The 288,358-nt window shown below is 37.3% G+C and overlaps 2 protein-coding genes and 2 pseudogenes across 2 annotated transcripts; 1 reads left to right on the forward strand and 3 right to left on the reverse strand.

The window, feature by feature from the left end:
• Positions 1-13,951: 13,951 nt before the first annotated feature.
• Col3a1 (collagen, type III, alpha 1) lies at positions 13,952-52,120 on the forward strand. Its single transcript, NM_009930.2, has 51 exons — positions 13,952-14,246; positions 23,911-24,110; positions 24,356-24,406; positions 24,820-24,933; positions 26,137-26,211; positions 27,774-27,827; positions 28,219-28,272; positions 28,985-29,038; positions 30,003-30,056; positions 30,224-30,277; positions 30,847-30,900; positions 31,291-31,335; positions 31,467-31,520; positions 32,517-32,561; positions 32,969-33,022; positions 33,520-33,618; positions 33,931-33,975; positions 34,092-34,190; positions 34,387-34,440; positions 34,549-34,656; positions 35,379-35,432; positions 35,977-36,075; positions 36,421-36,474; positions 36,628-36,726; positions 37,011-37,064; positions 37,175-37,228; positions 37,549-37,602; positions 38,142-38,195; positions 39,074-39,118; positions 39,655-39,753; positions 39,840-39,947; positions 40,372-40,425; positions 40,988-41,041; positions 41,124-41,177; positions 41,773-41,826; positions 42,288-42,395; positions 42,669-42,722; positions 43,044-43,097; positions 43,280-43,441; positions 43,552-43,659; positions 44,537-44,644; positions 45,670-45,723; positions 45,808-45,915; positions 46,380-46,433; positions 46,873-46,980; positions 47,211-47,264; positions 47,366-47,473; positions 48,262-48,556; positions 49,534-49,721; positions 50,050-50,292; positions 51,015-52,120. Exons 1-51 carry the CDS (start codon positions 14,162-14,164, stop codon positions 51,159-51,161), a joined length of 4,395 nt encoding a protein of 1,464 aa, NP_034060.2. The 5' UTR covers positions 13,952-14,161; the 3' UTR covers positions 51,162-52,120.
• A 24,624-nt stretch (positions 52,121-76,744) lies between these two features.
• Col5a2 (collagen, type V, alpha 2) lies at positions 76,745-205,696 on the reverse strand. Its single transcript, NM_007737.2, has 54 exons — positions 205,235-205,696; positions 145,061-145,282; positions 141,284-141,297; positions 139,878-139,910; positions 138,793-138,825; positions 137,306-137,359; positions 132,312-132,422; positions 129,402-129,479; positions 126,096-126,140; positions 124,800-124,853; positions 124,358-124,411; positions 123,635-123,688; positions 120,913-120,966; positions 120,002-120,055; positions 119,341-119,385; positions 117,162-117,215; positions 115,884-115,928; positions 113,848-113,901; positions 110,116-110,214; positions 109,647-109,691; positions 109,436-109,534; positions 108,958-109,011; positions 108,654-108,761; positions 107,654-107,707; positions 107,147-107,245; positions 106,615-106,668; positions 105,835-105,933; positions 105,674-105,727; positions 105,530-105,583; positions 104,493-104,546; positions 103,235-103,288; positions 98,864-98,908; positions 98,475-98,573; positions 97,135-97,242; positions 96,796-96,849; positions 95,467-95,520; positions 95,229-95,282; positions 94,718-94,771; positions 94,238-94,345; positions 94,076-94,129; positions 93,490-93,543; positions 92,446-92,607; positions 91,786-91,893; positions 90,627-90,734; positions 89,247-89,300; positions 87,376-87,483; positions 86,814-86,867; positions 86,005-86,112; positions 85,581-85,634; positions 84,530-84,637; positions 82,414-82,705; positions 80,721-80,908; positions 79,053-79,292; positions 76,745-78,644 (listed from the first exon to the last, which is right to left on the reverse strand). The coding sequence occupies exons 1-54, from the start codon at positions 205,326-205,328 to the stop codon at positions 78,498-78,500; spliced, it is 4,494 nt and encodes a 1,497-aa protein (NP_031763.2). The 5' UTR covers positions 205,329-205,696; the 3' UTR covers positions 76,745-78,497.
• Gm8296 (predicted gene 8296) lies at positions 215,747-216,528 on the reverse strand (annotated as a pseudogene).
• Gm7063 (predicted gene 7063) lies at positions 222,021-223,253 on the reverse strand (annotated as a pseudogene).

Here is a 288,358-nt window from a genome sequence, read left to right on the forward strand (position 1 = left end):
GGTACGAAGCAATTACTGCATGAGAATTTTTATTTCTACCATACTTTTAAGAGTAGTTTATTGGTTTAGTTACATGGATCTAGAGAGATGGTGCAATGGGTAAGTGTGCTTTCTGCTCTTCCAGAGGATCTAAGTTTTGTCCCTGGCACTCATATCAGGTCTCTAACATCCCAACCAACTGTAACATTATCTCTAAGAAATCCAACATGTCTGGCCGCACAGGGCATTTGCACTCGTGTACACATATCTATGTATAGGCGCACACACACTTATATGTCATTAAGAATATAAAAATGTGGAGAGCCGTGAGCAATTGGCATCATGAGCCTCCGCTGTGCCTAACTGGTAAACAAGTAATGTGCGCAGGTGCAAGAGTAAATTCGTGCCAAGTCACTGCCCATCCCGGGGCATGGTGATGAGGCTCTGGGAGAGCAGCCAATCAGGTGTGGACACACCACACTAAGGTGTATATAAGCAGTGCCTTTTTGGTGCTTGGGGTCTTCCTCTTCGTGTTGAAACTGGTGTAATAAAGTTGCTGCAGAAGGATCTGGTTTCTCACACGTGTGTTCTTGCTGGCGAGACAATAGCGCATGTGAGATAAAAAAAATCAATCTTAAATTATGGAAATGCTCTTTAGATATATTTTGTTGTTATTGTTTGATTTTTGTTCTTTGAGATAAGGCCTATGCCCTACAATTCTTGGTTGTACATGACTTTCTATGACAAATGTTTGCTTCATACTAATAAAATCAAAATATGTAACCTATTTTATAGTTTATTAAACTGGCATTCTTAGACTGCCAAAGTGGCTCCGTGAGTGAAGGTACTTGCTGCACAAAACAGGTACCTGGACTCAATTCCTGGATTCAGTTGGGGAAAGACAAAAGTAAATACTGAGAGTTATCCTCCTACTGCTATATACATGCTTTGCCATGTGTGTGCTCACGCTCACATGCAGGTATCACACATACACACACACATACACTCACAAATAGACAAACTCATAGACCTTCTCTGAGAACCCTACATGCCAGGAACTGCATCAGGCCTTAATAGGTTAGACTGTAAAATGGGGTGGTTAAAGCTGTAAGTGACATGTCACTACTTAAATTTCAAACTATAAAACAATTTCCGAAACTATTTTAATTGTGGGAGACTCTCTTCCTCGCTTAATCCAACCCTTTGCTTTTATCTATTTGAATTGACACTTACTAGCCAAGTATTTTCTTACAAGTTTTTGAGAAAACAATTTCTCTTGAGCAGTGTTCCAAAATAAGCATTTCAAATAAGATATGCTTTGGGAAAATGTTAATAAACTTGTCTTTGGCAAATGTTTCAAGTTTCCTTGTATTTCCTTCACTTGGCAGTGATTTTATTTTGTGTTTATATAATGAAGAAAAATGGTATGTGAGTTTAAAGGTGGATACTATTATTATAGTGACAATTTTCTTATAAAACTTATATCTAATACAGAGAGTTGGAGACCTTTAATTAAAATTTGTTGTATAAGGTAGCTAGGAAAACAGTGAATTCAAATTTAAAAATGAACCATGAATATTAATTAGAATCTGAACATGTCACTGGTCCTCAGCTCCATGCCCCATCAGCTATTTGTTAAACAAGAGGGAAAACAGTTACCAAACAATACTGTCCCCATTGTGTGTACAACCTTGCAAGCAAAATAAAACATTGGCTGTGGGCTACCAAGTCCACTGTCATAATAAATGAACATAAGTAACCAAAGAAGGACATGTTGGAATGTGGGTGGCCCATATCTTGGTAATGTTCTTTCGGTGTTTGGTCCATATCTTTGCAGCCATCTATGTTTAAAATATTGAGGTTCATTTTCCTTGAACTTTTCCTCTAAGTTCTAGGGCGTTAACTAAAAGAAGAAAGTGAGAAATGCTATCTCTAATCTTTTTAACCAAAGAGAAGAAAAGTTAACTACATCAGTGCAGTGCTAGGGATGGTAACAAAGAAACCCAGCACTGTGGTGGTTGTATATGCCTCTGGACACTGACTGGCTGTTACTGTTACTGTTGTACTGTCGGTTTCACATAGCACCCTATTTTCTTAATAACAGCTAGGAATAATGTTGCTAACTAGGGTGACTACAGTCATTAATGATTTGATGAGAATCCAAAATCAACAACTACTAGGAATTTTCCTGGATCCTCTACTTGGAGAAACATTGCAAACAACTTACAGCACACTAAATCAGCAAGGTTGGCCTGGAAAACAATTTATGTAATTGCCCTGCTTTTGTTTTGGGGAATCTTCCAGAAGAAGTGTCTAGAGAATCAGATATAATTTGAGCAGGGTATGCTAACGTGGCTTCAACAATGATCTTACTTTTCTTGTAACTGTATCCTAGCCAGTCATTTTTTCCAGTGGTGTGTCATGCTGTCCCAATTGGCTGTCTGCTTGTACTTTGTTCTGGCATTTTCTGTACCAAAAAAAGTGAAGCTATAAAATTACCATCTTTGACTTAGTGTGAATTTCAGTTAAGTTTCTCCAGCCTTACCCTTTTCTATTTCCACTTCTAAATCTATATGGTTCTTTGAAGGGTCTATCAGGGTTTTAGCTTATTTTGAGAAATTTGAAAACAAAAAAATCCCAGTTGATTGTCCTAAAATAATCCTACTTTAGCTATGAATTTCTTCCCAGTTAGTCATCATAATAAATAATCAACAAGCAATCTTTTGTTTCTTCTTGCACATCTCACCATAAGAGGATGTAGTACATCATCAATTTAGTCTGAGAAACAGAAGTTAGGGAAATCTCACTCAGCCCTTCTCAACTTGAGCACAACAATTTAATCCAACTGCTAACTTTCTACTATTGACCTACCCTTAACAACCACATTCAAGTTAGTGTTTTAGTCCAGATTGCATGGGTTGGACTCTTGGCAGTCATCAGGGTGACACAACCCTGATGCTGAATGTAGGTCAATGTGCATGTCCCTTACATGCTAACTTTCCCCTAATAACAAAAATGTGAGTTGGAACTCCTACACCCAAGAGTTGTCACCAGAACACTGTTACCTGCCTTGCAAATATCCATGGCATACTCACCTAAATCAGTTGAAGTTTCCCCAGTTCTCTAGGAGATTTAAGCCAAGAAATCTAGTCACAAAAGAAAGCTTTAAACATTTGCAATTCAAATAAGGAGTCTACATTTGTGTGATAATAAGGTCATTTTAATACTTTGATGTGAGAGTTTGTATATTTGTTGCTGTTGTTTTGTTTTGTTTTTTCTCTTTTAGAATGCTTTAGCCTCAAGGAAATTTGGTTAATAGCATTGAAAACAATTTGAACAAAATGTGTAAAACTTATTTTAATTTATTATATTGTAGTATTCTTTCATATACCCATTTAACTTTTAGTCTTAAAATAGGTTTTAAAATAGGCACATTTTGTGTTTAATATGTAATTTAATTTGAAATTAACAAAAATTTTGTGATAGTTTTGTAAATTTCCATGTTAGTTTCATTTTTTAATTGTGACTCTTAAGTGGTCCTTCATTTGAGAACATAAGTTTTACTGCTTTCAATTTTTTTGTGAACCAGCCCTATTGTTTACTCTTTACTCTTTTAAAAATAAATTTATAACATCTGGAAGTGTTTTAATGAACTCAAAATCCAAAACTTCCTATGCTAGAAAGGGTGATCATTCATTTTTAAAGAAATGAAAATCTTAAGAATATTTAACCTATTGAAAATTTATAGGCACTCTAAATCAAGGGCATACAATGAATACATTAACTCCAAATGTGCTCTGCTGGATTAATGGGTACAGCTCATGCCATTTAGTGTTTGTGTAACATCTATGTGCAAAGCCATGGACCAAGTACCAAAGGTTATTATATGATCGATGAAGGCTAACCTTAAACTGCAGTAGCTTTCAGTCTTAGAAAGAAGTCTTTTTAAAAACCTATTAATTACGATAAAGTAAGAGCTATGAGAAAGGCAAGTAAAAGAGGAGGAGAATTATTTCAACAAAGAAAATCAAATTTTGTAGACTTCTTGACAGAAAAACAGTAACTGGAAAAGCATGGAAACCGCTCACTATAGATGATGCATTGTCAAAAGATAGCCCTTAGACTTACTGAAGACACTGCAGAATCCAAAGAGATGGTATACCAGAGGGCACATAAAGGAGCATTTGGAATCTTATTGTAGTTGTAGCATGAAATGGAGAAGATAGCTGGAGATAAGGATATAAAGTAATACTCATCTACTCATTATAGTCATCCAAGATTAGTACAGTGAACTAATAAAAAGGCAACTTCTCATTTCCACCATCAGTTCACATTTACACTGCTATTCTTCTCTCTGTTTATCCTCATATGGTCCACCCCATTGAATGGTTCCTGTGTTCTGCAGTTAATCCAGGTTATGTGAACACATCGGATCTAGAAGACTTTGGAGCTAGAAAACTCATGTGAGAGAGAACATATGATCTTTTTTTTTCCTACTTGACAAAAGGTAGGGCACTAAATAAGGAGACAGAGTTTGATAAATAAAAAAAAAGTGGGAAGGAAAATAACAGTAAGGACTTCTGAAAAATTCATGAGGAACCATATTATTTACTATTTTGCCTAAAATAAATTATGATACAGATAAGCCTGTATATAAATATGCATATATAAATCTATATATATATACATATATATATATCTTATTTTACACATACACACATACACATATTTGTCTGACAATGCTCCCTCAATGAGCCAAAGCAAAGACTACAAAAAATATTTATTAAACAGACTTCGTAGACTTACATAGACTTTGCAGGAAAATACAGCATATATCAATGTTTTCTCTTGATTACTTGTTTATATTACATTTTAGGTATATTAGATAGAATAAAATTAGAATTAACTCATATATATATCAGGAGGTTAAAAGTAAGTCTCTGAGCTTTCATCATGCCAGAAGATGACATGTAAGCTTCCAAGAGAGGCAAGAAACCCATCGTCCTACCAGTTATGATGTTGATTAATCATTAACAAAAACAGGTTTGGCATAATAACCTTAGGGGTTCAGTGATGGCAAGCACACTTTTCTGGTAACCAACAGCTCTCTAATTAGACTTAAGACCCACCCTACAAGAAGAAAATTATGACTGGTAATGGAGACATAACCAAATATTCAGGACCAATGAAGTCATGAATCTTGGTGGAGAACCTACAAATATTACTTTAATTATAATAGAACCTAACTGCATTCTAAATATCTGGCATTATATCCACAGATAAATACAGCCCTCACCCCATAAGTATAGTTCTATTTACAGCATTACAGAAAGTCACAACCAATCAAAACACAGAGTTGTGGGGATCCTGTCCCACTGGATACATCTACAAGACAATACTCCACCTAAGGTTCAGGTAATATTGCAAAAGAGGGGTGGATATATTGTAAGAGCCAGAAGATTTGGAAATTTGCTGTGAAATTATGTCTTCTAGTAATATGTGAATCTACACTCATGAAGTCTCACTAACATGACTGCCTAGACATGAGCTGAACAAAGATGAAACCAACAGACATGCCAAGCAGATGGAGGAAAGACCATGAGACATCAACCTACATGAAGAATTACAAACAATTAAGGAATTCTGAAAATGGGAAAAATAGTCTTCTCCAAGGAATAGCACATCAATTAGCTATCAATAACAAATGGTCAGCCTTCGAAAACATGTAAACAACATTATATAAACTGAATAGTTTATATTTATGTATTTAGGAATAGGTCAATCGATAGATAGATGATAGATAGATAGATAGATAGATAGATAGATAGACAGATAGATAATAATAATAATTATAAAAGAATGAATTTGAAGGAGAGTTACGAGTATATAATATGAAATGTCTTAGAAAGAGAAAAAAAGGTAAAATGAAGAAATTATAATCTCAAGAATAAAGGAGAAAACAGCATAAATTTTATTTGGAACTTTCTACATGGATTGGTTTATTTAAATATTTGATTCAACCCCTTCAGTAAATGGCTTATAATGCCTTTCAAGGGGAGAGATGATGGTAAGGACTGATCCTTGATTTTAATCCCATACATGTCTAGAAATATTTATATAGAACACTAATACTGAAAGTTCTACTACCTCAATTCATTTCCTACATTTACCATTTCCTACACATTTATTAGACTGTTACCTTCTTGTAACTTTTAAAGCAGATTAAAACATAAAAAAATAAAATAAATATATAGATTAAAATATAAATTTAAATTAAAAGCAAAACTACTACCACCATGGCCATTACCATTTAAAAGTGAAACTCTAGATTAGTGGTTTTCAACCTGTGGGTCCTGGCCCCTGTGGGATACCTCTGTTTCCAAATAAAATGTTTACATTATGATTTACAACTAGCAAAATTACAGTTATGAAGTAGCAACAAATATAATTTTATGGTTGTTGGTCACAACAACATGAGAAACTGCATTAAACTGCTGAAGCATTAGGAAAGTTGAAGACCTGTTCTAGGTGGTCACACTAAGATCCTGGGAAGAAAGTCCCACTTGACATGTTTCTAGCATCAAGAATCTAAGCTTGACATCAGTTCATATGAGAATAACATATCTAAATGTGCACTTATTTAAGCATAATTTAACACCCCCACACATATATGTAGATATATACACATACATAACATTATAAAGACAGTGTACATTTACACAACTACATATATATGTAATTCAAGTATGTTAATCTCAGTTTCCATTTCGAGCATGCAAATTCAGAAAGTTTTTGGCCTAACTCATGCTTCTATCAGAAGATTGTGATTTGGCCTTGTATTTATCTTCAGACACAATTGGCTGTATTTGAAGAGCTGTTGCAGCTGTGTTGGACACTGGTGAAAATTCCTAAGTATGACTCAGATGACAAATTACATTTGATAGGGAGTCTAGTAGAATTTTTAAGTGGAGCTTCCATTATGAGAATGACTGAGTTAGCCAAAAGCCTAGCAGGGAGACCCTGGAATCTTCTAAGAAGTTGCTTCCCAGTGTTTGTTGGTCTGTAACACACATAGTCACACAGCTCAAGGACAAGTTGTCATAGTAAAGAAAGAGATTAATTTAAATTTTCTATGATATTTCAAACATAATCACACAAATTATGATTATGATAAATAATGCTACCACATAAGCATATGGATGAAAACTTAATTTCAGGTAGCACAATTACAGTGCTTCTGGAATTTCACAATTAGATAGATAAAAGTCTACAGCTTTCCTATCAATGATTAAAAGTCAACTAAGGAAATGACTGGTGGTAGCCACATAAAAAGAAAGTCATATTTTATCCACTTCAAAAAAAGAGAAAATTAACACTGAAAAGATAAAGTACATCAATTAAGGAAGTTTCTAGAACCTTCCCTTGATTTTCTTCATACTTTAAGACTACATATGCATGTATATCTACTTACAGGATACAGGAAAAAACACCCAGGAGGAGTTGGGGGAGGTAGTAGTGCTGTAGATACAATAATTATATACAAAGCTCTCAAAATTATATAAAAATAAGAACATTATCAGAACATTATCAATTATCAGAACCTCATAACAAATAACCATTTTTGGGAAAATTTCTCCTGTAAGTCTTGTAAATTTGATTTATTGAAAATCTTAATGTCACTACAATACACAACATTAATCTTATGGATGGTAATTGAACTTGCCTGTGAGTAATTATGAAGACTAGTAAGGCCTTAGTTAAAAATGCAATAACCATGTATTCACAATTATAAACAAAACAGAACAGCAGAAACACAGACACATAAAAAGACATACACATTCTTTCACATCTTTCAAGATTTTTTTTCTTTTTTATTATTAGATATTTTCTTTATTTACATTTCAAATGCTAACCCCAAAAGTCCCCTATATACTCCCCCCGCCCTGCTCCTCAGCCCACCCACTCCCACCACCTGGCCCTGGCATTCCCCTGTACTGGGGTATATGATCTTTGCAAGACCAAGGGCCTCTCCTCCCAACTAGGCCATCTTCTGCTACATATGCAGCTAGAGACACGAGCTCAGGGGTACTGGTTAGTTCATATTGTTGTTCCTTCTATAGGGTTGCAGACCCCTTCAGCTCCTTGGGTATTTTCTTTAGCTCCTCCATTTGAGGCCCTGTGTTCCATCCTATAGATGACTGTGAGCATCTACGTCTGTATTTTCCAGGCACTGGCATAGCCTCACAAGAAAAACCTGTATCAGGGTCCTGTCAGCAAAATCTTTCTGGCATATGCAATATTGCCTGGGTTTGGTGGTTGTATATGGGATGGATCCCCAGGTGGGACAGTCTCTGGATGGTCTGTCCTTTTGTCTCAGCTCAGAACTTTGTCTCTATAACTCCTTCCATGGGTATTTTGTTCCCCATTCTAAGAAAGAGCAAATTATCCACATTTTGCTTTAAGTTAAGTATAAATTACTAAGTGTGTAATTCATTTAATGTTTACTCAAGAGTTGGTGAGTTCTTTTTTTTATTGTTTCTTTTTTTTTTACGTATTTTCCTCAATAACATTTCCAATGCTATCCCAAAAGTCCCCCACACCCCCCGCCACTCCCCTACCCACCCATTCCCATTTTTTGGCCCTGGTGTTCCCCTGTACTGGGGCATATAAAGTTTGCCTGACCAATGGGCCTCTCTTTCCACTGATGGCCGACTAGGCCATCTTTTGATACATATGCAGCTAGAGTCAAGAGCTCTGGGGTACTGGTTAGTTCATAATGTTGTTCCACCGATAGGGTTGCAGATCTCTTTAGCTCCTTGGATACTTTCTCTAGCTCCTCCATTGGGGGCCCTGTGATCCAACCAATAGTTGACTGTGAGAATCCACTTCTGTGTTTGCTAGGCCCCGGCACCTATGGTCACTTGATCTTCGACAAGGGAGCTAAAACCATCCAGTGGAAGAAAGACAGCATTTTCAACAAATGGTGCTGGCACAACTGGTTGTTATCATGTAGAAGAATGCGAATCGACCCATTCCTCTCTCCTTGTACTAAGGTCAAATCTAAGTGGATCAAGGAACTCCACATAAAACCAGAGACACTGAAACTTATAGAGGAGAAAGTGGGAAAAAGTCTCGAAGATATGGGCACAGGGAAAAAATTCCTGAATAGAACAGCAATGGCTTGTGCTTTAAGATCGAGGATTGACAAATGGGACCTCATGAAACTGCAAAGCTTCTGCAAGGCAAAAGACACCGTCAATAAGACAAAAAGACCACCAACAGATTGGGAAAGGATCTTTACCTATCTTAAATCAGATAGGGGACTAATATCCAATATATATAAAGAACTCAAGAGGGTGGACTCCAGAAAATCAAATAACCCCCTTAAAAGATGGGGCTCAGAGCTGAACAAAGAATTCTCACCCGAGAAATACCGAAAGGATGAGAAACATCTGAAAAAATGTTCAACATCCTTAATCATCAGAGAAATGCAAATCAAAACAGCCCTGAGATTCCATCTCACACCAGTCAGAGTGGCTAAGATAAAAAATTCAGGTGACAGCAGATGCTGGCGAGGATGTGGAGAAAGAGGAACATTCCTCCATTGCTGGTGGGATTGCAAGCTTGTACAACCACTCTGGAAATCAGTCTGGCGGTTCCTCAGAAAATTGGACATAGTACTACCGGAGGATCCAGCAATACCTCTCCTGGGCATATATCCAGAAGATGTCCCAACCGGTAAGAAGGACACATGCTCCACTATGTTCATAGCAGCCTTATTTATAATAGCCAGAAGCTGGAAAGAACCCAGATGCCCCTCAAAAGAGGAATGGATACAAAAAATGTGGTACATTTACACAATGGAATATTACTCAGCTACTAAAAAGAATGAATTTACAAAATTCCTAGGCAAATGGAGTTGGTGAGTTCTTAACACTTGGTAAATAAAGGGGCTGCCAAGCCTGATGATCCGGGTTCTAGCCCTGGATCTCATGAGATTAGGAGAGAAATTTGTCCTTCAACTTACCTGTGTATATAAACTACAACACACTCATGCACACATATACACACACAGCCACAGGAACAAAACTAAAACAAAATTTACTTAAATGCAATACTAACAACCATTATCTCAAACATTAATATGATAAAATCAGAAATCCAAATAATGATTTCTTAAACAAAACTGATCACTTACTCTGACTTTATTCCTTTCTTTCCATCTCTTTTAGTGTCTTCAAAGAGAAACACAAAATTATGTGCCAGATTTGTATTCACACAATTTCTACATTACAAAAAAAATATATACTTGCCACAATCAGTGACTAATTCAAGTGGAAAACATTTTGAAAACTTTGGAAAGTATGTAATTAATTCCAATTCCAGTGAGTAACTTGGAGAGGCACACATCTATTTGAACTTTCTTTTCAAAATGAAGTAAATTTCATCAAACTCAAAGTTAGATATTTAGAATCATGGGTATAATAACAATTATTCGACTAATAGAGCACCATAGAGTTACTTAATATTTCCAAACTACTTGATCAATGTCAAAGCAATGTAAAATTTTTGCAAAAGTGAGAGTCACAAAGAAAAGACAACTAAGAGAGTTATAGTCACAAAATAAGAGGACAATATTCTGTACCATGGGGACATCACAGTAACCAAACTATTGGCTGCCATCTTCAGAACTATTTATTTGCTGATTTTTGAAACTGTTGTTTAATTTTGGAAACTTTATATTCAAGTCTTTCAGTCGTGTTTTTACTTGTTTGTTTGTTTTTAAAGACAGGGATTCTCTATAGCCCTGACTGTTCTGGACTCATTCTGTAGACCAGGCTGGCCTTGAACTCAGAAATTAGCCCGCCTCTGCCTCCCAAGTGCTACGATTAAAGGTGTGCTCTACCACCACCCGGCCAAGTCTTTCAGTTATAATATGAGTTTTTTCAAGACTATCTCTGGATTTAATATGAACACATTATTATTAAAATTATTTTTAAATTTCCCTAAGATAGTATCACCCATGAACACTGAATAGACAGTTCCATCTTCTTAGGAATAACAAAAGCTTACAATTTACTCGGTAGTTGTGTAGGTAATTAGCAGTTCATTCTAGCCATTCTGCCAACGATTCTGTATATTTCATGACTGACATCTCAGGTGTATTTTAAAGGGTCTTATGGTGATTCAAAATTTCCAAACTGACTATAAAAATAAATAAATAAAGTATACAACGTCATGAAACAAAAAAGGAGTGACAACACACAGAAGGCATTTAGGGGCAGGAGTTTGGAGTAGAAGTGATATAAATATAGTATGTATATGATCTACATATAGTTTGCCTCACAAAGATAATATATGATTAAAATATTTACTCATTTATTGTCACAAATGAAACTTAAGACAAAGGAGGTGGAAGAAAAGGAAAGAACAGAAAGTCATGGGCAGAGGAAAAGAGAAAGAGACAAAGAGTGGAGGGAGAACAGAGGGTGAGAGACAGAGAAGAAGGGACAGGAAACTTGAGTTTCATGTGTTTTGAAGGATGGAAACAATTGATTTTCTTATTGCAATCCGTTGCTGAGAACACTGCTGACATTCCTTAGCGTGCAAAGTTCATCACAGCTGGGCTTACAGCATCTCCCCCAAGCACAGCTTTCCACTGAAGACTTGAATTCTTGGTTGATAACCTGCCACACCCTTGCTTTGAGTCATCTTTCCAGCCATTCTTGCCCAGAGACAAATTGAGCACTGACTTAGCTGGTGTAGAAACTTATATTTTTGACAAGTTTCCAGATGTAAATAAGAAACTAACTTTTTCAATGCATCTTGTTCATATCAGAAAAGTGACAAGTATATAGGAAGCAATTTGTGTAGGTCACAACAGTGCTGGCTTTGCCTGATATGGTTTCCCAGGACACATGTTTCAGCCATTGTAACAATAGCTCACTCAGATCGACACCCATCTGGACACTGCACTATGAAGCATTTGGATATGAGGAAACCAAAGCTCTAGGACATAGAACACAAAGGCTTGTGAAGCAGAACTTCCAAACACACTCAAAGTAGAGAAGCATGATAAATCATGCAATCTGGAGGATTAGTTCTCCAGGTCTCCCCCAAAGCCTTAAAATGGAACAATGCCTAGATCTGCAAAAACATCAGCCATATGTCTGTAGTGAGTATATCAATCAGGAATCTTTTTCTTATGCAAAAATGCTACTTTAAGAAGTTTTATAAACTTAAAGAATGTGACAGGAATTATGCATAGCGTTGATGAAATAGTGCATACAAAATTTTTAATTAGTACAAAGTAGCATTACGTTTTTTCACTCAGAAAAATAATTCTACTGACAATTTTCAATAAATCTCAATGTTTGCATTTTCCATTTAGAGTAAAGAGAGATGTACTTATATGTATTAGCACTGGTTTTTGTATACTGCAAATATATGAAAAACTTATGTTTCTAACATGGTTTGAACAGACAAAAACTTTGAGGTAAAGGATGAAGACTATTAATAGAAAGACACATACATGTCGGTCCTCAATTTCTTCACTTTAACCCGAGCCCAGCCAATCTCAGAAGTTCTATTCCCTGCCTCTTCTGGCAGCTCTTCTCCAATCTGAAATCAGAAGATGCACAGGGGGTGGATTTTTGTCCTATTTTATTGCTTCTTGTCGCCAAAAGACATCACTTTTCTTCCTTGAACATCTCAGTGTGGGCTCTCTGTGAGCAGGGACACATGGAGGAAGACATAGCATTATCCATGCTTATAGCATTGATGTCTATAAAAACAGATTTTTAAAAATAGTATTATATATTAGGAAAGAGAAAATTATATATAAAAAATAATTCTAAATGAGATGGTTTTCCTAAAGAGGGAAGTTTTGAGCTGGATCATTAAGAAATAACATGAATTGATATAATGGGGTAAATTTTTAAGTGTGCATGCACAAAAAGGGAATATTTCTATGAGGTTAAGACTAAAGAAATAAATGCACATGGCCATGATTAGGATCAAAATGCCCACGATTGATTTTTAAAGATAAATGAAGGAATAAGGAAGTGAAGGATAGGGTATCAAGATATAAGTTGGTCATCATAATAAGGGTAACAAGTACATTTTTTCTACAGAGATTTAATCAGAGATATAGTGGTATTTATTCCTCAACTAGATCTAGAAATACATAGAAAACTCTTCAGATGAGGTCTTGGAACAGAAACATAGAAAATACTGATGTAGACATATTTGTAGTAATTATTACATTAGAAATTAGAAATTCTATTCCACACTTTGAACTTTCTCTTTTGTAGTTTCTTACAAGGACAAGACTTGAAAAGTTTGATTGCTTTTTTTTCTCTTTAGTAATGCCTGTTCTGATTTCTTTAGTAACACATAAACTGGAAATTTTACAAGGAAGCAGTCAGGGTTGCTAAAGAAATTCGTGAGAAATAGAGCAAGGGGAACAGTAACAGATAAGAGTCTCAATATCTCTTCAAACATAGCTCAAAGACAGTTTTGTGACAATTGCCTCCAGTCTAACATTTGGAATGCAGAGTGGGTGGTGAGTTCAGGGCCTTCAGAGGATTTTCCTTTATAGTCTCTTACAGTTTCCTGTTAAAATTGAGTCAGGATGGACTCTGGCAAAACTCAAAGTATCAGAGTCTTCTAGAAAGATAAAATTTACAAAATGACCATGCCGGAGAATGGGAGTCAAAACACTTTTTCAAATTCAGACAGTTTTTACTGTTTCAGAGGGAAATTTAAAAACACACAAACAATTGTTGTAGGCTATCACAAAGCACATTCCTATGTGTTTCTGTCATGCAAATATGTATTTAAGACTAATGCATGTTATAAACATATGCATAGGCTGATGTACACATGCTCCAGATGTGCTGTTTCTGTGTCTGTGGGTTGTGTCCTCTACACACAGGGAAAAATATATTAATCATTGCTTTTACTGCTGAGGGGATGGGTTCTGCTCTCATATTTCAGAAAGGGGCTGGAAAGTGAGGGAAGCCAAACTTTTTCCTATTTAAGGCCAGAGCAGAGGGAAGCGAGCGGCTGAGTTTTATGACGGGCCCGGTGCTGAAGGGCAGGGACAACTGATGGTGCTACTCTGAGCTGCTTCTTCCTCTCTCCTCTTTTGCACAAAGAGTCTCATGTCTGATATTTAGACATGATGAGCTTTGTGCAAAGTGGAACCTGGTTTCTTCTCACCCTTCTTCATCCCACTCTTATTTTGGCACAGCAGTCCAACGTAGGTAAGTAGGTACCGATTTGAACAGGCTTTCTGGGTTAATTTTGCCTTAACTTCTTACAAAGGGTAAGATAGTGGGAAAATCAGCCTCCTAAGAATTTCCTGTCTAGCCTCTGACTGTGGAATGTTTTGTTAACCTTAATTTTGTTTTCTATATTTGATTTTTTTAAAAGTTAATGTACATGTATAATATTCTCTAGTTGTTTAAGGTAAAAACTGTTCTTAAATTAACTTGATTTCATGTTCACCTTTTAAAAAATGTTTTAAAGTACTCCCCTCCTGCATTGTGAACATCTTGGCATGCTCCCAGGCCATCTGGAATTTATTGGTCTCTTGTAATAATTTCATGTTCTCCTTTGTACACTGCTCTCTTTACAAAGATAGGATATTTAGCCATGTTTTTCAAAAGAATGCACTAGAAATGTCTCTGAAATGAATAACCCTTAAGAAGATACTAGAAAATAAATAGAATCCCTTATGTATTTCTGTAAAACTATAAATGTGGACTATCTATGGACCTTCCAGAAATGAGCCCAGGCTGCAAAAACGTGTCATTGTTTCTGTTTTTATTGCATTCCATGATTGCACACATTCAATGTGCTCAGAGTTTGCCAAAAGTTGTTTTATGTTCTGTTTAGCTGGATTTCCATTACTGAAGATAACATAATTTAACAGGAATATTTTTGCTTTCCTCCAAACAAGGTAAAGATACAAGTTTTGCTCAAAAAGGCAGACTTGAAATAGTTTTGGTAGCCAAATGTAATGATCTTTATTTTCTTGTGCCCCAAATTAAAAGCAACTGTCTCATTATTTACTTAAATACTTTTAAAAATGCATATGTTCCTTGTCATCATGAAAATTTGGGGTGCACACTTTTTTCAAAATAATTGTGTTGATGTAAATCTTATCTGTGGCTAAAAGAAGTTGCTAGCAGTTCTTTTCATACATAATCAAACACGTTGGTATTTAAACCTTTAGTTTTAGCAAATGCTTCATGAGCATTCGTTTTTCCACTGTGTGCAGTGTCTTCACTAGTTTCAGAAGTTATCTATGCAAGAGTAAGGGAAGGAGACACTTTATATTTCTGTATGTTCAGTCCACAGATACACAGAGAAGGAGCTCCCAGATTGCTTGTTTCTTAATTCTGTTCCCCTTAACCCACCCTTCCATCCCCCTCCATCTTTCCCCCCTCCTTATCTCTCCACCCCTTTTGGCTCCTTAGGAACTCCCCTCCCAATTTTCCTTCCTCACTCATCACCCCTCCCCCATCCTAGGCTTATCCACCTCCCTCCCCCCACCCCAGTCCTCACCCCTCCCTGTTCTCAGTGACTCACTCTCTGCTTCCCATCTTTATTTTCATCCTCTCTCCTCCCCAGCTCATCTTACATTTTCTTTTCTTTGGATAGTCAATTCCTTTTTAGCTTTCTTTTTTCACTTTCTCTTCACATCCTGCCCTCCTGGAAGATGAAACAACCCCAAGCCTTCCCTATTAATAGGAGACATGATCCAAAGAAATGTTAATTCCTTAGCAGCCCAAACTTTTATTCTGAAATCTAGATGAAGAATCATAGAATCTTAATTTTTTTTAAAGAAAGAAAGACAGACAGAAAGAAAGACAGACAGACAGACAGAAAGGAAGGAAGGAAGGAAGGAAGGAAGGAAGGAAGGAAGGAAGAAAGAAAGGAAGGAAGGAAGGAAGAAAGGAAGGAAGGAAGAAACCTATGTCTTTGGGACATTAATTAAAATATCAACATAGTATCTATAGTTTCTTAACAGTTAAAGTAATATGAGAAATACTATAGGAACAGTGGGTGTGTTTCTTCCCAATCTAACTCCAGTAAGAAGAGAAACATGTTTGGTTCTCACCATCTTAACATCATCCTAAGCTCATTTGCTTCCACCTTTGGGCTATGGTCTTTAAAACTCCAAGAAGGATAAAAAGGATTTAAGATCATATATTTCACATTCCTTGCAGGTTTTTAGTGAAAATCCTACTGAATGATTAACTTTGAGGAGATTTCAGTAAGTAGCAGACATTCAGCACACTGGGAACACTCAGAGAACTCTAAAGGGGTTATCTCCTATGTTCTCCAGAAATCCTAGAAGTCGTACAGAATTGCTAGACACTAACTTCTGGGAGTTTTCTGGAATATGAAACATGTCTCCACAAAGAATTCTTGTCTCTTTACAAATCTGTGCAAGTCTTACTTTATTCATGCCTTTTATTTCAGCTACGGAAAAAACGTGGTCTGTTTTATATTTCCTGTGGTTTTTAAGCATGCTGGATTTTTAAGTGCTAAACCATGCCACCTAGTGGCTAACAAAGACACCATTTCCATAACCATCGCCAACATGACTCTTGCACCACAGGATCCTCATATGTGTGTGTGTGTGTGTGTGTGTGTGTGTGTGTGTGTGTGTGTGTGTGTGTGTGTGTGTGCGTGCGTGCGCGCACGCGTGTCCGTGGGGGGGGGGGAGACAGAGAGAGAGAGAGAGAGAGTTTTAAAAACTAAACATTCCTTTTATAAGTAAAATAATTAGATAATGAAATGTTACCAGACATAAGAATACACAAACAAACTGGTAATATATTGTGAGACTTTTGGAAATGAATGTCAAAATAATAGACAGTTTCCAGCCAGGCATGGTGACACAGACCTTCATTCCCAGCTACTTGGGAGGCTGAGTGTAGATGAATACAAGTCCAAAGTCTTCCTGAGTTCAATGTGAGTGTCTGAATGAGAGTGAGACTCTTGTCTCAAAATGAAAAGTTTATAGAAGTCTGGAGATGCAGGTCAGTGGTAGAGAGCTTTTCCAGAGCATATGACGCCCTAGCCTCAATCTCCAATACTGTCAAAGAAAAGATAGAAACTTATCTAAATTCATTGCATCATTTTTTAAATGTATTTTTCCTACTCATTGGCTAATATCATCCTTGCTTAATATTTGCATTCTGCTGACTATAGGTCCATAAATAGATGTTAGTAATATTGCTTCCTTAGGACAGGGACAAAAAACTAAATGTCTTCTAAAGTTTAAGCTTCTACATTTTGCTATGTTGATAATATCACAAAAATTAACTGTGAACCATGAACTGATTTGTGATTTCAAAACTGTAAATGGACTGAGAGAATGAACTCTTGTTTCATATTTTTTAGTTTATTTCTCATTATGTTTAAAAAGGAAAATTATAGCTAAGATTAACATTTACATTTTCTCTTGTTTGTGTTGTCCGAATTACTAATCACATAGAACCAATGGAATAAAATGTATTACAAAGTCACGGTAGTAACCTTACTTCTAACAGAAGAAAATACACAATTATGTACATATTTAAATATCAGTCATGTAACCTACAGTGTGTTTGTAAAGCTTAAAAACAGGAATGGATGAATAGTTTAGTACTGAAACTAAAATTTAATGAAATACTACATGATTTGAGAACAAAAGCATAAACCTTGAACATCTGCCTTTTTTTACTTTTGTAAGTATTTGTAAATAATAGAGATTCCAAGTTCCATACCATTTTTGAAAATTTATTTATAAAGTTTTTTTTTAATGGTAGTCCTTTTTTCTATTCCTTACTCAATTTTTAACAAATTAATCTGGTTTATTAAGCAAAAGGCTCAGGAGCTAATGACTTAACCAGAAATTATCATTCTTTCTGTAAAAATGTACATTGTAAGTAAATAAAGTATTACCAATACAAGATTTTGTTGTTTCTATTCATAACCCCCTTTTATTTCCTCAGCATCTCAACAGTACTCAGAATGATGGGTAAAGGGCCTATAACAGACCCTGCATCACATTTAGATCTAGGATGGACCAGTCAAGCATTGTAGAAGAGAGCAAGTCTTCGGAAACCATGCTGGGAGGGAGAAGTGGAGAGGAAAGGCCCATTAATGAGTGCAGATTCTTCGGTGACTTGCCTTTGGATTTCTTTTTTAAAAGATTTGTCCAGAACTATAGGAGATGCTAAAAGAAAGCAAGGCCTCATTAGAAAGGCCTGTTTCATATCTACAGGCTCAGACCAGGCCTGGAGTGGTAACTCAGAAAAGACTGCCAACCACTGAAGCTCTGTGGTGACCACTGAGGATGACTGTCCCTAGTGCCGGGTTCCTATGTGTACTTTGTGACAGGCAATAACTGATAACGCCACCTTGAAGCCATTAAAGTGATTGCTTGTAAGTCAGAGCCGGGAAGATCAAAGATGAGCTTGCCTTTGCTGGACCTGGCAGACACTAAAGCTTCGGGTACACTGTGACTTTCTGGCAATGTGTGTGAGCTAATTCTCATAAAATGTTTCGTTCTGTTTCTTAGAGCTAAAAGCTTAGTGTCATTATTTTCCATGCTTAGGAAAAAAAAAAATCCACATTGTTTTTTTTTTTAATCCAAAAGTTTTAAAGGAGGAAACTTTGCCTGTCAGGAAAGCAGTGGAAACTCTGAGCTAGCTCTGCACAGCAGTCGTTTGTTAGCTGCACTTTGGAGAGTTACATTAACCACTAGAAGTTCTGTCTGTGCCTAACAAAAACATAGCCCAAGTGGATTCCTTTCAGATTAACTAATCAAAGCCTTGCTTTTTCCATGGCTGAGGTCAAGCCCTGCCATTTCAAATGTAATCTCAATGAACAAAACGGAAAGTTCAAATGGAAGAAATACTAAAATTGCCCCAAAGAAGAAATTGCCACAACTAATCCAAAACTTATTAATAGTTAAATTAGCTTTGATAATTAGCATTGAAGGATGACTTTCTCAGTTAACATAGTTGTGAGACATTTTTTGTTCTTATGTTTGTTATTGTAGAGGCCAACAAGCTATGTTTCTCACAGAAACACTTTATGATGTTGCACAGAATTTATAGTGCCCAAGTAGCATTCAAAGGAGACTTGTGCTCAAGTTAGAAGTTAACAAATGCAAATCAAGCAAAAACTATAGTTTTTGAATAGTAGTGCCTTAGCCATCCTAAATACATCTATGTATCTGATGAAGAATGTTTATGTTTGTTTTTGTCAGTCTTAGTGCCTGGCTTCCAAGTCACACATTCATCTTGCTGGTGGTCTGGATCCCATCAGGGTGGCCTTGGAAATACAAGCCTTTTTCATAAGGTCAAGAGAAATAAACAGTAGGATTCCACTCCAGATGGTATCTTCCCATTTTAAGATTAGAGAAAAAAAAGACATTTTGGAGATCACTGTTATTCCTTAAAAAAAAAAAAATCTGTCTGCATACTCGAGAGGGTACAGAGTTCACAAACCATCTGGGACAGGGCACTGAAACAGGTCTCTTTCATTCTATAGTATCCTTGAAAGCAGTAAAAACATAATGGAGTTAGGAGTATCAGATTTTAGAAAAGCATACTAGATTCAAATCTGAATTCCTTTAAGTATTTTACCTGGATAATTACTCAGTTTGACCCAGATTCTTTGTGTGCATTCAGGATTGTGACAGCATTCAGCTCAAAACATGCAGGAAGGAGATCATAAAATTGATATAAACCATCAGGTATAGTGATGAACACCTGCATTCCCAGCAGTCGAATGCAGTGATACACAACGGCATTTCGAGCAGTTTGATATTAGTGATGCATACCTGCATTGCTAGCCGTCTGCACCTATGTTCCCAGCAATCTGAAACCTTGGAGCAAGGACTGTGGTTTCAAGGCTAGCCTGGTGGCATCTATAATTTGAAAGAAAAGAAAAAGATGTCAGCCACTCAAGAGTAGTACCTAGAACAGAGGCTTGATCTATCATTCGTTTGCCAAGTACTGTCAACTACCATGACACCGTGAAAAGAATTAAAGTATCATGTAATGATAGGAAAGATTACATGAACATCTGCATTCTCAAAGTATAAAACTAAAGTTGCTACACAGTAAATTAAATATATTAAATATTTTCATAATTTGGTAGGATCCATTATAGATGTATTTCGATGATTATACATACTTTACTTTTCCATTTATCTATTTTTATTTTGGCAAAATAAATATCAATCAAGTTGTAGGAAAAGTTTAGGGACATAAAAAGCATGTGCCTATACAGAATAAAACAAAGAAACACCTAAGCATCATTCATTTAGTTTTCTTGGTGGAAAGTAGAATAACCAGAATCTACCTAGCCATGTAAAACAACACTTAAAAATGCACTTCATTTCTATTTCAAAAGACTGTCTCTTCAGCATCTCTGTGCTGATGCTAGAAAGGTGGCTCAGGAGTGCAGAGTGCGTCCTGCACTTGCAGAGGTCCCAAGGTCAGCTTTGAGCATCTTACTTTATTACGTTGTCCAGAATTGAAAATGCAATTGTATTTATTTAATATTTCTTACAAAAGTATTCAGCTTCCTCTTTATCAAAGTTTCTGTGAACACAGCACCCTAATAAGTGAAAGGGACACTGTGAGGTAACTTAGTCCCGCATGGCAGGTGTTATCCTATCTTTAAATGCTGCAAAGCATAGAGCATTCCAGGAAATGTCCTCTTTCCCTGCTTTACAATAACTTCCCAAGTTAGATACTGAAGCTGGAGTCATGAGGTACATATATCATAGGCTCAGCTTCTGGTATCCTACATTGGTAACAGTAGATTGCCTTGTATGAGGTGATGAATCAGAAGAAGTTGTGCAACGCCCCCTTTTTAGGCAAAGATGACTAAGATAAATAGGAAGTGCTAGCTTTCAGATGCAAGATCTACTTGTGACTTTTCAGAATCTGATGTTTCAAGCATGCCATCTTTGTTTCAAGGGGACATGAAGTAAGTCTGGGCAACAAATTAGATTCATTATTTCTTATTTTTTAGACATTCCAAGTTTATTTATGTAGAACAACACAACTTTCTAAAGCAAAAGACCATATGCAATATCATTGTAAATGTTCTGAGCAGATTAAAAGAAAGAACTCACCCCAAAAATTGAGGTTACATTAGGATTACAATGGTGGTCTCTAGAGGCAAAGGGCAGGAGAAGAATCGAGGATTGCGCAGAATGGGTGCCAATGAGAATTGACCATTAGATAACACCAAAAATATTCTGGTGTAGAACTACACAGTAGGACAACTTCTAGCAATAAAAGTGTGTAGTGTATTTTAAAGGCTAGGTGGAAGTATTTTCAAAGGTTTTACCATAAATTACAAATTTTTGAGGAGATAAATATGCTTAATCTGGATTAAACATAATATTGGTTTATATGTGTCAATATAATACATGAGACTCCATTAAGGTGTAGGGTTTTTACAACTTGATATATTAATTAAAGTGAAGTAAAAATGTTTTTAAAATATAAGAAGTAAAGATGTACTAAGATCCACTGACCATTATGTTGAAATCTCTACACTTTAAAAACCACTCAATAAGATTTCTAAGAAAAACTTAGAAACAGGAAGCCAAATAACAGTTTTCTATCATGTAACCCTGGGTTTAACATATTCATTTAAGCTTTTAATGAGTCAGCGTAAACATTCCAAACAAATAACAAACACTGTCTTTCTTCTGATGTGAGAATACCTTCAATGAGGTATACACTTGTGAAGAAGAATGCATGAGAAAAACGTTTCATGGTATTTCTAAGGTCATATAAAATATATGATGTTTTTTAAAATATGAGGAATTTAAATCTATTTTAATTATATTTTAAATAAAATAATAATTTTAATAATTATTATAATGAAATAATAAAATGATTTTAAATTTATTTTAATGTATTTTATTGTAGTTTTACTTTTTAAAGTATCCATTAGTTCCTTTTAATAACCTGCACACTTTATTAAATGTGGCAAAATATTTCTCATGCAAAAATAAATTTTTGAAAGAATCATTAGCTCAATTTACTAGTATTTTAAGAGTTGAGATCAGGCAGTTTGATGTCCACATGTTCATGTGGAATATCCTAAATTGAAGCTAATCAAATGAGTATGTGTCAGTCTAATACAGAGCATCATTTTTTATTCACATTAAAGAAGGAGGACCCATGAGAAGATTTTAGTGTTTTCACTGATAATCTTTTATTTCAGCACTTTAATTTCATTTTTTCTTAAATACAAAATATCAGTTCTAGGTAAATATACATGGGGTTAGGACTTAGCTTTTTTCTTTAAAACAGCACCCCAGACAGCCCTGCATCAATTACTCTGAGGTATTCAGTTTGGTATTTAGCTTTTACAATCATTAAGAATGAAGTTGTGGTCTTTAAAGCCTTAGGAATATCTGTCCTGTTCTCACAGTCTGTTACAGACATCAGAGGAGGATCTAAGACAACTTTGCTATCTAACACAGTTTGGTTAGTTTGTCTTGGTTTGGTTTGGTTTGGTTTGGTTTGGTTTGGTTTGGTTTGGTTTGGTTTGGTTTGACTGTATTGTCTTTGTTACTTATTGAAAATGTCTAAACTGTCTTTGACTGGCTGTTAAATCAGTACATTGTTAAGATAAAAAATAAATCTTACTTCATACAAGAAGCTTGAGCTATTTAATGACATGATTAAAGTAGTATTGGCATACATACATAAAAGAGAATTAGAAGCAACTCTGTAGTCTATACAGACTGGATGTTCTGAAATTTGTCTTATTGTATTTAAGATTTAGATTATTAATGGTTTTAGATTACTCAAAGTATCTAAATATGAAGATAGGGAATTAGAAATTTTAAATTATAATTGGGCTTATGAGAAAATAAAGTTTTACTCTCTGAGAAAATGTAAAAGAACTCAGAAAGGCATTGCTTATATTCAAAATTATTTGCAGATGTTTGAAAACTTATTATTTATTCATTCATTATTGGCAAACTCTCATAGCAATTTTCAAGCTGCATTTAACCATACTACACAGTTAACATTTCAAGAATTCAGGCCAGGTTTTATTTTGGCATGACTTAAGTTGATTCACTGTAAATGACTGCTGAAATTTCAATTTCTTATATATAATTAAGAACCAAGTCTAAAATTTTGGTTGAAGGTATTTCTCTTGCCATAGTAAGCCACAAATACACAAACCATCATTCGTACTTCCCCTATTATTTTTACTTATTCATTGTCAATATTTGTTTTAAAGTATCACTTTATTTTGGGGCATTTGGAAAACTCTTTTGTTCTTGTATGATATACAACACATTATGTGATATAATACTGACCCACTAATGTCCAACAGAGTGAGCAGTGACATTCAACACAAATCAGCTTTGTTAGTTCTCCCAGGACAATATGGAAGAGGTTTATACTGCCAAGATTAGCTCAATTTTTCCATGGATTTTTGAAGTGGGTTAATAAAATCCAGAAGGCCCCAGAATTAGTAACAAAAGGCATCCTTCTAGTTGAATGTTCCCATATGTTATTAGAACATAGAAGAGCAATTGGGTAAAACTGTTCATTTCCAGCTGCATAAGTAATAGACAAGAGTTTGAATGTTATCTACTGGTGTTAAGCTTTTTAATGTAAATGAAGTAAAAACAATTGATTTGATGAAAAATTGCACTGTGCCAATTTTATGATAACAAGTAGTTCCTTGGTACATAGAAAATATAGAGGGGAAACATTATCTATTCTGAATGAAAGAAGAGCATTTCTTGTTCCAAACTTTCTTCACTTTAACTCTTTTTGTAAATAGTCATTACTGCACAACCAAAACCAAATGTACATTTTGTCAAAACATTTCTTAAATTGCCATATCTTCTCATTTATCTTCCCACAGATGAATTGGGATGCAGCCACCTTGGTCAGTCCTATGAGTCTAGAGATGTCTGGAAGCCAGAACCATGTCAAATATGTGTCTGTGACTCAGGATCTGTCCTTTGCGATGACATAATCTGTGATGAGGAGCCACTAGACTGCCCCAACCCAGAGATCCCATTTGGAGAATGTTGTGCAATATGCCCACAGCCTTCTACACCTGTGAGTCTGTAGAATATATAAACTCTTCAAAATCTACATCTTCAAGAACCATATTTAAACATGTAAATAGTCTCTACTGCATAGAGGTCTGAAAGAAATGCAAGCCATGTCTGTTGCCATGACAAGTGAATGGTGTCACTTTTAACAGAAAGCAGGAGATTGGGTATAATCAGATTTAAGAAATAAAGATGTAAATTGTGCTACAGTTTACATATATTAATCTCTATATTCTTTATATGTTATAGGCTCCTGTGCTTCCTGATGGCCATGGACCTCAAGGCCCCAAGGGAGATCCGGTAAGTAACATCTCCCCAAGGACAATAGTTGCTAACGACATTTCTAGAAAAGGCTGGTTTTCCTTGTTCCAACTGAATTTTCATCATTCTGAATTTTCTTCTGTCCTAAGTATATGAAAATGATGGCAAACTCATACTGAATGTCTATAACTGATCACATATGTAAAGGTTCAGTTTTCCCAAGTTTGAAAGTCTTCAACCCTTTTTCCATTTTAAAGAGAAAATGTAGGTCATGATATAAAGGAAAACGATAAACCATTATTCATAAGACTTAGTTTGAAATATACTTATGCCTAAGGACAGATTATTGTACTGATAACTAGTTTGGTAAAGCATAGAAAAATTCCTAATAATGATTCTGAACCACTTCATGTTTTCTCTGTTTTGTTGTTTTGTTTTCCTTGTTTTGTTAGGGTCCTCCTGGCATTCCTGGGAGAAATGGTGACCCTGGCCTTCCAGGACAACCAGGTCTCCCTGGGCCTCCTGGCTCCCCTGGAATCTGTGAATCATGTCCAACTGGTGGCCAAGTAAGAAATTACAGAATTAAATTCTCTTCTATATAAGTGCCTGAGTTTGTCATTGTTTGGTCTATATTTTTATCTCATAATGGCAACTTCTGTCCTCTAGTTTTCTATATTTATAAAACCCTTAGTGTTTCTATGTGCTAAGAGCCTTAAAAGTATTCAACTGTCATCATGTAATACAATTGCTACTATATCCTTCTAAAGTTTCCCAATTTCTCAACATGTCCACATTACACTCACTAGGTTTGATAAACAGACTATTAGCTCCTAAAATAGTTATCTTAGAGTATTTAGGAAGTGCGATAATTACAGGCAATTCCCTAATCTTATCCAAGCACAAATGGCAAAGACTTACAAGGCTGGGCACTAAACAGCTGCTCCAAAAACTGCCTATTGAATTCATATAAACAGAGTTGCCCGTGCTTCTGTGCAGCCTTTAATGCACATCTTTTTCCCTTCTGATTTAGGGCAACCAATCAGTCTAGGAATAAAATAAATAACTAAGAACATAAACATTGTAAAGTTCTGCTGTATGGGTTTACACGAACTTATAAAACTGTACAAACCAATATGTATGATTTATAAAAGGTATTTTCCAAAACAATTCAGCAGCAAGGAGCATCCTAGAAATCAAATAGAGCCGAGCTAGCCCTAGAACTCAAAGCAAGCTCTGAGCCTTTCTGATTTGTTTTATTGTTTACAATGATTCATGACTGAAGTTCAGCTTTTATTTTATTAAATCATAGGCATGGCATATATATAATATATATATATATATAATTTTATTGACTTCTTGAAAAATAATTTTAATACCCATTTTTCGTCAGATATTAGAAACTTGGATTTTGTTGCTTCAAAGTTATTTTGTCCTCAAATATTGGAGGATTCTGTGTATAGTGCTATAACAATTGTGTAGAAATAATGGTTTCAGTAATAACATTTGAGACCAAATTGAAGAGGACAGTTTTGTTTAATATCTAAAGTTAAAATCTCCTCCATACATTACACAAGCAAGCATTTCTATAGTGTGTCTAATATTTAAAGCCATAAAATGAAACAATAAGCAAGATATACATATCATATATGACATGCAGAAATGTCAGTGAACAGTACATGTTACACACACTAACTACAAATGCTTTGGAAAATAACTATGATCTTTGTATTAATGTGATCTGATCTATGTACTTAACCCTTTTGCTACAGAATTATTCTCCCCAATTCGACTCATATGATGTCAAGTCTGGAGTGGGAGGAATGGGTGGCTATCCGGGACCAGCTGTAAGTACAAATGTTTCTGAGTGTTTTCAAGTATCACACTGCCTTTGTTTCTTCTAGAAATACAATGTTGGCATGCAATTGTACAAAAAGATTCATTGACTACTAAGGTTGGAAGAGAAAACAGCAACCTGTCCATGATTTTTCTATCCTAACTCATTCCCTCCCTGTGGCGTTTTATGTCATTCCATATTGCTGCTTCCTAATGCCCACCTGTACTAGGGCTTTTTCCACCACCATGCTCTGGTCCGTTCTTTTTTCATCTAATGTGTAACTAAATGTAGTTTTGTTAGGGATTGCTTCTACTTTACATCCTCTCACCCAAGTTGCATCTTTTTTCATCTTGTTCACTGATTTTTACATTCTAAATGAAGTTTAAGTCATGAATGTCCTATATCACAGTCTGTTTTTCATTCGGGTTTTAAATCCAGCATTAGCATCTTTAGAATGCATTGATCTTTTATGTTCCACTACCATAAACAATACCTCAACCTTGACAGTAATGGGCTTTCAAAACTTTCTAAATGACCGAGAATTTTAGTAACAGAAAAGAGCAAAAAGTTTGAAAACTGGATTTGAAGTCACCGATGTTGGTGACTTTTGCTTTGGAATAGCTCTCAGGAAGTACAACAATATTGAACCCTATAATTCAGAGAAAGATCAGCATAAATAAATACAGTATAGCATATATTTGTCAAGGTAAAGAAAAAATTTTTATCAGTAAATCCAAAGTACCTACAAAAGAGTACTGTATTTGGTATAAAAGAAATTGAAATATATATTTCTTCTACAGTTTTTGATATGATTTTTAAAACTATTTGAAAATCAAATGGAGATTATATTATATTTGTAAATATTGGTTATTATTACACTCATGTTATAAATCCTCCCTTAAAAGATTAACAAAACCAAATAAAACTACAATTTATTGACATTTCAGAGAGATAACCTAAAGTTAAGTTAAAATTTTGTTATCAGAATATAAAAATAGTATAAATCTGTTTTTCTAGTTTGGTGTGAATTTCTGAATAATGTCTAGATAAATTTGTTTTAAGTTGTGAGTGCCCCATGCATAATGATTCATGTTTATATCTAAATCTTCACATCAACATTACTGTGGTATATCATGATAGCTATGAGGTTTGGAGTTGACTGACATGGTTATTGTAGAAACTTATACCATAATATCTATAGTATGAAGATATTTCCACAATATGCTTATCCAAAAAAATTTATAACCTAGAGAGGTATCTATGAAATATTATAAAGCTTATCATCACATTTTATACTGACTTTCTCTGAATTCCCTTTCTTATGTGTTAGGGCTAACATATTTAAGATTAATTGGTAATCTAGACTGTCTCTCTAATTTCATCTGAAGTAAAGTTTTCATGCAAAAATCTTTATTGAAAATGTCCCAGAACTAAATATGGTATGTTATCAGATAACAAGATATAAAGTTGTATATGTTATAATACATACTGGCATTATATGGGAATAGACACTACTCTACAATGTGGACATTTATCTACTGGGTTTGTTTATCATACAAATTTACATTCCAGGGTCCACCAGGCCCTCCAGGACCCCCTGGTTCTTCTGGACATCCTGGATCTCCTGTAAGTATCATTCTTTTTGGTGCTTTCTTCTTCATGAATATATGAAGCAAGCTAATGCAGTTATGGATATAAATCAGCCATTTCAGTATCCATAATCCCAACCAATAAATAATTCACTCCCCAACAATTATTAGCAATTAAATCTTTGGTAAAATTAAAATACATATTACATGTGTATACAACAGACTTTGGAGTCCATAACCACTCAATTTCGGTGAAATAAAAGAAAACTAACTTTATTGTGATCCTGAAAACCTCTTAAATCATCATAAAATATAATAAAATTTCTGCCTACATCCACTAACCATGACTTCTTACAATAATCCAGATGTGATTTACTCATGTGAAGCTCTTGTTACCTAAATATATTTACACTATTCTTCTATTTTAGGGTTCTCCTGGATACCAAGGTCCCCCTGGTGAACCTGGTCAAGCTGGTCCGGCAGTAAGTAACACTTGAGAATTGCTAAACACATTGAAAATTCATTTCCCACATGAATTCTATCATCAGTTTCTAAGTCATTCATTGTTCATCTAGAGTGTAGATTGCACACATGCTTGAATTTTCCATGACAATATAGCTTTTTTTCTGTGAGGAACTTGAGGTGAACTCAAAGACTTTAGAGATTCCTGACTGGTTAACCACCAAAAATCATCCACTTCCCAGAAATAACAAAATTTCCTATCTAGGAAATACATGTCTAATGTTTCTGTAGATTCGTTTTATATGAATTCTACCACAATGCCTACAAATATACATACATCTGCATAGTGCAGAGAGAAAGACAAGAATATCCAAGAATAATATGCCATATAGGTATCAAAAATTAAAATAAATGTTATTTTAAGACAATATTTTGAAATATTGCAAAATGTTTTTATATTTTTGTATAGTCATTATCTCAAAATATAGAAATACAAATATAAATATACATATTTAGTATGACATAGATACATGATATTTAAATATTTCACTAAAATTTATTCAACACTAAAACTTAAATATAATGAAGGTATAATATTAATTCAGAATAATTTTCATGGTGAGGACAGAGGGATGTTTCAAAGACACATTTGCTTCCAGAATGCAAATATCATACAACAAGAAAATGTAACACAAAATATTGAATATTTCTGTTTCTATTTTCTTATTTCAGGGCCCTCCAGGACCTCCTGGTGCTCTTGGTCCAGCTGGTCCTGCTGGAAAGGATGTAAGTACTTATAAGTTAAATAGAAATACAGCAACATTCATGTTGAATGACAGACTGCCTTAAATGTATCCACTTTTGAAGAATCTTAGTAATGGAAGCCTCTTTCAAAAAAATTGTACCCAACAAACATTTTAGCTCATATTAGAGGTTGGGAGGATTCCCACAGCATTTTAAAATGGATGTCCTAGCTCAAATTACCTTTCTTAAGAGTTATGTCTAGCACTGATTAGTACTTTTTATTGCTTCTAGGGTAATTTGATGGAGAGTCACATTCTCTTACTGTAATGTTCATTAGAAATCTTGTTAAATTTATTCAATCTCTGAATCACTGTGTGATGAGATGATTGTTTTTTTTCACTTTCAGGATATTATCATTGCATTTAAGTAGTAATCTCTGTGTTGTACTCACAAAGCTATACATCATTTGATAAGTTCTATACTAATAGAACTCTCAGATCGACTCTATTTTCATTCCAGGAATGGCAGGATTTTTTTCCCTTATATTCTGTCACATAGACTCCATATATTAATATCATTTCTCTATAAGCATAAATTTATAAATATTAAATATTCTCCCTTTTTGCCTATTTAACTTCCAATGGTAAATTCCTCTTATTGATTTGGGAAAGAGCTGAACATTTCAGGAATATGAGACATTTGTACTATTTCTTCATAGAGTTATATCAAGGTAGGAGAAGCCTCCCTGAGTTCTTCTATTGAGAAAACTGGTGTCACATTGAGCAAGAGACACTCACTTGTAATCTGAGCACTCTAGAGGTGTGGCTGCAAGGTTCAAGAGTACAGTACCAGCCAGAGTTACCTAGGGAGAATGTGTCTTAAAAAATAAATAATCGAAAAAATATATGATCTCACAACTATACGTTCAGTCCAACCAGATTGCTCCCTACTTATTGCACATTTGCCCATACATAAACCTTTATATATTCTTTATTTCTCTGCCTAGGGAGAGTCAGGAAGACCTGGACGACCTGGAGAGCGTGGACTGCCTGGACCTCCAGTAAGTCTTCATTAAATAAACTACCTAGAACATACAAAGTATTTTAATTTTAACTTCAAAAAAAAACCCAAATAATCAAATTAAAATAAACATCAAAATAAATGCATTTTTATCACTGAATGTTGACTTGAATGTTAATTAACATCTTTCCCATTCATTACTTTTAGGGTATCAAAGGCCCAGCTGGCATGCCTGGATTCCCTGGTATGAAAGGACACAGAGTAAGTGACCCTAATCCTAACCCTGTATTCATGAACTTAGATATAATTTATAAATGGACAGAGCACTTTTAGTTTTAACAAACTTTAGATAAAGTCAATCCATCCAAAATCTATCAAACTAAGAACAATATCCATCAAACTAGAGTTTATTCTTCTATACTTAAGACAACTTTTTAATCATACTAAATTGAATGTTCTCATTAGTTTCTCTTTTTTTTGTAATAATACGTTGCCAAATGTTCAGCAGTTCAAAATACTTTACATGAATTAAATTATCACTACATTAGCCATATATAATAAAAACAGAAATGAAAAGCCAATGTAAAACTTACTAACTATACTGAGTTGTTAACAAATTTAGGCCTTTGGTCCTGTGAAGACTTTATGCCTCAGTGTAGGGGAATACCAGGGACAGGAAGTGGGAGTGGGTGGGTTGGTGAGCAAGGGGGTGGGGAGAGGATGGGGAGGGGTTGGAGAGGAAACCAGCAAAGGGGGTAACATTTGAAATGTAAATAAAGAAAATATCTAATAAAACAAAAAATAAAAATTGTTTTTAAAAATATTTCTAGGGCTTTGATGGACGCAATGGAGAAAAGGGAGAAACAGGTGCTCCTGGACTGAAGGTAAATTGCAGCACACAGCGTTCATGAGTAAACTCCTTTAGAGTCTGGAACTATGTTAAGATTTATCTTCTGGGACCTAACTTGGTCTTACAACTGTTCTTTTCATATAGCCATTGCTTAGCTATATGTAAATCTTAAGTCTTCCATGAAAGCTAATAACAAAGAATCCGGCATAAAAATGTTTGTATATCTCAGTGTGTCTAATAAACAATATGTTTATCCCTCGTGCATTTAAAATGCAGAAACTGAAGTATCTGATAATGAAAATCAAATTCATTCAGAAATTTGATATTACTAAAGTACACATTTTTCTTAGTATTTTCTGTGATACAATATTTGTAATGTCAAAGTGTCCGTTGCACAAAATAGTAACATTTTGCATATCCCTAGGGTGAAAATGGTCTTCCAGGAGACAACGGAGCTCCTGGCCCCATGGTAATTATGTTTCCTCTCATGTGATTATCAATATTAGTATTAAACTTCCAATCCGATTGCCTTTCTCCTTTCCAGCTGTTCTCACACATGTCACATTTACATTAAGGTCATGCTTTGAATTTTGGTTGCAGGGTCCTAGAGGGGCTCCTGGTGAGCGAGGACGACCAGGCCTTCCTGGAGCTGCAGTGAGTATTGCCACAGTGTACCCAGATAAAAGTAGGGGTGGTCAGCTCAGTCAAGCTTTGGATGTAATGATATGGAAAGGAATGTCTTACAATTGCTCTCTCTGGTCATAATTTTGATGGCTGTTGGGATATTAGTTTCATAATTCATTAGAGCAACATATTCGCATTCAGTTCTAAAAGCCCAGAATCTAGTCCTGATACATATCACTAATGTGGTGCCCCAACATTCTAACACTGAGTCTAAAAATATGTGATGAGTAAGCAAATTTTAATATATTTGAAGCAAATTCAACTCAACTGAGCTTGGATTGTAGTTATAACATTACTTGTAACTAAACTTTCATAATAAAATGTTTGAAACCAAACTTCACTTTCTTTTTTTGTTTTTGTTTGTTTGTTTGTTTGTTTTTGTTTTTTGCTTTTTTGTTTTTTGTTTTTGTTTTTGTTTTTGTTTTTCAAGACAGGGTTTCCTCTGTATAGCCCTGGCTGTCCTGGAACCAAACTTCACTTTCTTTTTTTGTTTTTGTTTGTTTGTTTGTTTGTTTTTGTTTTTTGCTTTTTTGTTTTTTGTTTTTGTTTTTGTTTTTGTTTTTCAAGACAGGGTTTCCTCTGTATAGCCCTGGCTGTCCTGGAACTCACTTTGTAGACCAGGCTGGCCTCCAACTCAGAAATCTGCCTGCCTCTGCCTCTGCCTCTGCCTCTGCCTCTGCCTCTGCCTCTGCCTCTGCCTCTGCCTCTGCCTCTGCCTCTGCCTCTGCCTCTGCCTCTGCCTCTGCCTCTGCCTCTGCCTCTGCCTCTGCCTCTGCCTCTGCCTCTGCCTCTGCCTCTGCCTCTGCCTCTGCCTCTGCCTCCCAAGTGCGTGCACCACCACACACAGCTCAAACTTCACTTTCTATATTTGAGAGAAATTCAGTTTAATGATCTTGAATTGCAGTCTGATACTTTTAATTAATCTTTCATAAGTAAGAAAATATTGAGACAAACTTCTCTTTGTAGGGTGCTCGAGGCAATGATGGTGCTCGGGGCAGTGATGGGCAACCTGTGAGTAACTTTGCATCTAATCCTGCTTTGTTCTATAGTGCTTAGAAATTTTGAATTACATTTATGTTATATTATATTATATTATATCATTATATAGCAAATCCATACTGCTTCTTGATTATTTTTAACCTTGGAAATGGAAACAATTTGTAGGTGTCATACTAGGTTGACATGTACATGGCATTTGTGTTTAATATCCAACATTGGACATGCCGATTAAAAGAAATGCAAAGTAGATAGTGATAGTATCTCTAGGATGTAAAGATTACAAAGGCTCAGAGGTAAGTATCCTGTAAGTCACAGGATTAATGAAAAAGTGTATAGGAATACTCATGTTCAAACTTCAGATGTAACCCCTTTCTTATCTTACACAACTTTGTTATGTGCAAATTGTACGTTGTTTTTAGGGTCCCCCTGGCCCTCCTGGAACTGCAGGATTCCCTGGATCCCCTGGTGCTAAGGTAAGCCTACAGTTCTTTAGAAGAATGTATAAAATAGACAAAAATTCATTCGATTGCTTCTCAGAATTGACCAATAAAAATAATCAAATGTACATTTATTTTCATTTACAGAGAGCTTTAGAGCTCCATTCTAGTCTCCTTTCTCTCTCTCTCATACATAATATGTGTGCATACATATGTAGTATATGGCATATATAGTATATAATATATATCATATATATATGCATAATATATTCTCATTAGTATTGTACCATCCTGATATGTCTTCTGAGTGCTTCGACTTTTTCCAACGTCTTTTCTGGGAAACACCTATAACATGGGCAGACCCATATTTACCATTGTCCTTTGTTGCTATGATTAATAATCCTTTGTTTTAACTATTGCATATAACCATAGTAATATAGCTTTAGGGAAATGAGTTTAAACAGAGCTGAAAGCTAAGCTAAGTTATTAAAAAGTGGAAAGGAAAACTTACATGTTGGAATTTGTCTCTTTAGGGTGAAGTTGGACCTGCAGGGTCCCCTGGCTCAAATGGCTCACCAGGACAAAGAGGGGAGCCTGGACCGCAGGGACATGCTGGTGCTCAAGGGCCTCCTGTAAGTAGCATATAAGAGGGAATTCAAGCTGCTAGACTTAGTCCATCCGTGCAGGTTGCTTACACTAACCACCAAGCAGGAAATAAACAAAACTAAAGTTCTCTTATTCCTTTATTTTTAATAATTTAGAACAAGTATCTATCTGACTTAATTCATATATACACATATATAGGTATATGTGTATAGGTGCTGTTGCTAGAGAAATAACATATTCTCTGCAATACATAATACCTATCAGTAAATATATTCTCTAAACAGAGAACTCCAAATCCATGTGCTCTGATAATATGCTCTCTCACCTTGTGTTCCTAGGGCCCTCCCGGGAATAACGGCAGTCCTGGTGGAAAGGGTGAAATGGTAAGTAAGCTGCCCCACCCTCAGCTCTTCCTTACACAGAAGAATTAAATATTTAAGCCAGACAGTAGAAAGGAAGGTCCACGCTTTGCTAATGAGAGTGTTTGTGTTGTTTTTAGGGTCCAGCTGGCATTCCTGGAGCCCCTGGACTAATAGGAGCAAGGGGCCCCCCTGGACCAGCAGGAACTAATGGTATACCCGGAACACGAGGTCCTTCAGTAAGTTCGTCTCTCCTTCAATGCCTGGAAGTTTATGTTTAACTCTCACAACAAAATATTGACATTCCTTTTGCTCCTTCTCCATTTAAGTTATCCAGCTCTCCCTCTAGCTCTATGACAGTATAACATCTAGCTAATTGTGATTTTGTTAGTCAAATCCTTGTTGTTTTTACATGGAGATTTCGTTTCATTTTAGGGTGAACCCGGCAAGAACGGTGCGAAGGGAGAGCCAGGAGCACGCGGTGAACGGGTCAGTATTAAGCCAACAGGACTTAGCTACTCAGACAACTGCAGAGTGATGAGAAAGTAATGAGTACGTTTCTCAACGAAATCTAGTCAAAATTCTTTATGTTGTCAGGGCGAAGCTGGTTCCCCAGGAATTCCAGGACCTAAGGGCGAAGATGGCAAAGATGGATCACCTGGAGAACCTGGTGCAAATGGGCTTCCAGGAGCCGCAGGAGAAAGGGTAGGTTTCCATTTTTACCTGTTTCACTATTCATTGGGACACAGTAACCTTTGATTTTTTTTGTGTTTGTTTGTTTGTTTGTGTGTTTGTTGAGACAGGGTCTTACTTATAAACTAGGTTGCCTTGACCTTTACTCTGTGGCTAAGGCTGGTCTCAAAGTCATGGCAATCCTCCTACCTCATCTGCCCCTGCTACTTAGATTAGAGGTATGAACCTCCACAACAGTTTAAGACACAAGGAAAGCCTGTAATGGTGAATTGTTTTTACACAATGACTCACTGAAGACTGGCCCCAAATTTAGAGATTCTCCTAACTCTGTCTCTCAAAAGATTAAACAAGCGATATAAATTGTGAACCACCCGCCCTTCTGTCCAGTGTTTTTCTTGGCATGTTTAGCTTAAACTTAAAATCTGAGTGCTTATTTCTGTTTTGTTTGTACATTTTGTTGATTGGTTTTCCTGTGATTCAGGATATTTCACTGTTTAGGAGTTTTGGTTTTGTTTTTTGTTTTATTTTCTCAGTGCTAGGAACTGACCCCATGATGTGTTTTGTGGCAATGCTCTACCACTAAATTAATTCCCACATTCTGTAATACTTAGTAATACAAGAATACTATATTATACTTAGAACTTAGTAATACAAGAATAACTATATTGCAACCTATGAAGTATGAATAGGTTTTAATCTTTTAAACTGAAATATTTAACTGTGATTGTTTCTAGGGTCCTAGTGGCTTCCGAGGACCTGCAGGGCCAAATGGCATCCCAGGAGAAAAGGTAAATACTTCAGCTCCTAAAATCCATTACTACAAATAGGTATTTCTTTCATATGTTATACCACTAATGGGAGAATAAATATCTGAAGGACATGTAACCGGATAATAAAACACAAACCATCACCATGTGACTCTAGCCCCTACTTTGATACTTTCATGGCTATCTGACAAACTAAATCTACTTCATGCATGTCATGTCCTGAGTGAGAAGTCACTAACCTCAGGGTCACTGCAAGAATTATAGAAATCATCTGCACATATGGAGGAAGCTCCAAAGGAACTTCTAATCATTAAATTTCCTTAATTAAGTGTAAAAAGTAGTTACTTCCAATTAATAATGTTGGTTATAAGCATGGAAAATTCATCATAGTTGCCCAATTTTTCTTCAAGATGAAAACCAAACTAAAACAGATGATTTTTATAGATCAGAATACAGCAACACAAAACTGTCCTTGAGAGGCCAAAAACTCCAACAGTTATAGATTAAGTATTGTCAATGTCTATGTTAATCAAAAATCTTTATGACTTGTTATCTCACAACTTAGGGTCCTCCCGGAGAGCGTGGTGGCCCAGGTCCTGCAGGACCCAGAGGAGTAGCTGGAGAACCTGGCCGAGATGGAACCCCTGGAGGTCCAGGGATACGGGTAAGGAGACACATTTGTTTGACTAATGCTGTAAACTGGTAAGAAGAAAGACAATACAAATAATGAGAGGCTAAAGACAACTTCACAAGATGATACCTTTCAAAAGTCTCAAAGTAAACAAACCAAATTCCTTATTTAAAAAAAACAAACAAATAAACAACCATGGGTCAAGACAGATTAAGGAAGAGAATAAAACTAAATATTTGACTAGGATCAGTTTTTAAGCAGAAAATAGGGAGTACATTTGCAAGGATACATATAAACACGTAAATCTCAAAGTTGTACATGTTAACTATGTTGTACTTTTACATTTTAAGTCACATGACTGCTATACTTCTCATTTAGGGTATGCCCGGAAGTCCAGGTGGACCAGGCAATGATGGAAAACCAGGACCTCCTGTATGTACAATTATGATGTCTTGTTTTACTAACCCAGTAAAAAAAAATGAAATGCATACATTGGATAGATTTGAGTGTGTGTATATGTATGTGTATTATAATTAGATTATTTGTTCATCAAGTCCTGATTATGGCAAGTGTTTTTCTTACTAGGGAAGTCAAGGAGAAAGTGGTCGCCCTGGTCCCCCTGGCCCATCTGGTCCCAGAGGTCAGCCTGGTGTCATGGGTTTCCCTGGTCCTAAAGGAAATGATGTAAGTTCTATAATTACTTTCTTCAATAAATATTTGACAGATTGATGGCCTTTGACCTCTATATGAAAATGCAAAATCACCTAATACCTAGCCTATCATTTAAACATGAAAGAATGTGTGACAATTGAGCAGCATGTATGAATAGAGACAAATATATAGTTGGCAATGGGTGTATGTATGTGTGTGTGTGTGGCTTTGCATGTGTAGCAGGATCAAAAAATGGGGTTTGGACTTTTATTAGTGAATTACTTTTTGAGTATCTAAACCCTTGCTTTTTTCTTTAGGGTGCCCCTGGCAAGAATGGAGAACGGGGTGGCCCTGGAGGACCTGGCCTTCCAGTATGTAGCTTTGGTTTATTTCTGGCTTTCTAATCATTTCAGCCATCTTCAGCCTCAATACTTCCTTGTTATATGTGTTAATTCTGTTTCCCTGACTGTCACTTTTGTAGGGTCCTGCTGGAAAGAATGGGGAGACTGGACCTCAGGGTCCCCCAGGACCTACTGTAAGTTTTCATATAATTAAGATAGAGGTAGGGTAGAGATATAACAAAGTCAATAATTTAGAATGTATGTTATCTCTACCACTGTGCCATAATATTTCACCAAGCAGTTACTAGACTTTCTTATTTTATTATCAAGTTAAATGTTGGCATTAATTATATGTTGTATTAATGTGCTTGAATATCTTCTATAGATCAAGATTTCCCTACTCTTAACATTTTTGCCTTTTAAAGTAAGCAATAGGCCTACTGAGAGGTGGACTATAGACTAACTAGGAATGACAATTTTACAATGGAGTGTATAATTGTGCTTCTGAACCTAGGGCCCAGCTGGTGACAAGGGAGATTCTGGACCCCCTGGTCCACAAGGATTACAAGTAAGAGTTTGTTCTTCAAATGTTATTAGTTTTTAACAGACAATTCCATATTTCCTTTTTGTACCTATTTTTATTACATAAATATACGTCAAAATTTTGTGAGCAGGCTACATGTTCATCTGAAACTTAATTTTTAAGTTTTTCTTCCATCCTGAAATATAGCATTAATAGTAGTTTTCTTCTATTGGTATTCTAGAATGCACATATTCATTTATTAAAAATGAGTTGAACTCAAAGAGTTCTATATGCACATACTTTTCTCTATTATAGTGAAAACTCCACATAGCTAAATTAATCTATCTTTATCTCTTAGTTCATCTGTATATATATAGAAAACAAAAAATATAGATGTGAGCACAGGTTTCTAATATGTAACTATCCTCTATCTGTCACTGGTTAATGAATGAGGCAAACATTTTGTACCTTAAAATTATGAAAATTACGTCATTAACTACCTGGAAAATACATTTATATATAAAAAGCTTTCACATAGCTGTGTTTGAAGTGATCACACACAATGTAATTTTGTTGATTTGTAGGGCATACCTGGTACCGGTGGTCCTCCAGGAGAAAATGGGAAACCAGGTGAACCAGTAAGTTGAATCTTATTTTAAAGAGGCTATGCCAGTGCCTGGCAAATACAGAAGTGGGTGCTTATAGTCATCTATTGGATGGAATACAGGGCCCCTAATGGAGGAGCTAGAGAAAGTACCCAAAGAACTGAAGGGGTCTGAAACCCTATAGGTGGAGCAACAATATCAACTAACCAGTACCCCCAGAGCTCATGTCTCTAGCTGCATATGTAGCAAAAGATGGCCTAGTCGGCCATCATTGGGAAGAGTGGCCCCTTGGTTTTGAAAACTTTATATGCCCCAATACAGGGGAACATCAGGGCCATGAAGTGGGAGTGGGTTGGTAGGGGAGCAGGGCAGGGGAGGGTACAGGGGACTTTTGGGATAGCACTTGAAATGTAAATGAAGAAAATATCTAATAAAAAAATTGGAAAAACATAGCAACTAAGTGAAAAATATCAAAATTCATTTATCTATTATTAGCTTTGTATGTTCTAATAGCTAAGTTTTTATTGTGTAGATCAATCGGTACAGTGATTGCTAGCATGCATGAAACACTTGGTGAGGCCTCTAGCACAGTATAAACCAAATGTCGGCCTGTCTTCTCAGTCTCTTTGGGGAGGAAGGCAGCAGCATTATCGGAAGTTCAAGATCACCCTTGGCTGAATGTGTCTGAGGTGCATGAGACCCTGTCACAGAAATAACAACCAAGCAAACATGAGTTACTCATAATGCCACTTACAAAACGTTTATATTTTATATAAAAGAACAGAATTAAGATGCATAGCTTCATAATTTAAACAATTGCACAATATAGAGGCATGACAGACGTCAATGTTGTTTATACCTGTGCAGTGCATACTGACAAATGCTTACCATACATAATGTTGACCTCCTAGGGTCCAAAGGGTGAAGTCGGTGCTCCTGGAGCTCCTGGAGGCAAGGTAATTTCTTTACCTTTTTACCATGTTATGGAGCAACTTGATTAGAGAAAAAATTTTAAGTACATTGAACTAAAGGGTTCTTTGCTTAGAAAAATTAGATTCCCAATGTTTAGTACATCCATGTAAGCAAACGGCATGCACTTCCAGTGCATTAATTTTGCTCCATTTGAATATTCTAACATTACAAAGCACCACAGACTGTGCCATCAAGGGGAAAGACAGGTGATGTATGGCTTCCCTACAGAGAACTCTCCTGGTGGCAGAAGCACAAACTTTATCTCTCTGAATAATAACAGTAATTACTTTAAAGACATGTCTAGTTTAACCAGGAGAAATACACATTTCATTTTGCTAGGCTTTTTACAAGATTCCTGTTCTCAAACAATAAATTAAAGTTTTATACTCATAAAATTTGCAAAACTATTAAAATTTCTAACTTCAAAACCTTATTAGACATAATCAAAACTACATAATTTCCAGTGCTTTTCTTTTCTGACAATGTGCTTCTAATATGGACATTATATTTCCAATGATAGGGTGATTCTGGTGCACCTGGAGAACGTGGGCCTCCTGGAACAGCAGGAATCCCTGGTGCTAGAGGTGGAGCTGGACCCCCTGGCCCTGAGGGAGGAAAGGTAACTGTAGTTGCTGATTCCCGTAAATATTAGAGAATGCACTTCAATTGCTTTCTTGTCATTTGCCATGTATTTCTTCATTGCAGGGCCCTGCTGGTCCCCCTGGCCCTCCTGGTGCTTCTGGTTCTCCTGGTCTGCAAGGGATGCCAGGGGAAAGAGGAGGTCCTGGAAGTCCTGGCCCAAAGGGTGAAAAGGTGCTTATAGCTGCATATGTATCAAAAGATGGCCTAGTCGGCCATCACTGGAAAGAGAGGCCCATTGGACACGCAAACTTTATATGCCCCAGTACAGGGGAACGCCAGGGCCAAAAAAGGGGGAGTGGGTGGGTAGGGGATTGGGGGTGGGTGGGTATGGGGGACTTTTGGTATAGCACTGGAAATGTAAATGAGCTAAATACCTAATAAAAAATGGAAAAAAAAACACACCTTCTAGATTAAAGGAAATTCCCATCACTAGAAACTATTTTCAAAATTATTGTTATCATTTTAAATGAATTTTGACATAGAGTCCTATAACAACTATCAATCAAAATATCAGCTCTAACCCCAGCAAATCCTGAGGATTGCTATGTTAGACTGGGGATGTTGTTATCTGATGATGCTTGCTTTTGATTCGCAGGGTGAACCAGGTGGTGCAGGTGCTGACGGAGTTCCAGGAAAGGATGGGCCAAGGGTGAGTATTCACATCAGTGAGAAATGAGCCCTGATTATATGCAATATGTTGTAGACCCTTCCTCAGCTTTCACTGTTTCATAAAATGAGACCATATGTTACCACATTCTGAACATTAAACAGTACTGATCACTTCCCTACTTAAATTCTTAGCTTCTATCTACCACTCCGTGATAGTTCTACAGTGACCTAAGTATGATAAAAGCAAGGAATGGATACCATAATGTATCAAGAAATCCAAAGTAATTAATATCGTTAAGAAATACAGTTTTAAAAATATGTTACCATAAGGTATTTTATCACATCCTATTTATCTTCTCTAATTATGGTTTAAAAAAAGAATGTATCAATGAAATCACTTAATTCAATTACCTTCTTCAATCATACACACAGAATAGTGAACTTACTAAACTCTCATACTTATACACAGCAATGAACAAATCATTTGAGCCAAGAGAGAGCAAAAATCTACCCACTTTAGTGGTAAATAAATGTCCCTATACTCTGATTAATACAAGAAATTATGTTTATTTTTTCAAAACTAAAGACACTTCTTCCTGCAGGGTCCTGCTGGCCCTATTGGTCCCCCTGGCCCAGCTGGTCAGCCTGGAGATAAGGTAACAAAACTACTGGAAACAAAAATCAATCTTTGCTTTAATAGACATAGAACAGTAACAATATCATTTGATCTTTTCTCAGGGTGAAGGTGGTTCCCCTGGACTTCCAGGTATAGCTGGACCTCGAGGTGGCCCTGTAAGTATTAAAGGCATTTTCATCATACTCTCAACACAAAACAGTCCATAGCTTTAGCAACTTTGCCCCTGGTATTCTGATCTTCATGTTTAAAGCTCTATGTTTAAAATATATGAGATGCAAGAATATATTTTAAAATGTTAAAGTCCTCATGAGATTATTTACGATACCTTATTAACTGAAAAACTCTGGGGAAAGTACATAATTTGAAAAACAGTATATATTTCTAAATGAGCATCTCTTAAACTTTACCAAAAGCTTATCCAAATCAAAAATCCTTTGCCCCTAAAAAGATTTGGCAATCAAGATAAAGCTACAGAAAGTGTATTTGTTTAATCAATGTGTTAGTAGATATTTTACCCTTCTGCCAAATGTTAAATACTTTATACTTGCAATATTTAAGTGTATTAAATATTTGCACTTTGATGATATATTCCTTGGAAGTTATATCTCAGTTCAGAGACAGAAGAAATCAACAGTTGCAGTGCTGTTCCTTTCTTATGTTGATAAGAAGTAAAAAAGACTTTTAGATACAGAGACACATAATGCCTGTGGAGAAGGCCTTCACTGTGACTAATAATATACCTTCCTTCAGGGTGAGAGAGGTGAACATGGCCCTCCAGGACCTGCTGGCTTCCCGGGTGCTCCTGTAAGTATGGACTTCTAAGAATGTATATCACAATGCTTATTTTATCAAATTACTGAAAACTAGCAAATAAAAATGTTACCCTGGTTCCAGTATTTCTTCAGCCACTTTACCATTCGAAATTACTTTATCCCTTTTTTAAGCAGCTCAAACACCAATCCTTCTTTGTGCAACATCATGATGCTCATTTTCAAATTCAAGGGAAGATCCTTCTCCTTTTCCTCCTCCTCCTCCTCCTCCTCCTCCTCCTCCTCCTCCTCCTCCTCCTTATTCTCCTTCTTTTGCCACAGTATTTTGATTGGTTTTGCTTTGGCATATCTTCTAAGAGCCTCCTATCCCTATTTGATGGCAACAACTTCCCAGCTTAAAAAAAAAAAAGTTCTACGTTTTAAAGAGAAACAATGATAAGTCAAGCATGTTGTGAAGGAACTTGACTCACAGATGGTCACTGTTGCTGTGTTCAGGGACAGAATGGTGAACCAGGTGCTAAAGGAGAAAGAGGTGCCCCTGGAGAGAAAGGTGAAGGAGGCCCTCCAGGACCTGCAGGACCCACTGGCAGTTCTGGACCTGCTGTAAGTCTTATTGTTAAACCATTGTGTAAGACATTTTGGTTTATTACTAAGTTAATATTTCATGTAAGATTTTTGTGTTATGGGAGGAGAATATAATCTTCATAGGAATATAGTCCTTAATTCTAATTTTCTTTTCTGTAATTTGGATATGATCATAGGTGAGCTAATTTAATCTCTTCAGGGAGCATTACTGGTTTTCCAGTGATTAATGATTTTCTCAAATGTTTATTTTATTACTTTACTCAATATTCCTTTCCTTTCATTTGTGTTTAGGGTCCGCCTGGTCCTCAGGGTGTAAAGGGTGAACGTGGTAGTCCTGGTGGTCCTGTAAGTATGAATTCTCTTAGCTATCATTCTATGACTGTTATTGAACATAGTTATTGATTCCAATCTAAGTGAAGACCAGATAATGACAAGAAAACAACAGAGAGAATACGATAGTCAGGGTTTAGTTTTGTTTTGTTTTGTTTGGGGGGGGGGGGTGGTTTGGTTTGGTTTGGTAGTTGTGTGTAAATTTAAAGAGAGTTGGCAAATCCTAAATAACTTCAAGATAGAATTCAATTCCTGGAACATTCCTTACCTTCATATTTATGTGTTTACAGAGTTTTGTTTTAGTCTTGAACTAATTGGTTCATTGACATTTCACAGGGTACTGCTGGCTTTCCCGGTGGGCGTGGTCTTCCTGGTCCTCCTGGCAATAATGTAAGCTCTCTCCAGTTTTTTTTTTTTTTCAATATAACTTACAGAAAGACTAGAATAAGAAAATATTTTGATACCTACCAAATTTGGCATCTACCAAATCCCACCTAAAATCTAAAATAAATAAAAGGCAAGGAAAGCAAAAAGACCCTTTTCTGCCATGTTAAAATTTAAATTATTTGCAGGGTAATCCAGGGCCCCCAGGACCCAGTGGTGCTCCTGGCAAGGACGGCCCTCCAGGTCCTGCAGGCAACAGTGGTTCTCCTGGCAACCCTGGAATAGCTGGACCAAAAGGTGATGCTGGACAGCCTGGAGAGAAGGGGCCACCTGGTGCTCAGGGTCCTCCGGTGAGAGCTATTGCTGTTTTGTTGGTAGACTGCATATTCTGATAACAAACATAATAAGGGAGCTAGGATTCTGTAGCCATAGGCTGATTCTTTCGTATCTATTACAACAGGGTTCCCCAGGCCCACTTGGAATTGCAGGGCTAACTGGAGCACGAGGTCTTGCTGGACCACCAGGCATGCCAGGTCCACGGGGTAGCCCTGGACCTCAGGGTATCAAGGTAAGCATAGTCACCTTGCATCTGATGTTTGCTTTACTACAGAGGTATAGAGATTTCTTCACTGTATCAGATATAAAAAGGTTTCTGATCAAGGTATAAATTATCAAAGATCTTACCTTCTTGACACTCTTAGGTTTGCAAAAACAAAACTTTCATTAAGTCTTCCCAGAACACACCGGCAAGGGACGTAGTAAACAAGCTTTGCATATATACACAAGCAAGCCAACATCACAGAAAAACAATGTTGCTTTCTCAAACATCACTGTTAGGAAACTTGTGAGCATTCTTCAGTTGGTTCACTATAACTAGGAAGGGAGAAACTTTTTCATCTCATAAATGTATGATACATTAATTGATGTAAATTACCCATCTCTTGAAGTCAAAACTATTGGTTTGCCTTCACTGATATTACCAGAACATGATAGTGCTTAGTATCTGGAATGTCCATTCAAAAAAGAAGTTAACATAATTCCACTCACACCATATTTCATAGCATAACATTTTATGCACCTTTTTCAAAATATTTCAGAAAATAGTAGCAGGAAATTTAACAGTAATTAACATATCTAGGAAGTTTCTAATAAATTCTGATTCTAAGGGTCACTGAGATGATAGTTTATCATTATTTTTCTTGCTGTACTCACAAGCTTCTGTTCTTCACAATCAACTGTGCTCTGATTAAGAAAGCATTTTACTATTCTGAATCCCTGAGACACTAGAAAAATCCAAAACCCTTGCTCCCCATTTTTCTGTTATGAAAGGCTTAGTTTCAAGAAAAGTAAACATCAATAGAAACTGACTAAATCACCCTCCAATCTGGTAATACCTCATTAGTTGGAATCACAAAGTGAAATGTATTCTGTTTCTTTGTTTGCAGGGTGAAAGTGGAAAACCAGGAGCCAGTGGCCATAATGGGGAACGTGGTCCTCCTGGACCCCAAGGTCTTCCTGGTCAGCCTGGTACAGCTGGTGAACCTGGAAGGGATGTAAGTAGCAATTCAGGAATAGTGTTCAACCAGTCAGCAAATACTCCAGTTGTTTGGTTTATTTTTAAAATTACAGTTATTAGATTGTGTTTGCTAGTGTGTATAACTATGAGCACATAAGAACTATGGTGCACATATGGAGGTCAGAGGACAGCTTTCAAGAGTAAGTTTTTCCCTTTCACCCTTTAGCAACCAGGATATTGAACTCAATTCATCAGGTTTAGTTGGAATAATCTCTAGCCCCTGAAACATCTCTCCAGTCTGAAATTCAAGTATTAGTTAAAGAAAGGTCCACTAAACCTTAATATTTGCGATTTAAATAAAATGTGTCCATGTAGCAGAGTTCTTCTTCCCTCTCTGATAATCAATCTTTTTGTAAGTTAGGCTAATATGTTCTATGACCAAGAACATTTCCCAAAATATTCAGTAATAAAGAGAACGTAACCACAAAATAATTTAGAAAATTAGTTAATAGGCAAAATTACAAGATTCAATTTTATATAAAAATGTTCATTATTCATTCATGATTATTCTTAATTTTTCAATTAACATTCTGTATTAAAATATATTTGAACAGTGTGCTCTGGGATTTTTGAGAGGTATATTTAGCATGGAAATATTAAATGAAGTTTAGTTTTAGATTTTCATAACAAATTTAGATTTCCCACTTCTAAAAAAATTATTTATTAGCTGTTCTTAAAAACCATTTTAGGCTTTCTTTTTATTAGCACTCCCCTCATATTTATTCATGAAACTTTAGGAAAATAGAAATATCCTCCAAAGAATCATGGCTCTTTAAAGAGTTAAACCACATTGTAAATATGTGCTATTTCTTTTCACCAGAAGCAACTTCGGCTTCCACTAGGACAGAGGGGCAGCAAGGGCGTGGGAATATCAGAGGGGAGAAAAGTTTACTAAAATATCCTCTGTTCAAAACTGCCATAATGGTGTGTGACACTTTGTATACAAACTATAAATTATCTTTAAAAGGGTAAAAGGCTCTCTTTTAACTCTCTTTTAAACAGGGAAACCCTGGATCAGATGGTCAGCCAGGTCGAGATGGATCTCCTGGTGGCAAGGTATAACAAATTCATGTAGAGTAGACATGTGTAATTAAATTCAATGGCCTTCATGCTTATGTAAGATCCATGAATTTGTTCCAGGGTGATCGTGGTGAAAATGGTTCTCCTGGTGCCCCAGGCGCTCCTGGTCATCCAGGCCCACCTGGCCCTGTTGGTCCATCTGGAAAGAGTGGTGACAGAGGAGAAACTGTGAGTTCTAATACAATGCTTCGTTCGATATATGATATATGCTCTCATCCGTCAAAAAGAGGCTGAGGCGGGACAATGGGATGGTCCTCTTGCCATCATGATATATCTGTGCTGATTTCCATTGGTATTAATTGGGCAGCTTTCTGTTTGCTGTGGGAATGATGTCAGAATTTACAGAACTCTAGCTTCCAATAACAGTATGTGTACTATGATCCCACTGCAATGAAGTTAGCATTTAAAAAAAAAACAATTTTCATTTTTGAAAAAATTTCAGAATTGTTTATTTTATTTAATTTTTAAATTAACTTAATTTTTAATTAATCTTTTATACGGTATGTTTCTCCTCCCCCATTCCTCTCACATCTTCCTGTCCTCCTTACACAATTAACGTTTTAAAATGGAGTTGAATCAGTGACAAGATATGGTTCACACTGCAGTTGTTCAATTGCTTGCTTGCATTCTAGGGCCCTGCTGGTCCTTCTGGTGCTCCAGGCCCTGCTGGAGCTCGAGGTGCTCCGGTAAGTATTAGACATTTGTCCTGATGTGTTTTTAAACTCATTTTAGATTATAAGAAACACCCTGCTGCTTTATGAAATCTCTAGAAAGTAATTAGAATGACAGATATGTAACTATGGAGAAAATATAAACTTTCATTTGATGATACAGAAAAAAATCAGTATCTAAAAGTTCTATGCAGGTAGTGATATGAGAATTACAATTATCAATCCAAAGTTAAAGCAGAAACAATCTTTGTGATTACGTTTGTGAAGTCTCTTTTGATAGGGATTTCTTCCTAAGATACTATATTTATTACAATAAATCTAATAGAATGCTATAAAATATTCATTAATAAATTAATAATATCCTATAGGTTATAATATATTTACTATAAGCTTAATTTTAATCTTTCAATATGACTGTATAAGAATGACTCTAATTAAAAATGTATTTTTAAAGGGTCCCCAAGGTCCACGAGGTGACAAAGGTGAAACTGGTGAACGTGGCTCTAATGGCATCAAAGGACATCGAGGATTCCCTGGCAATCCAGGTCCTCCAGGTTCTCCTGTAAGTGCATCATCTGATGTTAGAAATTCTCCTTTACTGCATACCTTATGAGACAGACTGGAGAGATGAGACATGAATTCAAGGGCATATTTGAAGTAGTAGTTTAACATGAAACAATGAATGAAAGAATTAGAAATGTTTGTTTCATTGGGTCCTGCAGAATTTGCGAACAGTTCCTTCCCTAAGCCCTGAAGTCCTTCACTGGTCTCTATCCCCTTTTTGCTTTCCAGGGTGCTGCTGGTCACCAGGGTGCAATTGGTAGTCCAGGACCTGCAGGTCCCAGAGTAAGTGTCATAAAAATACATTGAAAGGTGAACATTTCAAAATGTTTACACAGCAGGAATATATTTTCTGCATTATAACACCATCATGTTCATTTCTTAAGGGACCAGTTGGACCACATGGACCTCCTGGAAAAGATGGAACAAGTGGGCATCCAGGTCCTATTGGACCACCAGGTCCTAGAGGAAACAGAGGTGAAAGAGGATCTGAGGTAAAAATGCATATACATACACAATTTAATTTGCTATGATACAATGTGTCACCAACATTTCATTCTTTGTAAACTAGACAGTATAGTCACTTACTTTAGAAAGTGAAAGCTAATTTAATGCATTCTTGATTGCATTAAGGTGGTTTGTGTCAGAATAACATGGATATATATATATATATATATATATATATATATATATATATATGCCTTTCTGAGTGACATATCAATAAAATAACACATACTCTACTAACCAAACAAATTATGCCATGCTGGTCTCACATCAGAGAACTCACAGATATCATTTTGTTTCTGTAGATGTTTTACTGATTCAATGACCTATAAAACTCTGTATTGCTACTGATAAAATCATGGCTAATGCCTTCTGACTGCACAGTGTTGGGATAAATGTAACAACAAACCATTGCATCGACAAATATACATGTAACAAATGAAAAACCAATAAGTCACAAGCATATTTTGAGCCCCAAAGATGAAGTCCCTATTTTATTCCTTTTCATGCCAATATTGTGCCTTCTGGCTTACATCTCTACACAGAGGAAATGATGAAGTTTCTGCTCAATACTTACTCCTATGTAATAGAATAACATATTTATATGTAACAAATCATATTTGACACACATTGACAATCAAAATATTTTTTAATTAAACTAATTGTCACAACATATGTGGATTGATTGCTTATGGTTCATTTTTATACATAAGTGACATGTTTATTTAGTGGAGGCCCAAGAAAAACATTTCTATGTTCTATATGTTTACTTATCTAGGGCTCGCCAGGCCACCCTGGACAGCCAGGACCCCCTGGACCCCCTGGTGCCCCTGGTCCCTGCTGTGGTGGTGGTGCTGCTGCCATTGCTGGAGTTGGAGGTGAAAAGTCTGGTGGCTTTTCACCCTATTATGGAGACGATCCAATGGATTTCAAGATCAACACTGAAGAGATTATGTCTTCACTCAAGTCTGTTAATGGACAAATAGAGAGTCTTATAAGCCCTGATGGTTCTCGAAAAAACCCTGCTCGGAACTGCAGAGACCTAAAATTCTGCCACCCCGAACTCAAGAGTGGTACGTTCGAGTTTTCATCTTTCATGCTGTACACTTACTGAAAAATCAGCCTATATTAGAATTTGACCAAGAAAATTATTCCAATGGAAAATATTTTGAAGCTCCTGTACTATCAAAACATTGTTAATTGAGTTGAAAATGCTTGATAGTAAGGAGGAAAAAACAATGTTTGAAGGAGCATTGAAGGTATAATGTAAGTAACTGCAAAATAGCTCAAATATAAGAAACTTTATCCCGAAAAACCAAAAAAAAAAAAAAAAAAAGAAATATTATGGATGGTTCTATAGAAATTTTAACACAAATATTTCTAAATACCAAACCAGAATGATTTAAGTGAGCAAGTAGCATATATCATCCTATTCCCGTGGTTAGATAAGCATAATTTTACTATTTTTATTATTATATTACATATTTAAAGAATTCATTTTAATGAACTAATCATTAAATTTCAAATTTTTTTCTTAAATCACTCCTGTTTTTATCTACTGTGACATGTTTAATTTTATTTTTCATTACCAAGATATATTTATTATATAAAGTTAGTCTTAATATTTTCAAATTTTAAAATACTATTTAAAATTACTTTAAGTTTTTAAATATCTTGAGAGAGACCGCTACTTTTACTCAGACTATCTTCTGGGCATTAATTAAAATAAGAAATAAGTACAAATTAAGTTAAAATATGCCATAAATATGGACAATAGTGTTATCTTTGAAATAAAAGATGATATTTAGACAAATAAAACACACCAATCTGTGCATCATCAGTCAATGGTAACACTGTATTTTTCTATTTCCATGCTTTTATGGTGCATACTAGCTTTTTACTTCAGAAATATCAACCAGTTGTGCTACATACTTCAAATTGATACAGTAGTACTCCATGCACTGAACCAAGTAACAAGCAAATCTTCTGGTTCAGCCTCCACTTCTAAATTTTATAACTAATTCACATTATCTCTTTGGTGACATTTCAGGAGAATACTGGGTTGATCCTAACCAAGGCTGCAAGATGGATGCTATAAAAGTATTCTGTAACATGGAAACTGGGGAAACATGCATAAATGCCAGCCCCATGACTGTCCCACGTAAGCACTGGTGGACAGATTCTGGTGCAGAGAAGAAACATGTTTGGTTTGGAGAATCTATGAATGGTGGTTTTCAGGTAAGAAAAGATATAACCTTTAAACTGAGCTATGCCTATTACGTAACACCCTTTTCCTTTTACTTGTTTATGGTTACTGAGTAGAACACCCCAAACACTTGTGTGATTAAACAATTATTATTCCTATAAAAGACTAAACGATACAAGGTCAGTTGCATGTAAACACCTTTCTTTAACTTTCTAGGGCATCTACCTATGCACACAATAAAAGATCATATAATGTACATGAACAAGTGTTATAACACAGTGTCAGTGCTAATGGTGTATGAATGAATCACTTACTCCAGGTTTCAGTCCCAAGCTTAGATGTACTATTTTTCTTTAATAGTTCAGCTATGGCCCTCCTGATCTTCCTGAAGATGTCGTTGATGTGCAGCTGGCATTCCTCAGACTTCTTTCCAGCCGGGCCTCCCAGAACATTACATACCACTGCAAAAACAGTATTGCCTATATGGATCAGGCCAGTGGCAATGTAAAGAAGTCTCTGAAGCTGATGGGATCAAATGAAGGCGAATTCAAGGCTGAAGGAAACAGCAAATTCACTTACACAGTTCTAGAGGATGGCTGTACTGTAAGTACCAATATCTTCAGATAGGATGGCAAATAAACTCAGAATTTATTGTTTAATCATCCAAGCTGTTTTGAGAAGCAGAAATAAAACTATTAGAAGAAATAAAACTAAAAGCTGCTTGGGTGGGGAATTATATAATATCTACTTATTTGTTATAGAAAATGTTAAATATTTCAAAAATTGAATAGACCTTAACTTCTAGATGGAAAACAGTTGAAATGAAAATGAATGAAATTTAAACTCATAAAAATAACTTTGATAACTGGGATATTGACTATAAATTACACATACTATTAATTATATAAGGTCTGTGAGATATAACTATTGCTTTAAAATGTAAAGTCTAACTGAAGATTTATTCTTTTTTCTCATAATTCATTAATATTAGCCACTCCTGTTAGGGGTGACTCAACTATTTCCTTGTAAGTTAACTATAGTGCCACAGCCTTAACCGGATCCAGGCTTGTGAATGAGCTAGCCTGTGGCCATCTCCCTTCTGGGTTAACTTTTGAGTCTTGCCAGGCTTTGATTAACAATCTTATTTATCAATTGAGAATATTAAAACTTAAATACAGAAGGTTTCATATGTCTAGAAGTTTACATGTATAGTAACTGCTTTGTGAGATCAGAAGACAGTTTTAGAATGTGATCAGTTAAGGAAAACATGTAGGTAATAATACTGTCATAACTTTTTCTTACACAACTTTTTCTCTTTTGAATAGAAACACACTGGGGAATGGAGCAAGACAGTCTTTGAATATCAAACACGCAAGGCAATGAGACTACCCATCATAGATATCGCACCCTATGACATTGGGGGTCCTGATCAAGAATTTGGTGTGGACATTGGCCCTGTTTGCTTTTTATAAGCCAAACTCTCTGAAACCCCAGCAAAACAAAAACCACATCCATGTGTTCATCTTGTTTTAATCTTATCAACCAGTGCAAGTGACCAACTAAATTCCAGTTATTTATTTCCAAACTTTTGGAAAAAGCATAATTTGACAAAAAAAGAATACAATTTTTTGCTGTTTCAACCACCCAATACAGGTCAAATGCTTTTGTTTTATTTTTTTACCAATTCCAACTTCAAAATGTCTCAATGGTGCTATAATAAATAAACGTCAACACTTTTATGATAACACTGTGTTACATTCTTTGAACTCTAGCCCATCTGCAGAGCAACGGTCATACTCATTCACCAGCATAGAATATCTTTATTTCCAAAACAGGAAAGAACAAAATTAGACATGTCCTCCTCCCTATGTTAACTACCTCAACTGGTCAGAACAGATAGCTTCTGAGACCTGAAGACTATACAATCATGTAAAACTTGACAAAACTTATGAATTTCATTGGTTAGCCATGTAGAGCGTTAACTAGAATTAAAAAAAACTAGACTATAGAGCAGGAATTTGAAGGAGTACTTTCAGTTCACAATTGTCTTCATCATAGGTATAAATGCTTTTAAAGGTGCTTCTCTTCTGCTGTTGCTGGTGAACTTGCAAGTATCTGGAAGGGCTTTAAAGACACATGTTAAGGTGCTAATGTATTTTCACATTTAGAACTCCAGATCAAAATTGGTACCTTCATTCAAGCCATAAATGCAAAGTATCTATATTTGTCTTCTGCCAGAAATATTGACTGGCATGCCACAGGATCTTCTCTTCTTTTATTCTATAAAAATAAACAACGAAAAACAAGTTTGGTTTTTTTTTTTTCTCACAATAACACAGAGAATGTTTTAAACTTTTTCTTTTGTAAGCTTGTATGTAGTTGTTGATCTTTTTTTCCTTCCAGTCATATAATAAAATATCATAATGAAACATTCCCAGTTTTGTCGCTTCTCACAGATTTAACAATGGCACGTCTACCTGAACTTCAGTAATTTTCTAGAAAGAATCTAATTGTGTAGTTCAGTGAAACAATTAAAAATATGGCATATCATATTTTCAGAATAAAGATATGTGCCCTAATTAATTCTGTATATTTTACATCATAGTTAGTAGAGACCTTGACATTATTTCAAACAAAGGACATCAGAATTGAGGAAACCAGTTTCTGGAAATGATCACAGAGAGGACTAGTGTATCCTTGAAATGCAAATAAGAAAGAAGATCCTGGGGAAATTATCGGGAAGACTAAGTACCAGCAAAACATAAACACTAGATTCCTTCATCTGAATGTAGAATTTAATTTTTTTTGGAGAATAATAGATATAGATTATAGGGGCTATGAGTGGGGTGATACCGTGGCTATTTTTATCAGTAGGTATAAAATAAAAAATAATTGGAGTAAATTCAAATATCTGTTGGTGACTGTAATTAATAATAACATACTCTTAAGATTATTTTTCATTTTTGGTGCCCAATCTCAAAATGAACCAATAATCATTAATTTTTTGAAACAGGTCTTGCTAAGTTTCATTCCTTGTCAAGTCTCTTGAGCTTATTGTGCAGGTTAACGGCTCCTGCACCATCCTCCTGGGAAGATTGGTTATAGTCCTGGCTATCATATTCAACAAATGATAGACTTCATTATGAAACTTCCATAGTTTAATATATTTTGCTCATTTCCATTTTCAGTTTGAAATGCTTTGCTGAGTAATATAGAGTGGGTAATATTCAAATTATGAAGCCAAATATACAAATCAATTCTGTTGTTTCTTTTGGTAACTAAGACAGTAATAGCAATACACAAAGAGAGTCCAACTGAGCAGTCAGCAAGGCAACATGTAGTGCTAGGAGTGCAGTCCAGGGTAGTCCTTGCTGAGCAGGCACAAGGCCCCAGGTTCAATCCTAGCTACAAAACAGAAAGGAATAGTAAGGAAACCAAATACTTTGGACAATCAATATACTCTTCTAAGAAATATCTAATAATCCTGCCAGTCAAGCATTAACCTAGAAACAACCTTGTGTGAACTACCTTTTATTTTATCATTCAGATATTTTTAGTTCATGCATTTATGTTACAATGCATTTGTATATATTATTTATATATTAATTATGTATGAATAACAAGTTTAGAAATAAGGAATAAATAAGTGCAAACTGAGAAGATGACTTAAATAAGATTATGAGAATTATTCTGTTAAGTTAGGAAAAGCATATCAAATATATTCTACCTCCTATATCTGTAACACAATATATTATGGAGCTTTAATACATCTTGGGCTATATAAAATAATTGCTCAGTTTAATACATAAACTCTGTTTATGTAACAGTTACTGAGTATCTAAATTATATCATCCTGCAATGCATTTACAATTGAATATAACTTACTTCAGCTTGGAAAACTGGAAGACATTTGCCTTCCCAGAAATTTATCTCACTGAATGGGATGATCTGAATTTGAAAAATCAGATATACATGCCTATAACTGTATGCCTAAATATGCCTTCACTGCTTTCAAATTATTACTAAAGCAAATACATTAGACTTATGCTTTTACATTTTGGAGGTCAAAATCTTAAACTGGATTGATTGAACTATAGAGCACAATCCTTTTGCAGGCTTCAGGGGTTCCTCTGGTTCATTTGTCCATGTGATTCTTTCAGTTTTAAAACCACACACAGTACTTGGTTGAGTCCTTCTCACATTGTAGGCCTCTGATGTTGTCCCCTTCTGCTCTTCTCTGTCATGTATAAACACCTTTAGGAGATCTTAGGCCCAGCCAGATGATCCAGGACAATGACTTTTCAAAACATGGTAGTATTTCTTTTGTTCTTAGAAGTCAAAATGGCCACAAGGTCAGTTCTCTTCATATCTCATTCCCACTACTGATTGGAGTGTCCAGAGTTATAGCTAGAGTCAGGTCTAAGAACACTTCAAGGGTAAAAATAAAAATGTTAGTCTCAGAAAGCTTATAAACAAAGAATAAACAGATTTAATTAATTTATACTGCCTAAAATTTGAAGAAAAAAAATGTGTACCAGTTCTGGAAAATAAGACAAAGTTTCATGCATTTTGAGTGAAAAATTACCAATACATGAACATAGCAGCAGGAAGTTCTAGGAGCATTTCTTAACATGGTTATTTAAGTAAACCCCCAGATCTCAGATATGCTGAAACCAACCAAATTTCAGAAATCTGAAATTTTGTGACAGGCAAATAATATAATTCTGAAATGTTAGAAGACAGGAATGCTGGCATAGGTAGCATCTGGTAGATCCAATCATTTTCTAACAGATGTCATTTTCTATAATAGTTTTAGTCCTGTTGCTGTGAAAAAATACTAGACAAAAGCAACCTAAAGAAGGGTTTGGAGGATGGAAGTTCAAGAGATACCAGCCATAGTTTGTCCATCTCAAGAAGCAGAGAATTTTGAGTGCTTGGGCTCAGCTAGCTTTCTACTTTTTATTCTGTTCCCAGGAACCCAGCCCATGGAATAACCCTGCTCATTTCAGGATGTGTCTTATCAGCTCAGTTTAGATTATCTAGATAATACTTCACAGCCATTCTCAGAAAGCATAATAATCTGGATAATCTGTCATGGAATGTCAAGAATCTTATCTCCTAGGAAATTATTGGTCTTGTCAAATTGTAATCAATTCTCTTGTTTTGATGATGTTATAGAATATCCACTATTATTGAGCCAAGTGGAGGTTGTGGCCATTCCTCTCAGGAAGATAAGGAATTTGAATCTAACAGATGCTATTAACAGTTACAGAGTAGTGCTTAGAATGGTTTGATGGGATAATATTGCATGAGGCAGAGTTTATGATTTAGTCTATTGTGATAATCTGTGCGAAGGATGATGGTGACCTCTATCAAAGGGGTCACAGTGGATGGGTTGAAAGTAGTTGTGTTTTGAATGCATTTTGATACATAGCCAACCGGAGTTGCTAACAAATCGGGTAAGTGATTTAAGACAAAGAGGAATGTGGTGTAAATCGAGGCATTTGGTGTGAATAACTAAAGATAAGGGTTGCAAGAAGACACACATCTTTAATCCCAACATGCAACAGACTCAGACAGGAGAATGCTGTGGAGTTAAAGATAGCATAGGCTACATAGTCAGACCCTGTTTCAAACTACAATGAATTAATTAATTAAAAAAGGGTTGCCAAAAATAATTAAAGTACATTAATCAAGGAGTTCAACTTTGCTAATAGAGTACACTATGATTTAGATACCTATCATTGATACCAGGAAGTAATTGAGACCATCAATCTATTGAATCTAAAAGGAGAAAATATATACAAGACCTACAAACTATCACAATGATCCAAAGGCAGTAAAGGAAAGTCAAGAGCATGGAAGGGACAAGTGACAGTGGAGTGGAATAGATGATAAACAAACAATGCTTGCTCTTCACATTTTGGAACTATGATATATTAAAACTCGGAAAATTCATGAGGCTCCAGCTACAAGTCATATAACAACAAGCAAACAATTGAATTCCATGGAGCAGCCAGCAAGTTGGGCATAGACTTCTAGCCATGCTGCTTTTGTGAGCTTTCTTACATGCTGCAGCGAGCAGTGTGGTGATACTGTTGCTTTTGGGCCATCCATGCACATGTCAGTAATCTTAAATGATGTTTTTGTATGTGATTTTAATACAACCATTGGCTCTTCAAGTGGGATTTCAGTAAAATCTTTCTTTGGTCTGATATATATAATTTATTTACATTTCAGATGGTATCCCCTTTCCTGGTTTCCACTCCAGAAACCTGATATCCCATCCTCCCTCCCCACTCCTTCTCTGAGGGTGCTCACCCTTCTACCCACCCACTTCAACTCTGTGCACTGGCATTCCCCTACACTGGAGCAACAAGCCTTCCCAGGACCAAGGGCTTCTCCTCCCATTGAAGTCTGATAAGGCCATCCTCTGCTACTTATGTAGCTGGAGCCATGGGTCCCTCCATGTGTACTCTTTGGTTGGTGGTTTAGTTCCTGGGAGCTCTGGGGGGTTTTGGTTGGTTGATATTGTTATTCTTTCTATGGATTACAAACCTCTTCAGCTCCTTCAGTCCTTTCTCTAGCTACTCCATTGGGGACCCTTTGCTCAGGTCCAGTGGTTGGCTGTGAGCATCTCCTTTCTATTTGCCAGGTTCTAGCATAGTCTCAGAAGACAGCTATATCAGGATTCTGTCAGCAAGCACTTCTTGGCATCCACAATAGAGTCTAGGTTTGGTGTCTGTATATGGGATGGATCCCCAGGTGGGTCAGTCTCTGGATGGTCTTTTCTTTAATGCTCCACACTTTCAGTATTTCCTCCCATGAGTATTTTGTTCCCCCTTCTAAGAAGGACTGAAGCATCCACACTTTGGTCTTCCTTCTTGAGATTCACATGGTCTGTGAATTGTATCTTGGGTATTTCGAGCTTTCAGGCTAATATCCACTTATTCTCAGTACCTCCTTTTAGATGAATAAATATCTGTTCATGTCTCTACCAAAAAAGTCATATAATGCAATCAATGCACAAAGTGGTGTTGACAGACCCAAAGACATGTTAGGTAAGAGCCATTGCATGGATAACATCATGGGCAACTGAGATTCCTCTACCTGAAGATAGTAAGTGTATGATGGGAGATTGTAATTTTGTTGTTATATTGGCAGTTGTATGCTCCATATGATGGTTAGTGAGACACAAATACAAGGATTATCCTTTGGAAAGTAAAATGTCTTCAGGGGAACTCTAAAACCTGTTTTTCTTTTATTTAATTTTATTTTTTTACATGGTATTGGGTGGCATTTTTTCCTTGATGAATAAATCTGTCAAACAAATATAAGAATGCACCTCAAATGACTTATATTGAGTACAATGAAAATAGTTCCTGAGAAGTACATGTATATTTGACTGTATGCAGACCATGAAGGCTGCTGAGTCGCCTGAGTTATGGATAATAAGACCAAAAACTGAGGCTCAGCTGTCTATACCGTAAGAACTTTCCACAAAGGGGAGGAATTACAATGGAAAAGAGACCTGCATCCATGTCTGATTTGACAGGAAAAAATAAAAGGATAGCGGGATGAAATGGAGATGTTTGCTTGTTGTTCCTCATAGTTGGCAAGGAAAAAGAAGACCTATGAGATATGTGCTTCCTCTAATTTAAAACCTTGAAACCTAGGCCAATAGTGGGAAGAGAGGAATGTAGACAGCCTTTAAGACTCCACTAAGTTCTGCACTTTAATACAAAAGAAATGGAAATCATAGTTGAAAAGACACACAGAAACCTAACCTATGCCCCCAGCATAAGAAATATCTGATAATTACAAACGAATCAGCATGCATAGTGCTTGACTTTTAAACAAGGAATAACACAAGTCCTCACAGCCTGGCTCATGGGACTGTGACTCGTGGAGGGAGATAGGATCAGTCTGCTTGCTCTTTAAGTGTGTGCTATGACTTCACATTCCTCTTTGAAGCAAAGGCTGCATAACCTGAGATGAAACTAGGGAAGTCAGTCTCTGATGAATGGACTCATAGAAGCCAGCAGGGACACTTGCTTGTCATCTGAGATCTTTATGAATATCAGAACCTGGGATACAATAGAGGAAAGACATAGATTATTGAGGAGATAGGTCATGCCAGATGCAACAATGTTTTACAGTCCAGTGAGCTAAATAAGACTAGAGACTTAAAAAAAACTTGATCCAGGTGGACCTCTGGACCAGAATGTGGCTTTAAAGGCTTTTTTAGGCCCCATAATAAGATGTGATCTTTATGAGTAGAAGAGGCTCTGTGTTCTAAATGATTTAGCTTAGCATGTAAATTTGGTTCTTGGCATAATTCATAGCAAAATTATAGTTATAAAGTTGCAACGAAATTATTTTATGGTTGGGGGACACCACAACATGAAGAGCTGTGTTAAAGTGTCATTGACATTAGAAAGGTTGAGAACCACTGACTTGGAAGGCGATTTGACCTAAGCTCATCTTTTAATATCACACACTGGGGATTCAGAATGAGTTTCAAAGGGAACAAAGCATAAAAACAGCAATATTTATGATGGAAGAAAGACAAAGGACAATTTACAGGAAAAGATGTCACAACCCTCAGAGCAAGGAATGCAGCACATTTCTTCAAGGACTTATTCTGAGAAAGAGTCAAAAAGCATAGAGACATATGCTGTGAAATAGGATGAACAAGAGAATAGTCAACTGAAGTCATGTCTTCAACAGCCATGTGGGCGAGGTCTCCTTAAAAGAAACATTAAGTGCAAAGTTGCTCCACTCTAGGCTTTCTCACAGCCTCCTACGTGGCACTTAGACACGAAAGTGATTCATTTGGAAGGGTGGCTGAACATGATGAAATGTGTGACTAATTGGAGAATAGTAGGTCAAGGGGTAGCTAAGAACATGTGGAAAGTATCCTTGTACAGATGGCCGATGAAATCAGCTGTCTCAAAAACAATGACCTCAGAGAACAGAACATACAGTTATGGGGCAAGATACTTATGAAAGGATAATGTGGGCAAAGCTGGGTTGAGACTTCAGAGTTTAACTTAAAAATAGGAAGATTTAATTTTGAAAACTGACAGAGGCTATAGGGACAAAAAGGAAATGAAACAGGAGGCAGATACCATTGCTGTTATGATAAAACAAATGAGTCTGGTTTTCAAATTTTCTCTTGAATTTGCTTTCACTAGAGCCAGAAAAGTCTCTCTGAAGTCAAGACCATAGCTGTTCTTCAGAGCCTTCCAGGGTCAACATCACACAAAGAAACCTGTAAGAGGACTCACAGTGCTCTGGACCTCTGGATTCTCTTGACCCTTAGAGCTTCAATTCTGAATACAGATGTTTCCAATTCACGTTACATTTTTTTTCCACATTAAACTAACAATTGTAGTCATTCTGAATCTCCAACTGCCTTTCTTTATAAGTGAGAAAATTGTTCACATTACCACCCACAGTCCTGTCTTCCTCTACTTGAGTCTCCATTTAATTTTTTAACGTTTATTGGTTATTTTGTTCACATTTCAAATGTTACCCCCTTCCCACTTTCCCCTCCACAAGCTCCCATCCTCTTCCCCCTCCTCCCTGCCTCTATGAGGGTGCTTCCCACTCCCCTCACCCACCCACTCCTGCCTCAGCGTCCTATCATTCCCCTACCCTGGGTAGTGGAGCCTCCAAAGAACCAAGGGGCTCCCCTCCCAGTGATGCCTGCTAAGGCAATCCTCTGGTACATATCTAGCTGGAGCCATAGATCCTCCCATGTGTACTCTTTGGTTGGTAGTTTAGTCCCTGGGAGCTTTGCAGGAACTGGTTGGTTGATATTGTTGATCTTCCTATAGGGTCACAAACCACTTCAGCTCCTACAGTCCTTGCCCTAACTTCTCCATTGGGGTTCTGCACTGCATACATATATGTTTGACTGCATACATCCACATCTGTGTTAGTCAGTCTCTGGCAGAGCCTCTCGGGGACAGCTATACCAGTCTCCTGTCAGTAAGCACTTATTGGCATCAGCAGTAGTGTCTGGGTTTGGTGCCAGCAGATGGGATGGATCCCTAGGTGGGGCAGTCTCTGGATGGCCTTTCCTTTAGGTTCTACTTCACTCCCTGGATTTCCTTTTGACAGGAGGAATTCATATTAATATTTTTGAGGTAGGTAGGTGGCCCATTCCTCAACTGGGAGCTGTGCCTACCCATTAGATATGGTCTCTACAGGTTCTCTCTCCACTTTGTTGGGTATTTCAGCTAATGTCTTCCTGTTGGGTCCTGGGAACCTCTTGGGTCCCTGGCATCTGAGACTTTCTAGTGGCTAACCAGAGTTTCCCCACTGCTACACACCTACTTTGAAATTCCTGACCTTCTGTACTACTCCTATATTTCCTCACATACCTGAACTGCTCCCTCACTTATTAGTGAGTACTATGAGCATAGTGAAGCAGGTGTCCTTGTTATATGTTGAAGCATCTTCTGGGTATATGCCCAGGAGTGGTATATCTGGGTCCTTAGGAAGAACTATTTCCACTTTTCTGAGGAATGTCCAAACTGAGTGCTTGTACCAGCTTGCAATCTCACCAGCAATGAAGAAGTGTTCCTCTTTCACCATATCCTGATCTGTTACCTGAGTTTTTGATCTTAGGCATTCTGACTGGTATAATGTGGAATCTCAGTGTAAGCTGCCTGCGGCCACACTAACTGGGTTCCTGAGTGGGGTGCCGGAGCTGTATGGAAGGAAACAGCGAGAGAAATTATGGAGGCCAAGACATGTTTCAAGGCCCCCAAGTTTACTAAGAGTCTGTGCTTATAAAGGGGTGGAGGCCCATCCCCCACCAATCCATTCTTGATGCCTGTTGCCAGCATGTAGGAGATCTGCTGGATGCTGTCTCTGGAATATCTCAAGGGCCTCTCAGCAGGTAGCAGTGTCTTGGAGAAGAGCAGCAGCAGTTAACAGAACAATAGAGCCATCTAAATGGAAAGACTCCACCCCAGGTGGTCTCATACTCACTGGCAGCAAGGTCAAAGCCAGCTTACTCAAAGCTGGGGGAGGCTAAATTTCAGGTTTGTTTTGATTTATATTTCCCTGATGACTAAGGATGTTGAACATTTCTTTTTGTGCTTCTCGGCCATTCAAAATTCCTCAGTTGAGAATTTTCTGTTTAGTTCTGTGTCCCCACCTATGACTGTTCCACATTCCATACCTCCTCTCTGCCCCCTGTCTCCATGAGGATGTCCCACTCCCACCCCCCACCCCACCAGACCTTTAAACTCCCTTGGACATCTAGTCTCTTAAGGGTTAGGTGCATCTTCTCTGACTAAACACAGACCTGGCAGTCTTCTGCTGTTTATGTGTTGGAGAACTCATATCAGTTGGTTTATGTTACCTGGTTGGTGTTCCAGTATTTGAGAGATCTCCAGGGTACAGGTTAATTGAGACTGCTGGTCCTCCTGCAGGGTCACCCTCCTCCTCAGCTTCTTCCAGCTTTTTGCTAATTCAATCACAGGGTCAGGAGCTTCTGTCCATTGGTTGGGTGCAAATATGTGCATCTGACTCTTTCAGCTGTTTGTTGGGTCTTTCAGCAGGCAATAATGATAGGTCCCTTTTTGTGAGTGTTCCATAGCCTCCAAAATAGTGTCAGGTCTTGGGGCCTCCCCTTGAGCTGGATCCCACTTTGGGCCTGTCACTGGACCTTCTTTTGCTCAGGCTCCTCTCCATTTCCATTCCTGCAGTTCTTTCAGACAGGAACAATTATGGGTCAGAGTTTCGACTGTGGGATGACAACTGCATTCCTCACTTGATGTCCTGTCTGGAGGTGAGCTCTACAAATTCCCTCTCCCCACTGTAAGTCATTTCATCTAAGGACCCTCACATTGAGTCCTGAGAGGCTCTCACCTCCCAGGTCTCTAGTATATTCTGGAGGATCCTCCCCCAAACCTTGTATCTCCCGAGGTTGCATGTTTTCATTCTTTCTGTTGGCCCTCAGGGATTTCAGTCCTTTCTCCCCATCCAATAACCTATCATGTTCCCCTCTCAACACCCTGATCTCCTCTCCCTCCTAGCTCACTCCCTCCCCCCTTTTGGTTGCTTTCTTCTCGATCCCAAGTGGGACTGAGTCATTCTCCTTGGGCCCTTCAGCTTGTTGAAGTTTTTGAGTTCTGTGGGCTGTATTTTGGGTATTTGGCACTTTTTTTTTTTTTGGCTCATATCAACTTCTTAGTGAGCACATACCATGCATGTCTTTTTTGGTCTGAGTTATCTCACTCAGGATGATATTTTCTAATTCCGTCCGTTTGCCTGCAAAACTCAGGATGTCCTCATTCTTTTTTATTATTATTATTGGATATTATCTTTATTTACATTTCAAATGTTATCTCCTTTCCTGGTACCCCCGGTACACCCCTCCCCCCAGAAATCCCTATCCAATCCTCCCTCCCCCAGCTTCTATGAGGGTATTCCTCTACCCACCCACCTACTTCCACCTTCCCTCCCTCTGTTTCCATACACTGAGGCATCTATTGAGCCTTCATAGGACCAAAGGCCTCTCCTATTTATGCATGACAAGGCCATCCTCTGCAATGTATGCAGCTGGAGCCAGGTGTACTCCTTTGTTGATGGCTTAGTCCCTAGGAGGTCTTGGGGGACTGGTTGATTGGTACTGTTGTTATTCCTGTGGAGTTGCAAATCCCTTCAACTCCTTCAGTCCTTATTGCTAGGGACCAGGCTTTCGCCTTGGGACAGCGCTCAGGTTTGGGGGGCCTGTCACACTTGTCACTACTGGAGTAGATGTAGCACCTTACTCTAACTCCTCTACTGGGACTCCATGTTCAGTCCAATTGTTGGCTGTGAGCATCTGTTTCTGTATTTGTGAGGCTCAGGAGAAAGCCATATCAGACTCCTTTCAGAATGCACGTCTAGGCGTCAGCAATAGTATCTGGGTTTCATAACTGTATATGGAATGAATCCCCAGGTGGGACAGTCTCTGGATGGCCTTTCCTTCAGTTTTTGCTCTATACTTTATCTCCATATCTTGATCTTAGAGCATGAACCATTGGAGTTCTGTTTAGGAAATTTCTCCCTGTGCCAATGAGTTCAAGGCTCTTTGTAACTTTCTCTTCTATTAGATTCACGGTATCTGGTTTTATGTCTTGATCCACATGGACTTGAGCTTTGTGCAAGGTGTCAAATATGTGTCTATTTTTATTTTTCTACATACCAGCGACCAGTTAGATAAGCATCACCTCTGACCTCACACTTAACTACAGAACAATACTGAAGAAATTACATGGTATTGGTATAGAGATAGTCACCTTGATCAGCGCAATAGAACTGAAGGCCCAGAAATAAAACCATACACTTACAGGCACTTGATCTTTGACAAAGAAGCCAAACATGTACAATGGGAAAAGGAAAGCATCTTCAATAAATAGTGCTGGTCTGTACCCCATTTTTTTTAAGTTTTTTATTAGATATTGTCTTCATTTACATTTCAAATCCTATCCCAAAAATCCCCTATACCCTCCCCCCACAATGCTTCCCTACCCACTCACTCCCACTTCTTGGTCCTGGTGTTCCCCTGTACTGGGGCATATAAAGTTTGCTAGACCAAGTGGCCTCTCTTCCCAATAATGGCCAACTAGGCCATTTTCTGCTACATATGCAGCTAGAGACATGAGCTCTGAAGGTACTAATTAGTTCATATTGTTGTTCCACCTATAGGGTTGCAGACCCCTACAGCTCCTTGGATACTTTCTCTAGCTCCTCAGTTGGGAGCCCTGTGTTTCATCCTAGAGATGACTCTGAGTATACACTTCTGTATTTGCCAGGCACTGGCAAAGCCTCACAGGAGACAGCTATATCAGGGTCCTTTCAGCAAAATCTTGCTGGCATATTCAATAGTGTCTGCTTTTGGTGGCTGATTATGGGATGGACCTCAGGGTGGGGCAGTCTCTGGATGGTCCATCCTTTCATCTTAGCTCCAAACTTTGTCTCTGCAATTCCTTCCATGGATATTTTATTCCCTGTTCTATGGAGGAATGAAGTATCCACGTGTAAGTCTTCCTTCTTGATTTTCTTGTGTTTTGGAAATTGTATCTCGGGTATTCTAGGTTTCTGGGCTAATATCCACTTATCAGAGAGTGCATATCAAGTGACTTCTTTTGTGATTGGGTTACCTCACTCAGGATGATATCCTCCAGGTACATCCATTTGCCTAAGAATTTCATAAATTCATTGCTTTTAATACCTCAGTAGTACTCCATTGTGTAAATGTACCACATTTTCCGTATTCATTCCTCCGTTGAGGGGCATCTGAGTTCTTTCCAGCTTCTGCCTATTATAAATAAGGCTGCTATGAACATAGTGGAGCATGTGTCCTTATTACCATTTGGAACATCTTCTGGATATATGCCCAGGAGAGGTATTGCAGGATCCTCTGGTAGTACTATGTCCAATTTTCTGAGGAACCTCCAGACTGCTTTCCAGAGTGATTGTACAAGCTTGCAATCCCACCAGCAATGGAGGAATGTCCCTCTTTGTCCACATCCAGGCCAGCATCTGCTGTCACCTGAATTTTTTATCTTAGCCATTCTGACTGGTGTGAGGTGGAATCTCAGGGTTGTTTTGATTTCCATTTCCCTGATGATTAAGGATGTTGAACATTTTTTCAGGTGCTTCTCACCCATTCTGTATTCCTCAGTTCAGAATTCTTTGTTTATCTCTGTACCCCATTTTAATGGGGTTATTTGGTTTTCTGGAGTCCAACTTCTTGAGTTCTTTGTATATATTGGATATTAGTCCCCTATCAGATTTAGGATTGGTAAAAATCCTTTCCCAATTTGTTGGTGGCCTTTTTGTCTTATTGACAGTGTCTTTTGCCTTGCAGAAGCTTTGCAATTTTATGAGGTCCCATTAACTGCTTCTATTTCCTTAGGAGTTATGGAACTGTTTAGATGAGAACCTAATTTTGCTTTAGTACCTGATATTGGTCTAGAAAATCATTCATTTCATGTAGATCTTCCAGTTTTATTGAGTATATAGGCTTTGCTAGGAGGATCTGATAATTTTTTAAAATTTCTTCAGTTTCTATTGTTTTACCTCCCTTTTCATTTCTGAGTTTGCTAATTTGGATACTGCCTCTGTGCCCTTTGGTTAATCTAAGTAAGGGTTTATCTATCTTGATGATTTTCTCAAAGAATAAGGTCCTGGTTTTGTTGAATCTTTGTATAGATCTCTCTGTTTTTACTTGGTTGATTTCAGGGGTGAGTTTCATTATTGCCTGACATCTACTTCTCTTAGATGTATTTGCTTCCTTGTGTTCTAGAGCTTTCAGATGTGCTGTTAAGCTACTAGTGTATGCTTTCTCCGATTTCTTTATGGAGGCACTAAGAGCTATGAGTTTTCCTCTTAGCTCTGCTTTCATTGCGTTCCATAAGTTTGGATATATTGTGCCTTCATTTTCATTAAATTCTAAAAAGTCTTTAATTTCTTTCTTTATTTCTTTCTGACCAAGTTGTCATTGAGTAGATAGTTATTCAACTTCCATGTGTATGTATGCTTCCTGTTGTTTTGTTGTTTAAGACCAGCCTTAGACCATGGTGATCTGATAGGATGCATGGGATTATTTCAGTTTTCTTTTATTGGTTGAGATTTGTTTTGTGGCAGATTATATGATCAATTTCTGAGAAAGTACTGTTAGGTGCTGAGAAGAAGGTATATTCTTTTGTTTTAGGGTAAAATGTACTGTAGATATCTGTTAAGTCCATTTGTTTCATAACTTCTGTTAGTTTCACTAATAGTGTCTCTGCTTAGTTTCTGTTTCCATGATCTGTTCATTGGTAAGAGTCGGGTGTTAAAGTCTCCTACTATTATTGTTTGAGGTTCAATGGGTGCTTTGAGCTTCAATAATGTTTCTTTTACAAATGTGGATGCCCTTACATTTGGGGCATAGATGTTCAGAATTGAGAGTTCCTGTTAGCAGATTTTTTCCTTCAATGACTATGTAGTATCCTTCGCCATCTTTTTGATAACTTTTGGTTGAAAGTCTATTTTATTCAATATGAAAATTGCCACCCAGCTTCTTTCTTGGGACCATTTTGTTGTGGGAATATTAAAAAGAACAGTAAGTTACTGTGCTATGACAGGCACCATTGGATCACACAGCTCCAGCGGGGTGTTCTCATCTTGGCAGACTCTCTGGTCTGGAGCTTCTGAGACTTCTCCACCCAACTAGCTAAGTTCCCTTGGCAAGTTGCTGCCACTCCAATCCCATGCAATGACTGTACACCTAGTGGTTAGCTGTCACAACTCATAGTAACCCAGTAAAACCAAAACTCTAGAAGCTTATAATTAACCAGTCAGATTTATATAACAATAAATTCTCAATTCACAAGATGCCCACCTAATAATTTCAGAGCCAATTGATAATGATACAAGCTGCCCACATAGATTTAGGCAAGTTATCCCAATTATTGTATCCCTTATGATATTTATAGCTACCTGTGGCTATTTAAAGCCATGTGAAATCTGGATCATCTTCCTCTTGCTCCATTTTCCTCCCTCTCCTTCCTGTCTCCTCAATCTCCTTTTCTGCAACTCTTTGATCTGCCTCCCTTTTCCCTGTCCAGTCACAGGCTTTTTGTTGTATTAATAATTAAATGAATTGGATAAGGAAAATCCTGCTACACCATTTTTCTTGAAAAAATTTTCCAGCCTTTTATTCTGAGGAAGTGTCTGTCTTGTAACTGAGGTGTGTTTACTGTACTCAGCAAAATGCTGGGTGTAAAACTGCTTTGTCCTTTTTATGTATCCAGTCTGTTAGTCATGTCTTTTTATTGGGGAATTGAGACCATTGATGTTAAGAGATATTAAGGAATAGTGATTGTTGCTTCATGTTACTTTTTGTTGTTAGAGATGGAATTATGCTAGTGTGCTTCTCTTCTTTTGGGTCTGTTGTGAAAAGATTAGTTTCTTGCTTTTTCTTGGGTATAGTTTTCCTCCTTGTGTGGAAGTTTTCCATCTATTATCCTCTATAGGGCTGGGATTGGTGAAAAGATATTATTTAAATTTGGTTTTGTCATGGAATATGTTGGTTTCTCCCTCTATGATAATTGAGATTTTTTTGCTGTATATAGTAGCCAGGGCTGCCATTTTTGTTCTCTTAGAGTCTGCATGACATCTGCCCAAGATTGTCTGGCTTTTAGAGTCTCTTTTTAAAAGTCTGGTATAATTCTGATGTGTCTCCCTTTATGTGTTACTTGACTTTTTCCCTTGCTGCTTTCAATATTTGTTTCTTTATTCTGTGTTTGATGTTTTAATTATTATGTGATGGGAGAAATTTCTTTTCTGGTTCTATCTGTTTGGTGTTCGTAGGCTTCTTATATGTTTATGGACATCACTTTCTTTAGGTTAGGGAATTTTTCTTCTCTAATTTTGTTGAAGATGTTTGCTGGCCCTTTGAATTGGAAATCTTCACTCCCTTCTATGACTATTATTCATAGATTCTATCTTTTTATTGTGTCCTGGATTTCTTGAATGTTTTGAGTTAGGAGCATTATGCTTTCTGTATTTTCTTTGACTATTGTGTTAATGTCTTCTAGGGTTTGTTCTATGCCTGAGATTCTCTCTTCTATCTCTTGTATTCTGTTGAGGACACTTGCATTTGTGACTCCTAATTTTTTCCTAGGTTTTCTATCTCCAGGGTTGTCTCCCTTTGTGTTGTCTTTAATGTTTCTATTTCCAATTTTAGATCCTGGACAGTTTTGCTCAATTCTTTCACCTGTTTGATTGTATTTTCCTGTATTTCTTCAAGAGATTTATTTGTTTCCTCTTTAAGGTCTTCTATTTGCTTACCTGTATTCTGTATTTTTTAAGTGAATTATTTATGTTCTTTTAAATCTCCTCTATCATATTCATGAGGTGGGATTTTAGATTTAAATCTTGCTTTTGAGATGTGTTAAGGTATCTAGAATTTGGTGTGGTAAGAAAAGTGGGTTCTGATGTTGTCAAGTAACATTGTTTTTTGTTACTTATGTTCCTATGCTTGCCTCTTGCCAGCTGGTTATCTCTAGTGATAACTGTCATTGCTGCCTCTGAATGGAGCTTGTCCCTCCTGTGATCCTAGTTTTGTCAGAACTCCTCAGACTCCAGCTTTCTCTGTGATCCTGTGATTCTGGGATCTTGTGATCCTGAGATCCTGCTGTGTCAGAGCTCCTGAGAGTCAAGTTTTCTCTGGGTATTGCAGAAGTGGGTGGGGATCCAGAGCCCTGGATCTGTTCTGGGCACAGGTGCAAGCTGAAAGGAACCCATGCCTCTGGCTGGGTAGGAGTTCATGCTTTCCTCATTCCTGTCGAGGTCCTAGTTATGCCAGGTGTTGGGGCAGCAGTTGTGGCCTCAGCTGTGGTCTTGGGTTTGTCAGAGTTCCAGAGATGCTGGGTATTTCAGATCTCCTGGGAGTAGAGCTTCCTCTGTGATCCTGTGATCCTGGGTGGGACAGAGGACTTGGAAGTGGAGTTTCCTCTGGGTATTGTAGGAGCACCCCATGTCTACTCCTGGCACATGTTCAAACCAAAAGGAACCTATGCATCTGGCTGGGCATGGGTTCCTGAGTTCCTGGATCCTGGGTGTTCCAGTTACACCAGGTATTGGGGCAGATGTTGTGGCCTCATCTGTAATCCTCGGAGTATCAGATCACCTGGGAGGCGAGCTTCCTTTGGGTATGTAGGTATGGGAACAGAGCCAGAACCTCAGGTCTGTTCCAGGTACAGTTTCAAACTGGAAGGACTTGAATCTACATTTATATTTCACTCATCTGCTCCCCAATTATTTACAAAATAGATGGCTTTTGAGTATGTGCCCAGTATGACATCCCTTACTTTTTGGCAAATCATATTCTTAGATAAAGTTAGATACATTCTTCACTTTTAAAAATGTAAATTAAATCACTTAAGGTTATTTATTTATGGAAGAAAATTATAAGCAAACATAATATATAATTTTGCTCAACTGACATCCTGGATTTTGTAGACAAATGTATTGAATTAGAAAACATCATCCTGAGTGAGATAACCCAAACACAAAAGGACAAGTATGGTATGTACTCATTGATAAGTGGATATTAGCCAAAAGGTTCAGAATACCCATGATACAACTCATAAATCTTATGAATCTTAACAAGAAGGAAGACCCAAGTGTCGATGTTTCAGTCCTACTTAGAAGTGAGAACAATAGATAAGGAGAAAGTGGGCAGCCTTGTCTAGTCCCTGATTTTAGTGGGATTACTTCCAGCTTCTCACCATTTACTTTGATGTTGGCTACTGGTTTGCTGTAGATTGCTTTTTATCATGTTTAGGTATGGGCCTCTAATTCCTGATCTTTCCAAGACTTTTATCATGAATGGGTGTTGGATTTTGTCAAATGCTTTCTCCGCATCCAAGAAGTGGGAGTGGGTGGGTAGGGGAGTGGGTGGTAGGGTATGGGGGACTTTTGGGATAGCATTGGAAATGTAAATGAAGAAAATACCTAATAAAATAAAAAAAGAAGTGAGAACAAAATAATTATGGAAGGTAGAGGGAAAGAGGGACCTGGGAGGAAGAGAGAAGGTAGAGGGGAAAGGGGAAAGGATCAGGTACAGGAGAGACAGGAGAGAAGCCTTGAGGGCCAAGAGAATACATAGAAATATGCAGCAGTGTGTGGTAGGGGTGGGTAGGGAGAACCTTTAAAAAGTTCCAAATACTAGAAATCAGAGGCTCCCAGGACCCAGTGGGGATGACCTTAGCCAAAATGCCCAACAGTAGGGAGATGGGACCTAAAAATCTTCCAGTAGATTGAGGCATGGGGACACCCACCCATCAGCAAAATTCTGACCCAGAATTGTTCTTTTCTAACGGAAATGCACGGACAAAAACGGAACAGAGACTGAAAGAAAGCCACCAGGCCACCTTGGGATTCATTCCATGCACAGGCACTAAATCCCTACACTGTTGTGTGTGTGTATGTGTGTGTGTGTGTGTTTTATTTTATTTTATTTTATTGTTTTTGTTTTGTTTTGTTTTTCGAGATAGGGTTTCTCTGCATAGCCCTGGCTGTCCTGGAACTCACTTTGTAGACTAGGCTGGCCTCAAACTCAGAAATCCACCTGCCTCTGCCTCCCAGTGCTGGGATTGAAGGTGTGTGCCACTATGCCCAGCCCTACACTGTTTTTGATGCCATGTTGTGCATGCAAATAGGAACCTAGCATGTCTGCCCTCTAAGTGGCTATATCAGCAGTTGACTGAGACAGATACCGATACTTACAGCCAAGCATTGGACTGAGGTTGGACCCCTAAGGAAGAATTAGGGGTAGGACTGAAGGAGATTGCAACCGCATAGGAAGAACAACAGTTTAAAATTAACCCAGACTCCTCAGAACTACCAGAGACTAAGCAACCAACCAAAGGGCCAGTCTGTGGCCTCTACTTCAGAGATAGCAGAAGACTACCTTGTCTGGTCTCAATAGGAAAGGATAAGCTTAATCCTGTAGCAGTTGATATCCTGTGGAAGGGGGATGCTAGTGGGGTGAGGTAGGATTGGGTGGGTGGATGGGAGTCAGTGCGTGGGTGGGAGAACATTCTCTCAAAAGTAAATGGGAGTGGTACAGGGTGAAGAACTTGTGGGTGAGGGACCAGAAAGGGGGTAACATTTGGAATATAAATAAATAATAAAAAAGAACAATTTTAGCTCTATGGCTATATAAGAGCTTCATAATACTTTACCTAGTTAATCTTCAATTAGAATTTTCAGCTCCTACCATATTTACTTAAACTGTTTTTCATTAATTTAAACAAGTCTGGAAATGAGTGAACAAAAAAGAAAAATACATCATCACAGGCTCAGAGGTGTAACCATTCTTCTTTAAAGGTCCTCTTTCTTCCCCTTCTGATATGCACTTGCTTGGAAACAGATCAACCCATCTTCCCCTTTCTCGAAACACCACACAGTCTGGAAGGCTCCCAGGAAATCTCTTGCAACCAGGGCAATAGGTAGGATTGCTGCCCAAATAACCACAGCATTTGGGAACCTCCAGGTGCCCAGCAGACATGAGACTCATCCCCTATTCAAGAAAGCCGAAAAAGTCATCTCCCTTCCAGTCTGCACTTGCTTGGGGGCAGATCATCTTGTCTCCCCCTCCCTGTTAGCACTACACAGTCTGCATGGCTCTTAGGGGATCTACTGTAGCCAGGGTAACATTCTGCAAGACTACCAGGAGATAAAGCTGCAGCTAGGGCCATAGATTCCACAGGAAATCTGCAGCAACCCAGGGACTCAGGAGGCAGGCTTCATACTGAGAAGCCCTGACCAGCTAACACCAGAGATAACCAGAGGGCAAGAGGCAAACACAAGATCATAAGAAAAAGAAACCAATATACTTTGACATTAACAGAACACAGCTCTCCCACCACAGCAAGCCATGAATATGCCAATAGACCTGAAAAGCATGATGGTGACCTAAAATCACATCTCCTGAAGATAATAAAGTCCTTTAAATAACTCACTTAAAGAAATACAGTAAGATACAGTTAAAGTGGTAGAAGGCATTAAAGAGGAAATAAATAAATCCCTTAAAGAAACACAGGAAAACATAAACAGGTGAAAGAATTGAACTGGTCCATGACCTAAGGAAGTAGAAACAATAAAGAATCACAAATAGAGGCAACCCTGGAAATGGAAGGAGGTCAGGAGTTACAGATGAAAGCAACACCAAGAGAATACAAGAGATAGAATAGAGAATGTTAGGCATAGAAGATACGATAAAAGATACTGACAAGAATATACAAAGCATAAAAATCTCCTAACTGAAAATACCCATGAAAGCCAGGACACAATGAAAAGACAAAACCGAAGGATAATAGGAATACAAGAGAGTGAAGATTCCCAAGTCAAAGGGCCAGCAAACATCTTCAACAGAATCATAGAAGAAAACTTCTCCAACCTAAAGAAAGAAATAGACATAAATGTACAAGAAGACTACAGAACACCAAATGGATTGGACCAGAAAAGAAAATCCTCCTGTTACATAATAATCAAAACACTAAATGCACAGAACAATGAAAGATTATTAAAATCTGTAAGGGAAAAAGCCATATACGGGAAGACCTATCAAAATCATACCAGACTTCTCAACAGAGACTCTAAAAGTCAGAAGATCCTGGATAGATGTCATGCAGTCCCTAAGGGAACAAAAATGCCTATCCAGGCTACTATACACAGCAAAACTCTCAATAATCATAGATGGAGAAATCAAGATGTTCCATGACAAAGCTATATTTACACAACATCTTTCCACAAATCCAGCCTTACAGAGGATTCTCAAAGGAAAAGTCTAACACATGGATAGCATCTACAACAAAGGAAAAAAAAAAAGAAAGAAAGAAAGAAATCATCTTACAACAAACCAAAAAGGAATCACACACACATAATTTCACCTCCAACAAAAAACGAACTAGAACTAACAATCATATGTCTTTAATATCTCTCAACATCAGTGAACTCAATCTCCCAATAAAAAGACTGCTAACAGACTGGATACACAAGCAGGATCCAGCATTTTGCTGCATTCAAGAAACACACCTCAATGACAAAGACAGACACTACCTCAGAATAAAAGGCTGGAAGTAAGATTTCCAAGCAAATGGTTCCAATAAACAAGCAGGAGTTCTTCTCTAATATCCAGTAAAATAGACTTCTAACTAAAAGTTATCAAACAAAATGGGAAGGGCACTTCATATTCATCAAAGGAAACATCTACCAAGTTGAAAACTCAATTCGGAACATCTATGTCCCAAATGCAAGGGCACTCACATTCATAAAATAAACTTTACTAAAGCTCAAAATACACATGAAACCTCACACAATAATAATGGCAGATTTCAAAACCCCAAGCTCAACAATGGACAGGTCATTGAAACAGAAAATAACAGAGACACAGTGCAGCTAATAGAAATTATGAACCAAATGGATTTAACAGATATATACGGAACATTTCATGCTAAAACTAAAGAATATTACTTTTTCTCAGCACCCCACAGTATCTTCTCAAAACTGACCATATAATTGTTCACAAAACAAGCTACAGCAGATAAAGGAGGTTGAAATAATCCCATGAGTCTTGTCAGAACACCGGGCACTATAGCTGGTCTTCAATACCAACAAAAACAACGGAAAGCACACATACACATGGAAGATGAACAAGTCTCTACTCAATGATAATTTTTTCAGTGAGGAAATAAAGAAAGAAATGAATGACTTTCTAGAATTCAGTGAAAATGAAGACACAGCATGCCCAAACTTATGGGACACAATGAAAGCAGTGCTGGGAGCAAAATTCATAGCACTAAAGCCCACATAAAAAAATTGGAGAGATCCTAGACTAGCAACTTAATAGCACACCTGAATGCCCTAGAAAAAAAGAAACAAACACACCCAAGAGGAGTAGAAAGCATGAAATAATCAAACTCAGGGCTAAAATCAAACAAGTAGAAACAAAGAGAACTATACAAAGAATCAACAAAACCAGGAGAAAATTAAAAATATCATCAGATCTTACTACAAAAGTCTTTACTCAACAAAGTTGGAAAAACTAGATGAAATGGATGACTTTTTAGACAGATATCATGTACCATAGTTAAATCAAGAGCAGCTAAACTATCTAAACAGTCCCATATGCCTTAACATGACCAAAGGAGTCATTAAAAAATCTCTCAACCAGTTAAATTCTATCAGACCTTCAAAGAAGACCTAACACCATTACTCCTCAAATTATCCCATACAATAGAAACAGGAAGAACACTACCTAATTCATTCTATGAAGCCACAGTTACTCTGATACCTAAACCACACAGAGACCCAACAAACAAACAAAGAAAACTTCAGACCAATTTCACCAATGAATATCGATGAAAAAATATTCAATAAATTTCTGGCATACTGAATCCAAGAACACATCAAACCCATTATTTAACACAATCAAGTAGGCTTCATCCTAAGGATGTAAGGATTGTTCAATATACATAAATCCATTAATGCAATCCACTATATAAAAAAAAAACTAAAAAAAAAAAATCACATAATCATTTCATTAGATGCTGAAAAAGCATTTGACAAAATAAAACAACCCTTCCTTTTAAAAGTATTGGAAAGATCAGGAATCCACGACCTTTATCTAAACATAGTAAACACAGTATAAAGCAAACCATCAGCCCATATCAAATTAAATAGAGAGATACTTGAAGCAACCCCACTAAAATCAGGGTCAAGACAAGGCTGCCCACTCTCTCTGTATCTACTGAATAGAGTACTCAAAGTTCTAGCTAGAGCAATAAGACAACAAAAGAAGATCAGGAGGATACAAGTTGTCCTATATACAGACACCATACCCACATGTCAAGAAGTGCTTGCTGCCAGAGCCTGAGAAATACTGATATGGATGCTCAAAGCCAATCACTGGATTGAGCATGGGGACCCCAATGAAGCAGTTAGAGAAAGGAATGAAGGAGGGAAAGGGATTTGCAACCCCATAGGAAAAACAAAAATATTAACCAACCAGACCTCCCAGAGCTCCCAAGAGCTAAACCACCCACCAAAGCATACACATGGCTTCAGCTGCATAAGTAGCAGGGGACAGCCTTATCTGGCATCAATGGGAGAAGAGGCCCTTGGTCCAAAAAAAAAGCTTGATATCCTAGTGTAGGGGAATGCCATGGCAGTGAGGTGGGAGTGGGTGGAAGGGTAGGGGAGCACCCTCATAGAAGCAGGGACAGGGGGTGTGAGATAGGGGGGTTGTGGAGAGGAAACTGGGAAAGGGGATAACATTTGAAATGTACATAAATAAAATATCCAATTAAAAAATACAAGAATTAAGTATAAATATGCCCTGTGTTTACTTTGTACTTACATAGTATCATATTTTTATCATTTATTTAATGACTATGTGTTGATTTGGCAAAAAAATATCAAGAAAATTATGGGTTTTTTGTACATGTTTCCCTGCCCTTATTACAAATCTATAGAAAAAAGTCCTAGTAATCATATTTGTAAAGTAATGCAAAACATCATAGTTTTTCATAAAGAAAAATTAGAGTGTTAAGAAAATTCACAAGATGGAAAAGTATATAATGGGAGGTATGGTGAGGGGAGGAAGTTTGTTAGGAAGAGGGATTGGAAAGCCCTCTGAAACATGAGGGATGTCAACTGGACATTTCTCAAGCTCCAAAGAGCCCACTTAGAACTGTATTTAAAGCTGCTGATATCCAGATGATAACTAAAGGCATGGGCATGTACAAAATCAGGTATGAGTACTATCATTAAGTTAAGAAAATATTGTCCCCTGGCACATAGACACTCTTAAGCAGCTGGGGTAATGACTCACTGATAAAGGAAGATAAAAAGTTCCTTTTGTTTGGAGTAGCCATTTTGATTTTTAAAAGAAAATCACATGACTGACATGCCCTATGTTCTATAGATTTTGGCTTGGGGCTATGCTACTGTTAGTCTCTTTCTCCAAAATCAACTTTTAATGTTTTTTTTTTCTTAATGCTTCTTGAAGCATTTATAATTTCAAAAAGAAAATAAGGTCTTTTGAGATATAGTAGGATGGCATTTCATATGTGTGATAGGTCCAAACATTGCTTCTGGTTTTTGTTTCTGTTTCTTGTTTGTTCGATTTTTGTATTTTCTTACTAAACCTGGTCTAAGTAGTATTTTCTCAACTAAATTCAAGCTAGAGTCACTTGGAAAGAAAGAATCGTAATGGAGACAAGGCCTCCATAAGATAGGCCTGTAGACCAATCTCTAAGACATTTTCTTGGTTAATGATTGATGTGGGAGACCCCAGCCTTTGGTAACTGGGCTATCACTGGGCAGGGACAGCAAGCCATGAGGAACAAGCCAGCACTCCTCCATTGCCTCTGTATCAGCTCCTGTCTCCAGGTTTCTGCCCTGCTTCAGTTCTGGCCCTAATTTCCTTTGATAATGGAATGGAATGAGGAAGTGTAAGCACATAAAACCCCTTCTTCCCCAAGCTGATTTTGGTCATAGTGTTGTATCACACTAATCAAAACCCCAACTGAAACAGGCCTATAATATCATTTTGGGAGACAGGATGATGTTTGTAATTTATAAAATTAAATCTTTTTAAAATTAGAACAAATAGCAATAAACACAGCCAGCATTTATCAAATTACATAATGATGTTTCAGCATCGCTCTTGCTTTCTTTGACATCTTTGCTTTTTTTTAAAACTGCATTTAAAGTAATTTGCAAGAATATTTATTTCTATTTTTAATAAAGTGATACCACTGTCCTCCCAGATGTATATTGATTTGCCTTTGATTATCTAGCATCTGAGCTACCTCTAGGTCATACAGGTGAAGAAACCCACCGCTATGGAGAAAGTTGTGTACCTGTAACACAGGGTAAGATTTGAGGCTTTGGTCTAATGTCAGGAATCCTAGAAGCATCCCTGATGCTTCAGAGCTGGTATTTCTATGACTAGAAACTATTAGTATTTTCATTTGATGGAAATAAAGATATGTTTCTGGACTACCTATATGAACCTGTACAACCTATACAAGTTGGACATAAAGAAAATACAAGAAAAATGTACAAGTATCCTTAGTTATAGAGTCAAATTCAAGATATGGGGCTACCTGACTCTAGCTGCATATGTATCAAAAGATGGCCTAGTCGGCCATCACTGGAAAGAGAGACCCATTGGACAGGCAAACTTTATATGCCCCAGTACAGGGGAACGCCAGGGCCAAAAAAATGGGAATGGGTGGGTAGGGGAGTTGGGGGGGGGGAGGGTGTGGGGGACTTTTGGGATAGCATTGGAAATGTAATTGAGGAAAATACATAACATATATATATATATATATATATATATATATATATATATATATATATATATATATATAAACAAAACCAAAAAAAAAAGATATGGGGCTCAAAAAAATGAAGCTACGAAATAGACATTGAAAATGAAACTCTGGTACTGTTCAAGCTAATTTCATACTTGATACACATTGAGGCATGTTTTATTATTAGTTTATTCAATAATGGATTTTTCATTTCCTTTACTCTTTACCAATCACTAGCCTGAGTTTTCTAACGCATAGACTGTCTTCATTGATGTCAACATGCCTTTGCAGGCAATGTTACAGATAGGTTTATTTTTAAGCCAGTGCAGACAAAATGGTAGGTACTTGTTGCATCGTCTACTAAATTGTGAACAAAAACTACCAGGAGATCTTAGTTTTCACTCCTGGAAACTAAAAGGACCTAATATGTTCAAAGGATTCAACAAACTGAAGATGACTGACATGACAGAAGCATGCATTTAATTCGATGCTTTGCAGAGATACATGATCAAAGTTCTATGTGGGCCTTGTCCTTTGGGATGGCCCAGATTATTTAAGTAAGAAACAACAATGGAGCAAACAACTGCAATTAAGGAAAAAATCTTGAGACACAAGGGGACCTATGTGTCCTAGGTTAAGACACTTGCAAGCATTACACAATGTTCTAAATACATCATAAAAGGAACAGTTAAAAGACCCAGGAATAATGATCTATCTCTCAAATGGGATGTTTAACAGTTCTGTGTTCACAAATAGCATTGATGAAACAATCTTTATCTTTAAAGAATTTTATAGAAATAATTTTAGCACCATCATTAAAAGAAAAGTTATAATATTTTTAACCCTGCCTATCTCCAGTCTTGGAATAACAACAGAAGCATAGCACCTTTCAACACCTAAAAATAAACAAGAACAGGAAATCTATCCCAGCTTGCAGAGATGAGGTAGGTCATGCTAAGAAATGTTGGGTCATATTTTCTTATGAATGTTCTAATTCCAATCCTCACATTTTATTTGAGTGATCATTATAATGCTGGACTTCTTGTTCATTTCTTATGATATGCTTCAGGAAAATGAGACTGTGACTGTGGGAGAGTCTTAACATTCATTACTGGGCACGTGTGTTAGAAAATTGTGTGGGTAATTTTTTTTAATTTCATCCAATATCTTCTTACATAGGAAACCACAAATATAACTTCTATCTGTATTGAAAGATTACAACAAAAAGAAAATGTTACCCTTAAATTTGAATGAGGAAAAAACTCTAACTGTATCAGTTTTTGCAAAATAAATTGTAAAGTTGAAGCAATTTTATGGATTTTTTTCCTCCTAAAAGTCAATGGTTACATGTTATTTAAAGATATCATTTAAGACAGTGGAAACGTGTTATATTCACCTTAATTTTTTCTATAATGTTAGTATAATATTAAGACATGCATGGGGGTCTTCATTTGTCACTGATGTTCTGACAATAAGAGGACACAGGGGGCATTACTCTCTACTTTTCAGACTGCAGCCAAGCAAAATCAACACATGCTGAGGCTTTACATACCCCATCATGTAAGCTACCTGCTAGGAAGAAGAATTTTCTCATAAATACTAAGCAACGTATTCATTACAGTGAAATGAATTGATGAAAACATATTTATTTTTTGATCAGTTTACTTTTTGTAAAGATGGTCATTGTCATTGGTTGCTTTAATCTAAACGGCCATATTGAAAAAATTAAGTCAATTAAACTTGAGGATTGTAAGTAAAATAAATATTCTGAAGGATAAGGTGGTCAGGCACTTCAGATCGTATGTACAAAGCTGATGCAGGACCAGCCATTACTTCAAGAGTCTCAGGATGAACTTTAAACAGTCACAGTTCTTGTGGTGGTCATTGATGGTAGTGCTCATTGTCGATATGTCTGGGCTTCTGTTACATGAAACAAACTGGCCCAATATCAAGGCCAAATTCCTGGTCTGCATTGCCAATATCCACAGGACCAACATCTATGATGGGCAAGCGGGCCACATTCTGTGTTCTGTATTCAAAGATAGTTTTGCCTACATTTCCATTTCGCTTCTGGAATTCAAGAGGACAATGGATAAATAGTATATATATCCAAGAAGTTTACACAGGAACACCCCCGCCCCCACGCATGTGCGCAAGTAACCTTTTTTCATGGGCTATTTTATTTATATACATTTCAAATGTTATACCCTTTCCCAGTTTCCCCTCCAGAAACCACCTATCCCATCCCCCCCTCCCGGCTTCTATGAGGGTGTTCCCCACCTAAACTTTTAAAATTCAAAAGCAGTGAACGTACAGCTCTGGTAAGTATAAACCAATGTGTGTGGCAGAAAGGAGAAATGCCAATCAGTGAGTCTCTATTGTAGACTCTTAAAGCTTATGATTGAAAGCGAGTCAGAAACTTTCCTTGCTGAAGAAAGAGAGGAAGCTACAGAAAAGCATAGTCCAAAAGGCACTTACAGAGCAGGTGTCTTGAAGAACTGTGTATCTGAATCTGATGTTTCCTTCTCCTTTTATTTCTAAGTCGTTTGACCCTTTAAGGACCACAGCTTTCTTGAGGTTTTTAGCTTGATCATCCATATATCCAACAGTGTTCCTACAGATGTAAGTAAGGTTCTGCGAGGCTTCTTTTGATAAAAGACGCAAAAAGGTCATCTGAGTGATAGCTGTGTTAGGAGACTGGTAATCTCCATATGTGAACTAGAGAAATAAAAGAAATTTATGTAACATGACATACTAAAGAGGTTCATAATATCACCCAAAGAGTCAATGCCAGGTAGATCGACAGATGACTAACAGACTATAGGTAAATCACTTTTAAAGATATTTCTTGGTACCCATATAATAAGCTACTTTATCTATACAAAGGAAAATATTTTCAAATACTATCACAAGTACCTGTGTCCTTATGATTTCAAAGAAGAGGTGAAAAGCCAAATTATTTTAATTTCCCGGAGAAAGGTTAAATAATTTTAAAATATATATATTATACTTAATAAATACAACTCAAATTATCACTAATTAGAATAAAATATAAATTAAGTGTAGGTATAAATCTATTTTACTGAATAATTACATACATATCAAAAATACTATTTTCTACAACACAAGTATCAAAACTCATTTCCAACTAACTCTTCCCTATTCATCTTCAGCTTTGAGTACTGTTTTCAATGGTCTAGTTTTGATTTCTGACATATTTATTTTGGTTAAACTATGCTTCAGCCATTTATATTTAAATTCAGCTTTTTATAGGTGTTAAATTAAATTTTCACTAAACGATAGTAGATTGTAACTTATCATATACAGAACTATAACACTTCCATAATATGTTGACTAGGGCAAGGTTGGAGGCAGAGGGGTAGGCTGGGAGTTGACTAGGGCAAGGTTGGAGGCAGAGGGGTAGGCTGGGATGAAATAATGACATTGTAATAGGACAACCAAGATCTGATGAAACCCTGAACCAAGTGGACCGTACTAGAAATATTAAGTAGACAGGAATTCAGAAAAAAATTATCATATATTTCACCTAATTAAAATAATGACTTAAACACTTCACAGGCTTCAAAGGATTACATTATTTTAAAAATGTAGCTAATAGGTATTATCTTTTCAGACACTACACTAAGCACTAACATTAATAGTGAGGCGAAGGTCAGCTTTACCACCCTTACATTAAAGTAGCAAAAGGTTTTAAAAGGCTTAGTAATTTTTTTTTTTTTTTTTTTTTTTTTTTTTTTTTTTTTTTTTTTGGTTTTTTCGAGACAGGGTTTCTCTGTGTAGCCCTGGCTGTCCTGGCACTCACTTTGTAGACCAGGCTGGCCTCGAACTCAGAAATTCGCCTGCCTCTGCCTCCCAAGTGCTGGAATTAAAGGCGTGCACCACCACGCCCAGCAAGGCTTAGTAATTTAATGAGTTCTAATTGTGACCTACGTTTCCTGGAGTTGAGACAAGACCCTTCCCACTGTCCTCCACAGTCAGTGACATGTAATAAGGGAAGATATCACTTAAAAGTAAACATAATACATTAAATCCAGTCAAACAATAATAGCATCATTTTAATAAATATGAAAACATAATAAATAATAACAATTAAAAATATAATTCTAGGTAAATATGTTAATTCACCTGAGATCCTCTATTCATGTCAAGACCGTACCACACAGGCTTATTGTCAGGGGATTTGCTGGCCCACCAGGTTTTACGTGGAACACTGGCTGGGTTTGCTGAAATACATGTCTCTCCTGTTTCCATATTGCAGTAAACTTTGATTGCATCTTCAGCTGATCCCTGGTTAGGATCAATCCAATATTCACCTATTTTCCAAGATAGAAATATGTGCTAAATGAAGATTATCTCAAATATGATTGTGAGTCTCTAAAATAATCAGTAGAGATTTCATCCTTTATTCAAACTATAATTAGTAAGAGACTGGGAAGAAGGCTCAGCAAGTGAAATGTTTCCACATAAGCATGAGGACTTGAGTTAGGATACTCAAACAGACACACACACACACACACACACACACACACACACACACACACACACACACACATATCCTATACAAAGGCTAGGTGGGTATTGTGGCCCCCCTGCAATCCCAGCATGTGGAACAATGGAAACAGGAGATCCCTACAGTGAGCCAATTAGCTAGACTAGCTAAAAAGATGAAGTGTAGACTCAGCTAAAAACCCCATCTTACCATATAAGATGTACAGTAATTAAAGAAGACATCTCATGTCAACCTGCTGTTCACATGCAGCCACACACATATGACACATAAATATACATGCAAGTAGACACATAGACACACACACACACACACACATATATATATATGAAATATTCATCTATATATATGAAATGTAACTATTAAGCACTAGGGGTCTTCTTCATGCTAACTTCTTTTCAAAAGCACTTTTCCAAATCATGAACTTAAGACTCAAAACATCCAAGTGATTTTTAAACCAAGATTTTGCCTTTTATGTTTGATCTATAATTGTATAAATATACATCAAGTGTATTTATTCACATTTGTTTCTATAGGTCTATACATATACATGTATTATTATACATAAACTGCAAAAATAAAATTTTATATAAAATGGGAGGGAAGTTGTGAGACATAAATAGTACAAAAAGTGTATATTCTTTAGATAGAACATTCTTAGTTGTCTCTGTTGATGTTAAAGTTTAAAGTTAACTGAAACCCTGGTATTTCCAAACTCATTCAAATGATCTTAGATCCCCCTTTTCTGGGTCTAATTAAATAATTTAATATTACTGAAGAAGGCAAACTAAGAACACTGTCATACAACTTAGGTAGAGACACTATTTCATTCCAAACTGCCATAAAAGATCACTATACTTGATCCTGCCAGGCAGTATAGCAAAGGATTGATTGGCAGGTCATTAAAGTGCAATAAATTGATTCAATATGCAAATCAGTTAGGGAAACATGTCCTTTACTGGCCTCTCAATGATTTACCTAATTAAAATTCTGAATGATAATGTAGGTAAGAAAGTATTTTTAATTATGCATGAGCAAGTAGTGTGTGTGTGTGTGTGTGTGTGTGTGTGTGTGTCTGAACTATTTCCTCAAAATTGTTTTTTTGATATGATGTGGCCTTTATTATATATGCTATCTATCATCTTTTCAATTAATTGTCACAACCACAAAACTATAAGCTCTAGAGCATGCTCAACAATTTATCTTTGTTTCTATCATTAACTATAAAGTTAAAAATACATTTTGGGAAGCAGTTGAGAATAACTCAACACAATCAATATGTTTTACTCAAACAGGCCCCTGTCTACTCACCGCTCTGCTTTGTGGGATGGCAAAGCTTTAAATCATCACAAGTGCGGGCTGGGTGTTTCTTGGAACCATCAGGGCTACGCATGGTTTCAATCTGACTACTGAGAGACTTCAGGGTAACATGGATCCCAGGGTCTGTTTTGTTTGTGTCATCTGGAGCTGCCTGGTCTTCCGTAAACTCTGGAAGTGGATCTGGCATGTTCTCATCATAGTGTCCCATGATATCACCAAGAGCAGCAGTAAGATGGCCAGGGGGACCTGGAGGGCCAGGAGGCCCAGGTTCACCAGGAGGACCCTAATTAAGGAGAAATTGGAAAGACATTTAATAGCATTTTGTTTTGTTTTACGAAATTGCTTACTATGCTGTGTGGGGACATTTACAACTTGGCACAAGAATAAGTCGATCCTGAAGAAGTGTGATTCATACTTCTTAAACAGGCAGGGCTAGCCTGTCAAGTGATAACATTGCAAAATGAGGAGTGATGTTGAACCGCTTTTCAGGGAAAGTATCTACCAGACAGGCTCTGAGATAAACAAAGCTTAAAGCCAAACTCTTTGCTTTGATGTCTTCTTTGAAGATATGATGTATTTCATGTGAAGAACTTTCAGAGTTACATTCTTTTCAAAACAATTTTGAGCAAGATACAACTAGAATTCTTTACCAGAGCTATGGGCAGAAGGCAGAAAAAGGATGCTAGTGTGTGAGAGCTGTTTCTGTATGTCTGCATGCAAATATTAGGGTAATGAACGCAAGACTCCCGTTAGTGAACTTGTTGGTTTGTCCAAATCAAGAAAAAAAAATAGGAAGTTTTTTGTATGTATGTGAATTTTGACAAATGTAAAAATTCTCTGTACTGAACAAATTCAAAGAAAGTTTTTCATTATCCTTTTCATAGCCTTAAAAGTGTATCCTGTTCTTCTGTTTTCAGGGGAGAACTGATGAAATGTGACCACTCAAATCAAACCCCCAAAAAGTGGAAAAGATTACAAGCTGAGTGCTCTCCATTAATTCCTCTGCATTTCCAGAGGAAGCTCTCAAGAGTCTCAAAGAAGCCAAGTAACAACTAAAGAGACACAGTTCAGGTAAAATGCAAAGCCCTTGGTGTCAGAGGCTGATATGTTAATAATATTAGCTCTGCAACTCAACTGAGGCTTCAGGGAAGGCGTTTCAACCTCTGTGCTTTCTTATCCTCAAAACACTGATTTCAGGGAGAAAGACAGATGATAGATAGATGGATAGATAGAAAATTGATTTTTCTGGGAGATCCTCCGAATTTCACACATCCTACAGTAATCTGAGAGGAAGAGCACTGAGCCATAAGAAAGTAAATCAATTACCACCCAAGTCAAATAGAAGTTCTAAAACTGTGAAACTTTCTTGACTATAAGAAGAATGAGCCTCTATAGCCACGTAATAAATAATAAACATTCAACTATTCAATGGCACTGTCACTGTAGGAACAAAGATTAAGACAGTAAGGTCAGATAAATAAGATCAAAGAAGCATCAGACAACCTTTAAATGTACAGAGTGGGTCTGTGTGTAGATAGACGCCGAATGTCTGAGGACAGAGACTAACTAACATGGTTTAGTGTTTGAAATTATACTAAATACAATTAGATTTTTAATTGAACACTGAAAATTAAAATCTTAAATGTCATCTTTGGGGAAGAAAAATTTCAAACTCATATGCTTCATTTTGTTTCAAGCTCCTGCTGCCTTGACATCCCTGCCATGCAGGACTGTATCATGAACTATGATGTAAATAAACCCTTTCTTAACTTGATTTTGTCAGAGTTTTTAACAGGAAAGCAAACTAAGATTATTGTAATTTCACACAATGCAATGTTTGTCAAACTTTGATAAGAATGGAATTATAGTTTGATATTTAACCTCGATATAATATAGGTTCAAGGGCTTGGTATCTTGAACTCTTATTTTTATATGCTCTGAATACCATGTATTAAAAGACTTGAAATAATTACTTAAGTAGATAACCTTGTTGTGGTTTCTAGGCTTAAGAGTCTCTTGAAACTCTTGTTGGCAAGGTTCCACAGTTGCCATTGGATTGACTCCATTTTGGCAACAGCATCTTCCATGCAAACTCTTTTGACCTTACCTCTGGTCCTGCTTCTCCTACACTGCCCCGCACACCAGGAGGTCCAATTGGTCCAAGTGGCCCAGGGTTTCCTTCCTTTCCTGAAGGACCTACTGGTCCTGGAGGACCCTGTCAGAACACAAAAATGTATTTTAGAAGAAAGACTGCAAAATTTCTTTCTAACAAAAGAACCATTATAGAGATGGAGTAATTACCCTGATTGCTAAGATTCTAGTCTTAATAACTAATAAGTCATCTTTCAGCATTCTGTTATATTTACAATTTCACTGTGTGTGAACTGTCCATCACTAATTCTGGGTGAAGGACCAAAATAACTTTAAAATGCTAACAGGCTGGTCACCAACTTTCATTAGTAGCAACTGTTTCATCAAATAGTTAACCTGGTTGAAAATTCAATTGATTTAAAAGGAAATGATGTAAGTTGAGTGTTTATTATGGTTGAAACCAGTACTTATATATCACTTAACCTCATCAAATCATAGCACTTTCCTTAATATTATTCTCACTTTATGTATATTTACATTGTACTTAAATATAGCAGATTTGTAACTAATCTTTCTCACTTTTTATTTTTCTAAATATTTTTCTGAATAGTCTTAGGACACCAATGATTTATAAGAAGCAGCATTTATATGAATTTACAATTTCTAAAAGCCTCAAGTATTGGTTCTCTACTATGATTTGTTTCCAAATTATCTTTGAATAAGCTTCTATGGCTTTATCACAATTAAAGAAATAAATGTCTATCTTTCAAAATCTATTCTACTTCATAAGCAGTTCCAATAACCTCAAAGAATTTATGTTTAGTGAAAATTAAACCACAAATATGAAATTGAATAGAAGCACATATAAAACCTAGGTAATAGACTTTGAGAAACAAAATATGCCATACATCAGGATATTTCTATTTCATATTACTTGCTAAGTTTGACTCATAAATTTTCTGCCAAACTGAGAGAACATGAACGAATAAATATGAAATACCAGAAATATTGTACTCAAGGAACAGTATGTCATGCACATCTGAAACTTAATAGTTTCTGTTACTTACTCTTGGACCGAAAGGACCAGGAATGCCAGCACTTCCTTGTTCACCATTTGGACCCTACAGAGGAAGATTAATGAAAGTGTTGCTAAAACATCTAAATCTGTATTGTGCTGTACTTTTATCTTTAAAAGCATGATGTCACTAATACTAGCACTATAAACAAAACCATTGATTTCTTTAACATCTGACTAAGACCAAAGACAGCTGTGTAGGTAAAGAGGCATGTAGCTTTTTGCATAATTTCTTTTCCACAATGTTTTAGGTTATATATGGGTAGTTATAGTTAGCTAACTATATGATTATCCATCAAGATAATTTTAAAGTTAAAATGATATACAAAAACACCTCTCTAATCCATAGATGTTTCTGTCAATATATCAATGTATTCTCATATGCAAGAAAGTACAGTATTTAAGAAATAACTTACAGGAGGTCCAGGAAGACCCTGCAGGCCAGTGAACCCTCTGTGGCCTTTCTGACCTCGGTCACCTCTGTCTCCATTGTCACCCTTGTCACCTCGAGGTCCTTGTGGTCCCTGGGAATAGACAATCATGAACATTAAGACTACAATTTGCTGCAATTCTACTCCTTATGATTGTATTTATTATAATTTTAAAATAGTTTCTGTAAAATTAAAACTTAAAGTAAGATTTACTTTCCATGCTGCCTGTAAGAATGATAAATTTACATATGCAAATAAACTGATGGGCTAGGACTACTGAGACTGCATTGAGAAGCAAAGTAGGGCTGAACAGGTGTGTTTGTATCTCAGGATAACCAATACCCACCAAGTTGGAAGCCACTGGCTGGGAAAGGATTGGAGACCTTTGATTTCCCAGGAACACATCCTCTTTAGAACCCCTAGCTTCTGCTTATCTCAAGCAAGAAAGCTGCTGTTGCTCTCAAAGACCCTCGGTTTTCCCCATATCAGTTTCAAACTTAATTCTCTTGGAATTTTTAATACACACTTAAACTGTACTGTTTCACATATTATTGCTTTGTAATAAAATCTTTCAAAATCTGTCTTTCAACTTTCTGGAATATCCCTCACTGCTAGCTACTGCACCATCACACTATATTGCTACTACCATCTCACAGAGTCTCTGCCTCCTAGAGATCAGTAATTTCCTAACAGCTACCCCCCCCCCCGCTATTTATGAATCTTAAGTGTACTTTCCCTTTTGGTATGTATTTTGCATAAGAAAAATTTATTTGTTCAGAAAACATAGAACTTACAGGTAAACCACGCTTTCCAGCTCGACCAGGTGGTCCTACAGGGCCTCGAGAACCCTAGAAAATTTTTCATAAAACTTGGTATCTTAAAGCATAAATATACACAGGAATATAAATCTAAGAGGAACATCTCGATATAAACATAGATATATATATCATGTACACATTGACACCTGCCAAATGTTTGTACTTCAGGTAAGAACACACTAACTCTAGTAACATATTACAGTGAACTTCAAATATTAACTTGACCAAATTAAGTTCACCTTAGTGTTCTAGTAAATTACATTGATTCAGATAAATTCCTATAGAATTTATAAAACACATATTGGTGTGTTCCTATAAATCACAACCTGTTTAAATAATTAAAGAAAATATATCAGTATCACATCCATATTCAAAAGCAAATTAGTTTAAAAACTAAGTATATATTTTAATTCATAATTTTCTATCACTATTTAGAGTCCTCAGCTAATAATATAATCAGGACTGAATGCATATACATATAGTTACAGGATAGTATATCAGTGTCATGTAATTGTCAATGTGAAGTTGACATTCTTACTGGCTCTCCTCTTTGTCCTGCATCTCCAGGGGCACCAACAGGGCCAGGAGTTCCAGGGGCACCCTGAGAGCCTGGTAGACCAGCAGGCCCGGGGTCTCCACGGTCACCCTGACAAAAAATATAATATTATTCTTTAAATAATTATTCTATAAGAGTAACAATATTCAATATTGCTCATATTATTTACAATATGAAAATATATCTTTTTAAACATATTTATTTATTATTTTACTTAATTATTTACTTTTATTCACTAGTGAATAAATTTAATTCACAGGCATAGGACTGTTCCACCCTGGCTTTAGAACTTATTCATCCTCGATTTCTGCTGGTCCCTATGTCCAGAGTGTTGGAGGACAGGAGTGTTTGTCTCCAGAACTGAACATTTGATAGTCTAATTTCCTAGACTAGCAGTCTTCAGAGTAGTATTCCCATTTGTAACACACAATGCAATTTCACAGTGGAAACCACTTCATCCATTTTTCAAATCCATACAGAGTCTCTCAGAAAACTTGTTCTGAGTGCTGTTAACTTACTACCCTTTTTAAAAGCATTCTTCCCCTACCTTACAGAAGAAGGGCAGCTACCATGCTAGCTGCAATGTTCATATGGTATAATACCCTCAAAAGGCAACGAACTGGGGGCAAACAAAGTTGTCTTCAGATTGCATATGTCACTCGGAATAATTAGGGGAAAATAGGCCTCCCCTCATTACACTCAGACAACCCCATGTGACGGGGCTGCAAATAACATCTTGATATGGAAGCACAGGTAAGCTCAGACTGGCAGGAGTATGCATGGAAACAATTAGTGACTCAAAAAAACAGAGCCAAATGTTATTTTGCGAAGGATATTAACTCTAACTTGGCTTGTTAATTTGGCAGATAGAGAGAACACTGGATTCTAAGTTAAAGAACACACAGACAATAAACTGAAGGAAAGATTTTGAAAAGTAACTTGTTTAAAGCACACATGCAATTGTAATTTATAGGGAATTTCCTGTGCCATATGTATATTAAAGTTTGTGATTAAACTGAAACAGCAATTTAAAGTCCACGTAGGAGTTCACGGTACAGCAGTAATATTTCTGGTAGTGAACATCAAGACCTTTGAATATTTGCTGCGTTACGTGAGTACACCAGCAAAGGCAAATGTTCCAGATGTCAGAAAATTTCTATGGCTGTGTTAGATAAGGAGAGTCTTAGCCCAGGTTTCTCCAAACTTTTCCATCTCCCTATTAATAGCATGATAACATTTTTGTGTGCTTACCCTGAAAAAAAATTAAGCCTATAAATACTTGCATTTAAGTATTTGGAAACAGATTCAGAAAATTTAACATCACGAGGCTGGTTTGCCTTTAGTGGCCAGATCTGTTTCCTAATTAACAGCTGTGTAATCACCAAAAGAGACTCAGCTGCTATTATACCTTGGAAAATTATCAGCTCAACACAGGGCTAATTTAAAAATAAATACCACACCTACAGTTTAGAGTGCATCATTGCTTATATCCTTGTAAGTTACTTTCTTTAGAGAATGAGTAGAAAAATGTAGCTATCACTCAGTTGTGTAACTGATACAGAAATTTAGAACATCGATTCACATCTTCATCCAAGGCTTCTATGTTACACCAAATATAAAAGCAATTTGGTTTCTTGCTTTTGAAAAACATGTATCATACTTTGTCATGCATTCAGACATTATTTCATGTACAAGGTTATCCAAAGTTATGACCTTACTAAACTGTTTGCCATCAGAAAAATCAGAGTTGCACTGGGGTTATAAAGATAGAGAGTATTTTTATTAAAATTGCTATTACGCTAGATTCACAATGATTTCATGCTTATGTGGTTCTAATGTTTTAATCAACTTACCCGTTCTCCAACAGCACCATCCCGTCCTGGGGTACCATCATTACCAGCCGGACCCTAAAAAGAATAGTGTTAGACACAGCTTCTTGAGGAGGCTTTTAAACTCTCAGCCAGTTGACCAGAAACTGACCAACATGTTTTCTCCTCTTTAAACTATAAAATAACAGTCAACACTCCAATCTCTTTTTTATTGTCAACTGATTGTAAAATTACCATGTTCTTTTTTTCCCTTTTTTATTAGATGTTTTCTTCATTTACATTTCAAATGCTATTTCCTTTCCTAGTTTCCTCTCTGAAAATCCCCTATAGCCTCCCTCCTCCCTCTGCTCCCCAACCCACCTACTCCTACTTCCTGGCCCTGGCATTCCCCTATACTGGGGCATAGAATCTTCACAAGACCAACGGACTCTCCTCCCATTGATGGCCAACTAGGCCATCCTCTGCTACATATGCAGGTAGAGACACGAGTTCTGGGGGTACTGGTTCTCATATTGTTGTTTCTCCCATAGTCCTGGAGACCCCTTCAGCTCCTCAGGTACTTTCTCTACCTCCTTCATTGTGTTCCATCCAATAGATGACTGTAAGCATCCACTTATGTATTTACTGTATTCTTATTTACTCCTATTGTTTAATTCTAGTTCTCATTAAAGAAAAAATCCAGAGATGCATGGAAATAGATCACAATTACAGTGCCACTATCTTGCATTTTGCCTGAATTCTCACTTTGTTTATCCAAATAATATTTTTAAGGTTTTGAAACTATATGACTATATTCATGTTATATAAGATTATGTTTCAAATCTTGCCCGACTTTACTTTCATGTTTTCATGTATCTTTAAAATCACTGGCTGTTGAGCAGAGGGTATTCTATTCTTTGGCTTCCCAAATTGCCTGTTAGAGCCTTATTTCCTCTAAAAAGAGACTAAAGGGATATGACAACCATAATGTTACTTTACAGTGATAAAAAAAAAATAACCCTCTACTTCCTTTCCCTTCTTCATGAGCTGTAATAGTGTCATTAATCCTATCTCCATAAAACTTGGCAATTTTCATAAATATCCCATTACAGAATGAAATAATAGCAAGGAAAAAGGTGAATGGCTGTGTCCTCTCACCCTCAAAACAATTTGCCAAAAGCTAAATCAACCAAAATGCTCACTTCAGCTATTCTAAAAGCCAGTAGAAAGGCACTAAATTTGTTTCTCTATCACTTAGTCAAATCTCTAGGGAAGCAAGCACATCAAACAGAATGACAGACATCTTTCTTAAGCTCATGTGTACAATGCATTTCTAAATATCTACATCAATTTGATAATGAAATAACTATAACCTTCATACACATCTAAAATGAAGGTATTTTTGTTAAGGACTGTAGCACTCACTTCTGGCCCAGGTTCTCCTACAGGACCATTGGAACCTGGAGGTCCTACAGGTCCAGGGGGACCTTTATCTCCTGTCGCACCAGTTGGTCCTACTTTTCCTGGTGTACCCTGAAATTAAAACACAAGTAGGTAAAACACTGCAAAAGAATACCAGTTTCCATAAGACCCATTCATTCAGTAGTTCTTCAATTTTTCCTCCAATATATGTAACTGTCCAGTACCCTACAACATGATTGCTTAAAGACATTCATACTTCTTATCACATTGCTCATGACATATCAAAGAGACCAAAATCATCCTACATCGCCTGTTTAGGTATGCATTTTGTGTTTGAAACATATGTAGTCAATTGTGGCTATGCTTTTGTTATCTGTATCACTTCAAAGATATACATATCTTTATTACTCCTGCTTTTTCTGCTCATTTTTTTAAAAAATGTGATCAGTACTTTAGACTCATCATTGAAAACTTTTACTTTCAAATTCTTGGCTCAATTTTGATATCTCTAAGATAAACTTGAACTCCTAATTTGTTCATATTTCTACCCAATGGTCTACTAGATTCACATACTGGGAGTCCACGTTCCACATAAAAACACTATTTCCCCCTCAAACTTTGGCAACTGGTAAAATCTAGTTGCTTTAGAGTTTTTATAGAGTGAAACTTTCCTCCATACTCCAAATAATACGAGACCCTCAAGCACTCAAAAAGAACAGGGGATTGTACTTCACCCACAATCACTTCTGATGTGACTTTAACTCAACCATGTCTTTTCTTTGGTTGTTTACTGTGAAGTATGGCTGTTTTTTTTTTTTTAAGGATATTTATTTTAAAAGATGCTGCCAAACCACCAGGAGGTAATCTCATGTCTCTAGCAGCAAGCATCAGTTTTATCTTTGAAGGAATACCGAGTCACCAAAAATCCAAGCATTTATTATCTAAGTCTCTTGACCCATAGTTAAGCAGATATGATTGTAAAGTTTGTTAAACACTTAACATTTAAGACTGAAAGGTTTTTAAAAGCTAAGAATTAATGTCAGCTTAAGACTGACTGAACCTATTTATTAAGTAAAACAAACCAATATTTTCTGCAATATATATATATATATATATATATATATAACATATCAGATGAACATTGACCAAAACAGCTACTTACCGCTGGGCCAGGAAGGCCAGGCATTCCTCGTTCCCCACGTTGTCCGGGCATTCCAACAATTCCTCTTTGCCCAGTGGTACCAGCGGGACCAGGAGGACCATCTGGACCCTAGTGGTAAGAGATGATAGTTACTACTGTAAAGGATGAATCCATACCTACAGAAACTATATAGTTAACTCAGGCCTTATAGAATCTGGGGAGGCATGAGAAAAAAAACAAAAACAGCCACACAAAACCTCTCGTTTCATCCAAGCATGAATGTGAACACTTTCAGTTTTAACATAGCCTGTGACATTATTCAACACTTGGAGAAGAACTTGCTAGCTAATAAAAATAAAAAGAGAGAGCTATTCCAAAAACTCAATATTTTCCTTTTAAAAGAACAAAGAGAAAATTTAAAGGATTACACTTCTAAACAATGTTAATATTTAGTCTTCACATAGAAAACATTCAACAAAGGTTTAGTTTTAGAAAACCATGTCCTTTACCATTTTGTACTTTTGCACATATACTTTTATACCAGAGAATTAAAAATTTAAACTTAGATGAAATCATTTAGGAATATTTCGAGAATAATATTTTGGTAAGTTTTATAGCAGGTATTATTACAAGTTTCTTCTTATAAATATTTCAGTTGGAGTGAAACAGATGCCCACTTACAGGTTGTCCATCTTCTCCTGGGTCCCCTTTATCTCCTGGGCTACCAGGTGGGCCAGCTGGTCCTCTATCTCCCACTCGCCCATGAGAGCCAGGGTCACCACGAAGACCAGGAGGTCCTTCCTTCCCAGGTTCTCCTGCGGGCCCTGCAGGTCCTGGAGCTCCCTGGTATCATACAGAAAAAAGCAATGAGGAGGGCAAAGTAGAAACCAAGTAAGTATGGACTCAGAAGGCTTGCCCTCGGGCACAGAGAGCAGTACCTCACAGGAGTGTTTCTTATCTTCTTCGATAATTGCTCATGAGGATACTTAAGTAAAGCAAAAGAAACAAAGCATAGCTGAACATTAATACCCTGAGAAAGCCCTAAATTCCATTTTTTTTCAGATGACCACTTTGATCACTCATTATTAAAAGTTCTGAAATTAATTTTCAAACCTACTAAAGGCTCTGTTCTAACTATAGATTAGAATGTTACTTCATTTTAACAGGTTTGAACTGGGCTTATGATAGGATTTACTATAGAAACTTTCAGGGGATGATGGTGAAGCTGTTAAAAGCCCTTATGACTCTTGCAGATGACATAGATTTGATACCTAATACCTATGTGATAGTCACAACTGCTGGTAACTCTAGTCCCTGAGAATTAAGCACTGTTTCTGGCCTCCACAAGCTTCTGCACACTTGGTACATAAACATATGCAGGCACAGTCAGATATACACATATATTTATGATTCCTGCTTTCATAAAGAAAGTTTCAAAGCGTCTCGAGATGCTTTCTGAGATTTATTATCAGCACACAAAACGGTATTTAGTACTCAAATGGAAGAACAGCCAGACATTGGATTAGAAAAACCTGCAAATAATCTCCTCCAAGTTAATTAGTTTGTAAGTTTCAATTTGTGTTGATTAAACTATACTATGTTTGCCAGAAGAGTTAGCAAAGAGAAAAAGTTATGAAAGACTAAATCAAAACAATAATTAACATATCACATGTGTGTGGGTGAACATGCAAGTATGTACAATGGTGTAGATCTAAGTAGACTTACAGCAGGGCCTGGAGGCCCAACTCTGCCAGCAGAACCAGGAAACCCTGTAGCACCCTGGGAACAACAGATACATTGGTTAGTTCTCCACTTTGCTCAAGCCTACATTTCACATGGGAGGCTGTGGGTCTGTGGATTCCATTCCTTATTTAGACCATGAAGATTTTTATTCTTCTCATGCCTTAAATGTTCTAGAGAATCTGGATTAGCTGGTAGAGGTACATTGCTTTTCTGTTACAGCTTTATTTATTTTAAACATATAAAAGTAGAGCTAAAACCACACAGGTGTTTTGTATAATCAACTACATAAAGTGTTTATACTTCAATATATAGTAAGTATATACTTGTGCTCCATATAAAGAAAGCACTTGAGTTTTCAAGATTAACAAAACTGATTTTTCTCCAAGATCCTTTCCCCCAGATCTCCAGCTTAAGCTAAGCACACTTTGCTCTATAATACAGTTGATATGTATATAATAACATTTTATTATGTCATTGGATGACAGTTAACATTTACATAACTGGAGCACACTAGATATTTGCAACTGGCTGTGCACAATTCCCAGAAAAAAAAAAAAAAAAGACTCACAGGTGGACCCTGGGTTCCTCTACCGCCTTTCAGTCCAGGAACACCATGTGGACCCTAAATAGAAGAACAAAAGACCACTAGTGTAAGCCAAATGCATGAGCTGTGCATCATAAATACTGTGCTCTGGTATCAACATGTCCTTTTTAATTTTTGATAACTCACATGGGGGCCAGGTGATCCTGCTAGCCCTTGGGGTCCAGGAGACCCAGCATCTCCCTTCTGTCCTGGCTCTCCAGGCTCACCCTTGACACCAGGCTGTCCATCGGGACCCTAAAAGCAAGTGAGAAAACATATTTAAGATTTATAACAAATTATTTCATAGTAATTACTAATAACATAATATTTAGTCATATAGAATATTGCTGTGGAATTAGTGTATGCATGGTATGAAAAAATGCAATAACTTCTCTGAAACATCCTCAAACTATGTCAGCAATTTTCATCATAAATATAACTACATAAATTAAAATATTAAAAGTACCAACTTTTGTTCCACCTGTTAAAATTTGTTGAATAATACACAAAATATTTTAAACTTTGAAAATGTTAATATATAACAAAACATATTTGAATAATACTTAAACTTATTACTCTACTATGAAGGGTATTGATTTGTAAGTTAGAAATACTTGGAAATTTTACCTGGGGTCCAGCAAAACCAACAGCTCCAGTTGGACCATTTTCACCACGAGAACCCTAAAAGGAGACAAGTTCTATTGAAGCTTTCACACATATAATATACATTTTATATAGGTAATTGTGGATAGAGAAATCAACTACATTGCTTGAGGAAGAACCTTAAGTGAAGTTATAAGTTGGAGGTCAAAGAAACTTCCCAGTTACTTGGAAAACAAGTTAATTGTCTTGATTTGATAGATTTCGAGGCTTACAATTCTTTAAGTTAAATAAATTTGAAAATCAATTTGTAAAAATGACACTAGAGTTTAGACAGACAGTGATTAATGATTGGTAGGTAATAGAAGATGGATAAACATAGACAAATCAATAAGTGGTAGGTGATAGATAGATGAATAGATGGATAGATAGATAGATAGATAGATAGATGATAAATAGATGATAGATAGATCAATAAGAGATAAATCTTTTTGGTGTTCTACCTCACAATAAAAAACAAAAAAAGGTTTTCACTTACAGGATTGCCACGGGAGCCAGGAGGGCCAACTAAGCCTCTAGGACCAGGTTCACCCTACAAAGTAGATTTTACATAGCTAAGTACCTAATCCAAAATACAATTGGAGACTACTAGGCACATCTGAAGGTAGACAGTGTGAGGCAAGCTCTAAAATGGTCTACCTCAACCACAGTCTTGAGAAACAGCAACAATTTAGGCCTTGTTATTTTGGTGTGCACACTGATACCTTCTAACTTACCTTTTCTCCAGTAGGGCCTGCAGGACCTGGAGGTCCCAAGGGACCTGGAAGACCCTGTTAATTAAAAGAACATAAGTATGATGAGGAAAAGTATGTACAGAAATGTTCATGTTTAATTAAATAAGAAAACAAAACAGCTATTTTTTTATAGCACGATTGCTTTTGCAAGCAATTATGTCATTATCTATCATAGATGACATCCCCTCTATACTTTCAGGACTTTTGCCATGTCATGCATATTCTAGCAATGAGATTTTTCTCTACAAAATATTTTGACCTCTTTCAAAAAAAAAAAAAAAACCTCTTCTCAGTATATGAAACTGTCTTCAAATTAAGTCTAAATTAGCAGCATTTTGTTAATATACCCTTGCTTCTATAATCTGTTTAGTTTTGTTAGTCTCTAGTTTGAATGCTGGGTATAAATTGAAAATTAGAATTACCTTTGCAATATTTTCAAATTTTAATATTATTACAAAGTGTAATTCTTTTATTTAAAATTCAATTACACTAAACACGTCTTCAGTGTTCATGAAATAGACATTTGCAGTCAAGGTTCATTGCTGTTGGTGCTGTTCATAACGTGAGCTAACACCTGGGGCAGGGCCTGGAGCTTCACAGCACATAATCGCAACATTCAAATGGATTGTTGGCAGTTCTTTATGAACAAGTTCTCTGTCAGTTTTCTGTTTCTTCTTCATAGGTATCTCAATATTATTTTGTCATTAAAGTTATAAATGTATATGTATATATGCATACATTTGAAAGAAAACATAAAGAATAAAATTGACTTATTAATTGTATGTTCTTAAGAAAAAAAGTTTTTTCTCCAAATATATAATGGAAAACATATTTTTCTCATAATTTTTCTAAGCTGTGTAAAATCACTTTGTTGTTTATATGGATAGAAAATGTAAGTTCCCTATTAGTACAGGGGTGGTGTTCTTAAAACAAAGAAGGCATGTTGTTACTTTTTTCCTTATAGAAAATGACAATGTATTGCACTTACTACAAACAGAACAATCATTGTATTTGCCCTGATCTATTATACATAATTCCCTAAGTGCCATAGATACAGGGAGAGCACTGTGTGTTTCCTTTCATTCCTTCAGGAAGGACTTTACATTTTTCTACGGATCTAATGGAAGATAAGTAAAATAAGTAGCCACTGTCAATCTACATCCAGTCTCAAATTGCATCATTCTAGTAGCCTTGACTATAAGACAGCATGAATAACATTGTTGTTAAAACTTACAGCAAGTTTGTAGGGTAATGAGCAGAAATGTAGGATCGTAGCCCATGGTAGAAAATACCCTTTCCCCTTTCTCTTACCCTTGCCCCGTCATTTCCTGCTGTTCCTTCAGCACCTTTCTCTCCTATGCCACCCTGGGAAAATACAAAATAACAAAGAACCAGTTGTTCATTTACGTGTGCTTTCAATACTCCAGCTGCAGCTTCATAAGGACAAGGTATTACTTGTCCCCTTCATAGCTTTACCCACTACAGACTACAACAGCTGCTGGCTATGCATTTTCTCAACCAATAAAGTAGATTATAAGAAAATAATTACTTATAATTCAGGTTGATAGAAATAAGAAGCTGTTAAGGAAATCATTATCATAGTCTAAAGACATTCACTGGAAAACTTAGTTAATAAAAGACAGGACTTACTCGGTCACCCTTAGGGCCAGGTGTTCCTGCAATTCCTCTTTCTCCTGGCATGCCCTGAAGACCTGGTGGCCCTGTGTCTCCAATGGTCCCAGTTGGACCTGGGTTGCCCTAAAATAAATAATGAGACAATATTAGAATGTTAAATTAAAGCCCGTGAAGTTGCTATTTGAGTCACTCTAAATTGAATGTTAGCAATTAGATGGAGGTTAGATTAATGTTCAGATTGTGTATTAGGGAAACTGTCTGAGTGGGATCTCTTGAAAACAACCTAGATTTACATTTTGTTTTTGGTTTATACTTCCAACTTCTCTTTTTTGTTCATGTGAACCTCTCTATTGTTCTTTTTTCTAACTTAACTGCTCTTTAATACTTTGAATTTTATTTGCAATTAGCATATAACTTATTAGGATTCACTGTGGAAATTTGAACATAATTTTGTTTTTGATGGTCCTCCTCATGCCCTCAAACCCCTTTGGCACTTCTCGCACTATACCAACTCCAATGGTTTCTTTTCAACTTTTATGTCACATGTGCCCTCCCGAAGTCAACATCCCTTCCATCCTCGCATGTTTCTCATGTGAGTTTTATAATGCATACCCATCCTCTCTTTATAGAAAATTAAATACTAATTCAAATAAACAGAAAAATAAATATCTTTTAAAGTACAATGGCTTGAGTGCTTTCCACTTTGTTGGGCATGACAGACATATTAGTACTGTATTTAGAAAAAAGAAGGATTTCATTATTTCCTTGGGAAAATTGTGAGATTAAGCTGGTTCCAAGTTAATTGCACAATCAACTTGAGATCGTCTTTGCTCTATCACTGTGGATCTTGATCAAGTTAAAGACATCTTAGTCAAATGCAGAATTTCATTTCAGTTCCTCAATCTGATTACATTGTCATCTATCAATCCTAAAATGGCACATTAAAGCACATAGGCATGTCCTCTCATTTCAGATAGTCAGTAACTGTAATTGTGGAGGCAAGGCAAAGGACATGGATGGATCACATAGTTTGTTAGAACTGCTAGTAAAGTGTGATTTTTCCATTCCCTGCTCTGTTCATTCACAGAGGTTACCAAAGAAATGTACAAGTATCAGAGTGTGTGTATGTGGGGGAGAGGAGTGTATGTGAACAATGGTCATGTGCCCAGACAGATGTTGTTTCCCACAACAGAAAGATCACTCACTAGTTGCCAGAAAAAGCCCAACATGCACCCAACTGAATTTTTTTAAGAAATAATTTAATCAGGTTATACTGAAAAGTCAAGATAGGATGTCTCCAGAAGCATTTGTTAAGTTCTAGAGTTTTCAAAAGCCCAAATCAGGACTGCACTCACCTTTGGACCATCAGGGCCATGTCCTCCAGCCATGCCTTTCTCCCCAGGCAGTCCAGTTATCCCTGGCTCTCCTCTTTCTCCAGGATTCCCTCTTTCTCCCTACAATGTCATCAGGATGTGAAATCATCTCAATATTAATCTAAAATAAGTTAAAATGTTTCTACAAAATGTTTTCTACTGGTAGAATCTTATTAATAGAGCAGGTTTCCTAATTTAGTGCTACAAAATTAACTGGAATTAAAGATACTCTATATTCACAAGATAAGGTATTTTTTTCAAATAGTAGAATAACTTAATACTTAAAATCTAGCATGCCTTAAGAGAAAAGGTTTGATCTTATTCTGTACCGAGTAGAAAACAAAATGAATCACATAAAAGAAAATACCTACCCGAGGTCCTAATGGGCCAACTGCTCCAGGCTCTCCAGGAACACCCTAAACAGGTTTCAAAAAAGGAGAATATAAACATTGATCTAGATCTTGTATTATTGGAAATATTTCCAAATCAAACATTACATTTTCTGTAGTGTACCATTAAAATAAACATTAAAGGATTAAAAATATGTATACTAGTGTAATTGAGGGATATCAGTGTAGAAATATCATATTTTCTGCAATAATTTATATTATGCCTAAATGTTTAATTTTTGGGAGCAATGAGAATGTGTAGGATATTCTCATGCAAAAATAGAATATTATGTTTTGGGGACAATAGAACAGTTATAGTGTCTTTTTTAAAACAATTTATCAGAAAGTATTTAAATAGTAAGAGAATAACATACAAAAGAACTAAGAACCAGCCATTTCAACTTATCAATTTCAGTTATATTAAATTTAGTAAATAAATCATGTCTGGAACATATATTCCAAATGAACACAATTTATTCATATATTCCAAATGATATATTGGTATATATATCCAACTAGGATATATACAAAATATTCCACTAGGAATTGTAGGATCAAAATAATGGTATTGCCATTTCAAAACTTTTTTTTTTAAAGATTTATTTATTTATTATATGTAAGTACACTGTAGCTGTCTTCAGACACTCCAGAAGAGGGAGTCAGATCTTGTTACGGATGGTTGTGAGCCACCATGTGGTTGCTGGGATTTGAACTCCTGACCTTCGGAAGAGCAGTCGGGTGCTCTTACCCACTGAGCCATCTCACCAGCCCCTCAAAACTTCTTTTAATAATCTTGGAGAAACATCTGGATTCTTTCCAGCTTCTGGCTATTATAAATAAGGCTGCTATGAACATAGTGGAGCATGTGTCCTTATTACATGTTGGAGCATCTTCTGAGTATATGCCCAGAAGTGGTATAACTTAGTCCTCAGGTAGGACTATGTCCAGTTTTCTGAGGAACTGCAAAACTGATTTCCAGATTGGTTGTACCAGCTTGCAATAGTACCAGGAGTGGATGAGTGTTTCTCTTTCTCCACATCCTTGCCAGCATCTGCTGTCACCTGAGTTTTTGATCTTAGCCATTCTGACTGGTATGAGGTGGAATCTCAGTGTTGTTTTGATTTGCATTTCCATGATGACAAAGGACGTTGAACATTTCTTTAGGTGCTTATCAGCCATTTCATATTCCTCAGTTGAGAATTCTCTGTTTAGCTCTGTACCCCATTTTTAATAGGGTTACATGGTTCTCTGGAGTCTAACTCCTTAAGTTCTTTGTATATATTGGACACTAGCCCTCTATCGGATGTAGGATTGGTAAAAATCTTTTCTCAACCTGTTGATTGCCATTTTGTCCTATTGACAGTATCCTTTACCTTACAGAAGCATTGTAATTTTATGCAGTCCCATTTGTCAATTCTTGGTCTTAGAGCAAAAGTTATTGGTGCTCTGTTCAGGAAAATTTCCCCTGAGCCCATGTGCTCAAGGCTCTTCTCCACTTTTTTTTTTCTATTAGTTTCAGAGAATCTGGTTTTATGTGGAGGTCCTTGATCCAGTTGGACTTGATCTTTGAACAAGGAGACAAGAATGCATCAATTTGCATTCGTCTGCATGCTACATGCCAGTTGAGTCAGCACCATTTGTTGAAAATGCTTTCCACTGGATGGTTTTAGCTCCTTTGTCAAAGATCAAGTGACCATAGGTGTGTGAATTCATTTCTGGGTCTTCAATTCTATTCCATCGATCTACCTGCCTGTCACTGTACCAATACCATGCAGTTTTTATCACTATTGCTCTGTAGTACAGCTTGAGGTCCAGGATGCTGATTGTTTAGAATAGTTTTCACTATCCTGAGGTTTTTGTTGTTGTTGTTGTTGTTTTGTTTTTGTTTTTGTTTTTGTTTTGTTATTCCAGATGAATTTGAGAATTGGTCTTTCTAACTCTATGAAGAGTTGAGTTGGAATGCTGATAAGGATTGCATTGACAGCTGTAAAGAACCCTCAACAGAGGAATGGATGCAGAAAATGTTGTACATTTACACAATGGAGTACTTTTCCACTATTAAAAACAATGAATTAATGAAATTCTTAGGCAAATAGATGGGACTAGAAAATATCATCCTGAGTGAGGTAACCCAATCACAAAGTACACACATGGTAAGCACCCACTGATAAGTGGATATTAGCCCAGAAACTCAGAATATCCAAGACACAATTCACAGACCAAATGAGGCTCAAGAAGAAGAAAGGCAAAAGTATGGATACTCTAGTCCTTCTTAGAAGGGGGAACAAAATACCCATGGAAGGAGATACAATGACAAAGTGTGGAGCAGAGACTGAAGGAAAGACCATCCAGAGACTGCCCCACCTGGGGATCCATCCTATATACTAGTACCAAACCCAGACACTATTGTGGATGCCAACAAGTCCTTGCTGACAGAAGCCTGATATAGCTATCTCCTGAGAGGCTCAGACAGTACCTGATAAATACAGATGTGAATGCTCTCAGCCAACCATTAGACTGAGCACAAGGTCCCCCAATGGAGGAGCTAGAGAAAGGATTGAAGGAGATGAAGGTGCTTGCAGCCCCATAGAAGGAACAACAATATGAATCAACCAGTAACCCCAGAGCTCCCAGGGACTAAATCACCAACCAAAGAGAACACATGGAGGGACCCATGGCTCTAGCTGCATATGTAGCAGAGGATGACCTTGTTGAACATCAATGGGAGGAGAGGCCCTTGGTCCTGAGAAGGCTTGATTCCCCAGTGTAGGGGAAGTGGGAATGAATGGGTTGGTGAACAGGGGAGGGGGGATGAGGTAGGGGTTTTGTGGAGGGGAAATCAGGAAAGGGGATAATATTTGAAATCTAAATAAAGAAAATAGCGAATAAAATACATAAAATAAAATTTAAAGAATAAGTAAACTTGAAGAACCTCATTGGAAGAAAGGGATCAAGGATTGTAGGAATCAGAGGGATCAAGGACGTCAGAAACATGGCTCACAGAATCAACTAAGCAGGGCTCATAGGAGTTCAAAGAGATTGAAGTGGAAAACAAGAATCCTGCACAGGTCTGTGCTAGGCCCTCTGCCCACATGCTGTGGCTATAAGCTTGGTGTTAATGTGGGACTCCTCACTGTAGGAGTGGCAGTGTCTCTGATTCTTCCCTGTCTTGGGACCCTTTCCTCCTACCAGGTTGCCTTATCCAGCCTTGATATGAGGGTTTGTGCCTAGTTTTGTAGCTTAGTATACCATGATTTGTTGAGATCACTAGGAGACCTGCTCTTGTCTAAAATGGAAATGGAGGAGTGGATTGTGAGAAAAGAATTTTTAAAATGATAAATTTATCAAGTCTTCTCCCAGACTTTTCTTCAGACGTAAATCATTCTCATTATAACATGATAGATCCTAAACCCAAATCTGGCGGCAGAAATCCCTGCTTAAATGAATTCTGCCAGTTTTTCTCTGCTCTAAGAATCAACAAATGAAGCCCGATTTAGGATTCCCTCCAATCTGGTCCCTAATTCACACCTCCAGCCTCATCTCTACTACTTTAGACGGTGCTCCACACTTCCAACACTGTATTTTCACAGTGCCTTAGAAATGCTCAGCAAGCATTTGCACTTGCCATTGCCATTTTCTGAAGCATTTTTTTCAACTTGGTAATCTATATCCTTTTAGACCTTATATACATTACTACTTCTGAAAAGTCTTCCTTTACCATGATTTCTACGCATATAGTACCTTCCCGGCTGTACCATTTGGATCATGCATGTATTATACTGTTTTCCTCTATCCTCTCTGTCTCTATCTCTGAGCCCGCCTCCCCTCTCTCCTATTTTTGTAAATACAGAACCACATAACCCATGACCAGTTTGCTTGGCAGAGGAGGTCCATTGCATAACAAAGCCAAGCACATAGAATGTTGAGCAAATGTTTAAGGAATGGTAATAAATATATTAATCAATCAAAGATAAAAGAGCAAAGCTCTACCAGCAAAATTTTTATATCAATTTCAGACTGTGAATCATTTAGTAAAACTGTATAGCATAAGATACATAACATAGGAAGCATGGGATGTGTAAACATATGAAGCATGTGAGTTATGAACACAGAAACCGTGTGAGTTGTAAACACATGAAGCATGCAAGTGAGTGGTGAATATAGGAAGTAAGAGTTATGAACATAGGAAGCATGTGTGTCAGGTTCAGATGGTATGAGCTGAGTGACTTTGAGAAAGTTGCTTAATATCTGAGTTCTTTAATTGCTTAACAGAAAAACATATAGCTTCACTCTTAAAAGATGATATTGTAGTCCATCAATTTATACTTCTGATATTATTATTTAAAAACTTACTTGATCACCAGCCTTTCCACCTTCTCCAGGTGGCCCTGGAGGTCCAGGAAGTCCCTAAAACAATAATGACAAGTAAAACTAGTGATTTACTGGAAGTTTAAATCAGCTACCAATACCAAATACTTTACATTTATACTTCATTATTTTTTCATGCAGAAGAAAGTGCATAGACATTTTAATCAAAAATTATGGAAAATATTGTCCAAGTATTTTAAGAAAGCAATCTATTATAAATCACAGGAGATTGTCAATTTTTAAAGCAAGATTCTTATTCATCTATATCACTTAAAATTAAGATAAGAATATAATAGGTTCTTCATGTTCAATAGAGTCTGTTATGGCTCTAGCACATGTTTAAACATGCTAGATTATTATTTAAAAAGGCCTGAGGTTTCCATAAACTAAATTTTATGCCTTTAAATAATATATACTATATGGAAGCATTCTGTGATCATTTATTCAACAAGAAGTTTTAGTGAATATACCAGTAAAACCAGATAAGCATTTTATATTTTACATTTTATATTGTACATTTCTTTTTTAATTAATTAATTAATTAACTAATTAATTAATTAATGTATATGCGTACACTATAGCTGTCTTCAGACACACCAGAAAGGGCCATCAGATCCCATTACAGATGGTTGTGAGCTACTACATGGTTCTTGGGAATTGAACTCAGGACCTCTGGAAGAGCAGTCAGTGCTCTTAACAGCTGAGCCATCTCTCCAGCTCATATTGTGAATTTCTTACCAGTTTGTGTTTGAAATGGTGTTTTGTTTTGTTTTGTGTGGTTTTGGTTTGGTTTGGTTTGGTTTGGTTTGGTTTGGTTTGGTTTGGTTTGGGTTTGGTTTGGTTTGGTTTGGTTTGGTTTGGTTTGGTTTGGTTTGGTTTGGTTTTTAGAGACAGGACATTCCTTATCTTTGAACAATAATGTTTGGTTAAATACAACCATCTATACTATCTAATAACGATGTCTGTTTTGAAAATTAAAGAACCTTGCCTCATTCTAACATTCTATCATGTGCATGTATACATACCTCCTCATAGATATGCCCTGCCTGGAATTTAATAGGTAGCACAGGCTAGCTGTATATTCAGAGTCAGCTCCCACCCCCAACTCAGTCTCCCAACTGGTAGAAGTGTAGGTGTGAGCATTGACAACTGGCTACTCCCTGTATTATTAAAAACAACAACAACAAAAAAATACTTTTAAAAGCAATTCATAAAATAAGTGAAAACTTAAATTAGTGCATACCTGAAAGCCAGTGGGGCCTGGAGGTCCCTGCTCTCCTCTTTCCCCAGCTAGGCCCTAAGTAAAAGAAAGAAAAGCATGAATCCCACCAGTCATTTATGTCTGCTTCCTGTTTCCATGAAATGGGTGTACTCATCATTTTGCATTTTTTACAACCACCCACTTTACATATTAGCCAGATAATAAAATAGTATTAAAAATCACCAAATGCCATTAAGTGAACTTCTTGAAAATGAGAAATTTTCATTTAAAAAGCCAGTGAAGAAATTACAGCATGGTTTCTTGTTGATTTTGTTGTTGATGATGTTTTTGTTGGTGGTGGTGATGGTGGTTTTAGTTCAAACATAAAAGGCCTAGAGCCAACCATAGATGAAATATTGGAAACGTATTATTTCCTATATCCAATTTAAAAGGTTGTATTTATATTAATGTTTATTTCTATTCATCATAATTCATTCATAATTTCAAAATAGAATGATTCAAGAAAGCAATGTTAACATTTGATAGGCTAATTAAATTGATCCCACAAAAGCTAAGTATGTGAAAATATCTTTGATAAACAGTTTTTAAAAATCTGAGAATAAAAATGTAACATCAAAAGATGAACATTATTTTTTTTACCTTTTCAAAAGCAGGCATCTTAAATAATTTTTATAAGATAAATTATCAAAATGTAGGTATAAGCTGCATTTATACATTTTAAAAAATACATTATAAATATCTCAAACACTCTTTTTCTTAATTGTTATATTTTTCTTCAACTATGATATACAAAGAACTTAGGGCAGCCTTTGTCACTACATACCACTTTACAGTTTAAAATTAGATCAGTCTTTTTATTCAAAAAGGAGAGTACAGTACTTTAGAAAAATAAAATAAAATAAAATAAAATAAAATAAAACTGAAATTGACTTTCAGTCTCTTTTTTCCTCATTCCACTTCCCTGAAACTTAGTAATTAATCAGTAATTACTTAACTAGTAATTTTGGAGAAACAATGAGAAATACAAATGAACAATATCATCAAAGAAAGTCACATACCGGAGGTCCCACAGGGCCTGAAGGACCAACTTCTCCATCTTTGCCAGGAGCCCCCTAGGATCACATGGACATTTTAGGTGAGGCCATCAGATTTTTGTATGATTTTATATCCTTTTTATTCAATACCAGAAAATGAATGCCTACCCTTTGCCCAGGCACACCAGCATTTCCTGCTTCTCCTGGTTTTCCAAGGTCACCCTAAAGAATAAATAAACAGTATTCTAAATTCATTTAATTTAAGAAATATACTTTGGTTTCCAACAGCTGATTACATTGGGCTGTTAAACGTTGTTCATTGTACTCACACTGCTACCTTTGGGGCCTGGAAGGCCCATGCTTCCAGGCTGTCCTCTGATCCCAATGGAGCCTGGAGGACCTGGCCGACCATCTTCCCCAGGAGCACCCTGCAGGTTTGACAGCAGGCAAGAAAGTTGAGTGTGACCTATTTCTAAGCACCACTCTACCCACATTGTGGCCAGGCTAGTCTCTCCTAACAATAGAAGTCACTTAAATAAACATTAATCTCCTTATGTTTATCTCTTAGTGAATGAGAAAAGCTAACTGTTATTTTCCTACAAAGCCCTGAAGTACTTTGAGCATTTAGAAAAGAAGTTCTAATTTGGTCCATTCATAAGTCTCATTGTCGCCATCTACTAGCCCTCTCATATTAAAGGGCAGGCCTTTCCTGCTTTTATTTACTCTGTTTTATAATCTTAAGCATTAAAAATGCCCATTTCACAACTATATTTTTAAAAAAGATTCAAATACATAAGCTGACAACATATTTATTTCTAAACATGTAAAAGTGGAACACAATCAGGGAAAGAGAATATTATTAAACATATTTTAACAGTATTTAAATATATTACTTCAACGTTTTCACTGTAGTAATCTCAATTTCAAACATTCAACCAAGAGAATTTAACTTACATTTTGTTCAATTTGAAAATCCAAAGATACTAAGAAATTCTTACTAGTGGGTACTTAAAACATGTAATCATGACCATCATCCATAGGATAACTAAATATGACTTACACATCTATGGGAAAATGTTCAAAGTGATAAAATTATTTAAATTTCTTACCAAAGGCCCAAGTTTTCCTTCAGGACCTTGAACACCAGGATTTCCTGTCAGACCCTGACAATGAAAATCAACTGTTAATTTGTTGATGAACAGCAATTGAAGTAAAGACTTTAAACAGAAAAAACAATATTCTATTGGAAACAACTAAACAGAAGGGCAATTTCACAGTTCAAATAAAAATTTAAATGGCATTTTGTTCAATTAAATAAGAATTTTCTTTACCAAAGATCAAATATGTTAATTTTAGTATGAAATTTAAAAGTATAAAAATTTACAAATAGATTATGTTCTGATAACAAGTGGCAACATTATTTGTATATACTCCTTTGAAAAATGTCTTTTACAAATTATTACATTTTACTTAAATGTCAAAAATAGCATAGTGGCATTTTAAAAATAATGCATCCATTCATAACTATTAAATCAAAGTTTCATGTTGTAAAACAAACTAAATATAAAAATAGGAAATGAAACAATTCTAACTGTGGAAGCACTTGGGTGTCACCATAGCATATAACCATAGGCTTCTTACCCGAGCACCTGGAAGCCCAGGTTCTCCTGGACGTCCTGGATCTCCCTGGCCTCCTTTAGGCCCCGAAGAACCTACAGGACCACGCTCTCCCTGAGCACCCTGCTCCAAAAAAGACAGATAGGGCAAAATTGAAACAAAGCAAAAAGAGGTTAAGTTCTTATTTTCCAAATACATACCAAAGATGTATTTGAAAACAATGTCACTGAATATTTTGTTCTAACCTGTATTCTGTATGAAAATTGTCTTATTCACCATTAAGGAAAGAAAACATTTGAAATTTCAGCCTCACTCCAATAAGGAACAAATTTTAGATTTTAAATTTTATCTAAACTAAAGCATGACAACTTTTTGTTCTCAGGAGTGAAATGGAAAAGTCTGGAAGCGATATCTCATATTATTCAAATTATCACTTATCTTCCAGGACTTCCTAATGCTAAAAAAGGAGAAAAATATATGGGCTAGGGACAAATCCCCAATCTGGAAATGTCAGCTTTGGTGTGATCTTACCTTTGGTCCAGGTAAACCATCAGACCCTGGAAAACCACGATTGCCAGGAGCGCCCTACAATGGACCAAAATGCAGTTTTGAGATGTTGTTTATCACTGGGACATGTACCTAGTAAAAAGTTTTATTTCTGGTATTATCAGGTTTTCAGAGCTCTGATCAAGTTAACACAGCAAAAGGTAAACACAAAGAAAATAATCTTACTAGAAAAATTACTTAAACGTTTGACAAACATGAGTAGTGAACCAAATCTTTTAAAAGAAATCCTCTAAAATTAATTTTAAAATAAATCAATAAAAGTCTAATATAGAGAGACAAGAAGCACAGTCACAGTGTACTGTGATCAAAGTGCCAGCGATGTGTTCTTCCATCTTGTAGAAGACTGTGGCTTTCACTAAGACTATAAAAACATGAAATCAGCATTATTCCTTCATGTCCATTTTCTTATACCCCACCTATCCCACCCTTTCCGACTCTTTAAAACTGTCAAATTCTCTCTTGCCCTCTCTGATGAAAATTGTTCTATCTGCCATGTTTCCCAGCAGGCTTCTTTTCCTGCAGACTCAACCTACCTGCTATCTTCTCATACTCCCATGTCTCCTACTAATCTACAATTTATCATTGGTCCCACCCATCCCCACTCTCCACTGTCACCAGTTAGTTAATACTGTACAGGGCACTAACTAAAATGTGTTTCACTGTTTACTGTTCACAACCCACATGAAGATCAGGACCACAAGTTCCTTGTTCCCTGATGTATGCCAAGCACTTAAAGCTCAAGCTGGCTTACACTAATCAGCAGTCAACATTTGCTGAATCAGTGAGTGAACCTTACGTAGACACTTGGCTCTTTTTACATTGAGATAAACACACTACACCCTGCAAGGCATCTGTGTCATCTCTTGCTTCATCTTTCCTTTCTACTTGCAATTTCAGTCATACTACTACCCAAAACACATGTACAAGAGAGGAGACAAACAGGATTTGTATTGTTCACGTTTACCCTTTCTCCCATTGGTCCTGGAGGACCAACTGTGCCTGGATCACCCCGAGGACCTCTTTTGCCTTCTTCACCAGGTGGACCAATGGGACCCTGAATACCATGTGGCCCCTATTAAAACAGAAGGACAGGTCTCAGAAAGAGTCATTCAGGAAGGAAAAGTCAGGGAACTCATCTAATGATGTCAGGAAACAATTTAGAGTGTTAATTATTTTATCCCAGAGCTCTTTTTAAATACATAAAAATTTTAAGCAATATTCCTCTAGACAATATTTATATTTTTATCATTAAAATAATTAAGGCTTACTGGTTCTCCCTTTGGACCAGCTTCTCCTTTGAAACCTGGAACTCCTGGATCACCCTAAAAGAAAATACCATCAGTTAAAAGAAGCGAGGAATTTAGCCAGTTCTTCCTGGTCTAATTAAGTACAGTGAGTAGGCTGCTGAATCTATACTGAATTAGTATTAAAATAAAATGCAATAAATTTGTGCATGTGTGCATGTGGATGTGGAGTAAGAGGACTTGTGTGGAAGTGAATGGGCACCTGTGTGCCTGTCCCCACCTCCCAAGCTCTAGGATTAGAAGCATGGTCCTCAAGCCCAGCATGCACATACATATATATTTATGTAACAATATTAACAGAAAAGGAGACCATAAATTTTAAATAGAACAAGAAGGGTATACAGGAGGACTTGGAGGAAGGAAAGGGGAAGGGGAAGTGGTAAAAATGATGCAATTACACTAAAATTTGAGAATATTTAAGCCATAATTTAACAGATATTACCGATTGTCCTCGGATTCCCTGAGGTCCAGTACTGCCTTGAGGGCCAGGAGACCCAGGGGGCCCTGCCAAGCCAGGAGGGCCAGAGGTTCCTGCAGAGCCCTACCAATGACAAGGATGACAAGATGAGCCGATGAGCATAGATCTCACTAGAAATCTAAGGCCAAGAACTACATCCCTTTGAAAATCACCTGACATAAGTTCTGGTACTTACTGTGGGGCCTTTGGCGCCAGGTGTACCATCAGTCCCCACTGCACCCTAAAACATACATGAAACATATTTTGAAATATTAAGCTACATCTGAAACATCTAGTATTCAGATCACCTAAGAAGAGGCAGGAAAATTGCAAAGATAGCATTTTTATTTTACACACACACACACACACACACACACACACACACATATATATATATGTATATACACATATATACATATATATATATATATATGTATGTATGTATGTATGTATGTAAAATTTTTATATGACTACATAACTGTAACAGTACTTTTGTGAGTAACCTTTCCATAAGATAGAAAAAGCAGGCTGTATTGACATGTAAAACATTCTTTTCCTGAGCGTTAATAACTCAGAATTGGTTATATTAAATAAGCTACATTTTTCTCATATTGTAATAAATAAGCATCTTTCTGGGCTAGCTCCTAGATATGTCAGGCACTTACAGGAAGACCCTGAGAGCCAGCTGGACCAGGTGGCCCAGTTTCACCTCTCTGCCCCTGAGGACCTTCAGGGCCTCGGGCTCCAGTAGGACCTGCTTCTCCCTAAAGGAATGGAAAAGAAAATGTTAACTGAGGTAAAACAGTGGTATTGTGGTGTAAAGGTGATTTTGGAGTTTGCCATTATCAGTCTAAGTGCCTGAAGCTACTAAGCGCTTGTTTCTTTTCAGGGTAAACCTGGACATTTGAAGTCCAATCAGAAACTGCACAATTAAAGCTGGATTGAAACACAGAAGGAAATAGAAGATTTCCAATACTATTTTATAGCTAAAATTTGTTACATCCTTGAATGGATTAAACTCATCATAAAAATACATGTGAAATTTCACACTATCATTTAGAGACAAAACATTTTTTCCTTCCTATGTACATATATATATATATATATATATATATATATATATATATACATATATATATATATATATATACATATGTAATTATGTACATATATATATAATATATATATATATGTATGTAATTATGTTTCAGAGTATGGAATATTTTGACTCATTAAAAGCTTACTTATTGACCTTCAAATTAATGTTTATTCAATAAAATAGAAAACTCATGGTGCATAGAGCCTTCACAGGATCAAGGGCCTCTCCTCCCATTGATGACCGACTAGGCCATCCTCTGCAACATACACAGCTAGAGCCACAAGTTCCACCATGTGTTTTCTATGATTGATGGTATAGTTACAAGGAGCTCTGGGGGTACTGGTTAGTTTATATTGATGTTCCTCCTATGGGGCTTCAGACTCCCTCAGCTCCCTGGGTACTTTCTCTAGCTCCTTCAATGGGGACCTTATGCTCCGTCCAATGGATGACTGTGAGCCTCTACTTCTGTATTTGCCAGGCACTGGCAGGGAATGGGAGTGAGTGAGTTGGGGAGCAGTGGGAAGGGAGAGGGGAGAGGGGATTTTCTGTGGGGAAACTAGGAAAGGGGATAACACTTAAATGTAAGTAAAGAAAATATCTAATAAAAAAAAGAAAACACATGGTTTTGAAGTGGCTAATAAACTTGGTGACTTCTGGCAATATAAAAGTAAAAAGTGAATGTCTTAACAAATAAACAACACTTTCTCTTTTAGAAACTAAAGGATGTTAAAATGACAGCAATAATAATGGAGTGGAAGGCCGTGGTAAACTTCACCTCACTCCAAGATGCTCCTCCAGACAGCAAAGCCAAGTGTACCATATTAACTTAACTTTCATTCATATAAGCAAACTTACTATGAGTCTCTTCTGTGCAATTTTTGAGACAAATTTGTTCCACAAGCATTTCCTGAATTTTTCTGGAATTCAAGTTTAGCTCCTCTATTTCATCCTGCGTAATATGTATCTATATGTATCCAATCTCAGAAGAACTAAGAAAACTTAAATTGCAAGCTTTTAGAGGCTACTCTATACTTAACAAAACATATTAAATTCCTTCCATCTTTCCATTCTTCACTGAAATGCAAATGACTGGATATGAAAGTTGATACATAGATAGCCAGAAACTATGGTGAGATCTTAGAGAAACTGCTGTAACCAAATACCCAGGGATTGTATGGTGAGAGACTGAGAATGGAAAGACAGTGAAGTAAATTCTGAGATTTACACAACTTTCAACATAAGTTTTATTAAGAAGGATGCAACAGCCAAATGCACAAGGGTACAAGGCAATATCACAAATAATTAGTTGTGTAACTCACTATAGACGTTGAACTAATGTCCAACTACAGGCAGAAGGAAGACAAATCTTTTCCTGATCATTCATAGACCAAGACTTAGTATCTTTTTCTTCTTTTCCTAGCCAGCACTCAGTCTGAGCATGCAAAGTCTCAATAAAAGTGTTAAAGAATGTTGTATATTTTTATTAGGGCATGGAGAGAGAGGTTATCAAGATTATGTATCTACATGTATCTAATAAATAAAATTTGAACTTCATTGCTGGGTGTAACATAACAGTCAATACCTGCTTAAATGTGGGTGGTCATGGGTTTGAACCACAGTATCAGAAAAAAAGAAGGGGAGAAGGTGGAGTTAGAAGAATAACAAGTGTTATGTAAGAGAAACAAGAATAGAGAAAGGATGGGTAGACAGAGGAGAAGGAAGAAGAGGGAGAAAAAGGAGGTGAAGAAGGAGGAAGAAGAGGAAGAAGAGGAATATAGGTTTCAGAGGGATCAGAGACCTAAAAGAACAAATTGATTCTCGGTGAAAGTAGGAACCAGTTGCTGAAATAATTTAAGACTTCAGTTTACAGCCTCCAACCTGGAGAGTTAGACAAAAAGATCCTCACAATTAAAAGAATAGTTAAAATGGCAGATTCTTTCAATTTCTAAATTCAAATTCAATCTGAGTGCAGCTACTAACAAGAAGCATGAACCTACAGTATATTGGCTGGATTCCTGCCCCCTTTATATTAAGGATTTATACAGAAAATCACATTTAATCTTTTTTGTTTGCTTCTTTTCAATTTTTATTGGATATTTTCTTTATTTGCATTTCAAATGTTGTCCCCTTTTCTGTTTCCCTCTCCCCAAAACCCCCTATTCCTTCCCATTTTCCTGCTTCTATGAAGGCGTTCCCTCACCCACTTACTCTCTGCCTCTCTGCCCTGGCATTCCCCTACACTGGGACATCAAGCCTTCACAGGGGCAAAAGCCTCTCCTCCCATTGATTGCTCAACAAAGCCATCGTCTGCTACATTTGTGGCTGAAGTCATGGGTCACTCCATGTGTACTCCTTGGTTGGAGGTTTAGTCCCTGGGAGCTCTGGGGGATCTGGTTGGTTGATATTATTGTTCTTCCTATGGGATTGCAAACCTCTTCAGTTCCTTCAGTCCTTTCTCTAACACCTCCCTTGGGGACCCCATTGGGGACCCAGTGTTCAGTCCAATGGTTGGCTGTGAGCATTCACCTCTGTATTTGTCAGGATCTGGCAGAGCCTCTCAGGAGACAGCTATATCAGGCTCCTGTCAGTAAGCACCTCTGTCTTAAGGCACAGAGAAGTTTCTGGTGGGCCATGTAAGCAGTGAATCTTGTAAGGAAATCTCTTTTTCAAGATGAAGAAATTTACTGCTACTGCAGTAAGGGGAAATTAAATCCAGTGGCTCTCAACTTAGAATTGGTGTTTTGAATTTGTGATTTAGCTAGTATAATCTTAATGTCCTGCTACTATAGTACTTTTGACTCTCTCCCAAAGAACATGAAAGAACAAATTGTCTCAGAATACAATTCCCACTGAATACTTTAATCCATTCCCACATGGAAACCCAAGTGTCCTCCCTGCTCACATCTTTAAAGGCTTGGGCAGGGAGGGGCAGAATAATGGCCAGCATATTATGACAAAGCATCCCTTTTTGGCAAGATCTAATTTAACTTCCCATTGCTTAAAACAGTCTGCTTTTGATTACTCTCCACATTGTATCCAAGAACAGAGTATTCACTCTGTTCAAAGATGGTCTTCTTTGCAACCATTTCAAAAGTCTGTCTTTAGAGTCCAATTACACAGCTTTAAGTAACTTTCCTTTAATGGCACATCATACAACAGCTTTCATTTTTCCCCATGTCTTCTTTTTTTTCCTTGCTTAAAGACCTACTACTCTAGGCTCTTTCCTTGTTAAGAATAACTCCCACACTCTTCAAATACTGAAATGCCCTTCACTCATCAAGTACTGTCACAAACTTACCTTCATTCCAGGATTTCCTGGAAAACCGGAAGAGCCAGGTATCCCAAGAGGACCCTAAGTGTGGGGAAAATTGTAAAGTAATCATATCTTTTTAATCAATATACAATTATGTTATTTTTCCATTCTTTGAAGGAAAAAAATCTGTATTTCCACAGATAAAAACAATCTGTACATAAAAAAAGAACAATGTGATTACATTCCAAACATCATTCAACACTGTCCCAAAGTAGTTCTCAAATGATATCAACCATAAGAATTGAGTTACCAAGTCTGAAGAGATGGTGCTGCAGGAAAAAATAAAATCACTTGGTGCTTTTGTAGAAGATCTGAGTTTAGTTCCTAGTATACACATGACAGCTCACAACCATCTGGATAAGGCACTAGCATGTGTTATTTATGACTTTCAATGTTTGGAAAAGCATAGACAACTTCTGGGATCAGTGTAAACCAGTTTAAAAGGTATGACTTTAGGGGTACAGAGCTAATCATGGGACATATTTGGATTCTATGAGTTGTGATTAATATAATTCTTTCAGAGTATACTCATTTTTTTCCTAAATTTTATATCATTTTTATGGGAAACAGGGGGAAGAAAAATACTTGGGGCCAAAAAGTTTGAATAATGTATTTCTATTTGACTTTGGGAATATAGAAAAAAAAATCCCAAACTTTAAAACTAGCCCATGTGATCTAAATCCCCCTCTGTCCTTTTTACTTCACTTTAATGAGGTTTTGTAATATTTGCACAATTTATCTTGTGCAGCTGCTTGAATTAACTTTTATTCTTTCCAAAAAAAATATCCACAGGCCTTGTAATCACAAATCTATTCTATTCGGTATATTTTATTAATAACCATCTTAACTGTAAATGGAACATGACACAGTTTTGAAAACCAAGGTAGCACTACTATAGAACTAAAGTATCAGTAAAAATTATCCAAATTTATAAAACCATATATGAACCAATTGCTTTACAGATCAGAAAAACTATATCACTCAGCTACTAGAAAGATTTGGTTCTGTTTAACTTATAGAGTTATAATTTAAGAGTCCTTGGCACAATAAATAGAGATTTGTATCCACTGAAAATCCTCCTTTTTCTCATTAACTTCTCAGATATGCAATGACATAAAGGATCTTAAGATACCTATGGAAAATGAATGATGAAAGATAGACATATGATAGGACTACATATAAGGCAAAGAGTGAATGACGTTATAAGTTCATGAAATTAGAGAACTACCTTTAACTTGATGAATATAGATTCAAAAGTTCTCTATAAAATGGTTGCAATCAGAACACAGACTTACACTAATTTTAGTTAAATATCATCATGTACCAAACTCCTTAAACCAGAAAAACAATGAGTAATTGGCCTTTCTTAGCTCACTAATATGTAAGGGGGCTTCACTGCCAATATAATAGATTTAGTTTACAATTTTACAGCTCCTTTCTGGAATTAAATTAATGGTATTCACACTCTGTCTTGACTGTCTTCATCCATCTAAAATTTCAACAACTGATGCTGTCTGGTCATGCATACCTGTGCTTAGCGCTACAGAATGGTTTCTCAATATGTGAGATAGGAAAGACATTAAGCATTCCTTAACATAGTAGATGAAATTGTGTGACCTAGTACCTACCTGATGATTCAATTTTACTCTTAGTATTACCTCATATTTTTTTCACTTACTCATTCTATAGATGGAATTACGCTCATGCCTTTTTAGATATTAATGACTCGAGGTTTTACTGATATTAATTTTTAATTCTTTTATTTATATCCTTCATCTATTGTAGATTTAAGCACATCCTCCTCTATGTTCCTATATTTCAAATTCACTCTACACAACAGCATTAATAGTAGTATTACATGTTTATATTAATTAATATATCCAGTTTCAAAAATAAGAACTGTGTTTATCATGTCTACACAAAACAAATAAAATAATGGATGAATAAATAAATGAGCAATAAAAATATACAAATGAAAAATAGATAAGTAATTAATTATTATGAAAAATAACAGAACTCACCATTGGTCCAGGTTTTCCAGGCATACCGTGGGCACCCCGTTTTCCCTAATTTCCAGAAAAAGGGAGAATTTAAAAAGAGATAGAGAACTTCGTCTTTCACTTGGTTTTTTCATGATTCATTTGTTTCCCAATTTCCAGTGAAAAGATTGAAGAAAAATATTAGGGCTGACTGATAACAAAAGCCACTGAACTAATGGCAAAAAAGGCATGAGTTTCTAAAAAGCAGATCAAGTAGCAATAAACATATTTATCCTTGTATCAGTAAAAGCCAAACAAACAAAAAGCAATTAATAGTCAAGACTTAAGAAAGAAAGCAGATCAAAATATTCTCTTTACTTAGCTGTATCATGCTGTGTCAGGTAAACCCAGATACAATGAGAGTTTGAGCATCTTGGCCTTTTACTGACCAGAATAACTCTGAGGACAAGAGCTTTTGCAAAACAAATGAAATAACACATGAGGCACAAACAAGAACTAAGTTCAAATTGATTCTGAGGGGTTCCCCCAAATCCCCCTCAGAGTCCGTTGAGTCGCTGGGATAACACCTGCTGATGGCTGCAATTGATGCTCTCCTTCAAAATTGTATCAATTTTTCCCCTCTTCTGCCCTGGCCTCGGTCATGTTTACAGAGGCAGATAACTCACTGGGTGTTTGCAGAGGTCTCTGTGATAATTGGAACACCATCCAGCTTTTCCTTTCAGTCTGCTTCCTTTATTCATTTTTTTCATTGGTATAAATTCTGATTGCACCCCGGTTCAATTTCTCATACACACCTCACAGCATTCAAGCTGTTGTCTAAGAAAACTGACCTAAGACCCAAAGTCCACTGGTGTCAAATGTGTTACAAGACAGCAGACTCTAAACTCGCCAATTTATTCTGGTTTCCTCAGTGGCCTGTTGGCATTAAATGGAGGAGGGGTAATCCTTGCTTGCTGTGGTTGTCTTCAATAATGAGCTGAGGCAGCATGGAGGGTAAAGGAAGAGGCTAAGCCTACAATGGCTGTCTCAGGTATTTGGAAAGGCTCAGTGCTGAACAGACCAAAAGGATGATGGTGGCTGAACCTGAGGGAAAGTATGTTCTATGAATTCTCTTCATAGCTTTCAGAATGTCATGGCACGCTGGCTAGTATTTTGAACTTGATGTTCATTTCAAAATAAAAGTATCCCCATCATAAGTTATATACCTTGTTTTGCCCTCATTTACAAAGCATATCTAGTAAAACATAACTGAAAAAAAAGCTAAACATAGATCTCAATAAATACATGATCTATACTTACAGGAGCACCCTGTGGCCCAAGTCTTCCCCTCTCTCCTGGCATTCCTCTTGGTCCCTATACATAAGATGGGAAGAAAAAATGTCTCCTGAGGCATCTATATGAGTTCTAGGCTGGTTTTAGTTCACTGTCTTATCCAAAATAGACATAATATAAATAAAATATAAGAGACCTATGAAAAAATATAATTACCATAAAAGGCAATGTTGAAAGGAGTGAATTTGGATAGGAACATCTGCTTATCTAAGGAGATCCAAACCCTGATGCAAATAGATTTCACATAACCTGAATTTAAGAAGCTAGATAGATAAGAGTCATTTTTTAAATTTTTTTCTGTTTTTTTTTCTTTATTAGATATTTTCATAATTTACAATTCAAATGTTATCCCCTTTCCTAGTTTCCCCTCTGAAAATCCCCTATCCCTTCCCCTCTCCCCAATCCACCCATTCTCATTCCAGGTCCTGGCATTCCCCTATACTGGAGCATAGAACGTTCACAGGACCCAGGGCCTCTCCTCCCATTGATGACCGACTAGGCCATCCTCTGCTACATATACAGCTAGAGCCACAAGTTCCACCATGTGTTTTCTTTGACTGGTGGTTTAGTTCCAAGGAGCTCTGGGGTTACTGGCTAGTTCATATTGATGTTCCTCCTATAGGGCTTCAAACCCCTTCAGTTCCTTGGGTCCTTTCTCTAGCTCCTTCATTGGGGACCTTGTGTTCATCCAATGGATGATTTGAGCAGCAACTTCTGTATATTTGCCAGGCACTGACAAAGCTCCTCAGGAGACAACTAATCAGGCTCCTGTCAGCAGGCTCTTGTTGCAACTGCCATAGTGTCTGGATTTGGTGGTTGTTTATGGGATGGATCCCCAAGTGGGGCAGTCTCTGGATGATCGTTCCTTCAGTCTCTGCTCTAAACTTTGTCTCTGTAACTCCTTCCATGAGTATTTTGGTCCCCCTTTTAAGAAGTATTCTGAGCTTCTGGGCTAATATCCACTTATCAGTGAGTGCATATCATGTGTGTTCTTTTGTTATGTTCATAGCAGCCTTATTTATAATAGCCAGAAGCTGGAAAGAACCCAGATGTCCCTCAACAGAGGAATAGATACAGAAAATGTGGTACATTTACCAATGGAGTACTACTCAACTATTAAAAATAATGAATTTATAAAATTCCTAGGCAAATGGATGGATCTGGAGGATATCATCCTGAGTGAGGTAACCCAATCACAAAAGAACTCACATGATATTCACTCACTGATAAGTGGATATTAGCCCAGAAACTTAGACTACCCAAGATACAATTTGCAAAACACGAGAAAATCAAGAAGGAAGACCAAAGTGTGGATACTTCATTCCTTCTTAGAATAGGGAACAAAATACCCATGGAAGGAGTAACAGAGAAAAAGTTTGTAACTGAGACCAAAGGGTGGACCATCCAGAGACTGCCCCACCCAGGGATCAATCCCATAACCAGCCAGCAAACATAGACACTATTGCATATGCCAGCAAGATTTTGATAAAAGGACCCTGATATAGCTGTTTCTTGTGAGGCTATGCCAGTGCCTGGCAACAATATGAACTAACCAGTACCCCCCAGAACTGTGTCTCTAGTTGCATATATAGCAGAGGATGGCCTAGTCGGCCATCAATGGGAAGAGAGTCCCTTGGTCTTGCGAAGGTCATATGCCCCAGTACAGGGGAATACCAAGGCCAGGAAGCAGGAGTGGGTGGGTTGGGGAGAAGGGCAGGAGGGCGGGGCATAGGGGACTTTCAGGATAGCATTTGAAATGTAAATGAAGAAAATATCTAATAAAAAAGAAAATGTGGTATTTGCACAATGGAGTACTATGCAGCTATCAAAAACAATGGATTAATGAAATTCTTAGACAAATGGATGGATCTGGAGGATATCATCCTAAGTGAGGTAACCCAATCACAAAATAACACACATGATAAGAGTCACTCTTGATTGCTGCATGGAAAGTAAGAGCATCCAACAGCCAAGAAGACCAGTGACATCAGGAAGGGCAAAAATTCACATCGAACATCCAACTTGCTTTGGTTGCTTTTCTCTCAGGTACTTTTCAGAGTGATTTACTAGTTAACATATGTCTTTTTATTTGATAATTTTCTTATTGAAACCCGCAAAATAAAGAAACAAATAATGTGATGCTTACCAGAGGGCCCATAGCACCCATTGGACCAGTGGGGCCAGCTTCACCCTAAAGCAGAGGTGAGGATACATCACAGGGTGAGAAATTTAAATATCATTACCAAACTGCTGGTCTAAACATGCATGATTTTGAAGGCACAGTTTCAAAAAGGACATTTGAAAAATGTGCTTTCAAGGGAAGACTTCAGAGTTTATTTTACTATCTTTTCTTAAGAATTAAATGAAACTTTAATTGTCAAAGAAAGAAAGAAAATCTAAACTAGGGATTTTAAAAAGATTGAACTTGTAATCACTAGTCAGTGGGAACTTACATGTCTAATATATCCCAAATAAAATTTTGTAATGTTAAAAGTAACTAAATTATTTTCTTAGGAATTTGACAAATAAAATTAAAAACATTTTTCCATGTGTATATCTCATAATTATGTTCTCCTCTTAAGAATTCCTGATACATCTGCGCTATCTTCTCTAACTATATAAACAAATCATTTGGGGGAAGAAAGAAGGGCTAGAGGTCTTTGCATAGAATAAAGCAACCAGGAAACTTTTTATTTACTTGGATGTTCATTTATTTAAGTCCATCTCCTCTCCATATTATTCCTTATTTAAAAGGTGTCCACAGCAACTGAATTGGTACTGTAAGTTAAGTTTGGTGTTAGACAAACCTTAGCACCAGGTGCTCCAATTTCACCTTTGGGGCCTTCAAGACCTTTGTGTCCCTGAAAAGGACAATATAAATTCATAAATATTTTTAGCTTTCATCAGTTTAAAAAGCATAAAGGAAGAAAGAACAAAAAGCACATTTACATAAAGTGCCTCATGCAAACAAGTCTCACAAGTAAAATCTTGCTTACTATATTTCTAAAATTTTACAAATAGTATCAGCTTAAAGTATCAGTCATCAAAAATGTAATGACTTCCTAGAAATTTAATCTATATTATAAAAAATTATAGTGACCTTAGGCAGATTATAGATTTATATAAAGTTTTTAAATGCATGTTACTTGCTAGATAATACAGCAATACACATTCTTCTTGGAATTTCAACTACTCAAAAAGTGACTACACCATTTTTTATAATTGATTTGCCTTGGTTTTAGATATTTAATTTGAGAGAAGATAAAGAGATAATACCTATATCCAATACAGATACATATATAGCAGATGACTGATGATAGATTATACTTATGAACAGTACATTTAATAGTTACCTATCTGTTATCTTAAGTTTAGAAAACTTCTTTGTTATACTTTTTAACCTAGTATCACCATTTTTATTATGTCACTCATTGCACTATACAATGTTTGTCTCTTTTACTAAGTGCATCCATTTATTACCTGGGGTTGTAAGCCAGAGAATCTTTTCACTCACCATATCATTTCATTTAACACAGTATAGCTTTATAGAACCATATGAAATTCAGAGGAAACTTAGGGTAGCATTATGATTTTAGTAATGCAGAAGAACGTCGCAATGGCAAGCACTGAAGGACAATTGGCACTCGGAATTACAAAGGGTTTGACTGAATTATCCCCATGCCCCACTCAATAAAAAACAGAAAATAAGGCAACTTACTCTGTGACCTTTCAAGCCAGGGAGACCAGGAGCACCAGGGAAGCCTCGAGCACCCTGAGAGAAAGGTACATAGGCACATTGTGGTCAAATAAAACAAAATGACTTAGAAAATGGACACATCATTTACAGCAACATAATAAAGGAAAGAACTGGATTTTGTCTATAAAAATGTTACTAGGGTGATGAAAACTAGAAAGACAAACACACTGTTGGAAGTGAGCACGTGACACACAAAGATAAGTGTATGGAGGGGTCTCCTTTCCATTGAGTTTCATCTGTGATAGAAGAGTAAAGGTCCTTATATGTAGTAAGCCAAGGATTTTGATTATTTTTATTGTTGTCTGAACATTAGCAATAGAATGAGTAGTATAATATAATCCTAACTTTTAAATAGTAAGTGTTCAAGACAAGCTTTGTAGAAGTGATGGCTGCTTAAAGGTAAATGAGGGGCTAAAATATCCACCAAAATAGTCAGGAAATGTGAGGGTGGCTTTGTGTTTAACTCATTCATTTCTATTTCTGCTTAACTCGGTTTCTTCTACTCAAGCCCATTAAAACACAGAATAGAGTTACAGCCATAAAGGAAACCTAGTTGTATAACTACTTTTAAACAATATTTAAGGATTTTCATATATTTTTCTTTAATGTTAAGGCCCCAGAAACTAAAACACACACATCTTCTCTGCCTGCATGAATTTAGTTTTGCATTGAATTCTCATTACTACTGCCACTGGAAGGGTCTATACCCAGATAGTACACATTGCTACTAACAAACCACTGTTAAATTTCAACTATAATTTTAAATCATCAGTAAGATCCCTAACACATAGCCTTATGCTATAAATAATCATTAGCTTGGCAACTGACTGGAGGAAAGTTTTAATGCCTCAGAAACTCATCACTTCCGCCCATCTTTTCAGAGGAACTTCTCTTGTCTCAGCATTTCCACATATGGCAGAATGGTCATTCCATTCCACACGTTATAGTCTTTATTCACTATTTACCAAATGAATGAATAAGCAACATATCAGAGCAATATTTTCTGTGACTTCTTGAAGGGTAAATATTTCTTTAGTGTTTTGAAACTAGGGCATTTAAGGGTATACTAATCGTCTCTCAGAAGAGATGAGATGCCACTAATTCTTCTGTTGACACAAGCTTCCATAGAAAATCTTTCACATCAAGAAGTCCCTTAAAGATTTTTTTATTTGTTTTTGTGTTTTGGTTTTTTCTTTTTAACTCGTACCTTCCCTCTTGCTGATGTATATTTCCCTTCACCCTGAGCAAGCAACTCAGTGTACACTCATCCAAGTCTATGTGAGAATAACTGAGATGATTATTTCAAGATAATAGTTAACTTCAGCTTTTATGGTGTGGGGGGAATTCCCATGTGATTACATACTTTAGTATAAGAAGGAAATGAACTAGATGTACTAATACTCATAAAGACTCATTCTCATTCTGCTGACCCAGGGCTGTCATCACAGCACACATGCATGCTGTTTCAGTGAGTGTGCATCTGTGCTGTGCTGGCAGAGTACTTTCCTCCCCATGGACATACACACTCTGAGTCCATGAAGAGTGCAGAAGGTCACCGAAGTTTCCAGCCTGAATTGGTCGAAAAGGACATCTCTGTCCTAGTAGCTAAACCTCATGCCTTTGTCTGCATTTATACCCAGGCTGATAGGGGAGCAAAGGAAAGAAAGCAGGAAGAGGAGGGTTTGTCTTCATAATTGAAACTAAATAATCCTTAGAGCCCTATAAATCCCAGTAAGAGATCAACATTCCTCTGTTTAAAACAAAATCCCAGCAATGAACCTCATCACTTTCCAGAAAGTAAACAGAGGGTCATGGAGTACTGGGTGGTTATAATAAGCATAGAAACATTAGGAAATTATAGGAACTAAAATGAAGAGGAGCTGAATTAAGCTGGGGGCTGTTGGGTAAGAGAAACTACACATGTTGGCAAAATAGAGGATTATTCTTGTTTCCTTTGTCTCTTATTTTCTCCATTCTAATCTAGCACACACTAAAAGAAACCAAACAAAGCAATATGAGAGTCAGACAGGCAGGTTTGAGGAATGTTCAGTGTTCTAGATCTTGAATTCTGGTGGAATCAGTTCACAGATATGTGTTTCTTGGGTGAATTGAGGAGGAATAAAACAGCTGTTAGACATCCTGGCAATAAGTGCATCTCTTCCTAAGATTTTAGGGCCCAGGATATTAATAAAGGATTTCAGGACACATTAGAACTTGGGGAGCAGCCAAAGGAGCATCCTGTCCACAGTTTAGTCCCCAGTTGATTAAAAACACACACAAGGCAACAAACTCAAGTTATTATTTCAAACAGATGAGTTGCTATACAATAAACATATTTAGAGCTCAACAAAACTCAGGTCACATTGATGTAAATAGGTCACATTGATGGCTTCTTAAAATACTTCATAAATGTGGAAATTTTGAGTTTTGGGTGTACTCATGTGTATTATAGTCATGATACAATTGTTTTGGCACTAAGGTTTTCATCTGGGGCCAATGCAATTCTGAGAACTGGAATTCATTGTAATGCTGGCAAAATGTCCCTCCACAGTTTGCATTTTGACATAACAGGATATCACTTGTGTGCCTGCATTTACCCAATGTCTAATGCATGTGTGTACAATGGGCTGGAAGTTTCACTTTCTTTAACCTTTATGGCAACATACTGATAACCATTACTTACTGGTGATCCTGAGAATCCCACTTCACCTGTATTCCCATTTCTTCCAGGTTCACCCTTAATGTGAAAGAGGGGGTGAGAGGTATAGAGAGATTAAATACTATTCTCTGAGATTACATGACAAATTACAGATGATATATCTATAGCAAGTTTTTGTGTTATGCTGCAAACTGTAAAGACAAAACCCGGGCTCTATCTCTGGTAACATTTAATCCTAGTGTTTTAAGTTATCAATGATAAGAGATGGGTGCAAAATAACCTGTTCTGATCTAACACTTTCAGAACATCAGAATTTACATGCAAAGGGCTGGGGCACAGCTCAAGGTAGAGACCCTGTCTATCATGAAAAATCCCCCAAGTTTGATTCCAGCACAGTAAAAAAGTAAAATAAAATAAGCATGTGTTCCATGTTTAAAGTAAGTCATCTTTTCAGCCTTCTAAAAGACAAAATGTTGTAGTTTTTTTTGTTTGTTTTCAAAGATAAATATCAATAAAAATCTTGGAGGACATCATAGAGATAGTATTTAATAATTTAGCACTCTCATAATAATGAGATCTTTCTAATTTTGGAAAACCTTAACCTGTGTTCTACATTTTAAAGTGGATTTAATAAGAGCTGGAGGAATGAGGAAATGAAATAGGAATCAGAACAGAATACTCTCCTGACCCTTGTAGCTCCCTGTTAGCCTCTTTCAGACTCCAAAGCAATGTGCTATAGAAACTTACATCTTCTCCGGGCTTCCCAGGTGGGCCCTCTGGTCCACGAGAACCAATTGGACCCTAAGAAATTAGAAAAAAAAAAAAAAAAAAGAAAGAAAGAAAATGCTGAGAAGAATATCTACTTCCTCCTTCCAATACTATTCAAACACTAGAAAGACAATGAAAAAATATCAAGTACCATTACTAATGTTCTGAATTTTATCTGTGTGTCTCAGATCTGGTGCACAAGAACAGAACCACTGAACTGCTCAAATCTAGTATCAATACTATCTACAACATTCATACTCTGAGTTAAAATCCACAGAACATAAGTACCATCCACAGCACAGGGCTTCCAGGATTATCATTTCTTGTTAAGTTACTAAAGCCTAGGAGAACAAATAATCTCACAATACATCATCAAGGTAGACTCATGTGCCATGGGCTGACATACTTATTCCGTATTTACCATTGGTCCAGGCTCGCCAGGCTCACCAGGAGGTCCTGCGGGTCCCACACCACCCTAAAATTGAGAACAAATGATAAATGAAGCAAAGGAAAGCAACATACCAATTTCTGTACTTTTGACAAGGTACAATATTGATATTTGTCTCTGACACTTCCCAGATACATAATTTTAATAAATTATTGACACTGAATATAATGTAATTTCATTATGAAAAATTAGACTAAGATTAAGACTTAGTTCATTGGTCTGTTTAGATAAATTTGTGTTAAAATAGACTAGTGCTACCACAGAATGGGTGCTCAGACAACAGTACTTACCATCAGAAAAGTCCATACAGATGATCATGACAATGTGATTACCTTGATTGAGGTAAAGATTTTTTTCTTTTGAAATATTATTAGCTAATACCCATTAAATCATTACACAAAGTAAAATAGTTCTACATCATAGTTTTACTGACATTTGGTAGGTGTGGAAAGGAACTACATAGTATTAGAATATTCTTCAAGCAAGATTCCACAGAATAACCACCTTGATTTTAATTTACAAGAATACTAATTTCAAGTGAACTTTTATTATCTTATTGTAAAGCCAGAGGCTTAGAAAAAAAATCAATTATGGGAACTTTATAGGACATGAAATAATGCTCTGTTATTTTAGAACCAAAGACACATAACATAACTCCTAGTGTTAGAGGTGAGTCATATAAAGAAATTAGATGATGAATATGCAGGACAAGTAAGAAACTGTGAGAGCTAGAGGACATCTCAGTGGATTAAGCATTTTCTCTGCAGGCATGGGCAGGATTAGACTGTGGGCCTCTACCACCCATGTAAAATCTGAGCAGATATAGTGGCCATTCTGTAATCCCAGTGCTTGGTAAACAGAAATGGGAACAAGGCACCTCTGGAGCAAACCACTCATCTGACTGCCTCAAGAAACAAATAACATACATGACTTCAGTCTCTGGTCTACACACACACACACACACACACAGAGAGAGAGAGAGAGAGAGAGAGAGAGAGAGAGAGAGAGAGAGAGAGAGAGAGAGAGAGAGGGAGAGAGAGAGAGAGAGAGAGAGAGAGAGAGAGAAACACACACACATTACTTTAAAAAATAAACTATGAAAAAAGAAAGCTGCATGTCCTTCTTTATCGGTAAGGATTAATTGGTAGATGCCTTTCCAGGTGAGAATTCTAAAGTTTAATGTTCTGTCTAAAGTAGTCATGAAACATGAGGCTTATTTGTGACCTTTATTTATGTTATACCATATAAATTAATTATAAAAACACTTACTTGCTGTCCTTGTAAACCCTGAGGTCCTCTTGGGCCAACAGGACCCTTAAAAACAAGTGGGAAAAAGTTATATCATATTTATGTCACATTATATTTATTCTTTTTAGATTTGTTTATTTTATTTTAGGTGTATGAGTGTTTTGCTTTTATGTTTGCCTGTGCACCACATGTGTGTCTATTGGCCTTGGATGCCATATGAGAATATTGTGCCCTTTGGAACTGGACTTATGGATAGTTGTAAGCCACCACAACAGTACTGAGAATCAAACCTGGGATTTCTGAGACATCAGGTACTCTTACCAGCTGAGCCATCTCCTCATCTCCTTAACTTACATTTTTAAAACGGTGAATGTGTTTAGAACTTGGACTGTGATGACGGACTAGAGGGCCATAATGACACGCCCAAACTTGCTCTTCTGGGAGATTAAATTTGAGTGACAGTTGTGATAATTTCATTGTGAATCCTCTGCGTCATAGGAGAGATGACCACGCCTATGCACACCCAGTTTCTTTAGGACAAGGGCCTGCACATGTGCAAATGTGTGGTTCTAACAAAGTAAACCATCTGAAAAAGGGAAAAATCTTGGCAGGCACATAGTTATTGAAGAGAGCCAGTTTGATGCTTCAGCTCCACGGTGGCCTAACTTAAATAACAATCTAAGTTAACAGTTTATGAAACCAACAGTCTTTGTTAGGTTATTTCCAATGTCAGTTTAAAATTATCTGGGTACTGGGTTCTCTGAAACATTTTTTTTCTTTCACAACATATGTTAAAAGTATAAACAGTCTTCCTTATCTACACATTAAATGATGCTGCGAAGCACAAGAAACCTGGAGGAGAGAAATGCAGACTTCAGGAAATTTTAATTCTGTATGAGGACAACAAAACATAATGCCAAAGCTTATAAAGCAAAATCAGTTTAACTAAAATCAAGTTCAATCAAGTAAAAGCTTCTAAGTTATTCATTAGGCATGCTAGCTACTGAGGGAAAAAAGACCTTTAAAGTATGGAGGTAGAATGTCTGCTTGGAAAGAGAAAGGTTAATAGAAAAGGGCATACAAGGAAAATTCAAGAACGAACATTATTAAATTCTGTACATGCAAAAAAAAATGCCATTGTAGGGGTTTTCAGTTCCATAGGAGGAACAACAGTATGAACCAACCAGTACCCCCCAGAGCTCCCAGGGACTAAACCACCAACTAAAGAGTGCATATGGAGGAACCGACTCATGGCTACAGCTGCATATGTAGCAGAGGATGGCCTTGTTTTTTTTTTTTTAAATATTTTTATTAGGTATTTTCCTCATTTACATTTCCAATAAAAAGTCCCCCATATCCCCCCACTCCCCTACCCACCCACTCCCACTTCTTGGCCCTGGCATTCCCCTGTACTGGGGCATATAAAGTTTGCACGACCAATGGGTCTCTCTTTCCAGTGATGGCTGACTAGGCCATCTTTTGATAAATATGCAGCTAGAGACAAGAGCTCTGGGGTACTGGTTAGTTCATATTGTTGTTCCACCTATAGCGTTGTAGACCCCTTTAGCACCTTGGGTACTTTCTCTAGCTCCTCCATTGTGGGCCCTGTGATCCATCCAATAGCTGACTGTGAGCGTCCACTTCTGTGTTTGCTAGGCCCAGGCATAGTCTCACAAGAGACAGCTATATCAGGGTCCTTTCAGCAAAATCTTGCTAGTGTATGCAATGGTGTCAGCGTTTGAAGGCTAATTATGGGATGGATCCCTGGATATGGCAGTCTCTAGATGGTCCATTCTTTTGTCTCAGCTCCAAACTTTGTCTCTGTAACTCCTTCCATGGGAGGATGGCCTTGTTAAACATCAATGGGAGGAGAGGCCTATGGTCCTGTGAAAGGCTCAATGATCCAGTGTAAGGGAACGCCAGGACAGGGAAGCAGGAGTGGGTGGGTTTGTGATCAGGGGGAGGGGGTATGTGATAGGGGTTTTTGGAGGGGAAACGAGGAAAGGGGACAACATTTGAAATGTAAATAAAGAAAATATCTAATAAAAATTTTTAAATATTTTAAATGCCATTTCTATGTACAATTAAAATATGCTAATAAAACCTTAATTTTAAGTAAAAAAAAACTTAAAATAAATAACATTTTGATAAGATGCAGGAATGAATATATATGTAGTTTCAACTTTAAATATATAAATTTGGTATTTCAGAAAATTATCACGAGCCAACCAGTCAATAGTGCCACTGATAGTTTAGAAAATACACAAATCATGTTTGAGGTGTCCTAAAGCTGGCCCTAAGGATGAAAAAGGGAGTGAGAATCTACAAGGTGTAACTTCACTTCTTATTGTTTGAGATTTCATTAACATGGAGCAATTTTGAATTATGATCAAAAGGCATGGGAGAGTTGACTTGAAGAGTGTTAATTTTTTCTCACAGTTTAGAATTCTTCAAATAGCCAACTTTAAAGTAACCTGAGGAGATGGAAAATTCAAGAGACCAGAGACAAAAGAGGACTAGCCAGAAAGCAGAGTTGTTGGAGTAAAGTAGCCAAAGCCTGTTAGGCCATTAGAACTCATACAAATGGAAATCTATTTGAAAGTTCTTCCAAGTGAGTGTTTCTCATCAGCACAATAAAAGATAATAAATACACTTTTAGATTATGAAGGAACAGTCTTTGTGTGATGGTGGTAGTTATGTCCTGTACTTCCTCAAGTAGTAAATGAAATATGTAGACAGAGTTTACTGATGTTCACAAATGTTTAGCATGGGTATGAATGGATCGCAACTAGCCTTTTAACTTGCACACAGCAGGACTTGCTAAGTAAATTAAAGGTATTAATAAGTGTGTTTTAAAATATTTTAATTTTCTTAGTATTTATAACGTTTGTGTGTGTGTGTGTCTGCTTGTATGCTTGTGTATATGTATATGTGTGTATGTGTATATGTGTGTGAGCTTGTATATATGTATATGTGAGTGTGCATGTTCCTTTCTGTGTCTTAGTGTGTGCATATGTGTGAGTATGTGTTTGTGTTTGTATTCATATGTGCATATATGCGTCTGTCTGCATGTATACAATTGCACGTTTGGGTATGTGTACATGTGCTTGTAAGTGTGTGTGTGTTTCTGTGTGTATGTGTGTGTGTGTGTGTGCCATGTTGCACATGTGGAAGTCAGAGGTTTTTATACTCTTCTATCATATGTTTCTTGGTGGTTGATCTCAAATTAACAGTCTTGGCAGCACTCGCTGAGCCACCTCATTGGCCTTTAACTAGCTAACTTAAGCTTCTTTCAACAAATACTTTATCCATAACTTTCATGCTTACCACAGAGCCAGGCATGAGTCCTACTTGACTTCCAAGTCCAGATTTTTCATCCAGCCCAGCCATCTGAGCTGAAAAAGGCTATAAAATAAAGTGTTGACAATGTTTCCACTGTAAAAGATGTGCATCAACATACTTTTAATAGTGAGAATAGTACACACTCTGCCATGTTCAAACAAGACTCTTCTAACAACTATTTTAAACATTTGAATTTAGCACATAAAAAAAATTAGCCGTTTTTCACTGTGTGCGGTTTTGATGGACCATTCTCTCCCAGAGCAGTTTCTAAGTATACTGGTTCAGAAAAGAACTGCTGCAATAGGGTATATGCCTGGGACCAAACAAAAGCAACGGCTGTCTGACAAGAACGCAGTCGACAGCTATGGATTCTGGGATCTTCATTTGGCTTCCTCCCATCCCTGGGACATGCTAATAACAGAACAAAGCTTAAAGAATGCATTTTAAATATTTATCCTAAAGATGCCAGATTCCATTTTAAGTAAATGGTGTTCTTTATTCACTCATGGAAAATAACCTAAAAAACGATTTAATGTAAGTTGACAAAATTTTCATAATCATTTCAATCAATTTCTGCTTGTTCCAAAAATTGGAAACAGTTTTAAATATTCTCTATGACCTTTAAGATACTCTGGCAATTAAACTGGCCAAAATTGTTCAACTATATTTCAGCAGCTTTATTAATTTCCAGATTATAGTGGGGAAATATCTGTATTGTTCAAAAAATAAGCAGACCATTCTTCAATTAGAAGCAAATGCATGAACAGTTGTAAAATACTAATAATCTTCAGACTCCATAAGTTGACCTGTACTATGTGATATACTAAGTAGCATATGCCTCCACCAAGAGTTCAATTGCGTAGACAGAACAAAGCATTTTATTTGATTAAAGTAGGATATAAACATTTAAGGAATATTTGTAATCCTGTTGTGGTTTGGCTGTGGCTCCACCAACATACCCCCCCAAAAAAGGTCTGTGTTAAAATCTTGCCCCCCCCCACTTTCTCAACTATGTTCATAGCAACTTTATTCAAAATAACCCCGAACCAGAAACAACTTAATTTTCCCTCAACTGGAGAATGGATAAAGAAAATGTGGTACATCTACACAATGGAATACTACTCAGCTATTAAAAATAAAGACATCATGAATTGTGTAGGCAAATTGGTGGAACTTGAGAATATCATTCTGAGAGAGGTATCCCAGACACAAATGGACATGTATGGTATGTACTGACTTATGAGTAGATATTAGCCATAAAATACAGGTTACCCACACTCCACTCCACAGACCCAAAGAAGCTAAACAGGAAAGAAGTCACAAGTGAGGAAGCTTAACTGTCACTTAGAAGGGGTAATAAAATAATCATAGGAAGAAGATGGAGGAAGGAGACTGGGTGAGGGAGAGGATGGGAAGGGGAATAGGGGTGGTTTCAGGATCAGGTGTGGGGAAGGACAGGAAAGAAGGCCAGATGACCAGAAGAATGAATGAAAATCTGAAACTCATAGGGGTAGGGGAGCATCTCAAAAATAAATAAATATAAAAAAAATAAAATCTTAGTTCCCAGTGTAATGTTTACAAGTAGACTGTTGGGAAGTAACTTGTCTATGGAATTGCCTGATCAATGACTCCATCCACTGATGAGAGATTTAGAAACACAAATGAGGTCTAGCTGAATAAAATTAGTCACTGGGGGCATGTTCTTGAGACCTATGTCTTTTCCAAAACCTTTTCCTTTATTTGTCTTCTCTCCTGGCCAGGGAGAAGGGGAGTATTTAATCTCCCCACATTAGTCCATAATGCTCTGCCCCAGCAGAGACTTAGAAACAATGGAGCAAGCAACCATGGATGGAAACTTCTCACACTGTGAACTAAAACAAATCCTTTATTGTTTAAACTGTTTCTTGTCAGCATTTGTCATGATGACAAAAAGGTCTGCCCCAAGAGTCTGTACAACTTCCTGCTCTTTCCATCATCATAGACATGCATCCTCTCCCAGAGGATTGATTTTGTCAGTGTTTTTGTAGTCTGGGAAACAGCAGGACAGAAATGTATGTTCTTTAGTTCATTGTGTGGACAGTGCCTTGGTCAACCAGAAAAAAACAAACAAACAAAAAAACAAAAAAACCCAAATGTCAGAGACCATCCCATGAGAAAGTGAGCCCTTCACAATCTCCCTAACAGGCCAAATGGCCTTGTGCTAGGAGCTGGTTATCACCCCCTTCCCCCCTATTCCCTTCCTGGAACCTGAGGCTGTAAAAGCTGAATTATAGTCCCCTCTTCCCTATCTCTTCCTGAACTCCCATGACATCCAAGGACATGAGTTACGCCTGAGCCTGGCCTGACACCCAAGGCTGTCAAGGAGGATCTATGTTCCAGAGATAAGATGCAGAGTGCCCTCTGCCTGGCGCCTGACTTCGGCCCCCATGTCAGCAGATGCCCACTTCTTTGTTCTTTGTAAAATTCCCCCTCGACCCCTCCCCTATTCCCCATGATGTATGCTTTAAAAGGAAGGCACCTCAGCATAATAAACGAGACCTTGATAGGTACCATCTTCTTGGTCTCCTGTTTCTCTTTCTCTTCCTCCCATTTCCTTCCAGGTTTGCGTTCCCCCTTGCACCCACAAATAACTGAATCCCGTGGGATGGGATACCCAAAGGTTTGGAATAAAAGCAAATAGTTTGATACAAGCCTTCAGAAAATAACACTTTGTGTTTTTCCAACAATCTATCATGGATTTATCAGTTTCACTGTTGTTCATAGGAGGTCCACATTTACTATACAGGTTTTGGAGTAAGCCATCAACCTCTGAACTGATACAGTCTAATAACATAAGAATGAATTAATGACTTTCATGTAACCTAGTTGTTACACTAACCAGAACACACAACTCACCCTGCTCATGCCATCAGGTCCTGGGTGAGAGGGGTGCCCAGGAGGCCCTGGAGCACCTGGCTGACCAGGCACACCTGGCTCTCCATCAATTCCCTGAGGACCACGAGGACCCTAGAAAAGAAAACCAGCTGTCATTAGAACCATCTTAAAATGTGTCCGTAGAAAGCTAAAAGCAGTTTTAGATAGCAGTCATGATAATTACAAACAGACAATCTAAACACTGTCAGTGTCAACACAGTCCAGCACTTCTGCTATGGAAATGTAGTCTTGGTAAGAATTGTACTTGATGTATGAAATCTTAGAATAATCAGAAAATCACTTCACTTTAGCAGCATTTAGAATGAGCTTTGTTTGGTGAGATTTTGATGCTTATGTGAATTTTAAAAACAGGTTCTAAATTCACTCGTCTGTCTTGTTACAACATGTTATAGTTAACTAGAAAGAGCCTGCTTAACCCGAGTCCACCCTATCTTATCCAAAAGTATAAAAGACCTCAGTAGAGTTTTTTGGTCTATTTCATCTTCCAAAGTACACAAGACTTGCAGAATATCTGGTGCATGGTTGTTCTCCAACATTGTGGATAACATTTGCCCATTTCACTCTTCTATACTTTAAGTCTGGCACATTTTATTTTCCTTCTCACCCAAGTGGTCAACCAGACCAACGAGAATTCAGAGGCAAGGCACTGTGATCCAGCAGAGTCTAGTTCTCAGAGGAGTGATCACTAAGCCATGCTGCCAAGCCCCGCCCTCCTCCTAACCCACATTCTGAGGACAGCTTGGGAAATAGCCAAGTCCTCAAGTCTGAAAAAGCTACATCTCCCAGCTTCATCATTCACATCAGACATGTGAATGTGTGCATGCATGTGTGTGTGTGTGTGTGTCTGTGTGTTAATCTTAAAAGTCTTAATAAGTTCCGATAAGAAAGAGAAGAACACATTAGTCACCAGATAATTTCACTTTTATCACTAAACATGGAGTTTAAGTAAAGTGGTATGCTGCTGTTAAAAAATAACGGAAGCTTCTAATTCTTAGTCAAGAGGGTAGCTCTTCTTGGCCCACAGTTAGGACCAATAATGCAGCAATATTAACAAGCTGAAGCAGCTGGTTAACCATACTTTGCTATATTCAAGAATCCATGTCTTTCAGTATTGGGCCAAAAAAAAAAAAAAAAAGCCATTTATGCCTTTGTATTTAGGTAGAAAAGTCAGTCTAGAAAATTCAAAACTTCTTGAAAAATATTTCTACATTTAAAAAATCAACCTCCTTCTTGCCCCTAAACTACTGGCAATTCGCTAAGCTCTTTCTTTAGGCATGAGCAAGCTGATTCCAGCTTTTGAGTCAGGCTCCTGGATCACACAGTGTGTAGACACCTTTTACCTCTACACCAGAACACTGGAGAAGTACTTGAGCTTATTCATGGTTCTCACTGCCCCCCAATTAAACTATTAAATGATAACTGTTATTATATACAAAAAAGGTAACAAAAATAAAATGTTGGGGCTGGTGAGATGGCTCAGTGGGTAAGAGCACCCAACTGCTCTTCCGAAGGTCCAGAGTTCAAATCCCAGCAACCACATGGTGGCTCACAACCATCTGTAACGAAATCTGACGCCCTCTTCTGGTGTGTCTGAAGACAGCTACAGTGTACTTACATATAATAAATAAAATAAATCTTAAAAAAATAAAATAAAATAAAATGTTAACTCCAAAAACAGTTCCAAAAAACAGAAAAAAAATATTTATTTTTTTATGTGAACCAAAAGAGATCTGGTTAGTTTAACTCTCTAAACTGCTAATGTATTCGTTGGTTAAGATGGATCAGATACCAAGCTGGGTCTGATTTGGACTCTTCTCTAGTCTCCTGGAATCGCCTTTAAATATCCATTGTGTTTTGGTCTAGCACAATTTGAGATTTAAATTAATAAACATTTATGAAATTTTTCTAAAACAAAATGAAATTTAATGAGAATAAGAAAAACATTATGTAGACATTTTGCTGATGAAAATAAAAATAAACTATAATTGGGGATACATTAAAATACATTTCATATTTCCAATTAAAGTTAGTCATATAAATTTTGTGTTGGGGAAGGAAATGTTCTGTGTATCATCATTTTTCTTCCATCCCCCAGAATACTCTCAGGCAGCACTCTGCATAAAAGTACTTGTGGATGGCCACTAGGTGGCAAACTTTAAACGTTCACATGAAGAAAAGCTGCACACTCCACAAGAACTTTGTACCTCCTGCGGGTTAGCAGTTTGATTGCACAAAGTCCTGCACACGTAACCACTCACATGGGTACATTATGGAATGTTACAGCTGCAATAATTGGTGCATGTTTCACTGCACAGGTGACTCCTTAGGTGTCACATGCAATTTGTACTTAACATATGATTGAATGTTCATCTCCAGATAAATGACGAGTTTGTCAACATGAAGTAACCTGGATAATAATGTACTCTAGACTAAAAACCTTTGAGTGTGAAGCAATTTGAATAATACACTCTAAACCAGGGACTTTTGATGACAGAATCATGGTGGTCACTGGCTTCATGAGTTTCTATCTAATTACTACTACTCAATCCAGTACAATTTTGCCTAGATTTGGCAGCATCAATTCATTTTTATTTGCAACAATTAGAAGAGAAATGAGGGTTGCTACTGGCATCTGGTAGGTAGAACTGACAACAATCCCACAACATATAAGGAGTTATCTGGTTCAAGGCTTTTATAGTGTTAAAGTTGAGAAACCACATTACATGATGTAAATGATTTGTATTGTTTGATAGTACTAGAAACTGGAATTATTTTTATACCACTCCTTATTGTGACAGTAAAGACCTCAATCCAGCAAATATATCCAAGGAGGATTGTGTTATGAATCAAAATCTTCTACCTATCAGTATTCTGTGATATGCTTGTAGCTAGAAATTAGTGATGGTATTTATACCAAGATAATCAGCAAAAACTACAAATCACATATATTACCACTGCTCAGACTATCAGAGGAATGTATTCATACAAGAAGGGGGGTAGGAATGATTGTAGAAGCCAGAGGGATGAAGGACACCAGTAGAACAGAGTCTACAGAATCAACTAAACAGGGCTCACAAGGGTTCAAAGAATCTAAAGATTTTATTTGTCTTATAAATATGATGAGTGCACTGTAGTTATCTTCAGATACACCGGAAGAAGGAATCAGATTCCATTACAGATAGTTGTGAGCCAACATGTAGTTGCTGGGATTTGAACTCAGGATCTCTGGAAGAGCAGTCAGTGCTCTTAATCCCTGAACCATCTCTCTAGCCCAGGCTCAAAGAATCTAAAAGCAGCAACCACAAGGCCTTAATGAGGCATCTGCATACATGCTGTGGTTGTTTAACTGGGGTTTTTCTGTTGTTATTGGACTCCTAACAGTGAGAGTGAGAGCATCTGACTCTTTTACCTGATTGTGGGGAAAAATCTTCTACCAGGTTGCATTATACAGCCATGGTCTGAGGGGTTATGCCTAGTCTTATTGCATTTGTTACTCTGTGTTCAGTTGATATCACTGGGAAGCCTGCTCTTTTCTCAAAGAAACAGAGAAGTATATTTGGGGAGAGTTGGAAAGAGGAGGAGGAGGAGGAGGAGGAGGAGGAGGAGGAGGAGGAGGAGGAGGAGGAGGAGGAGAGGAGGAAGAGGAAGAGGAAGAGAAAAAAGAGAAGGAAGAGGAAGAGAAGGAGAAGAAGAAGAAGAAGAAGAAGAAGAAGAAGAAGAAGAGGAAGAGGAAGAGGAAGAGGAAGAGGAAGAGGAAGAGGAAGAGGAAGAGGAAGAAGAAGAAGAAGAAGAAGAAGAAGAAGAAGAAGAAGAAGAAGAAGAAGAAGAAAGAAGTCACCTGCAGTAGTAGTTGCTCTATACTCTTTTAAATAGCTGCTTTTATTTTTATACCCAAACACAGAATTATAGCTGATCAACATTCTCTCCCGTGGGACTAAGAGAGGAAACAACTACCTCGCTATGAAAGAAAAAAAGGGACAGGGGATAGGGATTAAACTCATAGTTTTCTAGCCAGAAACTCTGAATCTGCAATCATTATTTTCATAGCAACTTCCATGTGTCATTGGGCAGTGTCATCAAATATCTAGATCTAGATAGATAAGTAGATAGATGATAGATAGATAGATAGATAGATAGATAGATAGATAGATAGATAGATAGATAGACAGATAGACAGACAGATAGATAGAGGTGTGTGTGTGTGTGTGTGTGTGTGTGTAGTACAAGTACATTGGTAAAATATGTTTTCTGTGTAACCACCCTGACTCCACCCAATTGAATTCACCTTCTGCCTATCATTTTCATTCTCTAGTGACACCTGAAGAGCTAAAAGCTTTTAAACTATTAATTCTGTGAAGTAGTTCAGTGGGACAGCAATGGAGAATGCACAGCAGAATGAGAGAATGTAGTTTCTTCCCACCACAAATGGTTCCAACTTGCTTGGGGGAACTGTCATTCACCTACAGGCCTATGAATTCCATCCCTGATGACAGCTCCATTGTAAAAGTGTTCTGTTTTTGGTGAAATGTTTAGATGCCTTTTAAGGACACTAGAAGTAAATAAATTTTCTGTGTAAATTTTACTCATTAATTAATGTCTTTTTCCTCTATCCAGTTGTGTATTTCACTGCTAACTAAAAGTCATAGAGTTCGGGTGTTTTACCTTGGCTACACATTCTTCTCATTATTTACCAATGAATGATAACATGCGATCTCACCACAATTCACTAACCCTGTTTCTTAAGTTAAATTGATTTTAATTTGACTTTATAAAGGATAAGTGATTTCAGTTATACTATCTCTCTAGTAAACAGTGGGCAATAATTTTCATGCAGTAATTTGCTCTGAATTTGGACAGCTAAAAGATCATTTCACGAACATAGATTTTGTAGAATTTATTGTTAACAGTGCCTCAAAGGTAGAAAGTGCAAATCAGCTCATTTCATGTACACTTACAGGTCTTCCTTTAGGGCCTCGGTCCCCTCTTGGTCCTTGTGATCCTGGGGGGCCCTAGAGCATAAGAGCATAAATGAGGATTATGAACATAAACATTTACGAATGATATTTTAAGGATTCAATTGATATAAGAACATTGACACAGAAACATCACATTTCAATTTAGAGCACTGGAAGACTGGACAGCAAAGTCTGTGTGTATGATTACTTTACCCACAAAAGGGCAGAGTGAATTAAGAGTGAAGTTTGAAGATCTGTAAAGAATTAGATGACACATAAAGAAAGATGCTGTGTAAGTAAGCATATTAGGGTAAAAACTAATTGTGTCTTTTTAAGCACCATTTTTACTTCTCCTAGTGTGAATCATTGGCCATTAAGATCTAGGCACAAAAACAAAACAAAAAACAAAAAAACAAACAAACAAACAACAACAACAAATAAAAATGAGTTCAGGTGTGGAGACTTGCATAAAAGTGTGGATCCTAAATTATCAATTGTCTGGTAAAATATGTGCATTCAAACAGGTTCACAATGTTCTGGGTCAGTCATCACTGGTCTGCCTGCTGCTGTCAGTTTTATGTCACTTCATGTATTCACTAGTTGACTTAATATATTATTTTTACTGCATACCTACACACATATAATCTACTTATAATGAATCAAATTATAATTGCCACAATTTCTGTTCTACTTACAAATATTTTATTTCAAAATTATTATTTGTTTCAACAAACAGTACTGTTGCTTTTGTTTTATTTGATTTTGAATTAAGTTGTTTTACAGACCAGCCCTGAAACTCCTTGGCTCTAAGAATCCTCTTGTCTCAGCCTCCTGAAAAGTAGGAACTATGTGTCTTGATTCCATACCCTGCTCAATAACACTGTGCAAAAGCAGAGGCTTACAATGGACTAAAATAAGTCTGTTAGAGCTATGTTAGTATTCGATCTCAAAAGATCTGGTGGGTTTTGAGATTTAAATGTTATGTATGTGAGCACACACTATTCATTAGTTACCTTAAAGCACTGTTGATATCCCAAGTTCAAGATAATTAGTCTTCAAGCAAAGCCAGAAATCTCTCATGCTAGTATATAACTTCTCAAATTCTATTGCAATGTATTACTTAAGTAAATAAATCTCTCTTAATCAGTCAGCATACAAATACACTCTTTAAATATGTTGTTATTTAAAGAACACAGTCAATAAAATATTAGCAATGTAAACATAGCTTGCTTTTCCTTTTCACCAGCAGAAAAACTAATGCATAAGGAAAAATAAAGTTTATCAACTTCAGAATGAAACTGGCCCTTGTGTACCATGCATTGCTTCAAAATACAAAGTCTAAATTTGAAAATGGTTTGAAGTAAAATATCTTGGGAGGCCAAGCACTTTTCTGTGGCCTGCTGTTTCCACATGTATACCTTGTCAACAAAGATGCTCAAGAAATTCTGCTCAAAGATTCACAAGAAATACTGGAGAAAAATACTTACTGCAGGTCCTGGACGACCGCGTATACCTGTTACCTAAACACGGAAGAAGGACATTTGTAAATGCAAAGTTTTACACAAAGATTTAGAAAACTCAGTAGTCTGAATAATAATAATAATAATAATAATAATAATAATAATAATAATAATAATAATAATAATTAATAATAAGCACAGCTAAGTCTTTAAGAATGTAGATGTTCTTAACCAGTTGTACTCCCCCTGCCTTAGGAGTTAAAGTGTCACCTAGTTTGAGCTCTAACATAGGAATGTAGTATTTGCAATGGAGACTGATACACCCACAATGAAGACAAGGGCACTAAGCCTAAAGTTTCACCTTCAGGACAACTGTGTGACTTTGAACTGATTGCATATTCTCTGTGTACTAATCTTCTTCAAGTGACAATTTATATGAAGACTCAAATGCAAATGGTGTGTATGAAATAACCTCATAGAATTATATGGCTTAATAAATGTCAAATATTTGGAATCTAAGATATATCAAACATGAAAGGGGGAACTATAGGAAGTATTTACTTTTCAAGAAAATTGTGAAAAAAAATGGAATTTAAAGGTAAAGTAAAAATGTGTATAATACCAAACAATTAACTGTGTACTCTTTTCCTGCACTTTTGATGAAAACTGCCATAAGATCTGTGAGTTGAAATGATAGCCATTCCATAATACCATGGTGAACCTTCTGCTTAAGTACAAGGATAAATACAGCCTAAGGATTTTGTATTAGTGGGAAATTTCAATGAGGATTGGGTATAGCACACTTCTAAAATTGTGGAACATTAAACCAAGAACACTAATATGAACTGACAGTATATCTATACATATGATACATTAAATATTTTAAAATCATGATTTTGTACTGTCAGTCATATGACTATAAAATTTAATGTAGAATATTGTATCAAATAATATTGTATTTTATCTTATTCGTGTTATATTAAATTTTTTCATTATAAAATTACTTTCTTTTTGAGAGAAAGCAATAATATACAACTCTTATAGTCATGTTTGTAATATAAATATATATATACATATATATATAATGTAACATACAAATATACAATACTTACAACAGGCACTAATCCTGGTTCTCCTTTTTGTCCCTAGGAAGATTGTTTAAAAGAAAAGATGCCAATTAGAAAATATAAAGTATTTAGAGAAATAACATGGCACATTAGCCTATGGAAATCACTTGACATTTCTAAGAAATGTTAACCTTGGAAACAAAAAGTTAATCTTCAATCATCAAGGCATTCTGCCAGACATTATTTGTGGATAAAATTTCTACTCATCTAAAGGACATAAAAACAAATCTAGCATATTAAATGAGCAAAGATTTGTTTTGCTTCAATTTTCATTACATCAATAGCAACGAATTGATTACAATTCAAAAAAGTCAGGGGAAGATATAAAGACAGAACATAGCTGAAACATCTCCCTAAAGATTCAAATCACAAAAAGAAACCCAGAGGAGAGTACTTGAGTTTCACACACATCCTAGGTGACAGGGTTTTCAGGAATATTGTATACCACTCTTGCCACCTGTTTCCCTTTCATGGAATTCATAGCAAATGCCAAGAGTAAATGAAGGTAAACATGCTTGCCTCATCTGAACAACAGGTGCAGTTGTTCTACTTGTGTACTTCCTCAACCTCTGAGGGGAGAGTTGGAAAATGTGAACTGCATTGTAAGATACTGCCAGGCCAGTCTACATCCCTCAGTGCAGGCACAGCAAGCAAAGCAGACGGCAGTGGCTTTTCGTTTGAATAGTAGAACTACGGACTCTTGAAGTATATATACTGGTTTTGTGATTGTGTGCTCTGAGGTGTATTTCCCCATATACTATTTAGTGTTAACCTGTCTCAGTATTTGTCTTTCTGTGATTTTTGATCTCCTTAATGCCATCATTGTGTCTGCCTATCTTGCTTCCTTGATTATCTTCTTGAACCCATCATTATTAATTCATTAATATCAATTAACACATTATAAAATGTTATATTCCATTAAGCAACTGGGGAAATGAAGTATGACTTCAACACATATATTCTAAGAGCAAGGATTGCGGGAGGAATGCATTTGAATTTACTTAATTTCTTTTCTCACATATATTATTACTTCACCTAACTATGAAGCCAAATCTGTGAGCAACAGAGAATTTTGGAAGCAAAGGAAATGCTCAGAAGACCTTATCTCACTCAACACTCTAGATATAGCCAGAGTTAACTTCCTGACAGGTCCCATCATTTTTATGCACTCTTGTTTTTCTAATCAAAGCCACACTGTTGTATTCCTAACCTGTCACATTCAAGAAAAAGAAAAAAAGAACTACAGTGACATCCTTAAATACCAATGAGTGGGTGGCATCTATGATTGATATTTAAGCTATGTTTCCATAGAGTTCAGAGCACAGTTCCATGTAGATATTCTAAGAAAGAATTTTGCCTATGAAAAAGGAATCATGCTAAGTAAAACTCACCTTTCTTCCTCTACCTACAAAAAGAAAGAAAATGTCATTAATATTGAGAAACAACTATGAAAAACATCCTGCATATACACTTTCAATAGTATATTTCCTCACAAACATGTTACCTCCCTGTTGCAGGATTTTCTCTGTCCAATCACATTAGGGCAGTGGCAGGCCTGTAATTGGACAGGAAAAGGGAGGAGGAGCTGGGAGTTGAGGAGACAGAGAGGTCCCAGAAGGGAAGGAGGGAGAGAACCAGAATGGAGGCTGACGTGGTGTTATCTAAAGGTTAGAATAATTGGGTTAAAGTTTTATCATCATCAATTGGCTCTAAAATTATTGTATTGGCATCTGGTAAAATGTGATATTATTAATAGATAAATCTGATTGGTTAACTATAAGCTCAAGAGTCTTAATTCTACCCGGTAGTAGGTTTTGAAATCGCTGATCGTGAGGTGTGTGGGGCACTGCATGGAAGTGAGATGAACTCGGCTAGGTGGGAGAGAGTAGCTCAGCACTGAGCGGACCCGCTGGGACATAGTGTTGTGGCCCGCCAGTACCGGTACTAGAGCAGGAATACAGACCAGCGGGGCAGGAGAGATGGCGGGTTGACTTTTTTATTATTACCTGCAACACCTCCCCAGTATGGCAGAGCTCAAAAACTGTCTGAATCAAGTCCAACAAAAGAAATCATTCATATAGTGGAATAGTCTCACATAGTCATAATTTCTTCACAACATTCACAGAGATTCTAGTACTGGCAAAAATATGGCACTAGGCGTTTTATCATGAATTATAATTCAACGATTGCTCCATGTTGTTCGTAATATTTTTAATGTGCTGAGTAATTTACCTCAAATGAAAAATGTTTTGCTCCCAACGCTGCAGTAGACATCACAAGAATATAATAGGACATTGACATTTTTAAACTTTTGCTTCTCTATTATAATTTTATCACATATTTCTTGTATATCTTATTCTCATTATTTATATTTTTATTTTTTAAAAATTTACTCTTCTCACATATATTACACCCAGACCGTGGTTTCCCCTCCTTTCTCTCCTCCCAGTCTCTTCCCAGCTCCCCTCTCCCTTAGACCCACTTCTCCTCAGTTTCCCTTCTGAAAAAGACATGCCTTCCAGGAATATCAACCAAACATGACATATCAAGTTGCAATAAAACTAGGCACATCCTCTCATATTCAGGCTGGATGAGGCAACCCAGCAGGAGGAAAAGCATCCCACAGGTGGGAAAATTTTTTTACACAGCAAACCTATGCAAGTCTGCAAGTTAATTTTATACTACAATGCTTTATAGCAATGCTTCACTTAATTTCCTTAGGTTTATAAATACACAGTTTTGCTTTTTGTAAACAGAGAATTTTACCCTTTTTTTTTTCTTTTTGGTTAGTTGGGGGTTTTGTTTGTTTGTTTGTTTTATGTTGGTTTTTTTGGTGGTAGTTGGTAGTGATAGTGGGGTTTTTTGCTGCTGCTGCTGCTGCTGCTGTTGGTTTACTTGTTTGTTTGGTTTTGGAACTTACAATGTTTATTGCCTTAAACAAATACTTATCTCAAGTGGCTACCTACTATCTATTACCAGTCATAAAAAAATGCACAGGAGCCTAAATTATAATTTCCAAATATCTGCTCAACTTGCCCATCTAACAAAATTGTTTGCCCAAGTATTGTCAGTGCTAAGATGGTTTCTTTCTTGAATGATTTGTTCTGCTCCATTACATTAGTGTCTTCTTTGGGAACTCTTCAAGGATACATATATCTTCTGCGTGTACTGTGTTTTTTAATGTGTTTAATTCTTCTTGATTTTAATTTATTATTTTTCTCTTCCCATGGATGCCATCTACATCTCTTCTGTACTATCGCCTCATTGTTCAACTTCCTAGTTCATCTTACACAGACTTGCTTTTCTTCCTATTCATTGCATGTCGTTCCTGCTGAAAAGCCTTTTTTCTTAGACACACCTGTGACTTTACTAGGTTTTGAGCTGAAGGCACAGCTTAGTACTTAGTAAAACTTATGTATGTAGAAAGCGCCCAGCACTTAGAAAATTCAAGGCTATTCTTGGCTAAATTTGTTAAAGACCAGCTTGGTATACATGAAAACTTGTCTCAAAAAGAGAAAGAGAAGGAAAGTAAGAAAGAAAGAAAGAAAGAAAGAAAGAAAGAAAGAGAGAGAGGGAGAGAGAGGGGGGAAAAGGAAAGGAAATGAAAGGGAAGGAAAGGAAAGGAAAGGAAAGGAAAGGAAAGGAAAGGAAAGGAAAGAAAAGAAAAGAAAAGAAAAGAAAAGAAAAGAAAAGAAAAGAAAAGAAAAGAAAAGAAAAAAGTTGTATAACTGGTTAAATATTCTATTAGTTCAGTTTGTTATGAGTTTTATTTAGTTTTGATATCTGGTATTTAGCTCCTGTTAGCCTTCAGCTCAGAATGTAGTTCAGGCTGACTTTGAATTTGTTATCCTCTTACCTCACTTGTCTTGGGATTAAATACATGTGCCACTCTATTGAGCCCCAGCAATTTTACCTAATCTGTGGCCACACAGGTGCTAGTGTGTACTTTGTCTCATAAACTTAATGCATCTCAAGCACTCTTCTCTGTTGATTTCTTTTATAAATCTATTTCTGCCCATTGTCACTACTCCCCTTGAAGGAGTTGTGCTTCCATACACTGACAACTTGCAGGAAGTTGGATAATTTGCTTTCTAACACTTGCTGACTATTCTCACGGACTATTTGTTTATCCCCACAAGATTAATTGTACTTATTCCTGGAATTCTATGAAATTATTGCTTCCATGGCCTTTGTGTGTTATTTTTATCATATTATGACCTAACTTTATCACACATTAATGATAAAGTCATTATTTTAGATGCAGCTTCTGCTAAATAATACCAAAATGAAAAGATACAAGTTGGTGTCTAATATTTCTGTGTGTATACTGTTGAACATTTTTATTATATGTATTGCTATTTTCAATGGAATTTGAAAAAATAAAGCTTTGATAATGTCTTGACAATTATTAGTATAAGTACTGAAGCAAACAACCTAAATGCTTAATGTTGGTCTTACCTAACTCATTAAAATATATGAATGATAATATATGCCTGTATCTTTGTTGCATAGTCTGAAATATAATATCAATTAAACACAGATATTTTTCTTGCAAAAATATTTTTAAACCCAGTAGCTGGTGCAATTCTTTTCTCCAAGAAATTGATTCCATTTCCTTCTATTGTGTGGTGCACATTACTCATACCCTAGATTGTTGAGACAATGTAAGAGAAGTTGCTAGAACAGTAAATTATATTAAGAATAATTACTGCATTCTCTAGAGTGAACCTTGTAAAGGAGACAATAAATATATTTTCTGTGTTTCCTTAACATTAAGAAATATAATAGAAAGTCAACTAATTATCATGGAGGCCCCTTTCATAACCCAATAACAGCAGCCATCCATAAGGCACAAATTGTTCTCTAATTAGATATGACCGTTCAAAGTAAGGTCTTCTGACAATTACGACAAAAAATTACTGTCTATTTCTGTGTTAATGGCCTAAGTAGAGAAAAAAAGGTTCCTTACTTACTCCAGGAAGCTCGGAACACTTTAAAATTATGAATATATACACTTTTCACAGTGATTTCAAAATCATTACTCTCTGAAGTCACTGAGTTAGTTGCTATGATTATTCACTTGAGTTGTTAAACTCTAAAAGCAATAATCACTGGAAAATAAAGGTAAGTTGTTAGTTCTCCTCTGAAACAGCTTTGAGAATTCTTACCAAAACTAGTATCTCCACCTCCAGTTTGTGGGCACACCGGACAGCACTCCCCAGTGGGTGTTATAGGATTGGCACAGTTGAGCACCTCTGGGCACTCTATCTTGTCACAAAGAATGGCACCATTGTCACAGACACAGATCTGACATGGAGAAGGTTTCCAAATGTCTCTATTTAAATACATCTGTCCATGTTGAGTACAGGCTATTTCTTCATCATATTCATCTGAAATAAAAACAAAAAGAGGTTGATAATCTGAAATTGTATAATTTGGGAAATGTTTAAGATAAAGAATCTTTTTGGTTTAAAAGAGTTCTTAGAAGTAACTCCCAGGGCTAGGATCTGGCTCAGCTGGCAAAGGTCCTATTGGACAAGTATGGCAAGCTGAGAATGAAGCCTTGTCACCTTGTAAATGGCTAAACAAGTGTAATCACATATACTTGTAGCCAAGACCAGTCAGGTGGATGGTTTAGTGAGAGATCATATCCCAGAATACAGGTAGAAAGCAATTGTGGTAAATACCCAACATCAGCCTTTGTCTTTAACAAACACACACAGAAGGAGTCAGGGAAGAAGAGAAGGAATAAAAGCGGAGGGGAGGAGATGAGAAATGACTAATCTCCTTAAGAGAGATGAAAAACAGATGAACTTACTACATTTAGCATGTACATAAAATAGTGAATAGTTCCTCATGGATTAATGAATAAAATGCGCATTGCCCTATTATAGGAAGAAGCAAAAAGAAAAGAAAAAAGTATGCTTTTTAGTGAAAGAATGCTTCTCACAAGGTTTTATTCTCGAAGTTATGAGTGATTGAACATAATAAGATCTGATAAAGAGCAACTAAGCATTTCCAAATGGAATATGTAAACCCAGTGCATGTAAACCCTACATGACTAAACTTACTAGAGAATTTATACAAGTAAATCCCATGCAAAGAATTCAAGCAGACTCATATACTTGGAGAAGTTTCGAAAGAATACAATATGGGTGTCAGAGAATTGTTTTAAACATTAAGTGAAAATGAAATAACCATTTTCTGTCTCTTGGATTAGGTTTCCATTACCCATACCAAACAAATATATAGGATACCATATCTATATAGTTTCTGTTAAACTGTAAAAGAGACCCTGACTAAGACAAATTGGTACCAGCAGAGTGAAGTATTCCTGTGACAACCTGACCATGTTTTGGGGAGGACTGTGGAAGGACTTTGGAACTTTGGGCTTGAAGATCCATTCATTGTTAAGAGCTCTGTCAGATGTTGTGTAGGAGCTTGGAAGATAATGTTGAGAACAGTGCAGAAGATGGAGGTCTGGTTTGTGAAATTTCAGAGGGAAAATTAAAGACTCTTTTCAGGGCCATTGCTGCTTTTTTTTCTTTTTTTTTATTATTAGGTATTTTCCTCGTTTACATTTTCAATGCTATCCCAAAGGTCCCCCATACCCACCCCCCCAATCTCCTACCCACCCACTCCCCCTTTTTGACCCTGGCGTTCCCCTGTACTGGGGCATATAAAGTTTGCAAGTCCAATGGGCCTCTCTTTGCAGTGATGGCCGACTAGGCCATCTTTTGATACATATGCAGCTAGAGACAAGAGCTCCCGGGTACTGGTTAGTTCATATTGTTGTTCCACCTATAGGGTTGCAGTTCCCTTTAGCTCCTTGGGTAATTTCTCTAGCTCCTCCACTGGGGGCCGTGTGACCCATCCAATAGCTGACTCTGATCATCCACTTCTGTGTTTGCTAGGCCCCGGCATAGTCTCACAAGAGAGAGCTATATCTGGGTCCTTTCAGCAAAATCTTGCTAGTGTATGCAATGGTGTCAGCATTTGGAAACTGATTATGGGATGGATCCCTGCATATGGCAATCACTAGATGGTCCATTCTTTCGTCACAGCTCCAAATTTTGTCTCTGTAACTCCTTCCATGGGTGTTTTGTTCCCATTTCTAAGAAAGGGTAAAGTGTCCACACTTTGGTCTTCATTCTTCTTGAATTTCATGCGTTTGGCAAGTTGTATCTTATATCTTGGGTATCCTAAGTTTCTGGGCTAATATCCACTTATCAGTGAGTACATATTGTGCGAGTTCCTTTGTGATTGGGTTACTTCACTCAGAATGATACCCTCCAGGTCCATCCATTTGCCTAGGAATTTCATAAATTCATTTTTTTAATAGCTGAGTAGTATTCCATTGTGTAAATGTACCACATTTTCTGTATCCATTCCTCTGTTGAGGGGCATCTGGGTTCTTTCCAGCTTCTGGCTATTATAAACAAGGCTGCTATGAACATAGTGGAGCATGTGTTCTTCTTACCGGTTGGGACATCTTCTGGATATATGCCCAGGAGAGGTATTGCGGGATCCTCCGGTAGTACTATGTCCAATTTTCTGAGGAACCTCCAGACTGATTTCCAGAGTGGTTGTACAAGCTTGCAATCCCACCAACAATGGAGGAGTGTTCCCCTTTCTCCACATCCTCGCCAGCATCTGCTGTCACCTGAGTTTTTGGTCTTAGCCATTCTGACTAGATTGAAGTGGAATCTCAGTGTTGTTTTGATTTGCATTTCCCTAATGATTAAGGATGTTGAACATTTTTTCAGGTGCTTCTCTGCCATTCGGTATTCCTCAGGTGAGAATTCTTTGTTCAGCTCTGAGCCCCATTTTTAATGGGGTTATTTGATTTTCTGGAGTCCACCTTCTTGAGTTCTTTATATATATTGGATATTAGTCCCCTATCCGATTTGGGATAGGTAAAGATCCTTTCCCAATCTGTTGGTGGCCTTTTTGTCTTACTGACAGTGTCTTTTGCTTTGCAGAAGCTTTGCAATTTTATGAGGTCCCATTTATCGATTCTTGATCTTACAGCACAAGCCATTGCTGTTCTATTCAGGAATTTTTCCCCAGTACCCATATCTTCGAGGCTTTTCCCCATTGCTGTTTTGATTGTGAAGATTCTGCGGTTCTGGTTAGCTGGGGCTGAAGAATCAGCTGTGATTAACAAGATACCAGAACTACTAAAGCAAAAACTTGGCATTACTGGGACTATTGATGCTGGTTAGCTGGAGCTAAGAAATTAGCGGTGATTAAGAAGAGACCAGCATCATTGAGGTGACATCTTCTGGGAAGTGCTTTCTGAAAGCACAAAGAGGCTGTGTTCCAGAGATAGCCAAGGTTGTACTCCTGCTGCAGCGGGACTTGATAATATGTAAGGGTCACCCAGGTGGTACTGGTTTTGAAGGCATGAAGGGGTCACGCAGAGCAGCTGAGGCTCGGCACTGTGAGAGGCCATGGAAGGCCATTGGTGAAGGTGCAGCCACAGTTGCAATTGAAGGCCCAGGACTGAAGGGGTCATGCAGTGTTTTGGAGATGCCAGTACCATGAGATAACCACTAAGAGCAGCAGCAGCAGTGGAATACAGGCATCTGGAGCCTAGAGGACGATGCATGTGTAACAAAGGGCATGGCTGGAGAAGTGACCCAAGCCCTTGGAGGAGCCTAGAAGATTGTGAGTTGGATCCCAGACATTGGAAGGTTGGACATTGATTTTTGCTTTTGATTGTGACTGTGCCCTGATATTTTCCCTCTTGAAGGAAGAAACTATTTTAGTGGAGTCCACAGTTAAGAGACTTTTAATTGTAAAAAGACTTTGGATTTTAAAAGAGATGGATATTTTAAAGAGATTGAAATTTTAAGAATATGTAAAGACAGTGGGATGTTTAAAGTTATTTAGAACTTGGGGATGAATAAGAATGTAAGGGTTGAGGCTTACTAGTGATGTGTTTATGTGTCAAGTTGACAAGGGGTCAATTGTACTGGCTAGTTTTGTGTCAACTTGACACAGCTGGAGTTACCACAGAGAAAGGAGCTTCAGTTGAGGAAATGCCTCCATGAGATCTAGCTGTAAGGCATTTTCTCAATTAATGATCAAGGGGGAAAGGCCCCTTGTGGGTGAGACCATCTCTGGACTGGTAATCTTGGGTTCTATAAGAGAGCAGGCTGAGCAAGCCAGGGGAAGCAAGCCAGTAAGTAACATCCCTCCTGGCCTCTGCATCAGCTCCTGCTTCCAGACCTGCTTGAGTTCCAGACCTGACTTCCTTTGGTGATGAACAGCAGCATGGAAGTGTAAGCTGAATAAACCCTTTCCTCCCCAACTTGCTTCTTGGTCATGATGTTTGTGCAGGAATAGAGACCCTAAGACAGCATTCCACTTCCAAATAAACATCTCTAAAATACAATCTCTATAAACATGGACTTGTATTCATAATCAATTGAAGAATTGCATTAACTACATAAATTAAAAATAACTGCTGGGCCAGCAAGGTGTCTCAGTAGGTAAAGTCACCCTTAGCCAAGCCAGATGATCTGTGTTTAACCCCAGGGAATGCACAGAGAAGAAAGAGAGCAGACCCCAAAGTTGTCTTCTGACTCCCATATTTAAGTTCTATCTGCCAATCTCCTCCATACAAACGTGGACAGGCACAGATAGTTAACGAATAAATGTAATTTTAAAATAAAATATTTTGTTCATTAAATTTTATGGTTAAAGAAACAGTATTTATCAATTTACTGGTTTTAAACCCATTGCTTAAAAATGAAATTCTCTGTAAAGACAAATAACTATTTCTCTCACAATTTGAGTGATCAAGGTCGGGAGTAAATAATGTTCAAACATATTAGTGGGGATGGGTGTTAGCAAATATGTGCTGATTGATCAAATAATGAACACATAAATGTTTGGTTTTTTAAAAATATATCACTATGTAACATCATATGTTTATATCTATGGATTGTAATATATAGTGCTAATATACAATATTTGAAGTTATATTTACTGAAACAATAAAATATATAAGTTATTAAATACACTAATATAGAGTACATTATGCTATATAATTTATATTTTTAAAAAACTTACATGCTATCAACTACCAATTTAAACTTATATGTTATAATGAGGTAATCTTTGATACAGTATATTATTAGATGTGTATAATATATGCAATATAAATTAAATAAAATTAAAAAATTTGGAAGTCAAGAATATATACAAGGTGATGTGTAAATTTTCAACAAATGGCTTAATCCTACTTCAGAAGCTACTTCAACAGAGGCTCCCAAAAGGCTTTCCAAATCAGCTCACTATTCCATCTGTGTTGTTTGGAATAGTTTTGTCTTCGTTAATAAAGTATTCTTAACTTAAAAGGCATGTCTTGTTCTACATCATCTCCTAATGATTGCTGGAATTTTCAATTAATCTGTAGTGTTTTTTCTGGATGCCAAATAAACTTGTTCTTGGGCCTTAAGAAAAAAGGAGTGGGAGTGTTGGAAAAAAAGACTCACCCTTTCAGTCCCATGTTAACACAAACAAGAGCAATTTAAGACTATGTGAACTACGCTCAAGGAGCAGAGAAGTAGGTCACTACACTGCTTTTTCTTTAAATGTCAACACTAAAAGCTGGTTTTAGATTTTACACCCAGATTCATTATTGGTATTTTTCTCCTGAGAATTTATAATTAAATTTAGATAATATGGACATGTACTTGGAATGCTTTTAAATGGCCAGGAGGTGAAAAATCCACATTCACGACTGAACATGCCTTCTCCTCGCCCATACAAGAATTTGTTGCCATCACAGAAGGCTCAGTGAAGGCTCACTGTTCATGTGTGAATGAAAGATGTATGCCAAGTGAGGAAGGCTACAAAACAGCACCTTGCATTATTTCTTCTGTGTTCTGATATGGCAGCTGTACATGGTGTGGCTATTGTCCCTTCTGTTTGGACATTGCATTTACTTAAATGAAAAGCAAAAGAGGAAACAAAATGGTGATCAGTTTGTTGAATAGAGTTACAAAAATAATGTCATCACCTTATTATTGTGTCAATGCAAAAAATGTATGGATTTTCAAATGACATATTGAGAAATCCAGTAGTGCCCTCAAGACTCTGCTAATCAACTCAGCATCTAGAATCCAAATTTAAGTCCTATAAAACACAAAGAGACACAGACACACACACTCAACAGCCTACAAATCTGTCATTTTGTACTACTTGCACTTGTTTCTACTTATAATTTATTGAGGTCCCTAAAATCTAGAAGAGGTTGCGATCTGGCAGTATTTTTATTCTTTTCTGATTTCTGTGATATAATTTCCCACATTTTATCTTCCAAGCAACAGGATTATTTTTCTTCTACTAAATGCCCCAGGAGACTGACTCCATTATGAATTACCACCATAGTCCTGGCATGGGTTTCTAGATGGAGAGATGTATTTGAACATATTTACTTGAAATCAGCACAGTTGCTTTAAAATTTTTTCAGAGATATGTTTTCGTATAAATCTATGTGCTTTCAAACTTAATTGTCTAAGTACAGTTCTTAATCACTAGATGGCAGAGCAAACCCACCTTCTAATAACAATAAATAATCAGAAACTAAGTTTTTTAAAGTGCTGCTTGCCAAGGATGGGCCACACCCCACATTTCCATTTCTTCAGGCATAGTATATATCCAAAACAAATGACTACATAAGCAATCTCAAGTTTAAAACCAGCTAGTGCTATGTCATGATACTTTATCTCAAAAAGAAAAAAAAAGTACAGGAGGAGGGAACAGGATAGAGAGATATTATCAGGAATTAAAGCCCTTTCCACTCTTGCAGTGGACTTCAGCTGATTTGCCAGCCCACAAAGCTCACCATGCCCTGTGACTACAGCTCTAGGGAGTACAATATCTTCTGGCCTCCAAAGATATCTCCACACACATAGTACACACACACACACACACACACACACACACACACACACACACACACACACACAGATAGAGAAAGACACAGAGACAGAGAGGCAGAGAGATGGAGAAAGGCAGGGAGACAGAGAGAGAGAGAGAATCAAATAAATCTTTAGAAGTGAAAGACAGATCCATATTGAAACCTTTGTGACCCAGAAATACAATCCTAATCATATAACTAAAGTTCTTCACTGAACCTAAAGACAATAATTTTAAATCCATGTTCATGCTACTATTATGCCTTACAACTAAAAATTGCAAATAATCTAAGAGCCTTTAACTATGGTTCACTGAAGTTCTTCTCTGTAGAAATTATGCAATATCCTTATGCTATAATAATTTCTCCTCTCTTGTTCAGTCAACTGTTTGTTCTGATCTTCTACTGAGCAGTAAATTCCTTGAGACTCAAAATAGTGTCCATCTCAGGAATGTTTTTCTGATGCCATATATAGTGTGGATGAGGGCATAAGTCAAAGGAAGATACCTAGCCTGTCATCATATGTATTGAAAAAATGTCACTTTCATTCCTTTCCTCTACTTAAATTCCCAGAGAAAATGCACTTCAGATCCTTATTTTGAATGAAAGGCAGTGGGTAATGTGGTGGTTTCTGAAAGAGTGTTATAAGAACGTGTGACATCTATGAGGCCAAATACAAAGGAAAAACATGTTCTTAATAGTTTGATTTTTAGAACACTTGCCTTCCTGATCCAGCAGCTCACACCATTCTGTGCTGGGATTGTGAAGATCTGAGATACCATTATTTAAAGCTTCTCTTATTGTCAACGTCTTTGTAAGACTATACTCACTTCATTTTCCTCTTGTGACACAAAGGGAGCAACAGCAAGCAGCATCAAGCACCTCTGCACTGGGCCAGTGTCTTTACCAAGGCATGGCCAGCCTAAGATCTATGGCTTCTCGAGCTTCTTTTAAGCAAAGCCCCTTCAAAGCTCCTATCAGCAAGAGGCAAAGAAAAGGAAGGACATCCATTTTTCTCTTTAGGCTCTGCTTTGTTAAAGCCAATAGTGTTATGGCCATTGTTTCTTGAGCTTTAGAAGTTGGAAACATCTCAAGCCACCAGAGACAGAGGAAGTGGATTTGGCTGTATTTTCCACTCAGCCTCAATGTCTTGTTCAAGTAGGTGGGTACATATGTGAGTATCAAATTGGTTGTGGGTACTTTTAATCATCTGTTTTTAAATCTACTTTGTTTTAATTTAATAAGGTACTATATATATATGTATATATATATATACATATATATATATACATATATATATACATATATATACATACACACACACACACACACACACACACACACACACACACATATATATATATATATATATATATATATATATATATATATATATGTCTAAATTTCCATTTTCTGTTCTGTCTGTCAATGAACTAAGTGAATAAGAGTAGGCTTTTGTTGTGTTTGGATATGTGGTGCTGAAATTATGGTCCCCAACTTTTTCTATTCAGAAATGGTTCAACCATGAAGGTACTAACTCTATCAATGGATTAAAGCATTGAGTTCACAGCTGAATGAGTTATTAGTACATGGGGCTAGGCTGGATAAAGTGGCTAAGAGTTGTCATTGAAGTATATATCTTGCCACTGGCCACTTCCTGTAAGTTTCTCTCTCCCCCTCCTATTTGCCAGAGGAAAGCCATTTATCTCTATAATATACCTACCCTGAAACTGTCTCATACCTTGCAAGCCCAGAACCAGAAACATCCAATGAGCACTGACGGAAATTTCAGAAATTTTAAAAAAAACAACAAAGTATTTTTGTCCCAAGTGCAAAAGATTTATCTACAACATCCAAAGTATTTGAGCTGAGCTAAATTCTTATTCTAAGAACAAATTTAATTTTATATTCTTAAACAACAATGACAAATGTTAAAGATGTTATAGAAACCTGAGAAAATACAAAGAGGAAAACTCATATACACTTTCAGAGTAGCCCACAACTGAAAGGCCTTGATAAATGATAGCACAAGTAATTTTTTTAATACTGCCATTAAAAGTTTTTAATGGTAAATAAAGGTTTTCAGTTAACTAGCAAAACTGCTGTTTTTACTTTACTTGAAATGGAAAAATGAAAAGCAAACAATCTCTTTTACGGTATTACTTAGGTTTCTTTCCATGTGTCATTTGGAAATATAAATAATTGTGACCAAGTTATGGAGCTAAAATTACACATACTTATGTGCAATGCTCATCCATAATTCTGTGTACAAGGATGACTTTCAGGCTGTTGTGGATCTATTGTAACTGTTTGTCTTTATTAGGGTTTCCATTGCTGTGCAGAGACACCATGACCACAGCAAGTCTTCTAAAGAACAACATTTAATTCAGACTGGCTTGCAGTTTCAGAGGTTTAGTCCATTACCATCATGGTGGGAAGCATGGCATTGTCAGGGAGCCCTGGTGCGGGAGGAGTCCAGAGTTCTACATCTTGATCCAAAGGCAACTAGGTGGACACTCTCTTCCATACTGGGCAGAGCATGAGTAGACCTCAAAGGTAATCTATGCACTGACACACTTCCTCCAATAATGTCAAACCTATTCCAACAAGGCCTCCTTATAGTTGACCAATGGGTCAGGGGTTGATAGGCCAAGCATATTCAAACTACAACACTTTTGTTTACACACAGAGATACAACACACAGCTCAAAATCACGAATAGCTGCAAAAATACTACAGAGAATGAGGTAAAACTGTCCTCATACAGTAGTTAGAAAGGCCTAACATACTTCATGCAAGTTAACTACACATGCACATATACACATGAAGACAGAGAGATAGAGAAAAAGTAGAGATAGAGTAGAGCGAGCCCAATAATGAGATATAGACCATATTGAATGCAGACATGATTTCTTTTAATCCTGCGCTATTTCATAATTTGCATTGAAACAGCATTTTTTTTGTTTATTTCAAGTGTGGTCCATACTTACAAAAATATGAAACAATTGAGACTATGAGGATCCTATATAATATTAACATTTTCAGTACATATATTTTAATCTAAAATGGACATTTTATACATTTTTTTTACTTATTACGAAACTTACTTCAAAGATTTTGTAGTATTTTAATATTATGTATAAGAGACTCAGATGGATACAAAATTAGATGTTTTATCTAAGAGAGATTTTCAAAATCACTTTAACTCTTTATGATCTTTTACCTGTCTTTACATTCTATTTAACATTCTCTTATCCTTCTTGATATCAAAGAATAATTAGTGTCTATAGACACAACCTATTCATTGAAGGCTATGGATTAGCCTAGTAAATAGAGTGCTTGCCTAGTACTCACAAAGTCCTGGGTTCCGTCCTCAGCACCACATAATCCAAATATGTGGTATACACCTATAATCCAAGTAATGAGGAGTTAGAGGCAGGAGATAGAGAGAAGTTCAAGGTTATCCTCGTTTACATACTGAGTTCAAAGCCAACTTGAGCTGGGAGAGAGATCTGGGGGGAGGGGAAGGAGAATATCCAGATATTGCAGTAGTTAACTTCTTCTAATTTATTTTGCTACCCACTTTGAACATTTTTTTTAATTTTACAATCAACAGAACAGTCTAAAGTCCTTAAGATCCCATTTATTTCATTACAAAAAAGTTTACAACACTTTGAAGATACTTTCTAAAGAAATTTTCAAGCATTCTTTTTGTCCTCTCTTTCCTTTGAACTGGGTTCAGGAGAACAGGGCACTAGGCAAGGAGCACTCTCATTCAATGGGGAAATTTCTAGTTTTTTCAAATACTTGGACTATATAGCAAATTAAACAAATACTAAATTATGTTCTTCTCTGTATAAGCTTCAGTTTTGTTATTTTGTAACTAATAAAAATCAGGCAATCTCATTGAAGAAAAGATGCAAAGATCAGTTTTACTATAAATCTCCCTTCCAAACCACTGCCAGAACAGGCATTGAACTCTAAGTAAGACTGGAATCATTACTCAGCAGTCTAAATCCAATTCTTAGTCTTTACTCCCAGCTTATCCTTTATACTATGTATTAACAATTATATAAAAGTTAACTTATATGTTTAAGGTCAAGATGTACAGTATTTTCAATCTCAGAAGCAGCTGAACAGCAAAGTGATAGCTAGAGACTCATATAAATATCTTTCTAGATACACATCAAAGCTATTCACTGGACATTTTTCTGCTTCAGAACAAAAAAGGATAGGACAAGAAGAAGGAGGAGGATGGAGAGTAGACAAAGAGGATGGATGACGTCAGGGAAGGAGACCAGAAGTCTAACAAGCAAAGCCAGCATCTCTCCTGTACTTCCACTAGTTGAGGGGGCTTTCCATGTTCCTTTAGTACGCATCAAAGGTGAGTTCAAGACATCCCCCTAAACTGTGGTTAGATAGGGAAACTACAAAAAATGAAATCCCAAAGTTGTATTTGTAAACAGACCTCATTTTGTGGAACATTTGATATTTTCTTTACAAGTAAATAAATGCAAACCAAATTAAATCTTTTGCAGATGCAATGTTGATATGCATAAGCTTTAATACAATTTTAAAGTTCTAGAGTATAAATGATTGTTATTCCTTTTAGTTATTTTAATTATTACTTTAATCATTATGACAAGTTTCTTTAAATAGTATGACTTTGAAAAATAGGTACACAAAAGGCACATCCCAGGATTTTCTTCAAATATGCATGAGATCTCAAATTTTAAAATTGTCTCAATAGATAGTTGTAGAAGAATATATAAATATTTGTTTAAATTTGGAATATAAAATAAAGCTGGTACTAAAAGATTAATTAGGTTGTTTACTAATTAATTACTTATCACTAAATTAATAAAGTAAAAGTATGCCTAAATTTCTGTACTTATTAATGTATAAAAGAGATAAAACATGAACATTGACCTTGGAGAAGAAATATTTTAAGGGTATTGTAAATGAATTTTCCTTGAAATCTAAATTGATCCCAGCAAATTCATCAATCTGAAACAGAAGTAACAATTAAATAATTTACTCAATATTCACTCGTCCATAAAACTTTACTGTATTACGTACTATAAGAGCAAACTTGAGTCCAGTGAAATAGAAAAATAGGGTTACAGCTACCTACCTACAAATAATCAAAATATGCAAAAGCTACAGAAAGGTATTCAATTATCCTTGAAGAAACATATTTGTGCATATTCACACATCTCCCTTATATATATTATTAATTTTGCATCTATATAGATTGTTTTAGTTACCCTTATATTTTTGTGACAAAACACTATGACCAAGGCAACTTAGAAAAGAAAGCCTTTAAGTTAAAGGCTCATGGGTCTAGAGGGTTAAAGTCTATTGTCCTTGTGGTGAGGAACATAGCAGCAGGCAGGCAGTAGCTGACAGCTTACATCTGGTCCATAAGCACAAGGAGAGAGAAAAGACTAACTGAATAGTGTGGGCCTTTGAAACCTCACAGATCCCTGACCCCAGTGATAGGCACACCTACTCCTACAAATCCTTCCTAAATAGCATTACCAACCAGGGACCAATCATTCACATAAAAGAGCTTCTGGGTGCTATTCTTATTCAAAATATTAAATATTTTAAATGTTAAAAATAGTATCCAGTGGGTGGGGGCACACCTTAAAAGAAGCAAGAGGAGGGGGATGGAATAGGGAGTTTCTGGTGGGGGTTGGAGGGGAGATTGGGAAAGGGAATAACATTTGAAATGTAAGTAAATAAAATATCCAATAAAAAATGACTAAGCATAAAAAAACATAGTATCCAGGATCATCCACTGTTTTGGCAAGAGTTTACTTATGTACATTTTTCTTTACTACAATTAAATCTTGACAACATTAATATGAGACTTTCCTAGAATGTAAAACAATAGCAACTTTCAATCATTTTTAAAGGAGTTGAGGATGCCTTCATAGGAACAGACATCAAGTAAGCTAGAAGTAGACGAAATATAAAACTTTAAATTGTGTTAGTTATCTTAAAAGGAAATGACATAACCAGCCATCCTCAGGGTCTTACTTGGTAATGGAACATAATTCAAGCCTTTGACTTAGAGCATCAGGACACATGGCAAGAGGAGAGTGGAAATCCAATACTGCACATCAAACTAGGAGCCCTTGGGTGTAGCGCGAAAACTGAGTAAGTCAAGATTCTGAGTGGGCTCAATCTTTTCTTAAGTGTTTTACTTGTTTACTACCCTTGACAATAGAAATGTTTTCAAATTATAAATCAGACAATTTACCCATGTAACAAAACAACAAAATAATATAATGGATGTCTGTTGATAATGCGATTCACTCAAAAATCTATATCATCTATTATTATGCCAATTGCTAGAAATATAAGATAAGCAATGTATTCGTTCCTGCCTATACAGACCATAGTAGGAACCTACATTCTTTAAACATAAAACCAGGGCAAACTTGGATGTTAGAATGCTTAGGAAGAACCTAGGCTGAATGGCAGAGACATCAAAACACTTCATGATCCAAAGTGGTTCCTTCCAAAAACCCATTTCCAAGCTGTGTAATAAGTAGTGTTACTCCTGGCTCATGCTAGCAATTGGCTACAGACTCATTTTGTTTGCCAACTGCCTGGGATACATCTGAAGAAACATGGTAGTTTCCCAAAGCCTTTGATTTCTTTACCATCTTTCCTCTTTTTCCTTTTCTAAGGGTGAAACAATGGCACACTTGTTTCTGAATCAGTCTGGATCCACAAGAGGTGCCTCGGGAGAAGACTTTAGTTCACCACTCTGCAGAACTCCCCAGAAACCAGGGCAGAGGTGCACTGTAAAACAGGGAGGGAAATTCTGTTGCCAATGACTGTTTTGGCCATAGTAGGATACTCCATAAATGTGTTCTTCCAAGTCCAATTCCATAGCCATTTTTCAAATTTAGATTCTGAATTCTGGATTATCTCCCTATGACATTTTCCATTCAAAAAAGATGTATTATTCGATGTCTATTTTGTAAAAGAGGTAAATTTACTACACACATTCTAATTTAGGATTTAGTAAACACTGAACATTTAGAGGGGTACCAAACATTTGTACTAGGCTCTCACTTTCAGTTTATCCCTAGAAAATCAATTTATACCCATTTTCATAGATTACTTGGGGTTTTTTTTAGCCATCTGCTTGACTGTATCCATGCAAGAAGATACAAGAGTTATACATACTACTCTAGAGATTTTAGGTAAGAAAAAAAGTGAAAGCTTATTAAATCATATTTTCAAAGAACATTTTGCTAAAAAATTTTTAAATTAAATATGTTCTATCCAGTTGCTTCTTAAATGACTTCATATATAAAATACTGATCTATCACATTCTCTAAGATCTGAATGTTAGAATATGTGGAAAGAGGGGCAGAAAATGCATAATAGATAGATAGAGTGAAGGGCTGCAAAAAGCCATCTTTTGGATTTCATATAACCATCTGTTAATACCCAACTGTAGCTATCTGCACTGGACACATTCTAAACAACACTATCATCAATCGAGGAAGCAGGGGTGGGGTGAAGCATCTCACTAGGCTCCTCCTCTTTACTGCTGAACTAATGACCCTTGATAGAGTCTGAGAAAGGAGGAATCAATGTCTTTAGCTCTGTACCTATTGCTGAGCCCACCAGAATTCAATGGATAAATCCAAAATCATGATCACAGACAGCCTTAGTTTATCTTACTGGATCACAAAACAAAGCAAATATATCTAACTGTAAGAAGATTTAAGTAGAGGGAAAAGCATGGATAAGTGTGGTGGGGAATGAGAGTGGTCAATATTCATGGCATACATGTTCAAAATTATCTAAGACCAAATTTAGTTAATTTTTAAAAGTAGGGAAAATGGATTCAAGCAATTCCATGTGGCGCCATGAATAAGACTGCCTGGAAGGGGAACAGAAGTCCATGAAAGAGGCATTGAAAAGAGGAAAAATATGTGGGTAGGACCAAAAGAAGTCATTTCAGTCACATAAAAAAGGTGTTGGGAAATTTTGGTAAAAATAATAATTTTCTCAAGCCCCATGAAAACCTAGTGAGTTGATGTTTGGAAGTCTATGTCCTTGGCATTCTTGCACTTTATTAGAAACCAGACTTCTGTTTTAGAAAGAAGACAATTTGCATGAAGAGAAATGTGAAGTCTAAAATTTTATGTGGCATTACTGAAAGCAGTAAAATGGACAATAGACTTGTATGAAGGAAAGAAGACCAAGAGCATGCATTAACTTGAAAGAAATCAACACAAAGTAGGTTAACTTTAGAAATTTTGAAAGGAGAGGTTGCAAAGATTGGTATTTGAAACTAAGATTGGTATTGCAGGGAAGGAAGTGACACTATGCTTTCTCCTCACTTCTAAACCCTTAGTGGTCAGGGTTCCACCTCCAGACACATGGTCTATGCAACCATCCAATGTTCCCATCCTAATATCCGGTGAAATTTCCCTCAGCTTTCCCGAGATCCTGTAGGATATTGATGAAAAAGTCAAGTCTGTGTCTTAAATAAATCTTTAGATTTGCATGAATATGGTTAGCAAGTGTCTGCATTCCAACTATTTTCTGTTTTAGATTAGTTTATCAGGAAAAGGAAATGAATTTCCCCCAGAATACTCAGCTTTTACTATGCAAAAATGACTTGTTCATAACAAATTTTTTCTTTAAACGATCCAGATAATGTTTTTGTTTTGTTGATTCAAATTAGGGGAAATATTCAGTATTGAAAAAATACAACTTAAAATAAACCACCAACTATTTAAATTTTAAATTATGTAATATTTGGGTCTTTATTTCCTTTTCCTTTTTTTAAAGCTTGAACTAGTTTTAAATTTTTCCAGCTATGTTTCAGTGTTTTCTAATGGCTTTGCAAAGGAATTTGAAAACAAGAGTACTCCAATAACACAGGTTAAGTACAATTGTCTTCTTCCTTGTGCTTGTTAAGTTAGGTGCAATAGGTTCACTGGTTTTCAGGATTGGAAAGAAAGTGCAATATAGAAAAAATATGATTATGGATGTTCTTTTATAGTATGACAGCCTGTCCTCTATAAAGTCTAAACATGATTATTTGAATATTAGAAGTCAGATAGTGGAAGAGAGATGGAGACTGAGCAGAATGCTGCACACCCCTAATCCTGACACTCAAGTGGCTGAGGCAGGAGGATCTCTGTGAGTTCAAGGCCTGCCTGGTCTAAAGGTGATTTCTAGGACAACAAGGAATATGTCATGAGCCAGAGAGATCCTATGAAGAGGGTGGGGGCGGGCAGGAAGGAGTATCCCTGGGAGGAATTCATGTGGGATGTTGAAGACAGTGATTTCTGATGTGATTTATCTGGATGCCTCTTCAAAGATAGTAGGACACTGCCAAGACAGAACAAGAGAATGAAGAAAGGAGAGAGGGCAGCATGCCTTTAATCCCAGCACTCAGGAGGCAGAGGCAGGCAGATTTCTGAGTTTGAGGCCAGCCTGGTCTACAAAGTGAGTTCCAGGACAGCCCGGGCTATACAGAGAAACCCTGTCTCGAAAAACAAAACAAAACAAAACAAACAAACAAAGAAAACTCTGATCAATTTCAGCATCATTTTGACTGAATAATTAGGGAAACCTAAATTTTTCATGTTCCATTACTTTTCACTCCGGCTCTGAAAAAGTACATATTGTGCAACCTTTGGCAAAATAAATAAATATGTTGGTCCTCAGCTTATTCTTCATCTTAAACTTAGGCTCAGTACACCATCCCTTAAAGTTGCACTACACCTTGAACTGTTATAAAATAAAAATGGTCTGGAAAAATCCACTCATGTTCATCAAATACAAGCAATTATTATTTAGCACAAAGTCTCCCATATCCTCCTCTCACTCAACCATTCTTGTGTAAGTAGACTTGTGTAAGTCACTGTTGATTTTAAGACGGACCTATCAGAATGTGCACTAGGACAAAGGAGACAAGGTCACATGACAGTGTGGTGGTGGAAACCGATTCACACAGGGCTGTGTTAACAGTGTCCTGGATGAATGTTGCTTCTTCTACAAAACACTCAGGAATCAACTCAGGGTTAAACAATATTACAAACCTGAAGCATTCCTATTTCAAGTGCATAAGCAACAAGAGTGTGGTATAAGAGGACTACGTTTCTCCAGTGCAAGAAGACTGTTTCTGGGTTAATATATGATGGTGAACAAGCTGCTGTAGGACGAACTAGGGCTGTTAATGTTAAAATACCTGAGCAACTTGCCCAGAGCAATACACCTGTGTTTAACATCATCACAGATGGAAACTTCTGAAGCTAATTACACGGCATCTTAACAAGAGGCTTTTAAGCTATGAAGAGTCTTCTGTGATTTCTGGCAACACAACCCATATTTTGCCAGTTATAATTTTTAAAAGTAGGTGCTTGTGCATGTGGGATGGGGAGGCAGATCCCTCTGTTTGTTACCCTTCGGAGTCATGTAAAGTTTCAGGTTATTTTTAAGACCATATATTTATAATCTTTTAGTTCCTTAATTCAAACATTTCATTGAAAATCAGTCCTATAAAAATTATATGTGTTTTGTGATTTTAAATACTGTGTATCTCTCAAATTGAAGGTTTTTAATTTCATTTTAAATTTAGCCTTGAATTTAACTTGGTGCTTCTCAAACCCAAGTCTCAATCAGAAACATACAGCGTCGTTTTAATACTAATTCCTACCTTTTGCTCTTACTTGTTCTATTTTTGCTTTGAGTCTGGAAAGTTCTGTTTATTAGACACTCCTCTCAAACTTTGGATGCAAATGTGGGAATAGTGACTGTTGTCCTCACAGTGATGTCTTTTTCTTTTTCTTTTTTTTTATTAGGTATTTTCTTCATTTACATTTCCAATGTTATCCCAAAAGTCCCCCATACCCTCCCACCCACTCCCACTTCTTGGCCCTGGCGTTCCCCTGTACTGAGGCATATAAAGTTTGCAAGACCAATGGGCCGACTAGACCATCTTCTGCTACATATGCAGCTAGAGACATGAGCTCCGGGGGTACTGGTTTGTTCATATTGTTGTTACACCTTGAGGGTTGCAGACCCCTTTAGCTCCTTGGGTACCTTCTCTAGCTCCTTAAAAGGAGGAGCAAGAAGATTGTCATACCTAGGTATGACCATCCTCACTGAGTGCTTTTCCTGGAGGCTTGTTGTGACACAGAGATAAATTCTAAATGACATTTTCCATAGCAAAGTCTGTGGCTAATAGCTACCACATACTGAATATTCTAATACTAATTTAAACTGGGGAAAAAAACTTTTAAATTAAAAAGTGCCCTTTAATCACTAGGACCACTCAGTATGTCATTCAAAATTATCCCTGCGAAGGATCTGGTTTTTTCCAGATCAGTGGGCTTCTGGAGTGAATGCAGGTTGCAAAGGTCCTCCCAGGAAGCACATGTACTTCTCTGGTCCCCTAGTAAGTTTGATCACAGGACAGAATTCACAGGTCAAAAAGAGAAATCTCAAGCAAAGCATTTCACATAGAGAATTTAATAAGGAAAAGCAACTGCCTAATAGAAAACACATTGCTGGAGTTGCCAGCACTAAAAGGCTGTCAGCTAGGCCCAGTCTGTGTTTTCAGATTCGTATTCCATTGGGGTTTGCTGGACTTTCGAACTTAGGAAATTATTTTCAAAATTTGAAATTAAAGAAGATATATTAACTGTGTGGTTTTTAAAAACTTATTCTAATATCTATGGAAGGGGATGAGTGTATGGCTCAGTTGGTAGTGTTTGCCTAGCAAGCATGCGGCCTGAGTTTTATGATTACCCCATAAAGTTGTCATGGAGATACTTGCCTATAATATCAGTACTTGGAAGGTAGAAACTTGAGGATTAGAAGTCAAGATCATCATCTGATACAAAATAATTTTGAGGCCAACCTAAACTAATAAAACCTTCTTAGTCAAAAAATAAAATAAAAATAAATATAAAACAAAAAGATTAAAATATTTGAGGAAAGAACTTAGAACATTTATTTGTCAAAGAATCATTATATTATCAGTAGAATTATTATCTTTAAATAAATCATTGATGTATAGGAATGACTGAGAGCATGACTGTGCATGAAATTGGGCTTCAGAAAAAAAACACACAGATTATGCCTACTTTGTCTAAAAAGATGAAAATGTAGCACATCTAAAGAAATGTGCATTAAGGAGGAGTTGGCAGATATCAATACTCTAGTGTTGTCTAGTAGAAGTAAGTTCCTTCCAAGCGATTTCCAAGGTTTTCCTAACCATATTTGCCTCTTAGACTTGGGAAAACAAATGGGAGGGAAAAGAGTGAGATTCTGTGTATGAATCAATAAATGTACTTAAATAACACAAACAAAATAATTTTAATGTAATTAATAATTATTTATCCTTGAGTTAATTCAGGGAATGACAAATGTTTATTACATAATATTGGTGTTATGCAACCCATTGAAATTCATTCTTAGCTATCATATATTAACATGTCTATTTAAAAAAAAAAGAAAGAAAAACTGCTAGAAGTACAAACACATGATCAAGCAACCTCATGGTCCCCAAGAAGCCAGAGTAGCCACATTTCACATCTATTTTAATGATATGTAATCATGGCCTAGTTTCTAGAGACATAAGTAGAAGTTTCCTACCACATCAACATTCCAGAAAAACAGTGTCATTTTGGTACAGACAACTTCATAACATCCAAGAAAGAATGAAACTATGAAACTATTCTGGGAAGGATTTGACTGTAATCATACACTTTAAAAATTGTATTAATTAGAGAAAATGAGTTTTATACCCTTAAAGGAGATGAAAAACAGATTTTATCTTCGCCTTTCAATGTTAAGTAAAAGCTATCTTAGTTTCTAACAGTATAAGTGCATTTAATTTTAACTGCATATAATTAACATTCTTTAAAAATAATAATAGAATTGAAAAACAAAGGCTGAAAGTAAAATAATCAAAGATAATAGGAATAAAAATGTATTTTATGTGAAGCTAACTCTCCAGTTAATTAATTGCCAAAACAATAAAGCAATGTGGATTGTGTCAAAGAGCTTTAGAGATAACAACTTTGGAAATACCCAAGTAATTAATGAGAGACAAAGAAGTCCAGGATGGATTGTGTTTGGATATTAGGATAGAGACCACTTTGGTAGAAAATAGACACAATGTTAGAGAGCACTGACTTCCTCCAAACATTGACACAAAACATTAGCAATTACTGTAGGCTGGAATCTCGTGATTGGTGATGCGCAATGTGATTGCATGAATGTCTTTACTTTGCGAAGCAGGAAAATGTCAAGTAGCAAAACTGAATCCCCAGATATGATAGGTAAAAGATAAACTTTAACAGAAAGGTGGTTAAGAATCCACACAGCAAATCTTCAAGGTAGCCTCCTATGAGCTATGAAAAAAGAGAGGAAAAGAGATAGCAGATGGAAAGACACTTCACCTACCTCCTAGTGTCTGTGTCAGATACAGAAGTTCAGAAATTGTATTTCATATAAGAACACACCCTGCCTTGGTCTGCCCTGATGAATGCATGAGTTATTACTCTTTTTTTATGGCAAGAAGGTGGGAGAATTGGTGGGGTGGGGAGGGCTGGGCTTTCTGAACAAAGTACTAGAGAGATGTACACGAACTCAGCTCCTCCATCTCAGTGTACTGAGGATACAGCCAGATAGACTCTCCTCAAGCTTCCCAAAATATCAAGAAAAATAGGTTGAAATTACATACTGACAACCATAGTTTTTCTGTTGATGTGGCAAAATACGAACCAAAAGCAACTGGGCAATGAAAAGGTTCATTTCATCTTAAGATTCTTAGTGACAGTCCATCATCCAAGGAAGCCAAAGCAGTCATTCAAGGCAGGAGCCTAGCAACATGAACTGAGCCAAAGACTATAGGTACAGCTGCTTACTGGCTTGCTTTCTTATATAACCCTGAACCTCCAGCCCATGGGTGGAACCACTCACAGTGGGTCCCACATCAAGCAGTAATCAAGAAAATGAGCCACAGACAGACATGTCCAGTGGGCCAGTCGGATGAAGGCCATTCCTCACATGAGGTTCTTTCTTCCAAACTGACTTGAGTTTATGTGAAGTTGAGAAAAATTAATCAGCACACTGACCAAGTTTGTCTGGATTCATAAAGTGGACACTTTTAACATTCTATTCATTCCATTTATAAATGTATTAATGTCCATTCCACACTCAGCATCTCTTCCTCTCTCTAACCAGGCAGTTTTATAGCAACAATAGAAATTTATAACTGAAGTTTCTGAAATTTCCTCTATGGCAATTGACAATGTAAACATAACATTTTGACAATTTCCTAGATGCTATTGTACTCTATAATTTTAATTGTTCTTCAATAAGTAAACTTACATTCACTGAATGAATTTTTAAATCATACATAGAGCACCTTCCTGAAATCTGAAAGTTACAGAACACAAGCCAAAGGCAGGTTCCAGGAAAATGAAGTGGATTCTATCATAAAAATATTTCAAAGTATATCTCTTTGGATAAAAGAATGGAGATGAGAGAATCAGGGAGAGTCTGTTTGGAGCTTTACAAAGAAGTATCTTCTAGTTCCAATTTTACCTTTTTATCTCTATCTCCTGTGTGAAGCTATAGATTCATGCATTCAAAGAAGCATTAGTAGCAAAGTTCAGAAAGTCATCTTTTCACTAAAAACAGTATTTCAGTATCTATAGTCCAGGACCCCAGGATTGATAGAATATAATGATTATATATTGCTTAAAATAAGTCTTCAATTCAAGTTAGAGAATTTCCCTCTCTTTTCTATTTCCATTTTTCCTTTCAACTTACAATTGTGGGTACACTTAGGTAAGATAAGAAAGGATTGATTTAAATTCCAATTTAAAATCCAATAATTTTAATTCAGACTAAACAACTAAATAAAACCTACCCTAAATAGACAAGCACTATTATCTCAACCCCTTATGAAACTACTTCCCAAGCCTAGATATTTGAGCAATTTTTAATTTTTAATTTATGGTTTATGGTAAATAATTGCCATACATGCAATTGGGTTTTTGTAATAGTATCTCAAGGGCGTTGGATATTTTATGAAATAGCCACTGCCTCTCCAGTAAAAGAAATACTACTTCCATTCACAAAACAGGCAGTGGCTCTTCTGGTAAGCCTTGCTCCTTGATATCTTAAATATTGCTTATGAACAGTTAATCTTGGTCTTCCTATTGTTTGTTCCTTGTAAATACTAAGGCCACATCCAAAAGCTTGAGAAATCTTCAGGTTAATGGAAAATAACTCATAACTGAGCACTCAATATTGGTCTCTTCTTTAATTCTATAAATGACATTAAAATAAAAATAATTATATTTAAGTGTCTATGTTTAAAATGGCAGTGATCATAACTGTAGGAGTAAAACCAAAAATTAGAAGCTAACACTTCTTTAGAACTTAAAATGTGCTAAACATAGTTGTATTTCACATGATAGATATAGTTAACCCTCAAATACAGACCCATTCATCAAATGACTTACTGACAGTAGCTGAAAGCAATTCCCTCACCAAATATGTGAGAGGCCCCAAATATAAATCAGATGTTATTGTTGAGAGCTTTTTCACAAGTACTGAAAATTAACAGAGAAATGCATGAAGACATTCATTCCATGGGTGGGTCTTGGTCAGACACACATTAGGATAAAATGTCACTAGATTGGGACCTACCCAGGTAGAATCCTGATTAAGTTCTAGTTCCTCAGCACTGAAAGTAGAGGAAATGCCTGGTTAACTTAATCAGTATTCATGATTGAATTTTAAAAACTAACCTGCATTATGTCTATTCATAGGAAATGGAATTGTAAAGGGGAGAACAGAGTAAACAAAACTTATGCAGTTGAGAAGTTTTCAGAGAATTAATCAAAATTGTTTAATGAAAGCATTGTAGCTGTGTATGTTAAAGAGGTCTAGTTAAGAGGTATATGTACATTTGAATATAATACATCATTTTATATCTGTGTATAATATGTATAGACATTGTCTTTTATAGTAATACCATACATTGACAGCTATAAATTTTGTTCTTTTATAAATATTGTGTGTACATAAAACTATATATAAGCAAACATGATGAAATTTCATGTTTGTGCATTTACATATACAGGGAGATACATGCAAGTATTCTGAAATATACTAGCAAATTTTGCACCAATGTGGAGATAGGAAAGAAGAAAGCCAAGTGTACAGACATGACATACATATTTTAATGTTGCATTAATTACATTTTTACTTTATGCTACACTTATTTTAACTCTTAAAATTCAACCAATTCCAATAATTACAATTCTGTTTTATTCTTTCACTATATTTCAAGTTCATTGTCTTGTAACATGTTTAATTCAGTTCAGCCAACAACACTCGAAGAGCTGCCAGCTTGCTTCACTCCCAGTTGCTCACAATCTGGATTTTATTTGCATTTTTCCAATTGATGGCTCAGATTTTTATTGTTTCATATTATTTGATAAAGCAGAGGTCAGATGTTAAATAAAATAACTCATATCTTTAGGATATCATAAATATTTATTTTGTAATTAGTACCTTTTCCTTAATTTGTATTGTTTTTCAATAAAGCGAAACTGGCCCATCCTTGGGTTGGTGGCTTTGTTGGTTTGTTTTGCAGTGTTGAGTACTGACCGTAGGGCCCAACACATGCACCATGAGCACCCTGCCAATTTCTATCCTTAGCCTTAGAACTAATCAAGCTGACTCTACAGACAAAACCTCAAACCTGAGCCGTTAGATGTAGTGAAAGTATGTGATTTATAAACTCACATCTATCACCAGCCTTTTATAGAATGCAGTATAGTTCAACATATAAAAAAAAAACTTATCAAAGAAAATAAAATTCTATTTTTATATAAGAAATATCTTTTAGCATTTTAAAATATACATCATATAATAACATATTTATCTAACCACATCAAAATCAAACTTTTAAAGATTTATTTTAATTCTATGTAGGTCTGCGTGCCCATATATAGATAGATATGTGCACATGACTGCAGATGCCCCTTGAGGCCAGAAGTGTTGGATTGGGTTGTGTTACCTCTGGAGCTTGCGTTACATATGGCTGTGAGCTGCGTGACAAGATTCTGAAAACTGAAATCAGATCCTTTCCAAGAACAGCAACCTCTAAGCCATCTCTTCATCTCTCCAAATCTAACTTTTATATTGTCTTATATTACTTAGGTTATTTTGAAACAGGGTTAGGAAGACAGATTTATGATTGTCATTGACAATCAGGATTTGCACAGAAGTCAAATTTTACTGAGCTACATTTATTTTGTACTGGAATTTCAAGTAGTATTTTGATAGAGTTCACACTTTGATTTTACTTAAATAGAGAAAATATTCATTAAACAAATGAAATTACTTTTCTCGTTTTCCAAATCTTTTAGTCATGGACTCAAGAGACAATTTTCTGTCTTCTGTATTGAAATAAAAGCAGCAAAACACGTGCATCTGGGGCCTGAGTTGGCTCCCAGTGCACAGGAGAGCATGAGTTGAGTGTGGGCATGGGTAGTCAGACTGGAAAAATAGTACTTTTGTGGTCCTCACTAAAGTTGGCACTATTGATCTGTGCAAGACAATGGGAAAATAGTGAATACAAGTCCAAGGTTTCCCAGACATGACACTTCCTAGAATATCTAAAGGTGAGTATTGCGTTTGACTTCAGTGGTGCAATTCAAATTGTTTACAAAGTTTTCTTTGAGCCAAACAAAACACATAGGCAGGCACATTCAGCCCATGACTAGGAGGAAACATCTGACTTATGGTACACTCTCAAAATATTCTTTCTTATTAGATATTTTTTATTTATTCTCTCATCTTGACCACATTTTCCTGTTCCTCCTCTCACCAGTCCTCCTCCCATCTCCCCATCCCCACAATCCACTCCTCCTGCTCAAAATATACTTTCTAACATTCTGCCTAGTTTTCCTGTCTGTTAGCATGTCCTGGCTTGCTTCCTCTGGTGATTTCATAGGAAATGCAGTTTAGTTTTCTTACTGTGTCTACTCCCAACATTGTGAGAACTGTATAGTTCATTGAAATAGTTATGTGTCTATGAACACTTATGTATAGGCATTTGAAAATATATTCATAAACACACACATACACACACATACACACACACACATACACACACACATATATATATATATATATATACATATATATATATATATATATATATATATAGCTCTGAGCTCTGACAGCTAAGCAGGTGTGAAAGCAAGCACACCCAGATCACAGATTATGTTTTTAATATCATCCCACAACAAGATGTAAAGCCAGTTTGAAGAAGTGCAAGATCTTAGAACTAGGCTGAGACATACATAAGATGGTTCATATTGAAACTTCAGAAAGAAGGGAAAATTTGAAAGGGGGTGCGTATGATGAAGTTATATCAGAATTTGAGAGGGAGGTTCATATGATGGGGTTACAACAGAATTTAAAAGGGCGTAACTATGACTGGGTGGGACACAGAAGTCAACACTTCTAGAAATAAATAAGTATCTGAGAATCCATAATGAAAAAAATAAATAATCAACTCTACACAGAATTTCAGGTAATTTGTGTGATACTCCAACTTCAAAGAGATAGAGAATAACTCCACTCTTTTAAGTATGAGTATTCACACTGAGTTCTTTCTAAGAATGGAGATAAGTGGAAGATGGAAATAAAGATAAACAATAACCACTACATGAGTTAGGTGGTCAAGTTTACTATCATTACTCTCAATTTCACTGCCAGTCACTTATACTTGACCATGACAAGCTTCCTCACAAATACTGAACACCAGTCAATTAATGAAAAAGAAAAAAAGTCACATCCCAAATGAGAAAAATTCTATAAAATGCCTCATTAAATCTCCTCTATGTTTTTCAAAGTCATGAAAACAAAGAATGGTTCGCAAATGGTCCCAGCAAAGGGGGCCTAGAGAAATGCATTCATCAAGTGCAATGTGGTGTTGCATGGGATACTGAGACAGGAAAATGTCATGAGATAAATGCCAAAGAAATGTAAATAAAACTTCCTTATTTACAATGGACTATCAACATCAGTTCTTTATGTCTCAATGTAATCTTTATAAGAGGAAAAATTGGGACTGGAAACTTTTACTGTAAGCCAAACCAAATCTTTGTGCAAGAATATGTCAGCCTAAAGACTTCATGTTAAGTTATCTAATTTAGGGTATATTTTCAAGAAATGTATTTTTTTCCATGAACAGCTATTAGGGTTGTATATTTAAAGTTTAATTGGTTAACATTCAAAATTGTCCGAGTATTTAAAAACACAGAAAAAAAAGATAAATTTCAAAGTTTCAAAAGTATAGACCATCTAGAGACTGCCATATCCAGGGATCCATCCCATAATCAGCATCCAAACGCTGACACCATTGCATACACTAGCAAAAGTGTGCTGATAGGACCCAGATATAGCTGTCTCTAGTGAGACTACGCCGGGCCTAGCAAACACATAAATGGATGCTCACAGTCAGCTACTGGATGGATCACAGGGCCCCCAAAGGAGGAGCTAGAGAAAATACCCAAGGAGCTAAAGGGATCTGCAGCCCTATAGGGGGAACATTATGAACTAACCAGTACCCCGGAGCTCTTGACTCTAGCTGCATATGTATCAAAAGATGGCCTAATCGGCCATCACTGGAAAGAGAGGCCCATTGGACATGCAAACTTTATATGCCCCAGTACAGGGGAACGCCAGGGCCAAAAAGTGGGAGTGGGTGGGTAGGGGGGTGGGGGGAGGGGGTGGGGACTTTTGGGATAGCATTGGAAATGTAAATGAGGAAAATACCTAATTAAAAATAAATAAATAAAAAGGTATTAGTAAAATAATATTACTTTAACATTCATGAATACACCACAAAAATCCATATATAATAGAAAAATTATTCTGGTGCTTTAAGATACAACACTCATGGCAAAGACCCCAAAGGTGAGCTGATTTCTATAATTCTCAGTCCAGCACCCTCTCCTGGAGGGTGTATTCCCTTGTGTCCTTTATTCCATCTCAGATCAGCTTTACATACTAATACACTGGAAGGCTGAAGCTACATGTAACACAACAGTGATTAAACATATTGAACTAAATTAACCACAAGGATCCTGAAAATTTATGTAGATGTGTATTCAGGTATACTCACAGTGCAGAAGAGAAAAGGATTTTTAAATTAGTCAAAGTATGTCACACTATAATGAGAAAGTTAAGTTTCATTACTTTGCTTATGTTTTTAGATTGCTTCCCTCTCCCCCTTCTGTCTTGGTGTATAAGAGAACCCTGTTCAGGCATCAGAAGACACAGCTCATGATTTTCATTATAATTAAAATTGCACCATTAGGGAGACCTGAACTAAGTCATGTGTCTAAGGACCAGTTCTTCCAATAAAAATAGTCGGTTTATCCATTACATTAAAGGTAATGAAAGAAACTGCATGGAAAAAGGTTTTCAACTACTAAGTACTACACAAATACTCCTTGTTGGTTGATCCATATTTATATTCTATTGGAGGGTGATACATTGAACTTGGAAGGAAGACACAGGAAGATTTTTGTATTGCTGACCAGCCTAGGTTATACAGTTAGTTCCCATCTCAAAAACAAACCAATCTACTTTAAGTGCACCAAAAGTACATCTTGATGTTTGGGACTTTAAAGTATTTTAGTGACAATCAGTATTAGTTTGTTTAAAGTAAATTATTAAATTAGCTCTATGCATTCATTTTAGGACACATTTACTTTGAGCTTTTTGGGAAAGTTAAGACTGTAACGGGCACAGTGGGGAGATGGGTAACATGAACCATGATTCCAAACAGCTTGGTGTGAAGTCACTGTTGGAAACATCTGAGCAACATGTGAAGAAAAGTAAGGGTGTACAACAGACGTTCTCAGTCCACAGTGTTAATAATGATAGTGTCTTGTTGCATATGTGCACTTTACATAACTCATCTGATGCACACTTGAAACAGAAATTAGTTTTCTATTTTACAGATAAGGAGATGAGAGCTCTTGAAGTGACATGATTTTACCAACTCAATGAATAGTCAGTCCATTTCTCAAAGCATTTTTTATGTGGCCCAAAAGAGCCCATTCGTCTGAGAATATAGCCAGACTAGTAGTGATATGAAGTGGAAGAAAAGCTTGATTGGAATGATTCATTAGTGTTTATGGATCTCTCACTCACTAAAATATGTACTCAAAAGGATTACATGGTCAAAGAAGAGATAAAATTATATGTTACTAGTCTTGTTTAAAACAATTTTAAAGAAAAAAATCATTAAAATAGCAAAATGCTTTCTGTTTAAAAATGTACTCCTATCTAGTCATCTTATTTTTATGATAAATGCTTAACCTTTATGACAAACTCACACTGTGAAAATTAGTTCCCCCATGTTTCACACTATTTTACTGTAACTAAAATTTTATGTGCACCCATATGTGTCTGTGCGTATGTGTGTGCGCATAGTGCCATTATTTTTGTATTTTTAATTTTTTACTGAAGATATGCTTTTTTATTTTATTTTTCAAGACAGATTTACTCTGTGTAGCCCTGGCTGTCCTGGCTCTCCTTCTGTAGATTAAATTGGCCTAGAACTCAGAAATCTGCCTGACTCTGCCTCCTGAGTGGTAGGACTAAGTGTATATGCCATACATGGTTCATTAAGATATACTTTAAGTTGACTTCCATTTAATACATAATTTGAAATAATCTCAGATTTGATCATTTATATGGGTTTTTTCTATCATATGTACAAACATAACGTAGAAACCTAAAATAATTCTTGCTCTTTAAACTTACCTCAGAGTTTGACTATAGTAGCCCCTCCTCACCATGAGATTTCAAAATGTGGGTAATTCTGAAGTTAGTTTGTGCCATAAAAATATAGTTTGTAAATTGAGTTCATCAAATTATTGTATTAATAAAATCTATATTAAGAAGATATTGCTAATGTCATAATAGTCCTTGCTTTATTTATAAGAATGTACTGCATATAAGCTTAATAACTCAGTCTACTCATTAGTGTCTTAAGAAATAGTAATCTTAAAATGATAAGTATTATTTTTAAAAAATCCATGAAATGTAATAGCTATTATTACTTTTTTCATTTCTTTAATTTCTTAAGCACTCTTGCCCAGATTGAAAGCATACATAAGTCAACCATATGTTGCGTGTATTTTGCCTTAATTGCTCTTCCATTTTTTTCAGTGATTAATGCCACTGACATACAGATATTATTTTACTATAACTATCTTAAATGTAGCCATTAAAATTGTCTTCCTAAATGGCATGTCAGTCATTTCACCTTCTCCAAGCCTCAGTAATTATTCTGAAACATGGTCTATCTTAATAACAAATTCATTCTCACCTTGAGATCTGTTTCATTTCCTTGTCTCTGGATATTCATACCTTTATCTGTTATTCCCCTGCCTTGATTACCCCCTACTCTCTAGACTATCCATTTTCATTAAGATTATTTTCTTGTGTCAATTCAAAAATATATATCCACATCATCAAGAACTACTCACATCTTTCTCCCAGACATAAAACCCTCAGATGTTTGGCCTCTAACTTCATAATGCACAGGGTATGTGATATGTGGAAGTTTGTAAACTCACAGAGGTTCACAAGGGCTACAGAGAGCTGACAAGTGCTCCAGAGTTTCTTTCCCATCTTGTACTATGAGGCCTAGCTAGAAGCTGTACCCACTAGTGGATGCAGTTCTGGTGTGCTTATTGTTTGTGTGTTTGTTAGTTAGTTAGTTAGTTAGTTTGTTTGTTTGTTAGTTTGTTTGTTTGTTTTTGGTGTTCCTGTCTGCCCAGTTGTCTAGAATAAGAGAAAATGACACTACTTCCAAAATTTCTGACTGCAGATTTTTTAAAAGCTTAAAGGCACCCATGTTCTGTATTATAATTAAGCTTCTTAAATGGCATTGACTTAGTAACAATTCAGCAGATAGGCTCTGAATGCCCATTGTGTACCTTGTATTGGGACAGCACAACAAAATAAAAAGAATCCTGATATCAAGCCAAAATCACAGTCTGATTAGAGAAGCAAACACAAAGACAAGGCATTTGGGCCAATGTAAATGTTGATGTGGTGTGAATCCAGTGATCTAGGTAATGAACAAGATCCAGAAGACCCTTCACAGAAGATCAGCATTTAAACCTAATTTGGAAAAAGGAATGAGAGATAACCAGGCTACAGCAAAGAATGACAACATTACAGCAGCAAGAGAAACTTCTGCAGAAGATATTGATAGGTGTGATGTGTCTATTCTTGAAATAAACAAAGAGCTAAAGGATGAAATTCCTAAACAACTTGATGCAATTGTGACGATGAATTTGCTAAGCATAACTGGGGTAGATTTTTGACTCTAATCTGTTTTCCAAATCTTGAAGGAGGAAAAAAATCAATGCTAGTCTGAATCATCTGCAAAGCAGATGGTTGTAGAACAGGGCGTGGGCACTCAAAGGCATTCTCCCCGTGCAGAACCCCCACTGCTGTGACACAAACACTGGCCTCTAAAAAGAGAGTATGAAAGCTCTTGAGAGTTTTCTTAGCAATTCAAACGTAAAACACACAGATAAAAGGAAAAAAATAAACTCCCTCTACTAAGAACCTTGGTTTATTAAACAAATGGTGGTAAATTGATTAGTTTTACCTAGTCAGGAAAGCAAATGTATTTTTAAAGGAAAGGGAAGACAAATAAGACTTTTTGTTCTAAATTTTGAGTTAGAAAACTAGACTTTGTAACCTTGGTATCATTTACCTTCATAAAGAAATAGTAGCTGCAATATGTTCTTTGTAGTCATATTGTACTCAGAGTAAAGTCAAATAAAAATTTATGTGCATATATAGTATGATGTATATATGTTCTATGTATATGCTATATGATACTTTGGAGTTATAACATGAGATTCAAGATTCACTAAGTAGTCCGTGTAGTAAAGTATCCAGAGCTTCAAGCAGAGTATGAGCACTAAGTGGCGTAACGAATGCAGATGAAGCGTTCTCTATTTGGTTCTGAGTAGGAACAGATGCCTCACATCCTTTAGAGAGGAAATTGCATTCTACAGAAGAGCACCTCAGTCCTGCCAAATTAATAAGATAAGGGATTTTACCAGCTCCTGTGGTGCATTAGCACGCAATTCTCTATTATTACAATAATCCAAGCTGAACTGGTGCTTCTTTGAGTTTGGAACCTCATAGAAACGTGAATTTCCCTATTCTACAACCAGAATCATCTTCCAAGATCCCAAGCTACTTTCTCAATCCCTACATGTATGGAAAGGTGAAAGTTATGAGTGCGTCCATGGTTATATACAAACTTAATAATTCGGCTCTGGATAAATGAAATGAGATAGGATGTGAGAATATTTGCATTCGTACAAACATCTGGCAACTATCAATGTAAATCAATTCAAGAGGTAAGTAAAATAAGTAAGAAATTACTTAGATTAAGAATTAATAATAATTTATCCCTTACATACCTTTCTTCTCTGTTTTTACATGTTTTCAAAGCAGTGATAAATATAGAAATATAGGTGTAGTAGAGTTCAATGTAGTAGTGAAACTATATATTCATTCACATAACCCTTAAATATTTGTTAAATATCCACCACAGTTGAACTACCAATATGTAGATGTTGTGTTTAACTCCACACACACAAAATAAAAGTATTCAAGCGCATGTAAATTGAGAATGAGAGCTTACAAATAACAAATTAAAATAATTCATAATATGTGTCAGAATAGAAGCAACTATGAAAAATATTTAAAATGTTTATTCTATCTGCCCGTGGAAGGTGTACAATAAAAATCCACATTATTACTACTATATAATTGGAGTTCCAAATCAAATAATTGACTAGTACATATTATTTTGATCACACACTGAATCAGAGACCTCATGAGTTCAAGCATGTTAAAACCTTATCTCTTAATTATTTCTTATAAAAAATCTGTATCTATTGTGTTGCACAGAAAGTTTAACAATTAGTAGTAGTAATAGTAGTAAGTAGTGAGTAGAAGAATTTCTTCAGTAGGATTTGTACTATGTACATTTGCTATTTTAATGGGAAGTATACACTTTGCACAGATCCTTAGACCATATAAGAAAACTAATATGTGAAGATGAGAGGAGACTGTGGGCATGATTGAGATGAGAAAAAGTCCTTTTTACAAGACAGATGCAAAAATAAATAAATTAAACTAATTTCAGATAAAAATGTTTGTAAGAAAAGCTGACTATGAAGAGAAATAAGAATGAAACAGGAAGCTTACAAAGAAGGGGAAAGAAAGGAGTCCAGAGTGTGACTCGTCAGAAACAAGGAGATATTAGACAGACCAGAAAACTATTTGTGATACTATGTTACAACACATTTCAAAGTCAGCAAGATTCAGTTGTCAACTGTTTTGCTAGTCTCTACACAGAGCCTTGTCTCTGAAAAGGTCACTGAGATATACTTATCTAAGGGTTTACTGTCTTTATATATGTCTGAAAGATCAATGAGAATCACACTGTGCAATGTAGATTCTCTTCTTGTATCCATTCTGTTCCCATTCTTCTTGGATTATCCTCCAAGAGCTCCAGACTCTCCTCTCTATAGGGAAAAATCCATACTCTTCCTTATTTGAAGCTGCAACATCCACTGACCATGAAGATGTGTTGGGATTTAATTTTACCAGCCCTGCCTATGGCCCTACAGATTACAATGATAGAAAACCCAATGGTATTCCCTTAAGACGATGTCTGTGTATATGGTCTCTTTCCTAATGAATCATCTTTCCTAATGAATGTTTGACTTATTTGTGTGTGTGTGTATTACAATAATGTATAACAATAAAAATTAAGGATAAAAAAAAAAGAATGTCAGAGGAAAGGGATCCAACCAAAGGATCCAATGGCACCCTGAAGATGCACCTAAACCTCAAGAGACTGGAGGCCCTGCGGAGTTTAGAGGTCTGGTGGGGTGGGGGTGGGAGGTGGGGACATCCTCATGGAGACACAGGGGTTTGGGGGACAGGGAGGAGGTATGGTGTGTGGAACAGTCGGAGGGTGTACCAGGACGAGAATAAATCTGGAGTTTAAAATTAAATAAATAAATAAATAAATAAATAATAAATAAATAAATACGTTTGGAGACTATTCCAAGGATCATTAGTTGTTTTTTCCGTCTTAATTTATTTATTTGATAACTTAAGTACTTAAAATGTAGTTTTCGTATACATTTAAGAAATACTACATAAACTACCAAAGCCATATCATTTATTCATTATAAAACTTGATACAGACAAATACTTGAGAAAGTATAGTTTATACACAAAATTATTAGTGAACATAAGAGTGAGATATTGAACAATGAGCTGATCATATAACCTCTCAGAAACAAATTAACCAAAATTAAAAATACGTGAATTGTCAATATTATTCCTACTTGTAAAAAGAATCATTTGGATGTTCTGATAATCTAAAATTAAAGTGCATTCATTCAATTAGATGGGAACTGCTACATAGAATATATACAAACATCATATTTACTAAATATAACAAACCCCTCAGAGGCAATCAGGGGCCTGGAAAGGAAAAGAGTGTGTAATTAATCTCTTAGAATTATTAACTTAAATAGACATTTTAAAAGACCTGATAGATATAGTTTATTTGTATGTTCAAAGAGTTTTATTTGTATTTTCAAAGAGTATATACAACAAGGATAAGACCAAAGCTGCTTAGATACTCACTCACTACAGTATTTAGAAGATGTTTTGACATTAATAGGAAGCTGGCTTAAGTCAAGACACAAATAAATCTCCAAGAAAAAAAAAGTGTTTCTTCAGGTAGAGAAGCCCAAATATGGAGATTTACAAGATTTTTGAATGCTATAACTACTCTAGACACAACACTACCCAGATAATCACAGATAATATCAAAGTGATATTTTGGAGTTTTATGTTGAAATACAGCTAAATGCCTTTCTTAGTTCTCTGGGATATCTCAGTAAAATTTTGTGGATAAGATTAAGAATAAAAGGACAGAGAAGAAAAGGGAGAAAGAGGACAGGGTCAAAAAGCAGAATTCTCCCTTCTCTATACTCTCTGCACATCTATTGGATGAACTGGTCATGAGGGATTCAGCATTTGGCCATGCAGTCCTAAAACTCCTCTGGGGAATAAAAATAAAGTTAGAAGTGACGAATATCATAGATGATCCTTAATAGGGAGAAGAAGGACTAATGAACTTCCTTATAGACAATTTATTTGCACTCATAGAGAATATACTTCTATAAGTAGGAGAAATTATCATATATTTAACAAGCTCATTATGATTGCAAAGACCCAGAAAAATAATCTCAGAATTTTGTAGTCATTCTTGAAGATAGTCAAGAAAGATGCTAGTTTTAATACAAATGTTATAGTGAAGATTACACATGCAGAAACACATATACATAGTATGTATACATATATGTAAGAATAAGAACATAGGGAAATGGAAAGGTGCAGGTTAGGTTTCTACATTTAAATAAAGATATAAAGAAATAGATGAGTTCACCAAAAACCAAACACCAACTTTCAAATTCCTGATCCTCTGTACTTCTCCTCCATCTTATCCTATATCTGAACTGGCCCCCTTTTTCCCCTCCCCCTCCTCTCTCCCTCCCAGATCCCTCTCTCCCTATACTTCCCAGAGATTATTCTCTTCCCCCTACTGAGTAGTACTGTAGCATCCATACTTTAGTGTGATCTTCTTTCTTCTTGATTTTCATATGGTCTGTAAGTTGTATCGGTATTCTGAGTTTTTTTTCTTTCTTTCTTTTTTTTTTTTTTTTTGCTAATATCCACTTATTAGTGAGTATATACCATGTGTGTTCTTTTGTGACTATGTTACCTCACTCAGGGTGATATTTTCAAATTCCAGCCATTTGCCTGTAAATTTCATGAAATCATTGTTTTTAATAGCTTAGTAGTACTCCATCGTGTAAATGTGCCACATTTTCTGTATCCATTCCTCTGTTGAAGGACATCTGAGTTGTTTCCACCTTCTGGCTATTATAAATAAGGCTGCTATGAACATACTTTCATTCGTTTTTTGTTTTTTGGTTTTTTTTAGTGTGTGTGTGTGTGTGTGTGTGTGTGTGTGTGTGTGTGTGTGTGTGTATGTGTGTGTGTGCACAGGAGCATACATGTAGAAGTCAGAGGATAGCTTGTGGATATTGGTTCCATGTATGTCTCAGGAATGGCATTTATTTTTCTTAAAGGCGTGCGCCACCATGCCCGGTGGCATTTATTTTTCTAAACTCCAAAAACACACCTGATCTTATGACAGTAAGAAGCACAGATAGGACAATGTTTTCAATAATCATTGATTTACACACAAACAATCTTCTTTTTTTTTATTTCAGGACATCTCTGTTTTATTTAGTAACACTGGGAATATAAAAAGAACAGCCATGGTAAAACAAAATGCCAGCCATGAAACTTCAGAGGCCAACACACCAGTACTAGCTGTTATAATTTCCAGCTCTGGCTCTAACTGGACTGTGACTCTCTTTAATAATGTAATCAGAAGTGAGTTCTCCAACTTTCATTTCTTCTGATACCTGCCTTTTCTGTCTGTGTGAGCCCAAAGACATTTTTTTCCATTGTTGGTGGAATTGCAAGCTTGTACAACCACTCTGGAAATCAGTCTGGCGGTTCCTCAGAAAATTGGACATAGTACTACTGGAGGATCCCGCAATACCTCTCCTGGGCATATATCCAGAAGATGTCCCAACCAGTAAGAAGGACACATGCTCCACTATGTTCATAGCAGCCTTATTTATAATAGCCAGAAGCTGGAAAGAACTGAGATGCTTCTCAACAGAGGAATGGATACAGAAAATGTGGTACATTTACACAATGGAGTACTATTCAGCTATTAAAAAGAATGAATTTATGAAATTCCTAGGCAAATGGTTGGACCTGGAGGGCATCATCCTGAGTGAGGTAACCCAATCACAAAAGAACTCACATGATATGTACTCACTGATAAATGGATATTAGCCCAGAAAGTTAGAATACCCAAGATACAAGATACAATTTGCAAAACACATGAAACTTAAGAAGAATGAAGACGAAAGTGTGGACACTTTGCTTCTTCTTAGAATGGGGAACAAAACACCTATGGAAGGAGTTACAGAGACAAAGGAGCTGAGACAAAAGGATGAACCATCTAGAGACTGCCATACCCGGGGATCCATCCCATAATCAGCCTCCAAACGCTGACACCATTGCACACACTAGCAAGATTTTGCTGAAAGGACCCTGATATAGCTGTCTCTTGCGAGGCTATGCCGGGGCCTAGCAAACACAGAAGTGGATGCTCACAGTCAGCTATTGGATGGATCACAGGGCCCCCAATGGAGGAGCTAGAGAAACTACCCAAGGAGCTAAAGGGGTCTGCAATCCTATTGGTGGAACAACAATATGAACTAACCAGTTTCCCCCTGAGCTCGTGTCTCTAGCTGCATATGTATCAGCAGATGACCTAATTGGCCATCAGTGGAAAGAGAGGCCCATTGGTCTTGCAAACTTTATATGCCTCAGTACAGGGAAATGCCAGGGCCAAGAAGTGGGAGGGGGGAGGGGTTGGGGAACTTTTGGGGTAGCATTGGAAATGTAAATGAAGAAAATACTTAATTAAAAAAATAATGAAAAAAAAAAAGAAAACTACATCCAAAAAAAAAAAAATTACAGTAAAAAAAAAATCTTCTGTGGGACTGCATAGTTATGCTATCTAATGTCCCAGGAATGTAACTCAGTTCAGTTGTCAGGCTTGTGAGCAAACACTTTTACCCAATAAGCCATCTCACTAACCAGATTTTTAAAAAAGAAAACTCCACAGTAACATTTACTGTTATTTACTCTTCTTAGAAGGGGCTTAAACAAGTATTTGCAAAAATGATGTATGTGCTCTATGGCATGTAATTTCCAACTTAGTGCAATGCAAAGGTTGTAAAATTTTATGTGTAGCCTCAGTTGTTATGGTTTGCGTTAATGTATGTAACTATGTATGAGGTTAACATGGAAAATTAGCCATCACTCATAACTGATAAACATTTCTAAACAATGTGTATATCTTCAGGAGTCAAACTAAGGAGCCCACAGTCCTCATGTTCATAGGAAAGCTGCCAACAGTCCACTAAACAGTGGTGATTGTTTTCCTCCCTGCATTACAACTGCACTATGGAGATGGTTTAACAGGCAGTAAATTGTATGAGAATATGCTGTAGCAACAAGGGACTGGGTACAGGAGGCAAATGGTTCTCTTCCTAATTGTCCCATATCAGTCCATACGCACACCACACTTCTATGAACCCTTGTGACATAGTGAATTTGAAAATGTTTTCTTTCTGAAAAAATATTTTTAAGATATAAATGTTACAGACTTCTTAAAGTTTCAAAGATTGAAAAAAAAAGTTACCTTTAAATAACAGGGACCCCATGGGTAGTAGTTAGTTTTTAACAATACAAGTCAATTTCAATCAGGTTTTGATTTCTTCACTCTTGTTTTAAAAATTATCTTTGAAAACTGATTTCTTTTGTGTGTGTATAATAAATGTTCCCCTATTCTTCTTGCTGAAAGATCTATTCTACTCAGGCCTCTCTCCTAGAATGAAATAAGAGATTTTATCAGCAGTTACTAGGCCACTAAATTCAAATACACAAGGCTTCAGAGGAGAACAGGAAGCTACCTAATCTAATTTCTTAAAAATTCCTTCTACAGCATCCATAGGGATAAACTGACCAGCGAGTTACTTTCAAAAATGAATATTTTATCCCAGAGGGATTCTGCTCTATGTTGTCAGGTTAAAGTACTAAGAATATCTTTCCTAGAGAATGCCACATGGTCATTAGAGAGTATGAACATGGAGCTTCATATCACGTGGTTTGTACGGTGCGCACTGGATTATCATGGAAAGCACTGAACTACCCATTCTTTCTAAGCCACACGGTGCTAGTAACTTCCTGGGTTTTAGAGAAAAGCACCACTTATTCCTTATTTTATTCATTCATATTTCCAAACATTTTAAGATAGACTAATAACCCCTCCCACTTTATTTTTATTTCCTGCGATATGGACACAATAACTTCACCCTTCCTGTTACAGTGGATTTCCAAAAATTCTTTCCTGTACATACTTTGAAAATGCACCTTCTTTTAACTAAAATAATCACAAGACTTCTTCTTTCTTTGGTGAAGAGTGTTAAGGTACTTTACAAATGGCTTAGTATTTTTAATGCCAAGGGAACTGTTCTTTATTGTGAGAAACAATCTGGTCTATATTACAGATTTCACAAAAAAAAAAAAAGGTAATAGTGAAACTGTTGGGCTTTGGTTGAAGTTGTTTGTTTGTTTGTTTGTTTGTTCTTGTTTTGTTTTGGTATTCATGACGAGAAACACAGAGTGCTTAAGGAGAAGTGAAAATGAAGATCATCTGCAGACTGGCCCCTTTCTGAGATCCTGTATCAGTTAGCCACCTTCCAAAAGGAATAACCAAAATGTGCTTGCATTAACATCTAAGCAAGAAGGGCAGACGCTGTACCTCAGTGATGCACCACTTACATAGCAGCATATCTACGGCTCTTTGTTCATCCTCAAACTGCCAGGGGAAGCAAAAAACAAAACCACGGGTGGTATTTCATAACTCTTCTCTTTATATTTTAACTACAAACACCACTAAGGCAGCCTCTAATTTTAGTGTTCATAGTTATTTAAAATTTAACTTTAACGGAGATTCTTCCACTAATTACACATGGTTTATTGTACTTAAAAGCCTCTTTGTTACCCCTTGCCCCAAATTTTACATAATCATAGAGTTCAGGTCAAACTTCACTTCTGGTTCTAAGAGTCTGTTAGTGACATCACAGAGAGAAGTGTAGCACTCTTTTTCTTACTTAAGAGCTTTAAAATAAAAAGAACTAATTTTTATTCCTGAATCAGTAAAAAGAATCAAATAGTTACAGCCTGAGTTGAATTTTCATGCTTAGTGTATAACTAAGAAGAGTGACGATTTACATTCCTCCAACACACATAATTCCACTTCTGGCAAACTACAACATAATCCGAGACCGTATTATTACTCTTTATATTTTGTGATCTATAACCTGAGATCTATGTGTATCATTGAAATACACACACACACACACACACACATATATATATAATCTGATGCTAGATGGAGTTAAACTGGAGTTTCTAACTCAAAATTTAAGATAGGAAAGGTCAACATTCTGTGATTTCTAGACAACAAATCAAGATCCCAAAATCTTCTGTCTTGTACTTCTGATGTATCTTCAGAGGAATTAAAAGATCAAAGAATACGGACACCCAATGTAGTAAATTAAACTTACAGAAAAGTCAATACACGATGAATAAGTACTCAGCATGAACAATTGAAAAGCTTCTAAGAAGATGCACAGTAGAACATACTCACTTAACCAGTCATAGCCTGAACTAGCTCTCTATAGGGATCTTGCCTGTTATCCTGGCCTTATTGCTCAACTCTTGTAAAAATAGTAAAGGAATTGGTATTTTATGTTCCAACCTCCTTAAAGGCTGACTCTTTGGAGGAGTCTGGCATTTTCTGGCCCAGGACCAGAGTTACCACAAAGATTGCCAAAAAGTCTTTATTTTATGAAGGAATTAAAGTGGAGAACATTGTAGAAAGGAAAGGGATAATCAAAACAATTTAGAAATAAAGAAAAAAGGTTCACAAAAGTCATAGTGTTAGGTAAGTTCTCATTTCCCTAGAGCAGGTTGGCACAGGTTGACTACTTTGAGGTAGCAATTTCTTGTCTCCACTTGAAAATTCACACTCACACTCAAAATGTTGGAGAAAACGAAGCACTGTAGTCAACATAAGTATTTAATCAAAGATTGATTTTTATTTTAGCATCTCACCTTTTAGAAAATAATAACAAATATACACCCAATGGCGTACCTAGTTGAAATGGGACTCTTCTAAAATCTCAAGGAAAGTCAATCTGACTAAAGATAAAACATTTGACTCAGCTAACATTATCTTCCATTTTCAGGGATCTTTAGAAAATGTATCTTCTTTTACTACTTGATTAAAATATAATTTACTCTAGATGTTGATTGAAACGAGCCAGATCAAGGGTGAGACTCATCTCTGAAAACACTCCTCTTTTTCTCATTCCTCCTTTAACAGCCCTTCAATAGTGGTACCATACCAAACATCAAGAAGAAACATGCATAAAGAGAAAGTCATTTAATAAAGTATACTTTGGTAGTAAATAAAGGATAAAGAGCTTAAAGACTTTGTGGTTCTACTATCAAGTATATTTCACTGCCTTATAACTTAAAACTGACAAGGTATTATTAGCCAGTCATAATTTCTCTGGTTACCATAGTAACAGCCATGGTTATGGGAAAGATAATGAGACTGTATAGGAAAGTAATCTGGGTACATAGCAGTAGTGAGCTTGTCTTCGTGCTTACCTATATGTCTCCCTGCTTTTATTCCATGTAATTACTGGAGGTCTGATTGCTGTTCTCTTCACTCAGATGCATCCCCTGTGTCTCCATCTTCTGGCTTCTGCACACTTTCCTTTGTGTATGCCCAATTCCTCTTAGATCTCTACCTCATATCACTTTCGGTTGTTCTGGCAACATGTTTTAGTTTTCTGTATCAGTTGCCAAAACAAGCAATTGAACATCTGGAAATCATCCTCCATCACTTTCACCAGTAAGATGCATTTGCCTTAAAACATAGTTCCCATATAGATCCTCTGAGATTCCACAGTACCTTTGAGTAACGACTTTCCAATATTCGCTGGCTATGAAAAGTTGTCATTCACTGCACCCTCTGACACTTTCCATAAAATTAATAATGACATTTTATAAGTGCGTTTTAAGTATAACCAAGTCATATCTTAAAAGGGAAAACTAAGGCAAATGATGAACAAAACAGTTCACACACACACACACACACACACACACACACACACACACACCACTCACACAGACCTTCAATCTTCCTTAAGGAAGAAAACTACATCTAAATGCTATTCTTTATACTCGCTAATATTAATAGATAAATGTTATTGTCATTAACTGCAAATTGCAATAAGAATGAAAGTATAGCAGGAATAATACACTCTCAAGACCAAATCTTCATCAATACAGGCAACAGAACCTATAGTTTAATGGCACATTGCTCATTTGCCAGGGCACTTGAGGACTCCCACTTGACCTGCTTCTACTGATACCCTGTGCAGTTGCTGGAGCTGAACATGGCCATAAAATGACTATAGAGATATCTTGGGGCTCCCCAAGTGGCAGGCCTCTATCGCAGAAGAATTTTTCCAGTTTTCTTCTCTCATTATACCAAAAAGAATATAGAATTGTACCTCAGCTCTCTCCCTATCTAACCAGTGGCCTCTGAAACTATCCTAAACAACTATGATTTTTAGAAGAGAATAATTGTACCTAACTGTGAGTATCATGAACCTTGTGTATGTATTTACCAGAAAAAAAAATCTCATTACACAAAACACGCTTGTCAGTAAATGCTTAGTTAATGAAAGAATGAACAGTTGCCACTACTTATAACAAAATAGTAACCATATTACTAGAATACTCTGAGGAGTTTAGAATGTGCTTTGTCACATGTCTCTCTTTTTTAAAAATTCTTTAACTTTATTGTATGTGTATTAGTACGAGGGTATCAGATCCCTTGAAACTGGAGTTATAGACTGTTGTGACATGACATGCAGGTGATGGAAATTGAGTCCCAGTCCTTTCAAAGAGCAAACAGTGGTCTTAACAACTGAGTCATCTCTCCAGGTTTGTAATATATCTCTTTTATCTATCTATTTTTTAACTTCACATTTTTCTCCTATACCTTGAATGCCTACTCAGCCTTTCTCATTCCTGATACCTTCTTCATACTGCCCTTTAAAATAGATCCACCCTATGTAAAATTGTGACACATTCAAAACAACACTGGCCAAAACCATTTTTGTCATTATTATCATGTTGTGAATGTTCTACTGTCTATACTAGCACAGGACCCTCTAGTTATGCTATAATTGAGACTGTAATTAATTTTTATAAAATTTAAATGATGTCAGTCTGTCAGTAGATTATATTAGACACCATGATTCCAGACACCCAGTTTTTTTATCCTTTATGATATTTATTAAGTGAAAATGTTCTTTTAAAGTAATATACATATATATTTTCTTTATTTAATATCTATATGTCTATAGTTATCTCTGATGATTGCAATAATAATCTACCACAAACAGTAAGCTAAACAAGTCAGTTTGTGTAGTCAGAAATTCCAAATAGGTATCAATTGAAAATCAAGAAGTTGGCATTACTTCAGAAAGAATGAGGAAACCATTCTTTTTCTTGCATTTTCCAGCTTCTAGAAGCTTCAAATGTATTCTCTGATTCATGGTTCTTCCCCATTGCCAAGGCCTACAAGTCAGGCAGTTCCATCTCACATGGCCGTCCTCTGAGAAGAAGAAGAAGAAGAAGAAGAAGAAGAAGAAGAAGAAGAAGAGGAGGAGGAGGAGGAGGAGGAGGAGGAGGAGGAGGAGGAGGAGGAGGAGGAGGAGGAAGAGGAGGAGGAGGGGGGGAGGGGGGAGGGGGAGGGGGAAGGGGAGGGGGAAGGGGAGGGGAAGGGGAAGGGGAAGGGGAACGGGAAGGAGAAGGAGAAAGAGACCAGCTGTTGGCCACCATGACTTCATCAACTAACTCTACACTTCCTTTCTACAGGAGGCAATATAAACATGAGTTATAGAGATTAGGGATATTAGCTGCAATAACAAAAGGATTGGAATAGGCCTCTTTTTCACAGAGAGACTCTGCCTCAATGGCATCTAAATTCAGGTCTATCTATTACTATAGATAATAGATATCCAATGAATATTAGAATTAGAACATAAATTCTGAATGCTCATGGACTGCCTCACTACTATATCCTGAGAGACATGGTTGTGCCTACCACATACACTCAATAAATGAGTAGTTACTGAATAAATGAATCTTCAAATTCCTTTTTACCTAGGTATACTGGTGCATACCTGTAATCCACTCAAGAAATGGAAGCCTAAATGTTTGGTAATATGACTTCACTTCTAAGCATCTGCATTTTGCCAATCACTAATTGTGGAATGCATGCTATGTTGAAGAAAATAGCTAGCCTAAAAAAATTTAAACTATTTTCTACATATATAATTTTTCTTAAATGATGTTTCTGATATACATGATACACCAAGTAAGATCCATACTAAAATATACTATATTATATTATATTATATTTTTCTTTCTTTTTCTTCTTTACTATTGTTCATGTGGTGATTGTTATAATCAGTTGCTTTTTAAATTATGTGTTATTATGTACTTATACTAAAGTCAGCCGAAAAGCCAGCAAGCCCCAGAAATGTTTGCTTTCTCCTTGCTCTTCTGAGCTGGAGTTTCAGGCCTATGCACGATATGTGGCTTTCACATGGGTACTACTGTCTGGCCTGGTGACTGATAGAACAGAAAATGATCTTAGCCACTGAGCCATCTCTTTAAGCCCCCAAATACTTTGTTATTGGTACATGTTGTAATACACTTAAACGATATATTTTTCTCAAAATGAGAATTAAAGATGGTTTGTGAACCTAGGATTTGGGAAGCTATAATAATAAAAGGATTTTGAGGTTGGGGGGAACAAGCCCCAGATTCACAGAGAGACTCTGTCTCAGAAAAAGAAAAAAATAGAGTGATAAAGTTACCCTGACACTACCCCCTCCTCTCACAGATACACTCGCACATATATAAGTAAATAAGCCAGTAAAATACATCTAAGAGTTTAACTACAACCAGAAGACCAAACAGTTATATAGAAAAAAAAAATCTAAAACATTCACTAAAAGACATTTTAAGAACATTTAAATAAAATACATAAAAGAAATAAGAATACTTTTAATATGTCTTCAGTAATAATCACATAACTGTGACTCTGCTATCTGTTTAAAGAAGTGATAGCTGGGTGGCTTTGCAACCTGACTGAACAGAGTCTACCTAAATGGAATTCTAATCTAGACTATTGTCTACCTCAAAGTGTCTGTCATACATAAAAGTAAAAGAGAGGCTGGAATGTAATGATGAAAACTAAAAATGTGAGCTAATTTTTCAGGGGAGTTAAATATTTTGTGGTATTCTTATTTGAAGTGATCTTTGCCAAGTGTTTGTTCGAGATATCCCATTTCCTTTGTCATGTCCTAGTTTGAAGAAATCATTTTAGCATCAATGAAATCATGAGAATTATAAACTAGTTAGAATATGGCATATTCATACATTATACATTCTGACTTAAATAGAAAATGGTAGGCATTTAATTTTCTAAAAATTTCTATTCTATACCTTTATTTCTCTTTCTCTTCCTGGGCAATAAGTTCATGTTATACACACTATGGCATCTCCATAACCTAGCATAACATACTAAATATCCAATGAATATTTGCTGAATTTTAATTGCAAATGTTATAGACAGTGGCTCAGTAATGATTTGATGTAGTCCGAAGACTCATCACAGTAATACCTGAAGATAAGAGAAGTGACTGGCATTATATTAATGAATTATTTGTGGTAAATTATGCTACAATATATCTGTGATAGTAGAAAGTATTATCATGTGTAGATTAAATAATTCTAAGCCATGATTTTATTATCTTCTAGTTAAATCATAGTCCTTTGCTTTACATATTATCTTAATATCACTATAAACACTTCTTAATATAAAAATATTGGTGCAAAAATACAGTGCAAAACCTAGCAGATTATACTCATCATTTCATTAATATTCAAGAGGCTCTTCTGTTTAAAAAGTAGTATGCAAATAAAAAAATACTTGAGTAGGAATTCAGTCAATAAAATGATGTAAATGGCTACTACATGAAGTTAATTCAGAAATCAATATATTGGGATATATTAAAATATCCAAAATATTTAATTTGGTCCTCAGCTTTGTCGGTCTTATTTTCTGCTTAGGACATCTGAGAGTGAAAATCCAGCAGAACGTGGGAGCATGAATGTTCAGAGTTCATTCATTGTTCATGAATATAGAAATGAGAGAGAAAAACACAGAAATGAAAACCGGTCAAAAGAACACGGTCTAAAGTGTTCTGGTGTTAGGAAATAACAATACAGTGAATCAGAGCTAAATATTCAGACTGAACATTTTCACATCTTCCAATTACCATTATTGTGAAGAAGAATACGAAATTAAGAATAATGGGAACAAAATGGCAATCCCATAGCCCCACAGCCAGTTAAAATATGACTCCCTTCCTTCCTTCTCTCACACCTTCCTTTTTCTCTCCTCTTCATCCCTCTTCACTCTCCACCTTCTCTTTTTAGTTCTGAATGGGTTTTGCAGCCACAGTATAGAGAAATTCTTTAGTATGTACACTATTTGCTGGGAGAAAATAGCAGCTATAACTCATAGCTACATTTGCATAGAAATAACCAGAAATCTGGATCAAAACTTTAAATGCTATCTTTAATGGACAGAAATATATTATCCACAGAAAATTTTCATCATATATCCAATGATCAAACTATGTGCAGGGTATACTCTGTGGTATTATACCATTAGTCTGATATGTGAAGAAAATTTACATTAATATTCTGTCATTGTAGGCTCTCATTGTTTAACAATATTGCACCGCATGTTTTGAAGGAAGCTTCCGAGGCCCAGAGAATCTAGTCACTTCCACAAAGTCACCAAGTGAACCCAGGACAGAGCTGCAATTAGAATGCAGAATTCCTGTGTCCGGTCCAGTTTTAAGTTAGAAGCTTCTCATTTAAATTATTTCAACAATTCATTCATGAAAGAAAGTTCCAGCCTGTTTAGTTGAAGCTCTCATCTTGTTAACTGCATGTTTCTCTCTGTACAAGCAGTCTTAAAATACACCAGAAGACAGACAGGCCTGAGAAATGATGGAGCCTTTATGTAAACACTCAGCTGATTGCTGGGGATTTTTGTCAGCTTCTTTCTCCAAGTCACTTTCAACCCACAGTAAAAGAGATGCCAAGCTCCAAACAGGACCTCAGAGCTAACTGGTTTTGAGGCAAGCTTCCTGATAAGGCAAAAATAAAAAGAGGTAATAGTTACAATGCATTTCACCTTATATCAGGAAGCTATATTTTGTTCACACACAGAGAACAGTGGGTGGGGAGAGTCTGGATATAAAAATAGAAAAATGTAGCATGAAACGGTACTACGGTACTTTTTTTTTTTTTTTTTTTTTGTCTTTTGGCTCACCTATCTCAACCATAGATTGGAATTAATTGCTTGCACTCTTCTTTACTTAATGCTCTCCAAACCCTCTCCCCTGATTTTCCTACACTGCCAACTGCACAGAAGCAAAGATTCTGTTCAAATACTAATTAAGTTCTTGAACTTCTTTAGGAAGAAAAGACAAATCAAAAATATTTAATCACCTACAGCAGGAAAAGGAAGGCACTGAAGGCACATCATAAAGAAAAGAAGTCTGGGGACTCCTGTGGAATTCATTGCAGGCTTTGTTGATTAGGGAGCAAATCCCAGTGCCATAGGCCAATAACCTGAGGCATGTCTGTCTGATCTGGCAACCTTAGGGCTATAACCACAAGAACTTTGAATTTTCACTTTTTATTAAAATAGAATTGAGGTGGTTGTAATGCTCTAATTGGCAATATTCTGTTGACAAATATAGGACATCTATGACAACTGAAGTTTACCTTCTAGAGGTGAGCTCAAGAGTCCAATCAAGACAATAAATTTTGGCTTTTTGATTTATGTTTGTTTGTTTGATTTTGTTTTTGTTGTTACCACAAACACTTTGACAGCACATTCTAGTGGCCAGAGAAGATTGGGGAAAATGTCTCAAAGACAAATTGCCATATAAAAAAGTCATATTACATGAAAAACAATTGCTCTGTACACTAGGAGAGCATGTGGAATGTAATAGTTCCCTGCGGAGAACAATATAAGTAAATCCTGATAGGAGGTTAGACTATAATAGAGAATTTTAAATTTGATGTAAAATTTAAAAAGGTTAAGAAGATGGCACCCAAACTTGGATTCAGTGGTACACTCCTTTAATCCCAACCCTTGGGAGGCAAAGGTAGATCTCTGAGAGTCTGAGGCCTGCCTGGTCTACATAGTGAATTCCAGGACAGCCAGGGCTATGTAGAGAGCCCCTCTGAAAAACAACAACAAAAACGAAATCAGCAAAGAAAGGAAATGGCATCTGCATAAAGCAACAGGTAAGAGACTGCAGGCAAGTGTGATTATTATGTCAGACTCCTGAATGCTTTTGACTCAGGAGACATTAACCACGTGGTAGCAAAATTGAGGTTTGTTTTGTTTTGTTTTATTTAGCTTTGCTTTGTTTTTTTGTTTGTTTGTTTGTTTGTTTGTTTGTTTTTTAACTAAGAACTGGGCCTGCTCTTCTTTCTAAGTGCAATAGTTCTCAACCTGTGGGTTATGACCACAGGGGCTGAAGAACTTTTTCACAGGGGTTGCCTAAGACCATTGGAACACAGATGTTTACATTGAAAATCATAACAGAAACAAAATTACAGTTATAAAGTAGCAGCAAAAATAATGTTATGGTTGGGGGGGGTCACTAAAACATAAGGAACTATATTAAAAGGTCACAGCATTAGAAAGTTTGGAAACCACTGTTCTAGTACATACATTCCACCAAAGGAATACACAGAGGGTGAGTACATGAGGCAGCCCAAGGGAACTGCATATTTACCAAATATATGAACCAAACTTTGCATGTCAACTGCATGAAAATATTGTTATGTTGTACTAATTTTATTTCATTTTGTCACCCTCCATTTATCTGAACACAAATATCCACAGTGAAACCTGAGTGTGTTTGTTGATTCATCTTAAATGAATTCTATTTCAATTTGCCTTGATACTATACTAAAAAGTTGAAATGATTCTAATCATTTCCTTCTTCAATAAACCTCACCGAAGTATAATGAAATCATCCTGAGCTGTAAGATTGTGAAAGCCAGAAGCTGTGGATGACTGGAGAAACCTCTCTTTCAGACATGGCAGGATGCTGTACTCAGGGACTCATAGTTTCCTACACAATGGAGCCAGTCAACATTCTAGCATGGATGAAGGAGGGGCTTAGGAGCCCATATCAAAGGAGCTACTAACAGTTAATGGCTGCTACAGAACAAAAGCCAGTTTTTCTTTAGAGTTGTAAACCCTGTAGACTGGCCATGCTTCAGTGGATAGCTACACATTTATGCATATATTGAAACAATCTTTGGACTCAGTGAGCTATACTTTTTAAACTGGGAAGAGCATGAATTTAGAGGGGGATTATGAAGCAGGTAATTGAAGGAAAGACTAAGATGGGTATGACTGAAATGTATTGTATGATAGCATTGTCAAAGAATAAATAAACTAGTATATTGAAAAAATAAGAAAAGATTAAGGCATATGAAAGATTTTTAGAAGTACCTAAAAAGACATCCAATAATGACAATGTGTCTTTTTCAACTTGATACAAAACTAGACACATCTGGAATGAGGGAATAATAATTGGGAAAATGCCCCATAAGAGTACCTGTGGTCAAGTCTGCACATTTTCTTGGCTTATGAGGAACAGCCTACCATATAGTGAGTGGTACCATCCCTGGGAAAGTGGTTCTGGGTAGTATAAGGAAGCAAACTGAGCAAACTATCAGGAAAGGCAGTAAGCAGTGTTCCTTCATTCCTTTGCTTCCATCAATGATGGATTGGCACCTAGAAACCATTTCCTTCTAAGTTGTTCTTTTTGATAGTATCTTAACAGAGCAATGGAAACTTAACTAAGACAGGAGCTTTAAGGCTTGACAAAAGCTCATTGGTAGAATTTTCCATTGCTCCTTTTGCATTGACCTCATTTTTTTTCTTTTTCTACTTTTTGTTTGTTTGTTTTTGTTGTTTTTGTTTGTTTGTTCAGGACAAATTCTTCCAAAGGAAGATTACTACATTTGGGTATTTTAATTTTTCTTGAAATAGTCATTAGAATGACTTTCTGATCACATTCTAGAGAGATTTTGTGTCTCTAGTGTCTCTGACCAAGGCCAGAAAGCATTTTATTTTCTCATGATAGTCAATCCATCCCACCACTCACCAAGCATTTCATCATAAATTTTGACTAAAACTTTTAGTATTTGCCTGAGAAATATAATTCTCTGAATTAAATTGAAACTTGTCACTTATTGCAGATAAAACCCTGGAAAATTGAGAAAGAAGAGGCTTTACAAATACTTTAACATTAATATGAATGAACTTGATATATTATTTTTTACTGCAGGAGCAAATAAGCATATAACAGATAATGAAAGTAAGGAAAATATTAAATCCTAAAAATAAAGTATATTTGCTCTGCGTATAAACTATACATGTTCAGAATTTCATAGTAAATTTTACAGCTGATGACCAGAGAACAACCATGTGAGATATCACAGATTGGATTAGGGAATTTCATTGTATCATGTCATTGAGTGAAATTCTATTCGCATCTCTCCTCCTGAATTAATCTCATCATGTTGTTCCCATCCTGCTCTTGATGGTTTCTTTACATTTGTAAAACCAAGAAGCAAGAAAAGTATGGCAATACCAGAAGAGCGCCTAATCATCCAGCAGTCAGGGTTGGGGTTTTGCTTTTGGTTTTGTTTTTTTAGTCGACCATAGTACTTCCCTGGTGGTGAAGGGACTGAAGTACATTAGCAGCCTCTGGAGAAAGAAGAGATGCTGCAGTTTGGAAGGATATTCAGCTACTACTGTCTGCAGATAGTAGGCCTGGAGCTGCCCTGTCAATCCCCATGTCTCTAAGCAGCTCCTCTCCTTCCAAATGTAAACCCCAAGCAAGGCGGAGTGGAAAGTCAGCTTCCAATTTTCAATAAAGGCTTTTATGACTCACATATTTTCAGAAAAGCAACTCTGCAGTAGACAGTTGGTCCAGGCTCAGAGTGCCACTGGGATATGGATGAAACATGCTTGGTGGAAAAGGAGAATGTAAAACAGGAGGGTGCTCAGCCTCCTGGCACAAGCTCACTGAGCAGCTTCCTGAGCAAAAGGCTTTTCTTTCCTGGCTTGTCTCAGCACTAAAACGGTGACAAGTAAAGATGGAAACCACAATTTGTCTATCAATAGACTAAGTGAGCTTATTAACAATATTTGCATTAATGATATTATCTTTAGATAGAACTTATACCTTGATTTTTATACTTGATTTTTATCTCTTGGAGTGAAAAAAAATATTTATTTGTTCTTTATCAACGAATATTTGCCATTAATAGGAAATAACTTAATAGGCAACATATATACCTGCTAGTCATTCTACTAATTATTCGGAGTGAATTATATTACTATAAATTTATGTATAAAGAAACAAAGAATCACAAATGTTAAATTTCCCAAGACTATGCACATATAATTTGAAAACCGTGACTCCAAATTCAGTTCACTTACAACTGAATAAATAGTAATAGTAGTTTTCAAATATTTACAGAAATATTAAACTAATATATATGCAAAAAATAGCTGTCATCTACCTGTTGGTTTAACAGAAAAGTGTCAATCATATTGTAGCAAGTTCCCCAAGGACATGAAAGCAAAAGAAAGTAGGACATTCTTAGAAAGACTGAGTGCAAAATGACTCAAAGGGTTGATAAGAGGAAAAGAAGTGAAGTGAATCCGTGGTATGGCCTCTAATTCTTAAAAGGCAGTCAATTAATTTGGCCACTCAGAGAATATTTAGAGAAATGAAAGCCCTTAATCACTATAGACTAATCAATTGAAACACTGTATTGACATGAGAAAGGATTTTACATCCTTTAAGTAAAAACAATCATAGCTGTTTACATAGAGGAAATGAGCTCATTAGCCTTGAAAGTTAGAGGAATAATTCCAACATTCATTAGTTTAAAAAAGAATATTAGTAATTAATGGATTATATTAGGCAAGTCAGAACAAGTTGCCAAATTGGGAAACTATGAGGTAAACTTAAGATCTAAAATAAAAAAAATTAAAAATTAAAAAAAAAAATCTTGCAGGAACAGGTTAAATAGACACAAGGGAAGAAATTCTCCACATCTGGCTCATGCACAGAAAAGTGAGTTGAGTTCTGAGAGAAGAAGCAAGGAGAAAACTGGGATCAACTGCAGCTGGACTTTGGTGACTTTGTGGGTTCTTTTAACTTCTTCGCTTCTCCCACCACTTTTCTACCCTTATAACCTCCTAACACTAGATAGGAGAGAAAAGGGGATAGAGGAGAAAGGGAACATTATCATTAGTCTACTTCCTACATTAAGTTCCTTGGTAAAAATTAATCTTGGCTGCCAGGATATCTAACTTCTTTGCACTACTAAACATATACACACCAACACCACCCAATAACAACCAGCAACAGCAAACTACCAGTCAACAACCCACCCTACATTTATATACCCTCTTAAAAGTATTCCAAATGTCACACCATTTCAGAAACAATCTGAAGCTGGCAAAATCATGCCCCTGATAAAGCACTAGGCAAATCATAGTCAGTTGCTCTTCACAATATGAAGCAACCCCATGTCCCACACCTAGGAATAAATCAAAAACATATTCCCATAATATTAACATGTTTTCAAAGAAAGGAAAACTTCAAATTTGTCACTATAATCAACTACAGAGAAAATCAAAACTCTGACTGCTCTCTGAAAAGTAGTGATTTGGAAAAAGAAAAAATTGAGAGAGAGTGTGTGTATGATATGTGTATGTGCACATGGGTGTATGATGTTTGTATGTGTATATACATGCATGTGTGTTTTGTGTGTATCTGTGCACATGTGTGCATGCTTGCACTGGTGATGAAAACTATAAGTGACTTTTTATAGTGAGAAAAAGAATAACAATCAATGTGACTAATATTGTAGATATTGGTCACATTTAGAACCTGTGCAAGGTAACAAACATTACCATTACCGTTTCCTGAAACTAAGAATTCTCATGGAAAAATTAGAAGGTAGAAACAGGTTTACATTTAGTGTTGAATTGCACTGGCAAAAGGGGGTATATATTTATGTGCTGATAGAAAATAGCTACAAGAGAGACAAGAAGATGAATTTAGCTGACATTTCAGTAACCCAGGGATGGATGATGAGGGCATGAACTTAGAAACTTATAATAAAGGTGAATAAGAACTATATATATGAGAAATATTTAGCAAATAAATGGCAAAATTGGTGACTGCTAGAAATTTACTGACTGAATGACACAATGATGTTGCCATTAACAGACAGAAATATGCAGGAAAATAGCCAGTTCTTCTAGGGTAATTTATAGAAGAATTTTAATCCAGCAGTTTGGCTGTTCTGGAATGGGATCATATCCAAAGACCTTCTAGGTTTATGTGATCCTGCTGGAATTCAGACACGCCATGGATTACAGTACGATCTTTCTGGAATACAGTTATGCTGATAGTACACACCTTTAACTCCAACTTGGTAAAAATTAATCTTGGCTGCCAGGATATCTAACTTCTTTGCACTACTAAACATATACCCACCAACACCACCCAATAACAACTAGCAACAGCAAACTACCAGTCAACAATGAAGGTGCAGACATAAAAGGAAGCAGACATGTTTGAAAGTGACATCTAATTGAAGGGCAGACGAAGTGATGAGTCAGAGAACAATTTGGCAGAATGAGTCAGAGATAGGATATACAATTTAAGAGAGCAGCACAGAGAAACAGAAAGAAAAGAGGCAGTTTTACTGGAACAATTTTATAGAGACAGGTTTGCAAGTGAAGATAAAACAATCCAGAGAATGAGAAGAAGCGAGAAGATTAGAAGATATTGTCAGAGTTAGTTTGAGGCCAAGCAGAGTAATTCAGTAAGAAGTCAAGAGAAGCTAGTTTAAATTAGTTGGCCTAGAGAGAAGTTTGGACCAGAACTGAGTTGAATCAGACAGGGAAAGTTCAGAAAGAGCTAGAAAGGGAGAGTTTATTCAGCAGTAAGACTCCAAGACACAAATTATACTAGCTAACTGTGTATTGAATACACTGAACTCAAAATGGTTCTCAGTAGCTAGACATATTCTCTGGAGTTCATGTGAAATAATCAGTATTAGCAACAGAATTATAAATTAGCAATTAGACACAAAGTAAACTCTTGAAAGTATGGAAGCTTCCTGGATGACCTAGAAAGGCAATATCCTGACAGAACCAATAGAAAAGGAAAACCATGAGAAACTAAGAGGAACCGTGGGAAACTAAGAGGGAACCTGTGAATGAACAAGAATAGAAAGTAAAGGAGGTGAGGAAAAATATTCATAGAACTGCATTTGTGAAAATTTAGTGATCAGTGGTATTAATACAAGAGAAAAGCCTTATTAACTGAAGAGGAAAGGGCCATTGAGTTATCATGTGTGCTATTTCTCTTACTGTAGTAATTTAAATGGATTGTAGAGTCTACAATCAAGAGTACAGAAGGAAAAAGGTCAAGACAGAAAACTTGAATACTGTTCCTTGAAGGAAGCTGGACTCAGAAGTAAAGCATGAGGTGTTTGAACTTGTTCATAGGCTAGGAAGAAAGAACCAATTAAAGAGGCAATAACAAGGAATAGTTGAAGAGGCCATGATTAATAAAGGTTCCTTAAGAGGGAAAACAAGCAAAATACATATGAACAAATCCATTGAATACTTCAAAAAAAAATTCAAAGATTTAGTTAAGGAAAAGAAATGCTACTAAGATGTTTATTTGTCATGATTGAAATGCATGTTCACATCACTTTCTACATTTCAGTTAAGAGCTCCAAAATCAGACTGCAAAGCTGTGTCTTATTTCCGAGCATTCTTTGTGACAATGGAAAAGACTTGGATGGTTGCAAAACTGCAGCAACGTACAGAACACAGTTATCACACACGGTGGAGGGGCCAGCAAGAAGGTGCTGACTCGTAAAAAGTGACATGAATGACAGTAAGGCTGACATGAATGACAACGAGGGCTACAACCAAGTGTATGTTTGCTCCCATCTGAAAACTGAAGCCAATTCTTTAGGAAAATAAAAGACAAGAGAGAGAAAACTGTGACACTCTCCTTTCTTAGACCTAAGATTTGAAAAAAAAATAAACATTTCAGTTTAAATATTATACCAAAATGTTGAAAGGATAAAATTGCATGAATGATTTGTACTAATTAATATCATTGGTATGATTTATCCCTAGAAGGCAAAGTTAGATAAGAAGAAAGTATTGCTTCACTGTATTTTTCCCTATTGAATAAATTTAGAAGATGAATTCACATTAATTTCATGTGAAGTACAGTTTATTTATAAAAATTAAGGCAAGATAAAAATGTCCATAAAGTTGCATCTTAAAGTCACAGCTGGAAGGACTGCTTCCCATGCGCATGAGACATGGAAAGGAGAGTTGACATCGAAAGACGTTTAAAGGTAAAAATCCTGTCAGTATCATTCAGATTAATTTAACTTTTAGTGCAATATTTTTAGTTATAGGAATGATCGGGTACTATGGAAATGGCTCAGCTGGTAATGTGTTCGCTATGCAAACATGGGAGCTTGAATTAGGATAAACAGTACATACATAAAAAGTTGCATTGCACTCCTAGCACAAGAAAATCAGACACAAGAGGCATAATGGCCATCATTCTAGACAACCAGGGAACTATCCTGCCTTGTTCGCAAAGCTGAGGGGACTGGAGACTGGACAGAGGGCTCAGAAAACAAAAGCCCTTGGCACTCTTGCAGAGGACCCAGGTTTGGTTTGCAGCGTCCATGTGGCAGCTCACAAACACCTGTACCTCCACTTCCAAATCTGATGGCCTAACTTCTGAGAGCACCAGATATACATATACAGCAGGGAAAATATTCAGATACACAAAATAAAAACAAATGGATAATCTCTTAAAAATAAAAAATAAAATCAAAGGCCAAGAACTCATTTGGTAAATCCTATCTATCTGAAAGTGATCTCCTGAATCCACATCAAAAATGGAAGGAGACAAATGACCCCACAAAATTGTTCTCTAATCATGTCGTGTACATGTGACATAGACATACATCATGCAAACACATACACTAACAAACATGCATGTATACACATTAAGAATAAATTTTAAAGTGAGATTGAGAAGCAGTTGAAGAAGATACCTAATGTCAATTTATGGCCTCCATACACATGTGTACCCACACCCAAGTATACATATGATCATATACACACTCATGGGGAAAAGTCCAAAGAAATTCAAAATTTCAGTAAATTGATAGTATTTCATTTCATATCTAGGTCTGCAGAAATAAATCACAAAGAATGGTGAATAAAAGAATATTAATCACCTCTAATATAAATTTGGTTTTTAAAATCCTTGTAAAATCTACCCAAATTTATATGATAAATTAATAACTACTATAATCTTTCCCTTTTATCATTACTGTATCTCTCATATATAAACATAACACTCCTCAGTGTTGTGATCTTAGAATTGATAAACATTAGGTTAAAATATCTTCAGATCCAAACCTTACATAAGTTTCATAAGGCCAATGACACATGATTTACCCTTCGACATGGAGCAAACTGTATGGTTAAAATTATTTCATACTGTCACCTCAGATCAGCAGATTCCAGCCTTCTCATCACACCTTCTCAGCACAAAGCCTGCTCCTTCTGTTTCATCTTGCACCTTGAACTAAGTGAATGTTTGGGGTGATCACTGTAATCCACCCAGGCTTGAGGTGCAGTGTTAAATGTGTGAAGAAAGGAAGAAGAATGAAAAATGAACTCACATTTGCCTGAACATACATTTGAATTACATGTGTCCTCTGTATAGCAGATTTATTCACCTAATGCTATGAGAAGGTTTGGCTTTGGGATTATCTTTTCCTCAAATGTCAAAATTGTAGTGGTTTACTTACAAACTTCAGTCTGCTGGATAAGTAAAATGAGTCACTATGAAACCAAAGTCCTAGCATTCACTTTTTAGTGCATATAGAAGACATGTGATCTCCGTCAATATTAAAAGAAGGGTAGTCAAAAGCATAACATAGTGCTTCACTAGTGTGAACAAAGGTCACCTACAAAGGTCTGATTCTCAGACCATATCCACGTTTCCTAGATATATTTAAAAGGATAAAACCTGGAAGCCATATCAAGAACAAGATCTCCAGGTGACCTTTTATGGAATCCTAAACCAAGGGGGAGCACATATTGCACTGGTCAGTATAATGAATTCCCTAACTTCTCATGCAGAGAGAGAGAGAGAGAGAGAGAGAGTATTTTCAGAGAGATGTTATGATGCTACAATGTTGTTTAGTATATATTTCTGACATATTCTTAGTTTTGCATTCTTCACGGAAATGAACACTATCCAGTGTGTCACTCAAGCGTTTTGTCCACTGAAGCAATTCTTTCTTGTGTATTCCATAGTTGAGCATCTTACCATATGGTCCACCTAAAATTCTACATTCTCCTGCTAATTCTTGCACCTTTTGTGGCCATATGATTAAATTCCAGGCAAACATAAATAAGTTTAAATGTTTTGAAGACATAAAAGGTTCCAGTTAAAAAATGCAGAATCCCAGCTTTTTCATTCTTTATCTGGATGCCAAAGAAACTACATGCAATAGCTGGATCACCCAGCAGCCACTAAGGACTGTGCATTCGAAGACCATCCACTAGGGATAAAAGAATGAAGAGAATTAAAGTTTGAGTCCCCAACCAGTTTCAATATACCAGCTCTTTACTCTACTTGAGAGCCTCTTTTGAGTAAGAAAACAAGGTTCTGTTATAATCTCCTTTGTTGAAACTGTGCTCTAATATATGAAGCCCTCTAAAATAAAATCATTTCGATAGTAGTAAGTGTAGAACAATCTATGAACGTAAATATCTTAAACTATATATATTCATTCTCTGTTTCTCTGTGCCTCCCTTGAAATGATGCTAAGTACAAAGTATCTAATGCTGTTATCTAAATACTTCTGAATGTCATAATCGAATGATTCCTATTTATATTCTTACAAGATAAATCACAAATATAGCATCATAAAAATGTAAGACACCACAATATTAAAAATCCTGTGTGCACATTTTCTCTTCCTAGTTAGTAGTTGGCTTGGGACCAAATATCAGTATAGGGCTGCAACATGGGTATTGATTATTTGTAGTCCATGAGCCAGATTTGGCCCTTAGACATAATGAATTTGGCTTATGCAATACTTTTAGATGATTGTTAATTTGGAAAGTTTAAAGTGGCCATGTTTGTGTCTTCAGTTTTCTACAAGTCCCATCAAACTGCTAATACACAAAGCTATTGTATCACTTCTTGTGTTACATGCCTGGCTTCTGAAAAAACTGAAGTGCACAGTTCATGCATATCTCCTTCTAAACTTTCTCTCTCCATCACTCATGGGGTATTGAATAAAATTGATTCATAACAAAGATCATTCCCAAAGATTGAGTATGCCTAAATTAGTAACAAAAATGTGCATAGCTCCCTAGATGTTACAGTTTGATTTGGAAATAAATTTTTACTGTAAATAGTCTAGCATTTTTCTTTTACAAGAAACAGATGTGGGCAGCTGGGTGTGGTGCCACATGCCTTTAATCCCAGTACTTGGGAGGCAGAGGCAGGCAAATTTCTGAGTTCGAGCCAGCCAGTTCTACAGAATGAGTTCCAGGACAGCCAGGGTTATACAGAGAAACTCTGTCTCAAAAAACCAAAAAAGAAAAAAAAAAGAAAAGAAAAGAAAAAAAAAGAAACAAACAAACAAATTTAGGACATTCCAAGGCCTCCCTACACAATACACATCAGAGGGAGAGAGAGAGAGAGAGGTCTTGAAAAGCTGTTTTTATCATGTTGGGTCTGATTCTGACTACATTATACTTTCAACTAATGTGAGCCTAACTCCCAAACTCTTTCTTTTTAGTTACTAACAATCTTTTAAAATCCAAATCAATTGTTAGACTTTAGTGAAAGGTCATTGTATTTTATCCAGAAATGTCTAAATCTTTACTTACTCTATCTTAGCATCCACGTGTGTTCCCATCAGGCCGACGAAGGAAAAGGCTAAGCTTATAAGTACATACTTACACACAGTGTCATATTTCTGCAACGTGTATTAAATGGAATACAAAGGAAATACCACAACCCATGCTAGATTTAGCAATGATTTGAAAATTGTATATTCTTGACATATAAGCCTTAGACTTTTCCTTAATATAGAACATTTCCCACAATGACTCTTTCGCAAGTTCAAAAATTTTTGGCTATATTATAATCGGGTAAATGAAGTATAAGAAGTGTCCACACAGTATCATGGGAAATGTAAGCTGTGGATATACTAGATTACTGAGTCATCAATATTTTCCTTACTCATACATTCAGGTTTATGCTATTAATTTTCATTACATCTATTTGAATTAATATTTGTAAAATCTGAGAGAATTTACTTTCTTGGCAAAAATCTTTGGTTTGAGGTTTGAATTTCTCTGCTATTTAATGACACTAAGGAAAAAAAGGAGGGTTGGCCCAAAGACTTTCTGAACCAAGCCACCTATTCTTAATGTATGAAAATTAATCTTAGAGAACAGTAAACCCCTCATTTCTCAGTAAGACCTACAGAATAAATGCAATGACTTAGACAAGAGTTTTAGCACATGACCTACCTTCTAAGACTTTTGAACATCTTACATCTTTCATTTACACACATGTTCGATTACTTTTGTACATTACAAAAATTAAGCACATCATTTTAACATAAATTGAGAATAAAGTCTGTATAGATATTTTAGAGTTAGTCTTCTGGTAGGGGAGGGGAGTGGACAGATTCATTGATACTCAGACATTTTGCTTCTATCTTAACGCTGCTATGTGCTCTCCTCTTTCCTAACTTCTTTGTTCTTTGCGTTTGCGAACAGCACAGACTTTTCATGACATTATGAGGAAACGCAAGTTTCACCCTTCATAAGTTTCCTCACGTTATGAAGCATAGAAACTGATTTTAAAGTTTTAAGATTTTAGAAAAGTGCTCCCTCTATGGGGCTGCTGACAGACTTGAATTTTATCTCCAGAACCTTGGGATTTCTACAACTTACAGTTGCTAAACACAGTTTCTAAATATTTTTAGAGAAAAAAAAATCAGAAAGGCAGAAAACATATTCGTACAGATGGCTGGATATACACAGGAGAAAGACAGTTACAGACACGATTAGCACATTGCTAAGTTTTGGAAGCTTGAGTGTGATGCTAACAGAGATTCAGATCTATGCTGGCCTCTTACAATGAGAATGTATCTGTTTCTGACACTTCAACCTTCAAAAGTTAACGTTAATATCAACGAGGCCCATTTTATTTTATTTTTAAGTTTTATTCTATAGCAGCCACGCCATTTTGCTTAACAATACATCCCAGCACTAACATATGTAAATCACATAGGGGAAACAAAACAAAACAGTAACCAAGCAAGATATGCCTTAAAAGAAAAGAAAATAGAAGGAACGGGGGAAGAGAAGAAGAAAGGGAGAAAGGAAGGGTCTAAGGGGAAAGTCCTTCTTAATACTCTGTTCCAAGTAGAATTTCCTGCCTTCATCCATCCACCCAGGAACCATGCTGTCCTGATAATCAAGTCAGTAGGGTGGGAAAGCACAGAAATTTAAGAAATCTGGTTTCTATCAGAGTCTGTCATGGAGAAATAAACTTGACTCCCTCTCTGTAGGCAAACCCGATTTTAAGATCAGAGATGAAAACTTTAGGAGGGGAGGATAAAGAGCAAAGACAAAGGAAATTCCGAACTATCGGATTTGCCTGCTGGAGAGGTTTTTCTAAACAAAGACTTTCATGAAGCTGCTGAAGTTCACACAGGAAAGACTCCACCCTGCCCAGCTTCTGCTGCAGCGGCTTTCCCTGCTTGGAAAGCGCCTGCCCACAGGACAGACCTCTAACTAAAAGTGCCTCCGGGGCTCCGTTTTAAGCACTCTTGTTTTCTTTTAAACGTCCCACTCTTACATTCCGGCAAAAAAAAAAAAAAAAGACTGGTGATATCCTGGCTCTTACAGGATGTCAGAAGCCCACTTTTTGCCAGGGCACGCACAGAAGCTCCGGATTTGCAAATGTGCCTAGTCTCCAGAGCCAAGCTACAAATCCTAGAGCCCCCTTCTCAAACTTCAAACCAGAGTCTTCTCTTTATCCTCTTCCTGAAGCTTAACATTCCATCTAGTTCCCAAACCAAGCCATAAACACCATAAGCAAAGCAAAAGGCAAACTCACCATTCTCTTGTTCCTGGGCTTTTATTGAGACACAGTACCCTAATAAAACAGAAAGAATGAGGAGAGGTCTTGCTCCCACCCAGTTTGCCATCATGTCTAAATATGAGACATGTGGGTCCTCCTGGGATCGAAGAGTAGATACTGAGGTCACTGTAGCACCATGAATTCCGCTGGGGGCTCTTTTTCAGCACCAGTCCCCGCGCTGCCTCAGTCTGTTTCAGCACCAGGTCCGGCACAGTCTGCGAAAACTTTTTTCAAGCGGTGCAGCTTTAAATAGGAAGAATGCTGCCTCCACTTCTTTTCCTGCCCCTTTCAGCTTGTTCAGGCTCATAACCATCCAGTGTCTGCCAAGCAACCGTCTGATTGATGGTAAACAACCAAATCAGAGCGCGCGCCTCTGCGACTTGAGTTTTCAGTGCTTCTTGTAGATTTTAAGCACAGAGGAAGCTTCTCAACAGAGACAAACTTTTATTTCTCCTTCTGTTTGAGTGTGTGTGTGTTTTCTTTTCTTCTTTTTTTAAAGAAAGCCTATTAGAAGGAGTCTGATCCACCCTCCCCAACCCTTCCCCAGACACACACCCACTGACTTTTTCCAGAGACACTAAAAAAACTTTAGGGAGGATTACAGCCTTTTAGTGGATTTTTTTTTCTTTTGCACTTAAATAATTCAGAATTCTCTTTGCCACTTAAGCCTTTAAAACGTCACTTTTTTAACCCTTTCTTTTGGCAATGGAGGAAGGATTCTTGTCCCAATTTTCATCCTCCTCCCTCTCCTATGCTCTGAGAAGATTGTGGAAGAAAGGAGGCAGAATATGGCCAATACAAAATGAACTTGAGATACTTTACATTGAGTTATTTCCACATCTTTTTAGTAGGCACATCTATACGTTCTCCTCGTCACAGAGCATGCTATTGTGTTAAAAAACAAATATGTTCACTAAGCTTGTGGAGGGAGGAAAACACACTGGTTTAAGTCTCAGAAAGGGTAGGTTCCAATATCAGATCTGCCAACTCACCAATTTTGTGAATTTATACATAGTCCTTAACTGTCCAAATTTTTTTGTTGTTGTTGTTAGAAAAGGGGCTTTGGCCTGACCAGTGTGCAGGATCTGGTGACACTAAACTGAGCAATATGCTGTTAACTAGATTCTAAATTACAAAGAGCTACATAAAAGTGAATGATGCTGTTATGAACCCCACACCAGCTTTCCACGGAATGTGGTAGTCCTAGCTGCATATTTCTGTAAAGAGCAAGGCATTAACTTTGTGTGCTACTCAAGCTTGACAGATTTAAACGCCCTCAGTGTTTTTGACAGTCTAATTCATTTGATAGTGTGCGTTCTGGGGGATCTGGATCAAGCCCCACATAACATGTCATGTGTGACTCAATTGTTCATAGTTACTCAGCACTGAACAGGTGCTCTGAGACACACTGAATAGAGGAAGGATTATGGCAGACTAGAAACAAAGTCAGCATCCATCACCTTTAAGGAACATGTGTATGCAAATGCTGAAAAAATATATCTACGTGAAACAAAAAAATACAAACAATATATACAGCTATGTGTGGAATTAACTAAACCCCAAATAAATGCAAAGAAAAGGGATAGTATAAATTAAAATAGGTATATGAGGCTTCATTTACTATTTAATTTCCTTAATAAAGAAATCCAAGATGCTTTAAATTGAGAGGTGGAACTAAACTCTGGAGAAGTTCCAAAAACAACTTTCTAGCCCTGTATCATTGAAAATAACTTGTCACCAAGACCTGCCTTTGTTTAGTGAATTCGTTCACCAACACACTGCTGTTCCCATGGCTGTCTTGCTCATACTTAATGAATGGGCTAAATAAGGAACAAAAATCAAATTTCTTCTAATTCTTTGAATAATAGCTGAAAAAGCCCCTGATGTAAAAGCTCTTGTTAATCCCTCATCAAAGGAACATTGTTTTGCAACAGATGAAAATCACTTCAGAAAACCACAATCAATTAAAATGCAGAATTGTGTAGCCCAGTCTCAATGGATACATTTATCAAACTACTCTTGAACCTAAGGCTCAGAGAACATTGAGGAAGAGGAGGTAGAAAGTCTGTAAGGACAAAGGAATCCTAACAATGTCAGAATTTTATGCGTATACTCATAAAATCTCACCACCATGTCTGCCTCACCATGAGCTGAAATAAGAAGCAACTGTATGCCAAACTGGTTAGAGGAAGGACCAGAAGGCTCCAACTCTACATAGAGAAGTACGGGCAACCAAGGAATGCTGAGCACAGGAGAAATAATCTTCCCCAGAGAGTAGTACATGACTGGTTATTCAATATCAGATGGTGAGCCCTGAAAATATAAATGCAAGGTAGCATGATATAGACAGAGCAGGTTGCATCCATACACTTAGAACTAGATATGAGTATATATGTGCATATATATATGTGTGTGTGTGTGTGTGTGTGTATGTAACAACAATGGAGAAATAGGCCATGAATTTGTAAAAAGAAGATATGAAAGGAAGATAGAAAAAAGGCTTTCATTAAATACTTTCATTAAATACTCAATGGGAGTTACAGAAAAATAAATAAATACAGGAAAAAAAAACATAGTCCTCTCTGAGATTACCAGTTTTCTTCTACTAATGAGACCATTTTAGACAACAACAACAACAGGCTCCAAAAGTAGGCCAACTTTTTGTGTATCTTGTAATCTTCACTGGAGTGTTGAGATAACAGATGTTTGTAGAGAATCTACAACTCTTGGAAACTATTTGCAGGCTGAAAGTTCAAAACTGGTGAGCTAAGATTACAAGATCTGTCCAAAGAAAGCACACCTAATCCCCATCACGTGCTCCTATCCACTTCCATTTCCTGTTATAACAGTTTCTATATGCTTATCAATATAGGTGACTTAAGTTTAACTATGAAAACAACTCTCATGGGGAAAATTCAAAACACAATGAAAACTTTTCTCAGTCTCACACAGTTTCTAACATCTCTGGATCACAGCAGAAGTCTGTAAAGTAAGACCAAGGAAATATTTTCCTGGGGCTGAGATAATTCAGTATCTAAATGTAATTCTCCATGAGCTTTGCCATCTGTTTCTATCAAGCCAGAAACTGAATTTTTTCAGCTAGAGCTTTTGTTCCATGTTTCTTATTAGGATCCTATACAAAAATGACCACAGAATGTACACAGGTGACACCAGTTTAATGGATGTAGTTGAATTTCTGGGAAAGTGCCATTGTTTCTTAGTCTTAAGAAAAGCTGAGAATGAACACAAGCCATCACTGTTGGAGTAGGGGCATCAGAAATCAGGCTCAGTTCCCATGAAACACCTCAGCAATCCACACACTACAAGTACTTCAGTGAATCTGCAGCAGTTCTTATAACAATCCTAAAAGCTTATTACTGGTTTTCGAATTATATATAAAAAGTACACTGAAAAGAAGCTTAACTGGTCAAGTTTGCTTGACTAGTACTTTTAAGCTTCTACTTGTGCAATGATTAATCTCAAAGTAAATGTTATTGTTGGTTGCTGACTCTTCCTTAACCTACCTAACACCATGTTCTAATCTTAGGGTAAAATATATATATATTAATTAGCACTCTTTAGAGTTGATCTCTCCCTCTCTATCCATTTTATCCCTTCAATTTTTCTTGGGACATTTTGTTCTTTCTCTCCTTTGTAAATCTGATAGTTAATCTTAGATGTCAACTTAACTGCATCTAGAATCAACTAAACCCAAAAAGCTCGGACATACCTGTAAGAAATTTTCTTGTGTGTATTACTTACGGGGGGAAAACTCTCTCTAACTATCAGCCATAACTTCGGCTGGGAGCCTATATAAAAGGACTTGGAAAAAGGGAACTTGTGCTTTCTGCCTACTGCTCTCACTGTCACTGGCAATTTTATCTATCTTATTATCAAAGCATCTCTTTGCTAATGTTAGGACTTTTTTTTTTTTTTTTTTTTTGAATTCCAACATAACCTGAACAGCAGCAACTCTCCAGGACTTCTCTGAAACCCCAGACCCAGAATAGGCCTGGTGAGACCTCCAGTCTCAGAGACTGAACAACTGGATTCTTGGCCTTTCCAGCATGAGACAGCTAGTGTGGGGCTACCCAGACCACAGACCACAACCTATAAGCCACTCTAACAACTCCCATACCTCTGCGTGTATTTGTGTGTGTGTGTGTGTGTGTGTGTGTGTGTGTGTATTCATTTATAATAGACATACATTCCTTCTTCTGTCAGTTCTTTTCCTTTAGAGAACCCTGACTAATACAGCATCTCTTCCTCTATTTCCTGAAGCCTATTTGCCATCATTTACATTTAGCTCACTGTTAATTTTCTATGCATGCATGTATACACATGCATGTGTTGTATAAATAAGAATACATGTGCCTGTTCATGTATGTGATGCTAGATATCTTCCTCTATTACTTTACACCTAGTTTTTTAAAAAAAAGGTCACTCACTCTATGTGGGGTTCATTGATTGACTAGACTCATTGGTCAATGAGCTCCTGGAATTCTGTCTTCGCCTTCCATCACTGGGATGATAGCAATGACAGACATGATAGCAATGACAGACACTTTACACAGGAGTTTGGGGTCCAAAATCAAGTCCTGACTCTTGTGCAGCAACTACTTTATCCACTGAGCTATTTCTCCAACGCCTATAGCTTATCTGTAGGGAGTTTCTCAGAATCTCACTTCTTTTGCATCCATTCTTTTACCTCCCAATCATACTTCAACCTCTGCCTCAGAATTCCAACACCACTACTACACTATAAATTGCATTTTCAAAGAGATTAAGAGTGTTTTTTTACTAGTAAACTCAAGATTTATCTTTTTTCTTTCTGTATTGGTTTCTATATTAGGATTCTTTATAGCAACAAAACCAATAGAATGAATATGATATGCTAATTATTATACTTATTTAAGTCATTGTAAATAAGTATAATAGTAAGCATATCATATTCATTCTATATATTATATGTACATACGCATATATGTATTTATATAAAAATGTTAGAAAAGGGATATGTCAGGCTGGTTTATACAATATAGGCTGAGGAATACAGCATTTGCTGTGAGCTCTTGGGAGAAGCTGAGAACCCACTTGCTACTCAGACCATGAGGGTGGATCAGCAATCCCAGTATCACTGAAAGCCTAGATCCACATTACAGTGCTGAAGAACCTGGTTCTGATATCAATGCAGGACGAAGACATCCACACCAGCAGCAGAGAAGATGCACCCAGCAGCAGAGAAAGGCTAGCAGGTTCCCCTCTCAGATCCCTTTATCTCTGGCCACTGTTAAAAGGTCCTGAACATTTAATCAGTTAATCCTTCTACAAAATACCTTCACACACTGGCCCAGCTTCTCTTAGTTGATCTTAGATCTAATTGAGTTACCAATCCACGATTATCTATAAAATTTTCCTTTATGTTACTATGCTCACAACACACAACAGTGATGATTTAGGTTCAAGATCTTAGTTAATCATGCTAGGAAAACATGCTGGAGCACATCAGTTCACTGAAGTCGCAGAAGGTAGGGGAAACTTGTCACCTTATAGCCGACCAGGAAGTAGAGAATGACACAGGCAGTGATACTTCCAAGGACTTAATCCTAATGCTCTTCTTCCTTCAGAAAGTTTCCATCTCCCAAAGATTATACAGACACCCAGAATAGGGCCACCAGCTGGGAAATGAGCATTCAAAAGATAAACATACAGAGGGCATTTCAAATTCAAACCATAATACATCCATATAGTATTTGATATTTTGAAACTTCTTTCTTTCTCTGTCTTTGTTTCCTTAGTCAAATCTCCTTTGGTACCCTCTAAACAGAAAGCAGTGAATGTTTTCCATGGTCCCGTTGTCTTGTGCTCATTTTCCTCTACTTGTTCATTACCTTGGGCTAAAGTACCTATCAGTTTCCCTTGGCTATATTCCCACTTTGTGCTAATGAGTTCAGCCAAGATTCTCCTTCTGAACATGCTAGAATTACAGATATGCACTAACACATCTGGGTAAACTGTTCATATTAATTTATATAGGAGCTGGAGAGATGGCTCTTCAGTTAAAAGCCTTTGCTGTTTTTTCAGAGGGCCAGATTTGGGTCTTAGAATCTATGTTATTGGGAAACTCATGACCACCTGTAACTCCAGCTCCACGGAATCCAATGTTTTTTTTTCTAGCTTCCATAGCACTCACACTCACAAGCAAGTACTTTTTACATAAACACAGGCACATAGAAATTAATAACAATAAAAGTAAATATCATTTGCATTTATCCTGGAAAGCAATGGGTTTTCTAATTACACTTACACACACACACACACACACACACACACACACACACACACACATGTGCGCGCACGCACACAGAAAATTTCCTTATATATCTTATTGTGCTTTACTTGTTTTTGCTCCAATCATCTCCCCTGATCCCCCACTGTCTCCTCCCACTGGTGCCTTTTTACCTCCAAATAGTCCCCCTTCTGCTCTCATTTCACACATTACATATAAATTATATGAGAGAAATTGTGGTATTTTTCTTCCTGTTCTTTCTCCTGTTATTTTGTCTTATAGCCTTATCTCATCCTCTAGACCCACCATCTCATCTCACATATTCTATATTCATATACATTTGTGTATTTAAATCTAGAGTTTATATATGAAAGAATCATGAAATACTTGTCATTCTAAGTCAGGCTAACTTTGCTTAACATGATTATTTTCAGTTCTATCTGTTTTCCTTCAAATGACATAATTTCATTCTTTTTACAGTTGAGTAAATTCCACTGTGTATATATATATATATATGTGTGTGTGTGTGTGTGCGTGTGACATGTGTGTGATGTGTGTGTGCATATGTATGTGTGTGTGTGTGTGTGTGAGAGAGAGAGGGAGAGAGAGAGAGAGGGAGAGAGAGAGAGAGAGGGAGAGGGAGAGGGAGAGGGACAGGGAGAGGGACAGGGAGAGGGAGAGGGAGAGGGAGAGGGAGAGGGAGAGGGAGAGGGACAGGGAGAGGGAGAGGGAGAGGGAGAGGGAGAGGGACAGGGACAGGGACAGGGACAGGGACAGGGACAGGGACAGGGAGAGGGAGAGGGAGAGGGAGAGATTTTCTTTAGCCATTCCTCTCCAACAAAGATTTAGAAACTAAATGATTTTATAGACATCTGAATGGCATGTAAGATATGTATTATTACAAGGCAAAGATGGAGGTAGGGACTACTATTAAGTAGCACTTTATTTAAATAAGAGATGGTAATATCTTTGAAGCAAATGGAAAGCAGGGGAAAACCTATGATACTTTATAGAACTTAAGACTGCCCATCTCCTGAGAACGGCAGAAGTGGATTCCATGACGACGCACTTCTACCACCTGTACAGCTTAATTAAGCAAAGTTTAATCATTGCCTTCTCCTCGACCAGCCATGCTTCCCTCTCTTGATACAGACTGATGTTTGTAGACATTCCATACAAAACTGTATTTATCTCTACCTTAAACCACATTGAAAGCTCCTGGATGAGAAGGACTTCTGTTGCCTATTTATGCCAAGTAGTTGTTTGCTGAATACATGTTGTTTAATAAAGAATCAAAAAGGTGGCTAAGGAGAAAGAGAAAAATTACAGTCAGTATTAATAAATATTCACACAATCAACTCCAGATTCCTAGAAAAATGATAGAAATATCTCTACCATACCAGAAAAATGAATATGTAACTGACCAGAGAAAGAACACAACATGGAATACATATGCTTATATATATGAATTCTATGAAAGAGCAACCAACATCTGAGTTTGAAGAGAGAAACACTACTTTATTAATATATTCTCAATGGAAGCCACTGTGAAAAGAATAAGCACTGTAATAGTACAGTTTGCATTATTAAATATCATGTAAGTCCTACATGCATATTAACTAAGTTAATCTTCAAATTAAACTTACGGAGGAAGAACTATAATTTGCTTGTTTTCTCAATATTAAAAGAATTTGAGGTTCAAAGAATTTTAATAACTTGGATCAATTAACATATAGGGGAAGAACTAGATACAGGTTTGAAGCCTTGGCTGAAATCTTTTAGCAGAGTATTGAAATTGAAAGTTATCTTGCAATGTTTATTTCATTACCTTAAATTGTGTCACTAATTTCCTGAAACATGTGGCAATAGTGTAAAATTCAGATCATCTGGCTAATATCTTTAAATCTTGTTCATTTATTTTGTGTGTGTGTAAATATATATGCATGCAAGTGTGCATGTGTGAGGGTGTTCTAATGCCAGGACACATATGTGACCTTCAGAGGGTAGAAATTAGATTGTGATAGTCCATTGTCAGTTTGAGGTACACTTAGAGTATTTCAGAGTTACAGAGAAGCAAGGTGAGATCAGCCCTCTCTTCCTTTCCTGGATGAGCATCTGCTTGTCTGAGAGCTCTGAGAGATGGACTATTACAAGGAGTCTGCTAAATACTTGATCATATAACCAGAATAGGGTATGTTCACAGGACCTAAATGATTCATTAGATAAGACATTGTCTCATTAACCAGTGAGATAGTAAATTTGAGAAGGGGACAAGTCCTAGCCTAGGAAGAAGAGGACAGGAATGTCTTGCAGTAGGGGACTTCAAAAACCAATGTCTTTAACCAAATCAGTATACCAGCCATTTCTGCACCTTCTCTATGCTCATGTCCTTTCTGAAGAATTGTACATTTAAAACTGCTTCATTCTCTATAATCTCTTGATTGCTATTATCTCTTTTTCAGCAAAAAAAAGAAGCTTGCAAAAGCCAGTGCTCTCCTTCTAACTATGTATCTTGGGGATCAAAGTGAGGTTGAAAGCATCTTTACCTGCTGAGCCACTCACATATGGCATACGATCTTTTCAAGTAAATAAACACAAGTGTTGGTTCATTTATTATAATGTTAGCTATATATAAACCATAAATTTCTTACTTCTGTCTAAATGCCCACATTAAAATTTTGAATAATTGGAGATCTTTTTATATTAGAAGACTATAAATTCTTTCTGCAAGAATTTTCTATTTAATATAAATTCTAATTTAGCTGAGTAACATTTTAAGAAAAATCTTCATACTTTTTAGTTAAAAATATTGGATTATCTTTGAAGGCAACAATGACTCATATTTAGTATTTACGGTGAGTTCTCCAAGTCAAGGTCATAGACAAAACTTAATAAACAGTTTTGGAAATTACAGCATTCTACTTTACAAGCACTATTCAAGTTCAAATATCTCAGCCAACTCACAATAATAAAGATGTGGTGATCAACGTTTTGTTACTGAGATTCAGAGCAATTAAGAGCTATGCAGATATCTTCTCTGAATGAAGCCATCCTTCATGGACAGAGGTCTTGTGAGTAATCGAAAAGAAGAGGATTCATGAAGCAAGCAAAACTCACAGACTTAAGAAGTGCCTAAAACTTACAAGATCCACAAGGTTTTTTTCTCAAAGTCACATAAACAGGTCTACTGGGAAGAAGGGAGCCTGGCTTCCTAAAAATTAGCTTTTGTGGGTCATTACCCATGCTGACATGTTTTTCAGTGATCTAGCTGCCACGGGTTCTTTTATTTTTAAGGAATATAAAACTATTTATTGACCACTGTTCACCATTATTTACAATAAAGTAAATATACAGTTAGATAACATTCTGATACTACAAAGTTACTTTTCTGGCCCATTGATCCAGAACCCAAATACTGAAAAGATTGACCCTACCAGTAAGGAATGAGTCAGGATAAAGAAAAAGCATGGAGGGCATTAATTGATATTAGCAAATTTTGTTCACTCAATTAGTCAGCAGGTCTTAAATGGCCAATGTCAGCTCCAGCCATGATTCTATTTCCACATCAAACAGATTCCATGAATCATAACCTTTTAGTACAGACTTTAACTTTCTACAATGGAATTGTTCACCAGAGGAACCTTTACACGGACTGGCTGACCTGGACCTGCCTCTGTAGAACAGCTGGCCTCTCTATCTGCCTCTAGAGTGCTGGGATTAAAGATGTGCACCACCACACTTGGCCCAAGTCTTGTTATTAAACCACACTATTACTTTGTCTAATTCCACTTTCTGAAGGGGAAGTGGACAACATTCTGTACATAAAGCACTGTATTTACATGATGACACATCAATTCTGATGTGGTTGCCTTTAAACTATCCAATGAATTGCAGAATCTGCTTAATCTGAAAACGGCATGGTTTCAGAAAAATGTTCACAATGAGGGAATCTCATCAACTTGTGTTTTCAAGTTTCAAGTACTAAAAACAAAACAAACAAGTTATATAAGTGTTTTATGCATACACTGCATACAAACAAACAACAAACAAAAAACCCAGAATGGTCCTTCTGTGTCCCAGTTAAAAATAAGTTCTGACTTGAGTAATGACTGTAAAATCTCCCCAGCGTTTAAGAAAAGCTGTTCTGCAAAGCTGAGGAAATACAACATATCAAATGGTCTATTGTTAAAGGAAACAAGTACAGAAAGCTCTTACTTGCTCAAAGGAATTAGTGCCTTTTGATGCAGAACAAAACCCCAAAATATCCCAACTACTGTTAATACTTTCAAAACCAGCATATCAAACTTGACTTTCATTAGAATGCTATTTTTTCCACACTAGTAATTCAAAACCCAAGATCCAGATTTATATATATATAAAATTGTTTGCAAACAATTATTGTGCTTCATCTTCGGGACAAGAATGCCAAGTCAACCTCTCCTTGAAGAAGGCAATGACAATCTGAGGACACTTCATATTCACCTCATCTGAGTCCTTCCATTTCATGAGAAAGATTAATTCTCCACTGCTGTCTATGGCACCAATTATTCATTCAGGATCAAGACCTCTGGCAAAGGCCCTTGGTTTGTCAGCAGTTCTCTCTTCTTCTTCGATTTGCTATCATCAGATTCACTGTCAGCTAAAGATTTTCTTTTTGTACCATCTTTTTCTTTACCAGCGTTTTGAAAATTAAGAAATGCTTCAATTAATTCTAGACAATCTAAATTTTCTCCTGGTTCCCAAGTATTAACAGCATCTGTGAACCCCTTCCACTTCAGGAAATACTCCACCTTCCCATTCACTATACAACGGTTCAGTACTTTTTATACCACAAATTCTTCAGGCTTTGACTCTTCAACTTTTTTACTCTTTCCATTTTGTTTCTTTACCATTTTTTGCAATGTAGTTTTATTGGAGGCCATTCTTTAAATTTAATTGGAGACTTGAAGAGTGCTCAGATGCTCAGGGCCACGGATACTGCCTGCCACAGTTTCTTTAAGTACCTTCAGTAAACCTACTGGTTCACCAAGCTAGATGGGTGGAATTTTCTTTGGTCTGTTACCAGTAGCATTGATTGGAAAGATTAGATGTTTGCTTATATCTCCATAGGAATTGTCAGCAACATTAATTAATTAACTTTCAGAACTCTCCTAAGTAAAGAATGATTCTCAGGTATAACTATATATGTCTGAGCATTCCTTACGCTGTCTTTAATAATTTAAAAGTTACCCAAATTTTATTAATTAAAAAAAAAGACTTAAAAATTCCATGAACATGCAGCATAGAATAACTATTAAGCCAACCAGACAGCTCAAATGATCCTCCTGCCATTTATCAGATAGGTGGTCCTAAGACGCCCCATATCTTCTCTTTTACTTGGTCTCTTCATTGAAAAGTTGGGTTAGTAATATCATCCACCTCACAGAGTTGTAATGAGAATACAACGAGTTAACAGTTATAAAGATTTTAGGACATCTGGGTTCTTTCCAGCTTCTTACTATTATAAATAAGGCTGCTATAAACATAGTGGAGCATGTATCCTTGTTATATGTTGGAGCATCTTTTGGGTATATGCCCAGGAGTGGTGTGGTTGGGTCCTCAGGTAACACTATGTCCAATTTTCTGAGGAACCTCCAGACTGATTTCCAGATTGGTTGTACCAGTTTGCAATCCCACCAGCAATGGAGGAATATTCCTCTTCCTGCACATCCTTGCCAGCATCTGCTGTCACCTGAATTTTTTATCTTAGCCATTCTGACTGGTGGGAGGTAGAATCCTAGATGTCCCTCAACAGAGGAATGGATACAGAAAATGTGGTACATTTACACAATGGAGTACTACTCAGCTATTAAAAAACAATGACTTCATGTATTTATTTATTTATTTATTTATTATTATATATTTTCTTTATATACATTTCAAATGCTATCCCGAAAGTTCCCTATACCCTCCCTCTGCCCTGCTCCCCCACCCACCCACTCCTGCTTCTTGGCCCTGGCATTCCCCTGTATTGGGGCATATAAAGTTTACAATACCAAGAGGCCTCTCTTCCCAGTGATGGCCAACCAGGCCATCTTCTGCTACATATGCAGCTAGAGATACAAGCTCTGGGGGGTACTGGTTAGTTTATATTGTTGTTCCACCTATAGGGTTGCAGACCCCTTCAGCTTTTTGGGTGCTTTCTCTAGCTTCTCCATTGGGGGCCCTGTGTTCCATCTTATAGATGACTGTGAGCATCCACTTCTGTATTTGCCAGGCACTGGCATAGCCTCATACGAGACAGCTATAACTGACTTCATGTAATTCTTAGGCAAATGGATGGGACTAGAAAGTATCATCCTGAGGGAGGTAACCAAGTCACAAAGGAACATACATTGTTTGCACTCAGTGGTAAGTGGATATTAGCCCAAAAGCTCAGAATACGGAAAATACAATTCACAGATCGCACGAAGCTCAACAAGGAAGACTAAAGTATGGATGCTTCAGTCCTTCTTAGAAGGGGGAACAAAATACTCACGGGAGGAAATATGGAGACAAAGTGTGGACTAGAGACTAAAAGAAAGGTTGTTATCAGAGACTGCCCCACCTGAGGATCCATCCCATATACAGTCACCAAATGCAGACACCACTGTGGATGCTAAGTGCATACTGATAGGAGACTGATATAGCTGTCTCCTGAGAGGCTCTGCCAGACCCTGACAAGCACAGAGGCAGATGCTAGCAGCCAACCATTGCACTGTGCATAGGATCCCAGTGGAGGAGTTAGAAAAAGGAATGAAGGAACTGAAGGGGTTTGCAAGCCCATAGAAAGAACAACAATATCAACCAACCAGACCTCCCAAAGCTCCCGGGGACTAAACAACCAACCAAAGAGTACACATGGAGGGACCCATGGCTCTAGCAGCATATGTAGCAGAGGATGGTCTTGTCTGGAGAGGCCCTTGCTCCTGTGAAGACTCGATAACCCAGTGTAAGGGAATTCCAGGATCAGAAGGTAAGAGTGGGTGGGTGGGTGGGGGAACACCTACCTAGAAGCAGGAGGAGGGGGGATGGGATGGGGGTATCTGGGGAGAAACCAGGAAAGGGGATAACATTTGAAATGTAAATAAAGAAAATAGCCAATAAAAAAATTAAAAAAAAAATAAAGATTTTAGGAAATCTCTAGTATAAAAATGATGTATTAGTGCTTACCTAATAAGTAAGCTTATTTTTGTTTCTCTAGTTTGTCCTCAGAATATTAAGTTCACCTAAAAACTTAAAAGTCAGGGTTACTAGAAAATTTAATGACATCACATGCTCCACTTGCCCCCTCTTTTGGTATTGTGTTCCCTGGAAATCATTTATACAGAATAAAAGGTACACTTTAAGGTATACAATTCTTTGGATTATGTCAAATGTGTAAGAACATAATCATAACAATCTATAGGGTTGTTATCATAATCTTTACCTCCCCAAATTCTTGAATTTTGAGTCAGTGTTTTCTACCATCTAATTCCTGGCAGCCTGACCTGATTTCTTTTTTTCCTATGGCTTGTTCAAGACTATTAGATTCATTCTATGCCCAATTTTCTGTGTCTGGTTCTAATGTTCACCCATGTTAACCTATGTCTTATCTATAAGTAGTTCGTTTTAACTTTTTTCTGTTCATATTTTAAACTTTTTTTACTTTTAAAATCACTAATCCATTATTTACTTTTAAGTCTAATAAGTTTGAAGCATAGATGATTGTTTGTATTGGAATAGACAATTCTCTGTAGCTAAAATAAGAACCATGAGTCAGGGCTTCCCCGGGGGAAACTTTTCAAATGGCAAGGCTAGGTACCGGCTACAAAGAACAAATTGTCTAGAAGCTCACTGACACCAAAAGCCATTTATAGCAAATGAACATGTCACTATGTGTGTCTGCTTAAAAGAAATTTAAGCACTAAAAATTTTCGGATAGTCATTACAGAATGCACTCTTCAGCTCATCAAGACCTGGCATTCATTGTTCAATTAACCTTTATATGGTGCCCAGGCGCCTGGACATATGTCTTTCCATGATATAGAGATGGCACTAGAAAGCAGGAAATATATGTGATACATTTTATCCTGTTTAATAAATCTATTTGTATTTTGTTAAGTATTTTAATATTTCTGGGATTGGGAGAGCTACTTTCTTGTAGTTTCAGGAAGTTCTGTTTTGAAGTTCATGGATTCTCTATTTTTGCAGGGGGGTCAGGAAGCTGCTGTAACCTAGGTCTTAGACAGGACAGATAGACAAACCTGCTGCTATGTTTTATAGGTTATCATTTTCTTTGGTATTTAAATGAAAGTAATCATCCCACCTATTAATGTGTCATAAGTGTGAAATGCTAAACTTTTGGAAAATATGCTATAAACAATTTTTGAGTAATTAAAAATATCATCTGTTCTCCTTCTCTTAAGTAGAGTATTGGAATGGGAAATGAAAAGTAGGGCTCAGGCTTGATTAATACAGAACAGTAGAAACTTCTGCTCAGAATCTCTATGAACATGATTCTTTACATACGTGCTTAAATAATGGTTAAAAGTTAAGTCTACAGTGGATGCTCACAGCCATCCATTGGACTGAGCACGGGGTACCCAGTGAAAGAGTTAGAGAAAGTACTCAAGGAACTGAAGAAGTTTGCAGCCCCATAAACAACAATATGAACTAAAGAGTACCCCCAGAGGTTCCTGAAAATAAACCACCAACCAAAGAAAACACATTTTCAACTCATGGCTCCAGCTGCATATGTAGCAGAGGATGGCCTAGTTGGTCATCAGTGAGAAGAAAGACCCTTGGTCCTGTGAAGGTGCTATGCCCCAATGTAGGTGACTGCCAGAGCCAGGAAGCAGAAGTGGGTAGGTTAGTGAGCAAGGGGAGTGGGTAGGTGTTTTTTAGAGGGGAAACCAGGAAAGGGGATACATTTGAAATGTAAATAAAGAGCCAGGCATGGTGGCACATGCCTTTAATCCCAGCCCTGGGAGGCAGAGGCAGGTGGATTTCTGACTGTAGACCAGGCCAGCCTGGTCTACAAAGTGAGTTCCAGGATAGCCATAGCTATGCAGAGAAACCCTGTCTCAAAAAACAAAAAACAAACAACAAATAAAAGAAATGTAAATAAAGACAATATTTAATAAAAAAATAAAATAAAATAAAAAAAAATTTAAATGTAAAAAGCTAAGTCTACATTCCTGATTTAAAATATATATTTAAATTGCAATATTCTTTAAGTATCTTCACATAATCAGTAGGTTCAAAAAGGTACACTGAAGTAAACTTCATCCATCATAATTGAGGTTTGAAATATGAATTAAAATATAGTTACTATATATCTAGGTTTTCCCAATAGTCTAAACACAACCAGACTGCTCACTCGTTGATTTTGACATTTCTCATGTCAAAACTGTATATCTAACATAATTTTTATGGAATTAATACATATATGTATGTATATAGTAAATAAATACTCATACAAAAGAGTTATTAAAAAGCAGTTTGTAAATTTGATTTTTAAATATATTCTCAATTATTCTATTCTCATAAGCCTGAATCCTCCTTGGCAGCCAAAATGAAAGCTGTAACAAGCACTGTCTTTAACCATCATTCAATCAATGTTTGCTGGTATAGTGCATTTTCTAAAGTTCTGTTTCAATTCCCCCATAATGATAATTCCTTCCAAGACTTCTTGCAGATGCCAACAAGAGTTTGCTGACAGGAGCCTGATAAAACTGTCTCCTAAGAGGCTTTGTCTGTGCCTAACTAATAAAGAAGTGGATGCTCACAGCCATCCATTGGTTGGAACACAGGGTACCCAATGAAGGAGCCAAGGAGCTGAAGAAGTTTGCAGCCCCATAGGAGGAACAACAATATGAACCAACCAGTAACCTCAGAGCTCCCAGGGACTAAACCACCAACCAAAGAAAATACATGGTAGAACTCATGACTCCAGTGGCATATGTAGCAGAGGATAGCCTAGTTGGCCATCAGTGGGAGGAGAGGCCCTTGGTCTTGTGAAGGTTCTATGTGCCCCAGTACAGGAGAATACCAGGGCCAGGAAGTGGGAGTGGGTGGGTTAGGGAGCAGGTGGGAAGGGGATAGAGGATTTTCAGAGGGAAAACTAAGAAAGGGGATAACATTTGAAATGTAAATAAAGGAAATATCTAATAAAAATTAAAGGGTAAAATAAATAAATTAAAAATAAAGAAAGGAAAAAAAGGGAAAAAAGTGAGCATTATCTGAAAAAGAAAGAAAGAAAATGCTTTCTCCTTACATAACTTGTTTCTCCTTATACAATTTCTTTCTGAATGCACACCTACTCAAGTTCACTAGAGTATAGTAAAAATAAAAATAATAAAATTAAATTAAAAACAATAATTAATTTCTAATGGAGCAGATGAAGCCAACAGGTCTTTTTAAAAAATATCTATTCATTTATTTGTTTATTTGTTTATTTATTTATTCATTTATTTGGGCCTTTTATTTCACTTGGATTGTCTAAAGAAAACCAGAAGCTTGGTTTAATGTTTAAAATGAGGGAAACACATACAAAACAAAACACCTGAAGCGATAACACACCAGACTTCTCTGGGGGACAGGAGGCCATCTCCCAGGCAGTAAGCTACTTCAGGAGGGTATCACAGTGCTAGATAAAGGGTGATGGGACAGTGGTCACTGCCAAGAGCCTTGGACCGGATCTTGCTATCAGACAATGCAAGTGAAAGAGAGTAGGAGAGCAAAAAAGTAATCAAGAGCAAAAAAGTAATCAAGTCTCCAACCAACATTCTTAGAGCGGGCATTCATCACGTAAGTCCAGAAAGTGCAAGCATAAGCAGTGTTGGGGTAGAGATGCCGGAAGCTGTCAGCCAATGGTACAGCCTGTAGCAATTCCCCAAACCCTTGGCGCTCCTGAGGAGTAAAGCCAGCATTCTTTTTGTTTCCTTTGTGGTTATGAAGGTCAATTTCTTTATGAGCCACGTTGAAATCCTCACATAGCACCAGAAGCTTTCGAGAAGCCAAGTCCTTTAGAAACGTTCGGAAGACTTCATCCCAATGCTGTCAGTATTCCAGTCTTACCAGACCCCCCCACCCCCACCCCCACCCCCATGCCTGTATTGGAAACATAGGCTGGTACCAAGACAAAGGACTCAAATTCAGCCACAATCAATCAGCCTTCTTGATCAGGTTCTTCCTCACCAGTGCCATAAGAGACTTTTAGTGGGCACTGGCAGGAAAGTAGGCGCACACCACTGGATCCTTCTTTGTCTGACGGAGCTGACCAATACTGATAGGTGAGTCCAGGCAGCTCTTGAAGCTCGGGAGGAAGTTTGTTTTCTGAGCACTTGGTCTCTTGGAGGCACAACATATCTGGTGCTTCTACCTTTACCCAATCCAAACCCTTCTTTTTATTGCAGGCTCGAAGCCCATCCACATTCCAGGAGCATATCTTGAGAGTGGCAGATTTGCCACTGGGTAAGGTTTTCTGATCTGGAGGGTCCTCATACAGGACAGGGCCCTCTCCTGCGGCTTCCTTCTCAGTTTTCTTTGCTGCCCCCTTACTCTTCTTGGTCTCTGGCTCGGACGTGGGTTCTTCCTCGTCCTCACCGCTGCTTTGGCATCACTGTGACGAAAGCGGTTAGGAGCCTGGAGCTCCGAAGCAGTGTTTACTGCGTGTTTGCAGCACAGAGAATGGAGTCTGCCTGTCTCAACAGGTCATTTTAAGTGTCTTAGATCCCATCTAGTTTTTAGTTGCCTGAAAGAGGAGGCAATAATGAAAATTGGTTTGAGTAGTCAAATTCTAGTTATTTAAAAAAGAAAATAATAAGGGGTAACAGATGTTCAGAATAAAAGAACATCGAGGGCAATGAATTGTCAGTAGTTATTTTTAATGAAACTTACATATGAAGTGAAACATTAAGTGATTATAAAATTTTATTGTGAAGAATTGATGTCCATAGCATTTTCTGCAAATATTCATTACTATATTATGCTAATATTATTAAGACAAAACTGAAGGTTATATAGTGTGTATAATTATATTATATAATAATATATCACAATAAAATATAGCAATACCATTAATATATACATTTACATACATGTACATGTGTACATATGTGTATATGATGTATGTATATATGTGTGTATACACATATACACATATATATGTATATGTGTATACACACACACACACACACACACACACACACACACACACACGGCCAAATTATTATACTCTTAAGAAATAATCTCTTGCTTTCATTGTTGCTTAAGAATTTGCCAGTGTGGCTAACAAAGAGCTTTTAAATTTTACATGAGATGTGAATGCTTTTGAGAGGACCAAGTCAGTCATCAGAGCCATGTTGACTCCATAACAGGCTTTAAACTTGCAGTTTGAAAGACTAGGCCTAACTTTCTGTTTTTCAGAACTGTAAAATTCCAAAACAAGTCGATTCCAGGAAAAACCACCCCTTTCAGGCAGCCAACCAGAAAGCTACCCTACCACCTAACCTGAACCAACCTAATGGGCAGCCAATCAGGAGCTGTAGTAGCTACCTCACCACCTACCTTGTGCCAGGTATAGTTAATCAGTAAAAGTCTCCAAAATCCCCCAGAGCCATAACCAATCACAAAGGAACCCACACTCCCGGAGAGAGAGCTAACCAAGTAAGGGAAAGAAAGGTAAAAGTCACCCACTCCTACCCTAACAAGCTTTAACTCAACCCTGCAAAGTCTACATGTCTGTCTTCCATCCTGGAAGTGTGGTAGACCCCTGCAGGCAGGTTCTCTGCAGAATAAACTCTCTTTGCTTTCCCATACTATTTGAGTCTGAGATCTCATTCTTCCCAAATCACAGACACTTAGAGGAGAAAGAACAAACAGCTTTAGAATTCATGAAATGCAGCCCATCTGCCACATGGGTAAACCTCAGTGTGACATGACTTGTAGGGATCTCCAATCCTATGAACTCATGTAAAAATCACAGAACCCAATTATTGTATATATAAGCTGTAAGCCTAGATTAGGCAGATATACCTCTACACTAATCTATTCCCCAGCTATGAGATCACTTGCTACTTGCAGATTCCACAGGCCATGTGGTTCTGCTCCATCTTTCTTCCACCTCCTCTTTCTCCATCCTTTCCCTTCCCTTCTTCCACTCTCTAAGACCTCCAGTCTCACTTTTCCTTCCACTGTCCTATTACAGGCTCTACCCTTTATTTGACCTTTTATAATGGGGATAGTGTTCACAAGAAACCACCTAAGTAAGAGATCCACTCCTCAGCAGAATTAACATGAGAATACAAACAGCACCAGACACAAGACACAGAGGACCATGTGCCATGAGGACTTCAAACTGTTATGGAGTTCTGTTTTGCTTGCTGCCATCATATGCCTCTTAATCTAAGAATTATATAAAAATTTGAAGGGGGCTTCCAGTCCCTCACTGGACAATATCTTTGGCACTCACAATAATAATGATTGATCTCTTTCAACTATCTCTGCTAGAGCAGATTAATGATTCAATCACCACCCTAGAAAAGAATTTAGAAAGTAGATTGTCAACAATGACCATCCTTAGAAAACATTTGGAAAATTAAAAATTTTAGTGAAACTATGTTGAAATGTTTTTACAACCAGTTTTTATGTAGAAAAATTTAGGAACAATTTTGAAGTTCAGAAAGGCACACTCTTATTATTTAAGCTAGGGACCATTTATGGTGAGTGAACAAGAACAATGGCAGCTGATGTGGCTCTCACTGACATTAGACTTGTGATAATTGATTTCTTATACCCAGTTTTTGTCCTCAGCTTCCTGATATAATTTATTAAGGATTGCTGATGAGTAGGTATGCATTGTGAGGACTTAAGGTAGAGATGACGGATTTTTATATAAAAGTTTAGATTTGGGGGGTGGGGAAAAGTTTTAGATTTGTGATCCTTTTAAGATTTTTACAAGATCACTTTTAAAGATAAATAATAAAATAATTACTTCTTTCTCTGTATCAGCAAATTACCGCCAGCCAGTAAGAGAAATTGGCTGAGAAAACAACCTTGCTTGCTTAAACTTTCTTAATAATAGGTTGCTTAGTTACAAATGTACATGGGTTCTTGGAAATAATTTTTTTCTTTACCTGTATACTACATAATATTATTTCCTGTAAAAAAAAGTCAGAGAACACATTGCTTTTTCATAATTATTAATTAGAAGAAAACTAAAATGTGATCACATTGCAATTTTATACTGCTTGAAAGATTTTACTGGGATATATTGCAAGGGTCTGTGATTTGCAAAAAATAATACCCCAGACTAAAATAGTATGCATCAGCAAAGAGCATTCATTCTACAAAGAACCTGCATGCAAGGGCCTACCATAGTCGGGGATGGAAGACAGACATGTAGACTTTGCAGGGAAATTTACAGCTTATTAAGGTGGGAGTGGGTGACTTTTACCTTTCTTTCCCTTGATTTCTTGGCCCTATATTCAAGGTTATAGGTGCCTTTGTGATTGGTTAAGGCTCTGGGGGACTTGGGGGCACTTTTACTGATTAACTATACTTGGCTCAATTTAGGGGGTGAGGCACCTTCTGGAGCTCCTGATTGGCTGGCGGAGCAGCTGCTTAGGTGCCCCTGAGGTTAGCTCAGGCTAGGTGGTAGGACAGCTTTCTAATTGTTTGCCCGTGAGGGGTGGTTTTTCCTAGAATGACTTGTTTGTACTTTTGTAGTTCTAGGAAACAGAAACTTAGGCCTAGTCCCCCAAACTACAGTTTGCAGCCTGTCATAAAGTCAGCCTGACTCTGACTAACTCTGCTCTCTCACTCCTACATGCCCCGCAGCAACTGTGTTAAGTGAGAAATCTCTAAGTGAATGATTGATCAGAAAATCTTAACATTGGCATAAGAGCCATGGGAAATTTAAAGTCTGACCTCTTTACCTAAGGAAGGCATTATAGTTTTATAGAGCCAATGCCTTCTTTGTAAAATAGGATGGTAAAAGCATTTTTCTAAGATTCTTATAAGAAACATTCGTGAATATATTTTTAACTTCTAAAAGTTGAAATACACCGTGTTATTATTTATCAATATATAATATAAAGAGACCAAGACAGAACCTACTCAAATTATTGCTTATAACACAAGATTCTGACCTTATTTTTATCCAAGCAGGTACTATTTTTCCTGGTTAAAAGAAGGAGAGTACTAAGCTGATTTGGCAATTTTGTTGCAATACTTGTTATTTGGCAGTTCCCTTCAAACTGTCTAATGTGGTTTGAGCAGAGTGTCTCATGGGTTACTGAATAAAGTAGACTTTATACTTTCTTAAATACCATGAACAGAATGAAATATTATTATTTTGCCATTGATGACCATAAGCTTTCCAGATATCATAATCATGAAAAGAACTTTCTGATGGTGCGATTTTAAAAGTTCTGTTCCATCCCCTTTGTTTCAATGCCACAGACGATTTTCAAAACTATGTCCCATTGATTTTTCTCAACAACATAGTGAATTACAAATTCATTTTATAGATACATAACACTTGACTAGGAGATATAAAATCACTTGTAAAAATTATACAAGTGAGACACTCAGAACTGAGTCCCAGATATGACTTGTTTCATCTTCTTCATCCAAGATAGATAAAATACACCTGGGTACTCCCAAATTTTCGATGACAGGAAACAGTGTGAGTCTGAAAATTTTCTATTTCTTTTTAAATTCTTTTTATTGAAAATATTTTTTACACAATATAGTCTGAATACAGTTTCTCCTCCCTCTAATCTTTGTCACCTCTCTTAACCATCCAGACTTCACTCTTTCTCCCTCTTATCAAAAAACAAAGAGGGCTGTACAGGATAATAATATAATAAAACATAATAAAGTAAAACAAAAATTAACACATCGAAACAGGACAAAACTAACAGAAGGAAAAAAGCCCAAGATAAAGTACATGAAACAAAGATCTATTCAGGCACATATTCAGGAGTCACCTAAAAACACATAACTGAAAGCCAGAATATACATGCAAGAAACCTCTGGGGAATAGGTAGACAGACAGAAAGACAGACAGAGATGACATAGAGATCGAGAGGAGATACATATATGGATCAATAAAGAGAGATCTACATCAATGATAGATAGATAGATAGATAGATAGATAGATAGATAGATAGATAGAAAGATAGATAGATAGATAGATAGATTTGATATGTGATATAAAGTTTTTAGATGATATTTTTCAAAAGGAAGAAAAAAATCCCTAATGGACATATAAGATAAAGAATCTCCAGCAATTCTCAAATTCATCTGGAAAGGCAAAAAACCCAGAGTAGTGAAAACCTTTAAAAAAAAAAAAAAGAATAATTTATTTATTTTAGGTATATGAGAACACTGCAGCTGTCTTCAGACACACCAGAAGAGGGCATCAGATCCCTTTACAGATGGTTGTGAGCCACCATGTGGTTGCTGAGAATTGAACTCAGGACCTCTGGAAGAGCAGTCAGTGCTCTTAACCATTGAGCCATCTCTCCAGCCCCGTGAAAACAATTCTTAACAATAAAAGAACAGCTGGGGGAATCACCATCCCTGACCTCAAGCTTTACTACAAAGCAATAGTGATAAAAAACAAACAAAACAAAACTGCATGATACTGGTACAGAGACAGATGCATCGATCAACAGAATGGAATTGAAGATCCAGAAATAAAACCACACTTAAGGATGCTTGATCTTTGACAAAGAAACCAAAAAATATGCAATGGAAAAAGAAAGCATCTTCAATAAATGGTACTGGTCTAACTGGGTGTCTGTATGTAGGAAAAATGAAAATAGACCCATATTTGTCACCTTGAACAAAGCTCAAGTCTAAGTGGATCAAGGACCTCAACATAAAGCAAGACACGCTGAATCTAATAGGAAAGAAAGTGGGAAAGAGCCTTGAACTCATTGGCACAGGGGAAATTTTCCTAAACAGAACTCCAATGGCTCATTGCTCTAAGATCAAGAATTGATAACCTCATGAAACTAGAAAGCTTCTGTAAGACAAAGGACATAGTCAACAAGACAAATCAGCAACCTATCAATTGGGAAAAAAATCTTCACTAACCCCACATCTGATAGAGGTCTAATATCCAAAATATATAAAGAACTCAAGAAGATAATCACCAAAAAAGCAAACAACCCAATCAAAAAATGGGGTATCGAACTAAACTGAGAATTCACAACAGAGGAATCTCAAATGGCTGAGAAGCACCTAAAGACATGTTCAAAGCCCTTAGTGATCAGAGAAATGCAAATCAAAATGACCCTGAGATTCCACCTTAAACCAATCAGAATGGCTAAGATGAAAACCTCAGGTGTCACTATATTTTGGAGAGGATGTGGAAAAAGAGGAACACTCCCCCATTGCTGGTGAGATTGCAAACTGGTACAAACACTCTGGAAATCAGTCTGGAGGTTCCTTAGGAAATTGGAAATAGATCTACCTGAAGACCCAGCTATACAACTCTTGAGAATATACCAAAAAGGTGCCCCACCACACCATAGGGGCACGTGTTCCACTATGTTCAAAGTAGCTTTATTTGTGATAGCCAGAAGCTGGAAACAACCTAGATGTCCCACAACAGAAGAATGGATACAGAAATTGTAGTTCATTTACACAATGGAATACTACTCAGCTATTAAGAATGAAGACAGCCTGAGTTTTGCAGACAAATGGATTCAACTAGAGAATATCATCCTGAGTGAGGTAACTCAGATCCAAAAGGACATGAATGGTATATACTCACTAATAAATGGATATTAGCCAAAAAAAAAAATAAGAAAGAAAGAAAGAGAGAGAGAGAGAGAGAAAGAAAAAAAAAGAAAAAAGAAAAAAGAAAGAAAAAAGTACAGACTATCCAAGATACAGTCCACAGAACTTAAAAAGGTCCCAAGTGAGGACTCCTCAGTCACACTTGGGAAGGAGAAGAAAGTAATCAAACGTGGGGAGGAAGGGAGGGACCTGGGAATGAAAGTGGACAGGGTGTGTGTGGGGGTGTGGTAACCTGACCTTGTATTAGATGAGGGAAAAGGACTGAATCCCTGAGGGCCAGCAGAAAGAATAGAAATAGGAAACCTCGGGAGATAGGAGGTTGGGGGCACCCTCAGAATGCACCAGAGACCTGGGAGATAAAAGACTCTCAGGATTCAAAGGGAGAAGCCATAGATGAAAAGCCCATCAGTAGTTAGAGGGAACTTACAGAGCCCACCTCCAGCAGGAAGAAAGGGCAACAAAAGAGGGAGAGGGGGGCCATCACACAGTCACAACTCTGACCCATAATTGTTCCTGTCTGAAAGTATTACAGGGATGGAAATGGAGAGGAGCCTGAGGAAAAGAAGGTCCAGCAACAGGCCCAAAGTGGAATCCAGCTCAAGGGGAGGTCCCAAGATCTGACACTATTACTGAGGCTATGGAGCACTCACAAAAAAAACAAAAAAAAAAGGGACCTGGCATGACCACACTCTGGATGATTCAACAAGCAGCTGAATGAGTCAGAGGCAGATATTTGTACCCAACCAATGAACAGAATCAGCTGATCTCTTTTGTTGAATCAGGGAAAGACTGAAAGAAACTGAGGAGGAGGGTGATCCTATAGGAGGACTGGCAGTCTCAATTATTCTGGACCCCCAAGATCTCTCAAACACTGGACCACCAAATAGGCAGCATACACAAGCTGATATGAGGTCCCCAACATACATACAGCGGAGGGCTGATGCACCTAACCCTCAAGAGACTGAAGGATCCAGGGAGTTTAGAGGTCAAGTGGGGTGGGGTGGCAGGGGAACATCCACATGGAGACAGGGTCAGGAGAGGAGGTATGGGATGTCTAGCAGTAGAAGGGTGGACAGGGGAGGAATAAAATACAGAGTGTTAATTAATTAATTAATTAATTAATTAAAAATTTTTCCATGTACTTCAGACAAATGGCTTGGAGAACCAGAGCTGAAACTGACTTTAAAACCTGACCCACTGAGGACTAGGTGAATAGTCTAAGAAGCTTTGCATACATTTTTGCATAAAAACATCATGCAAGCTTCCAAATGAGGGAGGCGATCAATAATTCTATCCATATATGATGCCTTTGAACCACAACCATGATCCATATAGAATGTTAATCCTAAGGGTACAATAGTAGCATGCATATTTGATAGTAACCAACAGTTCTCTAAATGGACCTAAGATTTGCTTAAAAAGAGGAAAGCCATGGCTGCTACTGCAAACCTAGCAGACTACCAAGGGTCAGTGAAGTCATAGATCTTGAATGAGAATTAACAACTGCCACTTTACTAAACCAGCACAATCCCTAGACACATTCTCAATATTTGACCTATAACCACAGATAGATGTAGTCTTCATCCTCTTCAAGAAAACTTCTCATTGCAACAGATAGAGACCATTACAGGAAACTATGAGTCAGAATGTAGGGTTGTAGAGCAAAGTCCCAGTAGACATGTCTACAAAACAATTCCTGTACCTGAATCTGAGAAATCATTGTAGAAGAGGGAACTAGAAGACCTAGAAGACCTAGAAGTTTGCTATTGAGACTGTGTCTACTTAGTTTCAGAACCTTCACATACAAAATCTCATTACCACAACTGCTAAACACGACCTGAACAAAGGCCAAAATAGGCATGCCAAAATGGATGAAGAAGAGGACAGAAAGCCTTAAGTAAAGAACTACAGACGACTAAGGAATGCTGAGACTTGGAGAAATTGTCGTCCCAGGAAAGATAGTACCACTTTGCTATCTAATACCAAATGATCATTCCTGCAAACACATATATAAGTAACATTATATGGACTGAGTAGGTTGCACTTGTGTAGGAATGTGTAAATGTACAGATGTACATATACATATGTAGCAACAATTAATGAAAAAAGGCCATGAATTTGAAAGAAATTAAGGAATGGTGTGTGGGGTTTTAAAGGAAGAAAGGCATCGAAATGATGAAATTATATTACAAGTTTTTAAAAAAATAATTTAAAATTTAAAATGCTTTACGTATAACCATTTTTAATACATTGTAGCATTACAAAGAATATCTAGGATTCGGTTTGCGAGGATTTTATTGAGTGCTTTTGCATTAATATTGATAAGGGGAACTGGTCTGAAGTTCTCTTTCTTTGTTGGATCTTTGTGTGGTTTAGGTATCAGAGTAATTGTAGCTTCATAGAATGAATTGGGTAGGGTACCTTCTGTTTCTATTTTGTGGAATAGTTTGAGAAGAGTTGGAATTAGGTCTTCTTTGAAGGTCTGATAGAACTCTGCACTAACCCCATCTGGTCCTGGACTTTTGTTGGTTGGGAGACTATTAATGACTGCTTCTATTTCTTTAGGGGAAATGGGACTGTTTAGATAGTTAATCTGATCCTGATTTAACTTTGGTACCTGGTATCTGTCTAGGAAGTTGTTCATTTCATCCAGGTTTTCTAGTTTTGTTGAGTATAGCCTTTTGTAGTAGGATCTGATGATGTGGATTTCCTCAGGTTCTGTTGTTATGTCTCCTTTATCATTTTTTATTTTGTTAATTAGAATACTGTCCCTGTGCCCTCTAGTTAATCTGAAGGATATCATCCTTAGTGAGGTAACCCAATCACAAAAAAAGTCATTAGATATGCCCTCACTGATAAGTGTATATTAGCCCATAAATATAGAACACCCAAGATACAATTTGCAAAACACAAGAAAATCAAGAAGAGGGAAGACCAATGGGTGGATACTTCATTCCTCCTTAGATTGGGAACAAAATATCCATGAAAGGAGTTACGGAGACAAAGTTTGGAGCTAAGACAAAAGGATGGACTAGCTAGAGACTACCCCATCTGGGATCCATCTCATAATCAGCCATCAAACCCAGACACTATTGCACAATGCCAGAAAGATTTTGCTGAAGGGACCCTGGTATAGCTGTCTCGTATGGGGCTATGCCAGTGCCTGTCAAATACAGAAGTGGATGCTCACAGTCATCTATAAGATGGAACACAGGGCCCCCAATGTAGAAGCTAGAGAAAGCACCCAAGAAGCTGAAGGGGTCTGCAACCCTATAGGTGAAACAACAATATGAACTAACCAGTACCCTCAGAGCTCATATCTCTAGCTGCATATGTAGCAGAAGATGGCCTAGTTGGCCGGCCATCACTGGGAAGAGAGGCCCCTCGGTATTGCAAAGTTTATATGCCCCAATAAAGGGGAATGCCAGAGCCAAGAAGCGGGAGTGGGTAGGTAGGGGAGCAGGGCAGAGGGAGGGTGTAGGGGATTTTTGGGATAGCATCTGAAATGTATATAAAGAAAATATCTTATAAAAATTAATTAATTAAAAAAGAATATCTAGCCGGGCAGTGGTAGCGCATGCCTTTAATCCCAGCACTTGGGAGGCAGAAGAAGGTGGATTTCTGAGTTTGAGGACAGCCTGGTCTACATAGTGAGTTCCAGGTCAGCCAGGGCTACACAGAAAAACTCTGTCTCAAAATAAACATAGACAAAAACAAAAAAGAATATCTAGTTTCACTAACATATCTCTGACCCAACTTTGCAATACATGTGCAAATATTGAATAAATTGCCTACTACATTAAACAAGATTAAATGTGTGAAAACTAATTTTATTTGCTCTTCTAATATAGATGTATATTACCATTTGAAAACTATAGAAAAGTAGTAATATAAAATAATTATTGTAAAGAAAAGTCATAATGTAATTATCAAATGACTAAAGTATGAGCATGTATAGACAAGAGTGCAGATCAAAGACATAAGTTCATCTACCTTGTTCGAGATCATTAACATTTTACTCTGTGTTAAACTGGCCAATACTAAGAGCAGCTAGTTGCATACGTAGCAGAGGATGGCCTAGTCGGCCATCAATGAGAGGAGAGGCTCTTAGTCTTGTGAAGATCATATGCCCCAGTACAGGGGAATGACAGGGCCAGGAAGCGGGAGTGGGCAGTTTGGGGAGCAGGGCAGGGAGAAGGTATAGGGGGCTTTGGGGATAACATTTGAAGTGTAAATGAAGAAAATATCTAATAAAAAAATTTGGTAGTATGAAAAAAAAGGTGTTAAACGTAACAAATCAGCTTCCCAGAATAATATAATTACTGAAGCCTTGCAAAACCTTTTTATCAATGTACATTTTTCTGTAGCACAAAAATACGTTAAAACAGTAAAGGTTCAACTTTTGTATTCTTAACTGCTATTGAAAAATATAAATCTGTAATAAAGTTTTAAAATCTCTATTTTGGAAATGAGTGAAAGAGTGAGCACTTCAAACATACACATGGTCCAAAGACATATAATGAGGATATGTCATGAGTATAATGTAATTGCCTGGCTCTATTTCTTTGCACCCTCCCAAATCTAAAAGTGGCATTGCTTTCAAGTCCTAACCAAAAACACATAGAATGGACTTAAATACAATGTAGTCAAGGACCAAACACCAGAAGTCTAGCTTATAATCAACACGCCCATCCCATAAATACAGCAGAAATTCTGCGGAGTGGTAGAATTACAGGGAGAGACCAATATTTGCTTTGGCAGATGTTGAGTCTGTGCAAGGAGGACCACAGCTGTACACAGAATGTTTCAGTGTTTCTGAAACTGCTGAATTAGACATAAAGGAATATCCAACTTGCAATGTATCAGAAAGTTTATAGAACAAAGTACTATTTTGTCATTTTTTTATAAATGGTGTAGAATAAACAGTCTACATTAGACAATTTATGATTTTATCTTTTATAATCTGTTGTATGGCCCCACCTTTGTTTCACCACTCTAGTTCTTTTCTAACTTTAGATGTTTCGTGCTTTCTGCGTCACAAAATGAAAAAACTGGTGATCCTGCATTCTAAGTCATGATTGATGGGTCACATGTGAGTAGGAATTTCAATACAAGTGGAATGTCTCACACTTGACATCAGAAAGCCATGCTGGAAAGCAGTGTGTACAGTTTGAGAACTAAAAATAGGGAGTTTTCATTCAGTTCCCTCAACTTAGTTAAATATGCTGCTCTTTGCAGAGAGTTAGGTCCTTAATGCTTGGACAGAGAGAGCAGGAGCATTTCATCCTCCAAGCCAGGCTCTGCCCAAGCCATTTGTTAAGAGTGATGATTCAGTGAGTGCCGTCCTGCTCCATCTCAGACCTTCCAGACTTCCTCTGGGCTAACTGATCACACCCTGCCACAGCACACTGGTTCTAAATTGAGTTGTTTGTGTCCAACGCCCTATTGATTCAATGTCAAACCTATTTGTGTTTCAGTATTAGTTAGCTTGACAGAATTATTTTCAAAAATTTAAATCAATTGCGTTTTCAGATTTAATTTAGCACATCAGAGTATCTTTCCTTAAGCTCATTTTTTCAAGTTTTAAGATCAATACTATTTTTAAATGTTTCAGTGGTATGTTGGATTAATTATATATGCCATGGGCATAGAATGCTAGCATGCAGCGTGATCTGCCACTTACCTTTAATTCTAGCTCCAGGAGTTCCCTGGTAGATCTTAATATTTCAAATCATAGAACTTTAAGCTCAACCAACTAGACGTCGTTCTTAGGCATTCTCTGTGTCTTATTATTTTTCAGGTGTTTAGAGTGGAAAGAGAATAGCTAGTTATAGTGTTGTCCTAACTAAACTGACACTCCTTCCTCAATTTACTTCAGGGTTTTACTGGTGGCTGCTTCTCCCCCTTGCCTTCACACTGCAGCAACTTCCTCCTCTTACCTCCCCAACACACTTTGTTGTTCTCTACTTTGTCACCTAAAAGATAAAAAAGAAAAAGCTACCTTTTAAAGCAAAATATTTAAATTGACAGAACAATTATTTTGTGTTTGCTACATACCAGCCACCATGCTCAAGCTTTGTAAGGTTTATCTTAGCTCACATAGACATTAAGTCTTACGAATATTAGGAAAAAAAAAAAAAAAAACGTGTTCATGGTTTCAGTGAAGGTAAAAAGCAACAGAAGAAAGGGTCTTGGAACCCATGGAATCTAGTTCTTACACATAGTCTGAACTGATGTCTATAATGGAGCTGTTAGTACAACAGTTGAACTGGGGCTGTAGAGATGGCTCAGCAGTTAAAAGCACTCACTGTTCTTAAAGAGGACCAGGATTCAGTTTTCATTACTGACATAGTAGCTTACAAACATCTGTAAGTCTAGTTTTCAAGAAATCTGACAACTTTTTCCAACCTTTGCTGACAAAGCAGGGACTTTTAATGTCTATTCTTCATTGCTGTCAACTTGACACACCTGGGAAGAGGACCCTCAACTGGGAATTGTCTCAATTATATTAGCTGATTGTTAATTGATGGAGTAGGGCTTAACTCACCCTGGGAAGTGCCATCACTAAGCATGTTTTGGATAGCATAAGGAAGCTACATGAGAAGAAGCAGGAAGCTATCAGTAGGCAGTGTCCCTTCATGCATTCTACATCAGTTCCTCCAGGTTACTGCTGTGGCTTCCATTGATGTTGGACTGTCACCTTCTGGGCCAAATAAACTCTTTTCTCTCCATGCTGCTTCTGGTCAGTATTTTATCACAACAACATAAAAGCAAAATAGCACAGTGATTGAACTAAGTATTAATGTTCAGAAGCATCAAGTCTGCACCTGATTCCTCGTTATTCTATATTCTCAATGGCCAATTCTCTGTGAGCCCCTTTTGTATTTGCAGATAATGTTCTGTAAGTGGGTAAATAATTAATTATGAGAATTGATAAAATAATTATATGTAATATATCTAGGCAATAGTAGATAACAACTGTTATCTGCCATTCTACTATTCTAACTTCTGATTCCTATAAAAATAATCACATTTATATTTTCAGAAAGAGTTGTAATTGACTAGAAAACAGCAACACAGACTTGTCTGGTGTGAAAATATATGCACAGGCCTTTGACAACTTGTTTTCCAAAGCATTGTAAACAATTATTAAATCAGAACATAAAATACTCCTAAACAGTAATATAGATTAAATCTATATTAGTCTTTTGTCTTATAACATCACAGATAATACTAAGAAATCATTTAAAAGTATGTTTTTGATCAGAAAAGGTATTATTTTTAAAAACCTCATAAATTCTACATGATTTAATTTAAATGTTGTTATATTATTATAAGATACATTTTTTGTGGGTTGGAGAGGTGGCTTAGTGGTTAAGAGCACTGACTGACCTTCCCGAAAGTCCTGACTTCAAATCCCAGCAACTACATGGTAGCTTACAACCATCCGTAATGAGACGTGACACCCTCTTCTGGTGTGTCTGAAGACAGCTACAGTGTACTTACATATAATAGTAATAATAATAATAATAATAATAATAATAATATTTTAAAGATACATTTTTGTATAACAAATAGCAAAAATATAAACAAATCTTAGTTTTCCCAATATATGTATATTAAACTAGAGTCCACATTTGAATTTTCGAACTTAAGAGTTATAAATTTGTGTTTGGGATGTACTGTCTTATGATATTTTCAAAACTCAGTTTTTTTTTTCATTTATTCCTCTAACTTCTTTTACCAGATTTCATTATAGAATATATTTTTTTCTTGAAACACTCCTCAGACTTAGAAAAAGAGTTAACAAGTCTTCTTATTGGGAAAACTGGGTTCCCTTTCAGGTTCTTAGTCTTAGTAACAAAAGAATTTTGAAACAAATTCAGAAGGAAACTCAAGGACAATTTTATTGGTATTTTAGAGAAAAACAGCACAGTGGAGCTGCAAATCTGTGCAGCTCTCAGGAGAAGACAAGTGGAGAAAGAGGGGTCAGGCTGTTTGAAAGCAGGCATGCTCAGTACTGGAGGACAGTTTCTTCACACAATGGTGGGATGAAGCTTCAGATAACTCTCTTTAGTGAAAACACCCAGAATGTAAGGAGAGGCATGCTTACATAGGTTAATCATGTTTATGCTTTCATAAAATACAGATTGGAAAAAAGTAAGGAAAAATCATGTTGTTTAAGCTTAAAATGCAATATATGTATATGTATATATATATATATAGCAAGACTAACAGTGCTGACTTGACAGAAATGTGTATTTGAGCATCATTGGAGGGGCTTTGAGGAAATCATATTATGGCACTAAGGGGGTAATCCCCGCCCCAGTCTCCTTACAGTGTATTGAGGTGAGTCAGAACTCCTCCTAACTAGGTAATCAGCAAGCCCTCCTGCATTAACTCTTTTTGGCAAAGATATAGTATGTAATACTATAAACTTTCAAATAGATACAAATGTCATATTTTCATACAGAGCCAGGAGTATTCTACTCTTTTGACCAGGAGACCTATAGATTGACAATTGTGATTTCTTCCTTTCAATTATTAACAGAAAAGTGGGAGGTTCGGTCAAAGCCTATCATGAAGGAAGGGTCCATCTGTAATGGCCTCTAAGGTTGTTGGTTCCTGTCCTGATAAACAGTTTACATCTTCCTTTAATTAAAAAAAAAAATAACAACAAAACTGAGTCATGAACATCTTGCTATTATTTTATGATTTGAGTTCATCTTTTAAAATAACTTTGATCAGTAACACAGTTCCTTTATCACACCCAGTAATAGCCAGTTTCAGGTGCAAATGATAAGCCTGAAAATATTGCCATCTGCCTAAAGGAAGATCATGTGATAACTGTTTAAAGAATCAGTAAGAGTAAACAAGTATAACACAGTAAAATAAGAATTATGGGGCAGCTGGGCGTGGTGGCACACGCCTTTAATCCCAGTACTTGGGAGGCAGAGGCAGGTGGATTTCTGAGTTCGAGGCCAGCCTGGTCTACAAAGTGGGTTCCAGGACAGCCAGGGCTATACAGCGAATCCCTGTCTAGAAAGAAAAAAAGTTATATTTAATTCTTATGTCTCCCTTTTCATTTCTGATTTTATTAATTTGTATACTGTCTCTGTACCTTCTGGTTAGTCTGGCTAAGGGTTTATCTATCTTGTTGATTTTCTCAGAGAACCCGCTCCTGGTTTGGTTGATTCTTTGTATAGTTCTTTTTGTTTCTATTTGGTTGATTTCAGCCCTGAGTTTGATTATTTCCTGTAGTCTATTCCTCTTGGGTGTATTTGCTTCTTTTTGTTCTAGAGTTTTCAGGTGTGCTGTCAAGCTGCTAGTGTATGCTCTCCCTCATTTCTTTTTGGAGTCATTCAGAGCTATGAGTTTTCCTCTTACCACTGCTTTTATTGTTTCCCCTAAGTTTTGGTATGATGTCTTCATTTTCATTAAATTCTAAAATTTCTTTAACTTCTTTCTTTATCTCTTCTTTGACCAAGTTATCATTGAGTAGAGCGTTGTTCAGCTTTCATGTGTATGTGTGCTTTCCATTGTTTTTGTTGGTATTTAAGACCAGTCTTAGTCCGTGGTGATCCGACAGGGTGCATGGGATTATTGCCATCTTCTTGTATCTGTTGAGGCCTGTTTTGTGACCCATTATAATTTTGGAGAAGGTACCATTAGGTACTGACAAAAGGTTGTACTTTTTTGCTTTAGGATGAAGTATTCTATAAATATCTGTTAGATCCATTTGGTTCATAACTTCTGTTGGTTGTACTGTGTCTCTGTTTAGTTTATGAAGAAACCTCTTTATAACATAAATATCTATGTGCACTCTTTTTTGTTCTGCTTCCTGTAAAAGGGCCTTCACTCTACTGTAAAGGATCTCTGTGTGTTTTAGGGAGATTGCCAATTCAGTGACAGCTCACCATAATAACTTCAGGAGTGCCCAGTGCTGTGATTTCTCTACATTTTGAGATCTTTTTTTTCTCCCTGGCTCTGTTCTTCTCTAAACATTTCTCTTCTTACAGGTATGCCCCTCCACAGACCCACTTGCTGATTATCAATAGGCCTCGTCTTTATTCTTTCATTAGAGTGCACACCCCAGATTCAATGTGCGCATCTCTAGTCAGCCTCTACTTTTAACTTTAAACTCATTTCCACCATAGCTTTCTCAGTTCCCTTCTGAGATATCTGAGGGCAGGTCAGGGATGGCGAATAGTCAACTTGTCTAAAATCAAAGTCATTACTGCTCTCCAACTCACCTTCCCTTTCCTAGTTACCATTAGTTACCTCAAATTCCAATTCCTGAGTCGGTGGTCCACATAGCAGAGACAGAAAATGCTATGCTATGCTGGGCGGTGGTGGCACATGCCTTTAATCTCAGCACTTACAAACTTTATTGGAATGAAAAATGGGTCAAGGACTTAGAAAGAAATAGCTGTAGTTTGATGATTGTTTGAATGAGAATCATCCCATGGGGCTCAGATGTTTGAATAGTTGATCCTCTGTTGGTAGAACTGTTTGGGGGAAGATCAGGAGGTGTGATCTTGTTGCATCACTGAGGGCAGTCTATGAAGTTTCAAAAGCTCAAGCCATTCCATGTCGGTTCTCCCTTCCCCTTCCTTCCCCTCCCCTCCTCTCCCCTCCCCTCCCCTCTTCTTTCTCTCCCCACTCCATCTTTCTCTGTCTCTCTCTCTCTCTCTCTCTGTCTCTCTCTGTGTGTCTCTCTCTCTGTCTCTCTCCGTCTCTCTCTCTCTCTGTCTCTCTCTCTCTCTCTCTCTCTCTCTCTCTCTCTCTCTCTCACCTCCCTCCCTCTGCATCACGGTTGTGTTTCAAGATAGAAGTTCTTCAACTACTAATCCAGCACCATGCGTTCCTTTTGCAATCATGCTCCCCACCTTGGTCACAGTATCGTGTCCAAGAATGTAAATAGTAACTCTAATAACAGTTCATTGATTTTGCCTGGAAATTTTAATTAAAGTGTGGAAATAAATCTTGAATAATGAGGATTTCTTTAAAATATAAAGAAACCTGATATGTCTATGCCTGGAAACCTCTGATTGTTGTGCTGCATCATCACAGTGACAAATGACAAGGTTGTTATCACAGTATCTCAGGGTTGTGCTAGTGACAGTTGTACTGGCTAGTTTTGTGTCAACTTGACATGGCTGGAGTTATCACAGAGAAAGTAGCTTCAGTTGAGGAAATGCCTCCATGAGATCCAACTGTAAGGCATTTTCTCAATTAGTGATCAAGGGTTTCAGGCCCCTTGTGGGTGGGACCATCTCTGGGCTGGTAGTCTCGGTTCTATAAGAGAGCAGGCTGAGCAAGCCAGGGGAAGCAAGCCAGTAGGAACATCCCTCCATGGCCTCTGCATCAGCTCCTGCTTCCTGACCTGCTTGAGTTCCAGTCTTGATGTCCTTGGTGATAAACAGCAATATGGAATTGTAAGCTGAATAAACCCTTTCCTCCTCACTTGCTTCTTAGTCATGATGTTTGTGCAGAAATAGAAACCCTGACTAAGACAACAGTGAAGGTTAAAATTAAAGTCAAGAGACATCCAGAGACCTCACAACTTCCATGCCTCCTGGAAAGAGTGAGAAAGATGCCCACAGATATGCCCTCACATGGCACAATTGCGATGTAGGCACACAAATCCCTGCCTGCTGCCTTAACTCGATACTCGAATCATCCATGGACCTGCCCACCACCAAGTCACAGTACACTGGCAGGAAAAGACACCCAGAGACTTGCCTGTGGACACAAGGCTCAAGGGGGCCACAAACACACAAAGGCCTGCCTGCAACTATGCCATGCATCATTGGCCAAGGAGGCCACCCACAGGCCCAACAGCCACCCAGGTGGCTACAGTGGGAGCCAGCACACTGTGCAAGTGTATGGTTGGTGGACAAATGGAAGAGAAAGAGATGCAGAACAATTTGAGTATTGTGAAGGGTGATGGAACTGGAGATGCAAGGGAGGAGAGGAATAGCCCCTTGTTGTGAGCAGCTAGCCCTGCCACCTGAGCCACAGTGAAGTCCACAGCTATGCAACAGTAAGGACTGGCATCAATTCCATGGCTCATATTATCTCTAGAAATCGTGGGGACATCCCTGGTCTGTACAGCCACTGGAGCCATGTGGATACCTTCAGTGCTCTGGAGAGTGAGCCCCACCTCTCACCAATGGCAGCACATGGGAGAGTGGTCCCTGAATCTCACCAGGGCAACACAATGAGGCTGACCATTGTGGTGGAGGCTCAGGTAAGCTGGCCCCAAGGGTATGAGCATAGAAAAGCTGACCCTGCTCCCATCTACTCTGAGGTGATGCTCCCCCTTGGTGCTTCAAAAGACCTCAGGCAGGTTGGATTGCAGTTACAGTCCTGAGAGAGCAAGTTAACTTGCACTGGCACTCACCAGCTACAGCACTCAGTAGACTAGTCCTTGTACCTAGCCTGGACAGCCAGCAGAACTGACCCTGGTACAGGCCCTGTCATTCCTCAGGTGTGAGTTGGCACAGGCACTCAGGTGATTCCCTACCATGACAACTCCTTGCCACCTGCAGCAGTCAGTCAGGAGAGCTAGATGCTAGGTCATGAGAGCAGGTGATCTGGCCCTGCATCTTGCTAGATGCAACACTATGGAATGCAGGTTTTGCAAGTCACCTAGACAGCACAGTAAAGCTGGCCTTAGTGGCAGGGGTGCAGGTAAACTGGCTCCACAATATGAGTGCAAAAAGAGCTGGCTCTCACACTCTCCTGCTGTGTGGAGTGGGAAAGTGATGCCTTCCTCTCTATATACCCAGCCCCTTTTCACTTGCAAAAGTTAAGAGAGCTAGCCCCAAGGTCGTAAGATAAGGACAGTTGTCCCTGCTCTTCACTGCCAGGAACACAGACCCTGCAACCTTGCCTAGGCCACACAGTGGATCTAGCCCTAATGGCAAAACCACAGGTGAGCCAGCTCTGAGGGTGTAAGAGCAGGAGAGTTGGCCCAGCCCCTGGCAGGCTGCAGACTTGGGAGAGTGGACCACTCACCTTGATTAAGCAGCACAATGTAGCTGAATCTGGAGGCACACGTGTGTGTGTGAGCTGGTCTTGAGAGCATAAAACTGAAAGAGCTGACCCTGTTCCTGCTGATGGGAGCATTGGATGGTTTCATCCAAGAAGTGCTGGAGAGTTTGCCCTAATGATGTGGATAAAGGACAGCAGAACTGTCGACCAACTCAGCTACTACTCAGGCCCAGACCTAGGTCTTTGAGTTGACACATCCCCAAAATCTACATCACCTGTAAAATGTTGGGGCACATCAAAAAGCCAGTCCTGCAGATCCAAAGCTGCAGGACCTCCATGACGTAGGGCACAACAAGAAAACTGGAAGGAGTTCCAGTGAAGAGCCAATATTGATAGTATCACAGAAGCCAGAGACCTCAATGATTCATTGCAATGACCATTTGCAAGTGAAGATGTGTAGACAGAGACGTATATTGTGGGACACACTGTGACATACTACAGCTTCCATGATAACATGTTTTCTATGCGCACGTGTGTGCATGTGTGTGTGTGTGTGTGTGTGTGTGTGTGTGTGTATTTTATTTTCTGGGGAATGTTGCAAGAACTGATACAAGTAGACAGGGAGATGATGAGTAGGACTGGGGAGCATGATGTAAAATTCACAAAGAACTGATAAAAAGTTTTAAATATATATATATATATATATATATATATATATACATATAAATATACATACACACACACACATATATATGAAAGCAAAATATACAGCAGAAACAATACACTGCATGAAACAAATGGTTCTGGGTGCAGTCTTCAACACCACACATACACACATACAAGGAAAATCTGGGTATGTGTGCAGCAGTGGGGTCTTTTAATCTAGAACTAACAATAGTGTGGCCAACAATTCACCAAAAAGAAATCAACAAGAAAGAGAACCCAAAATCACCTTAAAAACTCAGTTTTGATGCCTGGTGACTGGTGAAGCTTTTCGTGCCAGTAGAAAATAATAATAATAATGAGGCTTGGATGCCTTATACAAATCCCTAATTCAGCTTCGTCTATTTTGAATTCAAATTTAGAAAACATCTAAGGCATGATGTCAGCTGAAAGCTGGATTTGAGTCGAATACTTACATGAAGTACAGGCTTACATGAAGCTAAAGATTTCAGAGCCCTGAGATGAAGCCATGAAAGCAGAAAGCAATGCCTGCACTTAGAGCAAGGCTGAAGTGAACAGATTTTTCAAATATAAATCTGTGTCATTCTTTTTCTGTTCATAAAGAATAACAGCCCAGAAAAAAAAAAAAAAACATGTGTACTCACCAGTGGAATGAGAAAGAAGGGGTGGAGAGAAACGCGAGTGGTGTGACACACAAGGAAAGCATGAAACTATTTCAGAGGTTTACATTCCTCTTCCTTTCCTCCCTTTCTTGTGGGGAGGGGTTGAAACAGAGGGAGCAGAAAGGGGGAGATGTACAGAACTTAGAACAGATGATTTAGTTTCTAACTGAAAGTTCAAGTCTGCTAGATTGATTATTCTCCTTAGAACTATTTGGCCACCATAAGAGAAATGACATCAGCAAACTTATCCCTGACTGAGCAGAATTTCCATGTGTTTCGTCTGTTTTCACTTGATTAAAATATTTTACATTTGTTGCGAAAAAAAAAAAAAAAAAACAGACAGAGGAAGCCATTGAAAGGAGAAAACCAACCAACCAACCAACCAAACAAACAACAAAAAACAAAGACAAAAAAAAAATCCAAATATGGTGAGCTGATTCGCCAGAACTGCAGCAATGTGGGTACTAACAACTGCAGTTCAAAGTAAATGGCTACTCAAGGAATATTGCACGAAATCACATGGACATCAGTGCTTCTACTTTTAAGGACAAGAGGACATGAGGAAGAGAAGACGAATCTCTATTTTCAAAAGATGAATTTGAGGTCTTGTTCAGTGAAGTGAAATGAGCAGTATTGTAAAATCATCTGTTCTTCATAATGTATTTTCTCAGATTAAACTTCTGTTGATGGTTTAAATGTGTCTAAATACTTGTTTCTCTGTAGCAAGCCAGTCAGAAAATGCAGAGTAAAGGGGTTGGGTGGAGCTTGCTCCTTTAGAGGAGTCTATGCCAAGCCGTCTGCAAACACTCCATTTCTTGGCAAATGTCCACAAGCAGATTTGTCCATGATCTGTTTGAAACCATGGCTGTTAATGGTGACCTTTACATCCCTTAGCAATGGGAAGTTTATAATTAGGCAACTTAATTTGGAAAAAGAGTCCCTATTTGGTGACTTCAGACAGTTACTTTTCTAAAGTATGTGAATCAATGTGAGACTCAAAAGTTTATGAGTAGTGAGGCTCTTCTTGGCTGTTGTAAGTGTGTGCTTAACAGGCTGAAAATACATACACAGATTTCAAATAGGAAAAACACAATCTAGTTCTTATTTCTAACTAAGAAAGCATGTTGTATCCAAGATTTCATTGCTTATTGTTTCATAGATATTAATTAAAGATTATCAAGAAATCCTACCAAATTCTTCAGCAACAATAAACAGAGGACACCGAAAAGATAAATTCATTTACTGAAATTCTTTAAATGTAGGTTTTTAATATGTGTGTGTGTGTGTGTGTGTGTGTGTGTGTGTGTGTGTGTGGTGGGGTGGGGTGTGGGGGGAGTGTTGTGTACGTATGGGGGGGGATGTTTCTGGGTATGTGCATACCTGTTTGTGAGTGTTCTCAGAGGCTAGAAGAGAACATCAAATCCTCTGGAACTGGAGTTACAGATGTTTGTAAGCTACCAAATATGGTGCTGAGAACTAAACTCAAGTCCTCTATAAGAATAGTATGTGCTCTTAACCTCTGAGGTATCTCTCCATTCCCCTCATTCACTAAAAATTTTAAATACTTCAAATTATTTTCAATTGAGGATGATACATTGTTAAAAATCAATTCTCTTTGTTGTTATTTTATTATTTTCATACATGAATATGTTATGGGTTTTTATTTGCTATCTGAAATAAAGAAAATTTATTGTAACCTTGGAAATATCATAAATCAAACATGCATTAATATTCAAACTATTGACCCTATTGAACTTTGGCTTCCATAAACAGGCTGCGAATGTTGTATTCATATGTTGTGTTTTAATCAGCTCCATCTCCACTACTTCCTCTGTAACCCTTCCTTTATCTACCCACCTATACTTTTTGATGATAACTTTATGGCCTCTTTTTAAACTTATTAGAGTCCACTCAGTGCTCAGAGCTCAGAGTCTAAACTTATTAGAGCCCACTCAGTGCTCAGAGTCTTTCATGAATGTAGTATAATCCATTGGGACATGGGTAGCCTATCAGAGCAAAGAAAACCCTCTCTCTCCACAGCTGTCAATTACCATAGCCCCTCAGCTATGGATGAGCCTTCCTGGGGCCCTCCCCAATCCATGTCATAGTTTTGGCACGCTTCATCTTGTGTGAATCTTGGGCACACATCATAGTTGATGTCAGTTTATGTGTGCAGTGTCCCCGTCTCATCCTGCAACTATTGTGTGCGTGGCCATCTTCCAATGTCCCTGCCTCCTTGAATCTTTCTCCAGTCACTTTTATATTAATATTGCTATAATTATTATTATTATATGTGTAGACAAAAAGATTATAATTCATATATTTAAACAAATAATGGTTCTTATATATCACTAAAAACAAAAACAATATATATATATATATATATGTATATATATATATATATATGTAAAGCTTACTCAACACTCAGCTCATTTTCTCCTTTTTTATATAATCCAGAACCAAAATCCATGAAAAGGTACTGCCCACATTCTGAGTGGATCTTCCCATCTCAATTAACCCAATTAAGAAAATTCCTCACTAGTATACATTCAACAGAGCAACCTAATTTAAACAATTCCTCATTAAGAATGTCTTTCCAAGTGATTCTAGGTTGTGTAAAGTCAACAGTTAAAACTAACCATCACCAGCTGCCTAGGTGCAGGCCAAACCAGTCAGATGTACAGGTGAGTGAGACTCTTCCAACTCCCCACTTCCTAGACTCAATTCCACAAGACCCATTCTACCACCTCGCCGACCCACACCTCACCCATGGCCCCATAGCTGCGCACCTGCTCCCAATGCCAACAAACTCCAACTGCTCAGGTACAGGCCATACCACTCAGAAGAGCAGAGAGATCCTGCTGCCCCAAAGGCTAAGCACTTTGCCAGAAATGAAGCCTACAATCTGGTAAGACACTCCCTAATGGTTCAGATATCAAGCAGGCTACCAGAAACCCAGATCACAATGCCAAGAAGACCAAAGAGGAAACAGAAACCACGGAATAAAACACCCATCTAACAATGACAAACTCAGAAATCAGTACCGAGACCTATAACCATCCCTAACACAAATGCCTAAATGCCAGTGTGAAATGCAATCAACAGCAGCCAGGGCAGTATGGCATCGCCAGAGCCCAGATACCCCAGGGCAGCAAGACCTGAGTATGCCAATGCAGCTGCATCACAAGAAAACAATTTTAAAGCCAACATTATAAATATCAGGGAGGTCCTTATAGAGGGACAATTGGAAAATCCCTTTAAGAAATCAAAAAAAGAAATTGGAAAAAATAAATAGACACCTAAAGAATGCTTTTTTAAAAAGTAGCCAAGGAAGGGGAGGAAATGGGTGAAGAAAACTGTGCAAGACCTGAAAATTGAGATAAAAGCAATAAAGAAAACACAAACTGAGAGAATTCTGGAAATAGAAACTCAAGATAAATAACAAGAACTACAAATGCAATTATCACCAACAGAATAAAAAATACAAAAGATGAAAGAAAGTATATCAGGGATTGAAGATAAATAGATTCATAGTTAAAAAATATATATATTAAATCCAAAAAGTTCCTGACATAAAACATCAAGGAAATCTGGTACACTATTGAAAAAAACAAAACAAAACAAAACAAAACAAAACAAAACAAAACAAAAATAAACTAAAAAATGATAAGAATAGAAGGTTCTCAGCCCAAAGGCCCAGAAAATATTTTCAGCAAACTTAGAAAAGTGTCCTAACCTAACAGAACAGGTGCCTGTAAAGAGACAAGGAACATTCAGAACACCAAATAGATGCAAAAAGAGAAGAAACCCCCTCTGTCACATAATAATGAAAACACTAAATGTGTGGAACAAAGAAAGAATATTAAAAGAAGCCAGGAAAAATCCCCAAGTAAGATGTAAAATCAGACCTATTAGAATTATACCAGATTTCTCAACAGAGACAGAAAGGTCTGGATAGATGTCTAGTAAAATTTAAAAGAACACAGATGTCAGGCCAGACGACTATGTGCAACAAACTTTCAATTATCATAGATGGAGAAAACAAGATATGTCATGGCAAAACCGAATTTGAACAATATTTATCTACAAACACAGCCATACAGAATATACTAGAAGAAAAACTCAATCCCAAGGAAGTTAACTACACCCAAGAAAAAAAACAGGAAATAAATAATTCCACACCAGCAAAACAAACCAATATCAAAATAAAATAATTAATCATCATTGGTGATTAATATTTCTCAAAATCAATAAACTTTATTCCCCAATTTAAAATAATAATAATTTTTTTAAAACCCACAGCCTAACAGAATGGATGCAAGAACAGAATCTATCCTTTCACTACATATAAGAAATACACATCAATACCAAAGGTAGGCATCTCAAGGTGAAGGGCCAGAAAAAGGTTTTTCCAAGCAAATGGACTGAAGAAGCAAGCTGGTGTAGCCATTCTAACATCTATAAAAATGGACTCTCAGGCAAAATTAATCAAAAGAGATGAGGAAAGCCATTTCATACTCATCAAAGAAAATATTCACTAAGATAGCATCTGAATTCTGAACATCTATCCCTCAAATATGAGAGCATCCACAAAAGAAACTATGCTTAAATCACACATTGAACCCCACACATTAATATCAGGAGATTTTAATGCCCTACCCTCACCAATGGACAGGTCATCTAGACAGAAACAAAACAAAGAAATAGTTGAGCTAACAAACAGCATGATTCAAGTGAACATCTAACAGATATCTACAGAACACTTCACCCAAACACACAAAAATACATCTTCTTCTCGGCACCTCATTGAACCTTCTCCAAACTAGACCATTTACTCAGTCACAAAGCAAAATATGAGAAAGTTGAAGTAACTCTTTGTGTCTTATTGGACTGCTATGGATTAAAGCTGTACATCAATAAGAAGAGATGCTGACACTAGGTCTAGTTCCCTAATTGGTTCTTGATTTTGTCAATGAAGAAGGCTGCTGGAAGGTACAGGTGGGACTTCTGAGTCCCAGGAAGAAAATGCAGACCGTAGGGAAGGAGAGAGGGCTTTTTGTGTAGTGCTTTGGAATGAGAAGCACAAAACAACCACGTAAGATGGTCTGCAGCTGATGGTGGGTTGCCAGAGATGTCTGGGAGGGACTAATTGAGACAAGCCAATAAGCTTAGAGTGGAAGGAGAGACAGAGATAATAAATTGTTAAGGGCAGGCATTTCCAGGCAGGAGGTATTGGCACCCAGCAGTTGTGCCACAAAAGGCAAAGTGTAAAGTGACAAACTGGGTGTCCTTTATCTGCAGATTCAGGGTCTTGGATTAAGGCTAGCAGTGGCTGATACTGGGGCTGAGCCAGGTGAAACAAAAGGGAGTTAGGAGGGGCACAAGCTGCAGTTCCAGGGCTAAGGCCTTATCGTGATTCTAAAATGACATGACAGTGACAATGACAGTGTGCTAACATACATTAAATGAAATTTTTAAAAAAAGAAAAGAAAAGAAAAAGACCAACATTCAACAGATATAAACAACAACAAACAACAGGAAGCCTGCAAACTCATGGAAACTGAGCAACACTCTTCAATGACTATTGGGTCAAGGGGAAAGAAAGAAAAGAAAGAAAGAAAGAAAGAAAGAAAGAAAGAAAGAAAGAAAGAAAGAAAGAAAGGAAGGAAGGAAGGAAGGAAGGAAGGAAGGAAGGAAGGAAGGAAGGAAGGAAGGAAGGAAGGAAGGAAAGAAGACAGACTTCCTAGAATTCAATGAAAATAAATGCAAAACATACACAAACTTATGAAGCACAATGAAAGCAGTGCTAAGAGGAAAGTTCATAACACAAGTGCCTCTATAAAGAAATTGCAGAGATCCCATACAAGAAACTTAACAGCACACCTTACTTCAAAAACTCGACAAAACTGGGAAACTTAAAAGAAATGGACACTATCTCAATGGATACTACTTACCAAGTTAAATCAAAGTCAGATAAATAATTTAAATTTATAACCTCTAAAGAAATAGAAGTCATTGAAAGTCTCCCAAACAAAGCGAAAACAAAAATAAAAACAAACACCAAAAAACAACAAAAACAGACTTTCAAAGAATAGCTAAGACAAATACTCCTCAAATTATTTCACAAAATAGAAATAGAAGGAACATTGCCAAAATCCTTTTATGAGTCCACAGTCATCCTGATACCTAAACCACACAAAGACTCAACCAAGAAAATTTCAGACCATTTTTCCTCATGAACATTGATGCAAAAATACTACTAAGCTGCCTTGTCTAGAAGTGGAACTGCCTAGTCTTACTGCAATTTGATATGCCATGACTGATTGATATCCATTCAGGTCACCCCTTTTCTGAAGAGAAATGGAGGAGGGTTGTGGGGTTAGGTATGAAGGAGAGGAGAGGAGGGAAAGAACACTGCACTCACATCGTCGCTGCTTCTAATGCTAATTTGTTCCCCACCCCACCCCAAACCAGTTTACAGGAGAAGGTCTACACATAGCCTTTGAGAACCTGCGCCCAGATAATTCTGATTGGCAAATAAAGATGCCAACAGACAATATCAAGGAAGGAGAGACAGATAGATTTTAGGTTTCCAGGGCTTGGGAACACAAGGAAGGAGGGAATGAGATATGCTTTAGGAGAGGTGGAAATAAGAGAGACACAGAAGCCACCATTGAGTAGAGAAGCAAGAAGAGTGCCCTGGGCTCTGAGACAAGAAAGTGTGTTCCAGAATGCTGCTCAGTTGATCGGGAGCAGCCAATATGGAACATAGAAATTAGTAAGCAGCAACTCAGAATGACAGGCAGGAGGTAGATTCTAGCAGCATGGAGGCTAGGCAGTTGCCCAGCTATTGTGCTGCTTAAGGTATAATAAAATATAAAGGCTGTGTGTGTTTCTTTCATTAGGGAACATAAACCACTGAGGTGGGAAGCAACCCCATATGGGATTTATTTGTTAAAAAAAAAAATAATACAAGATGTAAAATAAATAAACCAATCATCACATCCTTATTAACCTTCTATAGAGACAAAATGATTCTATACAGCACCATCTTTGTTGTGTCTGGCCAGCAGATCACAGCCTGGGTTCTAACCTGGAAAGGCATTCTGGAAACCTGGAAGAGAAGAGGGGCTAGGCGGTGAGAGAAAGAAATGCAGCTAAGACAGGCATTCTGATCAAAGCTCAATTTTACTGTTCCACACGCAATTATAAAGCAGGGGAAGGGGGCCCGATTCCCGCTGAATAATCTCGGAATCCAGTAGCAGGGTAACCACGTGTATGGCTCCAAACAGCAAAGCAGCAGGTTCCAGCAGTGGGCGTGGCAGAACGATTGAGTGGGAAGCTCCACCCCTGAGCAAGCAGGTTTCAGACTGGGGGAGGGAAGACTACACATCTTAGCTACTTCCCTGTTGCTATGATACAAAGCTCTGATAAAACCAACTTAAGGAAGATGAGGTCTGATTAGCTCACAACTTAAGTTGCAGTCCATGGTGGAGGTATCTCAAAGTGACAGTAGCTTTGAAGCAACTGGTCACATCCCAACCAAAGTCAGAAAACAGAAAAATATGAAAGCTCAGATCACCGTCTCTCTTTTAGAGTCCAGAATCTCCTACCCAAGGAAGCAGGTCCCCTCCCACAATTAAGATGGCTATTCTTGCATCAAGTAATGTAACTGAGGTAATTTCATAGAGGTATGTCAGGAGGCCCATCACCCAAGAGAGTCTAGACTCTGTCAAGATGACAATTTACCATTACAACCACAATGACCTCAGGAGGTCATTTCACTATTTCAGTTTAGAGTAGGGGGATTTTTGTCAAACACAGTAGTGACTGAATAGGAAGATCCTATGAAGTGGGCTGAGACTGTCTATCTCCTAGAAATTCCAAAAGCTGATCCACCTGCTCTCTAACAGTCTAAAAGCCCTCTCCAACATTGTTGACAGGGTCCGAAATTGTTATCCAGGGACAACAGAGTCAAGGTCTGTGTAAGGAGGTCTATGTAAATGAGCAAGAAAAAAAAAAACAGATCATGAGCAAAAAAGCTGCTATCCTTTTTAAACTCATTTTTAAGGTAGTTAAAAATACTACAAAATAAGGAAAATTATCTGAACCTTTTTCTAAGGCTTCAGATAAACTAAATTCATTTTAAAATGATCAACAGGGAAATAGCAAGATTAAATTCTACACATATTTAATATAAGTAAATGAGAATACAGAAGAGAACAATGCATTCCCAAACACCAAGCTGTGTCCAAACTGAAAATTCAAAATAAATTAGAATTTTAATGCACCATTTTGTTTTACAAAACCTAAAATATAGTCAAATTATATAAGATATGATAAACAATGACTAACTTAGCAATGGACATCCAGGCTGTAGCACTGAGCTCCTATTTATTATTAAAAGAAATCAGCATCCTTTTAATCCCAGCACTTGGAAGGCAGAGGCAGGCAGATCTCTTAGTTCAAGGCCAACCTGGTCTATAGAGTGAATTCCAGGAAAGCCAAGGTTACACAGAGAAAGTTTGGGAAAAAATAAAACACAAACAACCTCACCCCCCAAAAGCAACAACAACAACAAAAGAAACCAGCTAGCAGTTCTCAGAGTACTGACCTGATTTCAGGCCTCAAGTAAAAAATGTAAATTGTGTGGTTGGATAATCTTGACAAACTATGAATATACTGCCGCAGACCACTAATTTTAGCCTCAAAAATCTTTCACATGTCAAAGACACCATTTGAACTTTCAAAGAAATAAAGGTTCCAATGTTTCAAGACAAACATGCTTAAATGTATTATTTCATACTGATGTTAAGCAGAATTGATCACCTTGAAAGTTTAATGAGAGAACATTTGCATGAGTAAACTGTATATAGATGTGCACATGTATGTCTTCGTACTTCCCCTCTATCCAGATTTTATTTTACAGTGAAAATGATTTTGCAAAATTGTATATAGCGTAAATATAGATATAAAAAGGAAACATTTATTTTGCATCTTTGTGGTAATGTATATGTGTGTGTTATATATGTATATACATACATATATATGTATGTATATATATGTATATATATATATATATATCCCTATGTTAATGTATTAGCCATACTATACTTATAGATGCATATATTTAAATGATGGCAGAAAGTATCATATTAAGTAAGACATATCAAATGCTATGGAAATATAGGAAAACTTGAAATTTTTTCATAGAGTTTATTTCTGAGAGGTTGCATTGAAGGTTAAGGTTGACTATTTAAAATGTATCTAGCTCACTTTTTCATTGTTATAAAGTGTAGTCATTGTTTCCCAACTAAGTGAACAAAACAAATGAAATTATCCTTCCCTTTTCGATTAAGAAACAGAAGCAGAGAGACATGGAGCAAAGTGGGATAAGTAAATGCACAGTGACCTCAGAGCCCAACTGTCGCTGTGGCTGAGTCTCCAAAGTGAACTCGAGATGCACCAGCTGGTGTGGTGTTTGGGGAAACACACTCTTGCTATCATGTGCACAATTTACAGTGTTCCTTTTAACATCTCCTGCTTGAAAGTTGTATTTAACTGTTGCTCATCCCTAGCTACTTCAGAATCAGACTTGGATCAATTTTCCTAAATGAATTTATTAAATGTTCGAGAACTTCCCACAACTTACATTTTGTCTTTGCTGTAGCATTTGACAAGTTGATAGTCAAACAAACTGAAGGGATTTCTAACTGACCCAAAGTCAACAGCAGCCCTGAGACTATGCCTGAGTTTTCTGACTGAGAGTTTCAAAGATTCCATTGTGAATTCTGTCTCCCAATTTGCAGCAGCTTGTGCAAAGGAAATTCCTCTTCTCTATAGCTGGCATAATGTGGTATGCTGAGACTAGAATGTTCTTCTTCCTCCCATCCTACTTCACTTTCCTTACATGGCTCAATTATTGAGTTTGCTTGTTAGAGGAGCAATGGATAAGCATGGCTTACTTCTTCCATAAAATAGAAAGCATTGTTTTTAATGGTACACACAACCTTGTAATAAGCAGGTCTCTGACCTCAATTTTAGTAAATAACAAGGCAAGGTGAATGAATTGTCAGAGCTTCAGTACAGTCTCTTGCAACATGAAAAATGGGTGGATTTGGTTATAGAGTCACATGGGATGGCTGAAGTAACCATAGTGATGTCAGGGTTCCATCCATCTCTAAATAACTCCCATTTTAACTGGAATGAATTCATGGTTTCAGCTCAAGCCACTAATCTATACTGGCTACTGTTATATTTAATTAACTTATTTATTCAATGGGGTTTTTTTTGGTTCTTTGTTTGTTTGTTTTAGGAGCTAAAAAATTGAGAATTCAAAGAGGAAAAAACCTAGATTCCTGCTACTTTGTGATGTTCTTATCTAGTATGTAAATTAAAATATTACAATGTGATTAATATCTCAGTAGAATGTCTTTAGGGTAAGCAGAGCTTACTAAGTCGTATCCTCAAAGATGGTAGGATTCTTAAATAAAAAGAAACTTAATGGTTAAGATCACAAATTCTCTTAAAAAGAAAACCTAAAATACAAACAGGAAACAAGAAAACAAAACAAAAACAAGAAGCACCAACTATAACAAAAAAATAAGCTCTTTAGGAAATCATTTTAAAATGCAATTTACAAAAATATTGAAAAATCACAAATTCTTAACTAAAGCAAATCTAAATTCTAATTTTCAATGTTGTCACTTCCTTGCAGCATAAATCCAAGTAAAGTATCTCACTTCTTCAGTCTCTGTGTCTTAGATTTAGGCACAGCAATAATGTTTAACATCTGAGTGTTGCTGAGGATTAATTGGTTAGCACACTGACACACTGCCTACACTAAAAAACATACGTTTTATCATCGTTGATATCCTGAAACTTCATACAGAGATTGCAAAATTAATCCCTGAAAAAGGACAAAGAAAAGGGAAATGACAGTGAACATGAACATGTTTACACTCTATTCTAGCTCCTTGATTTGATAAAAATAATTTTCCAAAAGAAGCAAAGAAAAGAGAAAAATAAGAAAGCAACAAAAATCTATCCCATACTCATATAGCAGGCACTCCAGATTGCATTTTTTTTTTGTGGTTTTATTTTCAAGACAGGGTTTCTCTGTGTAGCCCTGGCTGTCCTGGAACTCACTTTGTAGACCAGACTGGCCTCAAACTCAGAAATCTGTCTGTCTGCCTGCCTCTGCCTCCCAAGTGCTGGGATTAAAGGCGTGCACCACCACCGCCCAGCTCAGAATACATTTTTTTCATTTTAATTTATTTTTTAATTAGGTATTTTCTTCATTTACATTTCAAATGCTATCCCAAAAGTCCCTCAGACCCTCTCCCCCCACCCCCCTACCCACCCACTCCCACTTCTTGGCCCTGGCGTTCCCCCGCACTGAGGCATATAAAGTTTGCAAGACCAAGGGGCCTCTCTTCCCAATGATGGCCAACTAGGCCATCTTCTGTTACATATGCAGCTAAAGACCAGAGCTCTGGGGGGTACTGGTTAGTTCACATTGTTGTTCCACCTATAGGATTGCAGACCCCTTTAGCTCTTGGGTACTTTCTCTAGCTCCTCCATTGGGGGCCCTGTGTTCCATCCAATAGCTGACTGTGAGCATCCACTTCTGTGTTTGCCAAGCACCAGCATAGCCTCACAAGAGACAGCTATATCAGGGTCCTTTCAGCAAAATCTTGCTGGTGTATGCAATGGTGTCAGTGTTTGGAGGCTGCACAATGGAGTACTACTCAGCTATTAAAAAGAATGAATTTATGAAATTCCTAGGCAAATGGATGACCTGGAGGGCATCATCCTGAGTAAGGTAACCCAATCACAAAGAACTCACATGATATGTACTCACTGATAAGTGGATATTAGCTCAGAAACTTAGAATACCCAAAATGCAAGATACAATTTGCAAAACACATGAAACTCAAGAAGAATGAAGACCAAAATGTGGACACTTTGCCCCTTCTGAGAATTGGGAACAAAACACCCATGGAAGGAGTTACAGAGGCAAAGTTTGGAGCTGAGATGAAAGGATGGACCATCTAGAGACTGCCATACCCAGGGATCCATCCCATAATCAGAATACATTTTTTAAAAGGACAGAAAAAGAGTGCTTTGTTAGTGATCTCTGTTTGCAATGATTAAGCATTCTTAGATGGGCAATAACCAAACCCTCACATTATTAATGGTACTCTGCTATGCTTGCAGATAGGACCTAGCATAACTGTCCTCTGAAAGGATCCACCCAGCAGCTGACCAAAACAGATGCAGAGACCCACAGCTAAATAGTAGATGGAGCTCAGGGAGTCTTATGGAAGAGTTGGGGCAGGAATTAAGGAACCTAGAGGGGATAGGAACTCCAAAGGAAGACCAACATAGTCTACAACAAATCTGGACCCTTAGGTCTTGGATCCTTAGACTGAACTACCAACCAAAAAGCACACATTTGCTGGGCCTTTGTCCCCTGCACATGTAGCAGAAATGCAACTTGGTTTCCTTGTGGGTCCCCCAACAACTGGAGAGGGAACTGTTCCTAGCTCCATTGCCCAACTCTGGATCCTCTTCCCAGCTACATCCACTCCAGTGAAGTCTGCTTGGTAGGCCTAAAAGCCTGGAATCAATCATGAGGCAAAGAGTTTCATGGAAACTTAGCCTCCTGGAACCTTGGCATTCCCATAACCCATATACTCAAACCCAGTCCCCGAGTTAGTCTGGTGTATGGATCTGTGTGCTTTCTTGTATTATAGGTGCTTCCAAGTAATGATTTTACAAATACTTAAATCAGGTTGAATTTTACTCCCTGACCTTCACCAATGTCCTAGATAGTCCTTGAAGCTGACCCTGAGCTTGGAATTCAGTAAGAATGTTACTTATTCAGTAACATTCGAATTCACTTCTAGCAGAGACAGTGAAACTAATTAGGTATTACTATTTACTTGAACAGAGCTAGAAAAGCTCTGGGATAGTCTACATAGTAATTACTTAGGACAATAGTGGAGTCACACCCAAACACAGGAATACACAATGGCCTAGGAAATATGTGGATTGTAGTATTATTCATGGAAGGATTAGTAGAACAGAATTCCCCTGGTGCAGGTTTTTCACTAGGCCCAGAGGAATAGCATAATCAGGTATTTACTAAAGGCCCCCTGGTGGTGAGTTTAACAATAGACTAGCATTGAATCAGAGCATTCACCTGGCTCCTGTGTTTAGGTGATCTTAATTAAGGGTTGTTCCTATCTCAGTTGTAAACAGGTCCTGGCTCCAGTTATCTTTTTATGTATGCATTTTCTTTGTTTTGTGTTAAGATCCAGTGTACCTTGACAGATGTATTCACCTAGCTTTCTTGTTTTTCTTCTGTATTATAAGACTGGTGCTCACGTTAAGAAAATACATCCACATACAGCACTCCCTTGTGTTCATGTCTGATTTTCACCCTTTTCGTTACCCTTTTCGTTGCCAACGCCATGCCCACCTGTCTGGAACCCTAATTTCCCATGGATTGAGAGAGGCTGACTGGGGCCAGTCGGTAGCAGTTCCCCTAATTGGGCTTCCTTGTCTAGCCTCAGTGAGAGAGGATGTGCCTAGTCTTGCAGTGACTTGATGTGCCAAGGGTGGGTTGGTACCCAGGAGTGCCTCCCACTTATCAGAGAAAAAGAGGAGGGGGAGAGGGAGTTACTGTGAGGAGAGGGGGCTGGATCAGGATGTAAAGTAAATCAATGGATGAATGAATGGATGAATAAATAAATAACTAAATAAATAGCAAAGAGAATAGTATCAAAGTATCAAAGATCTGGAAAATTTTGCTACCTGGGATATGATTAATAAACTGTTATTCCCTGAGACATAGAAACTTAAGTCCTTTAAGGGAAATAGTATGATGTTGGAAAGAAAGTATAAAAGTATAAAAAGAAAAGACAATTGTCACACTAACATTTAAACCATGTGTCCAAGCCATACAATGTCTTCATTGAAATGTCAAAACAACAACAACAACAACAACAACAACAACAACAACAACAACAAAACATGAAGTGTAATCCAGTTAAACTTACATTTGTGGGACACATGGAGTTCAAACAGGACCTGTTGTTCACTCTTGCAGAAAGTTATTTCCAATTGTTACTACATACCTAAGAAAAGCCCTTTACTCCCTCATATTTATCATACCTAACCTGAGCATTTCTAGCAGCAAGGATACAAAATTGTGTATGTCAGCAATAGCAAAGTGGGACTAAATGTTGACAAGGTACAGATGCCGGAACTCCCTCACTACATTGTCTCTGAAGCTAAGAGCATTTGTATTATAATTCACATCAGTCATTTAACATTTTACCGCTGTATTTGCTTTTATTCTCAAATGAATGCTAACAATCAGTTCAATTTACCAGTACATGATCTAGGGATTAGACCATATGAACAGAAGTGTTAGCTGACTCCAGAATAATTTAGCTGAAGGAAGTGACAGTTTTCAGGCCCCTTCAGCAGAAACTCAGCTTCAACAGAATTGGTTGTAGGGTCCACATACTGGGAAATCCTAGAGTAAATGCCCAAGTTTCAAGCTTTCCAGTATTACAAATATCATTAGAGATATTATGTAGCACATATAAGGAATATGTAATAAATAATTTGCTATCAGGCATGTTTTTATAGTATTGTTTCCAACGTTTTATAGGGCTATGAAAAATATTTTCTGTCTCGTAATAGATGTATCATCATATCCATGGAAATGGCCAGTTCAGACCCATTCTCCTACAGGCCTGAAAGAAACAGCTGTGTAATAATAGAAGCCAGAACAGAAATAATTGGCTAATTTCCTTCTTAGGCTATCTTGACTGATCCTCAAAGGAACTAGTTTAGCCACTTGAAAAATAACTTAAGGGCTTGACTCTGGGCCATGGTGTTTTGTCCAAGGCAAACCTTTCTGCTTTCCTCCTCAGAAGGAGCATCTTTGTTCATAGCTCAGAAAAGGAAATCACTTGCATCCAGGAGACAGCCTCCCAGAATCCCAGCTGTATAGCTCTGCCACAGGATGAATGAAGTCATCGCTGGGCACATGAAAAACAGAGCTTAGGGCCAAAATAAGTCAGCCTTGGTTCTGTGAGCTGCTCTCACATGAATTCAGCCTAGGCTACTCTGTTGAAAATATCTCATTTACCCATCATAGTATCCCCACAAGATATGTCAGAATAATTCATAGATAACAGCAAAGTACATAAATAAATCCTAAGTTTCAATTAAAAGGGTCAAATATCCAGTTTTGTTGTAGCCAGCTAAGCTAAAAATATATACATATCTAAAGCATCTTCATATCAAAATATCTTAATGTCTTGTTCTCATTACAATAAATTTCTTCAAATTATCCACTGAAATAATTACTGAGTAAAGTTATATTGGCAAAGGCATTTTTGAATTCTAAATGTGTTTCCTTTTCCAGTTTACCACATGTACAAGAGTTAGCCACAAAACCATGTGCCCAAGCAATGTTTCATGAAGAAGTACACCTGACAGACAGGCCATCATTGACTGCAATTCTAAATGCATTTAGAAATGGTAGAGAAAACCTATAGAGAGGGGTAATGGGTGAGAAGGACTTCTTAGGAAATGAATACTGTTGTTCTCCTTGTAGAAACAGAAGGAAACTGTATAGGACAATATATAATCTAAATTGAGAATAATGAAGGCAACAATTGTTAAACATATAAATATCAATCAATCCAATTCACACAATGAACAAAACCAAGGATAAAAATCATGGAATCATTGTAATAAATGCAGAAAAAGATTTTGACAAAATTAATCGCCTTTAAATAATGAAAGCACATTCAAACCAGCAACCCTGTTGGGAGCCATTAAGGCAACGCTATTGTCCTGATCTCTGAATTGGGCCTCTCCCCCCGAGAAGAAAAGAGGGTCAAAGGCGGGCCACCGACACATGGATTCCGAGAACTACGGGATGTTCCAGCCCTGGGTCATCACCGCTCTCCTGACCACACCCTGACACCACCAAGTTCCTGCTTCCCCATGTAGCTGTCAAAAGAAAGAATTTCTATTGCCCCCCTCCCATAAGTACTTCTCCTTTTGCTTGTATTGCCCTACCCCTCCCACTGATAAGTATCTGTACTTCCCCCTTTGCTTGTGCATTTAAACCTTGGACCTTTCTCAATACATTGAGGTCTTGATACAACTTCAGAACGGTTTCCGTGTCGTTATTCGTACAAGACCCTCGTCTCTCTCTACCCCCCATTTGGTTATTAGGAGGAGGTCCCCTCGAGATCCTCGAATAACTGGACCTGCTGGACGGGTCAAGTGGCGCCCAACGTGGGGCTCGAGGTACGACTGCCCTCCGGACAACGGATTAAGGATTAAAGAGGTACCGCGCAGACAGAGAAACAGTGGGACAGTCCACCGACACTTCACTCGAGTGTTGAGTGGACGTCGGGAGGTAAGCCTAGGCATTCAGTTGTTGTCCCATTAACCATGGGGCATTTAGTGAAGAGATAAAGGGTTCTCTTAAGGAGAGAGGGATAAGAGTTTTAAAAAAAAAGGGGAATTTAATAAAATATTTTTGTTTTGTGGACAAGAGATGTCCATGGCTGGTATTAAATGGTTCTGAAACTTAGAATAAAGTAGGCAAAGAAATCAATAGTTTAATAAAACAAGGAGAAGATGTCCATGAGTCCTTTTTTAGTTATTGGGGAATCATCAGAGATCTCCTTGAGCAGGCAGAAAAGGGCGGAAAAGGTGCTCGCCTCTTAGCCCTTACTGAAGATTTTTTAGAAAACTCCCAATCGCCATCTCACAAAAGCAAGACTAAGCCGCCTGCGCACAGTATCTCTATTAGAAGGTTTAGCAGAAGGCTACTTGGTACCCAATAAATAAAATAAAGTTATTCAGTCTGTCCTCACTAGAGGCCAATATTTAACTTGAAAGTCAGAGTTTGTGGAAGACAGCCTCCTGGACTGCTGACAAAATCTGTTGTTAAGGCAATTTCGCTGCAGACATAAAACAATTAGGGCTCTCCCCTGGTGTCCTCGCCCAGACGGCACAAGCGGCCCTGAGAGCTTGGCGCGCTGTCCCTGCTACAGGGGCACTAACTATGCCCCTAACCAAGATTATACAAGGGCCCCAAGAGTCCTATGCGCAGTTCGTTGCCAGATTGCAGGAAGCAGCTGAGAAAATTTTGGGACCTGAGGGTCTGTTAGTCCGACAACTTGCTCTTGAAAACGCCAATTCAGCATGTAGGGCTGCTCTGAGAGGTAAAACCAAGAGTTTAGATATAAATGGTATGATCAAGCTTTGTAATGAGGTAGATGTGTTTTCTCAACAAGTTTCTAAGTCTATTAACCTGGCCATTGGGGCTGCTCTAACTCCAGCTCCAAGATTGGTGTCAAGCCCCATTGGCCCAAGTTAAAAGTAGACATCTGTGTCCTCACATTGGGTATAGATGCCGCCTGGGGCACCCCTGATTATTATATGCCTCAATTAACAGCAGTTAACACAGGTAAATTTGAGCCCCCTCCCCAAAAGACGTTTTTTCTCATCATCGGCCGAGTGTCCAGACTTTTACAAGGCCTAATGGTGACTCCTACAGTGGTTGACACCGACTACCATGGGGAGATAAAAATCTTAGTCACCGCCACGCAGGAACCACTTACCCTTAGGGCTAGAGAGCGCATAGCCCAAGCCTTACCACTCCTACTATTCGGCCATTTCCCTTATATGAAAGAGGAGCGAGGACCTTCCTCCTTGGGATCCTCAGAAGTCTACTGGGCACAGAAAATAACTGATTCATGGCCCATGCCGACTTTGTTTCTAGAGAACAAAAAGTTCAAAGGGCTCCTAGATACCAGGGCAGATGCGACAGTAATTTCCTCAACACACTGGCCTGCAGCCTGGCCCTTACAGCCCACTAAGGGATGGTGTAATCCACTGATCATAAAATTTACTGCTAAGAGGAGGAACTTAGAGGCTTGAAAAAGTTCTCACCCTCTCACCTGGGGCCTAAGATTGTATCAAGATAACTATGACAATGGCCTGACCTTTAAGGTTCCGCTTCCTAAAACCATCCCTAATAATCATAAAGCATCCATAGGACTTCCAGGCACCCGCCCCCCTGTTCCTGCCCCAGGGTGTGCTATGACCCTGTTTCAGCCCACTCTCCCTGCGGGGAGGCCCCCCTCTTCCAGTGATTTACTGTGGTCTATATTAAATGCTTCTGCTTTAGCCTTGTTGTATAAGACACAAAGAGATAATGCTTCAGAATCTGAAGATTGTTGGATGTGCTTTTCTGCTTCCCCACCCTTTTATGAGGGCATAGCCTTATTTGAAAATTTTACCCTGCTTTCAGACGCTAGGCAGCTTCCCCTTGAGTCAGTTCAGCTTACCTTGACAGAACTCTCTGGGGTAAGAAGTTGTGTGTTGGGCCCAGGCATGCTTCGAGGCCCTTGCTAGAGATTTGCAATAACACGTTTACAGTAAATAAAAATGGGTTTTAAAGAGACTTCGTAAAGGTCAAAAAATTCATAGATTAGGTTTTATTAGAAGTTAAGAAATCATTTCCTAAAATATATATAATTCATTTTGTCAATGGTGTTTTTGTTGGTTACAGAAAATAGAGAGTGTTTTTACAGATGGCTATAAAATATTTAACTAAGTGTGGACTAATAATGGCTTCAAAAAAGATTTAGCATGGTAAACTTTTAGGCTATTTGAGACATTTAGTGTATAGAGATTGTGTGTTTTCTCAAAAATTTGCCCTCAGATTAAATAAATTAAAAGTTTTAGATGCTTGCCAGAAACTGTTAGAAAATTTTGGATTTTAATCTTGGTTTGACAAGCTACCTCTTCTTACAAGCAGGAAAGGAAAGAAAGGAATAAAAGAAAATGGATTTTAGAATTCTCCCAGGGACAGAGAGAAATCGGGGGACGCCCTGTTTTATTCTCTCTGGCCCCTACAGGAGAAGCTCTCTACCCTCTTTTGCACCAATCACGTCAATTCATGTATGTTTTTTGTCTCGTTGTCTAAATGATTGTTTCGTTGTCTGAATGACTGGCTGTTTTATGTTTCATGTTAAAAAGAAGAAAAAAAAATGGTTAAAACTTTACCTGCTGAATCACTCTCAGTTTGCACAACTGAGGCGAGAGGCCCTTCCCTTTAGCCAAAATCAAGCACAGCAGGAGAGGTCCTGCTGAAAAACTTAGAATCTACAACCTCTTAGTTCTAAGACAAATAAGCTGATAGTTGTTTCTTCCTAAAAAAATTCTCTGCAATTTTGTGATTATTGTGTTTAGCAAATGACAAAGTGTGTTTTTATCTTATAAGTATAACTATAAAAAGTAAAAGTCTTTAATTGAACTAAATTTATAAGATTCGTGAAGCCACTTCATTTGGTTTTTGATTGATCTTAAAGGTATAAATATGATCTGCATATCTTGGCCATAGAGAATTGGCTTATAAGTTATTTGGATATGATTAAAAAGGTATAACACTGGTTACAAAGTTAGCTTAAATAATAACTCAAGGCTAGAGTCATTTTCAAACAAAAGCACCTGGCATAAAACAGCCCAGAAAACTAGTCCTCTAAAGATACTTCTAAATTGAGATAAAATTTTGTGTAATTCTTATCCCAGAAAGTAGACTTATAGAGATAAGATTTTAAAACAATGTCTCTTTAATAGAACATTAAAATTTACACTGTCATGCATTCATAAATTAGCAGCCAAACTTTATAACATGATAGTGATGTTTCTAGTATTGACTTTAAAGAAAATAAATTGTTTAAAATTGGGTCTTGCTTTCCAAAAGTTATAGATACATTCTAATATTACAACGAAAACTTAAAAATTATGGTTAAAATTGCTAGTGTTCCATTGACTGCAGCTTGCAGTTTGATTACAAATTTAAGATCTTTAATTCACCTGTATATTGTAATTAAGATAATTATAAGAGTAATCATCCTTAAGAAAGAGTATCAAAAATTAGAGGCATAGACAGTTAAATTGTTCCTCTAAAACTGGTCCTTATTACAGGAGGGCCAAGATGCTCAGATTAAAAAATATTCTACGTTTAAGTTAATGTAGCCCAGAGAAGATTGTGGCCTTCTTTTATTTTGCAAACAGTGCCTAAGAAAGTTTTTCCCTGTGTTCAAGAAAAGTTCTTTTTAGCTTTGTTACAGATCTATTCAGATGTTTAAAATAATGCTTAAATTCAAAGAGTTTTACTTTTAGTGAACTGGTGATCACTAGATAATTTTGCCTGTAGGTATGGCTAACATAGCTTTACAATATATACAAAATTTTTATTGTCTGCTTCAATACAAGAATCAAAGTTTAAATCTTTCAGTGTGTATTGTTTCCTAAGTGAAAAAAAAGTATTCTATTAGCTAATACCTCCAAAGAGAAGTTTAAAGTTCTGAAAAGTAATTGTTGCTCCATAAGATTTAGAGGCAACATATTTTTAATATTTAGGATTTTAGTTACAGAAAATCTAAAAAAGAAAAATTTATTTGCTTCAAAATTTTTATTTTCAAAACCTCCAAAAGATGTTTTGTCAACAATTTAATGTTACACATGTTACTGAGATATTTTATAATTCTCAAAGACAAGGTATTGTAAAACTTTAAAAACTATACCTTCTTTAAAAACAAAGAAGGGGAGAGAGAAATTATATCCCCGTGCACATTATTTGGATCACATATTTGTTTTAGAAAAACTGGATAGAATAGTGTCTAGGGCAGATAAAAAGGATCCACTTATTGGCACTTGCCATGATCCTGTTCAGATACTTAATATGGGGAAAAGGGGGAATGCTTCTGTTTTTTCCACAGAATGCTACAAGAGCATACTAGCTTCCAATGTGACAGGCAGACCTGTGACCTGTGAGTGCCCTGACAGTGGTGACCAAAAAGCTGTGCTGAGTGCACAAAAGAGGAGAAATCGGAGAGCAGCCACTTACAAACAGATAAAGAAACTTCGTATCTCCACCATGGGCTACAGCAAGGAGTACCAACCTGGTGCCAACTTAAAATACAAACAACTAAAAAAGCTGACTCGTGAGACAAAAAGACTGGTACAGAGAATGACAGAGAATGTACAAGATGCTTTCGTCAGAGACACTGTTTTTGGCCACTCAGGCCAGCTCCTTATAGCTATGAAAGTTTGTGTACCTTACCTATATGCTTATTTATTGTTCGATAATCGCCAATCTTGGCAAGTCTAAAATATTCATTGTAATTCTTGTCAATTAACTAATTGTGTAAATCCTAATTTAGATAAGGAATCTACTGTTATGTTTTTGTAAGAGACCTGCTTATGCTTTGCTGCCCATTAGAGTTAGAAAATGATCCTTGGTTTTAAAATCTAAATATGCAAACTTTAAAAAGGTATCTACCACAGCTTTAGATCAGCAGCTACATACTGCCCATTTTGTTAATGATAAGCATAGGGATATTTCCATAGCTTTGTCAGAGCAACATATTATATAGATAAAAATTTAGAGGCAAAAGACGTCTTAAAAGTAGTAGTCTTAGTAAGAAGACAGGATATAACATACATTAAGGCTAGAAAGGTAGAAATTTTAGACATAGCCAAGCCTTGACCGGTGTTCCACTGTCCTAGAAAGTCCTTGAGCAGACCATGGGCTTAGATTTCAGGAAGAGTGTTGCCTGTTCATTGACATTCAGAATTGCCCCTGGCATTACACTATCACTTTAATAAAAGCTAGGTCATTGCCTTACACAGGAACTTACCATCAACTAGGAAAAAGGAAGTTTAAGACCTAAAGAGGAACCAGAGTAGATACTTAGAACTGTAGATAGCTGAGTTACACCCATACAGAAGTATTTACAATGGCCTAGAGGGAAGGTGAACTACCAAAACTGGTTTTCAACCTCCCACTGGCTTTCGACCTTGTTGCCCTCCCTTTTAGGGCCCCTATTGGAATTCCTATTATTGATCTTCGGTCCTTGGGCATTTCAGAAATTGACCCGATTTGTTAAATCTCAAGTTGATTCATCTCTTTCAAGTGCATTTGTTTCAGTTCATTACCATTGGCTGGACGTTGGTGATAACAAGCAGGTTACTGGAGAAGAGGCAGACGCGGATGCCGCTTCATCACCCTCTTCTCGGGGAGAGAGACTCAATTTCCATAAAATGCTTAAGTAAGATCATTCCCCTCCCCCTAAATTCGGCCATCAGTCTCATGCCACAAATCATTTATAAATTGCCGTAGTCTGTGCTTCCGACATGGTAATACACATTCTCGCCACATTGGAAACTAAACAGTCATCCCAGGCTAGACACATCAAAAAATTAAAACTTGAAGCCGTCGCCCGTGAGAGTTGTAAGACTAAGTACTGCACAGAGATTAGTCTAAAAGCTGTTAGACAGTCTCTGAGAGGCATGTCTGATTGCATAAAGGTTGAGTGCCCCAAGGACCTTTCCCCAGAAAAAACGGCACAGGAGCAGGTCAGGGTTACTCTGGGTAAAGATCTGTGGGCCTGAGAGTCAATCCTGTACATGGCCCCTAACATTGCACACTGGGGATCAGACCTCTACCTCTACCCACGGAGCTTGCTTCGTTCCTAAATCCCTTGGCTAGCCCAAGTTATACCCAACAGACTGGGACCATTAATTCAAGCCTCATAGATGACTTGTCCTTGTGTCCTTCGTGGTTTTAGAGAATCATCCGGTGAGCAAACAGACGTTTAGGTGATCTTTAAAAACGTGGCTACAAATTTATTATACAATATGCCTTTATAAAAATATTAAAACGGGGGAGATGTTGGGAGCCATTAAGGCAACGCTATTGTCCTGATCTCTGAATTGGGCCTCTCCCCCCCCCCCCCCCCCCGAGAAGAAAAGAGGGTCAAAGGCGGGCCACCGACACATGGATTCCGAGAACTACGGGATGTTCCAGCCCTGGGTCATCACCGCTCTCCTGACCACACCCTGACACCACCAAGTTCCTGCTTCCCCACGTAGCTGTCAAAAGAAAGAATTTCTATTGCCCCCCCTCCCATAAGTACTTCTCCTTTTGCTTGTATTGCCCTACCCCTCCCACTGATAAGTATCTGTACTTCCCCCTTTGCTTGTGCATTTAAACCTTGGACCTTTCTCAATACATTGAGGTCTTGATACAACTTCAGAACGGTTTCCATACAAGACCCTTGTCTCTCTCTACCCCCCATTTGGTTATTAGGAGGAGGTCCCCTCGAGATCCTCGAATAACTGGACCTGCTGGACGGGTCACAACCCAAGAAAATTATCCAAGTAGCACCATTCCCCAGGTAGGTGACTCTAGGCTGCATGAGAAAGCAAGCCAGACAACAAAGTTCTTCCAGTATTTTTACTTCAGGTCATTGCTCGAATTCCCACCCTGACTTTCCTTAATGATAGACCATGAGCTGGAAGTATAAGCCAAATAAATCTTTCCCTGAGAGTCTTTTAAAAGACCATAATGTGGTTTACATAGCAACAGAATGAAACTAGAATAGAAGTAATTTTTTGAAAATCAGTAAAGTTTCAGGAACTTTACTGATAAGAACACATAAAAATCACCTGTGTTTCTATCACTACCAGAAAAAAAATTCTAAAAAGAAACTAGGTATTATTTCAATAATATCATTTCTATCTGCATGCAAGAGAAGAAAATCTTAGGAATAAACTTAAGCATTTTTTATTCCAAAAACTGTGAGTGACATATTAATGAAAAAAAAATGAGTGAGCACAAATGTATTCTGTCTGTGGGTTGAAAGAACTAATACCTCTATAATATTCATACAGCATAAGTCAATGTACAGTTTAGTTAAATTTTCATCAAAAAAACTCAGTGGCAAAAAGTCCTAAAATTTATACAAAACCACAAAAGACAACAAACAGCTGACTGGGACAATAAACCCATTCCTATGGGTATACCTGGAGGTGTGTGCTCATAGGTGTGTAGGGGTGGAGGGTTTTTCTATGGGTGTTTGTGCAGGTGTGAGTGTTGATATGTATACATATATGTGCATCTCTTGTGGAGGCCAGAGGTCAACCTTCAGGATAATCTAGTGACTTTGAAGCAAGATCTCTTACTTGCTTGGAGGTTGCTGTTAAGTCTAAACTGGTTAGCCAGCAAGGGGTCCACCTGGCTCTGTCTTCCAAGTCCTGGGATGAAAAGTGTTCACCAACAAGCCTGATATTTTTATGTGGGTTCTGAGATTGAACATGTGTATGTAGGAAGCAGTTTACAGACTATCTCCCTAGCCCAAGAAGGAAAGTCTCACCTCTTATAACTATGTCATCTGAAATATTTTTATTATAGTAGCCTGAATTGACTAAGATAGTTTGTTTAAAATTTAAATTTAGCCAGATTTTCTATGTCTGGCACCACCAACTGGAGTCCCATAAAAACAAGCTGGTCTATGATGAAGGAGTAAGATGAAGGGACTAACTTGTGGTTTAAGTATATTGTTATTATCTGAAGGAAAGGGCAGGTCTAAGTATCGTTGTGCCGATCCAAAAATGTCCTCACAGACCCCTAACATGAATATTGAAGGGCAAGGGTTATGATTAAAGAGTGTGTAAACACTGAGTAAATCCAAGCTGAGTTGGTATGTATTGTGACACTGAGGTATCATTCTAGGACATGGAAAATATGATCACTGATCCCACCAGCTCCAGCAGTAACCACCAGGAAACCACTGACCAGGTGACAGCAAGAAAAGAGAAAGGATGGCTGATTATTCCAGCCATCAACATGAGGCGCCAGCAGTGGCCCACATACACATCAAGGTACATGCAGGAGTAAAGTCCACAGTGGAGCTGAACCAGAAAGAACTGTGTGCTTCTTACACAAGTGCCCACAACGAAGTCTGAAGTGAACAGGCTTGTAAGTGATTCCCTATTTGGAAGACAGTAAACACTACCACTCAAATAAAGAGAAACAAACCAAAGAAGAGCTGACATGTCCCAGTTGATTGTTGGATTTACATGTAGAAATACATGAAAATGGAAGCAGTGGCTAAAACGATTTTTGTTTGTTACTTATGTGCTGTTTGACTACAGATACTGATCCATCAATAACATTTGGCAGAATAAACAGATTTCTAGTATCCTGGGTTTTATTTTCAAAATTTTACCAAAATAGAACAAGACACTTTCAATCAGGAGGCAGCCTGCAGAAACAACAGCCATGGCTGCAGAAATGCACACGCTCATTGCACCAAGTGCACACTCCTCCTGCTAGCATCTTCACCTCTACTCTCACAGTTTTCCCTGTGTTTCTTGGTTATCTATGGGGCTGGGATCCAGGAGAGATAAGCAATGTTTTAACCAACTCCATTAAATACTATCTTATAGATAATCTGCATGCAGATATAAGTCAAGATAACTGAAAAGAGCACATTAATATTTGTGATTTATAGCTATTTGTCAGTACAAATAAATATTTAATAGCCACCCAAACTTTAGAGCCTAAGGAGTCTAAAGAGGCCGCACTTGACTAGCATGCATAAATTGGATGCTAAGGAGCAGTAAGAGCAATTTGGTTAGGAATTTGGTATTTAGAAACTAATCAAGTAGCAAATGTGTCTATTTATATCTTCACTATTAATGACATGATTTATACTAAGACCAAATAAATTTTATTATGAGCCACATACACAGTCTTAGTTTTGGGTAGTCATATTCAAAAGACTAAATATAGTGCAATGTATTGCAAATGTGTCCAATAATGCATGCTATCTCTACAAAACTAACAGCAAGGCTCCATTGCTATACACAACATCAAGTTGGTGCCTTCATAGAACTTTCACACCTACATGCTAGTATCTTTGGTATGAGAATGTACTCTGCAGGGGAGAGAGAGAGAGAGAGAGAGAGAGAGAGAGAGAGAAAGGGAGGAGGGAAGAGCAATCCACACACAAACTCTGATCTACAATGGTGTCCTGTCTGAAAGATATGCTAGTATATTGGTGGCACAATGTTTGTGGAAGTAACCAACCAATTATCTTATTTGACTTAGAGCCCATGAGAAAGAACCCATACAAAATACTGGCTAGGTAGGTGACCAAGAACGAGAGATGAGATAGCCCACTGACTCACGGACTTAGGGAAAAAAATACTATTGGTCTAAAAGTATATATAGTAGCAAATAAAACAACTCCTAATAACATTCTGCTGTACTCATAGATTAGTACCTTGCTCAACTATCAGAGAGACTACCTCCAGCAGCAGACAGGAGCAAATACAGAGACCCCCAGTCAGACCTTATACAGAGAGTGAGAGAGGCCTTGGTACACTCAGACTGAGGCAAATGTCTTCATCAAATCTCTCCACTCAAGGCTCAGTGAACGTCATAGAAGAGAAGCAGAAAGAATATAAGAGTCAGAAGGGATAGGGAACATTAAGGAAACAAGGCTCTCTAAATCAGAATGATCAAAGCTCATATTAACTCACAGAGACTAAGTCAGCATGCATAGGGACTGCAGCATCTGTTGCTGTAAATCTCCAACCCGAAAGGCCCGAGCAAAGAAATCACAACTCAATTAGTAGGAATACAAGCTACGTGCCTAGATTAGGCAGAGCTACCACTACACTACCATCTTCCTCATCTGTGAGCTCCCTTATACCTTGCAGATTCTCCAAACCACATGCTTCTGCTCCGTTGTCCTTCCATACCTTCTCAGCTGTCGTCCCCCCTTCCCTCTTCTTTCTTCTCTCTCCCCTCTCCCCCAACTTTTTAGCTCCACCTTCCCTTCAACTGCCCAATCACCAGCTCTAGCCTTTATTTTACAAGTTAAGGTGGGGAGAAGGTTCACAAGAAGTCATCTGAGTACCTGATTCACTCATGATCTGCAACCCCTCCCGGGAAAGTGGAATTAGCATCAAAATTCAAGAACAGGGCTAACCACAACACTTACCACTTTCTGTCAAATTAAAAGACTTTTTTTTTTTTTTTTTTTTAAATCTCAGATATAAATTGAGCACAACTATTACCATTTTGTAATTTATAAAGTACAAGATAAGCTGGGCAATGTTGGCGCACGCCTTTAATCCCAGCACTTGGGAGGCAAAGCCAGGGGCATTTCTGAGTTCCAGGACAGCCTGGTCTACAGAGTGAGTTCCAGGACAGCCAGGGCTACACAGAGAAAGCCTGTCTCGGGAAAAACAAAACAAAGCAAAACAAAACAAAACACAAAACCAAAATATAGCTTCCAAAACTTAGCCAATTTATAGAGTCTGGGTTTTCAGCCTTCTGGCCCAGGATCATCTGACCAAACATTGTAATTCAGAATTTTGAATGGCTGATTACCCTGTCTTGCCAGAGATTATCAGTAGACTATTCTGTCTAGTGTGTCCTTTTTCTGGACAGTATTTTGTCTGTAGATGAAATAAGGCAATTCTTGCCTAGTGGCTGTCTCACTTCAACAATGGCTGTGAACCAAGAAAGGGGTGCTCTCAGGAGCATAGAGGTCTCTAGTCAAATGGTCTTTAATAAAGAAGTGTCCATAAAGGTCACATTCTGTGGACTCCTGGAGCCTTTGACGACTATCTATCTACCCAAAGCATCTATGAACTGTTAAGCCTTGATTACTCTCAGCCATTTCTTTTTTTTTCTTGTTTTTTTTAATTAGGTATTTTCCTTGTTTACATTCCAATGCTATCCCAAAAGTCCCCCATACCCACCCCCCCCAATCCCCTACCCACCCACTCCCCCTTTTTGGCCCTGGCATTCCCCTGTACTGGGGCATATAAAGTTTGCAAGTCCAATGGGCCTCTCTTTCCAGTGATGGCTGACTAGGTCATCTTTTGATACATATGCAGCCAGAGACAAGAGCTCCGGGGTACTGGTTAGTTCATATTGTTGTTCCACATATAGGGTTGCAGTTCCCTTTAGCTCCTTGGGTACTTTCTCTAGCTCCTCCATTGGGGGCCGTGTGACCCACCCAATAGCTGACTGTGAGCATCCACTTCTGTGTTTGCTAGGCCCCGGCATAGTCTCACAAGAGACAGCTCTATCTGGGTCCTTACAGCAAAATCTTGCTAGTGTATGCAATGGTGTCAGCGTTTGGAAACTGAATATGGGATGAATCCCTGGATATGGCAATCACTAGATGGTCCATCCTTTCATCACAGCTCCAAATTTTGTCTCTGTAACTCCTTCCATGGGTGTTTTGTTCCCATTTCTAGGAAGGGGCAAAGTGTCCACACTTTGGTCTTCGTTCTTCTTGAGTTTCATGTGTTTAGCAAATTGTATCTTATATCTTGGGTATCCTAAGTTTCTGGGCTAATATCCACTTATCAGTGAGTACATATTGTGCGAGTTCCTTTGTGATTGGGTTACCTCACTCAGGATGATGCCCTCCAGGTCCATCCATTTGCCTAGGAATTTCATAAATTCATTCTTTTTAATAGCTGAGTAGTACTCCATTGTGTAGATGTACCACATTTTCTGTATCCATTCCTCTGTTGAGGGGCATCTGGGTTCTTTCCAGCTTCTGGCTATTATAAATAAGGCTGCTATGAACATAGTGGAGTATGTGTTCTTATTACCAGTTGGAACTTCTTCTGGGTATATGCCCAGGAGAGGTATTGCTGGATATTCCGGTAGTACTATGTCCAATTTTCTGAGGAACCTCCAGACTGATTTCCAGAGTGGTTGTACAGGCTTGCAATCCCACCAACAATGGAGGAGTGTTCCTCTTTCTCCACATCCTCGCCAGCATCTGCTGTCACCTGAATTTTTGATCTTAGCCATTCTGACTGGTGTGAGGTGGAATCTCAGGGTTGTTTTGATTTGCATTTCCCTGATGATTAAGGATGTTGAATATTTTTTCAGGTGCTTCTCTGCCATTCGGTATTCCTCAGGTGAGAATTCTTTGTTCAGCTCTGAACCCCATTTTTAATGGTGTTATTCGATTTTCTGGAGCCCACCTTCTTGAGTTCTTTATATATATTGGATATCCATCCTTTTAATTAACTCAGGACCATGGGTTTGCTATCTGGACCTTAACTCGTATTACTTAATCATCTAAAATCAGTTTATAATAGCAGTTATAAAAGGACTGGGTCTAAACTTTTAATTCTTAAATGTGTTATATAGGCACAATGCCTATATGAAAGTAATAATATTAATCCCAATTTTATATCAATGTGAAATTCATACCAATGAAAACTTTAAATTTGTATCAAATAAATTCTGTACCAATGTAAGAGATTATAACTTCAACCTTGTATCAATTATAAAGATTTCTACCAATGTAAGATATAGCTATGTAATGTTTTGCTTAAGAGTAAATTTGCTAACCTATCCCTATTTGTCTATTTCTATAATTTCTATGATATTACTATATCCCTCCTTTCTTTTCTGCCCCTTCCCTTTTACGTAAGAAGGAAGAATAGAGAAGAGGAAAGGAAAGTAAAAATCCCTGAGTTTAAGTCTCTGGCTCCCTCCCTTTTTAAAGCCACATTTGTAAAGTATCCCTTAAATGACAACATATCTATAATTCCTAAAATAGCCAGAACCATCCACTCCATCATAAGGAACTGGGACGACGATCTTTTGTCTGCTTCCAGCTGAATTGGAGCAAAGAATTTCCATCTGGGGGCCTAAAGGGAAATAGGAAAATTGGCTTTGTCAAAGGAGACCTCACTGGCATCATTGCCTTCTAGTCACTGTGTGCTGAGAAAGTTCATTGCTCAGCGGACATCTTGATTATGACAGTCTGAAAGGCTGGATAGGCAAGCTAGCAGTTCGGAATAAGACCTGGAAGCAAGTCTTTAAACGAAGCAGCTTTGATGTAGTTGAAGTAGAGTCAAGCACAAAGATGGAATGGAAGATCCCAGAATCTCAGTATTCTGGAGTGTGAATCTTTTCAGGGCCGTCTTTCTCTTCTTCCATCATGCAGTGTATAAAACTTAAAAGCAACATGTAGTTCTGTAAAGACATTCAGAAGGAGCATGCAGGGTGCACAGATTGGTCAATGAAGATCAATAAAGAAAGATGACTGCCTTTCTTCAGGTTAGTTTGATCGCATAGTCAAACTGCAATAACTTTGTATACATGCCTTTGTAAAGGATGGTTTGCAATAACAAGTCATTAGAAATTTGTACCCAATAAGTGTTATTGGCTGTGTATAGACATTTTAGTCTCAGCCAGTTCTAGATTTGTCTCCACATACAGAGACATAAACATCACCATATATACATCACCTATTTTGCTGATTGTGTTAGTCTCTCTTTTCTTCTCTGTTGCCAAGGTCTACAGGAGGTCTCCCCTTGTCATGTCTGATTTTTATCAACTTAGAAGCAAACCACAGCTTTTCTTTTCCTGTGGAAACATAGGCATAACCCCAGTGTAACACATTTCCCATTTTCCATTCTGATGTCAGAATATCCTTAATATAAACAGGCTGGTTTAGTTCAATAGTTTTTTTCACAATCCAGTGTTTTTCAGCAGCTGTGGTGTTTTGTTCATTAGCATTTAAAAACTAAGGGTAATAAAGCACTATGTAATCTATCTGTGGGGGCTCTTGTTGATCCCTTTGCCTATTAAGCATCTCCTTTAGAGTTCGATTAGATCTTTCCACAATCACTTATCCTGTAGCACTGTGTGATATGCCTATAGCATGTTTTATATTGTAATATGCAAAAAACTGCTTCATCTTATCAGAGATATATGCTGGATTGTTGTCTGTTTTAATTTGCATGGGTATTCCCATAATGGCCATAACTTCTAACAAATGTGTAATTACAGAATCAAACTTTTCTGAAGCTAAGGCAGTTGCCCTTTGAAATCCTGAATATGTGTCTATAGTATGGTGCACATATTTCAGTCTACCACACTCTGTAAAATGGAAGACATGCATTTGCCAAGCATCATTTCTTTGGGTACCCTTAGGGTTAGTTCCTGTAGGCAGTGGAGTTCGGTTATATGAGCAAGTAGGACATTGCATCACCATTTCCTTGGCTTGTTGCCAAATGATAGAGGATTCTTTCTTTAAATGTTTGCTGTTAGCATGGTGTTTTTTTTTTTAAATGAAATTCTGAAGCCTGTAGTACACTTCCTATCAATAGCTGGTCAACTTCATTATTACCTTTCGGCAGAGATCTTGGCAGAACTGTATGGGATCTTATGTGTGTTATATGTAGTGGATAACTTCTGATAATTGTTGTAGCTGAATAAATAGTGAAGTCAATTCAGAATCATCCTGAATAAATTCAGCAGTCTCTATGTGGAAAACAACCCTTTCTGCAAACTGAGAGTCAGTTATTATACTAAGAGACTCTTGAAAATCTGACAACACCATGATTATTGCACATAATCCAGGTTTTTAACTGACTTACAGGGACTCTCTCAGTCACTTACATCTTCTGATTTATAACCTGTCTTTTCTGATTTACTGGCTTCAGATATTGGAGTTCCCTTTATTATATGAGGGAGAATCCAATTTGCCATGCACATTCCAGTGAAGTCTGCTTGACAGGCTGAGCACTCACAAGGCATAGAGTTTCAAAAGGAACTCACCTCCTGGAGCTTTGGCATTCTCATTAACCCGTATACTCACACCCTATCTAGGCGTTAGTCTAGTGTATGGATCCGCGTGCTCTCTTTTAGTATTATTTTATTATAAGTGCCTTTTAAGATTGAATTCTGACATAGCTAAGCCTTCACCAGTGTTCCAACATCCTAGAAATTCCTTGAGCTGACCATGGGCTTGGAATTCAGTAAATATATTGCCTATTCAGTGACATTCAGAATTGCCTCTGGTATTACACTATCACTTAGAATAAAAGCCAAGTTGCTCCCATATACAGGAATTTACAACGATTTAGGAAGTAGATTGGGCTGTGGTTTTAGAGTATTGCATTATTCATGAGATGGTTACCTAGAGGGGAACTCCCTAATTAGAACCATGACTTGGGTGTGAAAGCCCTTGCCCTAGGAGTGTAAAGACCTCACACCTGGCTTCTAAGACTATAGTTGACCTTAGATAGGCTGACTTTGTCTCAGTTGTTTTATTGCCCAGTTCCTGCCAGTCTTTGTGTTTACATTCCTCTGTTTTGTGTAAGAGTCATTAAGCATCCAGTAACCTCATTTGTACCTTGCTGATGTGTCACCTAACTTCCCTATTTTCTTCTGTATAAAAAGTTTGATGTTCAATTTAACATTACATTCAGATTCTACATAATCTCACGTGTTGCGTCTATCTGTCATTCATTCACTGACTCCTTGCTGATCTGCAACTAGAGACCCGTTCTACGCAGACAAGGGACCCAGAGGGCCTGCAGCACCAATTAGTTCTTTTTATGAACTGAAGCCCTATCTTTTAGGTTATCTATTGTTAATCTCTCCCAAGAAGTTACTGCATGCTTTTTGCCACTGTTCATCTTGTGCCCATAATGAGACAATTTCTGCATTAGGAAAAGGTACCACAATATCAGCCAGATCCATTCCTACTAATTGTCAAAGTCTCATTTTTCCTTTTAGTATCAATTCAGATACTTTCTCAATGTAGGTTTTAATTTCTTACTCTGTTTATGTGCTAAAAATATCCATTCTAAGATATAATCTTCCCACTGCATAAGAGTTCCTGTAGGAGAATTGGTAGAAGGTAAGATAACTAAGATGCAGGCCATCTTTGGATCAATACAATCTAGATATGTGTCCTGCAATTTCCTTTCAACGAAAGCTAACTCCTTCTCAGTCTCAACTGACAGTTTCCTTGGGCTATTTAAATCTTTATCACCTTGTAAGATTTGAAATAAATAGCTTAGCCCTTGAGTGGCCTAGTCAATTGTAGGCTACAGCCAGTTAATATCTCCCAATAGCTTCTGAAAATTGTTAAGGGTCCTTAATTGGTTTCTTCTGATTTGCACCTTTTGCAACCCTTTGCAGACTTATTTTATACCTTAGATAGTTAATAGAATCTCCTCTTTGTATTTTTTTCAGGGGCTATTTGCAATCCCCAGCAAGGCAAGGTTTTTTTTTGTTTGTTTGTTTGTTTGTTTGTTTGTTTTACTTCTTTTACTTCTTCAAACATTCTTTCCATGATATTTATATCTGGATCAGCCAATAAGATGTCATCCATATAATGATAACTAATGGACTGGAAAAATTATTTGAGAATCATCTCCAATGGCTATTGTACAAAATATTGTCACAAGGTAGGGCTATTTAACATTCCTTGTGGCAGGGCTTTCCAATGATATCTTTTTATTGGGAGTCCTCTACTGAAGATAGGTACTGAGAAAGCAAACCTTTCTTTATCACATTCATGTAGAGGAATTGTGAAAAAAACAATCTTTTGGATCATTCACTATGATAGGCCATTCCTTAGGCAACAAGGAAGGCAATGGGATCCCAGGCTGCAAGGAACCCACTGGCTAAATAATCTTATTAAGCATTCTGAGATCTGTCAACATTCTTCATTTGCCAGATTTTTTTAAAGGACAAATACTGGAGAATTCCAAGGGCTGGTAAACTCCTCTATATGCTGAGCCTCCAGCTGCTCCTGGACTAGTTGTTCTAATGCCTATAGTGTTTCTTTCTTCATGGACCATTGATCAATACAAATGGGTTGGTCAGTCAACCACCTTAGTGGTAAGGTTATTGATGTCTTGGAAGCAGTGGCTCCTTGGGTTAAAGCTAAATTGTCAGCCTCTGCTGTATCTTGTTTATGGACAACTTGGACAGTCTGTAACTGCCTTTGATAATGTTCCCTAATTTAAAATTTTTATTAGGAGCTTAATGGGTTTCATGACTAAACACTGAAACTAAATGGATAATGTAGTTGTAAGCCGCCTGCAGCCTGCATGAACTGGGTACTCCTGAAAGGCAGGCTGGGACTGAAAGAGACTAGATGGGGAGAGACATAAAGACGTCAAGACAAAAGTACTCTGTTCAAGGCACCTTAAAGTTTACTTGGAGTCTAAGCGTATATAGGGGGTAAACCCATCCCCCCAGCCAGTCCATCCTGGTGTCTGGATCCAGCCCCAAGATGCCTTGCAAAGTGGATTGTCTCAAAGGTGTCTCAGCAGGCAGCAGGATCCCAGTGAAGCACAGCAGCAGCCCAGCAGATAAAAACAAAAGAAGCCAGCCAAGGCGGAAAGCTGCACAGCAGGTGGCCCCATCTCAGTGGCAACAAGGTCTGGACCAGTCCACTTCAGGCTGGGGGAGGCTACAGGATAATAATTTGGGATTTCCATTGCTGTAATAGATCTCTTCTCCATAAGTTAATGGCTATATCAGCCACGTATAGCCTCAATTTTACTACCTGACCCTCTGGACTTATACGTTTAAACCATCTGGTACTTTACTTTATTTGGGATAAGGTCCCAACTTCTGGAAATTGGATGTCTACTTCTTGAAGTGGCCAAATTGCAGGCCAAGATTTTGGAGAGATAATGGTGACATCTGCTCCAGTGACAACCATTCCTTCAATCTCAATATTGCTTACTAGTATTCTTAGTTTGCCGTTTGATCCTCTATAGAAGTTTGCCGTTTGATCCTCTATAGAAGTTTGCCAAAATATTCATTTTTTGCTCCCTTTGAGGCCTTTAGAATTGTCTATAGAACTTGCCTCAGCCTTGTCTGGTCTCTGAACATCTGTTTTTGAAGCAGTGTAATTTAATAGTCCTGAGGAAGATAACTCTCCCTACCTGGCATTGGGGCAAAATCTCTCCAGGTAGACCCAGTCTCCTGGTTGAAACTTGTGTGGTTCCATAACCAGGCCTGACTCATAGAGGGCATGTAGTCTAAACTAAACACACTCGTGAGCCCACTGGGTTGTTCTGATCTTAGTTATTAATTCATCATTTTCCAATTCTGCAATAGCTGCCAACCGAAGGTCAGGCACAATGGGGCAGGGACAGGATACATAATCTCAAAGGGGGTCAATCCCATCCAGTAAGGGGAGTTCCTCGCCCCATATAGAGTGAAGGGAAGGACCATCACTCAGTCTACTCCAGTCTCCATGAACAATTTGGTTAAGGTCTCTTTTAATGTTCTGTTCATTCTTGCTACCTGTCCTGAACTTTGGGGTACAATGTAATTTCCTATCTACCCCAATAAATATTGCTACATCCTGGCTTACCTTGGACACAAATGCTGGTCCATTGTCTGACCCTATCATATGAGAAAATCCATACCTGGGTAAGGTATCCTCCAGCAACTTCTTAGCCACTACCTTTGCAGTCTCAATCTTTGTTGGAATTGCTTCCATGCATCCAGAGAAGGTTTCCACAAATACCAGTAAACACTTGTAACCGTATTTCCCTGGTTTAATTTCTGTAAAATCAATTTTCCAGTAGTCTCCCTGGTCTCTTACCTCACAGTTGAAATCCTGGATGCTTGGCAATGTTGTGGATGTTAATTAATTAGCAAGCTCTGCAGCTTGACACTATACTCTTGACAGTATTCTGTGTGTCTCTGAAAGTCACTTTAGATTGTCTCACTGCATCTGCCATCCATATCACTCCCATGTGAGTGACTCTGTGGATTTTCCTGAGGACAGATCTTGCCAAGGAGGTGGGTACTATTAGCTTACCTTCAGCTGTTTGCCACCAGCCCTCTGAACACCGGCTCCTGGGCTGATTCTTGGCCCATTTGATCTCTTCTTCTGTATAGACTGGTCATTCTGGCAGGTTGGGGTTGGGTGGCCCTGGCAAAGCTTCAGTCAACACAGAGGCATCTGTTTCTTCTAGGGATACCTCCCTAACAGCTTTTCAACTAACTTGTTACCTCTAGCCATTGGTGTTGTTCCTTTTTGATGGCCTGGACAATGTATGATTGTCACCTTCTTTGGCAACCAGAGGGCTTTGGCAACCATGCGCAGTTGCAAATGCATATTGTCTGTCTATGTAAATGTTAACAGCCAGTCCTTTCTCCATGATGAGGACCTGGGTCAGTGCTATCAGTTCAGCCCTTTGAGCTGAAGTGCCCGGGGGGAAAGAGACTGAGCCCAGGTGGAAAGGTCCTGTCATCATCCTGCTGACCATGCCAACTAACATTAAAGTAGACAGGACTGCCATCTAGGTGCACTACACTTATGCTAGACCAGCTGATTCTCCCCGCCCTCCAGAGGAAGATTGCCAGATTCCACTGGCGATGCTGGAATGGAAAGTTCAAAAGGTCTCCAAACCTGTCAAGTTAAAATTAACCCTCTCCTGAGTCTATTGTTTTTAACTGTATGTACTGAAGCCCCTAAACCACATTAGTCTTTTGACTTGACCTGGGTAATTGAAAATCCTGAGACTGGCTATCATGCCCAAATAGCCAGTACGAAGAAGCCACTTGGGAAACCCCGGTTTCCAAATTTGACTTTTGATTTGTGCCGGTTAGCTGATAACTCATGGCCTGACACTGAATGGACTTTACGAAATTCATACCCCAAGTGTAGATGGGAGACTTTTTATATATGTCCCTGGAGGAAAAGAACTTTCACATGTGGGGGTCTGGAACAATTTTACTGTGCTTCTTGGGGATACAAAACATCAGTCATGGGGAACAGAATGGGGAGTGGAAGGTGTCAAAGGAAGACCTTGTTACAGTTGCCAGCAGGGGGACAGCTCCAAAGTTTTACTTAGGTTCACTGCCAAAGGGGTAAGCTAAAGAATGGGAAGCTGGGAAATCATGGGTCCTCTGGCTTCACATTATTAGAGGGAGCAACCCTGGACTGCTTTCTATAGTTCAACTCTCAATAAGACCAATTGTGAATCCACTTCCAGTATCTGTAGGACTAAATCAGGTTTGGCAAACCCTAAACCTGTACTAACACCATCCCCCAGACTAATGACCACTGTATCCCCAGTCACTCAACCACAGGAATCTGTATTTCCAGAATTTTTCCTGAAACATGCAGGACCAGTGGACCCCCTCTGGTCAATAATGTTAAAGATCTTCCAAATTCTGAATGTCTCCCAGCCAGAACTTACCACCTCTTGTGGGTTATGTTATAATGCTAGACCTCCCCCCATTTTTATGAAGACATTGGGTTAATAGCTGAATATAATGTATATGAAAGGAACAATGCATGTAGATGGTCACATGAAGGTCTGGCTTTAATTCTGCAGACCGTATCAGGGCAAGGTACCTGCCTAAGGAAGCCCCCCCCCCCATTCTTGCAATCAAATAATACCCACCATTCATTCTAAATGTATTATCCCCCCCCCCCAACAAGCATGGTCAGCTTGTTCAACAGTTCTGACCCCATGGAGGGTCTTAATTCCTTTACCCCAAAGGAGTTCTGTATTCTAGTCCAGTTATTACCCCATATAACCTATTATTCAGAAGAAACACTGGTGAGAACTCTGGTAGAACACATTGAAGGAGACTTCATTAGGCAAAAAAGGGAACCCATCTCATTAACCCTAGCCATAATCCTAGGGGCAGGATTAGCCAGAGCAGGCACTGGGATAGCTTCACTGACCTTACAGGAAAAAAATTATAGTACCTAAAGGCAGACATAGATGAAGACGTCCAATGCCTAGAAAAGTTCATCTCACACCTGGGATGTAATATGGACTCTCTGGCTGAGGCAGCACTATAGACTAGGCGGGGATTAAACTTAATGTATCTACAACAAGGAGGGTTATGTGCCACTGTGCATGAAGAGTGCTTTTTCTATGTCAACCATTCTGGAGTTATTAAGGAATCATGGGTATGTTGGGGTATCCAGGACTGGCTGTGGTGGATGTACTGGGTTCTGATGATGCCCAGTGTTCTTGGTTTCTGTTAGTAAGAATCTTACCTTTGCCTTTGGCCATCTGGAAATATCTGGTGTTAATATTCATGCTGTCTCTGGCTGGAGCTTGAACCTCCTGTGATTCTGTTAGCCTCTGTCAGCACTCCTGGGAGTCTAACTCTCACCTGAGTTCCAGTGGTAAGAGCACTCTGCAGGCAAGCTCTCCTCTTGCAAAGCAGATGTCCAGAAGTCTGGAGCTCTAATCCACCTCCTGAGTCCTGGGGTCAGAGCCCTCCTTGTAGGCCAACTCTCCTCTGGCAAGGAAGGTGCCCAGGTGTCTGGGTCTCAGCTCTGCCTCTTGGCTGAGGATGAAGGCCTGATGGGACCCTGTCCAGGAAGCTCTGTTGCTTCTGTTGCCCATGTGCTCCCAGGTGATCACGAGGTCCTGGGTGTGCTAGGGGTCCTGCAGCGGAGAGAGTCCTCTGGGGCCCTAGACGCCCTTGGCCGGGTTCACGAAGAAGATGAATTCATTCTGGTCTTGATCTGAATGAATCCCAGCCTCTGGTCAGGTGGGCTTCCTCTGTCCCTTTTCCTGCTGGCACAAGACCCTCCATGATTCTTTGGAGCTGATGTTGCATTCCACTCACCCATGATCCCGAGGTGATCCCGAGGTCCTGCGGTGTGGAGAGTATTCTGGAGCCCTTAGTGGTCTCTGCTGGGTTTAGAAGAAAGATGGCATGTGTTTTATGGCATGTGTTTGTGTGCGGGGGCGGGGGGGGGGATTCAGAAGGAAGATGGCAGGGGTCCATATTTTTCTTTTATGTTGGAAAAAATTGTAATATTCCAATAAAATTCAGTCTTTTTAGCTTCTCTGTCATGAATGTAATTATGTCAGGTTTTTCCTCTTCTCTTGATATTTCAAAATGCACATGAGGCATTCATTCAGCAATGGAGAGATCTTGCTACATATCTGCACACCATACTGATGAATTATATAATACCTTTTCAATAAGAAATAAAAACTAGCATTTAAAAAGACTCTAGGCAAACCTGATATAACCCAATTACATCTGCTCATAATTGATAACTTCAAAATTGAATGAATTTCATTAAATCAAGTCTTCTAAAGAGTAGTAACTACCCAGTTGAATTTCAAACAAACACACACATGCATGCACTCAGACACAAATAGGCACATTCACACACATACATAAACACTCACAATTATACACAGGCATACACACATGCACATCAGCAAAGTAATAGGAGAATGTGTTTCCATCAGATAAGAGAGATGGCCATATGTCTGAAACCATCTTAAACCATCATAGATCTTAATTAGACTGCAGAATTCTAAGAAAAGGAAGTCTGGTTATCTTTAGAGTAAACAAGGGCCCTGAGCTTGTCCCCATTTCTTGGTGAAAGTGCCAAGATGGCAGCATTAGAGATGCTGCAGGAAGTATGAAAGTGAAGATCACAGAGATGAACAACATTACACACAGAGACAAGTTACAAAACTTTTAGTGCCAAATGTGTTCAGTTAGAATCCTTGGCTTGCACCCCTCCCCCACATGGTCCAGCAAATTCCATTCCTCCCTCTGTCTCCAATCCCACCCAATCTGAAAGCCTCCCAACAGAAAAAGCAGAAGAAAAAAAAAATTCAATCTCACATTCCTGACATTCCTGACAGATATCCCAATCCTCTCACCTGAAGTCACAGCTACTCAAGCTCACCCCTCACCACAAGCAGACAGCCTATAAAAAACTTTCAAGCCATAGTCAGCCTGCGACTCATTCCAGTCTCATTCTTGAGATTGGTGAACTCATTCCTGCCTTTTTACTCATAATTTGACTGAATTGGCTTATTTTTTTTGGTAGAGAAAACCTATCAGAATGAATCCACTTTTAGGAAATTCCAGAACCAAATGAAAAGGAAATTAGCTAAAGGACAAATTGCCATTCAAAAGTCTAAGGCTCTTTCTCTAGCAAGGTACTCAAATATTCACAAGCTGTTGTGTTTTATAATTAGAGCCAGGATATGTTTGTAGAGCCAGGTATGGTAATGTGGGAGGGGTGCCTCAGCAGGCTCATGATGTGGCATCCCTTCACCCAGAGGTGCCAACCATACAACAGGTAGAATATAGAATAGAGTTTATTTAGGGCATAGGAAGGGGAGTTAAGAAGAGAGTAGAGACAGAGAAATGGAGAGAGAAATGAGAAACGGGAGGGGGGGAGAAGAAGAAGAAGAGAAGGAGAATGATGAGGAGGAGAGGCCAGTGAGGGACACATGGAAAGAGAAGGGGGAGGGAGAGAGAGGGAGAAAGGGATCAGGGAGAGAAGGTACAGAGAGAGTAAGAGAATGAGGAGGGGCCAAACATCACCTTTTATATCAAGCCAGGCCTACCTGGCAATAGCCAGGTAACTCTTGGGCAGAGGTTGGAAGAAATGTCAACATTCCTTCATTTTAGTTTAATTTTAAAAAGGAGAAACTAAGAAGAGGCAATAGTGAAGCATGAATCAGGTAATTATGAGCTTTGGGAGCCTGTCGTAATAAGCTTAGACATTTAACATTATAATTAGCATATTTTGACAAGATTGAGAGCCAATATCTATTAAGCATATCTGAGTTAGACAATCAGTGTTTGTTTAATTATTTGTTTTAAAATGCATCTAGCAAATAAAGAGAGTACATTGTAACTTAATAGCAGTAGAAAAAAAAAACAAGGCTGAACATCTTTAACTCAGTAGTCTTTAACATTTTACTATTTTAAATCTTTAAATTAGTGTTAAAATTATTATTTACCAAGGCAGGATAGAAACATAGGACAACTTCATCTTCATTGAAATATCTTTGGAGACCTTAAGTCAGGCTGTTTTAAGGTGAGGAGGCAAGAAGGTGGGAAGTGCCTGTTACAAAGATGACAGATGGTTGTGAGACTGCCCTTAACCAATATGTTGCTGAAGCTACAGCCAGCCATGTGGCCACCCTTAGATAAGATGACACAGTGCATAGAAAAACTTGATCTGCCCAATTGAAGATGGCAGACTGTTGCAGTAAATCTCCAACCCCAATAAGCCCAGGAAAATAACTCAATTATAATATTTATAAGCTACATATCTAGATTGGACAGATAAGCCACTACACTACTCTATTCTCCAGCTATGAGATCCCTTGCTACTAGCAGCTTCTCCAGGCTACAGGGTTCTGGTCCATCTTCCTTCCACCTCCTCTTCCTCCATCTTCCTCTATCTCCTCCATCTTCTAATCTGCCTCCCCTCAGTCCTCTCTCCATCTTTAAAACCTCCAGCCCCACTTTTCCCTTCCACTGCCCAATCACAGGCTCTAGCCTTTATTTGACCAGTTAAAATGGGGAAGTTCACCTGAGTACATGATCCACTCCTCATCCAGGCAGCCCCTCTTGAAGAAACGTAATTGGCATCAAAATATAAACAACGCCAGGGCAATCCACAATAGTGCACAGTAATGAGACTGCCCTTACTCAAGTGTGGTGTGAAGAGCAGGGCTGGAGAATGAACACACACAGCCTGTTTCTAGCCTGTTCAGTGGCTCCGGGTTGAAGGGTGGTGTGTAAGCCAGTGGGCCCGAGAGTAAGTGAGCAGCCAAGGCAGAGTAAAGGGGGCAACGAACAGGGATCAGAGCACAAGGTAACAAAGTGAAAAGAGACCAAGGGGGAAGGGAAAAGCCTAAATAAAAATCTTTCCATTTTTCAGATCACCAGCAAGAATGGTGAAAGTTTTTTTTTTGTTTTTGTTTGTTTGTTTGTTTGTTTTCTTTTTTAAAGCTTCCACTAAGCAGCCATTTATAGTTATTGCTTTGTAGATCTCAGGGCCAAATTTAGCTTGTAAATTCAGAAGTCTTTTAGACTAGGAGGTCTCCCAGTAGGGATCCTGGGAGTGACAGTGAAAACATACCCTTCTGGGTGAAGATGGGAGTCATTAGTCTCATCACTTGCAGTGTCCTGAGGATAAATTAATAACTAGAATGAAGTGACAGTGACCAGCAAGACTAGATTTACTAGGCCATCTTTCATGCAATCTAGTGGCCAAGCTGTAGGACCAGCACCCAAACTGTGTGGCTCGGAGCCCAAGGGAGACCAGCAGCTCACAAGAGAGGATCCAAAAGAGAAAACCATCTCGAGACAAGATAGAGAGCTCACCCAAGGGTAGAGGTCCTAAAATGAAACTGTGCAAATGGAAAGCTTACCAATTCACAGGTGTTTGGATGGAGACTTTTAGCGATCAAATGGCTGGAAAGTCTATGTGATGAGGGAAAATATGAACTTGTGTAACTTTCAAGTTTATAAATCTAATTTTGTGTTTTATAAAAAGAGAGAGCCAGGATGTTTTTGTAGAGACAGGTATGATAAAGTGGAAAGGGTGAATCAGTGAGTAAGCCCATGATGAGGCATCCCTTCCCTAGAGGTACCATTTTCTCCACATCCTCAGCATGCATTGTTAGTTTTTATGTTTTTAGCTATTCCTACTGTGGCAAGGTAGTGTCTTATGGTTCTTACATTTCCTTAATGGCCTGTGATGTTGATGTTTTTGTTGTTGTTGTTTTTCATGTGTCTCTTGGCCTTTGGAATGTTTTCTTTTGAGAAATGTCTGCTTAACTCTATGGTCCATTTTTTAAACTAATTACTTTTTGTTTGATTGTTTAGTATTAAGTTTTGGAGATTCTTAAGCTATACTTTTGGAAGACATTTATTCTTATCAATGCCTCTAATGTGCTAGAAGCAATCAATGTGTGTATTTAATCTTTTAGAAAGTTACAAATTAGTAGTGTGAATTCCCAAAACATAGCTGTATATATTACAAGTTCTATTTATACAGCACAATCTGACATTTCCAAGAACTTTCTCTTATCTTCAGCTATTTCCATGCTTTGAAAAATTACAGGAAAACACAGACAGTGAATGATGAAACACATTTTAAACTACTGCAGAAATATTTGGCAGCAACTACATGAGTGTTAGTGGAAGAATAGCTCTATAGGAATGGCAGGTCTGTTTTACATGTGCTTTCTTGAAGAAAATCATTTAAAATGAGATACGAAATAAAGTATTGAATGTATACTACATAAACATATGTTGATATGAGGGGCAGCTTCTAGTGACCATTGTATGTCATCATGATTCTGATCCTCAAAATTCTGCATCATACATCAAAGACATTTTGAGTTCATCCTGCCTTTTACAATCTGTTGTATTCTAAACTAATCCTGATAGCTTTATACCTTTTTGACTTTTTATTTCAATTATAGCTTTACAACTATTTCATACTTTAAATATGAAACAATTTGTGACCAATATACTTCAACAGTAATGGCCAAAATTTTCTTATAAATTGAATAATAATTCAAGCATCTGGATTTGCTTTGTCATTTTATATTATTTTTTCATTTTATTCTTGTTTCTATCATTTATTAAAATAGAATTAAACCATTCTTAAGGCTATTTTGGTAAGGTGATTAAAAGATGATGATAATAACATTAGGGAGATTTTTATAATATTTCAAAGTATTTAGAAAAAAATAGTGAGTTGACCTACCCCAAAGTTATACCATATTTGTTTTTATCATTTACAATAAAAATAACCCATTTGTATTTTTTGTTTGGCAAGTCCCTAAAATTAAATTGTATAAAGGCAAAATTTTAGACGAAGACAGTGGAAAGAAAAGTATGTATATATTCTATTAGTAACAGAGAACATTGGCTTTCTCTTTGGTGGTGACTCAGGATCAAAGGTTATTTGTTCAAAAATAATCCAGGACTCATTACAGGAATTGAATGTAACAGAAATATTTTAAATTATTTTTACCATTATATTTTAGAGAACTTATGTAAAGTTTTAAAAGTAGTTATTTTTCCTGATTTCCCTTGGTTAATCAATCTTGTTCATATAATCAAAAATAAAATAATTCAAACATAAGTGGTACTCAATTATAAGCTTCCAAATAGATAAGACCAGCATATTTATTATGTATCCTTATGTGTTTTAGACATGGATGTAAAAGGAAAAGAAAAAAATCATAGTTTGTTACTATTGCAGACCTAAGCCATATTTTCCAATGAGCATCCATATAGAATTTCATGAATAGCATGCTCCAAACATGTATGATGCAATGCTCCTGGACTTCATGGCAGCTGCAGACCCAGCTGTGTATACATCTTAAAACACATTAATTTGTACCACAAGCCTTATGAGGTTCTTCTATAGCACTCCATTAATTGAAGAAGAGTATAGCATCAAGAGGACAAGTTACTTACCAATATCATAGGTTGATAAAAGAAGCAGCTGGTATTAAAATCCAGGCAAATTGAGTTCATAGCCCTTTCTTGTAACCAAGTAATGAAATTTAACCAAGTTCTTTTTTGTCTGTAGCAGGACTTTCTTAGCCATCAGTCCAGATTTTACTTGACTAATTTATATTTGCATTATTGGAAATTCAAAGAAGTACAGAAATTTAGAAGATCTTCTGCAACTATCTTCCCTCTTCTACATCAATGGCTATATTGGACTTTGCCAGTTTTTCCTATACTTTCCCCCCATTGGGGAATACATAACTTCTAATTTTCTAAGGACAACAAAAATTGCTACTTTAGTCACAAATCCTATTTCCCACCACACCCTCAAGCTAAGTGCACATTTGACCTGACACCTTGGCAGAGATTATTTTCCCCTGGTCCAAGTTTGCATATCTCTACTTTCTACAATGAATTCTTTGACAACCTGCTCCTCTTTATAATTGCCTACTCATACTCCTTCATGGTATTCATGTTTGAAGGGACGGTAAATAGCAGAGGATCAAACCAGTTTCATATTTTAATCAGAGACCCATAAGGAATATGGCTTGAGCCTCTCAATTTGTGTGTGCTAAAGACTCCCGGAGTGTGTAACCAAAAGCCTACTCTATCTAGAAGTGGGCACTCTGCGCGACCATGTGCAG

Source organism: Mus musculus, chromosome 1 (assembly GCF_000001635.26).
Source record: "Mus musculus strain C57BL/6J chromosome 1, GRCm38.p6 C57BL/6J".
In the NCBI taxonomy this organism is placed as follows: domain Eukaryota; kingdom Metazoa; phylum Chordata; class Mammalia; order Rodentia; family Muridae; genus Mus; species Mus musculus.

Excerpts from the sequence above, each read along its gene's own strand:
- Col3a1 (NM_009930.2), top strand. The coding sequence starts at position 14,162 with ATGATGAGCTTTGTGCAAAGTGGAACCTGGTTTCTTCTCACCCTTCTT. Across the intron at positions 36,076-36,420 it reads CTGGAGGTCCAGGGATACGG|GGTATGCCCGGAAGTCCAGG; the intron begins GTAAGGAGACAC and ends CTTCTCATTTAG. Across the intron at positions 41,178-41,772 it reads CTGGACCTCGAGGTGGCCCT|GGTGAGAGAGGTGAACATGG; the intron begins GTAAGTATTAAA and ends ACCTTCCTTCAG.
- Col5a2 (NM_007737.2), bottom strand. The coding sequence starts at position 205,328 with ATGATGGCAAACTGGGTGGGAGCAAGACCTCTCCTCATTCTTTCTGTT. Across the intron at positions 120,967-123,634 it reads TGGGATTCTCAGGATCACCA|GGTGCTCGAGGCTTCCCTGG; the intron begins GTAAGTAATGGT and ends CCTTTCTCTCAG. Across the intron at positions 104,547-105,529 it reads CAGGCCCTGTGGGACCTCCG|GGCCTAGCTGGGGAAAGAGG; the intron begins GTATGTGACTTT and ends TCTTTTACTTAG.